Raw genomic sequence first — 253,423 nt, forward strand, 5'->3', positions numbered from 1 at the left:
CCACAAACAGGATCCTGGCATAGGTTCCTGTGGAGTCCAGGTGCCGGAGGATGAAGTGAAGGGCTAGGTTGACTGCATCATCTACAGACCTGTTGGCTCTGTAGGCAAACTGCAGGGGGTCAAGGAGGGGGTCGGTGATGTCTTTGAGGTGTGAGAGCACAAGGCGCTCAAAGGACTTCATCACCACAGAGGTCAGGGCGACGGGTCTGAAGTCATTAAGCCCTGTGGTCCTTGGCTTCTTGGGAACAGGGACGATGGTGGAGGACTTGAAGCAGGCTGGCACATGACATGTCTCCAGTGAGGTGTTAAAAATGTCTGTGAAGACTGGAGACAGCTGATCAGCGCAGTGCTTCAGGCTGGCTGGTGAGACAGAATCCGGACCAGCAGCTTTCCGGGGGTTCTGTCTCCTGAAGAGTTTGTTGACGTCCCTCTCCTGGATGGAAAGAGCCGTCCTCGGCGTGGGTAGGGGGCTGGTGGGGGTTGGAGGTGCCAAGGCCCCTCTTGAGGTTGGGGAGGTGGGGGTGGTGGATTGTGGCTGCAGCTGTTGGGGGGCGTCGTGGGAGATGGTTGCAGGACTGTCCCTTTGTCTTTCAAAGCGGCAGTAGAACTCGTTCAGGTCGTTGGCGAGGCGTCGGTCGTTGATGGAGTGGGGGGCTTTCGGCTTGTAGTTGGTGATTTGCTTGAGCCCTTTCCAGACAGACGCAGAGTCGTTGGCTGAGAACTGGATTTGGAGCTTCTCAGAGTACAGTCGTTTGGCCTCTTTCACTGCCTTGCCAAACTTGTACTTTGCCTCTCTGTATATGTCTTTGTCCCCACTCCTGAAGGCCTCTTCCTTATCCAGTCTTAACCTTCTGAGTTTAGCTGTAAACCAGGGTTTGTCGTTGTTGTAACTCACCCTGGTGCATGATGGTACACAGCTGTCCTCACAGAAGCTGATGTAGGAAGTCACAGCCTCTGTGTACTCGTCCAGACTGTTGGTAGTAGTCCTGAACACATCCCAGTCTGTACAGCCTAAACACGCCTGGAGATTCTCCACAGCCTCACTGCTCCACTTCCTTGTCGTCCTCACAACAGGTTTGCAGAGCTTTAGTTTCTGCCTGTATGCAGGAATCAGGTGGACCATGATGTGGTCGGATTGGCCCAGTGCAGCACGTGGGACGGCGTGATAAGCGTCTCTGATGGTGGTGTAACAGTGATCCAGAATGTTGTCCTCTCTGGTCGGACATTTTATAAACTGTCTATATTTGGGAAGTTCGTGGGTCAGATTACCTTTGTTAAAGTCACCAGCGACGATTACTAAGGAGTCCGGGTTGGTCCGCTCCACACTCAGTATCTGGTCGCCGAGCATGCGCTGTGCGACCTGCACGTTAGCTTGCGGCGGGATGTAAACACCGACCAGGATGAACGAAGCGAACTCACGGGGGGATGTCACCGTATGATCCAATTTATAAAATCTGGAGTTGTCTTAATGTTTTAAAGATATGTAGTGTGGTCTGTTTGAACTTTCTTAGCAATGTTTTATGAAGTCAGGAGTATTTAGTGATGCATTCCATACATTGTACATGTAATAAAAAAAATATTATTTTTTACAATTAGAATTATTTTATCTTTTTAAAAGATGTGGTTACTTGATTAAATAAGCCATTAAAATGTCTATATTGATACAGGAAACCAATAAATGGGTATTTTGTATTACAATACACAGACTTGTATTTTAATGTATCTATGGCATGCATTTAAACCAGAATCCAGATCTTTTCATTCAGTTTAGACCCACTATTTTGAAACTGAAAGTACGACTTCTACCATATACTATTATTAAACGTTATTACATTTATAAAAAAAACAACAAATCAGCACTGATAAACTGTCTGAATGTAAGTTCCACCAGCTAACACCGGCTGAAACAATTTCTTTCAGCTTGATGGTCAAAAACTAAAAAATCCGATCTTTCTGTGGTTATCTGAATGCACCATCCACATGCCAAGAAATTGCACTCTTCAGTGTGGATGCTGTTGCTGAGTGAAAAAGACTAAAGACTAGTTATTTTCAGTATCAGTGAAGCTATTTTTAAAAGGTGTTCATTCAGACTGTGAAAGAGCATGCCTTTTAAGCAGATAACAGGAACTCCGATCCGCCTTCACAAGTTTCTGTTTTAGTCTTTTAAACCTTGGATCTCAGTATGTTATTGTACATGTTAGATTCGGATATTGGCGGGGAAGGAGCTACATTCTCAAGTTAAAACACAGACCGTTTTAGAGATGCTAGCAGCATTAACCATGACATCAGGAAGTAGACTGCATTTAACTTTTTGAATTTCAATAAAAAAACAAGTCACGGTATGTCAGACTGGATGGCAGCAGGACCCCATGTACTAAACTCTCAGCACTGACTCCCTGTGAAAGACTATCATTACAAACCTAGGTGGAAAAATGGATCCTGTGCTAAAACTTCAGTCAGCTTAACACAGCAGTCCTGTTTAGTTAACACGACTAACAGAAATCAAGCTTGTTTTGTCCAAACCTTGTCTTGAAACAGTTATTCATGCTTCCATTACCTCTAGACTGGAGTATTGTAACAATCTCTCGTTTGGAATCAGCGAGGCTTACCATGAGTTCAGAATGGAGGCTTGATTTTTAAATGGCAAGAACGTAACCCAAGAGTTGGCCTCTCTTCTGTGGCTTCCAGTTCCTTTTACAATTCATTTAAAGTTATTTTATGTTTTTAAGTCTCAGTATGGTTGTACCCCCTCTTACCTGTCAGACCTTCTGCGTATGTGTTTCCCATCTCGCTCATTTAGATCAGTGGATCAGATGCTCTTGGACATTTTAAAGCAGAATTCAAGTCAGGAGGGATCAGAGCTACCTGGCACTTTCAGCAGGAAGTTATTTATTTTTATATTAAAGCTCTAAAAAAAAATGCAATCTGCTCAATTTTTGATCGGCAGGTTAAAATTTACAAAAATCTGGGATTAGAAAGTTGTCCACAAAATTCTGGTTGGTGTGTCTCTACTCAGGAGGGGTTTTATTTTAAACAAAAAGGTGAGAACCAGAAACGTTCATACCAAGTAGGGGAAAGAGGAATGGCTATTTTCTTTACTACATCCATCAGAAAATAATTAGCAAACACTGTCGGCAAAATAAAAAGCACAGTGGACAACAAAGACCAGAAAAAAGCAACAAAAACACTTGGAGAGGGAAAAATGCACCAACGGCATAAGGTAAGAAATCTATACAAACTTTACATGAGAGGTCACAAACATTGTGTCTAGTAAAAACAAAGTGTTGAGCGAAGCTTTGATTATGAAAATTTAAAATCCAGAGATCTACATAATACAGGACATCACTGATGTCAGCTGCTTTTCACAAACAAACCTGTAGGGGGATGGACCCATGAGGTTTATTTACCAGACCCAAACAAACAGCTGTGGCAGAGTGAACATGGATTTCTGTTGGGGTTCGCCTCTCAAACAGGAGAAACATACAATCAAAGTGCAACTACAGTGAGTTGGAGACAACCCCAGCTTCTCCTCCTCTTCTATTTATTCATTTCCAAACAAACGAATGGCTTGAACAGCAAGAACCCATCATTAGATCTTTTTTTGGTTAGAAAATATAAATATCTTGTGTAGAAAAATATCACAGATGATTTATTTTATTTAAGTACAAATAGAAAAAGAAAATTCTTGGCAAAAATTTAGACAAGTCTCCAAACCCAGAATGGAGAAGATGGGTAGAATGTGTCTTTTAGGATATGATCTTACTTTGTGGTGGAGCAGAGAGTCGCTTGGGGTGTGGGGTTTTGGTTTGCTAGGATTTTCAACCTTTGGACTTCTTAAAGTGAGTCTTTTATGAGATTCTGTGCTCACTGCTCAACAGAGCTTCATCTTCCTCATCCTTTGCTCCACTAAACAAGCCATTTATGGAGAAGCTGAAAAAAACAAACCACCCCAACACCCCAAAACGGTGTGTTTTAGTGAACAATCCCAGGCCTGGTGCCGTTAGTCTTCCCGTGTTCTGGATGGATCCACCTCACTTTGGTCCAAAGGCTCTGCTTCAGTCCTGCACCTTTTCGCTGGTCTGTCTTGTGCCACGGCTGGTGTGGTTTTGTGGTCTAGCAGAAGCTCTAGAGAGCCATTTCTGTCGTGGATCGGTGAGCTGACTTGGCTGCAGCCGTTAGAGTTGTTGTCTGGAACTGGAGGAGGAGGTTCCACTTCTGGGTGAGAGGGACCATTGAACTGAGCGCCCTCAGGCTTGACTTGACTAGCATCGGACAACTGAGACGGATCCACTGGATGACTTGCAACACCTGTTGAAAAAGAAGAAATTATTTTTGCTTTGATCTGATGAGGAGGTGTCACAAGCTCTATCGAACTATAAGAATACCACAACAGTTGGTGATTTAAAATTGATTTCATGAGATTAAAAAGACCTCTGTAACCGTGCCAACATGCATGCATTTGTATAGAACAAACTGTCTTCATGACTCAGTTCCAAGGAACTACATGTGGAAGTACTGACGTTTTACAACGATGAAGTAACAACATTTATCTTTGACTTTTTTCACAACAATTAAAACATCCCTACTTCCACATCTAGTTGGTTGGAACTGACGCGCAGTCAACTGGATCCGCTCTTCCTGCCCAGTCCCCACTCCAAACGCAGGGGGGATACCTACCTTGGTCCACTGAATAAGTGTAATGACCACATTACGATGATGATTTTGATTTGATAACTGTATTCTGTGATTATAAACTTGGAGAGTGTAGACTGACATGCTTTGGATTATGTCACTCACCATTCTGACTGCTGCTGTCTTCCCTCTCAGAGTGGCTGGCGCTGCTGCTGGAGGTGGTGGGAGGAGGCGACGCTGCCCTACTGGATGTCACGCTCTCGGTCTCATCCAGTAATCTGTCCATGTAGTCCCTGAAACACACCAACACATGGCCCTTACACACACCTGACTGAGTGCAGACAGGTTCTACATCCTATGAGTTTAAAATGTCCAACACTTGAGTCCACGTAAACACTGACATGTCTATGAATTCTTGACTCAAAGGCAGCTAAATATAAAGGTACATTACACTTTTTAGGTTTTTATGTGTAAACAAAACAAAAACAAAAGAAAAACATGTACCATTTTCCTTCCACTTGACAGTAACTTAAAATGCTAATGACACAATGTGAAAACGTTTAAGGGTTTTTTATGACTCCATCCAAAAATAAATCTTTTTACATAAAAAATAAATTCTACTGCTTTTCAGAAATAAGTATAGGTATGTCTAAATCATTCACAACTGGAAACGTCTCAATTTGCTCTTGTTTTCTTTTAGGAAAAACCACCTGATTCATGTAAATAAAGAAACCTTCCGTTTCAAACTAAATATAACCCATTTCTTCAAGAAGGGTTTTTAAAGCAGAATTTAACATCAAATGGGATGTTTTTTTTAGTATTTACATTTTAAATGTTAAAAACAGAAAATGTGAATCCCAGAAAAACCTTTTAGCTCATATTTGTGTTTGAACAGTCCCTCTGAACTGCCGATGCCTTTGAAAGAAGACTTACGTGACACCAGGGTGAAGGTTGTATTTCCTTTTTCCAAGTCTGGTTTGCTGTGCAAAGAAATCATAACGCTCAGACTTCTTCCACATGTAATAAAAGGCCACACATTCTCCTACAGACCTAGTTCTCACCTGAAAGATTTCAATCAGTAGAAATAAAGTGACCATTATTGCAATCATCCAAAGAGGCAGTTTTGATACAAGTAAAACACAGACAGACAGTTTATGAATTAGAACCCTGAGAAAATGCAACACATATACAGAGAAGAAAGTATCATAAGAGTAGAAAATTGGATCTGTCACACACAAAAAAAACTTTCCAGTTATAAAAAAAGCTTTCCATTATAAATACAAAATAACTGGGCTTTATTTTAAAATCTCAATTGCATGTTATAAAAATAAGAAAAGAATAAATGTTTGATTAGTAAAACGTCTCTCACCTTGTTGGCCTGTATTAAATGAAAGTCTTTCCCATAAGCTCGTAGTCCTTGTTCAAAGTTTCTACATTCCTCTTCAGTCCAAACAGATATCTCCTCTGTTAAAGAGATTGAGAGTGTTGAATCTGAACAAGGGGGATCTCAAAACGTGACCTTTTTTGTACAGGTTAAATATAGCAGCCCCTTAGTGCCACCATGCAGAGTACACAGGATGGTACGGGAGATTAAAAAGATCATCAAAGCTCACTATCAGGGAACCGCACAAAGAGTGGAACCTTGGAGCCAAGACAATAATGGAAAAAGACCATCTACATCAAAATGTTATTTGGGACAAACTGAAACCGTGTGTTTTTGGGGGTCAGATGAGATTACAGCCCTATTCAGATCATAATTTTGCAATAAATGCGTGTCTTTTTACGTCCTACATGTCGATCCATTGGGATGACAGGCCCAGTGGGCTTCTCCAGCATACTGTTGAGATTGTAGAACCAAAAGGAGCATGGCAATAGGTAAAAGGTGTTGGGGACTTCTTGAGAAATCACCAGAAATTGCTCAGATCAGCTCTGTGTTTTGACCCACATGCAGGCTTTTCAAAGCCACTCAGTGTTGTAAATACAGGCACAGCTGTTTAAAAGCATCCTCAGCATGGCGTTACCTTCATCACATTCTGCTGGCCAACATATGATCATCAGATCAGACAGACAGTGGAGGTCCATGCAGTAACTGTGCACCGTGGACTAATGCTGCTTCTGCAGCGGTCTCCACTTTGTAATATTTCACAATATCACACTTGTTACCCCTCACAGTTCACAATGTTTACAGGTTTGTTACTACCCCAAGGTTGATCGGGTCACAACACTGGTGGGGTGGCTTCAGCACTCCTTCTGTGCCAGAACCTTTCAGTTTCTTCAACCACTTCTCCAGGTCAGTGTGGCGTGAAACAAAGGGTGAATATAAGGAAAAGAACTCCATACCCACTGTTAAGTATGGTGGAGGATCCGAAATGCTGTGGGCCAATGTTCATCTGTGAACATTGTAGAATGCATGGTTTCATGATTTTTTTTTTTACATCAGGATACATATAAGACAGAGATGCGGTAACTCTAACCATTAACTGAAAATACTTAAAAACTATAATGATCCAAATCATATGGCTCTATCAACACAGAAATGGTTCATTGGACACAAAATCAGCCTTCCTCTAGGGTCGTCTCAGTCCCAGACCTAAATTCTATAGAAAACCTGTGGAGTGGGCTGAAGAGAAGACAGAAGATAAGTTCAAAGATTGTTGCAAGAAAGACTGGTCAAAGATTCCTCACTACTTTACCTCAAGGACTGCTACACATCTTTACCAAGAGCCTGATCTTCAAAAGGTTTGCGTGTACAAAACCACACGCAAACCGTCAGCAACGCTGATCTACAAACGAGGTGCTAATCGGATTGAGTGGGTAAAATCTGCAGAACAGGGGTGTAAACGTTTTTGCGTGTTTGCCTTCATGAATATGCAAAACATATGATAATGGCCTAAACGCACAAATTTATTGGAGGGGGACATGCAAATGTAATCCCTTACCATCCACAATGCGATTTATCAAACTAGAAATGGATTGCGGTGCTGTTTTTGCGTGTGGATTTAGCACGTTTGAAATGCAGGTGCTAGCAGGGACGCAAAAATGTCTTCTGTCACTCTGGCCAGAACGAGGCATAGATAGAATGACAGATGACAAGGAGAGAGAATCTTCAGAACATGTGCCAACAGATTCGAGAAGTCAAAAAATAAATTAATAAAAATAGGTGAGAATAGAGGATTCTATGTAAGATTATCTAAGGTCTGATTTGGAGCCAATCACAAACAGAAGCCATAACATCTCTCATAACACTTTTGTTCTTGTGTCTGGACCATTCCAAACCTAATCATGGGGAAGTGTTCACATTACTGATCATCCACCGGAGAAACGCCCACTGTATTTGCACATTTTGCAAATGACCTACTGAGCTTTGATGTTTATAATATAAGTGATGAGAAATAAATAAAGACATTTTAGGGCAGATTCAGTCCATTTGCAAACTGGATGCTAAAATCACTTCTTAGCAAGTGGAAAAAAAAATCACCATTTTGAAGCAGCTTTTCCATGTGGTGAGAAAGAGTGTATGCTTTAATCTAATCAGTAAACAAACTGCCTTATTGACATCACTGTAGCGCAATCTGAGCTGGATCAGTTCGATTACGTTGTTTATATGTAAACATATGCCAGGCGAGGGTTTATACTGTGAAAAATGATTTTGTGTCACCAAAAAACAATTTAAACTATCAAACACGTTGTATATCGGTAAAATATTGGCAAAACAAACTAAACGAATTCAGTATTGATTTTTATGTACATAAATGTTCGATTTAAATTCTTTGCAGGACAGTTATGGGATGTTATGTTTTAAAATTAGCAAGGCTATAATAAACAGATTGCCAACTCTGACAACAAGCTATTTTTATGTTGCTAATATTACATTCAGGCTTAAGTATTGCGGCTGTTTATGATAAACTCCGAACTCCTCAAACATATGCTCTCAAAATAAAGAACACGTGAGTCTCTGAAAAGAATAAAAAAATCAAGGGAGGCAAACCTCTAATAAATTAATTGACAGACATGTTTGTTGTGAGTTACGTCCAGCAACAAAGTTAACAAGCTGGGCGCACTCCTATGGTGCTGTCAGCCTAGACCAGCTGCCCTGTGTGGCCACCAATGGCGGAGGGTGGGCGCTACTTTGGACACAGCTCTGCCCTCCTGCACAATAGCCTGTAATCCAATATTTTGATTAAAGGCGAAGCAGGACGTAGTCTTTGCCTCGGTGGGTCCGTCCGAACCCCAAACATAAAGTATCTGCTCACAGAACAACTTCAAACTCAGTCTTCTGCACGTACAATTACGCATTCAGAAGCACCCAGCGCAAATGAACAAATGCTGCTGTGAATAGTGATGACGAAAGTTAAACTGTAACAGTCCAGAAAAGCAGGAGCAGAATGGCAGCAAAAAAAAATCAGCAACTGGATCATTTATAATGATGCCACGCAACAACCCTTGCAAGTTTCAAGCAACACAGCTTTTGTTCGCATTTCCTCTAGTTCTGCTAGGGGCAGCAGCAGCCAGCCAGTAACTGATTTGAATATGGCGGTGTGCATCTCTTTTGCACCTGTTATCCGTTGAACGCACAATCTTTGAAAAATCGCAGGCAACGCGGCCACTTATTACACGTGCAATTTTGTTTTGTACAAGCAATTTAGCGCCCACTATTTGGGATCTTTGAAGATCAGGCCCCAAGAATACTAATAATGTGTCCATTCAAAGAGAAATGAGCCACAACTTTACTGTGAGTGAGTCTTATTTGGGGCAGGAAATACCAGGACACCCCCTCTGATGATTTTGTTATGATCAAAGCACTGACACACAACAAATATCTGATCTGGGAGGTGTAATTTTTATGTTCTACCTGAGCGTGGGGAAAATGGAGACAGAGGGATGATATCCAGCCAGCCTGGGGTTGCCCAGCCTACCAAAGCAAAGCATAAATGCATGAAGGCAGAGCTCACCTCGCGCTGCTTTCACATTAAACCTCAGTCTTCTTAGAGCTTCCTCTGTGTCAAAGTCACATTTCACCAGTTCATACAAAGCCTACAGAGAACAGAAGCAAATTCAAACCAATCAGGTGAGAGAGATAATTATCAAGCGCTATGTGATCTAAACCAATCAGGCATAACATTATGACAACTGATAGATCAAGGAAATAAAAAATGATTATCTCTGCATCCTGATAACTGATGGTGGGTAAGATCTATCAGGCAGCAAATGAACATTTTATGAACATTTAAGTTGGATGTGTTTGAAGCAGCAAAAAGGGCAAGGAATCTGAGTGAGTTTGACACAAGACAAATTATGTCTGGATGACTGAGTCTGCAGTGGTCAGTCTCTTTCAAAAGTGGTCCAAGGAAATAACAGTGGTGCACAGGACTTAATGATGAACATGGGAAGTGAAGGCTATGGTCTCATTCAACAGACTGCTACTGTAGATCAAACTGCTGGAGACGTTAAAGCTGGTTCAGGTAGGAAGGTGTCAGACTTCACACAGATCAGTTTAGATTTGACAGTTTCACCTGTTCATTGTCTTTGACATGAGATCCCTCTGGGATTGCATCCACTCCTTTCTCCTCTCCGGTTCGCCTCGATGCCTCCGTCAAGAACTCAACAACTTTTCCCTCGGGAACACAATCAGGGTTCCACAACAACTGGTCGTCGTTCTCATATACTAGATTAGAAGATAGACCATATATCTACAGGAACCTCTGTAAACACCTGAATATTTCACAGCGTAAGGCAACCACCAAACTTACCTTTCTCGTTTTCTTTATATTTACACAAGCCAACAGGAGTCTCTGCCTGATACATAGAACCCACCATAATCTCCTGTTGGTCAAAAACATTGTTTTGATAGTTAACACTGACTGACATCTATTTTTCCATTTTATCATAACAAAACAGATGAAATCCAGGGGCCTCATGTACGAAGCGTACTTATGCACAAAAACCTTGCGGCACAATGTTTTACGCACAACTCGGCATGTACGGTTCCTCCTGGTTTCAGGAGGAACCGTGCGTCTGCGGTACCAGTTCCAGTTCTCACTACGTTCCGGTCCTTTTAACCGGAGCTTTTCAGAGGGAGCTGACTTACAGGTTGGGTATTTAACAGTCATCCCTGAATCGGTCCATGCCAACCATATGGGTCGGTCTCATCCCTATGTTGCACTGATATATAACGTTCCCCTAAACTCTGCTTCTCATTTGCAACGAGGAGCAGATTTCTGAATGTAGTCAGAGCTATGGACTGCACTCATTCATAAGGGCACCATCTCTAAGTGCAAATGCTTTTATAAATAAAAATTTAATTCAATATATGTGTAACCTCTTTGTGTTCCGCAAATGCAGTGGCACAATGGCCTCAATTCATGATCCCTTTGTACTATCAAAATAATTATGATTAATTTAATAATAATAGTTGTGTTGGGAGCAAACCTCTGCGCACGATGGCTGGGTTCTAGGTAATTTTCTATTTTCTATGTGACGTTCTGAATGGTTTTAAGTTCTCCACAGTGTGTGGTGACAGTCTTCCTAATAGAAATAAAGGAGGCATATTCACGTCATTATGATGATTAGCATTGAGCTATGAATGAGCTTAGTGCAGCAGCTAGACAGCGGCGTTTGGATTTAATGCACACATTGTAGAACCAAACAGGTACGACCCGACAAACGTTTGATTTTCAGTCAGGTTTGAGTCACTGATGTCATTCAAGAAGTTGGTTTGCTGTGACAACAAATAGCCCTCATGGTGGGAAGACACAGTCTCTTGTTTTTCCGCCAAAAGGAACCGGTTCCTTGACTGTCACAGCACCGTTGCCATGGTTATTTGGACCGGTGACGGTTGACTTCTGGCTATTTATATTACTTTGCATATGTATGAAGGGGCGGGACAGGGCGGTCCAAGTGCCACGTGCAGCTACGTCTAATCCACCGCAAGTTGGGAAGTATGAAGGCTGCGTGTGTGGTGATATGTCTACACACAGTTTCGTACATCCGAATTTTTTTGTGCACAGAAAGTTTCAGAATTTCTCCCTACCACAAACGTTTAGTATGAAAGCTGCGCACTCTTTCGTACATGAGACCCCACGTCTTTTACATCCCACCATTAAAAACAAATAATGTTTTTTTTGCTCTGGTAAGCCTACCTTCTTCCAGTCTTCAGAGGGAACATAGTCCTCATCTTCCTCTGACTCCTCTTCTACATCATGATTACCTAAGAAACAACATGATGCTTAGCCAGACAAATCCCAAATCACTGCTTTTAAATGCAAACATAGCCAGGCAATGCTGCATCAAAACAGAGTACCAGAAGGAAACAGAAAGACAGAGCAGCTCATACTTTCAAAGTACTTTAGTTTATGAGGGCGAATAAGTTCTGCTGTGCCAAGTGATCGGACTGAGCGTGTGCGGCCATCAGAAGTGGTCTGAGAATCGCTGCCTTGTTCTGACGAAGTCTTAAAGTCTTCACCCTAAAAAAACACACCCACAACGTTAGAGAAGCTGAGTTTTGCATTCAACAGAACGTTTTTTGCATCAAAGAACATGTTCCAAACCTAGAAATGGGCCACATGGACTTAAAACCCATCAATTATAAAACAATCTACTTCAGAACATCAGTTACATTATGTAATACAATTGTAACACAATAACAGCATTACTAATACTTTAAAGTAAGCTGGGATTTCTTGATGCCGTCATTGAACAAACAGTGAAAAAACAGTATCAATAACAGTCCAATCAAACTGTTAGCTTTGGGGGTTAGCTCATCAATTAGAGCTCATCGTTACCATGATGAATCACAGTTCAATATCAAAGAACATGCTGCTTAGTGATACATTTATAAACCAATTGATGCTAAATGCATTTAACGAAGTGGAATAACAGAGATGCACAGATCAGAGGCTAATTTCTGTTTTTTTTTGTTATTGTAAAGCTTTGACCTGACCAGTTTTAGCGGATTCCACTTTCTCAACAACTACAATTACGTCCATTCAAGTTATGTTTTAAGTCTTCATGTCATGAGCAGCCCCCGAATTAGTGATTTAAGAGCAGGTCTCAACAATTTTAAAACAAAGACAAAACGATCACAGACTTCAAATTTTAAACTGTGTTTAGTCTTTTATACTAGGACCAGTTAATTGTAAACAGCTCCCTCTGTTTATTCCCAAGAGAAAGTAGACGTTTTAATGCCTTATCTCACCACTATACTTTGTTGCAATGTTTTGTGTATTTCTGGCCTAACACTAGTTAAACAGTTAGTACACTGTTTAACTAAATGATCAAAGCTCCTGACAGGGCAACTAAAGTAGTTGAACGAGCATCTAAGGTCGCCAGCAGGGGGAAGCATAGCCCAAGCAATCGGCCCAGACCTTCTACTAAAACATGATAATGAGGAGGTTGTGTAAGATGAGCACTTTGCAGATGATTAGAAGAGAAATTACTTATTTGTGTCTTTATGTTCATTTTTTTTTTAAATGATTATTTTTTATCATGGAGCGTGGATCAGTGGTTGTATTAACAGCAAGTTCCTAAACTCCGTCCTTTATGACTACAAATCTCTGAGCTAAAACCACACTGGAAGCAAGGGGGTGTTGCTTTGGCATTAGGAGATGTGACAAATACTGATCAGTTCCTTTAAGTTCACAGTATTCTGCAATGTTACCACAAAACTCAGCAGCACAAAAGGTTATTTATGGTAGTGATGAGCGTTTTCACCGTTCAGCTCAAAATGCGATAAAAAACAAATTGTGTTGACAGCCTTTAAATCGGAGATTTTCTAAACCCTTTTCAACATTTCCAAATCAGACAGAGGCTGAAACCTTAAGAGTATAAAACAGAGCAACTTCTCTATCATACAATTAGATTTCCTGTTATCTGCTGATGCCTTTGTGTCGCTTTAAGGCAGCAGCATAAATGAACTGCTGACATGATTCCACAGAAAATGTTTCCTTTTGAATAACTTCTTTATGGGTTTTTTTTTTTGCACTGCACTAATCTTGAAAACAGCTGGCTTGGACTCCTCTTCCTTTAACTTCTACACTGACTAGTAATATCATTATTGTGGCCTGGTAGCAATCAGATACGGTGCATTCACTGATCAGAAAAAAAAAAAAAAAAAGTCTTTAGTTACAAACCAGCTCGTTACCGCTCAGGACCAATTAGAAGACCAGAAAGGTCCATAGTGAATCTAAAAAATTTACTTTTAGTGTTTAACCTGCTGATCACAAGTGAGAACTAAATTTTTCCCAATTTACAGGCTTTCAGGTAGAGTTTAAATATAAAGAGTCAAGGCATACCTCATTCTTTTTCAGCTCGCCAGTGCTTCTGCTACTTTCATCATGATCAAGGTCCTCTTGATCATCCTCTTCCTCATCATCCTCTTCCTCTGGTTCTTCATCTTCCTCTTCCTCCTCCTCTTCCTCTGCAGGTGATCTGCTCCCATAACCATAAAGACTCAGTAGCTCATGTATGGGCATCTCCCCCTCCTGTAAAAAATGATTATTATTATAATGTGAGAAAACTATTTGATGTAAAGTCCAAATGCTATGATTTATTTTCCGTTCATTGAGGGGCACAATATTCTATAGAAATATTGTATAAAGAAATATTTTAAGCACCAATAAATATGCACTATACATTAGTATTATTATTATTAACAGAAACATAAGAGTGGTGTTGTGCAGGCAGTACGACCCAGACGTTACTGTAGTAATATAAAACCAATGATTTCAGCATTAGTGAATCAGGATGAACGTTAGATCATATCAATAGTTCTTAACATGTATATTTTAGACCAGTTTATTTCCAGAATTTATGCTCAGGATTAAAGCCCAAGATGAAACTGAAAATACACGGTTTCTTCCATATTTATTTTCTTCTGATAATGCTGACTAAACTAAAAACGAGAGACAAGCTTCATACAAACCCGGGCTAGATCTTCAATCTCGTTGGAATTGGTCTCATCTGTTGCCTCCAGCATTTCCTCCTCCTCTAGGGTACGCTCATCATCAAAGTCATGAACAAGCATATCAGCTGATGGATCGAAATCATGGTCATCGGAACCTGCTGAGCCTCCTGGAAAGGTTTAAAGTTGAAAAAAATTTAAACGGAAACTTAATGTTACAAATCTTAAAGCATAAAAGCAGAACAGAATTATAACAGGTAATAAGGAAATAAAAGGAAAAGAAAATAGTTATTATCATGATGGACAGGATATAAATGTTGCCATTCACAAAAGACACAAAAGAGAAACAAAAAGCAAGCTACCTGGGCTCGAATTCCCGAGGGAAGGCTGGAAAACAGGAAAAGGGGGGATAAAATTAGAAAGACAAAAAAACAAATACATCCAAAAATCTGCAGAATGGGTTGTTAGATAATATGTCCATAACAAATAAAACTCCCAACATTTCAGGCCATCAAGCTAATAATCTTTGTATGTACAGAGGCGCAATATTCATAAACCCAAAGGGATATAAGTAAACAATACATCGAACTTCAGTTGTCATGGCAACTTCAATATGTGCAGAAGTGCAATTGTAGATTATGTTAATCATAAACTATAAGTTCATCACCATATTGAGCATTATAATGCCTCCCTTGTATTGTGCAGCTCTACATAATAAAGAAAATATTACTAAAACATTAGTGAAAAAGGGTTATTGTAGCCCAATACTAAAAATCGAATAGTATTATGATTAGCGATACAGGGAGAAATCAGCTGGTGACTGGAATCGACTCCTTGTATGCTTGACTGGTCCTGACCGGTGATCGACTGGAGGAAAGCTCAATATCCGATCTTTTTTTTGATCTGTGAACACAGCATTCCTATGGTTAAACAGTGGAGAGAACACTGTGCAGGTGGTACTCAGGGAGGGACACTCTTTTTAAGATCAGCTGATTTTTAAAAATAAAGTCAGATGAAGAACAAAAGGTGTGAGACATCCTTTAAAGGAAAAGTGTGTTTTCTATATGTCAGCTGTTTAGGTTGTTACTTAAAAAGGGGGGCGAGGTTTCTGTGAGAAAGCGTGCGTTTTAATAGATAGCAAGAAGGCTAATCATATTACAGCAGCAAAGTGTGTCTGTTTTATTCTTTTGTGTCTTCATCATCTGTCTGTCATGGAACAAGCTGGATTTGTAAATGTTGGCAGCCTTTTGGAGCAATAATTGTTAAGATGTAATCGGCAAGTTCTAATATTAACTATGTAATCACGCTGTCTCCGAAAATAACAATGTGTAAATAAATATAAATGAAATCCCGGTTAAGTTGCACAGCTTTGATTGCTCTCTCTCACAAACACAGTGTGACATCGCCTCTGGTCCCAAGGTAAAAAAAATAAAAAATAACAAAGGGTCCTGCATTACACCCAATGATCTAACAATCTAAAATATAACAGCAAATCGGTGCTCTCTCTTGTCAAACAATAGGTTGGATAAAGCTATTATTTATTTTCATTTAGAGATGGGAGATATAACTGAAACGTCTACTCAGAATAATTTCAAATTCAATTCAAAAATCATTTATTAATCCCAAAAACGTGTGGTTTTAATTGCCATGGTGATAAATATAAGTTGAAAAAGTAATATTCATCCCATACTTTTTGGCAATAAATCTTTTCACCGAATACACTCACTAAACTACTGTTCTAAAAATAAAACTACGTCATTTTTAAACAAGCTACTTTACTATAAAAAAAAAAAACAATTTCAAATTTGAATTGCAATCTTTAATCTGACAGACAATCCACATCTGAATGCATATTCTAATTTATTATTTCTGTTGCATTTGTCCTCAACTGAATCTTGTCGTTTATATTATGAAGCAGTAATGTGGTTCCTTGTCTTAAAAGAAACTTTGTTCTTTTATATGTAATTTTTTTTTTAAATCTTTTTATATAATTTAAACAGGTGAGGTTGTACCATGTAACTGAACGAATCGTTGGTTTTAAACATGAAGTTTCTATACATAGTTTAGTAGTCTGAAAATATGTAACCCAATAGAGCTGTAGCTGCAGAACGGATGTAAACGGAGTCAAAGAGCAACCTCAGATAACAACAATGTGTCTTATAGTGTCCAAATAAACCCTAAGGAAAACCCTTGCTGACCAGCACCCAGATATTTTCCGGTTACTCTGGCAGTGGGAGGTGCGCGGACTCCAAAAAAGCGCGCCTGACGCGGAGCCCTAAAAGCTCACTGCAGCTCAATGAAATACGAAACAAAGGCTACTATGACCGCTTCCTGTGAGGTAAATGTAGTGCTGCCTAAAACATGTCACTATGGACACAATATCAAAAATGCAATGGTCTTTATAGCCCCCATTTTTTTCCTGATGGGACGCACTTTATTGGGTTCATTTTCTCAACTCGCTAACTTCAATACAAGTTGTAAGCTAGTTATTTCTCCTTCATAGAATTACGGTAAGGCGCACAATTTTAGCTTGCTATTTACGGCCAGCAAATAAGAATCGACCCAAACGCATAAACTGTAAAACATAATTAATTAAAAGACTTCCATGTGCGGGTAAATATCCTCACCAAACAGTGAAGTAATAAACACTGCAGCTACCTACAGTCCTTCGGGGCTAGCGCAGCTAATGCTAGCTAAATCCGAACTTTACTAAACATTCTGGCCTCCAAGAAATTACGGCTCTCTAAAGAGCCATTCGACTGCTTTTTAACTCAGTTTAAACGGTTGAAACACAGAGAATATGCGCACATTCAGCAGAACATACTATCACGTAATATGAAAAACATTTTTTTCTGACTATTTATTTCACTTTCTTACCTCCGCCATGTTTGCGTTCCTGCTGGGTGACGTCAGAGGTCACCGTCAGTTCCCGGATGCGGAGCTCCGCCCACCCCTAATATCGACAACTACAAAGTAAAAATGTTGAGCAGAACGGAATTATTGGCTGCTTTTGTGGTTTCGATGGGTTTTTTGGACCCAACCATACCCACAACTGTAACAGTATTAAAAATCTTTTGTGCTAGCATTGTTAATTAATTTGAATACAGAGATGTGGGCTTCACTATAAAGTTGCTTAAATACAGAGTTTTTTTATCTGCAGGTAAACAAGTGCAGAGAGTAAACACTTTAAAACGCCCAGCGAACGTCCTAAAGACGTCCTCATCTGACAGGTAAATGTGTTTGGTTCTGTACGAACTCATATGCACGTAGATCAGGTAATCTGAGAGAAGTTGGCACTCAGGACACTACTGCTAGGTTTGATAAAATTATATCCAATATTACCTGATTACTTAAAAAAAAAAGTCCAAAGTCTAGAAGTAAGAAATCTATTTTTGGATAAAGGTTTTTATTAAATTTACAGAATTAACATATTATTTGCACTCGGAAATTAGATTTTCTTCTTGTAATAAAGTCAATTGTTTTTCATTTGATTCTGTATTGTAAATTGTAAAGGCTTTTACTTTTAAGTGTTAATTAGTAAAAATATTTTACTATGTAACACTTGAAGATAGGAGAGCCACTTGGGCAAAAACAATAATGGTAAATACAGTAGTGTATAATTGAAAAGTAGTTTTTGAATTTTTCTAAATAAAAATCTGAAAAGTGGTGTACATTTATTGCAGACTATGACTGGGCTATTCTACACATGAATTTACACATTTTGATCTCGTCCATTCCAATGCACTTCAATGTACCTTGCATTGCATGTTTAGGGTTGCTGTCCTGCTGCAAGTGCAAGGTCAACATTCATCCCGTCCTCAAGTCTTTTTATCCTCCTAACAAGTTTTGTTTTTCCATGACTTCCCAGTATTTATCTCCAACCATCTTTCCAGTAACTCTGGCCTAGCGTCCTTGTCTCTGCTGAAAAAAAGCATCCCCACAGCGTGATGATGTTGATGTGATCAGGATGATGTGCAGTGTGAATTTCCCTCCACACATAGCATTTTCGATGTAGGTCAGAATCTTGAATTTTGGTCTCATCTGACCAGAGCACGTTCCTCCCCATTTTTGCTCTGTCTCCTACAGGGCTTGTGATCATTTTTAAAAGGGACCTCTTATGGTTCTCTTTTAGCAATGGCTTTCTTCCTGCCCCTCTCAAAAAAAAAAAGACCAGATTCATGGTCACAAAGGTTCACAACTAATATTTTTAATGTTGACAGATTGTCCCTCTTGAGCTTTGGATCTCTGCAGCTCCTCCAGAGTAACCATGGGCCTCATTGCTTCCTCTCTGAGTATTCAATTCAATTCAATTCAAAAATACTTTATGAATCCCAAAGGGAAATTAAAAGTTGTTATAGCTCATATTATGAAGGTTTCCTCAAAGAGCCGTTGTAGATGCTGATGGCTGTGGGCAGGAAGGATCTCCTGTAGCGCTCCGTCTTACAGCAGATCTGAAGAAGCCTCTGACTGAAGACACTCTGTTGTTGTAGGACAGTCTCATGTAGAGGATGCTCAGGGTTCTTCATAATGTTCTTCATTTTATGAAGAATCCTTCTTTCCACAATGATCTCCAGAGGTTCCAGAGGAGTCCCCAGAACAGAGCCAGCCTTCTTTATCAGCTTGTTGAGTTTTTTAAAGTCCCTGGCTCTGATGCTGCTTCCCCAGCAGATGATGGTAGAAGAGATCACACTTTCCACAACAGACTTATAGAAGATATGCAGCATCTTGCTGCAAACACCAAAGGACCTAAGCTTCCTCAAGAAGTACAGTCTGCTCTGTCCCTTCTTGTAGATGGCTTCACAGTTGCATCTCCACTCTAGTCTGTTGTCCAGGTGAACATCGAGGTATTTATACTCCTCCACCACCTCCAATTCTTCTCCCATGATGGAAATAGTTTTTGACTTATTCCTGTTTCTCTTAAAATCTACAATCATCTCCTTTGTTTTAGTCACGTTCAAAATTAGATGATTGTTTCCACACCATGCCACAAAGCGGTCCACCACCTTCCTGTACTCAGCTTCTTGTCCATCTCTGTTCCACCCCACTACTGCAGAATCATCCGAGTATTTCTGCAGATGACAGGAGTCTGTCTTGTACTGGAAGTCTGAGGTGTACAGAGTGAAAAGGAATGGTGAGAGTACAGTCCCCTGTGGTGCTCCTGTGCTGCTGACTACCTGGTTAGACTCATAACCCTTCAGTCTCACAAACTGTGGTCTGTTTGTCAGGTAGTCTTTGATCCAGGAGATTGTTGAGGCCTCCACCTGAGTCTTCTGAAGTTTCTGACAAAGCAAATCAGGTTGGATTGTATTAAATGCACTGGAGAAATCAAAGAACATGATCCTCACAGTGCTGCTGGCTTTGTCCAGATGACAGTGGGTTTGTTGAAGCAGGTGTATGATGGCATCTTCAACTCCAACTCCACAGCGATAAGCAAACTGAAGGGGGTCCAGATGGTTTACTGTTTGCTTACTCAAGTGGGCCAACAGGAGACTCTCTAGGACCTTCATGATGTGAGATGTCAGGGCAATACGTCTATAGTCATTGAGGACTGATGGATGAGTTTTCTTTGGTACCGGAACAAGACAGGAGGTCTTCCACAACACCGGAACCTTCTTCTGGGCCAGGCTAAGGTTGAAGAGGTGCTGCAGAATCCCACAGAGCAGCTCTGCACAGGCCTTCAGGACTCTAGGGCTGACATGATCTGGACCTTCAGCCTTATTCCTATTCAGTCTCTCCAGTTGTCTCTTCACCTGACTTCTTGAGACACACAGGTGGAAGGGGGAAGCAAAGGAAGCATCAGCATCTTCTGATATGGTTGAAGGCAAATATGTAGAAGCAGAAGGGTCTAGGGCTGAGGTGGAAGATAAAAAATGTGAGGTGTTACTGGACAGCTGTGGGTCCTGTGGGTCAAAGGAAGATGGAATGTCTGTTTGGCTGTGAGCAGGAGAGGAGGATGCGAAGCTGGTTTCTGAACTGAACCTATTGAAGAATGTGTTCAGTTCATTGGCTCTGTCCAGACCTCCATCGGTCTGATCTTCTTTCTGCTTGAAGCCTGTGATCTTCTTCATCCCTGTCCACACATCTCTGATATTGTTTTGCTGGAGCTTGCTCTCCAGCTTCTTCTTGTACACCTCCTTGCTGTCTCTTATCTTGACTTTAAGTTGCTTCTGTATAATCCTCAATAATTCTCTGTCTCCCTCTCTGAAGGCTCTTTTTTTCTTGTTAAGCAGGTCTTTCAGGTCACTGGTGATCCAAGGTTTGTTATTGGGGAAGCATCTCACGGTTCTGGTGGGGATGATGTTATCCACACAGAAGTTTATATAGTCGGTTACACACTCAGTCATGGCATTGATGTCCTCTCCATGTGGCTGGCACAGTGCGTCCCAGTCTGTAGCCTCAAAGCAACCTTGCAGAGCTTCTTCAGCTTCCTGTGACCATTTTCTCACAATCCTCTTTATTACAGGTTGTCTCTGAACAAGGGGTTTATATTTCGAGCAGAGAAAAATGAGATTGTGATCTGATTTGCCTAGAGGAGGTTGTGCTGTAGAGATGTATGAGTCCTTGACATTTGCATAAAACAAATCTAATGTTTTGTTTTCTCTGGTAGAGCAGCTGACAAATTGTTGAAACGTTGGAAGTGTAGCAGAGAGTGAAGCATGGTTAAAATCACCAGAAATAGCCACAAAAGCATTGGGGTTTTGTGTCTGTAGCTTAGCAACAACTGAGCTGATGGCATCACATGCAGTGTCAGCAACAGCGGAAGGTGGAACGTAAACTGTTACCAAAATAACACTGGTGAACTCTCTGGGTAAATAATATGGACAAAAACTTACTGCCAACAGTTCAATATCTGGACTGCAGAGATGACACTTCACAGTAACAAGTCCTGGATTACACCATCTGTTGTTCACAAGTACTGCCAGTCCACCTCCTTTACATTTGCCGCTCCTCTTTAAATCTCTGTCTGCTCGTATGGTTAAAAAGCCCGGCAGAGAGACGCTGGAGTCGGGGATATGATCCTGCAGCCATGTCTCAGTAAAGCACATAATACTGCATGCCCGGTACTCTGGCTGGGTCCTTTGTAGGGCTTGGAGTTCATCCAACTTGTTTCCCAACGATCTCACATTGCCCATCAAAATCGACGGAAGAGATGGTTTGAACTTCCTCCTTCTCTCTCTTCTCTTAGCTCCTGCTCTGCATCCACGGCGTCTCCTTTTCAACTCATCAGTGATTTGGGGTTGTAGCTGAAGTATTATTTGAGCTTTTGAGATATTAATCAGCTGCTCCCGGTTGTAAGAACATGATCCTCACATGGCAATGCATCATAACAAATGTCCAAAAATAGAAAGTATTAAGAAAAATCCTCTAAGCTGCGCAGCATCCGACACTGGAGTGGACAGTCATACAAAAAATAAATCAACTGTATCCACCACAAGAGGAATAGTTTCCAAAAAAGAATAAATCAGAATCAAAAGTAACAGAGCTACTCTACTATTGCTCTCCTTGCGCAGCCTGTCAGTTTATATGGCTGTGATCATTGCTCTTTGAGATCTAAAAAGCTTGGGATATTGCTACTGCAGTTCTATAGCTTTAAACTCTTCTTTTATTTAAGGGTATCAGAGTATAGGGGACTGAATACAAATGCCATATTTTTCACGTTTTATTAGTGAAATGTTTATATTTATACACATTTATATACTTTGTCTTACAGTCATGTTGTAAACATAAAATCCTATTAAAATACATTAAGTTTTTGGTTAAAAGAAGATAAAATGTCAAAAAGTTTAGGGTGTGTAAATACTTATTTAAGTTGCTATATATAGGCTTTAGGCATGGCATAGGGATTAAAAGGCATACTCAATGATAGTTTAATTGAACAGGTACGCAGACATGTTTTTATTTCTCTTTGTAAGAGCCACTCAAATTCCACTTTGTTACTATGTAGAAAGCAATCACATCTGTTTGTTGCCAGACAGATATCTCAAGCAATCAATTTAATGACTGTCAGCTAAATCCCTGGCAATAAAACCTCAGCGGTTCAGATGTAAAACAGCTCGTCTCTCTACGAAAATGTCGCTTATCAGTCATCTTTACAGCCGCCTAGATTCCCACACATATCCCAAATCACCAGAGTGACGTCCGTTTGGTAAAAGCTCAACATTATTTCCAAAGATAACAAAAGACATTTACACAGGAAACACCTGCGGAAGGCGTAGTGGGAGGTGTATATAAGGGCTACTCAGGATAGATGTTGTCTGAAGATGAACAACATGAGATCGTCACTCCAACTTGGTGTTCTGCTCTGTGTGTTGTGTGCAGCACACGTTCAGGCTCAGGAGAACAGGAACTCACTGAGGCTTTGTGGCCGGGCCCTTGTGCGAGCTTTGGTGTTCACCTGCGGTGGGTCCAGATGGAGAAGACAACTGGAAGAGAAGGGGTTTCTGCCAGACGGTCAGTGCACATGGAGCGTGATAAACTGTGGTCACTTTGATGTTTTAGCACAAAACTTTAATATGATTCATTTCTGATTTACTACAGAGTTTTTGGCAGTAAACAGAGAAGAGCCAGACTTCCTGAAGACAGGAGATGTTCCAGTGACAGATTTTCATCAGAGGGACCAGGACCAGGCCTTGATAACAATGTGCTGTCAACAAGGCTGCCAAAGACGTGAGCTGTCCATGCTGTGCTAGAGGGGAAGATCATTTATCTGAAACTGTCATTTTAAAGTTGAAATATTTCATTCAAAAATCGTTTCCATAATGTTGTGATTTACCTTGAAGCACAAATAAAAAGCATCATGAATGTTTGTCCAAAGTTCTTGTTTAATAAGGAAGATTTCACCAACAGAAAAACATACCTAAAACCTGACCTATGAGTTACTCAAAGTAGACACCGAACACAGTCGCACTGCAGAACAGAGAACTGTTCTTGAAGGAGTAAGATGTAAAGGTGTCAGAGGATGGATCCCACAGACAGCGGCTGCTGATTTGCATCCCCTGCCCATTGAGCTGGCCGATGTGGACCAGGACAACAGTTTTATATCTGGGGATCAGAAGCTCCTTCACACGGTTCCTTATTCCCTTGAACAGACCAGAAAGAAGGATTCTGATTTCAGCTGATATTGTGATTGAATGAAAAAGAGTTGGCTTCATGTTCACCTACTTCACAGAGAGTTAGGGTCAGTTCTCGACAGCGCTGTGCTTCATACTTTACTTCTTGGAGGTTATTGTTAGTTTCTTCCTTCAGTATGTCTGAGACAGCAGAGACAGGGAATTGTTTAGATGGACCTGTAGACAAAAAAAACAGTTAAAGCATTAATAAAATGTGTTTTTTATGTTATGAATATCAGGGGACATATTGGTGAGAAAATAAAAGGTGCACGATAAAACTGAAATGTTGATGGCATTAAATATGAGATAATAAATTAGTTTAAAATTTAAGTGAGATAAATGAACCTTAATCAATATATTAGTTTATAAACACAACGTTCAAAAATAAAATTTCAAAAACATTAAAAACTTCTTTTTGGTGACAAATTCTGCCAATTGATTACAATCTGACAAAAATTTTTATTTCAGCAAGATATTATTCTGATTTATCCAGCAGAGAACAGGAAGGGTGCAAAAATGCCCAAATGGTTACACCAATTTTGTAGGTTGAATTCTATCAGTGTTTTCACAGTATACCTGGTTAAACTGAGTTTCTTTAAATGTAGGTCAATCTTTCAACAGACTCAAATGTTTGCACTTTGAAACTAAATATTAAGTTTGTAGCTAAATATTTAGCTACAAACTATGTATTTAGTTAGCAAGCTAAATATTTAGCTCCAAACTGAATGTTAAGTCTAAGCTAAATGTTTAGTTTGCAAATTAAATATGTAATTTGCAAACTAAACATTTAGTTTGGAGCTAAATATTTAGAGTGTAAAGTAAATATTTAATTTGGAGCTAAATGTTAAGATTGTAAATTAAATATTTAGCTTGCTAACTAAATATTTAATTTGCAAACTAAATATTTAGCTTGCTAACTAAATATTTAGTTTGGAGCTGAATGCTTAGCATGTTAACTAAGTATTTAGTTTAAAGCCAAATATTTGGATTGCTAGCTAAATATTTAGTTTGGAACAGTGACATTTACAAATGTATGAATGACATAGTGAAAATAGGACTTTGAAAAATAAAACCCCATTTTCTCTTTTGACAGGCTAAATAACTCAAAATATTGCTGTCAATTTTTGACTGTGTAACTTTACAAATCCAATATCGAGGTTAGGATGCACTGATTTAAGATCAGCCCCAAAGTATAAAGCAGGTGGTGATGTTACAGTACAGTGTTTCCATTACATTGAATGTTGGCTCACCCAGTTGGTAGGTATTCTCCATTACTGCAGCTGTGTTAGTGGGATCTTCAATGTTCCCTTGCTCGTCCAAGCTGAAACCAGTACTCACAGGGCTAAAAACCATGATCAGTTAAAGAAGATGCAAGAAGAGCACAGACACATGGTGAGCTACAGATCTAAACAAACTGCAGATTTTTAAAATGATTTTTAAAAGACAGATAAGATATGGATGATAGTCCGGCCAGCTTTTTCTTTGCCTCTGGTTCCCCCTGCGGGCAGTTTTTCTACTTTCTTCTCTTGCTTTTGTTCTAAAAGTGGACCAGACATCACTTTTCCCCTTTCCTTAGCTTCCTGATAACTACGATAAACTGAAAGGTTGCTATGTACACACAGCTGGCTTAAGCTAGTTGTTCCATTACAGCAACATATACAAACCTTGACAATAATGTATATAAAACGCTTAAAGTTGAAATAAAAACGTTCTCTTTACATCTTGTCAAAACTAAACTTTTGTCGACAGTTAACTAGTGAAAACAATCAGTTCTGAGCTCTTCTAAACATAGTGTGATCATTTACAAACCTATTCCTTAAACCTGACCCATATTTAAACTTCAGTAAAAAGTCTAAGCTTATTTTAAAACGTTTGTACGTGTCATAATTTAGCATACTAGTTGAATTAAAATATATATACTGACTTCAGGACGTCTTTTGCCGAGTTTAACGTGATGAAAAAAACACGAGTACGCGGTAGTCATAGTAACCATGACTCTTCGGGGGGTGGGGTCATCACTCTGGGTACAACACTGTGAGGTGAAAATGACGTAATGCCCATTTGCTTAGATTTTATGGCCGTTATTTCCGAATGGTGTTGTCTGAGTACAAATCTGCACATCCTGGGAGTGTCAATATAGCTGAAGTTTAATTTAGTTCATTTCAGTTTTTTTTTCCCTGTTCCAGAAACGGTGAAACATTATTATCGTGGTTTCAATAAATTCTTGGGTTCCATTAGTATTGCACAGTAGGTAAATAAAAATAAATAAAAAGTCAAAATGACACATTTTCTCAGACTTTGCAAACAGTGGGTGATCAACGACACAATGTCCTGTGTCAGGTTACTTTGTTCCAAACTCTGTACTTTACAAATAAGTAGAAATATATTATTTGTTGTATTAAAGACTGATTTATTACTAAATAATTGTTAATAGTTGTTGTGGTAATTATCTTACCAATTTATGTTACCAACTTACCAATTTAGTGTGTTCTTGGACTGACTGTCTGAACACTTTTACATAAATACAGCTTGATATTTTTCCACAGATGATTCTACATAAATGATGCAGTCTGCAATAAATAAACAGCATTTCACAGCACGCTGACTTGTATGAGTCTGTTAAAACCAACCAATTAATTAATGCACCTACCGGCTAGTTGGAGCCCATCTGCTTCAAGATTTGACTGTGCAATGAGTGAATAATTGCACAACTGTTGCCTTTTGATCATCGTAAACCAATTTGCCCTTTCTCCTCCGACCTCTGACATTACCAAGGTATTTTTCGTCCACACAGCTGGTGCTGACTGGATATTTTCTCTTTGTTAGAACCTTCTGTATTAACCCCACAGGGGTGTGTGTAACAAAATCTCAGTAGAAAATTGTCTCAAAATCCTAACCATCCACCAATCACTGAAATCCCCTTTGTTCCCCTATTTTAAAGCTATTCAGCTAGTCATCTTTACTGTGTCTAGATGCCTGCATGCGTGAGCTGCTGCTGAATAGTTTTCTAATTCACTAAACATAGTTAAACAGATGTACCCAATCAAGAGATAGATAGATAGATAGATAGATAGATAGATAGATAGATAGATAGATAGATAGATAGATAGATAGATAGATAGATAGATAGATAGATAGATAGATAGATAGATAGATAGATAGATAGATAGATAGATAGATAGATAGATAGATAGATAGATAGATAGATAGATAGATAGATAGATAGATAGATAGATAGATAGATAGATAGATAGATAGATAGATAGATAGATAGATAGATAGATAGATAGATAGATAGATAGATAGATAGATAGATTTAGGACCTGTCAAGAAAATATAAAAAGGACTTTCTCTAGCTCCACCCAGACGTGCCTTCTCGTTACGTAACAACGTAGGCTCCCGGATAGCTCATTGCAGGTCTCGCCGTGGCACCACTGCGTCAGAGTCGGACTCCGAGTCAAACTATCTCCCAGTTTTCAGGTAACCTGTTACCCAATTAGAACCTATTTTACATGTACGTTTCCAAACACATTTCGCTTGTGCCGCGGTTCTTCTTAGACCTTCCGTTCTTCATTCGTCCTTGGTCAGTCTGTGTTGTTACTTCTAGTCTTCAGCCAGTTTCTCTTTCTTTTTTCACCTGGACGAGTTGTTGTCTTGCGCGTTTCATGACAAATCTGCTTGTTTTCCCCTTTTAATAAGTCATCCTAGATGCAAAACAAGAAGTTTAAAATGTTGGCTTTTCTTTGCATTTAGTTTTCTATGCTATTCAAACGTTGACTCCGTCAGGTTTGCCAGAATGGGTGCGCTGTCTAAGGAGTACGGGTACGTTGTGCTCACTGGTGTTGCCAGCGTGGTCATGATCGGACATCTGGCCGTCAAGGTGGGAAAAGCTCGGAAGAAGTATAACGTGAAGGTAAGCTGGGGTGACGTCGCTTTTTGAGCTGTTTCAGAAATGTTGATTATTACAGATGACCTTTCTCTCCGTTGCAGTACCCCAAGATGTACAGTGACGATCCAGAACATGGACACATCTTCAACTGCATCCAGCGTGCACACCAGAACACGTAGGTATCAGCTGCAGCAACCGAACCTGCTGGTCTCACTGTGTCATTGTTAAGAGGACGAAAAGCAGGTGAAGGTTAACAAGCTCTTATCACCTTTCAACAGGCTGGAGATTTACCCCGCCTTTCTCTTCTGCCTGGTCTTTGGTGGTTTGCATTCCCCTGTGAGTTTTGATTTGTACTTGCATGCTACATCCAAATAAGGGTTATTTGTAATTTTTTTGAATCAGATCACAGGAGTTAAAGCATGCCTCACTGGTTGTTTTCCTGTGTGTTTTTCACAGCGTCTAGCAAGTGGGCTTGGAGCTGTGTGGATTGTTAGCAGAGAGGTGTTTGCACATGGATACTCCACAGGAGGTAAGAGGACGCTGGGCAGCAATCCTTCCACTCTTTTTATATAATATTCTATAATGATGTTGTTGCGTTGTTGCTATCTTTTAATATCAGATCCCAGCAAAAGGATGAGGGGTGCGTTTGGCAATGTGGCTTTTTTGGGAATGATGCTGACCACTTTGAACTTTGGTCGCCATCTGCTGGGCTGGACAGGACCACCACGCCTGGGGCCATTCCGTGGTCACTAATGTGGATGAAGAGATCAAAATAAGAATCTTTTTTTTTTTTTTTATGATGGGAACTGCATGTAGTGTATGGCTGTAGCGTATCTTCTCAAATCTGACCTGCTTAACAGGTTAAGGTAATGCTGGATAGGAATCTGACTGGCTTTTAGACAGCCACTCCCATTTCCCATTTTATTGTAATAGCCGTACCCTCATGATGGAGTTCGAATCATTTGATTATGTAGATTTTAAAGTGCAAACTCACTTTAAACACGATTAAGTCAAATGTTGGTCTCAACATTACCTCCATCTGTTTGCATTTGTTAAGCCTACAGAGTACATATACACTTTCTCACTGTAATGATTGCCCTGAAGTGAGAAGTCAATTCTGCCTTTTGTAAATTAAAACAAACTCCATACTTTTAACTTTTGTACTCTTGATTTAATTGCACATAAGACTACCTAATGTGGTTTACTATTGAACATGTGTTATGAGGGTGTCTGACAGATTGAATGTCAGAATGTGTTTACGTAGGTGTGTGCATGTGTGTATAAAGGGAGTGGCTTTTCTCTTTTTGAAATTAAGCTATTGTTTAAAGTCCAAAGAGCTTTTTCAGTCAGGAGCAATGACTCATTGATCTGATTATCATAAATCACTGTTAAGATCCAGACTTGACAACAGAGGTTTGAAGCAAGTTGAAAAAGGCTTATTGCTTTTATTTTATTTTATTACTAAACAGGTCATCTTTCATATTAAAATTATTACATTTCAACATGTACAATCCTAGTGGCAGTAAACCAATGTTAGGTCTAGACTATGGTTCAATAGAGAACTTTGCCATTATCATACCCCTAAACTTATTCAAGTTCAGTCATGTTACAATCACAATTTAGATTGTAAAAGTTTGGTGTGCATTTATATTCAGCCTACCTGAGTTAATACTTTTCAGAATCACCTTTTGCTGCACTTACAAGTTCAAGTCTTTTGAATCTTTATCTGCTTTGCACAGAGGTGAAACTTTTTCATCATTTGTATTTGCAAAATAGCTCAGCCACACTAAAACGAAATGTAGAGCATCTGTGAACATCATAGCTCTAGCTGCATGTTTATGGTCACTGTCCTACTCAACAACCTGGCCTCATGTTGTGTATGACTTCTGACCAGCTTCCCTGTTCTTGGTAAGGAAAAGTATTACCACACTATGATGCTGCCACCACCATGTTTCACCTCAGGAATGCTGTGTTCCGGGTAATGAATGTTGTTAGTTTTCCAGCACACAGCCGTTTGCATGTAGGCAAAAACTTTTAGTTTTGGTCTCATCTGACCAGAGCATATTCTCCCACATGTGTGCTGTGTTCCCTGTATGGCTTGTGGCAAAGCTCTGGCTTTCTTGCTACTGTCCCAAAAACACCAGATTTGTGGAGAGCATGGAAAATAGAGCTGTAGATCTCTGCTCTTGCAGAGTTACCAAGGACCCCTTGGTTCTTTCTTTGATTAATCCTCTCTTTTCCTGGCCTGTTAGCTAAGGTGGTCAGCCATGTCTTGGTAGGTTTGGAGTTATGTCATACTATTTCGATTTTCAGCTGAAATATTGAATAGAGCGTTGTGAGATGTTTACTGCTTTGGATTTTGTTTTATAATGCTCTTCTAATTAGGTGAGTTCTGATGGCACCTGTCCTGGATTTAACTTACTTGATTTTATTTAGAGCCATCAGAGTAATGGGGTTTGAATCCTTTCATTTTTCATTATGCAATAATCAGATTTTCCTGATATAAAACCCTCATAAAATATACTGAATATTGTGGTTTTAACATGACAGAGTGTTGAAAAGTTCAACAGGTAGGAATGCTTTTGCAGGACACTCTAGCTTAGATCAAGCACATTTACATGGTACTTACAGACACTAATACAGACACATAAAAGATCAGGGTGAAAAACTCCTTACATGCTGCTCCTCATCTTCTCATTTTTGGGATTTCTACAGAGCTTTAAGCAATATAATAGTTTACAGTTTCCCTTTTACAATTTGTGTGTATTTATTACACGGTTCCATCCCAGGGAGCATAGGCACATTTATCACTCAATTTCAGGAACAATCGTCAAATTCAGGATTTGTATTTCAACATCAAACCATACCGACAAGTTTTACAATAAAGTTTACCCTGACTGTTCAAGGCTGCAACACCAAACTCCTCCACATATTCCTAATTTCAACCACTGAAAGATTTTATTTTGTTTTTTAAGGTTAATGGTGTGACCGTTTTTCCAAATATCTGATTATACACTCACCGGCCACTTTTTTAGGTACACCTGTCCAACTGCTCGTTAACGCAAATTTCTAATCAGGCAATGACATGGCAGCAACTCAATGCATTTAGGCATGTAGACATGGTCAAGACGATGAGCATCAGAATGGGGAAGAAAGGTGATTTAAGTGACTTTGAACGTGGCATGGTTGTTGGTGCCAGACAGGCTCGTATTTCAGAAACTGGTGAACTACTGGGATTTTCACGCACTACCACCTCTAGGATTTACAGAGAATGGTCCAAAAAAGAGAAAATATCCAATGAGCAGCAGTTCTGTGGGCGCAACGCCTTGTTGATGCCAGAGGTCAGAGGAGAATGGCCAGACTAGTTCAAGCTGATAGAAAGGCAACAGTAACTCAAATAACCACTCGTTACAACCAAGGTATGCAGAAGAAGATCTCTGAATGGACAACACGTCGAACCTTGAGGTGGATGGGCTACAGCAGCAGAAGACCACACCGGGTCCCACTCCTGTCAGCTAAGAACAGGAAACTGAGGCTACAATTCACACAGGTTCACCAAAATTGGATAATAGAAGATTGGAAAAACGTTGCCTGGTCTGATGAGTCTCGATTTCTGCTGCGACATTCGGATGATAGGGTCAGAATTTGGTGTCAACAACATGAAAGCATAGATCCATCCTGCCTTGTATCAACAGTTCAGGCTGGTGGTGGTGGTGTAATGGTGTGGGGGATATTTTCTTGGTACATTTGGGCCCCTTAGTACCAATTGAGCATCGTGTCAACGCCACAGCCTACCTGAGTATTGTTGCTGACCATGTCCATCCCTTTATGACCACAGTGTACCCATCTTCTGATGGTTACTTCCAGCAGGATAACGCGCCATGTCATAAAGCACGAATCATCTCAGACTGGTTTCTTGAACATGACGACAATGAGTTCACTGTACTCAAATGGCCTCCACAGTAACCAGTTCTCAATCCAATAGAGCACCTTTGGGATGTGGTGGCACAGGAGATTCGCATCATGGATGTGCAGCCGACACATCTGTGTGATGTTATTATGTCAATATGGACCCAACTCTCTGAGGAATGTTTCCAGTACCTTGTTGAATCTATGCCACGAAGGATTAAGGCAGTTCTGAAGGAAAAAGGGGGTCCAACACGGTACTAGCAAGGTGTACCTAATAAAGTGGCCGTTGAGTGCATATTGTAAAATAAAAACATTAGTTATGTGCGGACTTTCAGCTTAACTTCATGCAGCTTTAATGCAACGGTTTGGTATGAAAGTGCACTTTACTCATATTTGGTCACCTAAAGCATCTCAAGCCATGTAATTCAGTCAGTTTGGACAGCACATTATGCTTATTCAGACTGTCTCCAGTCATATTTTACACTCGACGACCTTAGGGTTTTTTTTTCTGTTATGGATGGAATCTACATTCTCTCACATGTCCACTACAGGTCAATGTAATGTGTGTCACATTGAAAGTGGTGCTATTTGTGCAACTGTGCCATGAAGTTGCACGTTGTTAGACAGACTGAAAGTCTCCAGGAATAAGAAGGGAGTGTGTAAAAGATATTAGTTTTAGACTCACGTCTAAAACCTTTCATTTAAACAACAATATAACTAAATAACCTTTTTATCAGTGAGCTTAAAACAGAGAAGTCATTTAATGATAAGAAGCTCATTCGAAGACCATGTTTCTTCACATATCCAAAGTGGTCATAGCGCTTGATCTGCTTATGTTCTCTACACGGTGCAAGTGACTGAGCAGACAGGATCATCTGTCAGTGGGCGTACCTGGAGAGGGGTGTGTCTTCCATCAAATCGTCCTATAGAGAAAATTAAAAACAAACTGTAACTCGGTGACTTTAAAATACAGCATTAGGGTAACAGTAACATTTATTTATTACTGTAAACCATAAGAATGATATAACATAACATTTTAGAAACCATAACCTATAAACCCTGGTATATGTTGATGCCGGTAACTGGCCCATGCCTAGTTCTGTAGCTTGTCAATGACAATGGACTGTACAAGTCATCAGAGGGTTTGTCCTTAAACTTAATTCCTTTATTGTCATTAGTCATTGTACAACAACACTATACTTCTCTGATGGAGCATTTAAAACATGACAGACATGATAAAAATAAGAGAAGACACAAATGTACACAGATATACTACCGAGGCACTCACACATGCTTATAAATACACTTACATGCATACATGCATGGACATGTGCATACATAGAAAAAAATATATATATTAAAACATAAAAAAATTATAATTCTACCAAGTAAAAAAGAAAAATACTACTAAAATTTAAATAATAAAAAAATAGGTAGCAGTTGCAACTCGTAAAGTGCTTGTTCATATTGCACATCCAGCAGTCACAGTCGGCCCAGAGAGCTGTGCGACCTGTCATCTTGATAGCTGCATCAAGAATCCCAGGATGGAACCAGGTCTCTGTGATGAACATCACCGAGCGATCCCGCACTTCTAACTGTGCAGCAATGATCAGATCTAGTTTGGCCATTTTAATTGAATGTATTGACATTCAAGAGGTAGATACTGGGTAGAGTGGGTTTAAAAAGAGCTTTCTTAAGCCTGGTTAGCATGCTAGCCTGGCATCCCTGCTTCTGCTTTCTTTCCTTGTGCCTCTTGCATCTTCTCCTCGATATGTTGTGTGCATGCTCTCAGCTTGATGTAGTTTGACAGACCAATAGACAAATAAAAAATCAGCATTTAACCCAAAATCCACCAGAGCAAAGCTGCTGCGTACACTCATGCCGCTACCTTCCTGGACCACAGGATCAGAATCAATTGTATGCTGATGACATTTAGATATATATGTCTTTTAAGGCTTACCAGTTGGATAGTTTGTCTCATCCATCTCATCCATTCTTGAACACACATTAGTGACTAATTCCAGCAATTATCTTGTCTTCAATGCCAACAAGACTGAGAACATGATTATAGCTCCACCTGTATTAAATCTATGAATCAGTCAGGCTCTTTCTCCCTTCTACTTAACAAACAAATCCAGCATTTGTAATCTTGTTGCAATATTTGATTTCTATTTGGACTTTGACTTACATACTAAATCTCTTGTGGTTTATTCATTTAAGTAACATTTCTAACTGCAGCATATCATGTTCCCAGATGAATTAGAAAAAATCAGTCAGGCATTCTTGTCATCACCCTTTAGATTATTGCAAGACCCTGTTTACTTGATTAGATATATTACAAGTTTGCAGTTTGTAATCTTTAAACATCAGTTCATTTTGTTTGTTTAACCAGGCTATTTTCTAATACATTTATCAATTGGTCTTACTTATGTTTTACTTTTAATTCTCCTATAATGCTTTGTGACTGTGTCTATGAAAATAATTTTTTTTATTTACGTATTTTACTTTTAATAAATAGCAAACTGCCCAAAGATGATCTAAGTTCTAGAAAACCTAAAACTAAACTATAATTTTTTGGTTTCCATATATATAACAGTGGTGTGCTCAAAAAACATTGTTTTTGATATTTTTCTTTAACCTAATACTACTGGTGCGGTCATAATTTTACAGGAAGATAACTAGCAATATGCAGTTGCAGATCACTTCCCGTGTATTGAAACATGTTAGGAAAAGAACGTCAATACTCTAAAAACCGATAAAAAGCCCCCATGATCCGATCCGAGTAGAAGCTGAGAGTTTATTGAAGGAGTGGAGAGTCCACTGTATCTTACCATGGGAAGGTCATGCAGGCGATGAAATTCAGGGTGGTTCACCCTCTGGCGGAACTTAAAGAAAAGAACAGTGAAGACGACTGCAGTGGTAACAATAAACACGGACAACAAACCAGCCAGCAAAGGGTCCAGAGGAGAGTTGGAGCGATGGTGGGACCCCTTCAAGTCTACATGATAGAGAATGAATACAAGACCATTAAAATGAAATTATGAATTCAAATATATAAGAAGTCACAGTAATCTTGTCTCCTGACCGTCATCTCCGATGTTTAGTTCAGATGGAAACTCCTGGTGCGTGGACCCCACAGGGGCCCAACCAGAGGCTGATGTCTGAGAGGGAACTGTTGTATGTGTGGTTACTGCAGATTGTGGCTGTAGGATAGAGGTTGGGGATGTGGAGCCTGTCTCCTGCTCAGTGTGAACTGTTCGAGATGAAAAGATGGAGAGGGTCTGACTGGCCTGAAGATCTCTGTGGGCAGTAGCTGGCTGAGGGGTGGAGCTCACAATGGTCGGCGTGGATGAAAGGGTGTCTGCAGTAGCTGAAAGAGGGGATGAGCACAGAGCAGTTCATACCAGTACAGAGAGTTCTTTAAAGGGAATGAAGCACACACTGAGCAGCCAGAGGTCACACTACAACCCTGCTCCTGGAACCCGATCAGTTCCTCTGACCATGAAGCTACTGTCCCTAATGTTTGCACAGACCATCACTGCATGATAATACCTAGAATTACCTTTAAAAACAGAGGAGTCTGCCACAGTTTGTTTGAATTTTTAGTCATCAGACCAACATCACAATAATGTTGATAGTGGTACAGGTCATCCTGTGCGAACTACCTCGACTTTCTTGTTAAACAGCAGCTAACTGAGAAAAAACGGTTTCCGAATCAGAATCAGAATCAGAAAAGCTTTATTGCCAAGTACGTTTTTGGACATACAAGGAATTTGTTTTGGCGTAGTCGGTGCAATACAGTACAAATTAAACAGTATAAACATATCTACAATATAATATAAATATATGTGCACAGTTTTAAGTGAGTGAGAGTAAATATAGAGCAGTATAAGATGCAAGAGCAATACAACAGTGCAGGTGATCATTGTGCAAGTAAAGCAGTGCAAGTAAAGCAGGAGTCCAAGCTGAGCGTTAATGTAACACATAGAGTTACAAGTTACAAGTGTCCTGTCAGCAAAAAAAGGGGGGGTGTGGGGGAAAGGGACAGTGTCAGGGTGGTTTCCGGGCTTTGTTAACCAGGCTGGTGGCAGATGGGAAAAAACTGTTCTTGTGGCGTGAGGTTTTGGTCCGGATGGACCGCAGCCTCCTGCCAGAGGGGAGAGTCTCAAAGAGTCTGTGACCGGGGTGGGAGGGATCAGCCAGAATCTTCCCTGCCCGCTTCAGGGTCCTGGAGGTGTACAGTTCCTGGAGCGACAGTAGACTGCAGCCAATCACCTTCTCAGCAGACCGAATGACACGCTGCAGCCTGCCCTTATCCTTGGCTGTAGCAGCGGCGTACCAGATGGTGATGGAGGAGGTGAGGATGGACTCAATGATGGCTGTGTAGAAGTGCACCATCATAGTCTTTGGCAGGTTGAATTTCTTCAGCTGCCGCAGGAAGAACATCCTCTGCTGGGCTTTCTTGATGAGGGAGCTGATGTTTGGCTCCCACTTGAGATCCTGGGAGATGATGGTTCCCAGGAAGCGGAAAGATTCCACAGTGTCAATTGTGGAGTCACAGAGGGTGATGGGGGCAGGTGGGGCTGGGTTCTGCCTGAAGTTCACAACCATCTCCACTGTCTTTAGAGCGTTGAGCTCAAGGTTGTTCTGGCTGCACCAGTCCAACAGATGGTCCACCTCCCATCTGTACGCAGACTCATCACCATCAGAGATGAGTCCGATCAGGGTGGTGTCGTCCGCAAACTTCAGAAGCTTGACAGACTGGTGACTGGAGGTGCAGCTGTTGGTGTACAGGGAGAAGAGCAGAGGAGAGAGAACACAGCCTTGGGGGGAACCGGTGCTGATGGTCAGGGAGTCAGAGACGTGCTTCCCCAGCCTCACGCGCTGCTTCCTGTCAGACAGGAAGTCAGTGATCCACCTGCAGGTGGAGTCGGGCACACTCAGCCGGGAGAGCTTCTCCTGTAGCAGAACTGGGACGATGGTGTTGAAGGCAGAGCTGAAATCCACAAACAGGATCCTGGCGTAGGTTCCTGTGGAGTCCAGGTGCCGGAGGATGAAGTGAAGGGCTAGGTTGACTGCATCATCTACAGACCTGTTGGCTCTGTAGGCAAACTGCAGGGGGTCAAGGAGGGGGTCGGTGATGTCTTTTAGGTGTGAGAGCACAAGGCGCTCAAAGGACTTCATCACCACAGAGGTCAGGGCGACGGGTCTGAAGTCATTAAGCCCTGTGGTCCTTGGCTTCTTGGGAACAGGGACGATGGTGGAGGACTTGAAGCAGGCTGGCACATGACATGTCTCCAGTGAGGTGTTAAAAATGTCTGTGAAGACTGGAGACAGCTGATCAGCGCAGTGCTTCAGGCTGGCTGGTGAGACAGAATCCGGACCAGCAGCTTTCCGGGGGTTCTGTCTCCTGAAGAGTTTGTTGACGTCCCTCTCCTGGATGGAAAGAGCCGTCCTCGGCGTGGGTAGGGGGCTGGTGGGGGGGAACTTCAGGGTGGGGGTTGGAGGTGCCAAGGCCCCTCTTGAGGTTGGAGAGATGGGGGTGGTGGATTGTGGCTGCAGCTGTTGGGGGGCGTCGTGGGAGATGGTTGCAGGACTGTCCCTTTGTCTTTCAAAGCGGCAGTAGAACTCGTTCAGGTCGTTGGCGAGGCGTCGGTCGTTGATGGAGTGGGGGGCTTTCGGCTTGTAGTTGGTGATTTGCTTGAGCCCTTTCCAGACAGACGCAGAGTCGTTGGCTGAGAACTGGTTTTGGAGCTTCTCAGAGTACAGTCGTTTGGCCTCTTTCACTGCCTTGCCAAACTTGTACTTTGCCTCTCTGTATATGTCTTTGTCCCCACTCCTGAAGGCCTTTTCCTTATCCAGTCTTAACCTTCTGAGTTTAGCTGTGAACCAGGGTTTGTCGTTGTTGTAACTCACCCTGGTGTATGATGGTACACAGCTGTCCTCACAGAAGCTGATGTAGGAAGTCACAGCCTCTGTGTACTCGTCCAGACTGTTGGTAGAAGTCCTGAACACATCCCAGTCTGTACAGCCTAAACACGCCTGGAGATTCTCCACAGCCTCACTGCTCCACTTCCTTGTCGTCCTCACAACAGGTTTGCAGAGCTTTAGTTTCTGCCTGTATGCAGGAATCAGGTGGACCATGATGTGGTCAGATTGGCCCAGTGCAGCACGTGGGACGGCGTGATAAGCGTCTCTGATGGTGGTGTAACAGTGATCCAGAATGTTGTCCTCTCTGGTCGGACATTTTATAAACTGTCTGTATTTGGGGAGTTCGTGGGTGAGATTACCTTTGTTAAAGTCGCCAACGACGATAACTAAGGAGTCCGGGTTGGTCCGCTCCACACTCAGTATCTGGTCGGCGAGCATGCGCTGTGCGACCTGCACGTTAGCTTGCGGCGGGATGTAAACACCGACCAGGATGAACGAAGCGAACTCACGGGGGGAATAGAAAGGCTTACAGTTTAAGATGAAGGCTTCCAGGTCTGGAGAACAGTGCTGCTGAATCACTGTCACGTCGTTGCACCAACCACTGAGTTCCAAAGAGTTATTCAAAATGTCTTGAACTCAACGATCTTTCTGCTGTGTGTTACACAATTATTAAACAAATAGATGTTTCAGATTAACCACTGGAATACTGATGAATGTAAAATGAAATAAAAAAAGATACACAAGTGCAGATTATTTAGAAATGTGTAATATTTTGCATCATATGTTACATGCATCTCTGCAACCGGGTATAAGGTGCTGTGAAAAAGCACTCCGTCACAGTTATCTTCTGTGTTTGTCTTTTTTCTTTTACACTTTATTGCTTCAGAACATCAAACCAATTTTGTGATCAAACAAAGATGACCCAAGTAAATATAAAAAGGTGTTTTCAAATGGTGATTTACATTTTTTATGGGAAAGGAGAAACCAACCTCGCCCTGAGTAAAAAGTAATTACCCTCTCTTCTTAACTGGTTGTGCCAACTATGCAACAACTGCTGTCAAGCTGTTTAAGCTTCAGACCAGCTTAAACAGCTTGTTTAGAGTCATGACACAGCATCTTAATAGGATCACGGTCCAGACTTTGACTAGGCAACTTTGGATTTGCTTGAGCTTAAGGTCAGCTTAAGATCAGGTCTCTCTGGTAAATAAGAACACACGTCCCAATGAGACTACATGTATAAATAAAGGTTTAATAATCACTGGTCATTCTTTTTAATTCTTCTGGGGGGGAAAACATTCCCAGACCATCACACTACCACTGCCATGTTTGACTGTCTGTATGATGTTCTTTATCTGAAATGTTGTGTTAGTTTTACATCCTTTTTTTATCCATATTTTCAGTGACGTTACCCACCAATGTTGAAACATGGATAAAAAATAAACTTCTTTCAGATTTTAAAGTGACAGCATCACAGGAGAGGATTATTGACACACTAAAAAACACAATTAAAAACTCTAAAGTCTCTGTAAATGCTTTGTAATGTTCTAAAATCATATTTACCAACATACACTGTGTTGCCAAAAGTATTTGTCTGTCTACTTTTACATGTACATGAACTATGATGATATCCTATTCTTAATCTATGAGGTCCAGTTTGTTGATGGACCCACCGTAACCAGCAATAGCAACTTTAACTATTCTGTAAACATCTTTACAAGGTTTAGGAGTGTGTTTATAGTTAGATGAGAAAACCAGAATTGCAGCTTCTGCTCTTATTCATCCCTAAGGTGTTCAAGAAGGTTAAAGTTAGACCTCTGTGCAGGCCAGTCAAGTTTCTCCATACCAAACTTTATACACTTGCAGCCATAGAAGTGATTGGAAAACCGGAATTCATTGATCCGGTGGTGTGACCCAATACTTTTGGCAACATAGTGTAAGTAATATGGAGGGCCAGGAGAGTCACTGAAAAAGAAATACAACCATTTCAAATTAATCATTTAAATGATACAATTAGAAATCCAATTTGAAAAGCATTTTGTACTTGCACATTTTTAATTTAATTATTGAAGAGGAATTGTAAATTGTATTTATTCATCCATTAATAAATACAGCAATTTGAACATGAATTTTCAAATCCTATTTCTAAATGGAGATTTAAAAAACACAATTAAAAAATCTGATTATAAATACTTCTTATCAAACATTTAAAAAGGTTTTTCCTTTTTCCATTTCCGTTTTCTTTTTCACTTTACATTTTCAAATCCTTTTTGCAATTGCATTTTTTTTAACTTTACGATCTCCATTTAGTATTTCCGTGACCCTTGTGGTCCCAGAGCACAATGAAAACCAAATTAAACCAATCACAGTTGCTCCTCAGATGTAACCGACTCTCTTATTGGTTAGACAGCCACACTTGGATCACAACACTGTTGGCTGTCTAACCAATGAGAGAGCCGGTTTAGAAATAGGATTTGAAAATACATTTTCAAATACATTTTCAAATTGCAGTTTTTAATAATGGATTAATAAATACAATTTACAATTCCTCTTTAGTAATTCAATTTAAAATGTGCAATTACAAAACTCTTTTCAAATTGAATTTCTAATTGTATCATTTAAATGTAAAATTTTAAATGGTTGTATTTCTTTTTCAGTGACTCTCCTAGTCCTGCATAAAGTAACAGTCGCATATCAAAAGGGATCAGGCAGTCACTTATCACTAAACGAAAAACATCTGTTCAGTCTGGAAAATCTCGACTCCTATGCACCAATGTCCGTAAGAGAGATCTGCAGTCGCAGACTGTTAAATCTCCTTAACAGGAATCCACAATTCATGTTGGTCATGATCTCATGGTATGTACAGTACATTCTGTTTAAAAAGTCTGCAGTTTTTCACACAAAAACATTGAGATTCATACATATATATCCTATTAATTATAACTGTAAACATCCCTGAAAAAGGTCAGTCACAGCAGGCTAAACGTTTTCCTATTTTAGAGGCTAAGTTGCCTCTGCATAAGTTGCCTATAAGTATTACGGATCAGAAACAGGCGGACCCAAGTTTCAGCCAGACACAGTACTGAAAATTTAAAAGGTTTATTCAGCCACAGGAAAACGTCACTCAGGTAAAACTCCACACAGCTGAATCACTGCTTTTGTCTTGAGTAGAACTTGAAACTCAGAGGGGAAACCTTGGTGGGTGGCAGGCAGTGATCTCCACAGCACAGGTAAGATGTGACTTCAGGCTGAATAATCCAAGGGCAAGGCTGGCTCAATAATCCGAGGACAGCAACAGGGTCAATGATCGGAACAAGAGACGTCAGGCAAGGGGCAGGCAGAGGCATAAACCAGATGTAGGAAACAGGGTCAAAAATCAAAATCCAAATAGTCCGACAGGGAGCAGGCAGAGAGGCAAAATCCAAGAAGCAAGGCAAGGTCAAGAAACAATGATCAGACAGGAAGGAACGTTGGATATCTATTCACACGATGGCTTTCAAAAATCTGGCATCATCTGCTTGTCAGAGTCAGTATATATCAGGGAAGACACAGGTGCTTGGCATGCCACAGATTGTACTGCACTGCAGCAGTCACCAGGTGCATCTCATCTGCTGATTGCAGCCAGGGAGACAGGGTAGAGCAGACGTGCCAGAATCATAACAGTACCCCCCCTCTAAGGTCCGGCTCCTGACGGACCACGAGGCTGATCAGGATGGAGACGATGAAACTCACGAATTAGGTCCTTATCAAGGATGAACCTCGTAGGAATCCAAGTCCGCACCTCGTTCCCATAGCCCTCCCAGTCAACCAGGTATTGCAATCCATGTCATCTTCGCCTGGACCTGAGAATGCGCCGGACCGAGAACACTGGGCAACCATCAATGACTCGGGCGGGTGGAGAAGGCCCGGAGGTGGGCCCGAGTTGGGGCTCCACGAAGGGCTTGACCTGGTACTTAGGGGCAGGGGTCCGTCTCCGGTTGGCCGTTCTTGACTGAACCAGTGACATTCTGATCATCGACCTACTGGCCTTTCTCCATATTCTTTGGCACCTTAGGGCATCGTTCCTGCTCCTGACCTCATTCTCTGCAATTTTCTTACCCTTCTCCAGTTCATGAATTGTCTTTCCTGTTTCACTAATATGCTCAGTCAATTCACTTATTTCCTGTTGCAGGTTCTTGTTCTCCCTCTTCAGGGTCTCCAGGTGGCCCAGAGCTTCTTCATAGGAGTTTTTAATTTTGAACATCTCTGTGTTCAAAGCGCGTGCCTCCTTCTGAGCTCCTTCCAGCTCGGCTTGACTCTCTTCATACTTAGTTCTCCACTGAGCCACCTCGCTGTTAGCCTTGGATATAGCACGCTGCAGCTCAGCTTTGGCCTCCTGCTCTTCATCATACTGCTCTCTGAGCAGATCACAGTCATGACGAGCTGACTGAACAGCGTTCTTTGCCTTAATCTTATTAAATACTTCTTTTAGATCATGGTATTCTTGAGGTATCTTGGATAAATCCGGGTATGTCTCCTTGACCTCATTCTCCGCGCTGACCTCCATAGCAGCAGACAAAAGGCAGGCAGTGGAGCATGACTCAGACCAACCCCGAATTTCTTTCTTTTTCCAGTCAATGTGAGGGTTGTGTTTCTGCAACCAGGAGGCCCCTAGGACAACAGGAAGTTCAGGTGAATTTATGAACATGAAGGTTACCTTCTCTTGATGATTACCTCCAACTGTTAAGGTAATCTCCTCCGTCCTGAGGTGTGAATTGTTCATGCTGTGACCATCCAATGCTAGCACTTTACGTGTGTCAGCTGACGGAATGAGCTTTATGTTGTTCTTATTGGCGAATGCTTCATCCATGAATTCAGTGTCTGCTCCTGAATCAATAAACACGGCCCCCTGCAGAGACATGGAAGAGGTTTGAAAACAAGCAGGAAATAAGAAGGAGGAGGCGGTTAGCTAACTTCGGCTCAGTAGAAACCTCCCTTCCTCTGCTGAGCCTGTCCTTTTTAATGGACACCTGAGTGCTAAATGTCCCTTCTCTCCACAATAAAAACAGAGCTTGAATCTTCTCCGACGATCCTTCTCTTCAGGGGTAATCTTTGTTCTGCCCAACTGCATGAGAGAGACTAAAGTACACCCTTCAATCAAACTTTTTGACAGGTGACCTTTGACCTTAAGGGGGGTCATGGCGCCATGGGGGTGGGGAGGTCATGGGGTCAACGGGGGGGGGGGTAACCGTGGATGCTGATTGGTTGTCGTCATTAAGGGCGAAACCTTAAATGAGCCAATGAAAACACAGGGGGTGTGTTTAAAGGGTGTTACGGGGAAGGCCTTAAATGAGCCAATGAAAACACAGGGGGTGTGTTTAAGGGCGTTACGGGGAAGGCCTTAAATGAGCCAATAATAATACAGGGGTGTGTTTAAGGGTGTTATTAATAATCTGTATGTTTTTCAGGCTTTAATACATCTAAAAAAAAAAAAAAAAAGACATGCATTCTTTTTATATTTTAAAGGTATAATCAACTTAATATCAACCTGTCACATGAAATCCTATGAAATGAAATGTGTAACCTGACAGAATTGTAAGTTCATTTTGCTTTACAGCAGGACCTATTTGCTGAATATATGAGCCAGTCTAAATCAGTTCAAAATAGAAAAGACCTAAAAAGTAAATAAAAGATTGTGCTTCCCTACATCGATGGAACGAGCAAAACCTTCCACTTCTGCGTCAACAGACTGGAAAGCAGGAGAAAGAGGTAAGACAAATATGAGATTAACAGAAAAAAAAAACTTTACGAACCCTCAGTATACTGTTTCCAAGTTATAAATTGACTCTAGCAATGATGTGTTTGTTTTGAATCATGAGAGACTCCATTTTAGGAAAAAGAAAAGATAATTTTAGTTACCTGTAACTTTTCTAAAACATTTTCTTTTCATCTTAGAGCAAATGTTATTGAGAGACTTACTGAAACAATTATTCTTTAACTGAAGTCACAGTCAACATCACCCCTCGGCCTTCTGATTCAGTTTCCTGACCAAGTGTGTGACACAGGGCAATAAAGTAATTAGAACTCTCTCAACCCCTCCAAAAAGAGGATATACATAGGTGAGAACCTCCAGGGGCTGATGAATATCAAAGTTTTTGCCGGTTTCTCATTGCCAATACGTACTTCTAGTTTTTGGAGACACAGCGTCTCCATGTCAGACATCACTGGCTTATGTCTACGAGAAAACAGTGTAATGAATAGCCAATATGATTATTGGGCCTCTTTTTGCATTTCAGTGTGCTGGCTGTGTACATCACCGTCAGGTTTGCTACAGCTAAAAAAGGTTTAAACTTGTTACAAAGAAAAATACTAGTAGAACTCTAGTTTAAACTTGTTACATTGAAAAATACCAGTACTGACAAGAAAAATGTCGGTAAATATTTCAGGAAACCAGGAAATTGCTCCATCTGCTTCTAATGATTCACAGAAGTACAACGACATCTTTAAAAGTAAGTAAGTAAGTATTCATCTTTAAGAAATCATTAAATGCATGTGAATGTTCTCTAATATTGTTTTATATATATATATATATATATATATATATATATATATATATATATATTGTTTCTTTGTCATAGAACCCACCACTGATGACCTTGAGGATTTCATCTTGACACAATCAGAATATGGTAAGTAAATGTTAAATGCAAAAAATATTTTATAGTTAACCCTTGACAATGTTTCAATTTATAGATTTGATGAGAGAGGTAAACCCGAATGATCAAGTTGAAGGGATCAGTGGCTAGAATCGACAGTCAAAATTGAGAAGGCGAATTATTTCCAAACAAGAAAAACCCCCAACAACATCTGAACTTTCTTCTAACAAAGAATTAAAATCTGAATCGTTAATTACGCCTCCGCAAATTATCATCATTTCCCCTGAAGACACACCGGATAAGTTACCAGCAGCTCCCAGGCCAGAAAGTAAGCCCTAAAAACTATTTGTTTTCTTTGGGAGTGAATGTATTTATTTATGTGTTATTAGAGACTTGTTTTAAACCTCGGATACAACTGTTTACAGATTCGACGGTGAGTGTACCTCTGGAAGAAACAGCAGCACCAGCTGATCTGATCAAGCAAACTAAAGAGCAGCAAGGTGTGTAAAAATAAATAAAAAACAACAATATATATATATATATATATATATATATATATATATATATATGTATTTTAAGCATAGTTCAATAACATATCATATAAATCTGTTTACAGATACACCCAAAGATGTCACACTGAAACCGCCCACCAGAAGGTCACTTTTCAAAGATCAGGACAGCGTTCAACACAAGAGCATCAGTCCAGTACAACAAGAATCGAAATCTGGAGGTTTTATCGCACAGACTCGGAGTAAGATAAAAATTCGTTTATAAACCTACAAGTAATAAAGTTATAGGGGTTCACTTCCCCCTTAAAAAACTTGTTTATTTTAAAAACTATTATCGTTTATTTATGAACGCTGTGCTGCGCAGCGTAAGGTAACTTTATTTTATTCTGTTTTTACAGAATATTTAACCCCGGCCAAAAGACAGCGACTCTCTGCTCTGCATACCAGAGCAACGCTTGTGAGAGGTTTAATAAGCGGTACGTTTTAATTCATACCTACTGAATTAATTGGAATTCCCCTTTTTTTTCAGCTTTAATGTGTTTATTTCAATATATATATATATATATATTTTTTTTTTTTGTTGTTGTTCATTCTCCTTACAGAGGTAACGTTGATGGTAGGACAGATTGGTTCCAGACCCGGACAGCGCAGAAAGAAAGTTTCTACAGCCGCACGGAATCGTCGAAATAAGGCCTCATCTTTAACGCTTCTCGCGGCATGTGAGATTTTGTTACAGAAGCAGTTTGGTGACATCAAGGTGATTTTAAACTGAAGTGATCACTGTGTTTTTTTTTTTCTGTAGGTTTATTTGATTTTTCTTATGTTCATATAAAATGGATAACCGAATCAGACTTGCCCTGGACGAAATAAGAAATTTAGTAAATGAGCTTGACGAAATCCCTATACCTGCACATGTTTTAGAGGATGAATCATCTCTTGTTAACAACCATAATGAAGATCAGCACGATGACTTTTTAAACTTAATCAATCAGGCTCTTGAAGATTTAAATAGGCCGTTACCACCTGACCAAAATTTAAACTTATTAGAACAGGCTGTTGAAGATTTAAATAGAGCACCGTCTCCACTCAGCATTCAGCAAAATGAATCAGCTGACTTACAAAATCCTTCAACGTCACACGCCGCTGATCATACTGGGCAGCATGGGGGTAATTTCAATCAGGAGGTAGCGGTCAGTTCTGATGAAATAGGGCGAGATCCTCCAGCGGTGGTTGAACGTGAACGTTTTAATAACCATGAAATAAGGAGACCTTTTACCATCCCGCCGCTCTGTCCAGGAAATGTTCCAGATTTAGCAGCATTCTATACAAACATCATGCATATTCTCATTGAATTAGCCGACGCTGCAAGATCTTTAACCAGACGTAACGACGTTGTGCAGCTGGAATTAATGGGTGAAAATCTCAATCGTCACGTCACATTGACTGTTACAGATGATGGAAATATGATCCTGCCTGCTTTTGAGAACTTTCTAGATGATTTAATACAATCGAATGCAGATGTACCTGTAGATAATAACCTAGAATTTGTTCTTCAGGTAGTTAATAATCCAACTGGAGGATCTAAACGTAAGGCTGCAGGAACGTTAGACTGTGAACTGATTAATAAGAAAATACGTCATCTGTATGTTGTAGATAATACCGGTAATCAGTTATGCTTTGCAATTTGCCTCGCACACGTCTCTGATCCAGAGCTTACGGATGGCCGTGCTGTAGAACTGGGGAGGAAATGGCAGCATCAGGCAGGCCTCGATGAGCAGACAGCAGTTACTTTTAGTGATATTGGTAAATTTGAAAACATTCTGAAGAGAAAAATTGTAGTGTTTCACAGAACCACAGGCTCTACAGCTCTGTGTAAATTTGAGACCAGTTTCCCTGATCGTTCAAACCCTCTGTTTTTGCTGTTATTTCAAGGTCATTACTATGGGATAAAAAATCTCAAAGGTTTTATGGGATGCAGATATATTTGTAATTACTGTTACGCCAACTATGAGAATGCAAACACACACCATTGTGAAGGTTATTGTTCAGTGTGTCAGACATATACAGGTCCTTCTCAAAATATTAGCATATTGTGATAAATGTTAAATTGTCATGATGAAAATTTAACATTTATATATTTTAGATTCATTGCACACTAACTTAAATATTTCAGGTCTTTTATTGTCTTAATACGGATGATTTTGGCATACAGATCATGAAAACCCAAAATTCCTATCTCACAAAATTAGCATATCATTAAAAGGGTCTCTAAACGAGCTATGAACCTAATCATCTGAATCAACGAGTTAACTCTAAACACCTGCAAAAGATTCCTGAGGCCTTTAAAACTCCCAGCCTGGTTCATCACTCAAAACCCCAATCGTGGGTAAGACTGCCGACCTGACTGCTGTCCAGAAGGCCACTATTGACACCCTCAAGCAAGAGGGTAAGACACAGAAAGAAATTTCTGAACGAATAGGCTGTTCCCAGAGTGCTGTATCAAGGCACCTCAGTGGGAAGTCTGTGGGAAGGAAAAAGTGTGGCAGAAAACGCTGCACAACGAGAAGAGGTGACCGGACCCTGAGGAAGATTGTGGAGAAGGGCCGATTCCAGACCTTGGGGGACCTGCGGAAGCAGTGGACTGAGTCTGGAGTAGAAACATCCAGAGCCACCGTGCACAGGCGTGTGCAGGAAATGGGCTACAGGTGCCGCATTCCCCAGGTCAAGCCACTTTTGAACCAGAAACAGCGGCAGAAGCGCCTGACCTGGGCTACAGAGAAGCAGCACTGGACTGTTGCTCAGTGGTCCAAAGTACTTTTTTCGGATGAAAGCAAATTCTGCATGTCATTCGGAAATCAAGGTGCCAGAGTCTGGAGGAAGACTGGGGAGAAGGAAATGCCAAATTGCCAGACGTCCAGTGTCAAGTACCCACAGTCAGTGATGGTCTGGGGTGCCGTGTCAGCTGCTGGTGTTGGTCCACTGTGTTTTATCAAGGGCAGGGTCAATGCAGCTAGCTATCAGGAGATTTTGGAGCACTTCATGCTTCCATCTGCTGAAAAGCTTTATGGAGATGAAGATTTCATTTTTCAGCACGACCTGGCACCTGGTCACAGTGCCAAAACCACTGGTAAATGGTTTACTGACCATGGTATCACTGTGCTCAATTGGCCTGCCAACTCTCCTGACCTGAACCCCATAGAGAATCTGTGGGATATTGTGAAGAGAACGTTGAGAGACTCAAGACCCAACACTCTGGATGAGCTAAAGGCCGCTATCGAAGCATCCTGGGCCTCCATAAGACCTCAGCAGTGCCACAGGCTGATTGCCTCCATGCCACGCCGCATTGAAGCAGTCATTTCTGCCAAAAGATTCCCGACCAAGTATTGAGTGCATAACTGTACATGATTATTTGAAGGTTGACGTTTTTTGTATTAAAAACACTTTTCTTTTATTGGTCGGATGAAATATGCTAATTATGTGAGATAGGAATTTTGGGTTTTCATGAGCTGTATGCCAAAATCATCCTTATTAAGACAATAAAAGACCTGAAATATTTCAGTTAGTGTGCAATGAATCTAAAATATATGAATGTTAAATTTTCATCATGACATTATGGAAAATAATGAACTTTATCACAATATGCTAATATTTTGAGAAGGACCTGTAAATATATGCAAGAAATTAGCAATCCTGTAACCTGTGCAGGCTGTCAAAGAATCTGTCGTAATTCTTCATGTTTCAGCAGACACAGGGAACCGCGCAACAGAAATAGTGCTGAAAGGCCTATGAGTGACTGTGAGTTGGTAAAACTATGTAAAATATGCAAAAGGATATACATTATTCCAATCAGTAAACTGAATAAACCACACGTGTGTCATGTAAAATGCTGTATTTGCAGTGAAAATGTACCTCCCAGTCTAGACATTACATGCGATGATCATAAGTGCTACATTCAGCCTTGCAGTGCAATTAATCAGCTTGATGATAAACTGATTTTTTATGATTTTGAATGCTTCGTCAATGAGAGCGGCGTGCATACCCCCTTTCTGGTCTGTGCTAAAACATTGAAAGGTGATGAATGGCATGCTTATGGGTTAGACTGCACACAAAAATTACTTCTACATTTCAGGAGGCCGATGTACAAAGGATTCACTTTAATAGCGCACAACGCGCGTGGGTATGACAGCTACCTGATTCTCACAGCTATGCTGCAGTTAGGCATTAAACCTCATCTCATCATGCTAGGAAGTAAAGTTCTCTGTTTAACCGACCCTGATTACAGGCTAAAATACATTGATAGCCTGTCCTTCATGTGTATGAAGCTGAGTGCCATGCCGAAAGCGTTAGGCTTTACTGATCAAAGCAAGGTTTTTTTTCCCCCACCTATTCTCCTCCGAAGAGCGCCTCCGGTACGTGGGGTCATATCCTGCTTCATCCTGCTACGCTGTAGAACGCATGAGTCTTCAAGAACAACAGGTGTTTAACAGCTGGTACAGAGAAGCGAGCAAAGAGGTCTTTGACTTTGAGAAAGAAGCTATTCGTTATTGTAAAAATGACGTTGAAATTATTTCTCAAGGCTGCTTAAAATTCAGAGACGAGTTCTTTAAGGAGACAAGTGTGGATCCGTTTAAATGCATCACGATAGCATCTGCGTGCATGAAGGTTTTTGTAACCAATTTCCTTCCTCCTCAAACCTTAGCCATTCCCTCACCTCTGGATTACAGACGTAGCAGTAAAACGTTCTCCAGCGCGTCCATTCAATGGCTCGGCTGGATTGCAGACAGCATAACCATATTTATCGAGCATGCATTAAATAGGGATGAAAAGAAGATTGGTCCATACTCTGTCGATGGGTATGCAGAGATTAACGGTGTCAAAGTTGCGTTTGAATTTTACGGCTGTTTTTTCCATGGCTGTAAAAAGTTTTACATGCCTCATGACAAGTGTCCGTTGAGAGGGGTCGCATTTGAACAGTTTTACGCAGCCACTGTTGAGAGAAGCAAGGTGTTCCAAACTGTGTACGGCCTTCGTCTCGAGGTCATTTGGGAGCATGAGTGGACTGAGATGAAAAAAAAACCACCCGGGGGTGATCAGCTTTCTTGAGAAAGTTAATGCACCCGAACCGTTATCACCCCGGGATGCTCTGTATGGTGGACGCACCTGCCCTATGAGACTGAGGTACACAGCGCCGGGTGAAACTGTATACTATGTGGATTACACATCTCTGTACCCTTATGTAAACGCCAATTGCGTTTTTCCCCTCGGTCACCCCACCATCATATGCAAAGATTTTGATGACCCCAGCAGTATAATCAAAGCTGTGGTCTACCCCCCACGAGGGCTCTTTTTCCCTGTTTTGCCTTACAGAACATCCCAAGGTAAACTGGTGTTTACTCTCTGCCGCACATGTGCTGAAATAAATAACCAGTCAGGTCCCTGCATGCACAATGATGAGGACAGAGCTCTGACGGGTGTGTGGGTGAGTGTAGAGTTTAGTAAAGCGTTGCAGTGTGGTTATCGCCTTGCTAAAATCACAGAGGTGTGGCATTTTGAAAAGAGCAGTGACACAATCTTCAAAGGGTATATCAACACCTTCCTGGAGGGTAAACAGGAGGCTTCAGGCTACCCGTCTGAAGCAGTGGATCAGGAGAGCAAGTCAAAGTATGTAAGAGACTACAAACTCCATCAGGGTATTCAATTAGACCCTGAGAGAATTGAGTTAAACCCTGCCAAAAGGCAGGTTGCAAAATTGATCTGTCTCAGACCACAGTCATCAGTAACCCTGAAGAATTTTTCAGCTTCATGTTCTCGAGTAAATATAGAGTTAACTATTTTCATTTTTTCAACCCTGAAATGTGTGTAGTGCAGTGGAACTACAGCAAACGTGTCATATATCCACCAAGCAAGGCAAACAATGTGTTTATTGCAACATTCACCACCGCTTACGCACGTTTAAAACTTCTCAGCATGGAGAAGTTACAGGACAGATTGATTTATATTGACACGGACAGTTTGATTTATGTGACAAAAAGTGGTGAAACTCCTCTGGAATTGGGGAATTATCTGGGTGATCTTACTGACGAGTTAGATGGTGACAGCATTTCGGAGTTTGCATCGACAGGACCCAAGAGTTATGCATACCAGACCAAAAACCGTCAAAAAGTAGTGATACGTGCTAAAGGCATCACTCAGACGCATGAATGCAGCGAGAGGGTAAATTTTGACAGCATCAAAGGGCTGGTCGAGGGCTACTTACAGAGGTCAAGGGAGGGTTTCATTGAAATTCCACAACACACGATCAGGAGGGATAAAAAGAGATTCCGTTTGACAAACGCAACATTTCTTAAAAAGTTTCGGTTGGTCTATGATAAGAGACGTCTTTTTTCTGACGGGACAACTCTGCCTTTTGGTTATTAAGAAGAAGAAGAAATAAAATAAAAAGTTCCATGGATTTACAGGAGATTGATTTTGATCCTAGATTTAGAGCACCTTTCTCATGTATGATAGTTGGACCCAGCGGCTGCGGGAAAACTTTCTTTGTAAAAAGTATTTAACAAAATTGTAATCATGTCATGGATGTTGCACCTGAAAATATTGTATGGATTTACACTTCTTTTCAACCCATGTATGCTGAATTGCAGAAGATGAATAAAAATACTACCTTTGTGGAAGGATTGCCTCATTCTTTTGAAGATGAAAACCTGTTTCCTCCTGATCAGAATCATCTGATTATTCTAGACGATGTTATCGCTCAAGACTCAGATGATGAAAACGCGATGAAGGTCTTTACCCAGTTTCGTCACCATCGTATTATGAGCGTCATGATGCTGACTCAGAATGTTTTTCACCAGGAAAAGTTCAGTCGCACCATCAGCCTGAACGCTAATTATATGGTGTTGTTTAAAAACCCGAGAGATAAGCTGCAGCTGAATATACTGGCCCGCCAAATGTTTCCATCTCAAAAGGGTCTCTTCTTGGAGAGTTTTGAAGACGCAACGAGAGAAGCTCATGGATATTTAATCATCGATTTTACACCTACCTGCCCAGAACATTTCAGACTGAGAACGGGGATACTTCCTCAGCAGTGGCCTGCTGTGTACGTACCCAGAACAAAGTAAGTCATCATGTCTGCGCGTATAAAAAGTAATTTACCATTATTCAGAGCTTTGTACCAGGCCTGTCCACAGAAACGTAAAGATATTCTCGCACACTGCTCTCCCGACTTTATTCAGGCTCTGTGCGAGATTGCTCTGAATATCTTAAAAGGTAACATTAAACTATCGCCCTCTCAACACTGACAATTGAAAAAGCAGAGAAAAATCATCAGATTGTTGGGTGACAAAAGAACCGGAATAAAAACTAAACAGCTGGCTCTCAAAAAGAAACGAGGTGGTTTTATTCTCCCCATCTTAACGGCTCTTGCTCCCTTGATCGGTGATCTAGTGGGTGGAATCATCAGGAGATAATGTCTCTCAGAACATCGCAGAAGATGTTTCTCATTTCACCTCATCAATTCAAGCGTCTGACCCAGTCAGACACGTCCATCAGACAGACGGCGGAGGAGAATTTGGATGCTGAAATGAGAGCGATATTAAACGAGCCGGGTTTGACTTCTTATGAAAAAATCAAGAGATACGATGCTCTTCTCCAGAGGTATCTGACTCTACTCAAGCAAGGTGTGAGAGAAGAACAGCGGGTGAGTTTGACGCTGCAGCGTGACACAGAGGTTCCTGAACATGAGCGGTCCCAAGAAAAACAAGGCCCGGGGCAGGACGAGGCCCCTAAGGATCAGGTTCTTACGGAAGTACTGAAAAGCCTACCGAAGCATAACCGTGAAAAGGCTGACTACATTTTGATGAAATTATCCGAAAGAAGTGAGAGTTGGACTTCGCGAGGTGAATTTGTATTTAAAGGAAATGTTATAAAAGGGTCCCACATGATTGATTTGTTGAAAAATCTCATGCTTCCGTTTAAAAAATCTGGAGCATCACAAACCCGAGGATGGTCTGATTTTCTACACTCCATGTCAGAAGTAAACATCCCCATATCTTCAGTCATTAACCCTTATGCTTGTGCAGAATATAGACGTTTCAAAACAGAGGGTACATCGATTGAAAATGGGGTTACACCCCCCAGCGTTAAGCAGAGAAGAAAAAGAAGAAGAAGGCAGATAACTCATTCTCCCTACTGGTCGAGATCTGAGCTGGAAGATAAAAATGCTGATGGGAGATCAAAAAGGTCTCTTCGTAAGACGACACTACCACCCCGATGGATTACATTTTCACCATAAACCGTTATAAGAAAATGAAACATGTAGCCTATTTCTTTTATTCAATAAAATATTTATTGATTATATTTTCAAGTCTAGCTTCGTTCTCTACTTCACACACTAACATATGATGTCATTACACAAATATTAAATCATAAGAAAAAAACAAACAATGAAAAAAAAAAAAAAAAGACAATTTAAATTCCATAACAATCCAGAAACATCTCCAAAGAACATGTTCCGTGAGTATAAAATGTACAACTTTGATTAACGACACATTTCTGATATTTTTTCACAAAGTTAGATACCATTAAATCATTCTTAATCACATCTCCAGTGTATTTTGACAACACTTGCTGCAGTGATAATCCGCACGCTATATGACATAGACAGAGTGTTTTGAAGCTGATTATTATGATACAGTATTTTTGAGGATCTGTCTTCTAAAAATGTTACGATGCTTGACGGGTAGAACTCGAAATCCGGAGAGAATCCATAAGAGTCAAAAAAGCTGGATTGACCATTCTCATCCAAAGTCAGAGCTAACCAGTGTTCTCCAGGCATGTGTGAAGGATGTGTGTTCACAATAAAGTAGGCCGGCCTTGGGAATTTGTCAGCTAGCAGCGGCAGCTGGTCGCACGGCCACACACCACAAAACAAATCTCCCAGCAGATGATGCAGCAGGTTTTCAATTTTATGATTATTCATGTCTGATTAGATTAATAAAAATCCAACAGCACACGCCTCTTTGAATCAATCTCTAAAATAGAGTCATAACAAGCGTATATGATCAGCGTGGTGGTATGAGGCAACGGGTTTCTGAAACGCATTTCCAGTCTTAAATTCCCACTGGAAACTGGAGATAGAGCATCTGTGTCCTCACCCAGGTTAAGATTAAATGCGAATAGAAAGTATCCTTGATTAAATTCCTGACGTGTTATACTCAGCGGAAGATCTTTTAGATGTCGTCCTGTAGCCGTAAACAAGTTGTAATACTCTCTCACTGAATGACCTTGGTTAAAATTGGGCTGGAAGGCCTTAGCTGGAATTTGTCTGCCATCCTTACACAAAGCTAAATATTCCATATCAAAATGATTAAAGTCAAACGGATTGAGATTGTGTGTTCCTGTAAAAGCATCATGATCCAGTAATGCAATCACCACATACTTGGGAAAGATGCCTAAGAAAAGATTCTCTTGGTTGCATACCCTTGAATTTTCAGGGATGGAATAAGTTTTTACATTCACACGTGAAAGTGGATACAGAGCATTTGCCTTCATTAAAGCTGAAGCGTGCCCCAGTCGTACAGCTGGAGAGACAGAAACTTTTTTGATGATAAGAGAGGCTCCTAATATCCTAAGTTTGTAAGTGGAGTCTCTTGCTGCCATGAGACAAAAGGCATCGTTGGCTCTTGTAAGTTTAATTTTGAGGTCAACAGAGTTTAAAAGAAGTCTCTCACAGAAAAATATGTCTGCATGCAGGGGGCCTAGGAGATGTACCTCCCTGGAATTTGCCGTAAAGCCTGCTCTGCTATTAAGGCCTTGATTAGGGCCGTTAGTTGTAACAATAGAGTTCAGAGCCCTGGCTGTGTCTTTATAAAAAAGACCAGAGCTAAACTGGCTTTTTAAAGAATCCTCAGAAAAGTTTAACAATGTCTCAATCATGGCTCTATATGGATGTGTAGCGCTGGATTGTGAAATCAATCAATCTCCGAGAGTGACGTCACACTGACTGAAGATGGTGTTTAACGGGTAGTTGATGAGCCCTACCGGTGCATCATCCGGCAGGTTTGTTCCATCCTCGTTAGTAATTTTCACTCTGAGATGCAACAGCGTATCGTTGAGATCTAGATACTTTTCTCCATCTCCCGGAATGAAAAACTCAATCGGGCCTCCATCGGTGATTGCTGATAAAGGCTGGATCTCGGTGTAAATTTTATCTTCGATCGATAGCTGCGTCATCGGGGCAGAAAATAAGTCCAGCTCTGCCAGCATGCACTCTGATGATTTTTTATGTAAAAGAGCCATTATTTAAATATATCAAAACTTGCGGAGGACTTCCTTCCTCTTCGTTTGTCAGCTCCGACTGATCTCCTTTTTCGTGCTTGTCGTTGCTTTTTAACCATCCTTAAACGATCACCAGGGGGTCTTGTTCTGGGTCTTTTGGATAAAACCATAATTCCTGAACCTTCTTGACCTTCGGTGCGTGTAGAACCACTCATTTCACTCACGGCTCTACCGATGACATCAGAAGCTATATTTGATGCAGCTGTTTTAAGATGGGGGTTTGCAATAGCAAATCCTTTTTTAACCAGAGGGGATACGAAGCGGAATAATTTTGAAAATAATGATCCAATTCCTCGTCCGTACATGACCTGGGCCCCATAAAACCCTGGCAGATTACCACCTGATTGACTTACATAGTAATTTACAAAGCGATTTGGATCACGTCTCAGATTTAGCTGTGCCATGTTCTCTCTTGCCTGCTTGATGCAGTGTTGAAGGACCAGGGTAATATGAATGATAACCAATCAGTCTTAGAGGTTATATACATATCTCTGGAATAGTTTATACAAATAAAATTTATCTCAGGCTACGTTGTGATATCACCGGTCTGAAGTGTAGTCTTATGACGGTCTTTCCATAGACGAAATTTACAGGAACGTTTTGGTCCGATTCAATTTCTATATTGATATTTTCAATATGTCTTCTGGAGACTGGAAGGTAGTGGGCGGGGTTAAACGTCTGAGTAATCATATCACTGAATGTGCCTTGTACTTTGACGGTCCGCAGTAAAGGTGCAAAAGTGTCGCCTACTATTTGAGGGCTGACCACGTCGCTGTAACAGTATAGGTGATAGAAACCAGCCTTTATATCCGCCGGAAAAGGAGCCAGTTTTGGTTCAGATACATGAATCCATTCCCCTGGTTTCACGCCCATCATATAAGCTAGAGTGCTGAAGAAGCGTATTTCATACGGACTGCTTGCTTGAAATGCAAATCTCTTTAGAACTTTGGGGATACCCGAGTTCATTTTTTTAAAAAACAGTTCCATCTCTGTCTCGAGTTGAATAACGCTGTTATAGTAGCCACTTCTGATCCTTTGCGTATTGATCTCCACATCACCAACCTTCCTCCATTCAAAGTAGGCATCATAATCCGGTAAATTATGCCATGTATGAGGATATGAAATCTCTGCTAATGCAACCATCCATTGGCCTTCTAAATCAATATGTTGAGCTAAATTTACACGGAAACTCGAACTGGTATTATTTTTAAACACTTCCATGCTAGCGTTAGAGGGAAGGGTAACGTAAAAGCCATCATCCTCTACCTGACGGTTTATGATGCTGTGTCAACTGTGAGGTTTATTGCAAACTTTTTTTATACGTTTTGAAGTTCATCAAACCTGATCCAACTGTTGAATTTCTCAGGCCAATTTTTCCAGCTTACAAAAACCTGTTTGACACCCTTGATCGTACGTCGTTTTAATATTTTTTCCACTTGATAAATATTTAGATATTTAGATTAAATATTTTTACTTTTTGAAGTTCCTCTGTGTAAAAGGAACCCTGGATAGGTTCTCCATCCAAATCTTTGAGTTTGTATACAGGAGGAGATCGGGGTATCCGCTCATACACTGTAAACACTTCATCCGTAAAACTCTGTTCGTATTTTTTGTCAAACACTCCACGGACCTTGGATATTCTGACAAGATCCCCTTGTTTAAACGTTGTCACTGAGTCCTTGCAATATTTGTTGGACTTGACATCATACAGATTCTGAAACACTTGAAAGGCATTTTCTGAAGTCACTTCAATAGGGCTCATTTTAATGCTGGAGTGGTAGGAATGGTTGTAGCTTCTAGCTAGGTTTTGCAGTACATCGACATACCGCCGGGTGTTGTTAGCTGTAAAATATCTCCACATCCTTGTTTTTAATGTGCAGTTAAATCTCACGACCACTGAAGCTTTTGCTTCACTCGCTGTCGCGAAATGTTCAATACCATGTTTCTCCATTAAAACCTTAAATTTCTTGTTAAAAAATTATTTACCGGCATCAGTCTGACGTTTTTTGGGGATCTGACTTTCTTTAAAAACTGATTCAAATGCCTTTACCACCTCAGCAGCTGTTTTCCTCTTCAAAACTCGTACATACGCCCTTTTTGAAAAGATGTCAATGATTGTTAATAAATAATTATAACCGTCATTTTCCTTGGCCAGAGCTTGCATGTCACAGAGATCAGCCTGGAACTGCCTCAATGGTCTGGTGACAAAAACTCTGTTTCTCGGGAACTTTATTCTTGCAGGTTTATGTAGAGTATAGGTATCTTCTCCTGATAAAAAATCTTAAACTTTTTCAACCGCTACCTTCTTTCCCGTTTCATCTTGCATAACCCTCCTCAGCCTATCTACACCTCCAAAACTTCCCGGATTTGAAGGGCTATAATATACTTTCTTCATCAGCCGTCTTCCTGCCATCTCTGACTTATGCTCACTCTGACGATTACTTATTAAATAATGAGAAAAAACACACAGGAGGGTAGATTTATCCCTTTTTTTTATTTTTGTATTTAATAGTAAAAACAAAAATCAGATAAAATGCAGATTAATGCAGATGAATTCAAACATTACTAGCTTTTAAACAACACTTTTGGGAAGGTTAATTTGTTCCTACTTTAATTGTATTTAATAGTAACAAGAAAAAAAGAAGAAAAATCATATATTGCAGATTAATTAAAGTACTGGAATACTAAAAATGATACAAGTCATCAAACATTTGAGATCAGTTTGTCAGTCCATAGCACTCTGAAACAGAGTTAAGTTGTTTGAGGTGTTTCTCTTCGACCATGCGATCATAAACGTGCGCTATTGCACTGTGGATGCCTTGTACCGATTTCAGTTCATATAAAATCGTCTCGGCAATTGTCTTCACTCTGAAGTCATCCGCTTGTATGCGTTGAAGTACCAGAAGATTCTGAATAGTAGGAACGAGTTTGGGGGTTACGAGTCGTCGTACGATGCGTTGAAAGTTGACTTGGTAATAATCCTCCCCCAATACCTCCAGGCATTGGTGCTGACGCTGGCTCGGGTGGTTCGTTATACACCCATAGCAGGTTTCTCTGAGATAGTTCAAAGAGGTTATGTTGAATAAATGAAGTTGCTGTTTTCACCGTATTGATGAGGGTGGTTGAGAACCAACTGTCAATTTCGTCCTCCTGGTTACTCTCATCCTCCGCTGAAGGCTGAGGGTCCTCCATCGGTTCCAGGGTTTGTGTAGGGGCTTCGGTAGAGGGTGAGTAGCTGGTAGCTACCTCCTCCTCCACGACCACCTTCATGTCTTCAGGCAGGACATTCACGTCTACAAACTCAGCCATGAATAGCGGCGATGGTGAGTAGAGGTCTGGAGAAAGCGGTAGATATTTCATGTTGTATCCTGTAGGTGATGCAGGACTGAAGTGGGTCTCTGAGAATGAGGATGTTGAGGTGGATGGTGAGAAGAGGTCCGGGGAAGGCGGATGATATGGTCCAATATTGAAGCTTTCATCATGCTCAGGAGAGAAGTGGATCTCTGCTCGGTGGTTGTAGAGATCCCTGTATGGTGTCGGTCCACTCATTCTCAGGATACGGTTCTCAGTGTCTGTGAGCTTGCTGTTATCCCCCATATATATATATCATAGGAAGGGGGCGTGTCCTCAGAAGAGGGTTTGTTCTAAACGTAAAACAGGAAACGTCAGCATTTTTTTCACTGACATGACATCGATCCAACTGCGTGAGTTGTGGAAAAGGTCGGAAAGACGCTGTCCAATTTCACTCATCTTCTCTGCCCAAGCTTCAAACGGCAGAGCCAGCATTGTCTTGAATATGCCGCAGTCCTGATTGAAAGCCTCCAACACAAACAGATCTGAGGGGTTCGTCCGGTTGTTCCTGCGTCTGCTTGCCTGAAAAGGCCAGCGGCCATTTGCTGTGGTTTTTGACCCCCACACTGCGCTAAAGAGAGGTTCTCTCTCAGCTATTTCAACATCGGATGGTATATGAAACATTCTCGCCCGTTTTGCAGGTCGAGGAGACAGTTCATTTTCTTCTTCTTCTTCCTCCCTCTCCTGCATTGAGACTGTTTCAGGGGTATCATTAAGGTGCGGGATTGCAAGCCTTAACACAGCCCAGTTGCTGTGGGTGAGAGTACACAGAGCCAATGATCCATTAAATATCTCGTCTTGATCCAATTGATACAGGCAAAGCTCTCCTATTTCATACATAAAAATGTAACCCCAGGTACCACTCAGGCCATATGGCTCCAAAGACCATTCTTCCTGCAGAGTTTTGAACCCTGCAGATGTAGTATGTTGATTTCTTAGGAGCATTCAATTCACGGGATGAATGCTGGTAGACGGTCACTGGGGTTTCACACAGAACTGACATACCTCTTGGCCGACCCGAGATCTGATTTTCAACCGTGGTTGTTGAAGTTGATGTTGGATCCTCATCATTGGTAGAGTATGTTATGACGGGAATTCCGATAGGTATCTCAGATGAGGAAGAAGATGATATAGATGATGCAGTTGCTTGTTCAACATCATCTTGGCACGCCTTGCGTTTCTCCTCCGCTTGATGATAAACTCTCTTAACTCTAGCCATTGCTGAACGGGTGTTCTTTTCCAACGAATGCTGCATGTAAAGTGCAGAGTTTTATCCCTGTATTTAAAGTAAACACTAAAACACGCCCCATTGTTTTCATTGGGTTATTCAAGGTTTAACGAGGCTTAAAAACACCCCCCCTCTATTTTTAATTGGTGTTGATGCCATACAGTTTCTGATAATACCATATTTGTCTTGTTCTATTTATAACAAACACACCCCTGTGTTTTAATTGGTTCATTTAAGGCCTTCCCCGTAACGACCTTAAACACAACCCTTGTGTTTTCATTGGCTCATTTAAGCCCTTCCCCGTAACACCCCTTAAATACACCCCCTGTGTTTTCATTGGCTCATTTAAGGTTTTGCCCCTAATGACGACAACCAATCAGCATCCACGGTTACACCCCTCAGACACACCCCCTGTTGACCCCATGACCTCCCCGCCCCCTTAGCGCCATGACCCCCCTTAAGGTCAAAGGTCACCTGTCAAAACGTTTGATTGAAGGGTGTACTTTAGTCTCTTGCATGGGCTCACAATCCTCATTTTCCTCAGTGAGGGGTGACCAACTCCTTCTATCATGCCAGTGTGCAGGACCCTGAGTTAATGAGGAGCGACCCTCCTCATGTCGCTTCCCCCTCCCTCTCTCTGCCAGCCGAATGTCAATGCGAGCAGCCAGGTCCTCAAGTTGTTTCAGGGAAGAGGGGTAGTCACGGGTCGCTAACTCATCCTTGATCTCAGCATTTAGTCCTTGCATAAATGCATCCATCTGTGCTGCCTCATTCCAACGGCTATCTGCGGCCAACAAATGAAAGTCAATTATATAAGATGAGACAGACTGATCACCTTGTTTGAGGGACAGTAAGCCTCTTGCGGCTTCACGACTTGGAAGAGCAGGGTTAAAAACTCGAATGAGTTTCTCGGAAAACGTTTCATAGAAGGTACAAGATGCAGACTTGTTCTGCCATTCAGCAGTCCCCCACTGCTTCGCCCTTCCTACCAGCAGAGATATAACAAAAGCCACCTTGGAACATTCAGTGGGAAAGGATGAAGCTCAAAATGAATTTCACACTGAGTTAGGAAAGCTCGACATTGGTCTGGGTCTCCCCTGAACATCTCAGGCGGAGATAGGCGTGGCTCCCTTTGTGACGGTGGCGGCTCGGAGACAAGATTGCCAGAACGTAATGTGGAAATTATTTCCTCCAACCCGGAACCCAACCAGGAAAGGGTCTCATCAACTTGGGTGCACCACTGTTGTGCTGGCGATGGGTCCATTTTTGGCCAGATTTTTCTATTACGGATCAGAAACAGGAGGACCCAAGATTCAGCCAGACATAGTACTGAAAATTTAAAAGATTTATTCTGCCACAGAAGAGCGTCACTCAGGTAAAACTCCACACAGCTTCCGGGAATCACTGCTTTTGTCTTGAGTAGAACTTGAAACCCAGAGGGGAAACCTTGGTGGGTGGCAGGCAGTGATCTCCACAGCACAGGTAAGATGTGACTTCAGGCTGAATAATCCAAGGGCAAGGCTGGCTCAATAATCCGAGGACAGCAACAGGGTCAATGATTGGAACAAGAGACGTCAGGCAAGGGGCAGGCAGAGGCATAAACCAGATGCAGGAAACAGGGTCAACAACCAGAATCCAAACAGTCCGACAGGGAGCAGGCAGAGAGGCAAAAATCCAAGAGGCAAGGCAAGGTCAAGAACAATGATCAGACAGGAAGGAACGCTGGATATCTACTCACACGATGGTTTTCAAAAATCTGGCACGGTCTGCTTGTCAGAGTCAGTATATATCAGGGGAGACACAGGTGTATGGCATTCCACAGATTGCACTGCACTGCAGCAGTCACCAGGTGCATCTCATCTGCTGATTGCAGCCAGGGAAACAGGGTAGAGCAGACGTGCCAGAATCATAACATATAAGTATCACTTAATATTCAGGTTACCTTATTGGTAAAACCTTGCATAGCCTTTGGTAAGTTTATCCATTCAGATTCTGTAATGCTCCAATAAAATTGACAAAACAAGATCATTATTCGCAGATATACCCCACAACAAACATTTCCCTTGAAATCCTAAACATAATTTTTCCCTAACATGGACAAATTATTCTTCAACACAGCTCATTTTCTCTATTGCACCACAAGTCTACATGGGCATTAACTACTTCATCTATAACTGGATGTGGGATCTGATTGATCTTAGTCTCACGTCCAAATTGATGCATTAAAAAATGGGCATAAAAAAATTATCATACACTAATTTTTCCAACATGTGCCCATAATTAGTTTTTGTAAAACATTATGGACAAAAATCTCTACATCTGTCCAAATGGACATTTTTACAGAAGTTTTGTAGTTAATTAAGATGCAGCTTTAAAGCCTAAGGTGTGCTGTCATACATTTTTAAGTAAGTCGGGTTTATTTGATTAGGAGCTCCTGGATGCTAGTTTCCATCATAAGTTTAAATCAGAATCAGAATCAGCTTTATTGCCAAGTTCGTACATACAAACAAGGAATTTGCCTCCGGTAAACTTAAATGATTTCACACCTGATGAAGAGCAGATCATTATTTTCTTGCTCCTAATACCTAAGATGCTAGATAAAAGAGGGTGTTCTTTCTTTTTTCCTGTGACTGTAATTAAAGTTTATTAGAAAGAACAAATCTGTGTCTACAGATTGTTAAGAGTGTGTTGTGAGGGTCTGGCTTAATACTGCATAACTAGTACAAAACGTACTGAAAAATGAACGAACACGCACCGCTAGTGACACCTTGTTGAAGCATCTGAAACAGGACGTTTTCTGTTTCTAAATAAAAACCTGCATATTCATTTACAGGAGTACAAGCTGACTGTAATGGCTGCCGCTTTGTTGGCATTAGTCTTGCTTTTGGTTATTTCTGTAGTCCTAAAATAGACACACAACATCAGCTGAAGGGTTACTGTATATTTATTTGACCTGTAAAAGGGAATCTATTAAATGAGTATATGATACATGTTCTCGTCCAGTCATGTGGAGTTTAGGGCAGGACTGTGTTCCCATAAGACTGCTGGCAGGGGAACGGAATCTGGGAAAATGGCCTGTGTAGGCAATATTTTATTATGTGGGTGCTTTATTTTAAGGCTTTAGTCAGGACAAAGTAAACAGACAAAAAAGTTGGAGACCTAGAAGAATAATCAAAGTTGTTACATTAGTGGAGAAAACAAATATAGTAAAAATACCAGAATCCACAATTTACAGAGCCTTGCAAACGTATCCATAGCACTTGAAGCTTTTCACATTTTGTCACATTATAACCACTGTAATAAATGGTAGCACATTTGTATTCAGGCTTCACTGACAATATTTTGTCAAATCCCTTTTTGCTGCAATTACAGTTACAAGTGTTTTACGCTACGTCTCTTCCAGCTTTGTATATATAGAGGTACTGGCTCCATGTTTAGGGTCTTTGTCCTACTGGAAGGTGAACCTAGGCACCAGTTTCAAGTCTTTTGCAGCCTCTAACAGATTTTCCTCCAGGATTGCTCTTTTTTTTTAGTATTGCCTGAATCCAGCTTTAACTGTGACGAACTTCCCTGACCATGCTGAAGTGAAGCGCCCCCATGATCACAATGCTGCCACCAACATTGGATGTAATGTGTGTTGCATGTAGGCCAAACAGTTAACTTATGATCACGCCATCTTCTAAATGCGTGCTGATTTCCCTACAAGACTTGTGGTAGACTGTAAAAATGAGTTCTTTCAACAAGGCTTTCTTCTTACCTAATTATTTCCCTAAAGGCCAGATTTGTGGAGTGCATGCCTAATAATTGTCTTGTCAACAGATTCCCCTAACTGAGTTGTGGATCTCTGCAGAGTCACCATCGGTCTTTTGGTTGCTTCTCTGTGTAATGTTCTCTTTGTCCAGCTTGTATGTTTAAGGCTACAGGAGGGAGTTCTGAGAAAAACGTGAACTTAGCCTGAAGGTTTGAACAAGCACACCTTGATGGCGGATAAACACCTATGGCACATTCATTGGTAGGGACGAAACAGCGATATGCTTTACATTGACTATGTCAGTTGCAGTTGCGCCACACTCTATTTTCAGAGGATGGACTGAACAGAGCTATGAGAGATGTTCAAAGCTTGGGATGTTGTTGTGAAACCTAACCCTGCTTTGAAGTTCTACACCACTTACTCCTGTGTTCCTTGGTTTTCATGATGCTGTTTATTCACTAATGGTCTCTAACTAACCTCTGAAGCCTTCATATAAGAGCTGGATTTAAACCGAGATTAAATCACATTAAAGATTCTTTTTACTAATTAGGTAACACCTGAAGGCAATAATTTGCACTTGTTTTTTTTTTTCCCCCAGGGTATTAGAGTAAAGGCAGATGAATACAAACCCACTGCTAACCTTTCAGTGTTTCATTTGTAAACATTTTCCCTACATTTGACAATTATACACTACTATATGTTGGTCCATCACCTAAATGTCCAATAAAAGGTTATGAGTACATTTGTTAGGGACTGTAATGACAGAAGCAAGTGAAGATGGTTACCTGGGAAAGATGGAGTTGTGACAGTAGGTGCATTTGTGCACTGTGATGTAGCTTTGGTGGAACTTGAGACATGCAAGTGTCCTGCATCTGCTGATGTCTCTGCTTCATGTGTCTTTTTTGTTGGGGCGGTGGCTGTGAGATTCCTTGAGGTTTCATTCCTGCCTGCAGGATATTGTTTCCACTGTGGAAACTCATTCATAGGAGGCTCTGTCACCTCAGGAGGTGCTGGGGTCTCGGTAGGAGTAGGGAATGGAGCTGAGGTAAAAGCAGTAGGCAAAGCATAGCTCTGACCTGTAAAACAATAGCATAATTGTTGGAATATGGTTTAATATGCAAGTTACTATCTCATTTGTTGCACTAAATGCTCCTTTTCTCCACCTAAGATTATCTCTCCATTCATGACATGGGGTTAACATTCATATCAAGTCGCACCATATTGTTTTTTTTATATATCAGACCAATGAAACCTTTCTCAGGTGTTGAATAAAGGTAACTGTATCAATAGGAAACTTTAGAGTTGACAAAAATCACATGCAGGGCTCCCTAAGGTTCTATCTTTGGGCCTTTCCTATGCCATATCTACTGTACATGCCCCCTCGCTCAGATCATAACAAACAACAAGATCAGTTACCATAACTATGCAGATGATATACAGCTCTACATAACAATGTCACTAGGTGACTATGAACCTATTCAAGCGTTGGCTGGATACATGGAACAAATCAATGTGTGGATGCGCCATACGTTTCTTCAGCTGAATAAAAACAAAAACTAAAGTAATTATCTTTGGACCAAAGGAGGAGCGATCAGGAGTCAGCACACAGCTTTATTATAGCCAGAAACCACAGATCAGGCCCGAAATCTGGGTATAGTGGTAGACTCAGACCTGAACCTCCAGAGCACATAAAGACATTCATTAATTTAGCCTTCTATCACCTGAAGAACCTTTCCAGGATGGACTAATTTCCCAGCAGGATCTTGAAAAACTCACCCATGTGTTTATCTTTAGTCAAATTGATTACTGCAACAGTGTCTTCACAGGTCTGTCTAAAAAGTCAATCAGATGGCTGCAGTTGATCCAGAATACTGGAAAGTAGAGCACATCATCCCAGTTCTAAAGTCCTTAAACTGGCTCCTTGTATCTCAGACTGTAAAATTCTTCTGTTAGTTTGTAAATAACTGAATGGCTTAGCACCAAAATGCATTAAATATATGTTGTTTTTGTATCAGCCTCCCAGACCACTCAGGTCTTCTGGTTTAAGTCTACTCTGCATCCCCAGAACCAGAACCTGGAGAAGCAGCAATCAGTTCTTATGCTCCACTGATCTGGAAAAAAACTTCTGGAAATCAAGGTAAAAACCCATTTGTTTAAAGTTGCCTTTGAGTGTTCTATTTAAACTATTAACTGAACATCATTAACAGTCAGTAGCCCAACCTTTCTTTACTTTCCTTTATTATGATAATGCTATCTAGTTTCATTTTGTAAAGTACTTTAAATTGTCTTGTTGCTTTGTTGCTTTCCTTGCCTTAAATTAATCAATATGGGCATAACAACAAAATACATAAGACAAACTACACGGAGTCTTTCATAAATCTACAACAAAAAAACTGTTCACAAGTGAAAAACATTCTAGACAGTTGCTATTCTTTTCATGTTGATGTTCTATCAAGTCAGAGTGTGCAGTGTCAGGAGAAATATAAAATGTCCGGGTCTTACATCTCAGACTACAGGCCTCACTTAGTATGTTAGCATGTTAATGTTCCTGACAGTACAACTGCAACAAGCAAGAACAAGTGATCTCAAACAAGATTAGAGTAATGTAGACATGTCTGGCAGTGTTGTGAAGAAGCCCCTCTGTCTAAAACACATCCACGGCACAAACACCTATGATTTGGGCTTTTGCTGCAGCAAAAAGATCTGGGGCATTTAGGTTGAATTTGTCTAATTATAAAACAGACTAGATTCTTTTAAGACAAGTCTAATGGCTTAATGCTAAAACAGAATAGATATTTTGACTCTAAAACATAGCTCATTTACCAGTGGTATTACAATAGATGAATTCAGCCATTAGTCATGAAAATCTAACCAATGACGGCATATCACTGAACAACGACAGTGAAAGATTATGGTGGCAGCATCATCCTGTGGGAATGTTTCAGAGCCGCAGAGATCCTCTGCTCAGGTGGGAGAATCTGTTGCCAGGACAACAATTAGTCCTGGGCTTCACAAATCTGTGCTTATGAAAGTGTGGTAAGACAACCTGTTTGCAGTTTGAAATGAGCCATTTAAAGGTAAAGTAAATTTGTAAAAGAAGTTGCTTTAATCAGTTTAAACCAAACTTAAATTTGTTTGCTTGTCTGCAAAACGGTACATGTGGAAAAGAAAACTAACACTGCTCAGCGCCCTGAAAACACTACCCCATAAGTGAAACATAATGTTGGCAACATCATGCTGTGGGGAATTATTTCCTCAGCAGGGGAAGATGGATGAAGCTAAAAAAAGACCCATCTTTCAAGAAAACTGTTGGAGGCTGCAAAAGACTTGAGTCTGGGACAAAGATCCACCTTCAGTTGGGTCAACAGCCAGAGCAACAATAGAATGGATATTTATGTGTCGCAAGGGTTCAGTCAAAGCCCAGAGCTACTCCCAATTGAGAATCTGTGGTGCGACTTAAAATTTGATGTTTACAGATGCTCTCTATCCAATCTGAATGAGCTTGAGCTACTTTTAAACAAAGAATGGGTAAAAGAACTCATTCTCTAGATGGTCAAAGCTGGTATGCACTTCTTTCTTTTGGTTCGTCGAATACAATCGTTAAAGTAGACTGTATTCGTGATTCTAACATGACTAAATGTAGAAAATTTTCAAGGTTCGACATGTTGATCATTAAAAACCAGAGATAGACTTTCTGTTTGCATGTCTGCTGGGTCCAAAAAGGTAAAAGTGAAACTTAACCGGTAGGATACTCTCTGCGTTTTATTTGACGGATAAGACAGAGGAAAAAAAACGCGAATTGCGGATGAGATCTTACCTCCAGTCTGCGTTGATCCGCTAAACACCACCAACACGCCGCACACCAAGTGAATCTCAAGTCTCATCTCATCGGGCGTCCCCTGCCTTCTTTTCTGTGCAGATGTCAGTAAAACTGCCTCTCCTCAGCAGCTCTGTCCTCTCTCTCTGATGTTGTTTCCGTTACGTGATTTGACAGGGCACATCATCAGCGCTAAAAATATCTTGAGGGAGTCGGGCAGAAGAGGAGCACGGGTGGGGCTGCGTGGGAGCAGAGAGAGAAAAAAACCAGACTCATTTTAAAGAAGCGTCCACAGACCTCACTTCATTACTAAACCCGATTTCTGCAAACTCTGCTCTCATCCCGCCAGGATCAATCTGCGTCTTAAAATTCTTTAAGCGCATCTGATTGCGGTGGCTGGTGAGGCGCTGCTCCAATCAGGCGTCAGTGCGTCAGGAGCGCCTGGTAAGGCGCTGTAGTGGTGGACGTTCACCAGCTTTGTGGAAATTTCCCTGCAACACTTCCCGACCTGTAAGAGGCTTTAAGTGACAACAGTTTGTTTTAGATTTTCATTGTGCTTCGGCTGTTCTTTGCAGCAAGATGACTTCTTTGTTGCCCCCACAGAGGTCAGCATGTCACCACACCTGAGCGCATTGGCCACACGCGTGGACTGTGTGGAAGGCTGAGAACGCTGAGAGGCATTTGCCTGACTTTTTGGATTTTTTATTTATTCCTGTCTATTAGGCGTGGATAATTAGTAGGAAAAAGAAATTGAACTGAATCTGTACCTGATGGAGTCCGCAGCCATCCCGGGACAGAGTCCGGTGGAGATGGAGTTTTCACAGGAGAACGTAGAGACGGTGAATTACTTTAAATGACCAACTTAATAAGTCTGCAAAAAACGTGTAATATGGTTAGAAATATACAGTGTGTCAGAAAACATGAAATATCTATTCTTGCCATCATTGTGCGGGTTTTATCACTTTAATTTGTTATTTTAGTCATTATAGTATTATAATAAAATAAAAATAATACCTCTGTCAGGGAAAACACTGCTTAGTCTTTGCAGTTTAACGTTTGGGAAGCTTGTCCATTTGTAACCTGATTCCTGCTTTCAGCATATGCTGTCCTAATAATAACCAACAGCATGTGTTTTGGATTAGTTCCTAGGACAACACATTTTTACTATCTAAGAAATTGGTTATCCAGCATGCATGTTTTTAAGCACTTTATGCCAGTTTAGTCAAAAATAAATATTTCCTTCAGCTGTTTTTTTTTTAAATATTCTGCATTACATATTTTGACCAAGCCTTCCCTCTACATCTGCTTGCATTTTCCTCTCCAGGCTCTCTACCAGCTGTACTTTGATCCAGACATGGACCGTAAGAATGGAGCTCAGAAGTGGTTAACCCAAGCCCAGGCCTCTGCACAGGCATGGCAGTTCTGCTGGGCCCTGCTCAGCCTTGATAAGGTTCTGCTTTCCAAATTCTACAGTTACATTTTATTTTCTCAATTTTTCTAGAGATGTATCGAATTAACGGCTTGTGACCGGCATCAGCCAATTTTTCAACTCGATCAGCTCTGACCGGTGGCCGGTCAGTTTGAATCTTACATTTTTAGATCCTGATCAGTAAATCTCTAACCACTAAGGGACATGCTGAACAACACTCTTCAGTGGGTACGTTTTTACTGAGGGATGATGACTTAAAGGGAGCTATATTTAGTATCAGTTAGGGGGAATAAATATGTCAGAAGTACTGGTGCATTCGATTTGTATTGGAAGTTTTGGCTTGGATCTAAAACATTATGTCACACCTCAGTCGAGCTCGTTCAGGGCTGCTTGGAGACCTTCCTCTTTCTCAGATGGAATTCCGATTTCAGTGGGTATTGTCATTGTTTTTCCAACAAGTCAAGTCAAGTTTATTTATATAGTGCTTTTCAGCAACAAGGCACTCAAGGCGCTGTACATAAGGAAAAACATTACAATGATACAGAAAATCAAACAACAGAGGTAATTAAGAAAATAAAGAGAATAGAATGATGGATAAGAAAATGAAAGGAAAGTTGGACTGAAAACTTTACTAATAAAGTTTAGATGGCACAGTCAAAGGCCACTCTAAACTAATACGTTTTTAATCTTGATTTTTATCAACTTAGGGTTTCGGCGCTTTTACAGTTTTCTGGGAGATTTTTCCAGATTAGTGGAGCATAAGAACTAAAAGCTGCTTCTCCATGTTTGGTTCTGGTTCTGTGTATGCAGAATAGATTTGAGCCAGAAGACCTGAGAGGTCTGGCTGGTTGATACACTGACAACAAGTCTAATGTATTTTAGTGCTAAGCCATTCAGTGATTTATAGACTAACAGAAGTATTTTAAAGTCTATTCTCTGAGCTACAGGGAACCAGTGTGAGGACATTGGAACCGGGGTGATGTGCTCCACTTTCTTAGTTCTAATGGGTTAATTTTGGCACATCCAAGCATTGATTTCTTCTAAGCATTTACCCAGCGCTTGAATGGGTTCATAGTCACCTGGTGACATCGTAACGTATAGCTGTGTGTCGTCTGCATAGTTATGATAACTTACGTTGTTGTTTATTAAAATTTGAGTTATGGGGACCATATAGATATTAAATAGGAAGGGCCATAAGATGGACCCTTGAGCAACGCCGCATGTCACTTTTGTGGTCTCTGATGTAAAGTTACCTACTGATACAAAAAAGTCTCTGTTTTTGAAGGGAGCTTAGAGTTTAAAAAAATTTGACTTCCAAGCACAACTTTATTTTCTATGACATGTCAAGAAATGTTTGGATTATTCAGGCTGAGAGAGAGTAAAAGAGGGTGAGACATTCAGCACACTGTGTTTTGAGCTTTAAATGGAAATCGGTAACAAAATTCTGATCTTTATATCTGTATTTCTGTAAACCTTTAAAGACTGGGAAAAGAAGTCAAGATGGACATGTTAAAGCAAGAATATGAGGAATATTCATTAGTTCTGCTGAAACTGATCTTGCATTGAGTTCTGATTTCTTCATTTCCAAATGTGTCTTTTCACAGATCCCAGAGATTCAGTTTTTTGGTGCCAGCACCCTCCACATCAAGATCTGCCGCCACTGGGGTGACCTCCCTGCAGAGCAGCATGAAGACCTCCGGATACAGCTTCTTTCCCATATCTTGCACTTCTCTTCTGGCCCCAGAATGGTGCTGACTCGACTGTGTGTAGCGCTGGCCTCAATGGCTCTTAACTTAATCCCCCAAGCCTGGTCCGAGCCAGTGGCAGACATGGTGACGGCATTCCAACCTCAGAAACCAGATTCTGAAGATAACCCTGGTGCGAAGCCTTATCAGGACCCCCATGCACATTGTCTTGCTCTCCTGGAGCTCCTTACTGTACTTCCAGAGGAGTTCCAGAGCAGTCGTCTGGCCCAAGCTCGTCGTGCCCAGCTCAGGGAAGCTCTAGCCGGGGAGTGGGCTGTGGTGTGCGGCATGCTCCGACAGCTCCTACAAAGCCAGGACTCGTCTGTTCAGGTGAAGGAGAAAGTTCTCCGCTGCCTCTCTAGCTGGGTAGGGCTGAATGTGTCACTAGGGGAAACCCAGGAACTGGTCCAGGACTGTTTCACAGCACTGTCCGACCCGGAATTGTTCGACACTGCAGTGGAGACTATTGTTACTGCAATCTCACAGCCGGATTGCCAGAGGTAAGCACCAAGCTGGATAATAGATGGCCATCAAGTATCAGCAGTGTGACCCAGAACTCTTTTGTGCAGGTTCATTAATGTTCTGCTGAGTCTGATGCCTCTGGTGCTGGGCCTTTATGACCAGCTGAAGACAGCAGCTCAGGACAGGGACATGGAGACCACCCATGGTATTTGTCGCATTGCTGTTGCTTTGGGGGAAACACACTCCAGGTATACACACACACACACACACACACACACACACACACACACACACACACACACACACACACACACTAAAACCTCCAAGTTTGCCATAGGCATTTTCGTGTGTTTATCTCTGGTAGGGTTTTGTTGGAACAACTGGACCACTGGCAGGAATATCTAGCTTTGGTGAACATGATTCTGTTCTGTACGGGAATCCCTGGACACTACCCAGTTAATGAAACCACAAGCTCCTTGACGCTCACCTTCTGGTACACACTGCAGGTACTGAAACTGGAAGGGCGTACAAACGCAAACATCGGTGGTTAGATTTATTTTCAGTCAAGCAACAAGTTAGTCAAGGTTAAATTCAATTTGAACTCGATTTGTTACTATTTGTTGAATTTTCAGGACGACATTTTATCTTTTGAGGAAGACAAGCAAGCGGTTTACCTGCAGGTCTACAAACCAGTTTACTTCCAGCTGGTGGATGTGTTGTTGCTCAAATCCCAGTACCCTTCCCAGGAGGAATACACTTCCTGGTCTTCTGATGACAAAGAGCAGTTTCGAATTTACAGGTAAGTCATTTAAAGAATGGATGCTTTCAATCATCTCTCACTCTAGATCAGGTACAGAATAATTTGCTACCCAAAAGCAGTGTCCAAGAGAGAAAATGTCTGCAGTTTCCACAAGTCCTAAAGAGAGGGGAAGCATATCATTTGATTCACAGCCTGACTCTCAAGTGTCTGTATAGCCCTGTTCATAAAGTGCCTAGCAAAGGTTGTCATAGCCCTAGAAAATCGGGAGAAAATACATACATACAACCAGAGCTACAATGGCCCAGTAAAAGTCCAGACATAAATCCAACTGAGGCTCTGTGGTGAGACTTGAAAACTGATGTTTACAGATGCTCTTCAGCCAGTCTATCTAAGCTGGAGCTATTTCACAAAGAAGAGTGGACAATGACTTCAGTCTGCATGTGAAAAGCTGAATACAAGTGCACACCACACATTTTAAATTTTTATTTGTAAAATATTTAACCATACATTATTTTCATTAACTTCACAAGTACACACTAATTTGTGTTAGTCTACCTTTTCCACTGGTCAGTTTTCTTTTAAACTTTTTTTACAATTTTGCATAACCATACAAACCTAAATGTAAATAAAATTCACTCAGTACCCTTGCTGTACATTATATTACTGGAGACAACATGCAGAACTGAGGATGAGAGCTCACACTAGCACACGAAAACGGATATATTTGACTCACAATGTTTAAGCTAAATGCATTGTTAGGTATTATTTAATCAACTCAGAGGCAAGGAACGATACAGAGTCAGTTTTACTTGCAGCAAGGGTAGCTCACTCTTGCAGTGCAGACTACAAAGTGTTGGCACCCCTCTCTCTTTATTTATACATGCTGGTTCACACACAGTTCAACAAACATTCAGTGTGTGTGTGTGTGTGTGTGTGTGTGTGTGTGGGGTCAGAAAGGTTAGGGTTCATGTGTCTTGATTTTAAACAGAGAGGGAGAATGGGACTTGGTTGAGCAGCCCTTAGATGCTGCTGATAAAAGCATAACTCACTCCTGTCCCCATCTCCCTTCCTGTGGCATGTAGGAGGGAAAGGCACTTAGAGCAGACATGAGTGATAAACAATACAAAAGTTTTCAAACCCTAACATGCATCTAAATGATTTGTCTGAAATTGAACGTCTGTAGCCAAAAGTTCGTTGATGATAACTGTTGATATGGCTTAAAATGAACATTAATGAGACATGTTTTATTTGTTTTATTTTGATAAATCCTTCTCCAGTGGTTGCTTATTTTGCTGTTGTATATCTGCATTGTACCCTCAACTGTGTTAAATTGCCAGTTTTATTTCCAAGGGTGGACATCTCAGATACTCTAATGTATGTATATGAAATGCTGGGAGCGGAGCTGCTTAGTAACCTCTACGACAGTCTGGGCAGGCTGCTTATGGACCCCCAAGAGTCAGCAGCATGGCAGGTAATGGCCCTAACAAGCTTTCCTAAACATTCAGTGGGAAAATGTCACTTCATCCACTGCACGCAAGTCAGGTGATCTACAGTAAAAAAATGTCAGGATGGCGAGGTGCATCTCAGTAAATTAGAACATCATCAAAAAGTAAAATTATTTCAGTCATTCAATTCAAAAACTCATTGTATTGATTCATTACACACAGAGATTGGTGTGTTTATTTCTCTTAATTTGGATCACTATGTTCTATTCAGGAAATTTCAATATTACACAATAAAAATAGAGAGACTTTTTTAATACAGTAATGTGAGCCTACTAAAAAGTATGTCCATGTACTGTACAGCATATGCAGCATATTGCATGAATTACTGCATCTGAGTCATTTTTCAGGAGCCCTAGGTTGCTTTAACAGCTGACATCTTGAAGTACTGACTCTATTTGGAGTCCACACTTAGAGAATCTCCGCCAGACTTTTAAATGGGTTTTGCTTCACAGCGTTCTCAAGGTTGTGGTTATTCCTTTTGCTTGTACACCTATTTCAACCACACGTTTTCCTTCCACTGAACATTCCATTAATATATTTGGATACAGTAATTACTTTTTGTGGTTTATATTCATTTACAGTCTGCTGGACAACTGTCAAGCCAGCAGTCCACCCAATAACTTTGTATACCATAAACAAATTTTGTCATTGTTTTTATGTAATATTCTACATTTCTGAGAAATCAAAGCGTTTGTTTTCTTTAGTTCAAATGGATAGTCAAAGGGCTGGTTTCCAAGAACCAATGTCCCCTTTTCTAAATTATATTATTGTGAAGTAAAATATAATACAGCAAAAGCACATAAACAGTGTATTTGTTGGCCATGCTGTGTTATTATCATACGTATAGTGTATATTCATGTGAGATATAGAATTAACTACAGCATTGATCAAGGATATCTGTTGGACAAATGACCATTGCCCACCATGACATTTTTTTTCTCACTTGCCTTTCAGGGCAGAACTAAAAACAACAAACAAAAAACATAGAAGTAATTCTAGATTTTTTTCCCCACTTGGCTTTTCAGAGCTTCCATACATATGACTTTCACTGAAATATATGAATTTTCCGATATAATTTATTGAGTTGCTTGTATTGTACGTTTTCAGTGTGATTTCATATTATTTTATGCAAATAAAAGCATATTCTGAGCAGCCAGAGAAATAGAAAGATGGATAATGTAGTGCTACATTAAAGCGATCTTGTTAATTCCCACAAATCATCTGTGCTCTGTAGCTCCTGGTAAAAGGTGTCATTTCCACATTTTGGAGCTGCAGATCTTCTTTCTTATTAACAATCCTTTGTTATAACAGCACCCTTTTTTCAACATCCTAAGGACACAGAAGCATTGCTGTTCGGCTTCCAGTCCATAGCCGAGACCATTGATGTGAACTATTCCGATGTTATTCCTGGTCTTATTGGTCTGATCCCCAGAATCAACATCAGCAACGTGATGCTTGCTGACACTGTCATGTACACCATAGGTATAAACTCAAACTTTGTTGTTTAGCGTAAAAAAAACATCTAATTAGTCATTTTAAACAGTTTTTAATTCTAAATTTTAAATTCTATGATCTGTAAAATCCCAAATGAGATCAGGGTTTGGTTTGAACGATTTTTACAAAATTAGAGCCAGCTCTAAGCTGTTATATAGTAACATGGCAAATGTCGAACAGGGTCGCTGGCTGAATGGTTGGCAGACCATCCTGTGATGCTCGGTGGTATATTACCCATGGTGCTGCGGGGCCTTGTGAAGCCAGAGCTGTCTGTGTCCAGTATCTCCACACTTAAGAGGATCTGCAGGGAGTGCCGGCAGGACCTCGCCCCCTATGCTCAAGACATTCTTACAGTCTCTCAGGTCTGACACACAACCCGCCACATCATCAGACCAGCCTGAGGTTTATTTTTAACACTGATTTGTTTTTTTTTTGCTCTTTTTTTATAAGGATGTGCTGGTGAAGGAAATCCATGAGGTGAGTAAACACCCTGGATGATAATTAGCGCTGTATTACTTTAAAACAGACAGTTGCATTGATTTGTGTGTGTGTGTGTGTGTGCAGAGCAGCCAGTGCATGTGGCTGATGCAGGCCTTGGGTTTCCTGCTGTCAGCCCTGCCAGCAGAGGAGGTTTTAGGCAGACTGCATTCACTCATCACCCCTCACATCCAGCAGCTGGACTCACTGGCTCATCAGGAGGTAAGCCTAAAACACAAAGGAATTTAAAAAAGGGGGAAAAAATATCTGTTGGAGAGTGTGGCTTTTGCGACCACACAAGTAGGGCATAACTTAAAATAAACTTTAGTATGCAACAGATTTGACAAGGTAATGTTTAAATATGCAACATTTCAAACATAATTTCTCAACATATTTTCTTTTTCTTTTGACTTACTGTTCCAGTATTTTGTGCTTCTTGCAAATTCATACCAGTTGAGCTTGTCACATCACAACTTCAAGCTTCAATGTATATTATTGGGACTTTATGTGATTACAAATAAAAAGCTGGAAGGTGTGTGCATTTGTATTCAGTCATGTTACTATGATACCTCTAAATAAATGCAGCAGATAGGTCAGGGATGTTGCAGAAAATGTTGGTTGGGTTATAAAACACTGAGTGAAGCCTTGAACATCTCACAAAGCACTGATTAATCCATCACCTGTTAAAGGAAATATAATGGCACAACTGCAAACCTACCAAGACATGGCACTCCAGAAATCTGGCCTTTGCAGAAGAGCAACAAGAACAAGACCACTGCTGAAAGAAAGCCATGATAGGTTCTGTTTGCAGGTTGCCAGAACCCACGAAGTTAAGAGGAAAAATAACACGGCACTTCATCCTGACAGACCATCCCCAGTGTGAGGATGCATTTCTTCAGCATGGACAGAGAAGCCGGTAGGAGTTACTGGGAAGATGAATGGAGCTAAAGGCATTGTAGTTTTGGAGAAAAAGCTGTAAGAGGCTGCAAAAGAATTGAAATTGGGGCAGAGGTTAACCTTACAAGACAACCACCCTAAAGATACAGCCAGAGCTAGAACAGAATAGTTCCGATCAAAGCATGTTAATGTGTTAGAATGACCAAGTCAAAGTCCAGACCTAAACCCAATTGACAATCTGTGGAGAGATGGGAACATTTCTGATATTCTTCTTCTAATCTGACTGACTCTGAGGTATTTTGCAAAGAAGAATCACCACAGAAATTCTGTCTCAGTGTTCAAAGCTGAGACACACTTCAAAAGACCTGCAGCTGTAATGGCAATAAAAGGTGGTTCTACAAGGTGGTTTTTGACTTGGAGGGGCTGAATAGAAATGCACACTACACTTTTCAGACTTTTATTTGAAAAGAAATACAAAAATCATATATAATTTGCCCTCTACCTAACAGTAATACACTACTTTGTCTTGATCTGTGACATAAAATCCCAAAGACATAAGAAATAAAATATAAAAAACATAGATGTTGAATGAATAGAATTACAGTTTGAGAAAGAAGCACACACTGAAATGTTCTGTTCTCTTCCATGAAGAGGACCCATATTATGTCAGGCTTAAATAAACCATTCAGATTTGGAAAATAATAAACAGAAGACCTCTCTCTCACACAACCTCCACTAATCAGAAATAGGAAGTAGGATTTTGTAAGAATTATGATTATTGATTAATTAATATTTATCAAGAATTATAATTTAAAATCATAATTTGAAAAAGATACATTTCTTAACCAAAAATCATTACTTACAAATCGAAATCAGAGATGTCCTCTGGTGTTGTGATTATGGCTCAAAGCCATTAATAATTACAATTAGTAAATTCTCATTAATAATTGATGACTATTACTGGATGTCACTGTTTAATCAACCGCTTCACCGAACGTGGGGGAACTTTGACCTTATTTTGACAGACAAATCACTCTTGCTCAAAATAAACACAAATGCTTTCTCTTTATCTACGTGAATATTTATTAAATCAACAGCCCTGATACACCTCGCTATTCTGATTCAATAATCTTCACCTAATCAAGCATGCAAAAATGTAATCGTAAAATAACTAACTAAACAAGATAAGACAATATTGAGTGTGTATGAAGTCAAATCAGTAGTTATGACAAAACAATAGAAAATATAGTACTGAGCAAAGCTTTGGGAGCGGCCTCCACCAGGCTGCAGTCATAAAAAGTGAAACACAAAGGGTTGTAAAACTTTTAGGCGGCAACCAGTGGAAAAACACACTTGCCACTTTTGGTCCGCTTTAAACGGACCAGAGTTCACTTCCCCCTTGGTCCGGACCTTTTGTGCAGGTGTGAATACACTCAAGCGAACTCTAGTCCAGACCAAACAACCGGACCGAGAGACCCACTTTTTGAGGTGGTCTCGTTCCGCTTCCAATCGGACTCTGGTGCGGTTTGCTTATGGTCTGAATACAAACCGGCCCCGATCCGAACCAACTACAAAAAGCGTACGTCTCTTTGGACATAAAAAGCCACCGTAGCCGGTAGCAAAGGTGTGTGTTGTAAGGTAATCATACCTGATAGGCTGTGTGTTGCTTAGCAACGCTACCGGCTTGTTGTGGGACACGTAGAGAACGTCAGCGTTCAGCACGTATTCTCCTACGGGGTTCCAACATTATAAATGGAACGTCTCAAAGTCTGTGTTGAATGAGCTGCTCTTCTCACAATAATATTGAAGCTGTAATAACGGCACAAATATGGGGTATATAGTAGCAAATAAATGGTCCAACAATTTCTTGTTTTTGAAGTTTGTATTCCTGTGTCTTAACTCAACATTAGTTAATGGTGTAACAGATATGAAATTCCCTTTAACTAATCAGTTGACTCTTCTATCTAAGCTCACAATCAGTTCTGCAGCTGGGGTCTTAACATGTCACACTAAACTACCTACAATTTTACAGTAAGAGCAAGAAATGTGTTGGTCACATTGGATTTGTCCTCTGTATTCATCTTAAAGAATGCAACTGTCAGAATCACATTTTTTCTCTCTCTCAATAGCCTAATCCAGCAAATAAACAGAGCATCATATACATCCTGGGCATGCTGTCCAGCCTTTTTACCACCCTGGATGTAAACAGGCATCCAGATGGCTTAGAGGAAGAAAATGCCAGCCCCTCTCAGACCATTCAAAACCCAGTAGGTAACAGAATAATTGAGCAATATTAAGGCAAAAAAAAAAAAAAAGAATCTTAATTTCCTTTTTGAATGCTTTACCTAATTCTTTTACATGCTTAGATTGTAGTTGTCCTGCAACAAGTGCTCCCTTTAATCCAGAACATTGTTAGCAAATGGCTTCATGACTTGGAAGTAGTCGAGGTAAGATTTAGTTTTCTTTGTTGTTTTTTTTTTAGCTCACTCGTCACTTTAAATGAATGTCATATGCATATTTGCTTTGCTGACCCTCCCATTTCAGGCAGTCTGTGGAGTCTTTGATAAATCAGTCCAGACCCTCCTGCATGATTTTGGCCCCATGGTGGCTCAGCTGAGTGAGATGCTGGGAAAAATCTACAGGACTTACCCACAAGCCCCTGCCCTGGACCTGACACGTCAAGTATGGATCCACAGATATGGCCAGTAAATAAAAATGTGGCAAGGTGTGAAAATACTAGGGTTAAATCCAATTTGTTTCATGTTCTCTCTAGATGGTGCATATCTTTGCTGGGGAGGGGCAACACATCTCTGACATCCGAAGCCTTGTGGAAGTGTTAACCTCAACTACACTTTCTGTATTCCAACAAGGTAAAGAAGGCCACATTATTACACACACATCCAAAAGCCTTGAGTCATGCTTTCTTTTTGTTAAAAGCAGCCAGACTTTCTCGTACGTATTTAAATCTCTTTTAGAGACGTTGATTTGAACAAATTCTGACCTTCATTTAAAAACTTTAATAAAAAGTAGCTCTTTGTAGCCTTCCCTTCTGAAAGTAGTCATCATTTTTAATATCAGGAGCAGAGGCAACATCACACTGTGTGAGAGAGAGCACTTGATGTAGAGCAGGGTTTCACTAATTTAAAGCAAAGACCAAATCCTTGATGACTTGACATTTTAATCTGCCTTTTGCAACTTACCTTAGCAACTAAATCAGTTAGCATTAACATAAGTCTCTGTGTATATACCCTGGAGAATCCTTACCTTTACTCTGAGATTTCCAAAAGGCTGCCAACACCTCCAAATCCAGCATGTTTCATGACAGGCACAGGCTGAAACTTCAGAAGGACAAAACAGAGAAATATGTTCACCCCCTGGATCCGGTTGAATAATTTCCTTCTTACAGCATGAATAAACAGACATGTTTTAATGTACTATAGAAAATAAATGGCCTTTTAATTGGCTTTTCACATCTCTGTGTTCACTTGTTAACACCTCACTTGTGAAAACAGCTAACTTTAAGTCTTCTTCACTCTGCTACAACATTCACACTGAAGAGTGTTATGAGTGTGACCTGGCAGTGCTTTGGTGTGTACACTGAGTAGAAAAAGATTGGATTTTTGATAATCTGACTGGGCGTTTACCAGTCAGAACCAATTGAAACCAAGGAAAGCGTCTAAGAATTTTGAATTATTCAAGACATTGAGACAGTATTTGGTCTTTGACATGTTACTCGGCAGGTCCAAGGGAACATCCTGACATCGCAGAGTCATTTATGTACCTCCATGCTCAGGTTGGTAGACATTTCCTTCTTTATGAAGATTTACATGCAACTGAAAAATATGAAAATAGCATAACTACAGATCTTGTGTCCTGTTGACTTTTAGATTCTTAAAAAGAGTTCAGATTTACACTTGTCAGCCGAATTAGACGTCAAAGCTCTGTTTTACTCAGGTGAGTATCAGTGCAGACTAGCCTTTTACATAGAACTGGAAGAAGTAGGGTTAACCGTACAACATGTTTTCTCCTGCTTTTCATCAGGGATCCTCTCCATCAAGTTCCCAGAGACACCCACAGTTAAAGCTGCCTGCCTATTCTTTGTAAGTTCAGAGGGGAAAGTGTGAGATGTCATAGCAGGACAATTCTTCCCTCTAAATTTAATTAATGATCTTTACTGTCACTATATGAACAGACAGAGTTTTTAAGTCGCTGCAAAGACATGCCATCCCTTTGTGATGTGCTGCAGAGGGATGGAAAGCTCCTGACAGAGACAGTGCTACAGGTAGACATATTTTGCTTTCACATTACTCTCCTGCCAATAAGGAGCATCACTGCCTGCTTTATGTAGTGTTTTGTTTGCTCCACTCCCAGGGAGTTGGAGGGGGTTCTTCCCGCAGCCTGGTAGAGCACTTCTCCGAGGTTCTGCTCAGTCTGAACAGACAGTGTCCAGCCCTGCTGTCTCAGTGGCTGGCAGAAACCCTGCAGACCCCTGGGTTCCCTTCAGCGCATGTGACTGCAGAGCAAAAGTACTCATTCTCTCAGCAGATTCTAAGGTAACCTAGCATCCATTATCTGCTACAGGAACATCCGGGTTGCTGTTTTGGAAATGTCCTGGTCCAAAAATCTAATTAGTCTTAATTGTGTCTTGATGCAACACATAAACAACAAAATACTTGTGCAGATACACCTAAGATCGCCCCTGTGTGGACAGGTTGAATTAAGATTCAACATCTGAGAAAAGAGGAAACTAACAGCAATTTATACTCCAGTTCAGAACCAGCCCAAAGTATAAACATAATTCCTGCTTAGGGTCCCCCATCTCTCAAAAGCGCATGACTCTTTACACAGACTGCAAATCTCAAAATGTCAAGCGGTCTGCCTGTCTCCACCCCGGAATGAAGCGGACCACCTCCTGGGTCTGGGGGGTGGTTGCCCCTCTGGGGTATCAGTACCTGGACCTGGGAGTATACAGTATGCATGGGGAGTGTGAGTGAGTGTACGATGTTCATTGTTGTGTGTCTTTACGTTGGCTGTGTGGGTGTGAGTGTTTTTATGTGTATGCATGAGGGTGGGAATGTGTGAATGTGACTGTGTGTCTGTTCTTGTGTCAGGTTGGGTCCTGGACTGCTCCCTCTCCTGGAGCACTTTAGGCCTCCCATCAAATGTGGGGCCTATTTCCTCACCGCCACACTCCCTGCCAGTGACTGGTGTCTCTGCCCGCTGGTATTGTTGGTTCTCAGTGTCTGTGGCTAGGTGGTTTGGTCTGTGCCGGCTCACTCCTGGTGGCTGGGGCTCCGTGGGGCTTCTGCACCGTGGCTGTTGGATGATTCCCCTGGGACTCTCCTCTGCTCTTCTCTGGGGGGGTTGCGATAGTCCTGGCTGTGGTTCTCCTGCGGTTCCCGTGCTCTGGGGGCCTTTGGATGTCTATGGCTCAGATCTCCTCTGTGTCTGTCTCGGGTCCAGGGGGGCACGTCTTTGGCTCCTCACACTCGCTATTGCATATTTTTAATGGAGAAACCATTACCATTACATTCACAAGCGCGCTCACACTTAAACCCACAGGTGTTTAGACTCAGGTGTTAACAGATACAGAAGTGTTCTATATTGAGCTACAGTTACCATCAAATACATCTTGCATTCATTAGTACTGTGCACTTCAACATTGCTGTTGTAATATACGTTTCTGTAGGTGTAGAAACGGTCCTCTAGGGTATCTTGTATTCGCTTCACCCTTCTTTCTCTCTTCTATTCTTTTCTCCTTTCCTTCCCTTTTGCTCCACCTCTCTCTCTTCTTATTTTTGTTTCCGTACCGATTGAAATTGAAATAATCCCAAAGGAGTTTCAAATTAAGTTTATTTTATAAATATCAAGCAGAGCCTTATAGCGTTAGCCGTAATGCTTCACTTGTGAAAGTAAAATCTGTTGGGTTTCTTCCTGGCACTCAGACAACAATTCTGAGCGCTACTCTGCCAGACAGGACACATTCAAAAAAATAAATAAAAAATGTCAAGCTTGCAATTAGTTTATCATGAGCGATCCTACTTTAAAATATGTTCTGAGAATTTGTGTCTGTGCTGTAATAATCAAACATGAACACTTAGCTGTACACCAGACCGCAGACCAAATGAGTGAGTCAGATAAATAACCATTGGTGCAAAATGTATTTACTATTTTTAATGATTATTGTGAATGAACATTTTTTGGAGTGAAGTGAACTGCAGCATGAAGCAGTAAACGTTTTAATGATTGTAATTATTGTTCATTTAACTCTGCAGATTTGGGCAAGTTTATGAAATCAGTTAATGTCTTGATGTAAAACATGGAAAAAACAAAGCTCTAGTAACTAAAAGAAAATGGACCTTTATTTATCTATGATGATGTAATAACCAAATAAAAAACCTCTACCCTAATGGCTCCTCATACCTGTCTCTTTCTTCCAGGGAACAAACAAACAAGCGTCATGTTAAGGAGACTGTGAAGGAGTTCTCCTTGCTCTGCAGGGGTCTGCAGGGGTCCGGGTACTCTGAATGCTAGTCAGAGCTGCGGTTCTGTTCTGCTTTTCTGTTCATCAGCAGCTCTTACCACAGAACAATCTGGATCCATTTGAACATGTCCAAGGTGTCCAATAGGACTGTTCACTCAGGGTGTGACACTGGAAAACAACAATAATTGGACTGACCCCAACCACCACCACATACACACTCTGGGGACTGTTAGAGACATCTGGGTCACTGTCGGACATGTTTTTAATAAAATACCTGTCAGAAAGTGTCACAGTGCCATGAATGTACATCTACTGACAAAAAACACCGATTAAACCAATCTTTTGTTGCAGGTGAATGTGTGACTGTGTTTGTTCACTGATTGATTTCTCTTACCTGTCACATGCTGCTGTAGGTCATAAGCACGCATTATCAAAATATAGAAGCCCCGCCCCTTCCTCCTCTCTGTTACAAAAGAGCCCCTCCCCCTTTAAAAAAAATGTTCCATCATAACATTATATAGCTTAGAACTCTTACATACGCATCTGCTAATGGATAATAAAACAACTTCATCACATCCACGACAGTAAGGAGAACAAGAGCGACTTTTTAAGAAGAGAACGTGATTTCTGTTTTAATCTGTGACATCGATGTGAAGGGTGGCAGTCGTCATCGGAAGTTGGAACCGCGTCCTCAGCTGAAAAGGTTTCAACAAAGACAGTCTCTGTGGAGGTTGAGGTTCACTGGAGAGGATCTATGAGTCTGTGCATTTTAGCCACAGCCGGTCAGGTTCCTCCTGCAGCTTCCCTGACCCACGGCTGCCCACTATCGTATTCTTGTGAAAAGGTTCAGCACAGACTTTGATTCCTGGGGGGGGAAAAAATAAATAAAACTGAGTCAAAAACGGGAAATCTATCTTTTCTATGAGATTTTATGTGATAGACCAAAACAAAGTAGTGCATGGTTGTGAGGAGAAACTACCCTCTACTTTAAAGAACTCTTTCACTGCAGCTCGGATTTTGGCATAGACTTTGACTAGACCATTTCAACACATGCCGATGCTTTGATCTAAACCATTCCATTGTAGCTCCGGCTACATCCATCTTACCATCAAGCCTAGCAAACCTCCATTTTCTCCTACTGCAGAAGCACTGGGATATATACTGGGATTAGGTTAGGTGACATCTTAAGGCAATTGGTTGCACTGGGTTTTATTCAGTGGTATCAGAGTAAAGGGAAAAGACATTTTTTATTTTATTTTATTTGTAAAGAAGTTTGAAAAACAATAATTTCCTTCCTCTCTGCTGCATTGTGTTCCTCGGTCACATAAATCTCAATAAAATAAAATAAAGTTTGTGGTACCTTAAAAATGTGAGCATTGCCAGGGGGTGTGAATATTTCTGCAAGCCACTGACTAAGAAATATGCTAATCACATAAAGCAATCTTACTAATAATTCATGGTAATATATAAGGCCATATTTAACAGAAAGCACCAAACTGCTGGTATATTCAGCAGATTATGGACGACTGTAGAAGACCGGTTCATTGTACCTTAGTGCATCGTGTCTTACTGAAGACATTCCAGAAACGAAGCGTCTCATCTCCAGCTCCTGTAACGATGGCCTCTCCATCTGGGGACACAGCCTGAGGAGGACAGTATTAAAGAAGGTAACCATGTGGAAACAGGTCATCTATTCCTGAGCAAAGATGTACAGTGCTGGAAATGCCCTCTTATTGGCTAATAAGCAGATACCTCAGCACCAGGGTTTTTATTTACAATGATTAGTTTCATCTTTATGTGCAAACTGGCTAATTATGAAAGCCAGTTCATAAAAAATGAAGGTGTCATTATATGTTTCCTGCAATGACCCGATGCAGTAGGATGTGAACTGGATGTGAATAACTATAATAATTTAAATAACTAATAACTATAATAATATAAATACTTGAATTACATTGGGGTGAAGCGGACTGATTTGAATGGATTTTATGTTATTAGATGTGAACTGGATCTGTACCGAGACAGCAACAGTCAAGCCCAAACAAATGTTCTTACCATTTTCTGCCAAGTTTGCTTTCTCTTGACAATTAGATATTTGGTCTCAGTGACACGTAACGTACCAGATATAAGACTCTGTAGGAGTGTCCTGTCAGTTTGGCCACCTGGGTTAGAGACGGATACTTCCACACCAGAATCTGGTTCTGAGAGTAGCCATGAGTGCTTACCTGGACACACAAAACACAAATAATGCATACACATTTTGACTTCACAGGAAGCTTAAAAATATTAAGAATGATATGTAGAAAGTTGTGAAACCTCTGAGGACAATGCATCTTTGTGAAAATATAGTCAGAGATTTTACTCCTGATTGTTGATCGACTGGTCAGAAACAATCACTGAATGCACTATACTTCAGGTGCAGCTAACAACACTCTTCTGCATGGAAGTTGTTACCGTGAGGAGGAAGCTCATCTGTTCCCAGCATCAGTGAAGGGTTAAAAAATAACGTCAGAAGAAGGTGTAAGAAGATTCTAGAAAGTTGGCTGCTCCTTCAACCTGACACTCTTAAACAAATGAATGAATTATTTGTTAATCTAACTTTTAAAGTAAATCAAAGCCTTTTCCTCTCAACTCTTAACTTTGACCTGCTATTTATTTTTGAAATGATCTAGTAAAGAAATTTAAATATCTTGTGATATGGCACATTTCTACAGTTCCAGGTGTCCAAACAGAGAAAAAGAAATAAAAGTGGCCTAAAATCTGTACTGTAAAGGAGTATTGGAGACATACTGGAGTTCTGGATTTATGCTGTCCCATTCCTTCCAGGACTTTATTGTAATCTGTAGATGTTCAGTGATGTAGGGAGAAACAGCCCTGTAACCTTTGGTTGTCTTTGAGGAATCATTGTTTTATTTTACTAACATAAATGTTAGGACAGTTTAATTGCCAGTTTATCAAAAACGTAAAAAAAAAAAAAAAAGAAATGTCATCGCCGCCGACAGCTTTTGAAGAGAATCCCAATGGGCTCCATATCAGTAGGTCAGACCTTTTAGAAAATCGGTGATCGGAAATCAGCCGCAAAATATTTGATCAGTGCATCTTTAATTAATACATTAATTAAATAAATGAATAAACTGTGGTTAAACTACATAAAAAAAAAAAACAAAGAAATTCCCATATTATAAAAAAAGGCAATGACACATGAACAGCCAGACACGCATGTCTGAATGTCATTGGATGAAAAACAGCTCTATCAAAAGAAAGATTGCTCTGCAAAAATTATTTATGCAGCTTTTATTTAATGAGGAAATGTGTTTCATTAAGAAACGTGATTTTTTGGATCTAGCGGACCATATTATTCATCTTCAGGAGGACACATAAAACCTAATAAATAATTAACTATTTAACTTGAATGTGGTTCAGAAAGCGCATCCTAAAGGCGCTTCATTATGATGAGTGCGAATGATTCTCCTCACCAGTTCGTTGGCATGCTTGGACCAGGCCAAGTTGCAGACCTGGGAGCCGGTGTCTGTGCTCTGTAGCGCCTGACCCGTCAGGGTGTTCCAAAACCGCAAGCAGCGATCGGCGGTGCCGCCGCCTGAGGCCAGGAGCCCGTGTTGGTGAGGGGACCAGGCTATGGCCTTCACGGCTGCCAGGTGGTCACTGTACTGCTGCACAGGGACGAGGCTGGAGCTGTTCCACACCAGCAACTGAACAAAAAGGACATGAAGTAGAGGACATCATGGATGCTGCTGGGTAAACCCTTTATTTTTTTTATGCTGTCAAACATTTCGAGAAAGACCAGCCACCAACTCTAACCCTAATAGCTCTTGTGGTGCATTGAACAGCCATACTTTCATGAGCTACAAGCAATAACTAGAAGAACCAGCAAACTCTAATGAGTTCCTTCTGTGTGATTACAACTATTACATTTGTCAGTAATTGTATTTTATAAAAAAAGAAAATCACAATTAATCACAAAATTAAACTCTTTAAATCTGATATTCAAGAACTTTGGGGCCAATCTGAAAGTAGGTTAATTTTGAATAAATGTTACAAACTTGACGTTTTCATATTTATTTTTGGCGTAAGACGTTATGCACTTTTAGGGGCCCCCGTGTGGCCTATGGTCCCTAAGCAGCAACCTGAGGTTGCTTATGTTTTGGGCTGGCTCTGCAGGTTTCTTGTTTGCAGCGTCAGCTTAAGTTTGAGGATGCCTTACTTTGTTGTCGTTGCCTCCAGAAGCAAGGTGCTGGTGGTCCGGAGACCATTTTAGGCCGCACACTTCTTGCCTGTGACCTTGCAACCTTCTCTCAGCACAAGGCGGTGTTCGGACGTCCCGCTGCAGGATCACTCTGTCCCGACTCCCAGAAGACAGCTGCTCCCCATTCCACGCCAGCGCACCTGCGACACAAAAGATTCCCACAGAGGATTGTATCTATTTTCCTGCAGCTATCGTGATGCACAGGCAGCCTCGTCATTCTGGCTGGGTGAATATTATGCATCATATTTTTGTAACTGCTATGCTTGGTTAAGATGTGACTGACCTACTCGGGCTGAGTGGCCCTCCAGACAGGTCAGCTTCCTTCCTCCTGCTGCATCCCAGATCTGAACGTAACCCTTGTGGGTTCCAACAGCCACCAGGCTCCCCTGTGCGGTCCAGACGAAATTAAGAGTCATTTTTCCTGAAAAGTATCTAGAAAGCAGATTGATACTTTCAGGACACTCACCCTCTCATTCCAACAAACTGATGTGACAGAGTCCCCATCCACTGAAAGGTCACACAACCTTGTCACCTGTTGGGATCATACGGAAGAACTCACATCAATCACTTCATGTAAGCTTACACACCATCTGTGTGTAGACAGGACCTTCTTCCGTACCCATTGATACTCTTCATTTATGTCACATTACAGCAGCACACTGAAACATTTCACTGGGATACGTCCTTTTAACGTTTTTTTCTTGTTTTTTAAACAAACAAATCTCAAAAGTAGGGCATCTATTTGTATTCAGCTCCGGTGTAGAACATCTTGTGACAATTGCAGCTGTAAATCTTGTGGGGAATGCCTCTACCTGCTTTGTATATTTTAACTGGATTTAGGTCTAAACTTTGACTAGGCCATTCTAACAAATGAACCTGCTTTGATGTAAACCATTGCACTGTAGCTTTGGCTGTATGTTGAGGGCTGTTGTCTTGCTGGAAGGTAAACCTCCACCCAAGTCTCCAGTCTTACGCAGCTTCTAACAGGTTTTCTTTCAAAATCCCCCAGGATTTAGGTCCATTTATTGGGCTACAAAATTAAAAACATTAGCGACAATCATTGGTATTCTCTTCACAGTAAACTCAACAACAGGGTGTCTTCAGTCAGAGGCTCCTTCAGATCCACTGCAACACAGACAGCTACACCTATAACCATCTGCAACGGCTCACCGAGACCTCCTAGATTCTCTAATTTCCCTTTGAAAGTTATTGAAGTGAATCCATCTATCAATCATCTGATCAGCATCCCTGTCCCTGCTGAAGAAAAGCATCACCACAGCATGATGCTGCCACCATCATGTTTTACAGTGAAGATGTTCATGTTAAAGTGCTATGTTTTTTTGCTTGTAGCCAAAAAAGTTCCATTTTGGTCCGTTTGTCTGATTAATGCTCTCCTTGCCCAGTTTTTTAGTGCAGCTGGGCATCCATGACTTGGTAGGTGTGGAGTTGTGCCATACGGTTTTTATTTAGCAAACCTGGACTGATCTGAGCTCTATGACACGTTCAAAGCTTCAGATCTAGTTTCTTCACAAAATACATCAAATTATGGTTGTAACATTAAAAATGTGGAAAACGTTCTAGCAGGGTGAACACTTTTGATAAGCAGTCATCTGACCTGGCTGGTGCAGGCGCTCCACAGGTAGACGCAGGCTCCCAGCCCCACGCTCAGCAGGTTTCCAGCTGACCAGTCCACCAGATTGAGGTAGAAGTCGTCCTGCAGCTCTGGAGCATCCAGCACTTTGAAAGGGATCTTGGAGATCTTTCGCGCCGGTTTGCGGGGCGAGCGGAGCAGCTTGTGACTATAGAATTATGAAAAGAAGAGCAGAAAAGAAAGGAAATAAACAAGTAACTTATCTGAGCTGAATTAACCTCCATTATATGTCTGGTGGGACATTTAATACCTCTTGTTGCTGAGTGGAGAAAGGGAGAAGGGGGAGACTTCATTACCGCGATCACAAGGCACTCTCTTCGTGTGGACAGTGTACTGCAGAGAAAAGAAACATGAAGCAGAACCTTGTTAGATGGAACTGAACACAAGCTAATATTCTGTTAACTTGACCCAATCGCTACTAAAACTACTCAAAAGTGTTTCACTTATTTCTATTTGTTTGATCACTATTCACTCTTTCAAATCTGAGCTCAGACAGCAAATATCCACAAGATTGAACCCAGACTTTTCAGTCCACAGAACCACACATCTAGGCAGATTGGACTGTGGAGGGCTTACAACTGCCACGCCAGTTTAAGTGCAAGTTAAGCTGCTTTATCTGATGAGAATGCAATAATAATTTGCACCCTAAAAAGGCTGTAGGAGTCTTGAGCAAGAACTTCATGCCGCCGGTCATCTGTGTGAGGCTCTGGCACCGTCTCTATCCCAGCTCCCAGCAACTCGTTTCTCAACAGGGCGGCATACGCCACAGTGTCTGCGGAGGTGAGAGATGGAGAACGTGGTAAAACCCACGAGCTCAGGTATTAAAAAAAATGACAGCTGGAAGTACAAGCAGGAAGAGCTGATGATGGATTTCTGACCTTTGCTCGAGTCTGAACTGCCATCCTTTGCTTTGTGGTTCTGAGTGGGAGAGCGGCAATTCTCCTGCAGAGAAAGACAATGATGCATTCACTGGTGCATGAGCATGCTGTTATTTTTTGGTTAAAAGAACAGCATGCACAGTGGACAGGTAACATCAATCTCTTACATTGGCATAGTGGAAGTTGATGCTCCAGTTGCTTCCAGCGCGGGTGGGAATGAAGCGGTCCCCTGACTTTACACTGACAGGGCTGGAGGCAGCACCTAAGCTCTGGGATACCAACAAACAATCCAGCATGGTTACTGCACAATAAGGACAGTATTCCCATCCTTCCTTCATGACCACATTTCATACCTTTCCAAACTTAGACTCTTACACAAATATCTGCACTATCTATCTATCTATCTATCTATCTATCTATCTATCTATCTATCTATCTATCTATCTATCTATCTATCTATCTATCTATCTATCTATCTATCTATGAATGAAACACTTTCTCACTTAAAGGGTTTCCTTTTTTTCATGACTAATTACATTGTAGATTCTCACCAAAGGCAACAAAACTGTGAACACACAGGGATTATATAATAAACAGTGAAATAACTCTAAACATTTTTATATTTTTGATTCTTCCAAATAGCCTTTGCTCTGATGACTGCTTTGCTCTCTCAGCATTCTCTCCATGAGCTTCATGAGGAGGTCACCTGAAATGGTTTTCTAAAGAGTCTTAAAATAACTTCCTAGAGGTTCACTGAGAGACGGCCAAAGGTTAATATTTCATTCATCACAGCAAAGGGCGGCTACTTTAAGGAATCTAAAATATAAAACATATTTAAAGTTATTTTACTTATTTTTGGTTTGCTACATAATTCCATATGTGTTCATTCATTGTTTTGATGCCTTCATTGAGAATCTATGTACAATGTAAATAGTCACAAACATAAAGAAAACAATTTAATGACAAAGGTGTTATAAAACTTTTGACCAGTAGTGTATATATGGATACCACAGATCCTATGCGTCATCCATGAGAGAGGAAATAATGTCAGGAAATACAATGCTTTATGTTGTATTTTGTTATGTTATATTTATCTAGGGAAGATCAAACTTTCTAAACTGTTTTTTCAACACAGAAATAGCTCAAAGCTGTTCTGTGTGTGTAAGGCATACAAACAAATAAACCAAGTGTGCATAGAGATGCTGCAGTCCTCCTCACCTTGGTCATACGGCTCTTTTTGGGCAGGTTCTGGTAGTTGATCTGCCTCAGCAGCCGTCTCTCATACTCTTGGTCCATCCGTTCAGGGCTGTGGGGGCCCTCCCCGCCCCCTTTACACCTCCGCTCCCTCCCGGTGAGGAAATCCACAGAGGATCTCCATCTCTATAAAAACCAAAACAGCTCTATTCGAAACACGATAACACAGGGAGCGATCCAAAGATACGAGCATCTTTAATAAGCTAGGGTAACACGAACCAAGCGGCCCGGTTAGCTTGCTGTGCTCGGCTTGACATTCGGAGGCAGTTTGGGCTCGGAGTCTGCATGGTTTAAAACTCCATTATTTGTATTATACAGGTGAGAGGAACCGTTTTAGGGTGTGCTAATAAGGAAAGCCGCACCGTTGTCATGGTATCATGCTCGCGCACACAACAACCATTTTCACCTCTTCAACTTAAACCCAGCTATGAATCCTAGCACTCGAAAGACAGTGTTTCACCGACCTGTCAGTGTTTCAGGTGACCAAGGCGGCAAACATTTTCGTCTGAAGGCATGAGCTCCGCGATGGGAAGACTTGGGTCGTGTTCCGTGAAACAGCAGCCGTACAGCCAGATGCCGACGCGACTCTCCTATATTGTTTATGTTCGCGACAAAGATGGCGTCCGAGTCAGCTGTGGCAGAAATTCTTTGGTTTGAGCTGACTTCTGCTGCCTGTGCTATCAGCTCTGGAAACGGCACCACAGCGACGCCAGCTGGTGACTTCTGCTCATTGTCGCATGGGTTAAGGCCGTGGCTGAGTGTTCTCAGTTATGACCACGGTGTGTCGCTGTTGTATCGCAAAATAATTTTAAAAATTTTAGTAATTTCAAACAGCAGGCCCCAAATTTCGAACCAAAGTGGAAACAACACTGACATGTATTAATAAAGAAAGAAAAATTCTGATGTTGTGTTTGACTCCAGTTTTTTGAACGCAGTTAAAATGTAAATTAATGATTCAGCCCCAAATTACCTCTAAAAAAATTACCTAATTAGCAGTGTCAACATTTGTGTAATTTAATCTAGGTATAAGCTGTTCTGTGAAGGCCTGAAAGGTTAGCCATAGCCATCCACCTAAACTGGCAGGCCGGGCAAGGATTATTTAAAAAAGCAGGCCTGTAGTCTCTGGAGGAGCTGCAGAGATCCACGTTAATGGTGGGAGAATCCGTTGAAAGTTGTGTAATGTACTCCACATATCTGGCCTCTGTGGAAGAGTGACAAAAAGAAAGTGATTGTTTAATGAAAGCCATAAGAAGTACTGTTTTGCAGTATGAAATAAACCATGCAGGGGACATCAAACATGTGGTGTTCTGCAAACTAACTCTGCAAATCACCCCCAGACATACCATCCTCATGGTGAAACATGGTGAAAAATGTGTTTTCACTTGGGGGAAACTATATAAATGCATGCCACACTTTTCAAAAATTGTTTGTAAAATATTTCCAACCATGTATCAATTTCTTGTTGCACACAGTCCTAATTAAATACATTTAAATTTCTGGCTGGAAAGTTGCCTAAATGTGAAAATGTTCAGGGTGCATAAATATGTCTGCATTGCCCTATACCTTTACAAAATATGAAAAAGATCAGATTGTGTCAAAGCCAAGCTTTAGCACTTGGATAGTATCTTGCCCTTTGTAGTTAAATTGGGTTAAAATTTAGGGGGGGGATCAAATAAATTGAGAAACAAAAGATTTCCAGACCTCCTGAGCCTCACAATATTTGGGTCCCACGTGTAAAACATCAAAAGCTGGTCTGTGTAGCAGATAGTGTAAGAACTGATAACACACGCTGACTTAATGGCCCCCATGTGGACGTGGCTTCAAAGTAAACCAAGATCTTATGTTAGCACTTAATGATGATAAAATTTCAACTCCCCAGCTAGTATCTCTAGAGTGCTCATTTACCAAATGAGACAGATAAAACATTCATTCTTCGAACTTACTCGCGTAAACTGGTCAAACATATGAGGAAAAAGAGAGAAGAGGATGCAAACAGAGACAGTAGAACTGACCTACTGTTGCTAAGATAGTATTGAGGCATGGCTGAGTAAAGACAAGGCATGACATCTTTGGTGGCAGCCTGAGCTGCACGTAGGCTTGGCGGTCACGTGTAGGCTCCAACAAGCAAAACAGTGTGCCAGCAGCAACATGTCAGACCTGGCTTCCCACACACTGCTCATAGATTGTTCATGATTAGTCTTTGAGGTTTGAATTCACTCTGTAAATGTTGTTTGTGAATGCACTCCCGTGTTTTTGACGTGACGTTTGGTACTTCCTTCTTCTTCACTGTCCTCTAAACGCATAGAAACACTTCCACACAGATTTACCAAACGGAAAAAAACAGGAAATTAATTTATTTATGGATTTTTTAAAAAAGTACCAGTAAAACTGAAAAAAGTAAAAAAAACAAAAAAAAAACAGGTTGTTTCGTGTATAGATGGCATCTAATGGTTCGGATGGAGACTTGGTGACCCCAAAGTGCTGCTCTTTGCTGCAGTTCTCTAACATTGAACTCTGGAGATGATTTCATGTCCCTCATCACCCTGCTTACTGTGCATAGTAGCAAGATAAATATGGGTCCTAGAAGCTCCTGGAAAATCTAATCAGTTCTTTAACCTTTTAAGCCCGGGGGTCCCCTTCCAAGGGGACTTGGCCTCTTTAGTTCATAGCTCACTAACTCTGAGACTGACACTGACACACACTTGTCATATGTCCAGATCTTCATCTGAGACTGCTCTACAAAAGTATCTACTTCATTCTTATAACCACTGATCACAGCTCAAATGGCATACAAAAAGCATGCAGATAGCCAAAATGCAACGTATGACCAAGAAGTTACAATTTATTGTGTTAATTTCCTTCTTTACAGCAAGAGTAAGGGGTTTTGTATTTAAACATCTGTTTTTTTAGGTGGAAATAATTTTCTGGGCATTTAAAACCTCATTTACTCAGGTCCAGAATAATTTACTCTCATATTTTCACATCCACATCATCCTCCAGGGCCTTTCTGTTAGTTGATAACAAGATTAGCAGTTTAGGCACTGTACAAGTTGAGAAATGCCTTGTAAAGTATGAGTATGCATTTGTGGGAAAATATACCCTCAGGGTTAAGAGGTTAAAGATAAGGTATGAATTAAATAATACTTAAGGTGCCAGTTATCTGGTATAGTTGATAAAAAAAGATGAAATTAATCCACTGAATAAATGTATGCATATTAAAGGATGGACTTTTGTTCACATCTTTGTGTGAGATAATGCTACTGCAACTGAAGATTAATTTAATTTACACATTTTTACCAGGTTTGCCAATAAATGTGGTCTACGCCGTATTTGCACTTGTCTAATTTACCACTAGATGTCGTTTTCTTGTAATTGTTTTAGTCTCTTATCCAGTTCTTTCCTAAATGTGGTATTTTTCCAACTTGTAAGTAATTCTGAAGAGCCCTTTGGGAAATTTTCTGTAAATGTATAGTAAAAAAAAGAGTTTGCTGCCTGTTTGTGAAAGGTCAGTGCTCGCTGAGTTTGACAGATGAACTTTGCTGAATCGTGTGAATTAGCTGAAAGCCTTGTAGTCACATTGGGCAGGATGGGACCTGTGTTTTGGGTCTGCATGAAGCATGGATGGTTATTTTGTGCAGCTATCCAGTGACCTTTGCTCACTGTTTTGATTGACTGTTGGATCCACTCTAAATAATATATCTCATTAAATTGCAAAGGAACAGCGTTGTATTCTGTCACACTAAAGTACCTTGGGCTGAACCAGAACTGTTGTTTGGCCAAAGCTATCATGAATAAGGATGGAACCATATTATTTTGCACCCGTTTTTGCTATATATGTATCTTTCACATATTGGATTACTGGCATTGGATCAGAATAAATGTTGGGCCAGTCACCATGCACGTCTTTCAGAACCCTGTCATAGATACAGGTGGATGTGGACCCAAATACAGAGGCATGGCAGGGCAGGAACGTGAAGAAAACCCATTTCATCTGAGGATCTGAGTGGCAAAGCAAACACAGAACAAAAAATAATCACTAAGCAAACCTTGTAAACTCCAAAATAAACAGAACTACAAAACATAAGAATTCATATAAACTTAAAATTTTACAGATCGTAAAAAATCATTTCACTTTTAATCAAATATTCATTCTGAACCGGCCGTAGTTTTATTGGTCCTGTTGTTTTACCAGTGGCTGGCAAGCACTGTCCTATCAGTGTGTAAAATGTCAGTCATGTCATATTTTCTATTAAACGCTGCTTTGGGAAAGTATTCACACCCCTTGTATTTTTTTCACAGTTTGCCAATTCTAACCACAAACTTAGCACACAAAGTAGCTCATTAATGGAAGGAAAACGATACACGGTTTTTACTTCTTTTTTTTTTTTTTTACCATTAAAACTCTTTTGCTGCAGCTGGAAGCATTTTGGAGTTTGACTCAACCAGTTTTGGCACCTCTTTTGCCTTTTCTTCTTTAGAAAAATTCTTCAGCTCAGTCAGGTTGGATGAAGAATTTCTGTGAAGAGCAAGTTTCCATTAGAGTCAGGCATTAATTTGGCTGGGCCATTCGAACACATGAATATTATTTCATCATGTAACCACTCCATTGTGGCTCTGGCCGTATGTTTAGGGTCATTGTCCTGCTGGAAGCTGAACCTTGATGCTTAGGCCCCTAATAGGATTTCTTCCAGGATTGCCATGTACTTAGCTCCATTCATCTTGCCATCAACTTTGAACAAGTTCCCTGCTGAAGAAAAGCGACCACACAGCATGATAGCGCCACCACCATGTTTCAGCAGGGGGATGGTGTGTTCAGGGGGTTGGGCAAGAGTTTTGCATGTGGGCCAAAAGGTTCGAGTCACTGCTTTGTGAGATATTCAAAGCTTGGGATACTGTTTTCAAACCTAACTCTGCTTTAAACTTCTCCACAACCTTCTCCCTGACCTGTCCGCTGTGTTCCTTGTTTTCCGTGATGCTGTTTGTTCTCTAATGTTCTCTAAAAAACCTTTAAAGCCTTCACAGAACAGCTGGATTTAAACTCAGGTTAAATTACACAGAGGTGGGGTATTTAGGGGTATCAGAATAAATAGGACTGAATTCAGAATTTTATTTGCTCCTTGTGTTATTTTTCTTGTTGTGATGGTTTTTTACATGAAGTCCCATTTAAACACATTAAAGTTTTTGTATTTGTAAACATGATAAAAGATGGAAATGGAACTTTAGTAAGAACACCAGAAGCAGGATATTTTTGGATGTTGTCTTCCTTTGTAAATATAAGTATTTTTCCTCCACTGTACATCAGTCATCATGTATAGGCTTTTCTCACCAAACACACATTCCTTACTTGAAAGGGACATAAACAACATGAATACTTACAAGAAACCTGTCTGACTGTCATCACATTTTCCTTTTATCACAAGCCACAACAGCCACACATATCTGCATCCTCCATCTCCACACAGGGCAACGTGCAGCCAGGCCCACGTTTCAGGGGCATGGTGTTGACATGGAGGCCAGCGCGTGGTGGTGATGGTGCCGGGGGTCAGGGTGGGGGGGGGGAAATGCCGCAGCCTTATCATTCCTGTTACACAGAGCAGCCCAGAGGAAGCTGGGCCAGTGCTTTTAGTCTGTGACGCCCTCAGATCCTTACTGGAATTTACAACATCACAATAATAGCATGCTGACTCATCACTTTTATGATGACAAGAAAATAATAACACTTTCAGGATGATAGATAATAATAATTTAAAAGATCGGTTAAAGACACAACAGTTTTCCTGGTAACTCAGTGGGTGTTAAGCGGAGCTTCAGCATTTTTCCCGGTAAACAGATGACAAACGGAGCTGTACAAGTTAGTTTATTGCTGGTTCCTTATACACTCAAGTCTGGAAAATCTAGCAGGAGGCTTTTACTGTAAAACAACCAGTATCTCTCTGAAACACATTCAGTTTGTTGTGTGGCAAAGCAGCTACACAGACAGAGCCAGTACTGGCAGCAGTTCTGAGGGCATCTTTATAACAATGATTATATTTTTAGGTCCGTCTGATTCATTACAGCAGCTCATGTGTGTTTTAAGGACAAACAAGGCGCCCAACAGTGAAGATCTCAGATTAGATCGGTGACCTTTGATAGCATCAGGAGTTTACGCTGTGCCGCAGTGAGAGCGTTTTGTTTATCTCACCCCTCTGGATGTGGTGTGTTTCATGTATTCACATTGCGTAGGCCCCCCTCTCAGTTTCTTTTTGCTTCACCGCAGACCTCGCCACGGCAACGCATGACGAGCATATCCTCCCACGCTTCATCTCACGCTCTCACACTCAGAGACAGCTGCAGAGCTGCGTGTGCTTCCCACCTCACTCTCAGTCTCTCTCTGGAGTCAAACGAGGACAAGTATTGATCTGGGCAACAATCAAGAAAGACATGTGGAATAAACGTGGTCCTGTGCAGAAATAGCTTTATTTTTCTTCAAAGTCCAACATTTCCACACTCAGTGGTTTTATTGTTATGCACTTTGGATGTTCCTTTTTTTTTTTAGATGTTTTAAATGTTTTATAAATCAATAAATTAAATTAAATGCCAGAGTACCCAGAGAACATGCCGAACATGTAGAGAAGCCCCCCCCGCGCCAAGATTTGAAAACAGGACTTTCTTGTTGCAAGGCAGTAGTGCTACCAACTGCCCCCCACCATGCAGTCCTGAACAAGGACAAGGTCAGAGATTTACTGAAGCGTAACAGCTGTAAGGAGAGAAGGAAGCTGAGGGACTGAGAGAAGATGACTTAGATGGTGGACTTCCTTGATTCCTTTTTACAAAACTCAGAAACAGTCACCGGATGAGGCAGGCTGGTCTCAAACCTCTATGGAAACACAAGAGCTGACTGTCTGTAGCCAGGGCTCTAGAAGTTAGAAGAGAGAGCAGGATTTCTAAAGATGATTCTGATGGAGATGTAGCAGACAATGATAAAAGTGATTCTGGTAAAGGAGATAAGGAATGTTCTGTCTCCACGAAGACTCTGGAGACAAAGGAGATCCTGGGGGGAAGGATAGTTCTGATGACTTGGGTTCTGATGATGATGGTTCTGAGTCTGGAAACAGTGCTGGGAACAATGGCTAGCAAAGGTGCTGGAAACCATGATGCTGATGCTAGTTTGAGATTTGGTGCAGATACTGAAGATGATGAGGATGATGGAGGTGATGGTGGAGGTGGTGCAGGAGATGAGGGTGCTACAGTTGGCACCAGAGACAACGGAGATTGTGTTTAAGAATCTGAAGAGGCTCCAAGCTCTAAGAGGTTCTAGGTGAAGGCTGGCAAATCCCTTCGAGGCTGGAAGTGAGGTATTGTCCAGACCCCTTGAGACCATAGGTGAGACCATGACCAGACCCAGGAAGAAGGGGGTGAGATGTGATGGTGATAGTGTTTACTGCAATGGGACTTGGGGGTGGCTGGGCTGTGTCCTACCACAATGTCAAAAAGGTAAGGCAACAGCAATGCTCGTAGAGAACAAATTGTTGTTGCTGTGGAACACTTGGAGTAAAATTGGTTGGCCAGCCACTCCTAGGAAGGTTCACCACTGTTCCATATTGTCTCCATTTGCAGATAATAGTTCTCGCTGTGGTTCACTGTAGACCCAAAGCCATAAAAATGACTTTGAAACACCTTCCAGACCAATAGATGGCAATGACTTTATTTCCCCATTTGTTCTTCAATTTCTTTAGATAATGTGTTCCTTCTTGACATCTATTAGTCTACTTCATGTTGCCACACAGGGTCCATTTTGGTGATTTCTTGTTTCCACAGGCCTAGCATTAAAAGGCTTGGTGTAGGCTAGTAAAACTGAGTTCAGCTTTCCAAAAAATGAACTAATAAATACTTTTTCAAACAGGAACAGGTTGGTTTGCATAAGTTTTTTTCTCCAGATTGGGGGTCGGGACCTCCCCGGGCAAGACACCAAGTGGGGGGTCACCAGATTAATTTCAGAATCATCTTGATGTGACTGCTGAGGTGCATGGAGGGACAAAAGGGACAAAATACAATAAATAAATACGAAATGAATGTCCCAAGAAATAAATAAATGTACCATGAAACGTCCCGTTAAATATTTAAACAATATATGGTGAAATTAAATAAATCAAATGTCATTAAAAATGAATTCATTTAAAAATACATATAATTATTTCACCATACCCTTGTCTTAATGAATAACATCCTTATCTGAAAACTGCTTTTTGTGTTTAAAAAGATTATCTTTGTCTGAAACTACACTGATGATATGACACATTAAGTGTGACAAGCAAGAAAAAAAACCAACAGAATCTATAAGGGGGGAAATACTTTTCACTTTATATATCAAGTCTGTGCTGGAACTGCTAGAAGACAAAAGTTTCAAAACGCTGTGATGGCCCAGTGGAAGTCTGGACTTCAACTTAATTAAAATGGTGTTATTGGACCTTAACAGAGCTCTGGAGAAACAAAAATCCACACACCTCATTACAGTGGAGAACTATAAAGAGAAGTAGGCCAAGATTCCATCACAAAGATCTGAGAGGCTGATAAGGTTATTCAGAAAAGGATCTTCTCAGGTTAATGCTGCTGGTGGCTCTACAGTCTATTTTGTCATGTGGGGAATTTTCTCTGTTTCTCTGTTATGTTTTTTAAAAGTCAGAAACTGTAGGTTTAACAAGTAGTTCTAAGGCTCTCCAAGGAAGGCACATTTTGTTCTACTATTTTAAAGGTGACGTTTTGGTGGATGTATTTTGACATCTGCTCTGACCGCTGTCACATTCTGCTGCTGAACTATTTGAGCTTTGTTGCATGCAAAGGCAGAACCTCTGTTAGAGGAACAATGGCATATCTGTGGTGACTGCCTCCATGTTTGATAGCTTGGTGATTTGTATCATTTTTGGGGAAGGACGCATCCTGTTATGTCCCAATCCTGGATTTCAGATTTTCAGAGTCATTGATACAGAAGATAAACACACACACACACACACACACACACACACACACACACACACACACACACACACACACACACACACACACACACACACACACACACACACACACACACACACACACACTCTAGATGAAAAGAGAAATGATCTGAATAAGACAGTCAGATCACTGGCAGTGAAAGCATCTGGCCCAGCCTGGACCTAGATGTTTTTGGGGCCGCTGCATGCCACCTTCACCCCACTGACGTCAGTCACTAGCACCACCACAAGGCTTGTGTTAGACTGTCGTACAAACTTACTGCTCATTGCTATGGCAGTCCGGACCACCCCCATGGAAAACAGTAGTGTATGTCAGCGAAGCTTTTAAGAAAAACAGCTGCCTCCGTCTTTGAAGGAGGACGATGATGTTTCAGGTTTCCTATTGTCATGCAGACATCCAAAACAACAAAGTGAACCCACACACACCTGGGGTCATAATGTTTCCATGCAGTTTACATTTTTACCACTGGATTTTGCACAGCATTCAGTCTTCGTTGACACTGGCCCACCAGTAGTAAATGTAAGATAGTGAGTTCCTTGTTAATATTGGAAAGCAAGGGAGAGCAAAAAGATTCCTGAGAATCTTCCTGAGAAGCAGTTGATAAAGAATGAACATACACTTTATGAATCTAACACTAAGTACAAAACGTCTTCAAAATCTGCAGCCTTCCCATACAAGCTTATTGTGCATTTTTAAAGGAATCCAGAAGCTCCCCTAGTTATTTTTTTCCGTGTATGCTTGGAGATCTCATAACCCTTGAAATTCTTCATATTTAACCCAGCATAAACCTGCAGGTGTGTGCAAAAAAAAACCTAACACAGAACATCATGCAGAACACAGCAACCGGCACTGAAACATGGTGGCGATGATATTGCCATGCTGTGGAGATGTTTTTCATCAAAAGAGAAACTGGTCAGATTGGATGAGAAGAAAGATGGAGCTAAATACAAGACAATTCTGGAAGAAAACCTGCTAGAGGCTGAAAAGAGACTTGTCATCTTGGAACAGGACAACGGCTGTAAACATCCAGCTAGAGTTCCATTAGATGGTTTAGATCAAACCATATCCATACATTAAATAGTGCAGTCAAGGTTCAGACCTAAAGCCAATCTAGAATCTGTGGCAAGACTTGAAAATTGTTTTCCACAGCCTCTCTCCATCCAATCTGATTGAATTTGACCTGTTTTGCAAAGAGAAATGGGCAAAAATATGTTTTTAGACGTGCAAAGCTGGTAAAGACATATCCCAAAACACCTGAAGTGGTAACTGCTGTGTAAGGCCCATCACATGAGTTTAGGTTTGGTAGTTGAAATATAACACACTGGGCAAAAGTTCAAGCGCTGTAAATACTTTTTCAAGGCTCTCCATGTGCCAGCCATCCTGACAGTGTGTCAGCTGAACATGTTTTTTGTTGAAACCTCCTTCCTCTGCTTTGTTGAAATCATCTGGTGAAATCTGTGAAAGACATTCCTTCACGGTATCTTACTCAGCACTGTTCTGTTGATCACATATTTCTGATGCTAATCTGTTTGGGTCAAGGTGCTTACAGCAAAGGGAAGGTGAATGTCCAGAGGACCCAGCAAATAGCATCACTATCTATACCCTTCCTGTTTACATAGCTGGACCGGTGTTAAGCAGCACTAAACTCAAGCCAGACAAAAGCAAATAAAGTGGTGTTACTGCAGGAAAGTGACTGATGACTGGATAAGGTTGTTTTTCACCCTTAATGGTGCCTCATCTGGTATATTCCTGGGGTTCTTGGGTGATTTTGGCATTTCAGGAACAATGCGGACTGTTAGAGCAGGAGAAAAAGAATTATGTAAAGCTTTAAATGGGTGCAGTCAGACAATGAACATAAAATAATACATACCGTAAATATATTTTCTAAACAATACAAGACATCTCAAAGGAGTTAAAGGAAAATACATTATCTAACCACAGTAAAGAAAAATTATTTAGAGACCAGGCCAGAAGAGGTGCTAAGAACAAAAAAATTACTAAAATAGAGAGGTAAAAAATGTAACCCAAAAATAAACATGCAGAAGTAATAAATACTATGAATACAAAAATCTGGGCAGCCCAAAAAATCAAGGAAACTCTGCCAGACAGGCATGATGATTAAGAGTTTGGTAGACCTGTAAATCCATTCTATAACAAAGAGCCAGATGTCATCAGCATAGTTGCAGACATGGATCTGTCTTTTTATGACATCTATGGTAGATCGTATGGCTGTGTTTACAAGAGATGTTTGGACAAGCTTGGGAAACAAAAGGTACTTTGGAAAATGTTTCATGGTTTTCAAAGTATGAAAAACACATCATATTCCTCCACAGTTGTGCACTAGAACACGTGATCAGTGATATTCCTTGCGTTCTCTTTTTCTTTCCAGCATGTCCTGTCGCAGCGTTTCAGGCAGACCTTATGAAGCAGATGGTTGCCTGTATGTTCAACGGCAGTTTTGCTCTACAAAAAGGATATCTGAAAACACTATCCTAATAGTGTGATTAACTTTACTAATTCCATATTCAATCCAGCATCAAAGTAGGCAGGCCACATTGTGTTTTAGTAACCTGTGTTTGTATGTCCTTCAACCATTTTGAGTTATCATGTGTTGGTGCGTGGGTGTGCGTATGTGTGTGAGATGTTGGGTGAGCATATGTGTAGAGATAGATGCGTTTGTGTTTAGTGGGTGTGTGTGTGAATGTGACTGTGGCAAGAACAGTCCAATCCACACAATCCACATCACCTAAGAGCGGCAAGGGCAGGTAGACCCTGCTCCGGAAGGCCGCAGCAGTCCCAAGCTGCCAGACGTAAAGCATTACCCCAGGCCACAGAAGTAAGCCGCCAGCAAGGCACAGGAGCAGCAACCCGCAGGCCAAAGAGGCAGAGACCCTTTCCCTCCCGACCCAGTCACACCACCACCTCCAAAATTGAGATACAGGACAGGGCTAAATATAGCAGTGGGGGGTGATATTCCTGGGCTTATCTGATGTTTCAGGTCTTTCAGGGTCATACACTATTTCTCCTTTGCAGTACATTAAAGATAAGTCATAAGAGAAACAAAAAGGATCAAAATTCCTCTATTTGAAAAAAAAAAGAATAAAAACTGTGACAAATAAACAATATTTAAAAATAAATCTTGGAGACTCTTAAACTAAAAGCAAATCTAAGGAATTGGATTATTGAGATACTTAAAAGCCACCAACAGAACCCTTTAATTTATTCTGACAATCTGATGTAAAAATGATCTGGTGTGAAACAAATGATCTGGTCACTTTAGGATCACATATAGAGGCATGAAACAGTAGATCCTCTCAACATTCTGGCTCATTCCCAATTCTTCACCTGCCAAGTACCTCACAGAACTTCAAATACTGATCTAGATTATGTACAATTGCTGTCAGAGAAAAAACTGGTATCTCCAAAATCTAACCTTTTAGGTCATGGGAAAAAAAAACCCTCTTGCTTTTAAATGTAAATTCAGCATCTAGTCAAAGTCACATGATCTCTTGGATACTTTTCTATAAGGATTTATTGACAGACACACGTGGCAGGGGATCAAATGATTATCAATAATTAAAAAAGGGCAGAAAAAGAAAGAAAATTACTAATTAAAGTTTATGATTCAATCACATCCAGACAAGATGATTCTGTTTTACATGCTCATTTTAATAATCACATAGAAAACATTTGTTGAGCACAACATACACCATTGTTGTTGTTCTTTTTTACCAATATATTGTGAGGAAAACACTGAAAAAATACCTTTGAAACAATGCTAAATATTTCAGCAAATATTCCTACAGCTGTACAATGACCCGTCACCGTACACCATACGCTGCAGTGCATAACCTGCCAGAACTGAAGACCCGGAAAGCTGGTGCCGTGCTTCAGAACATCCAAACGTTTTCTGGCTGGAGCCTCAAAGCTAACATACTGTCATGACTTCAAGAGGAGGTCTTGTAGCAAAATATTTTACTAAATACAGACAAACCACCCAACAGGTTCAGTCAAACTGTAATTTGGCGTGTGGTGGTGCATATAAATAACAGCAAATATACAGTAAATATCAGCAACCAATATAATCTTATACAAGGAAAAAGTAATAAATACACTGTTACTGTCAGCACTATACAGCTCTGTGCGACAAGATTGTGTGGTTCTGTGACCACTTAATTATACGCTCACATTCACAGAAGAAGAATGTCATGTTATGACTACAGACTGGTCTCCCCTCATCCTACGTCGTGGTACCTTTTAGGAAGTTTTGAGCAGATCTGCAACCAGCTGCAGAGCTGTTGGCATTTTCAAGTTGCTGTGGTGAAAACGACAAGAGTTGTACAAACGTTTTGTTTCTTTAAGCTGTGCACAACCTCACAATGTAAAGTGGGTTCAAAGGAATGGAGTACTGCTACTAGCAATAGGTTTGGAACATTTTGTATGTTTACGTTTAGATAACTTAGAAGAATTTAACGATGATCTTGCATCAGTTGGTCCAGAAAATCAGGGGAAGTTCCTCAGCTTGAACTTTGAAGGTTTCCTGTGTGTGATCACACGTTTAAGATGTGGCAGTGAAATCATCAAAGTGCTCTTTTCTTAGAAGATCTTTGGATATTTCCTCCATCTCTGTCCATCTATACGTTTTGTAATGGCCTACATGATGAATAGGAGGTTGAGAAACAATATTTGGATTGTTCAAATCAAATTATTTGGCTTCACATGTACGCCGTCCTTTTTACAGCCCCATTGTTTTCCACACTCTCCTCACTCTACAGTGTCACAAAGTGCAAATTGTGCTGGGAAGTCAACAGATTTTTCACATACATAAACCTGTGTGAATAATTTTTGACTATTGCCAGAACATTAGGAAGACTATGAGACAATGATGTCCTCTTGTAGGAAACTGGACACTTTTTACAGCTGTATGAACTTGTTAAATAAATTATAAAAACGCTTACAAAAAGACATGGTTGTACAATAAAACAAAAAAGGCACTTTTTTTCTCCTTTTTTCCCCTCTTTTCTTAGACAAGTGTTAAAAAAACTACTTGGTTACAAGTAACCTGCAGACCAGTAGTTTAGGTTGTGTTATTAGGTCTTCAAATATTATAAATATTCTACATGAAGATAAAAATGTCCTGAAGTGCAAGTTTGGAAGTTTTTCCTTTACCCAGTTTGTAGATTCATACCATCTAATCCAGACTGTTGGTCTGTAGGGACCCCCACCCAGTCGAGTTTAGGCAGTCTCTGCTTTAAAGAAACACTCTCAGCTTCTTCTGCCGCGCCGCAAAAACATACTGCAACAGGGTTTCTGAGCCTTGTTTGCAGGGGTGGCCAACATTCAGACAGGCCTTCTTTGCCAGACAGCTCTATAAAGCCTCACTGCAGGATGCCTCCGCTGCAATAAAATAAATTCAGCATAAAACCGTCCTTTTCCAGGACATCGTCAGTTCAGCTATGTTTCTGCAGCTGAGATGTCACACGTTGTCATTTTTATTCCTTCCAGGTCAGAGGGATTGTCTCTACTCAAATGGTCACTTCTGACAGCTGTGTCCACCAGGACACTCTCTCTATGTCCAGCTGGCCTCTCCTGGCTGTCCATGGTCAGGTCAAAGGGAAATTTACTCGCTACTGAAACCCCTTCACTGTCCCCATGTTGGCCTCCTTCTCCATCACTTGTGTAGAAAGGAGGCGAGGGGCTCTGGGGGATCATGCTTTGGTACCAATTCCTGTTGTCCTCCAATATGTCCAAGATGTCCTGGGCATCAGGATGGACCAGATCGGCCCACGTCTCCCACAGAGGGTGGACAATGAAGTCTATGAAGCCAACCTGGAACAGATCCAGACGGCTGATGTCAGTGAAAGGGAAACAGGACAGGAATATTATTGTGTTTTTTAATGTTTCATGTGTGTAGTCTCTACCTGAGTTCTCTCTACTGACGCTGTGTGCTTGTCACACATGGGGCTAATCTCCATCCCCTTCTCCCGCTCCCTGTCTCCCTGGTGGAAGAACTCATCCATGATCCTGTCAGTCCACTGCCGGTACAGATCCAGAGGCTTGGTGGGGTTGCTCAGATCTGCACAGTGAACCATGTTACACAGCACCTGAAGACAAGGCAGATCTTAGTACACAGTTTCTCTCATGGTGTTTTCAGAAGATGAATGAGCAAATCGAGCTCTTTACCTGCATTCTATCAGTGTAATTGTCCAGCAACAAGACACCAGAGCTGGTCACCTTCTTGGTTTCCACCATGGTTTTCAAATTTGCTAAGAGATTCATGTGTTTGGACATATCAGTGGCCAGAACCTGAAAGGCATGAAAGAGAGTATAAGACATCATTGCTGTTTTAAGAAGAGAAGCACCAAGAAATCAACTCGTGACCTGAATTGGCCAATTTCTCTCTTGACCACCTCAACAATCGGATCATTTTCTCAAAAGGTATTCTCTAGATGTTTCCTCACCATGTCGATGACCATCCTCCGGAGTGTCTGCCTCTGCTTCTTGGTCAGATTTTGGAAGATGTCACAGTTGTCTTCCTGCAGAAGTTTGAAGCCCACAGCCAGGTGGTGGTTCTCCAGCACCGACTCATCGTTGTACATCAGAGCCAACTCAGAGTCTGAGTATAAAGAAGCGGGGGAAGAAATGACAGGAAGGGAGAAATTAAATAGCGTTCCAGGTTTACAGCGTTGCATTTGGATTTCTTAAACCATTCGGATAGATTATTTTACTTGTCTCAAACAAATGAGCTAAATCAATCATACATCTTAAAGGAATTTGAGTCCCAGGAGACTTACTAGTGTTGATGAGAAACTGATTGGACACTCCTGGGTGGTCCACATCGTGAATGGCTGCAGCGAAGATGGCCGCCAAGATCTCCAGATCTGTGAAGACCGCCTGAAGGAGGGAAAATAAAAAGGAAATGAGGCTCGGCTGTTGATGGACTGGCCAAACAAGCTGAGATAATAGACAACAACTTTCATGTGTCATCCACTCTGGCATTCACTGAGCAGTGACATAGTACAAGTTGCCTCATTAAACCATAATAGCTTGAGAAAGGAGCATTGGTGATGGTGTCACTTGCTAACCACATAACTCCAGTTAATTTGTAATTCTCTTGAAACCATGACCAAAGCAACCAGGAGGGAGATTTTAGCCACTTACATCCAGCGCGGGTGTGGACAGGAGGATGTGTGTGGACTGGGCTACGTCGGCAGCATGCAGGCTGTTGTGGAAGGCCACGTCCGAGTGGTAGTGGTCCTCCAGTGTCAGCATGAACATCACGAAGGTGTCGGTTGGAATTCTGAACGTCCGCATCAGGTCTCGCTCCTGAGTGTGGCGAAGACAAACAGGTGATTGTCATTACAGGAAGAAACTGAAGACGTTACAGCTCGACTCTTATTTCTTTCATGCCTTTATCACGTCAAATTCAGCCAGAATTTCATTGATCTTTTACCATATACTGACAAAAAGATCAAATATGCAATGCGTTTACTATGTTGATGAGAAGGAAGAAGCTAGGAGCTTACCTGAAAGATTTTGTACATGACGCAGGTGAGAGGTCGGTTGTGAGAATGTTCAGCCACTTTGAAAATATTCAGCCCCCATTTGTTGATGTCCTCCAGGTCCTGTTAAATAAGCCAGAAATTCAAAGTTTTAGTTGTCTTTTTAATTTTATTTAATTTTGTTTTGGTTATACTGTGCATTACTTACTTTTGAGAGGAGCTCCTCCTGGTCTGTCTTGACCCCAAAGCGGTTTCCTGTATTTCCCGATGTGCTTGATGCATGGTTGACCTTCTTCACCCCACTGATCTGTGTCATCATCCCAACCTGCTGCTGCTGTTGGCCCTGCTTCCTTTTCCTATCTCTCTGCTTCTGAACAGGATAGGGAAGCTCTAACTCATTCTGCTTATCTGTAGGAAACACAATAAGAATCAGAAAAAGGAGAGATGATTAAGAAAATGGTTTAAAAAGTGGGCTTAGCAGTTCAGCTGAAGCTCGATGTTGATGCATAAGCCTCCTAGTAGCGTTCCCACTTCCCTGCTTAACAGGTGACCTCTCACATCTAAGTGACAACACATTCAGGCTGTACTGACGGTTGGGTAATTAAAACAATCCCTTATATTCTGTCTTCACTAAAAGTAAACTCCCACAGACTGCAGGAAAAATGAAACGATAACAATTAAATCAAATACTCCAAACAAAACCTTTATTCAAATGTGAAGACGGTGTCATGATTAAATAAAATGCTCGAGACTTGCTAATGAGATGTTTTGCCACACAGTATTCCAGTGGTGAGTGCATTCTGCGAAACCAAACCTTGATGCAATAACAATTCAGAGAAATGTGGAAAAATGGCTTATCCTCAGTTAAAATGTTCAGAAAACAGACATGTAAATATGTGGGCAAGGCCAGTGCATGTGATTCAGTCTTTCTGTCTGCTGGTGACAGTCCTCACATACTGTAAACAGCCATCAGTTTGTGTGTGTGTGCATACGAAACTGTTTCTGATCACTATATACACTGCAGTGAAAACAAAATGAAAGTCTCAACTACATCCTCCACAGAGAATGATCTTTCTTTACCTGGCGGGTGTTAGATGCAATGCAGATCAAAAACGTCTGTAAGCTTCAAAGAGAAACAGCTATACTGCTTCCTTTGACTATACAACGTTCTTTGATGGTTGAAATGCACCAAAAACAGGAATCTGACAAATTTCTAGTCAGAAACTCAAATATGAGATTTTTTTCCCCAGACATTAAATGCACCATCCCAAAGCCCAACGAAGTGGAAGGTAATAACAACACTCTTTGGTGTGGAAGTTGTACTGCAGGAAGAAAACTCCAAGTTAGCTACTTTAACTATATCAGTAAGGTATAGAGGAAGAGCAGAGATGTAAAAGCTACATTTCTGTAAAAGGTTGCAAGTGAGCCAGAGAGGGCAAGACATCAACGACTGCCATGAAATCTGAATGTACTACTGCTCTCTCAGGACCAGATGTCGCATCTGGTTTCTTATATTATAGTTCTCTGACAAAATCGGTATTGACAGGACAAAGCTTTACAAAAACTGGAGACGAGAAATCATCCACAAAACTGTTCAACAAACAGTGTCCTCTAGGAAAAGTTTCTCCAGCATACATCTAGCCTCCAACTTTCCTCCACTTTGCTTTTTCCTTCAGATGTACACAGATAAGTAGGCTGTTTGCAGGTAGCAAGTCACAGAGGATGGTGGAAAATCTATAAGAAGCTGTGTGCAGGGCAGACAATCTAGCTGTGAGTCATGAAATGCTGATCTGCTTTTTAAAGATCAGGAAACACTGCCGTCCTCCTCTTGTTGAATAATGCAGCGTCTGGATACCAGCTGATGGCATCTGTCCTAACTTTTCCTCGTCTCACTGTTCCTGATCTCTCCAGAGGGAAGCCTTTCCTGAGCAGAAAGTTCTCCCTCCTCCCTTCGCATATCTCTGCAGTCAGAGAGAGGAGGACTATGTTTCTCCTCTGGACCAGAGAGGACTGGTGACAGAGCACAGATGCCCACCAAATATGAATTTATCAAGAGCTTTGGACTCACTTTGAGTGATCTTCCAACCTCTAGCTTGCACAGGCTTTGTTATTCCTGATAACTGCTGGCTATCAAAGCTCTGATGCTACAGTTATTTTGTGATGCTGCAGTGAACATGCACTGCAGTGCTTACCTAAGAAGGTGTTGGAGATGTACTCTGACACTTGGTTGCCTGAGCGGCTCATCTCAGACAGGTGGCTTAGTTCCCGGTTCAGCATCCTCTTGAACTAGATGTAAAAAGACAGAACAAGAAGACAATATGTAGATATATATATATATATTATATAAATGATTTTTACTGCTGATTTTACCAGAGGATTAAAGCATTTCCTGTTATTCTACTGATTCAATATGTCACATAAGGTCTGTGGTCATGTCCAGTTAGTTGTTTTTTTTTTTTGGTGTTAAAAATGCATAAAAACCAGAGCTATCTGCATAGATAGAAAAGCTGACATTTATGCATCTTTTGTTCCTGCCGCAGTCTTCCAAACACATGCAAAAGAACAACAGCGTCATAAAAAAATCTGTCGAAGATATTCATGCAAAATCTGTAACTGAAATGTTGCAAGATCAACGTGAAAAATCCGATGAATTATTCTAGCTCCATTGTAACACACACAAACGGGCTCCCATTGGTGGCGATTCTTTCAGTGGAACACACCTTAATGTATCCCCAGGACACAGAGAACAGGTAGTTGGCCTCAGGCATGGTGCTGAGCTGTTCAGAGCCCCTGGTGCTCCCCAGCAGAAGCAGCGAATGCTCCTCTCTGAGTGGAGCCCCAAGGCTGAGCTCAGCTTGAGACGCGACCCAAATCGCAGCCTGCCGACTATCGACTGCTGCGATAACTCCTCGCCTGCCGTCTCTGGAGGAGGGCTGTAGTGGGGGCCTCTACATCCCCCAGTCAAATCAGATGCGCCTCCTCCCAGCCTCATCCATTGTTTTCAAGGATGGCACAGCGACAGGAGAGAGTGATGGAATCCCCCCAAGATGCAATCAATTTCTTTTCTCTTTCTTTTCTCCTCTTCCAGCTGGCTTCATCTGTCCGTCTTCTTCTGACACAATCCAAATGTTATCCAGTGACAACCAGCCTTTCCAAGCCCGGATGGAATGAGGCAAGACAGGCTTCACAACAGAGGGAGAAGTAAAAAGGGGGGATGGCAAAAAGCAGCGAGGATGAGGAGAAGGGTGGGGGGTGGGATGCTCAATCTGCAGAATCCCTTGTGTCAGACAGAGTGCGGAGTATGGACTCTCTTGCCATCTTTGTCTCCCACCCTCATTTAATGCAGATCCATGCACAGCACTGCAGAAAATGAGAGCTTGGAGAATCCCCTGCATCTTTTCCTCTCTCTCTTGCCGCTCATTCCCCTCGCCCTGCACACGATTCCCCTGCTCTGTAATGCAGAACAGCTGCAAAGCACACTGCGCAATGTGAGGCTTTCCGAGCAGCTGAGTGCTTATAGATGGGAATGGGAAATTAGAAAATTTCTTTCTAAAAAATCTAATTATTTAACCACTTTTTCATTGGTATTGTTTCATAAAAGGATAACTTTAAGGAGGTAAATCCAATTAACAGTTCAGTCCACCACAGTACCACCAACCCCACAGATGACTGAATGCCATGGCAACAGACTTACATGGTCCCCTGCATCATTCCCACAGTGGTCCCCTCTCTAAATATATACTGCATCATATCAAACCCATAGACAACACGGCGCATGCAAACACACACAGTTTGCAGCAGAGGACCCTGAGATGAGTACAAATGCGACAAGATATTTACCGTCTACTAAAAGGACAGTTTCAGTTCTTGTTAGCTAAAGAGAAACATGATCACATCAAAAGTCCCTAAGAATATAAATAACTGGACATGCACCAATCAATCAGCCAGAGATTGGGATGGGTGAATTTTCCTTAGAACAGAGAACAACAAGTCTAATACTAAAAAATACATTTTTTCAATTTTCTTATTCATTAAATGCATCAAATCTAAAACCTTTCATTTTTATTACTTTAATAAAAATCCGATAAAGGTTGGGGGGTAATGTGGACGATTTTTTGCAAATCCTTAATTTTAAACCAATTTCTTCAATCAAATACCTGCCACACATTTTTTGCTCTTATTTGTTACTGTTTTTGGTATAAAAAAATATATAATCAGTCAAGATTGTTATTGGAAGGGCAAGCAGAAATCGGTATCCATCTCGACTAATAACTGCAATTGCAGCTGTGAGTGCAGCTTGAAAATTTTAAGCTGCCCTGAGCCAGTTGAGGCAGGGTCTCTTTATAATAAACCAGGCAATCTGGTGTCCCAAATGTCTAACAACTGCTGAAAAACCAGCTAACATCTTCCTGACAGGAAAACTTGAGCAGAACGGTCGAGAAACTGAAAATTCACACCACCACAGGTTGTTTGTGAAAATCAGAACTTCCCTGATGAACAAATAAAAAAAAACTGCACTCTGGATGTGGTAGCTTTACTTTGTAAAAAGGGGAAACTGTCACCAACTCTTCAAAGTGGGGCAATGGTGCAACTTTGAGACAATTACAGGGGGAGGAAATAAACGCCCGGCCAAATGCCGATAATTCTGGGTCATGTAGTTCAGCTTGAGCACACAGTGCACACTGATGGCATGATGACATGTCTGTTTGGAAACCAGATTGCCTAATGAATTGCATTGACATGTGCATCCTTTTACGTTACGGGGGAGTGAAAAAAGGCAAAAAAAAGGAAAAACATTTTTTAAAACTAACTTGAAACAGAAAACATTACTAAAACCAGATCAAATATTTAGAATAATTATAAAACATCTGAAACAACAACATTTCCACTTAATATACATTTAACGGTTATTCAAAGCATCAGCTCTAAATCTCTTACCCAAATTCTCAGTGTTTTCTTAACATATCAACGCTGAAAGAATTCATTCACTCTTTAAACAGTTTTTACACGGCAGACGGCTCTCACGCAACTCAAAACTCACCTTTTTCCAACTTGTGAACATCTCAAAATTTTTCTTCTGCTTTTCAGAACAACATAGTCCCATTGTCACTTAACAAAACCCAAACCCGACACGAAAGAAAATTCTGCAGAAGTCCAAGAGCAACAAGTTTACAGTCCAGTTGAGATCGTGCCTGCTTTTACCCTCTAATCTCTCTTTTCTGATGTGGCGTCAGGCAGGAAACACAAAGCGATAAAAGTGCCCTGACTGACTGCCCTGAGCTACACAGTCTAAAAAGAGGCCCCATTGCTCCTCCTTCCAACACAGGCCCGAGCTTGTGCCCCCACCTACTTCCTTTTTACTTACCAGGGTTATTCACTGAAGTCATTTACATCCTGCTTCCTCACATGGCCTCAGGCAAGCAGCAGCCTACTGACATACCTGAGCACGCAGGACAAAACTCCCTAAGAACAAGTTCAGCAAAAAGCCAAGAAGTGGTGGAAAATCACAAGTGAAGCAAAAGTATTCCTTTGGGAAGAGTTTAACTGTTACACAAATGAAATATTGGACTAACAGAAATGGGATTGCATGGAAAAAGTTATGGGGCATATTGCAAAAAACAGCCGCGCAATCTAACAAAGACCAGAGTGAGCCAACATTGCCTCTGTCCCATGCGCTGCTGATTAGAGTGTCAACACCCTTTAAACAGGGTCCAGCAAGTTTTCACTGTTTAGCAACAGTAAAAAGGACACATTTCCTAGAAGGTGCTGACTGGAACTACTTGAGAAAAGTTACAGTAAGAAACTTGGTTTTGTTTGTTGTCTTTTTAGTTTCCTTTCCGTGAAGATTTGAGGTAAGAATTTTTTTAATGATTAGAATTAGCTTGTCTGATCTCTTCACCACCTTTACAGCGAAACAGAACGGCAGAACTATAATTTAATGCCCATTACATCTGCTTCAACTCCAGTCCCACTGCTACATCTGATTCAATAACTGTATCATTCTTTCCCTCTTTAAGGACGGTGGTGCTTCAAAGCTGGAGTGACCACACGTGACTTAAAGTTTCCGACTTGTCTTTTGCTCGGGGTCTCGCTTGCACGCTAACCCACAGGGCACTAAAACTCCTCTAACTGAATTCAGATGGCAGTGTTTGTCCAAGGCAGTCACCGGCATCGGCATGGGAGTGTGGCGAGGCTAATGATAGTGAGGGGTAGGGAAACGGCTCCCCCTCTTAGGTCACCCTGACCAGACGGGCGGTTGGCTGGGTGTGTGGTCCTGTAACCCCCGGATACACCTGCGCCCTTGGACACTGCAAATGGAGACACCCTGGCTTTGATTATGGGTTCAAATGGATCCTGTTGGCCAGAAAAGAAACAGGCTCTTTGTCAAAACTCATGGCAGATGACCACCATGCTGCAATAATGGCTGCAACAGAGAAACTGGATGTACATTTTGAACGGAAAGAATCCGTCTAACTCCTGGTGTTGCTGCAGGATTGGTTGTGGGTATGCCATCTGGTTAGTTAGCAAAAAGTTGCTCTGTGAGGGAATGTTTGCATAAATGTAAGCAGAAGTCACAAAAATAATTCACGTAAAACATTGTCGGTTATAAAAATAAACCAGAAAGCAACCCAACAAACTGCATCTCTCCACCCATTCACAGTCATGCAACAAATCTAGGACAGTGATGAAATGAAAGAGTAATACGATAGACCGTTGGCCTGTGCACTTTCAAAATCAGCATTGGTCAACAACGGTACTGTGCCTGACAAGGAAGTCGAGTTGCAGCAGGCTGGAATGACCTTCTGGTCATTGTCTTGCCAGCTCTAATGACGTACAAGCCTTTCAAGACCCGACCTGTGTGCAAGCGCTGTTATTGTAGTCTGGTAAACCGGGAGCAAAGCAGAGGAGGCGGTAGGGGGGCAGAAGGAAATAAAAAAGAGACAGGAAAAAGCTGTCACGGTCACAGTCACCCATCATATGATCTGACAAAATCCCTCCCAATACTAATCCTCCCTTTGACCATGTTGACGAAAAAACAGGCAACACCACGCTGAGTGTTTATAATCTGATGCCGCCATACTGTCTGCACTGGCAGTAGGGAGGGTGACTAATAATCTGCAGTTTAGTTTAACTTTGTACAAATTAAGTCCACTCATGTGCATCAAAGCACAGGGAGGTAATTAGTTCTAAGTGGCTTCTTTGTTTGGCCTACATGAACTGAAGTTTATTTAGTTTCAGTTTAATCAAATCATGGCTGACATTTGAATTTTTATTATTACAATAACATTTATTACTTTGGATTTACTCACCAGTAACAGGACATTCTGTGAGTGGATTTGGAGTGTTTTTAATAATTCTAGCATTGAGCATTTCTATGTCGTGGAAGAAAAATACATCAACCTCACGAGATATTCTTAGATTTGTTCGGACTTTGCATAATTTTCTTATAAATCGTATCATAATTTTTTTTATTTATTATCTTTTTAATTATTAATTCTTTAATCTCTTTAATTATTTAATTACCTTTATGCCACTGCAATGTACTTTTACCATCATGTTTCTTTTTCTTTTTTTCATGTACAGCACTTTGAATTGTCTCGCTACTGAAATGTGCTTTATCAATTACTGGCAAATTATTACACCAGCGCAACCTCTCTTCTTGAGCTTTAGCATCTCACTCAAATATAATAATAATAATAATAATAATCTCTGGTTTTGACATGACAGTTAAAGTCCTTCCAAGAGGCCAAGTATATTTTTGGCCAAAGCACAGTTTGAATGCAAGACACCAGAAAAATTACAGAGCACAAGAAATGCATCCAAACAATCCTTTGAAACTGAAAATCCTGAAACTGATCAAAATTGTGTGTTCACACATATTGTGCAACTTTACATAAAAAACCTTAAGTGTGAGAGTTGTTTGAAGTTAGCAGTATTTTCACACTGACTTACTTCAGGGTTAGCCTCAATTGAGCTGCCACAAAGGGCATGTGATCTTTGGCTATGCATGTTATTAATACATTATAGCAACTTGGTAAAGTTGCTAGCATATGTTATAGCATATGCATAACTTAAGTTGAATTTGACCTTTCTTATGACATTTATTTCTAGCTAAATTCATTAAGTATCTCAGTGAGATAAAGACAAAAGAGCCAATATGCACACCACATTAAAATGGTCGATGCATCTAGTTAGTTATAATCATGCCCCTTTACAACCAGCTGAAAAACATGTCTGCAAAACATAATGAAGCCACTTCCATGGAGCAGGAGTTAAAGCTCTTCAGCGATAACAGGAACTTTGTTGTCTTTTATGTAAAACACACTATTCACTTCTCTTTTTTATGTAAGAGATCCCTAAAATGATTTGCAAGTGCGTCAATGTGGCAGCAAACATTTTGCATACTCTGTGCATATGAACAACCACGCTGCAGATAGAGCAGTTATGCAGAAGTGTGGAGGAGAGGAATTAGATAAGTCCAGTCATCACCCTGTCAGTCAAAGAATCCAGCTGTTGCTCTATGTTTCTGACTATCTGCTGTGAAAAATAACTATTCAGTTAGAATGTTTTAGAGTTAAAACATTAGGAATTTAAACTGTAGAAGAGACCAAAGTTTTCTCGCTTATTTTATCTTTTAAATTTACTAAACGTATGAGAACTTTAAAAAAATGTTTGAACATTTAAATATGCCTTTACATTGTTCAAATGCTGTTTTTGTCATAAAACCACATTTCCAAGACAAGACTGGAAACCAAAACTTATCAGTTATGATTTGGACAGAAAGCTCCAGCCGTCCTACCTTGTTTGAGGCCATGTCACTGACAGACCGGTAAGTCTGAATTGTCTCCAGCTGGTCCAGACACCAATCCAACTCCTCCATTGTCTCCATAGCTAGCTTCTGGTAGGACTCATCTGCCAACAAACACATGAACACGTAATCAGGTCCAACAGACACATGGACACGTAATCAGGTCCGAGTGGATCCATGGCCACACTAGAGCCTGCTAACAAGGCGCGTGGCGGGCCGAGGGTCCCAGAGTGGTCCGATCGCACGGGGGACTTGCCTGCAGGACATCCGGAGGACACAGAGGAGGAGGGGGAGGGGTGCACACAGAACTCCTTCATCTTTGAAAAACTCTACCGCCTCAGAAAGTTCAGGCAAGTTGGATTTTCTGACAGATGCTAATGTGCAGCCTCATTCTTCTCGTACCCCTTCTTCCCCTTGCGAAGTGTACTCTGCAAACCCTCCTCCTACTCTGTCAGGTTCCCTCACCCCTTCTCACCCACTCTTTCATTAACTTCTCTCCTTTTTAATTCTGTTCATCTGAACAACTGCTGTGAAAGCTACAGACCGCCTCCTCCTACTGCCAATACGCATAGGACCCCTGTCCTTTAACCACATAGGACAGTGACCCCGTGTATCTTTCCCCTCCTGGGGTCTCAGATAAAATAAAACTTTCACTTTATTTTCACTCAAATGAAGTTGACTTTTTTTTAATCTATTTTGTGGGTAAGAAGTGTAATAGTGCTTTATTACTGCTGACCCTGTTTCTTCCTCTCTTGATGACTTCCTTTCTGAAACATGAGGTTGTACTCTGCTGAACTGCCTCAGCTGCAGCTCATGCCACCATGCCTCACAAACGGTCTCTCTCCTCTCAAATCCTCTTAAAGGAAGGAAAAAAATTATATCAAACACCAACACTTGTTTGCACAGGCAACATGAGAGGCACATTTTCTCTCCCCCAACAGGGGGAAGACGGGCCAGAGCCTCACTCCTGCCAAATAAACCAAAGCACTTCCTCTTTGGCTCTGACCTCTTGAAAAACATGGAGCGGATCTGCTAATGAAAACACTGGATTGCTGTCGTTCAGTTTAATAGCTCTGCTGTTTCCACTGATGATTCACATCTGCCAGGAGCGTGGGTATTTAGAAGGAAAAGACTGGTTTAGAAGAAATAAGTGTGCATATATGAGGAAACAAAGAGAAGACAGAGGAGAGCGGTGGTTCAAAACATTTCTGCCAGCAGGGAGGGACCATTGAATGTATCTGGATCTTCCCACCTTCCCTTTTTTATGGAAAAGACTGATCTCTACTTCATAGGGCTTCACATATGGAAGAAATTTAGCCCACATACTTAACACAACAAGACAGCCAACGTGCTACTCTCCAATTTACGTCAATATAGCAGATCAAAGCCTTTCAAAGAGCAGTGATGGTGTACAGATTTTTTAACAAAGAACTGTAAAAAAAACCTTACACATATGGCGCAGCTGAGGAAACGGCCAACTTTTAACTGTGATCAGAACAAGGTGATGAGAATAATTCCTCTGAACAATTAAGAAAGTGATGGTTCAGCTGTTTAAGGTCACCCCCAATTTTCTAACTAAGCATCTCTCTGGTTTTTTTCAGATGCCTCATAGAAGCTTTTAACTGGAATATACAAGTACATGCCAAGTTTTGTAGTCCAACATATTTAGAGGAACTGTTGGTACCATGAACCAAAACTCTTGTACACAAAACAGAATGTGTCAAGTTTACCCTAAAGGTTTTTCTTTAACCCAAATTTTGGTTTTATGCTGTTTGTACATATGTATGGTCATTTCAATCATCCGGGTAAGGTCAACTGGCCTTTCTAAATTGCCCTTACGTCTCAATGAGTGCCTGCATGGTGTACTTGTCTAGGGAGCACCACAGCTGTCACTTCATGGCTGTTGAAGAGTGGTACCAGCCATCTCAAAACAGGTATAGAATAACGAAAATCAGTTGTTTAGTACTTTAGGTTACTAGTCTTAACGAAAAACATTTTAACCCAGTTCGCAGGGTGAGGCCCAGAACCAACCCTGCTGTTTGAAATTTACAATTTTTTTGCCACTTTTGCTCCAGGACTGGTTCGCCAAATTAATTTAAACTGGGTTGTTTTTCAGCCAGTGGTTTGTAGAATGTACAAGTAGGTGGGTGGGTCAACCAGTGGGTCAACTGGCACCTGTAAGCCATACAAAAGTGTGTCAAAACAATCAAAGCAGCTTTAGTTATACTGTTTACACTCTTACTTCATTAAATACCCTGCGGAGGACTGGCAACCTGTCCAGGGTGTTCCCTGCCTTTTGACCAATGACTGCTGAGGATAGGTAAAAGCCTGCAAGGATAAGCGGGTATAGACAATGGATGGATGGATGGATGGACGGATGGGTGGATGGATTGATTGATGGACGGACAGATGGATGGATTGAGGGACGGATGGATGGATGGACGGACGGAGGGATGGACAGATTGATTGCTAGATGGATTGATGGATGGATGGACGGACAGATGGATAGATGGATGGACGGACGGAGGGATGGAAAGATTGATTGATAGACGGATTGATGGATGGATGGACGGATAGATGGATGGATACATGGATGGATGGATGGATTGAGGGACGGATGGATGGACGGACGGAGGGATGGACAGATTGATTGATGGATGGACAGATGGATGGATGGATGGATACATGGATAGATGGATGGATTGAGGGACGGATCGATGGATGGACGGACGGTGGGACGGATGGATGGATTGAGGGACGGATGGATGGATGGATGGATTAATTGATGGATGGATGGATGATGGACGGACGGATGGATTGATTGATGGACGTACAGATGGATGGATGGATGCCTTAATATTCTACGCAGACATTTTAAACTATTGACGAACTGATCAGACTTTACTAAACCTCTTCCACAGGATGAAATAAGAAATGATAAGATGGTAAATTATATTTGATCATGTTAATATCAATGGTTTATGTTAATGACTGTGGTTTACACTAGAGAATAGGTTTGTTAACTTAAGATAACAGTTAATATTTGTTAAATATTTGTTAAATATTTGAACCCTTTCAGATTTCTTCTGTTTGCTTTTTTATTGTGAAACTAAAATGTTTGAGATCATCAAACAACTTAATATCAGTCATAGATATCCAGAGTTTATACCAAAGACCAAAGTTTCCTGATGAGGATATTATTTATTAAAAATCTATCTGAACCGACCAGGCCCTATGTGAAAAAGCAACAGTGCTCAGTAGTTACAGCAAGCTAATGCACTTTCACACCAAAAAACTGGACATAAAATTGAGATTGACAAGCAATATTTTTTCTACAGTTATATGTAGACGTTTTTGTTTTCTGAATTTAACAACATTTTTATTAGACATTATGAGGTTGTTGTCTTTACATCTTAATAATGTGTTTTAATGCAGGGCCTGGGTTAGCAAAACTGGCCTGTTTTTTTAATTGAACAGCCTTTAAAGTGCACTTTGATTATGAGTTTTATTCAGAACTTAATTTATCCTGAACCTTTATCTACCTAGGCGTCAATGTCCTGTGAGGCACCGGGGTCAAAATTGAAATATTTAAAGCTGTTCTTCAAGCAAAGTCCCAGGAACTTGTAACATATATTAAAATATTCTATATAATCTGTCCTTTCCAAAGATAGCAAACATTTTGGGGATTATATTGCCTGATGCTCTCCCCGTACACAGTACCACTGCAGCCAGTTTCATTATGTCTAAAGAACAACTCATTCCCCAACTTGAGTTGTGTAATAATTATACTGTATGTCCACACATATAACACACACACACACACACACGCACATCTGTGTTTTACTATCTTTATAAGGACTTTTCGGTTACTTCCATTGACTTCCATTCACTTTCCTTGATTTTTAGTGCCTAACCCTGACACTAAACTCACACTAACCTAACCAGTTAATACCTAACCCTAACCCTGACAATAACTCAATTCATACCCTAGTCCTAAACCTAAATGTCCTCACTTTGCGATAAAAATACAAAAAATGGTTCACTCAGCAACAAGTACAAGAACACACACACACACACACACACACACACACACACACACGCTGAGCAGATGGAGTGTTGAACCAATCATTACCTTTGGTTGGTCATAAATGCAAAGCTAAATGGGCTGACATTTCATAGAATCACCAGTCAAGGGTAGCGTGACGCACATTTAGCCTGACAAACCTGCTCCCAGACAGGTACTTTTCCAGCCTGCTCTTTTTCTGTGGAAGGCGTTTTTTTGGAGAGCAGTAATGTTTTAGCCATATGCTGAAACCTGCAGAGGACAACAGACCTCAGTGTGCAGACAGCCCCGTCTGATTCAGCTCTCTCCTTTGCTCCCTTCTAAGACCACAAAACAGCTTCTGTAAGAGTCATCATCTGCACTAAAGCCCAGGGCTGGGTCCAGGCCTCCAATCCTACCAAGACACTTTTGCCTTACATCCGTCTCAAACAGTCAATTTCAAATCTCTTTTTGTTCTATCTACGGTAGTTAGTTTGCAAAAACACCTAAAACCACTATTCAACATCTAGATAGTTTTTTTAGAGCAGAGTTTATGGTCTATTATAAAAAGTACTCCAACATCAAAAAGTATTTTACTTTATGCCTGAAAGAAAGTACACCCTCTTAATTCTGAGGTTATACATGTCAATATATAATAAAAATGATCTGTTTTTAACAAACTCTAACATTATTTAAATCCAACTGCAATTGTACAAAAACAGATTTCACACTATTAATGTTATACAGTGGCTAACTTTTATGTAAACAAAAAAATAATTGCTTGCATGAGCTAGCTGCAGAGAAGTTTATCATCATCTAAATTACAGCAGGACTCCAGTCATCATCCGTCCACCAATGTGCTTGACGTTTATTTTGAGCTTCTATGTTGCTTTTGGTTTCTTTAAACATGCCAAGACAGTTAAACATCTCTACTTTAGTCAGATGGACATTGCTCTAGAAGTCAGAGGCAAGTGTGCAAACCAAAGTCATGTTGACTTGTGAAAGAAGTCTGTGCAACTCTTTCCAAACAAGCAACAGTTGTTCTATTTCTTTTACCAATTCTGCTCATTTAAGGTGTGGCTTGTAAAGTCATAGTTCTTATGTGTAATTTTCTTAAGCACTGCAACGTCTTACAGTACTTCGGGGTGATTCCTTAGAAATGTCAACATCTGAGAACATCGGAAGCTGGTCTAAAGGTTTTCCACTTGTGAATAGTTCTTTCTCACTCAAGCAGCGACACCAGATTCATTTTAGTGGTGGGGGGTGTTGGGGTGTTGTGTCGCTGGGCCCTTAAATGAGGCATGCCAGGCACGCATACTCAATTTTGGCACATCAGTGGTTGGTTAAAGATTGTTCTGTCACTAAAACGCTAGTGACAGGAGGAGACAGCTGCAGCATAAGTTTTAATTGTACTGAAAGTTAAATTTCTGTTAATCAGCTGCTGGAGAAACGACAATTCGCAGACTAATGAACATGAAATAGAGCCCACGTCCTCACAGCTGATATCAGGCCGTCCATGGGTGGCCTGGAATCAGGCTGCGGGATCAGTAGAACTGGAGGAAAAGCATCAAGGAGCATGTTTGGCCAGACTGTGAAGGAAGGCGTTCCCGTGGGCTCAGCGAGAACCACAGCTAGTACTGTCTATCAGTCAAGTCTTTGTGAATGTGTAGGAAGATGAGATGATTAAGACAGGGCTTTATCCAATATTATTGTATGTGTATGTTCCAGGCTATAATTATATCATAAATACTCCCAACACCAATCTTATAAGAACAATATTTGGGCCTACATTGATAAGCGAACCTGTAAAATAATGATAATCAGGGGTGTTTTTGTTGCCTGTGTGAATCAGATTTTCTTATTAAAGTTAGAAAAATAAAAACAAAATAAAGGTTTATTATGTCATTATGTTGTTACATCCTTTTTTGGAGAACTTCTGCTGGCAAATCAACCATTTTTCCCTTTTCCATTTTAAACTAATAACTGTAATATCATATTTAATAATAATTAATTGCATTGAAAGATGATGTGACGGCTGTTTTTGAGTGGCATTGCGATTTTAGGCGATGGCTCCTGATTATTCATAGTCATTTCAAAGATGTTCACACGAACAGAGAAGATCCTTTCTCTTCTTTCTCTTCTCCTCCTTATCTTCTGTCTGCATCTTCTCCACATAATGATCTTAAAGGCCATCTGTGTGGAGTGCTGTTGCAAATTGCGGCTGGCTTTGGGACGCTCAAAATAATGACGGACAAATAATGAGCGTCATTATTATGCAGCTTTAGTGAATCACACCGCACGTGTTAAATAAACAGAAGAACCTTCCCAGAATTTGACAACTTTGCACTGAAACGCCCAGTACTGCATATTCATTGAGGGAAACATGTTAACTGGACAGCAGGTATTATTTTGTGCTTCTGATCTAATTGCGCAGTCGAGCTGAACCTTTTTTTGCACATTCTGTCTGGTTTCAAGAGGCACAAATGTTTCCTAAATCTGACAGAGAGACAGAAAGCGAGAACGCTAGAGAAGGAGACGTCGGACATAGCTTCTTAGCACAGTCAGGTCCAGCCTGGGTAAACGTCTGGTGGGACCAGATGTGGGCTGGCACAGGGCTGTAAAGTAAAGGGGCCTATGGCACCTTGACCCCACTATTTTGGCACCACTGCACTGTATAATTATAGACTTCAAAAGGTTTGACTCTATAACTCTTTTCAGATTGAACGGTAACAGCAGTTACTTCTTATGTCATTTTTCTTGTCATTCCTCCTTGTGATATATTAACACAGACCATACCAGCAAACTGTCAAAAGTTCTGCTTTCAGGTGGTCACATTTGCTGATCATCAATCATTCAAGCGCATTTGATTAGCAGTACCTAGATATAATTTTCCTATTATATGGAAACAAAGAACATAATTGTGTTTTCTACATGCAGCGTCTTCATTTTTTGCTGCATCTTTGTTTACTAAATGAAGAAAGTGTGGAATCTGTTATGTGAAATGCTTTTTACACAAGGATATATTTAAATAATATTCACACCAGAAAAATATATCAGATAATTTTCGTTCATTCCTGATATGTAAAACCCTTTGCAAGAGAAAGTGTATTTTTTACCATGCATTTCTGTCCATGTCTCCATTTAAAAACTTTTTGAGTTACCCAGAAATGTCAAAGTAGTAATAAAGATGTACAGTGGCCCTTTTCAAGATGTAATGTTTAAGCACATCTATGTTACAATTTCGGCAGCTGGCACAAAATGCAGCTCCATAACAGCTTATTTGTACCAAAAACATGAGCACAACACTCCAGTACTAGTCTTTCTGCTCTGGGTCCCTGTCTAATTCAGAATTTATTTAAAAATTCTGGTGATTGTATTTAAGAACCTAAATAGGCAGGTCCTTTCATCTATTACTGAACCTAATTTCAATGTATCCTGGAGGGCTCTGCATGTCACTAGATCCCAACCCAAAAGCAACAGAGCCAGGTCCTTCTCATTTGCTGACCCACATTTATGGAACCAGCTCTTCCTGTATATCAGAATCAGAATCAGAATCAGAATCAGAAAAGCTTTATTGCCAAGTACGTTTTTGGACATACAAGGAATTTGTTTTGGCGTAGTCAGTGCAATACAATACAAATTAAACAGTATAAACATATCTACAATATAATATAAATATATGTGCACAGTTTTAAGTGAGTGAGAGTAAGTATAGAGCAGTATAAGATGCAAGAGCAATACAACAGTGCTCCTTCCATCTATGTCTTGAGGTTTAAGCTAAAATCCTGACCTTTTAATTTGGCATTTCCAGCCCGCTAAAGAAAATCTTCCCTAATCGTCTTATTGCTTTCCACGGTCTGTTTAAAATCCAATTTTTTAATTTATTTTATATTTTCTTTCTTGTTGCTTTTTATGTGAAGTTACCTCTGTTAGACCCAGGCATGGATGGAAAACAAGCCCGGAACTACACAAAGAAAAGAGACAGGAATCCCAGAAAGCACAACTTAAACTCATTTTCAGGGAAACTCCCCGGAAGGAGGATTCACAGCTGGAATCCTTGTGTGCAGCACTGTGCGTCCACTTCACCCGCAACCATCAACTGGTTGGATAGGGAAGACACATGTAAGCAATTAAATGTCATGATCTCGTTGGCCAAATAAAGGACTATATCCAGGATCCGAAGTTGAGTATGGTTCGATATACGTGTATCCTTCAATCGTAAACTGGTCAAAACAAAACTAGTTGCCTTAACCTTTCTTGCCGAGCTTCTGCAAAAAAAGAATCTGAGCCACAGATTCCCAAAGAAGAGACGGTGTCTCTAATCAAAGCGATTTTCCCACTGCCTGAAGAAGATGGCTTCAAAACCGCAGCTCTGCACACCTGACACATACAGTCGGAGCAGTTTGTTTGAGTTGCTTAACTTCAAGTGTTAGCAGGCAATCTGCTAAGCTAATGCTAAAGCCTACCGAGCCTAGTGCTACAAGTGTGTTTGGGTTGTGTTTTTAAAGTTAGGACAAACTTTATTTCACTGAGTGGTTTAAACAGTAACGGTCCAGTAATATGAGAATGCTTCATTTTATCTGGGCTCTTCCTTCATCTACTCTAACTAACCTACTAAAATATGTCCAAATAGTCCTTAAAAACATGCATGCTAACTTGTGTCTCTGTTAGCTGCTAGAAGCTAATAGCTCTGCTGTTGCTATGTGGTTGTCAACATTATTCACAACAGACCTTGTTTCGTTTACGCTACACAGCCCTGACTACACAGCCCACTCTCACACACATTAATGTGTATATTAATGGTAGTTATTTATTTATAAATTTTTAGATTAAAATAATTATATTTAAGAAATTTTTGATAATAATAATTAATAAATGTTTTATTTTTATATTAATGGTAGTCAAAGGTACATGTAATACATGTCAGTAGACAATTAAACCCATCCACAGCGATGGCTAGTTAACAACATTAAAACCAGTTGTCCAAAGGGTTATTGAGTTCTAATACTGCAAATTATACCTTAAAAATATAATTTTATTGAAATAATATTTTGTTTACCCATCTGATTTCGATTGTGAACTGGTTGTTGGAGCACATACAAATTGCTGCTCTTAATTAGTTTTAAAACTAATATGACCTCATCTCACATTTCTCAAGACAAACCTTGGTTGTTAAACTGCATCATTTTATTGGTTATAGTTTCTTTTTTGTTCCCTTTTACAGTTTATTAGAGTATCTTATTTTTCTAATTTTTGCTTAGTTTATAAGAACAAATGTTACTATGCTAGTTAAAAAATTGTTAACTTGGGAGTTGGATTGTTCCGTAAATAAATTCTTGTATGTTGGAGAGAAGTTATGTGTTTATTCTGTAAATGTATGCAGAGCTTGCTGTTACAGAACGCCAGAGCTCAAATCTTTTGTCATCTATTGTTCCTTAACACCACACCATATAAGGTTGGTATTCACAGGACAATACCTGACAGACTGAAAAATTCCTGGTCAGGTAGTGCCATGACCAGGAATTTTTTGTTAGTGTGACAAATAATATATATTCTAACTTTCTTAGTAATTCGTTAATAATTAATTTTTTATAATTATTAATAGTTGCCAACAGTTGAGTCAATCATTGTTGCCCAACAGTGGTGTTGTGATTTGCTAGTCTGACTGAAAATGTTATATTTTAACTTTATTATTAATTATTATTGTAAAGTATCAATAGTTGATAATAACCACACCAAACCTATTGTTGCACAACACCTCGTTAAATGTTTTTATATATGATGCACATCATTTTGGACTTTGTGAGCCCTATTTAAACATGCTATATAAATAAAATGTACTTCCTTTCTCCCTGTGTTGTTACTAATGTAATACGAAAAAAACATTTAAATTGGACCACAGATGTGTGGGAAAAAAAGTATAGTTTTATACATGTAAGGTGGTCTAATTGGGAATATTGTAAAACCTACAAAGATACACAAATTGTTACCATGAAAAACCTCTTGGAATTTTGAAGTGTAGTTCAAGGATCAGTGGTATGAAGTAAAATAAAGCAGAGCTTAAGTCTTTTCCTTTTGTTACTGAGTCACTTTCAACAACATATTGTCATGAGCAGCTTAAAAGAGGCTTGGCGTAAATCTGAAGTTGCTCATTATTATTGACTCAATTACTTGACTAATATGGATTAAGTCGTTTTTATTCAAAGGCAGGCTTAGGCGAAAGCATGTCTGTCAGTTTTCAGGATAAGGCTGAAACTATTAGGACTGAAATAACTTTTTATGCATTTTCTGTATTTTTTTTAGATATTTCTAGAGATTTGCACTGGACTTGCCTCGGGATGTTGCTGCTGATCTCCTATGATCACCAGTCTTGAGTCACCATCTTCTGATTAAATATAAATATTTGTAAGTTATCAGCATGTATGCAAACAGTTCCTTTCTCTGTCCTGACTCCATTACATCTTCAAGGATAAAGTGTACCCTTTGACGACAATACATGCACACTTCTACATTGTTATGGCTTTGCAGAACTGGAGCTGAGTTGGAGGAGTGTGTGTGTATGTGTGTGTGTGTGTTAAAGGGAGGTGTTGGGGTGGTATAACGATTCACTGTTTTACAATGATTCACAGCCGTATCACCTCTCATCTACGTCATTATGTCCACACATGTCAGAGGAAAAAAATAGGATTTGAAAAATAATTATGAAAAACTAATTTCTTTACAGAGAGACTGTGTAACATATACAGTGCAGGTGAAAGGTCAGCTCTGAGTGCACATGATTGGAAAACAAGCATTTGTAAAGATCCTGAAGCTGATAGCCAACTTGCCTACAGCAATGTTGCTCTCGTTCAACAAAGCTTGTGTCAATCATTTTCTTTGTGTATTAGTTTCCAAAAATTAGCATCAGCTTTCTCTACATATAAAATCTTTCATTGGTCTTGAATAGATCATAACTTTAAAAATGCATGTTTCAAAATGCACAGAAAAACGTAATGAAAAATAGGAAACAATAGGAAGAGCTTTAGTTGTTTTTTAGTTAAATTGAGCTAAACACACTAATGTGTATCAATACATCTGAACTTTATTCTTACTTAGTATTCTTAAAAATGAAAGAAAACACGACTGTGAGGAAAAGTAAGCTTGTTGTCACTTTCATTCTTTCCAGATTCTTGAGAACTTCGGTGGACATTAAAATAGGTCCAACCCTGAAACCACTGTCAATCTTTTCTTTACAAACAACTGTTCCTGATTAAATATCTGCATAGTTTACAACTGTGGCATAATCTCCTCACCTATCAAAACAAAAAGCTTTAAACACACCCACGCACCCCATCAGGACCGGTCTGACGGCTCCTTCACAATGCTCCATGGAGCAGTCTTGGCAGGGAGAAGTTTGAGGGATGGGTCGAACTGAAGTTTATGACTGTGCTGACGTCAATGGCATAATTCAAATACTTAAGAAGGCTGCTTGCTTTCAGCCCGCCAGAACCTTTCCTTTGGTTGTGACTCTGGAAAATGTGAAATGGATTCCTGCTACGGAGCAGAGTAGCTGCTGGAGGCATTAGTGGAGACCGCTGCCCACACTGAAAATGACAGGTAGCTTTGTTCTGACCGTCAGTGTGTGGTAAACCGTCTGTTCAGCTGTCTGTACATCAAACAACTCGTGCATCCACCATTTATGAAAGCCCTTTTACAAAAAACCTTGGAACTTTATCATCAGTCAGTCATTTTCTACCGCTTATTCCATAGTGGGTCACGGGGGAGCTGGTGCCTATCTCCAGCAGTCTATGGGCGAGAGGCGGGGTACACCCTGGACAGGTCACCAGTCCATCGCAGGGTAACACACAAACAACAAAGCACACACTCATTCATACACCTAAGGGCAATTTAGAGTGACCAATTAACCTAACAGGCATGTCTTTGGACTGTGGGAGGAAGCCGGAGTACCCGGTGAGAACCCACGCATGCACGGGGAGAACATGCAAACTCCATGCAGAAAGACCCCTGGCCGGGAATCAAACTCAGGACCTTCTTGCTGCAAGGCAACAGTGCTATCAACTGCTCCACCGTGCAGCCCCCACCCCTTTATAAAATGCAATAAATTTTGTGATGTGTTCTTGTATTTGAACTGTTGCTTGAAAAATAGAATGAATGGAATAACATAATGAAGCTACTTTCCTTCACAGTATTAAAAAAATATGAACCTTTTCCATAATAATTAAACTTCCACTCAGAGATGCACCAACAGACCTAGATTTCTTTGGGTCAAAAACTGGGGGATGTTTGCTCCCGATCTTTTAAAATTTGTCTGAAGTTCTTAAAAAAGTATTCTTCTTCTACTGCAGCTGTATAAGTGCTGTACAACTACTCAGTGTCAAGCGTATTGAGGATTTTCTGTATTTGGATGTGAAATTTTTTTGATAGTTGTAAAATTAATCTTTCACAACTACAAACCTACTTATGGATAAAATGAGCTTAACACTTAATTTATTTAGCAGATTTGTACTTAAAAAAGCACCTATAATTTGTCAGGCTATTAAAACCATTAACCACAGTTTTAGGTTCTTAAAATATATTTCACTACAGATATTCCATGCACAACCAAAGAAAAGTCAACAATCTCTCTTTTTTCACTATCCCATAATATTTTATCTCATTCTGCAAATTACCAGCAAATGACACGACACAATAACATGTTTTCTGACCTCTCAGTTTAGGATAAGTCATTTATGACTTGCTTTAGAACATGTTTACAAAAAACACAAAAGATTGATGAGTAATCGCCATTGTGTGCGGCCCCACACCCTAGACAATTTATGCACAAAGTCAAGTATCGGTTTTAATAAGAATGTTTACCTCTATATTTCAGTTACTATCAGATCAACTAAATCAAATTATTACTTTATTCTTAAGCAAAAAAGTAAAAAATAAACACCCATAATCATTTAGACTTGCTTGTCGATATGCCATAAAAAATGCTCACCTTGAATGTAATATTTTATATATCAGGGAAGCATGAGGGGTTTTCCACCAGGCTGGTTCTATGGATAAAAAAAGGTTGGAGTCAGATATGGTGTTAGGTATGTAAAAAATCAATTAGGAACCGGTTGGGTTTTTTCTCATAAAGAGCTGTCTCAATGCCAAGTTATTTCATCACTACACACGTGTTTTCCAGTAAATCTTCCTCCTTCTATTGTTTTCTGTGCTTTCAATGAGGATCAAATTAAATAAACACTGTATTGATGACTGTATTTATGTGTCCACTCCTACCCATGGTGGTCTTGACATTACTCACATTATTTATAAGTGCAGTTTTAAACAACATGAGGTGTTTGGGAACGCTCTCTTCCAATGTGACTGAAAATTGAATCTGCCACTAATAGCATTACATGTTGATTTAAGCCTTGTTTTAGAATCAATGGGTGGTGATCATCATTGAGTTGAAAATGCTTGAAAAGAGTTGCAAATTACATTTGGGGGCAACTGTGGCTCAGTAAGTAGAGTCATCTTGCAATGGGAAAGTTGTGGGATCGATTCCAGCTTCCCCCTACATGTCAATGTACCCCTGCGCAAGGCACTTAACCCTCAGTTGCCTACTGATCTGCGTATCCGTGTATAAATGTGTGCATGTCCGATTAGATGAATGATGCTCTAGTGTAAAGCGCTTCAAGTGGTCGGTATGACTAGAAAAGTGCAGTATAAATTCAGTCCATTTACCATGTATAAAATCAACTGGAAAATTTACTGATGAAGGAAGCTCTTTCAGGTACATTGTCCATCTTTTATTCAGTGACCAAGAACAATTAGTATGAATATGTTGAGAAAGCAAATGTTTCATCTGGTGCGAAAGCAAGACCAACAGGGGTAGAAACAGAAAGAATTAGGGCAAAGGAGCAGTGGCCCAGATTTAGCACATGAACAGCTTTAGTGGAAAAGAACATGTTTCAACACTATAGCACCACCACAAGCAGGAAAACTTGCCCTGTGATGGACTAGTGACTTGTCCAGGGTGTACCCTGCCTCTCGCCCGTAGACCGTTGGAGATAGGCTTAAGCTCCCCCTTGACCCTGTACGGAAGAAGCGGGTATAGAAAACTGATGGATGGATGGACACTAAAAACCCCATCTCAATTGTGAAGCATGATGGAGAACAATACTAAATCAAACCGGTATAAAATTAGAACATTAGGGTTTTTATTTGCATAATTCAGATGTTTTGTTGTGGAATTCTGCTGAGAGGTCAAGACCAGTAAAAACCTTACCCACACTCTTCACTTTCAATAAACTGAGTTGACTTTTCCAGCTACCAGTTGTTGAACAGAAGGTCGCTTGCTTAAAAATAAATTAAAATGTGGTCACTCACTATAATATTTGTGTACCTTTACACTGCTGCAGTTTGCTAGCCGACACTTACTCTGGCCAAATACATTTAATATATTCCATTTTGTAGTATGTGTTTCAAATGGGAGGGTCACTGTTACAGACCGCATAAATCTACTAGCACCGTCTTCTGTAAAATAGCCATGCAATAACATCCATTGAAAGGTTTTTAAAACCCTGTTTGTATGAACTGCTGTGGCGTTTTTAAGACTAGCTTATTTACATAATAAAGATGTCCTATTTCTTGTTTCCACTCTGACTGGCTGTTAGCTGGAAAACGAATCTTTGTTTTATCCAAGATAGAGCTCCAGGCAAAAATATTCACTGGCCATAACTTCGTAGTTAACATACCATTTTAAAGGACACTGTACCTTTACCCAACTCAGCAGAAGCTATAAGTTCAATGTTAGAGGTAGGATGTTGTAGCAAATGAGCAATCAAAAGGTTACACATTCAAGAGTTCATTTTAATTTCTGTCCTATAAATGAATTCTGAATATGTTCAGTCATTGATTAAAACTGCAGCCATTTGAACAGGCGCCCTAACAATAAAGCAGCTGAACCAACTGTTCCCTTGTTTTTAAATGTAAACTCTAAGTTTGTTGTTATTTTATATTTTTATCTAACAAATAAATATGGAAAATAATTGCTACATTCTGTTAGGTTGAGTTGGTTCTGTCCAGGCTGCAAGGTGGCTGAGTTGATAGTACTGTTGCCTTGCAGCAAGAAGGTCCTGTTTTACCCCACACCCACTGAGACCAGCATCCCATGACCCTGCAAGAATAAGTGGGTATAGACAACAGATGTATGTATGGTTGAGTTCTACTTATCTTGTGTGCCATGGGTCTAGTTTTGCTTATAAAATAATATTTATATGTTTATATAAATATAAGGGAATCCCGATACAAGTTTTATAGGTGCTATAACTGCACTGCATCTCTCTCACTTACCATGAATCAGATAAAATACGGTAGAAATCTTTGAACGTTATGCTGTTCAGGAGGTGCAACAATCAGCAGCAGCGGCATGCAAAAACAGTCTTAAAAAGGTTTTCACTGGAGAATAAATTCTTTCTAACTTTGAATCTCATTTTGTGACATAATCAGGCACCCATGTCATGCTGTGTGTTTTTAGCTTACCTTTCGGCATCTTTAAAGCCTCTGGGTTGTTATCTTAGAAACATCACATTGGGGGCACCACGTGGCTCCATAGTAGAGCAGGAGATAAGCACCTCCATAAATGGAGGCAGAGGTCCTGGGTTCAACTGCTAACCCTGCCATTTACTGCATGTGACACCCTTTTTTCTCTGCCCTTCTTTCTGTCAAGTGACTGATGAATAAAAGCCACGAGTGCCACAAAACCCCCCACAAGAGAAGAACATCTCATTTACAATGAAAAATTATTCAAAATGATTTATAGAAAAACAGTGTAGCACTTATAAGATGCACTATGCTCTCAGATGTACTAATTTGTTTAGGCTCTTGTTACAATCGTAACAGGAGCTGGTTTGTTGCGACAATACTTACAGTAGCTCAAACAAATGATAACCGTTACTGATAAATTCAATTCTGGTGGATAAAGACGTCAATGTCAAGTTTTTATTTTACAAAAGAAGTAGTGCACCAGATGATTTAACAGTTTCTTTTAGTGTGATATTGATGAATGTGGAAGTTTAGAAAACATTCGTGTTAGAGAGTGTTTATTTTTCCTCTTCTATCTCAGTGCATCACAAGCGAGTCTAATGAGACAGTTTTATTTGTCAGCAATTACTTGGAGAAGGTCAAGGTTTGTGAGGAGTGTGGAGGAAGGACAGTAAGAGATTTGCAGTTGTCTTCTGTTTTTTCCTGCTGTGGGACTCTGCTCACAGCCCATCTGTGCTGATAGGAAGTTTAGAGCATCCATGTGCAGACAATCACTGACGTCAATTGGGCTTGATGAACCAGTACAGCAGGAACCAATATCTAATTCAGCCTCCCTCCCGCACCTTCGTCACTCGTCTTTCCCGTCTTTTACAAAAACATGATTTCACTGTAAGGCCAATTATTATTCTGCAGTTCTCATCTGCATGCTTTCCTGTTTTTACTGTAAAAAAGTCTGTGCATGGAATTTTTTTCCCCATTATTGAGCTATACTTTATTGTGTTGACAACTTAGATGATTAATTTGCACACATCAAAAAACACAAGCATAGCACTGGTTGTGCATGTAATTTACTTATAGTAATTGAGACAAAAAGAGTTTTTCTGCAAACCCTGCAGATTTTGCATGCATAAAATAGGCCCACAGTGAACATATACAGTGTTATCCCTCTAATGCAATGAAAGAACTTCCTCCAAAGGTTACACATTGTTAAAAAATGCACATTTTTATCTATTTATTTATTTACATTCTTCAAGTGAATCAAACACAAACAAACTACCATTCAGAAGTGTGCTGGGCAGGAATGTTAAAAATAATTGAGGTGTTTAATGACATAATATTTAATATTTTCATTGGCAAGTTGAAACTCCACTGAATGCTTTTAGTTGCCAGCAACAGGCCTCCAGCATAACTCTGGCTGGATATTTGACAAGTTCCCTTGGCAGAATTAGTAAAGTTCATTTAAAGTTGTTGGTTCCCTATCAGAAACCTGGAATTTAAGCATAGTCCACATATTTTTAATAAAGCTTAGTTAGCTTGTTTGGGATCACTGTCCTGTTGTAATGTCCAACTGTGTCCAAGTTTCAACCATCAGACCCAAACTGTCACCCTCAGCTGAAAGAAAATTGGCCAGAATGTTCAGAAACAATCCAAGAACAACCAAACCATCATCTGGAACATCAGTCTCACTGTCCACATTGAAGACTATTTTACATGCCCATAGACTGAGGGTGCAGACCAAAAAACAAACACCTGCTTCAAACCTGTGCACACTTTACCAACTGTCAAGCATGGTGGTGTCAGCATCATGCTGATCCTCTGTTTCACTGCTAATCAACAGGTACGTGGGCGAGAATTAGCCGTCAGGTGTTTCTACAGGACAATGATCCCAAAAGCAAGCAAAATTGGCTTTGCAATGGAGAAAACATTTAGCTTCTAGCATGGCAACGTTTTTTGCGTGACTGTGCTTCAAGATACAAATGTATAATTAATAATTTAAGAATGGTCATGACATCTGGACAGAATTTTGACAACACCTTGTAGATACCTAAAGAAATAAATTGTAGTTTCTCTGCAACTTGCTATGAGCCATTCTCCCATTCTTCCAAATATTACTGGGGGTGTTTTTATTGAGACAAAAGAGTTAAAGAAAATTCACAAATTCAAACTTATGCACCAAATGATTATTTTTATTTATTTATCAAAGTTGTTTTTTGTGGCTTGCTAAACTCTGGATCATTATTCAGTTTTAACAGTCAAGTTCTCCAAGAGTAGTTGAACTTGTAAGTTGTCAGAACTTGTATGACCAGGTTTATACCTGTGAAGACAACACCCGATATTTTCGACAGTGACATTTCCTGAGCCAGAAACCATCTGGTAACTCTGTTCATTTCCTTTATTGAAGTATTATTACACAAAGGCTATTTATTTTAAAACATGTGAGGGAATGAATATTTGCTGAGGACAGGTGAGGGTGTCTTGGGTATAAAAGCATGAACAACATTTTAAATATGTAATGGTGTAAACTCTAGGTGTTCTACCTATTAGAACTCATAGGATTGAATGTCTGAGCACAGTGAAGTTGATAAAGAAATTACAGATTAAAGTTTGTTGAAGTTATAATCAAGTACCAAGATTCACTGTGATGTTGTTTTGTTGTGTTAGACGGGGAGTAAACTTACCTGAGAGACAGACTTTGGTGACTGAGGGCTGATTTACAACAGGGGACCTTCTGTAACAAGAAAACAAACAAGTAAGCAATTTGCATCCGAGAAAAAGATATACTAAAGAGAAGAATGGTACAATACAGTCAGATGATGCAAACGTTGCTTCACTTAAACCAAAACATCTAGAAGCAACATGTGCATAAAATGTGCAGAAAGCTATAGTTTGGCCCAGAATTCATACCCCTGGCGGTTTTCGGCTTAAAGTAATTTTATAAAGCTGCCAAAAATGTTGCAAGAAGCTAGTCGGCAATTATAAGGAGTTGATTGGTCTAAAACAGATAAACATTTTTCAGTTGATTATTTAGAAGGATATAAAAATGTTTAACATGCTATTTTTTGTATTAAAATGTTAATCAACTTCTATAAAGGTCTATAAGATTTTATCCCTTGTCTTTTGCCAGACAATACATGGGGATCAGGATATGAATAAAGAAAAAATGTAAGGAATGCATCCGCACAAAACAAAAATGGAGTTTATTTTGTCCTTGAACTAAAGCGCAATCTTTGATACACAGCTAGCAGCTATAGATGGGAACACATTTTAATCAGAGTATAACATCAAGTCAGGGGAACGTCTGGAATATTAACCAGGTCAGTTCAGTAGTAGAGGGGTTGTTAATCAGTGTCAGTTGTTTTAGTGTTAATGAAATTAGCAACAGGTGAACTAAAGGGGCAACAATGAGAAACCCAAAAACAGAAATGGTTTTACAGGTTTAGGCCACAGATATTTTTTCCCTCCTCATTTGTTTTTGACTGTTTTTCATTTTGCATTTGACTACTGGTAGCATGAGGTGATACCTGGACCCTACAGAGGTTGCTTCCCATCCAGGTCCACCAGGATGGGAAGGCACATCAATACGTCACATTGCCAGAAGGTTTGCTGTGTCTCCCAACACAGTCTCAGGAGCATGGAGGAGATTCCAGTAGACAGGCAGTTACTCAATGAGAGCTGAACAGGGCCGTTGGACGTCTCTAATCCATCAGCAGAACCAGCATCAGGTCTCTTAGTGCAAGCTGGCCACTTTGTGTGTATGTCTCTGACCAGACCATTAGATACAGACTTCATTAGGGTGGCCTGAGGGTCTGACATCCTCTAGTAGGCCTTGTCCTCAATGCCCGGCACCGTGGAGTTCAACTGGCATTTGACAGAGAACACCCGAATTGGCAGGTTCAGCACTGAAGCCCAGTTATTTTCACTGATGAGAGCAGGTTTGTTCTGAGCTCATGCGACAGACATGAAAGGGTCTGAAGAAGCTGTGGTGAACGATACGCTGCCTGCAACATTGTTCAGCATGATCAGTTTGGTGGTGGGTCAGTATGGGTCTGGCATTAGGTATTGGAATGAAATCCGTAGACCCTTTGTTAGACCCTTTGCTGGTGCAGTGGGTCCTGGGTTCCTCCTGGTGCATAATAATGCCCTGCCACATGTAGCAAGAGTATGCAAGCAGTTCCTGAAGGATGAAGGAAATTACACTATTGATAGGCCTCCATGCTCCCCTGATATAAATCCAATAGAACATCTTTGAGACATCATGTTTAGGTCTATCCGACACCACCAGGTTGCAAATCGGTCCAGCCTGCTGCATCTCTTTTTAGTTTAAATTCCTCAGTGACTTTGCATTAAGCCCTCTGTGGGTTGATAATCATTTTCATCAAATGATGTGGCATTCTTTTGTTCCTAACACATTAAGCATTCCACGTCAGTATGGATATCCAGCAGCATTTTTATTCCTGTCAAGATCTGATGTGTTTTCAAAGTGTTCCTTTAATTTTTTGAGCAGTATATACTGTAATATATCAGGCAGTTTATACTGGGACTTGTATTGCTCTTTGTTCCAGCTACAACCATTTCACCTACTGGCGAAGACCCTTCGATGTTACACGTTAAATGGAAAATATATATTAAGACATTGTAGGCTCTGGAATATTTGGATCCTCACATATTTACCCTCAATTTGAAAAGGGAATATATTGGAGTATTGTCAAGAGGAAGAAGGACACCAGAGCCACCAATGCAGATAAGCTAAATTATGTTATTAAAGCAACCAATGCTTCATTAACACCTCTGCAGAACCAACAATTGATCACCTCCATTTCATGCTGCATTGCAGTAGTAATTCATGCTAAATTAGCATGTATTGAGTAGCAAGTATTGAGCTAATATGCTGTACTTTGCACATATTGTGGACATAGTTTTCAGCAGGCCCAGGTTTCTGTGTAAAATATGTTATACACTCTGTGTATAACAAATCTATATGAGTATCAGCTTTTCAAATTAATTACTCAAATAAATGAAAATTTCAATTATATTCTAATTTATCAAGATGCGCCTTTATGAAGGCCTTCTTGCCATCGCCCTAATCTTTAGGTCCCCCCGCAGATTCAGATTTAAGTTGGGACTTTGTCTGGGTCACTCCAAAATGTTATTACTTCCAGTCAGAAGAGACATTTTAGTAAAATTAAAAGATTACATGATGTGTCCCATGATGTCATCATCCACAGGGGCATGTGCAGCAGGTGGCTGCCACGCTGGAGTTTCTAAAACATGCTGGCCTTACCGCCAGCACATGGAAATGCACAGTTGGATTGAGAGCTATTTGTTCCACAAGGTCATTGGAGTTGATGCTTTTCATTAGGAGTGTTCATATACTGTACATACAGCGTAATCACAGTGTCCAATAACACTGTGAATACCAGCAGGCACCAGGTCACCGTGCAATGTGGGGCATCGATTCTACATGAGTCTACTACCTAGGCATAACTATGGCTGTATGATGTGTATACTGATGTCAAACCGTTTACTATCAGAATACACACACTGGTAAGCAGTAGATGGGCTCAGTATGCCTGTGTATGATAGGAACTTTGCAATAAGTCTATTTCAAGTCTAAAATGCTGTCAAGGACAACAGCCAGAAATTGAAAGTCTTCATGTCTTCCATCTCTTCTTAAAGCAGTTTCAGTCTACATAGGTTCCTCCAAAAAGCACAAGTATCTCCAATAAAGTTGCTGTTCCACAGCTCTACAGGAGTTCTCTACATAAGTTCACCACTGACACCCTCCACAACGGCAGAGTCATCTGAGCATTTCTACAAAAATTACAACTTTCAATGTTTTTTCCCATCAAGACCACCTTCGAATGAGAAAAGCAAGAAATCATCCATATTAAGGCTGATCAAAGCAGACTAAATCATTCTAGGCTGATGACAAATTCTTAAAAACACATTTCTTCATTTGGGAAACTATCACTGTAATTCTGAAAATAAAAATATGGGGATTTTCAATTTTTTTCAGAGATTTTGTTGAAATCTCATCTTGTTCTCATGGGCTCACTGATGTATATTGTCTTGTATTGTGAACTGAATTAGTTGTTACACCCATAGTAGTCAATAACCCAGTTGGTTGTGGAGTCATCCACACCTTTTTTCTAAAACTTGTAGCAGGGCAGTGCAGGCTGAATTATGTTAACATAAGAGAAAGAACACAATCCCCACGGCGCTGCTTGCTCGGTCCAGGTTTCACTGAAAAATATACTACTTGGTAGCCTTATTTTGTAAAGACAGTTTTGTTATCTTTTAATAAAACTGTAGAAGTTACAGACTTTAACCATGATGGGATAAATATTAATCAATGTTAATGAAACATGTCCAAGCTGAAACCTATTTAATGAACATATATTTTAATATTTATTTTGTTATTTTCAGATTTGCAAAGGATAGTTGTGTGCCAGTACATATCTGAAACCTGCTGTTTCAGTTCCTTCTTCGTGCCAACTTGCTTTCAGCAACAATGTTTGTCGTCATTGCACCAAACAGCTGCTCTCTTGATTCTCTGAACCCATCACAGGCCTACAGTGACCTTTCTCTCTGAGGTTGCATTGACGCAGTATCCACCTCTGGTGGGCCTGATGCAACCATAGATACAGACCCATATATGCGATCAGATTGAGCCCTGTGACACGTAGGGTTTTCATTTCTACATATCACTAACAATATGCATGGTTTAACACAAGCAACAATTTGTAACTGAACGTTAGCATTTCGTGTATTTATTATGCTTTAGTGCCCCCTAGTGAAATGGCTAAATATACCAGCAACTTTACTACAGAAAATGCAAAAAAAAAAAAAAAAGAAATTCTATTAAAACAAAAAACAGTTTTGGTTTAGAACATAAAGTTATTCTGTAGAACAAAATACGTTTACTTACTTATTAGATACACATTGTACATTTGTCAAGGTAGTGAAATTGTTCCTAACTGTCCGTAGGCTTGCCAGAACCTAAAAACAAGCAAGCAAAAATGAATACATAGAGGTAGAATGTACGGGTCAAAATCTGTGAAAAAGGAGCATATTTTTTTATTTTATTCCTGAAAGGAAAATTACATGATAGGAATATAAGAAATGTGACAAGGGTCAGGAAAGATTGCCTGACCTTATTTAACAGATGAACATGTATTAGCAACAAAATAGTAGCAATATTTTGATACACTAAATCTAGTGCAGGAGTGAGTGTTGCAATCCAATCTTATGTGGAATACACACAAAACAATTTTAATTTTAATAACAAATTTGGACTGAATATCCTGGAGACAAATAAACCTTTGGTTTGCCCTTCAATCTTGTTGTATTAATGCAAATCCACCAGAGGGCAGAAAAGTTAATTGTAAGGAAGTTAAGATGTCCGCAGCAATAAGCCCTTGCATCTGAGGCCTCAAACCTGTTCTACATCTGTCACTGAGTTGTGTTTTTTTCTTTTGTAGATTTCCTGACTTGGGATCAGCCCTTACCTGGGCAAATGGAGTTACAATCAGGTCCTCGCTATGCCTGAAAGGGAATGTGAAAAAAGAAAAGGCTTATAGCTAGACTTCAAACAAGTTTATGGTTGATAAGAAATGTGCTGCCATATATATATATATATATATATATATATATATATATATATATATATATATATATATATATATATATATATATATATATACACGACTCACAGTTCTCCAACAATGGATGAGTTTCGAGACAAGGACTTTGGTGATAATTCGTAGTCGCTGTCAGAGCGGTAGAGGAAGGACTCTCTGCGCTGACCGTGACCTGTTAGGTTGGGGTGCAGTACCAGACCTGAGCCCGGGGAGGCCTGCGGGTCAGACGGGCTGCAACACAGTGATGGGCCATTTTCAACCTCAAGGCTGAGAGGAGAAACACAAAGAACAATTTTTATGATTTTGAATAAAAAAAATACATCTGGCTTTTAAATTCTTTCCATCATTGTGTATTAATTACTTTAAGTGACCTTTTTCAGATATTTGTGGACAGATAACTGCATACAGTGCCTTACAAACGAGAAGGTTTGTTGGAGGACATTGAAAAAAACTAAATCATGAAGCTCAATGAACACAGCAGACAGGTCAAGGATAAAGTTGTGTAAACATTTCAAACAGACTTTATAAAACAATGTCCCAAGCTTTAAACATCTAACACTGGAAATAGTAAAGCAAACTGGAAACCTTCCGACATGACCATCCACCTAAGCTGACAGGCTAGGCAAGCAGAGCTATTCTAAGAGAAGCAGCAAAGAAAACAATGGTAACTATGGAAGAGCTACAGTGATCCACAGATCAAGTGGGTGAATCTGTTGACACAAAAACTATTAGTTTTGCACTTAACAAATCTGAACTAAATGAATATGTCCAAAGAAAACCATAAGATAGTCCCGGTTGCAGTTTATTACAAGACTTGTAGGGGACACAAGAAAAAGCGGTGCTTTGGTCAGACGACAGGAAAAGGAAAATTTTGGGCCTTTATGCAAAATGCAACATTTGATGAAAAACTCACAACACACATCACCTTGAACATAATATTCCCACAGTTAAACATGGTGGTGACAGCATTATGCCGTGGGGATGCTTTTATTCAGCAGGAACAGAAAAGCTGGTCAAAATGGATAAAAAGATGATGATTGAACTACAAATTGAGCAAAATCTTGCAAGAAAACCTGTAAGAGGCTGCAAAAGAGTTCAGACTGGGTGCAGGTTCACCTTCCAACAGGACAACGACCCTAAGCATACAGCCAGAGTTACAAGGGAATATTTTAGACCATAGCATATTCATGTGTTTGATAGGCCTGGTCAAAATCCTGATCTAAATCCTACTGAAAATCTTTGTCAAGACTTGAAAATTGCTATTCACAAAAACTTTATTTAATCTCAGATTCTAAGCTGATCTGCAAAAACGAACGGGCAAGAAAATTAGCCTCTACGTGTCTAAAGCTGGTAAGGTAATACCCAAAAACCTTGTAGGTGTGACTGCAGTGAAATAACTTTGCAGTTGCCTTTCAAAACAGCTGAATGACCCAGTGAGCCAGTGCAGAGGCACAGACAGATAATCTATGCATCACCAGGGAGCTGGAGCAGGAGGAGAGTACAAGATATTATGTAACCAGATGAGGAGGGCTGAAGTTTAAAAAGAGTCTCAGCACTCAGAGGAGCCAACAGACACAACAAACCATGAGTTCAAAAAAAAAGAATGTGAAAGAAAAAATATAAACAGTTCAGTGTATTGTTTAAGTCAAAACAACTTGACAAAATCATCTATGTGCAGCAAATATATGCAGCATATCAGCATTTACCTGACATTTACTGGCACTGCTGTCATAACTGCTATATCTGGGATTAAATGAGCCATTGGGACACAAAGTCCTACACCTTTGCCAGAGAAGCACGGATTAATGGGGAAATGTGCAAAATCGTGATTAACCGCATGCAGGACCACCAGTGTGATCTATGTTGTCCTGTGCAACATTAAAATCCCCTGCTTTCAAAAACATTACTTACCCCATGGAAATCTAATCTCCTAATCTGAGACAGGCAGGAGCCGCCATATTAAAATACAATTTCTGTAAATCCGGGATTAACTACAAATATTATGAAATGTCAGATTCAAGAGAAGAAACATCTACCACTTTCCCTTTGCAACACATAATTATGGGATATTTAGACAATGTAGTACCTGCCTAAAATACATTAAAGAAAAAACTAAGTTTTATATAGTCCACACTGATTGGTCAGAAGACAGAAACATTACAGAATAACCAAAGACATAATACAGAGAAGGTAGTTTAAAGGTCACCTGGGAGCAACAAGGTGTGCTCTGCTGACCACCTCCTCACTGAAGTCAAAGTACCGAGCTCTGCACCGGGGGGACCTTCGCCACATTTTTCCTTCACTTCCACTTGTTTCTTCCTCATTGAGCAACAAATCGCAATGATACTGTGGCTGCTGACAGACATGGACTCCAAGATTCTCTTTTTTGTCCCATAACAAGCAGACCCTGGGGAAACGTTGGCTTTGCAGACGCTTACAGGCAGATCTGAGCTGGATCACTGGGAGTGGAAAGGCAGTCGCTCTGTTTATCTGACCGGCTGTCCCTTACTCCTCTATATTAAAACCCAGCTGCAGATTAGTCAGCCTGTTCGTCGTCTCAACTGACTTCAATTGGTTATCTGCACAGATCTAAAATTATGGTGGTTTGCAGTTGAAAAAAAGGTCTTCCTAGGCTGAATATATGGAATATTGTTTATTTTAAAAATGATCACTAATGTGCACTGTGATGGACTCTCGCCCAATGGACACTGGAGAAAGGCACCAGTCACCAACCACCTACCACCCCTACCATGCCACCATGCAAGGATAACTGGGTATAGGCAATGGATGGATGGATCACTATATTTATTTAATTGTGTTTAATTAGAGAAACAAATTATGACTATGTATGAGAAATATCTAGCATCTATGTTTGCTACATTACAATCTAGACTAATCATAAAAAGTTTAATTTTCAGCCTCCTATCATCATACAAAACACTTTAGGATTCTGTTTGTGACATAAGCCACAGCAAAGTTTTACGCTGACAAGTTGCTACAGCCCTCACCCCAAGAAGTGTAGTTTGAACAGGCTGAAAGCTGCTTTGCCTCAGAGACGTGGAAAACTGAGCAGAACCAGACTGTTCTATATAAACATCCAAGAAGAGGAAAAAGCAACAAAAAAAAAAACTATCCAGGCATCTGAAACAGGGGGATACATATATAGTATACATATGTCTTTCAATAAGAAAGTTTTTTTTTTACTTCAAGGGGACCAATGGATTTTTCTCCCTATAAAGATTAAGATAAGATTCAGTGATCTATGGAAGATAATAGTCAACTTGGTATAGAGATGAAGCTGGTTGGCCATCAGCTTGGTAGGCAACCAGGTGGCTAAACTGACCAACTGACAATGCACAGAATGCAGTATGTGTGGTAGCAGAACCATTAGCCGAGTACAGTTCAGAACTTACCTGCAAGAAACAACTGCTTTTTCCTGCTTATGTTTATCCTTTAAACAACAGGATGGATTATTTGGAGCTGCTTGTAACCCTGCTGTGTTTTTGATTTTGACTGGCTCCATAGCAACGTCTCCTTAACTGGAGGTACTGGGAATGCTAACATCTAACATTCTCCTTACCAAAAGACAAAGCAGTTCTGCCTGGAAACCTGTATCCTGATAATGTGGTAAACATTGAAGATAAAACTCAGAACAGTAACCGAAGTTAGGGCCAGCACGGCAGTCTACTCCACAGGATCAAAGCAGTGTAGTGGACAGACCATGGAGTCACAATGATTTGGTTTCCTAAACAAGTCCTTTTGCTTTGACTTCAAGAGCTGTGACTGATGATGCACTCCATGTGCTACTCCTACATCTGATCTCCTACATCTAAAAAGGAAGCTAAAATCAAATGAAAGATAAAATCAATGATAGAGAAATGAAATTTGGATCATTAAATATCTGAAATATGTATGAAATGATGAACAAATTTCTTGTTTCTTCTTAAAACTTTGTGTTATATAAATGTAAATTTGGCAAATGTTTAAGCATTTTTTTTTCAATTGGCTATTTTAACTCCTGTTTATTCATTGTCTATCCCTGCTTGTCAGTGCAGGTTCACGGTAGACATGGTGCTATCCTAAGTAGTCATTGGGCAAAAGGCAGAGTTTTCCATCATTTCATCACTGGGTAACACAGAGACACATAGGACAAACAACCATGCACAGTCATACCTGAAGGTAATCTAGAGAAATCACTTAACCTAACAGTCATGTTAAACTGTGGGAGGAATCAGGAGTACCTGGGGAAAACCCATGCATGTACAGGGAAAAAAAGCAAACTCCATGAATTTACACCCTAGGTCGGGATTTGAAACCAGGACCTTCTTGCTGCAAGGCAACAGTGCTACCAACTGTTGTTGTCTTCGAAGTCTTTGAAAAAGAAACTGGTTTGTCAATCACTTAATCTGGATGGCATTAGATTGGCATCTGGTAATAAAGTAAAACATCTTGGTGTTATGTTTGACCAGCACATGTCAATAAAATCCCATATTAAACAAGTTTCTACGATTGCCTTTTGGTGTTTCCCCCTTGACAGTGAAAAATTAGTCCAGGCATTTGTTACTTCAAGGCTGGACTATTGTAATTCTTTACTATCAGGATGTCAACAAATGCAGTTAAAAGCTGACGAAAATTAAAAAGAGAGATCATATTTTTCCTATTTTAGCTTCCATTCATTGGCTCCCTGTTAAATCCAGAATACAATTTAAAATTATCCTCCTCACATATAAACCCTTAATGATCTAGTTCCATCATACATCAGAGATCTGATTGTTCCATATGTTCCTAGCAGAGCACTTCGTTCTCAGACTGCAGGTTTACTGGTGGTTCCTAGAGAAGTAGAATGGGAGGCAGATGAGGCTCCTCTCCTGTGGAACCAGCTCCCACTTTTAGTCCGTGAGGCAGACACCCTGTCTACTTTTAAGGATAGGCTTAAAACTTTCCTTTTTAATAAACCTTATAGTTAGAGTGGCTTAGGTTATCCTGAGCTATCTCTGTAGTTATACTGCAGGTTTAGGGTTCTGGAGGACATTATAACCACTTTCTTTCACTGTGCTACATTCTCCTACTACTCTCCAATTTTGTGTTATTTGCTGTTATTTGAGCATTTAACTTTATGTTCTCAGGCTGCACGGTGGTGCAGTTGGTAGCACTGTTGCCTTGCAGCAAGAAGGTCCTGGGTTCGATTCCCGGCCTGGGGTCTTTCTGCATGGAGTTTGCATGTTCTCCCCATGCATGTGTGGGTTCTCACCAGGTACTCCGGCTTCCTCCCACAGTCCCATGACATGCCTGTTAGGTTAATTGGTAACTCTAAATTGCCCTTAGGTGTATGAATGAATGAGTGTGTGCATGGTTGTTTGTGTGTTGCCCTGCAATGGACTGGCAACCTGTCCAGGGTGTACCCTGCCTCTCGCCCATAGACTGCTGAAGATAGGCACCAGCTCCCCCGTGACCCACTATGGAATAAGCAGTAGAAAATGACTGACTGACTTTATGTTCTCTCTCCACCTGGCCTGGCTCTGTGTTTAGCTGTGGCACCTTCCTGGAGCATTGACTGAGCTACTGCAGCTGCCAACAACTTAATATTCTTCTGTTGGTGATACACTTGACTCTATCTTTCAGTGTTTAAAAACCCTGTCTCTCGTAGACATTGTTATTGACTGAGCTTTTACTATGACTAACTGTATGTGCTCTGTTATCCTATATAATTGAAAACTGGCTCAGAACTTATCTACTTAGCTGTGTTTCTCTCCTTGATGAAGCCAGTAAAGGAGCTTCTACAACATTTAAGGTTTTACTTTTCTTTCTCATAGATAGAGGCACTGATCCATGAGTACTATGTTCTTTTTGTGTCTCTGCTCTGTTCTTTCAAACCTCCAGTTGGTTGTGGCAGATGGCCACTCACACTGAGCCTGGTTCTGCTGGAGGTTTCTTCCTGTTAAAAGAGAGTTTTCCTTTCCTAGGTTGCTTCATACATTCTCATTATGAGGGATTGCTGCAAAGTCAATGCAAGCGACTGTCCACTGTCACTACATGCTCCTCCAAGAGGAGTGAAAGCTGCAAGTCACTGACTCAATGCAATCTGCTGGGTTTCCTTAAATAGAAATCTTGTCACCTAATTTCATTAATAAACAGAATTTGACTGCACTGTTTAATAACTAAGATTAATTGGTATGCATGTACTTGACATGGAATTTACTTTTCTTCGTGAAGTGTCTTGAGACGACATATTTTGTGAATTGGTCCTGTGTAAAAAAACTGAATTGAATTAAAGTGGGACACTGCACAGCCCTCCTATGTGAATTTATTTGTACCAAACTTTAAATTAAAGGTATATTGCTAAATTGATGTTGCATTGAAATACATTTTCATTCCTGTGCAAAGGTCAAAGTTTATCTTGTGTAACACCTTTGCTTTGAGGAAATATAGCCTGGAAGGCATTTTCCAATTCAAGGGTTATATGAATGCAAAACAACGTACAAAGCAATTTATTCTAGATATGCACAGATAATCAGCCATTTTTTAACTTCTTCATCCCAGACAGCTGGTCAAAAACTAAACAATCTAATTATTATTCCATCTATTATTCCATCCATGAATGCAATATACTAAGAGGATCTAGCAACCTTATCTAACACTCTTTGATGTGAACATTGTTACTGGATCAAAATAATTCACTGTTATAGTTACAGTATTTTCTAAGTTATGTTGAAAAATAGCTCCTGTTCACAGGATGTGAAAGAATAAGAAAGAGTGAGACAGGTTACAGAGAGGCTGAACAAAATAGAGCAAAGTTGTTGTGTTTTCAGCTTTTAACATCTGTCCATAATGATGGATTTAAAAATAAAAGCAACTATTTGGAAAACTCAGAGTCAAGATAAGGATCTTTACTTCCTAGATCAGGGGTGTCCAATTCCAATCCTTGAGGGCTGGCGCCCTGTAACTTTTAAATGTGTCCCTAGTACAACACACCTGAATCGAATTCCTGCACCCTAGTTCATCAGAGTCCTGCTAATCTTCTAACAGTTTGACTCAAGTTGAAGATGTTCACGTGTTCAGCTCATGTGTTTGTCTGCTTAACATGGATTTTGTAGCACTCCTCTGAGCTACAATTGCAATTGACACTGGAAGCGAAGGGGTGCTGCTTCGCTATCAAGGGATGTTACAGAAACAGTGATTTGTTCTGTAATGTTCCCACAAAACTCGTCAGCACAGCATTTTGGCATAAAACAAACAAGCAAGCAAACGAAAAAACACTTAATGAAAAATGAAGTAAAACTAACACACACTCTTACTCCACTCACAAACACATGTGCATACTCACGCACACACAAATAATCAAAAAGGTTGAAGGTCAAACACAGGTTCATATTTTATTAATGCAACCTGCCTACATTGATGCCCGAAGCAACCCTGATATAACAAAGTCAATCAAGCAATTAGGATACCATCTCCAGATATCTTTTGTAGAGCAAATCTGCCCTGGTACGTGTAGGCAACCAGCTTCTCCATCATGTGGTATGCCTAATATGGAGTGGAACAATGCAGAAAAAACAAATATCCACTTCATGAAAAACATTACAACTCCCTCCACACATCACTCTGCGCAAGCAACAGAAGTTTTGTGTTGGTGCAACGTCATATACTTTTTTCCATCCAGCTCAAAATGTGGTTAAAGTTTTGTTTTTTGAACATCTATCTTTGTCCAAACTCTTCAACATGTTTTTATTCGCTCTTGTTCATTTAGATTTGTGTTGTAGTGAAACAAAATTGCTGTGAGATACCTTTTGTGTGGGCAGAAAGTTAACTTAGATAAGCCAAGCAGAAGCCTGTGGCTCTGTGGAACATTTTCCACATCTAAGTGGAAAGAAATAAACAATGATGTTTTTGGAACCCCAGAGGCTCAGCTGTCACAGCCATAAAAGCAAATACAAGAAAGAGCTATTTCAAATACTTAACTATGTACATTTTCCAGCAATTCAATATTGCTGAAAAACGTTAGGGGGGGTGTAAAAGCATCACAGTCTCCTTCTGCAAACCTTTATAATTGGCAGAATCTAGAAATTAATTTAAGATAATCATGAGGAGTAATCTTTTATACTCATTCCAAGATGAAACTCTGTGCCTTTGTCCTGCTTGGCTTGTGCTTTTAACATTTGCATGATAAAACTGTGTTCAAAGAGCAAACTTCATCATGAGAATATTTCAACATATTAAAAAGAGCAGCTGTAACAAAAGGGTTCTTGTCTGTGTGCCGCATGTCTGTCTGTGCTCTTCTGTTGTCAAAGCTGGTAGCTGTTAGAGGGATAGAGTCTGCTTTCATTTTCCTGATAGATCTAAAGCTCATACATGGAATTAAGTTATGATATGATAGAGCTGCATGGTGGCACAGTTGGTAGCACTGTTGCCTTGCAGCAAGAAGGTCCTGGGTTCGTTTCCTGTCCGGGGGTCTTTCTGCATGGAGTTTGCATGTTCTCCCCGTGCATGCGTGGGTTCTCACTGGGTACTCCGGCTTCCTCCCACAGTCCAAAGACATGCCTGTTAGGTTAATTGGTAACTCTAAATTGCCCTTAGGTATATGAATGAGTGTGTGCATGGTTGTTTGTGTGTTGCCCTGCGATGGACTGGTGACCTGTCCAGGGTGTGCCCCGCCTCTCGCCCATAGACTGCTGGAGATAGGCACCAGCTCCCCCACGACCCACTATGGAAGAAGCGGTAGAAAATGACTGATTATGTATGTACAGGTCCTTCTCAAAATATTAGCATATTGTGATAAAGTTCATTATTTTCCATAATGTAATGATGAAAATTTAACATTCATATATTTTAGATTCATTGCACACTAACTGAAATATTTCAGGTCTTTTATTGTCTTAATACGGATGATTTTGGCATACAGCTCATGAAAACCCAAAATTCCTATCTCACAAAATTAGCATATTTCATCCGACCAATAAAAGAAAAGTGTTTTTAATACAAAAAACGTCAACCTTCAAATAATCATGTACAGTTATGCACTCAATACTTGGTCGGGAATCCTTTGGCAGAAATGACTGCTTCAATGCGGCGTGGCATGGAGGCAATCAGCCTGTAGCACTGCTGAGGTCTTATGGAGGCCCAGGATGCTTCGATAGCGGCCTTTAGCTCATCCAGAGTGTTGGGTCTTGAGTCTCTCAACGTTCTCTTCACAATATCCCACAGATTCTCTATGGGGTTCAGGTCAGGAGAGTTGGCAGGCCAATTGAGCACAGTGATACCATGGTCAGTAAACCATTTACCAGTGGTTTTGGCACTGTGAGCAGGTGCCAGGTCGTGCTGAAAAATGAAATCTTCATCTCCATAAAGCTTTTCAGCAGATGGAAGCATGAAGTGCTCCAAAATCTCCTGATAGCTAGCTGCATTGACCCTGCCCTTGATAAAACACAGTGGACCAACACCAGCAGCTGACACGGCACCCCAGACCATCACTGACTGTGGGTACTTGACACTGGACTTCTGGCATTTCCTTCTACCCAGTCTTCCTCCAGACTCTGGCACCTTGATTTCTGAATGACATGCAGAATTTGCTTTCATCCGAAAAAAGTACTTTGGACCACTGAGCAACAGTCCAGTGCTGCTTCTCTGTAGCCCAGGTCAGGCGCTTCTGCCGCTGTTTCTGGTTCAAAAGTGGCTTGACCTGGGGAATGCGGCACCTGTAGCCCATTTCCTGCACACGCCTGTGCACGGTGGCTCTGGATGTTTCTACTCCAGACTCAGTCCACTGCTTCCGCAGGTCCCCCAAGGTCTGGAATCGGCCCTTCTCCACAATCTTCCTCAGGGTTCGGTCACCTCTTCTCGTTGTGCAGCGTTTTCTGCCACACTTTTTCCTTCCCACAGACTTCCCACTGAGGTGCCTTGATACAGCACTCTGGGAACAGCCTATTCGTTCAGAAATTTCTTTCTGTGTCTTACCCTCTTGCTTGAGGGTGTCAATAGTGGCCTTCTGGACAGCAGTCAGGTCGGCAGTCTTACCCATGATTGGGGTTTTGAGTGATGAACCAGGCTGGGAGTTTTAAAGGCCTCAGGAATCTTTTGCAGGTGTTTAGAGTTAACTCGTTGATTCAGATGATTAGGTTCATAACTCGTTTAGAGACCCTTTTATTGATATGCTAATTTTGTGAGATAGGAATTTTGGGTTTTCATGAGCTGTATGCCAAAATCATCTGTATTAAGACAATAAAAGACCTGAAATATTTCAGTTAGTGTGCAATGAATCTAAAATATATGAATGTTAAATTTTCATCATTACATTATGGAAAATAATGAACTTTATCACAATATGCTAATATTTTGAGAAGGACCTGTATATTTCAAAAGTTTATCTACATATTTTTGTCCTCAACATCGAATTGTTTTAATAAATTCCTCTTTTGACTGGGTGTGACTACACCCAGAACAGCCTTACACATATCCCACAACGTGTGAGAAGACTAAGGTTTCTGTCAGGGATCATTCTAGGTCAGAACAAACCAGAACAAATCAACCTCACTGACAGGTGTTAACCTTTTGCAAACAATTTTCAAGCATAAGTCAAACAAGTCTGTTCATCACCTGATTCTGAAACGAGAACTCAAGGGAACGTTTGACCTGGATGACTAGCTGTAAAACTTCCACAAATGTCTACCTACTATATAAGAAAATAACACAGTTTATAAGGGTTACAATTTGTACAACAAAATCTTTTTTTATTCAGATTTTTTAGAAAAAAGCTTTTTGACCATCTTAGTGATGTTTTTGAACATATATCTTTGGAGCTCCAGGTCTTAGAGGTTTGAAGGCACCTTTCCCATCACCCTAATCTTCCACCACATATTCTCCATTGAATTCGAGATAAGACTGGCTGGACCTCTCCAAAATGTTAATATTACTTCCATCACTTATTTAATATTTCAATTCTTTCTTATGTCTTCATCATATAAAGCACTTATAATTGTCTTGTTGCTGAAATAGACAAATAAACCAAGAAATCCCAGTGCTGTTTCGGGTGCTGACAAAGAAACATTGCATCATCTCACCAAGCCAATGTTGAAATGGTAAAAAATAAAAAATGAATTAACATCCAGTGTCTATTTCATTTCATTAAAATATTTCAATCAAAACGTAAAAAGGTTGTTCTGAACTGCAGTGAATTATTTTGAATATGTTTGTGCAATATTAGATTTATTACACAGGTCAGTCTGAGAGAAATCTGTTATATTATGACAAAGCTGCAGCTAACACGAACAGCTTTTTGATGAATCATTAACACCTCACAGCTTACGATATCCCGGGGTAATAAATCAAACATACCCTTGCACAGAGGAATACTCACATCTCTGTCAGAGCTGCTATCTGTGGCTTACATACCTATGACTTCATCTTTGATAGCCTGAGATGAAGTTTGTTCACTACACTTGAGTCTCAGACCTCAAGTCCAGGTCAAAAGACATGTTGTAGATCACCCACTGACATGACTCCACTACAGCTGCAGCGTTATTAAATGAACAGCTCTTTTTGAAAATCAGGAAGTTTGATTAAAGTTTTTCTCATGGGGCACAGCGTGTGGCGTAGCGGTAGATCGCATGACCTATATTCGGAGGCTGTCTTATGTTTGAGTCCCGACCCCAGAGACCTGTGCTGCATGTCTCCCCCTTTCTCCATCCCATATCCTGTCTGCCTATGTTAGAAAAAATTAAAATAAAGGACACTAGTGTCCCAAAGAAAATCTTTAAAAAGTTTTACTAACAGAAATCCTGCTCTGTAAAAAAGGTTCTCTCACTAGTCGAAACTTTACTGATCGAATTAGTCTCTACTGTGAAGTTTTTTGGGGGTTTTCTGCACCTTTTTGACCTGAAAGCCCTATATTAGCAAGCCATCAGCTGTTTTACTGCACCACTGTTTCAGTGATTAAAATGTCTGTCTGCTGATGCAGAGTCCCACATTTTCACATCTGTTTAACTCATAAGTAATTTTATAGAGTCTGTAGTCAAAATAACTCCACACAAAACCTATCTGAGAGAAAGACGGCACAAAGTTGCATCCATAGTCAGTCAGTCAGTCATTTTCTACCACTTATTCCATAGTGGGTCGCGGGGAAGCTGGTGCCTATCTCCAGCAGTCTATGGGCGAGAAGCGGGGTACACCCTGGACAGGTCACCAGTCCATCGCAGGGCAACACACAAACAACCAAGCACACACTCATTCATACACCTAAGGGCAATTTAGAGAGACCAATTAACCTAACAGGCATGTCTTTGGACTGTGGGAGGAAGCCGGAGTACCCGGTGAGAACCCACGCATGCACGGGGAGAACATGCAAACTCCATGCAGAAAGACCCCCGGACGGGAAACGAACCCAGGACCTTCTTGCTGCAAGGCAACAGTGCTACCAACTGCGCCACCGTGCAGCCCTGCATCCATAGTGTGATAAGCAATAAGCAAAGGAAAGTTTTCCAGATCAGTACCAGATAAATTGACCATTTGCTGCAGGACATTGTAAATCATAGCAGAACGATAAAAGCAGCACATGAAAGGGTCACTGGGTAATATCCTTTGAAGAAGAGTCTTCACTATATGTAGCTTAAAGTAAGGGTTTGAAGAACAAAGGATCCATCTGGCAAAGTGCATCTCAGCAAAATAAAGAAGTTGCCATACTAAAATATGGTCCTTCACATCAGTTTCCTGCATGGAATAATAATCTTAATTTTTCAGTACTGTGCATCAAAGACCGAACTATATGAATATATTAAAACAATGCACTGACGGACAACATTATTTTTTAACAGTTAACACCTGTGGTCTTTCACTAGAAAACAAGACTATGTTAATAGCTGGAAAAATGAAAACACCCCATTACAGCAACAAAAACAGGATTAGGAATTGTAGGTTTCCAAACAATTTGTGATAAATACTCGAGCTGAAGAGGATAAAACTCCTGACACCTTCTTTATAGCAATATTTCTGTCCCCATGACTGGTGTCTCACCACACAAGGTGTCTATGGGGGCGTGTTCAAACGTTTTGGTCAGTGGTCCCTGTTTTTGTAACTTTGCACATTAGTGGCTCTCCCCAAGAAGGCCACGGCTCTTCCTTCTGGGGAAAGAGCAGCAGTCTGAAGAGAAATGTAATTTTACAAGCATTTAAGTTAACCACAGAGGACATGCAAAATGTTACAAACAGCCTTTTAAAACACCAAAAAGTAATAATTAAAGGAAATAACTTTCTAGTTCGAGTTGTCTGTTAGGAAAACACCTCCTTTTCTTCTTGTGCAACATCCACTGTGTAAAATAGGAACTGCAGTGAATACAGCAACAAAGGTATACCTGAAGCTTGAGTATAAATGTTTAATACAAAATATAGTTTCAAAATACAACTGTAACAAATAGTAAAAAAGGGTACAAAAGGGTCAAAAGTCTAAAAGAATGTTAGAACAGAGAAATAAAGTAGCAATCTCAGAGACACTTTGATTTGGATGCTGCACCATCAGCACTGTAACACAGGGCTAATGGTGCTTGTTTGTCAGAGCCTCACCTGTCAGGATCAGCCTGTGTGATGTCGATGCGAGGCAGAGAGGCAATGGGCAGGCTTGTGGGTCTGCTCTGGGTCAGGGGATCTTCCTCTGGTGTCACTGGCCTGCCCCGGTCCCTCTCCTTTTCTGCCTGTCGCCAGGACAATGGAGGCAACTGCAGATTACCAGAGGAGCGCCGGTGCACTCTGCACACCTCCACACAAAGGTTGCTGCCCGTGGAATATTGTCCTCCGGGAGGCTCTGTATTCTCCTGAAGAAGAAGTAGATCATTATTATAACTTTCACCTTTGTACAATATTTGAGGAATACTCAGTAAAGATAGGTATTAACATTATTAAAAGGAGGTAAAAATGTATGATGATGGTATTTTTAAAATATAGGTATCATTTTTGAACCTGTATGAAGAGAGAAATAAACCATATCTGATGTTAAGACAATGATAGTGAATGTTAGAACAATAAAAAAGGAAAATCACACAGAAAGATTTGAGGAAGAAACAAAATAAAGAAAATTTTACTTGAGAAAAACGAATGATCTTTTCAGAGACTCAAGGAAGCATAAATATTTGGTCAGCAACAAAACAATCTGCCTGCCCTGTTCACAACAGTGGCAACACTTATCTTTTATTGCTTTTCAGCTCAGAGAAGAATAATGATCTGTTTCACCCACTTGACACCTGAACTGCCAATTGACATGTTTATGAAGCAGCGCTGGATATAAATTGTGAGTTTAATGTGAGGGTTCAAGTAAGAAGTCCAAGGGGCTGGGCTGAAATGATGGGCCGTAAACAAGCCAAAGCACTGGGGAAACAGAAGTGGGCTGACGCAGCTCATTTCCTTCCACTTTATGTTCACTGCATGCAAGAGGAAATGAAACATGCCAAAAGGTTTCAAATGAAGGCTTGATGGCAGCAAACAGGGATGGGGGGATTCCTTGAGTGAGGATGAGGAAGTCGGCAAACTGTTTCTTTTGTTGTGTGTGTGTGGGGGGTGCAAAAGAGTGACGAAGAGGATGGGTGTGTAAGACAGCATCTGACAGCAAGTGAGTGTAAAAAGAAGAAAGAGTGGAGCTAGAGTTAGAACAGATCTAAGTGGTTAGGTCTCAGAACTCAACTATTTCACATTATGGATGTGCAAATCAGGATTGTTTTATCCCTGATATCATGTTGAGTCATTGAAGGTTGGGCATTTGCCAAATCTGTTCCAGTCAGATACTACATCAAAGTTCATAAAATCAATGCCAGGAGTATGCCTGAAAAATGAGTAGCTGAAAGTGGTATAAATGAACAGAATACATTTCATCATTATTATGGTCAACATTAGTATTGTTGCTGTTTCCCATTTTATTCACTCTCCAACAACATTTCGGACGCTAAAGTATCTGTTTTACTTAGAGAGACAGATATTTTGTCCCAACAGGGGTTTCTGCAGTTTTGCTTTAATATGCTGCTCCAACGTAGGGTAAATGGGTTCATACCACTATCACACTATTGCATATCTGCCTTTTATTTATAAATGATGAAGGAATACACAATGCTGTAGGACAAGGTGCACTAGCCCAAGTGTGCTGGTGAAGGATGCATCTAAAAGTTGTAACCTTGTTCTTCTTTTAGAAAACACAAAAAGAGTAGCCATTCGATGCTCTTTTAGCATTGGGATTATTTCAAAATTAGACAAGCATAAAAACCACAATATACTCAGAAATATTCAAACAAGGAGTGGAATATTCTGCACATGTTACAGATTATTTAAGACACAGTTTGGGATTTGTGAAACAAAACATGGCGATTCTTATTACTAATATTACTAAAATCCCATCCCATCTCGTTCTCGTAACCTAAACATTGTATACAGCCTGATTTTAAGTGGTTGATATTTACTGTTACACTCCTACTACTAACCTAATGAAATATTAAGATCATGGCCGTCGTGCTTGGCCTCAAAAGTTCCTCTGGTTTAAAAGCTAAACCAAAGACAAAAAGCTTCTTTTCAACAAAGTCACTACCAGTGAGCGCAGGGATGCACACAGTAAAACACCAATAGGAGACTAAAGTGCAAAAGCAAAACAGAGACTTGACAACTATAAGAACAAAGGTCTCTGACAGAATATACAGAAGAGGAATATAGTGGTGAGGACTGGAGGCTGTTTTTCCTGGCTGATTGTCAGTGAGGACAGCCCTGTTGACTCCCTCGGTCTTTCTAGGGAAAGCAATTTGTCTGATTTATTACCTCCCAGACGTACTGTGCCTGTAACAGAGAATCACTGAAAATCCAGCCTGACAGAACATGACTACTCTAACTACTGGTCTCTTGTCCAATCAATGTTCAAAGCAGCCATCTCTTTTTAATAATTCAGGGCTTTTGATGTTTCATTGCTAAATTATTTTAGCTATTCAATACCTTAATCAGGTTCTAAGACATGAAATTATAATGCTCTATTGATCTATACTCTGTCTAAATTGCATTGTAAACTACAACTGGTTTCCTTTCAGTGAAACCGATTCCAAATGAGATGTAATTGGATCAGATGTATGCGTCTTTTCAGTTAAAGCCTAAATCTGTAACATATGCATCAAAGCACCGTCATAGAAGGCGTTTAAATGGGGAAAGCAATGAGCCTGACAGGAAGTTCAAGTAACTGTGTGATAATGAAAAGGTTTTCTTGGTACAAAAATATCTGCTGTTCTCGAGGGGTGGTGGTGCTGGTGGGGGGTTCCAGGAAGGCTCTTTGAGGACAGCCTTCATAAGTGAGATAGGCGGACGACAGAATCTAACAGGCTTGCTCCATGTGGAGACTGAAGTATCCAATGATTTTTTGACTCAGCTTAAAATATTTAACAGTAGAATCTCAATGAAAGGTGGGAGATGAACACTCAATGTTGTTTGATGTAGGAGAGAGAAAATGTGAGTAGTTATAACCTCAGTTCATGCCTTGGCAGAGCAATAAGGCTAACAGAAATATTGTTGCATCTCAAGCTTTACTTTAAACAAGGGCTATATTTGCAGTTAAAGGTAAATAAATCTATTAATACTGCTTGCAGATTTACATTTTAATAAACCATATCTTTACATTCCTGAGGAGATGACATGTTTTAAAATAATCTGTGTTCAGAGTACAATTGTCCAGTTCAGGTTTATCCAAACTAACTATTTCAGATGTATTCCTAATGGCCACAAAAGTGCAATAGCCCTAGTGTACGGCCATATTTACAGTGCAGAGAACAAGTACTCTTCAACTGTAAGAGATGGAATCTTAAACAAAAATCCAGAAAATCACATTGTGTGATTTTTAAGTAGTTAATTAGCATTTTATTGCCTGACATCAGTATTTGATCACCTAACAACCAGTAAGAATCCCAGCTCTCACAGGCCTGTTAGTTCTTCTTAAAGAAGCCCTCCTGTTCTCCACTCATTACCTGTATTAACTGCACCTGTTTGAACTCGTTATCTGTATAACAGAAACCTGTCCACACGCTCAATCAAACAAAGTCCAACCTCTCCACAATGGCCAAGACCAGAGAGCTGTGGAAGGACATCAGGGATAAAATAGTAGATCTGCACAAGGCACATCAATGATCATGAGGAAGGTGAGGGATCAGCCCAGACCTACATGGCAGGACCTAGTCAATGACCTGAAGAGAGCTGGGACCAAAGTCTCAAAGAAGACCATTAGTAACACACTACGCCGCCATGGATTAAAATCCTGCAGCGCACACAAGGTCCACCTGCTCAAGCCAGCACATGTCCAGGCCCGTCTGAAGTTTCCCAATGGCCATCTGAATGATCCAGAGGAGGAATGGGAGGTCATGGGGTCTGATGAAACAAAAATAGAGCTTTCTGATCTAAGGCTCCGTAAGAAACATCTCAAGGTCCTGGAGTGGCCTAGCCAGTCTCCAGACCTGAACCCAATCCAAAATCTTTGGAGGAAGCTGAAAGTTCGAATTGCCAAGCGACAGCCCCGAAACCTGAAGGATCTGGAGAAGATTAGATTATATTCCATCACTTACAGTTAAAAAGTACCTATGACAAAAATTAAAGACTTGCTTTGTGAGTGGGAAAACCTGCAAAATTGGCAGTGTATCAAATACTCGTTCTCCCGACTGTAGTTACAGTGCCTATTCATCTGGTGCCAAGTTGATTGTAAATGAACAGCGCTTCTTGCAGAAAACTCTACAATGATAAGAAATATACAGGGGTTGGACAATGAAACTGAAACACCTGTTATTTTAGTGTGGGAGGTTTCATGGCTAAATTGGACCAGCCTGGTAGCCAGTCTTCATTGATTGCACATTGCACCAGTAAGAGCAGAGTGTGAAGGTTCAATTAGCAGGGTAAGAGCACAGTTTTGCTCAAAATATTGAAATGCACACAACATTATGGGTGACATACCAGAGTTCAAAAAAGGACAAATTGTTGGTGCACGTCTTGCTGGCGCATCTGTGACCAAGACAGCAAGTCTTTGTGATGTATCAAGAGCCACGGTATCCAGGGTAATGTCAGCATACCACCAAGAAGGACGAACCACATCCAACAGGATTAACTGTGGACGCAAGAGGAAGCTGTCTGAAAGGGATGTTCGGGTGCTAACCCGGATTGTATCCAAAAAACATAAAACCACGGCTGCCCAAATCACAGCAGAATTAAATGTGCACCTCAACTCTCCTGTTTCCACCAGAACTGTCCGCCTGGAGCTCCACAGGATCAATATACACGGCGGGGCTGCTATAGCCAAACCTTTGGTCACTCATGCTAATGCCAAACGTCAGTTTCAATGGTGCAAGGAGCGTAAATCTTGGGCTGTGGACAATGTGAAACATGTATTGTTCTCTGATGAGTCCACCTTTACTGTTTTCCCCACATCCAGGAGAGTTACGGTGTGGAGAAGCCCCAAAGAAGCGTACCACCCAGACTGTTGCATGGTCAGAGTGAAGCATGTGGGTGGATCAGTGATGGTTTAGGCTGCCATATCATGGCATTCCCTTGGCCCAATACTTGTGCTAGATGGGCGCGTCACTGCCAAGGACTACCGAACCATTCTTGAGGACCATGTGCATCCAATGGTTCAAACATTGTATCCTGAAGGCGGTGCCGTGTATCAGGATGACAATGCACCAATACACACAGCAAGCCTGGTGAAAGATTGGTTTGATGAACATGAAAGTGAAGTTGAACATCTCCCATGGCCTGCACTGTCACCAGATCTAAATATTATTGAGCCACTTTGGGGTGTTTTGGAGGAGCGAGTCAGGAAACGTTTTCCTCCACCAGTATCACGTAGTGACCTGGCCACTATCCTGCAAGAAGAATGGCTTAAAATCCCTCTGACCACTGTGCAGGACTTGTATATGTCATTCCCAACTGCGCCACCGTGCAGCCCTGCATCCATAGTGTGATAAGCAATAAGCAATAAGCAAAGGAATGTTTTCCAGATCAGTACCAGATAAATTGACCATTTGCTGCAGGACATTGTAAATCATAGCAGAACGATAAAAGCAGCACATGAAAGGGTCACTGGGTAATATCCTTTGAAGAAGAGTCTTCACTATATGTAGCTTAAAGTAAGGGTTTGAAGAACAAAGGATCCATCTGGCAAAGTGCATCTCAGCAAAATAAAGAAGTCGCCATACTAAAATATGGTCCTTCACATCAGTTTCCTGCATGGAATAATAATCTTAATTTTTCAGTACTGTGCATCAAAGACCGAACTATATGAATATATTAAAACAATGCACTGACGGACAACATTATTTTTTAACAGTTAACACCTGTGGTCTTTCACTAGAAAACAAGACTATGTTAATAGCTGGAAAAATGAAAACACCCCATTACAGCAACAAAAACAGGATTAGGAATTGTAGGTTTCCAAACAATTTGTGATAAATACTCGAGCTGAAGAGGATAAAACTCCTGACACCTTCTTTATAGCAATATTTCTGTCCCCATGACTGGTGTCTCACCACACAAGGTGTCTATGGGGGCGTGTCCACCTTTACTGTTTTCCCCACATCCAGGAGAGTTACGGTGTGGAGAAGCCCCAAAGAAGCGTACCACCCAGACTGTTGCATGGTCAGAGTGAAGCATGTGGGTGGATCAGTGATGGTTTGGGCTGCCATATCATGGCATTCCCTTGGCCCAATACTTGTGCTAGATGGGCGCGTCACTGCCAAGGACTACCGAACCATTCTTGAGGACCATGTGCATCCAATGGTTCAAACATTGTATCCTGAAGGCGGTGCCGTGTATCAGGATGACAATGCACCAATACACACAGCAAGCCTGGTGAAAGATTGGTTTGATGAACATGAAAGTGAAGTTGAACATCTCCCATGGCCTGCACAGTCACCAGATCTAAATATTATTGAGCCACTTTGGGGTGTTTTGGAGGAGCGAGTCAGGAAACGTTTTCCTCCACCAGTATCACGTAGTGACCTGGCCACTATCCTGCAAGAAGAATGGCTTAAAATCCCTCTGACCACTGTGCAGGACTTGTATATGTCATTCCCAAGACGAATTGACGCTGTACTGGCCGCAAAAGGAGGCCCTACACCATACTAATAAATTATTGTGGTCTAAAACCAGGAGTTTCAGTTTCATTGTCCAACCCCTGTAGTTACGATTCATTATTGCAACACCATCAGTGTTTTTTCCTGAGAGCATCCATAAACTACAGTTAATACAGAAAAGAAGATGGCAACTCCATGCAAGAACAATAGTATGTACAATGTTTTCATTTGCATATGTTCAGTATCCATGAGTGTAGCGGAAACGAGTAATTATACAGTGTGTGTTTTTGCAAACATATAAATAATGTTTATACAATACGTTCTTCGTCTGTGCCACTGTACTTGTTGCATGGAAACACGCGTCACCGGTTCAAAATCATGCTCGGGAATGGGCTCCGAACCGTGTTGGTAGAAAAGGGAAGATCTTGTTTACACCCCTATTTCTACATGAATTGTGGACTTCTGTGGTTTCTCCATATATGTATCAATATTACAGCTGTGAATTATTCTCTCAAAGACGCTATAGCCACATTCACATCTTAGCTCCTCAATAACCATGCAACAAACCCCAGATTACAAACCCCTTAGTCCTTTTTCATCATTCAAGATGATTTGCTGAGTGAGTTTTCAGCTCATGTTGACGGTGGAATCAAAGGAGTGTGGCTTACAACTTGTAGCCTTCACCTGCAAGGCAATCTCTCCTTGGGGATTTCCCCAGGGCTGAGCTCTATGTGAGGATTTTCATGCATGATGTTCAGATGCATTCAGTGCTTTAAACACAAACATAGTTGTTGTGCACCATCCTCAGCATGTTGCATTATGCTCATCAACATTTTTCTCAGATTAGATGGACACTGGAAAATGACACAATGCCTCCACTCCCACTGCTCCAGACTGAACAGCTGTTACTGTCTTTGCTCTATACTATGTTACACTCATTCCACAATCCCATACAGTTCCCAGTGGTTAGGGTTTATTAATGTGTGGATCACAGAACGAAGGAATGATCTGATGAAAGGGGCATAATTGACATGAGCCGGTTTCTGGTGTCAAGGTACACCAAGGTTTTTAATAATGCATACTTTCTAAACCACTAGTAATCCTGTCATGATATTTCTATGCCCTAAAACAGCATTATCACTGGCCTATTTTAAGAAAGCGCTGTTTAAAAACTTCGTCAAACTCTAAAATATAGCATGTCACTTGGTCTAATAACCAGCTCATTGCAGACTCACCACCAGGCTGGATAACCTAACCTGGTGGCATCTGCGGGAAACAAGCACAATCTGTAGAGTCCCACTTAAAATCCCAGCGAGCCCAACGGATCTTTACATTAATCTCACCATCTGTTGCCAAAAACAAAGAATTGCTGTATGAGAGAAATTAACTGCAAAAATTCTAAATGTTTCTAAAAGTTTCTTTTAGGCAAAAAACATGTTTATTAAACATTGATTAATATACAGGTCCTTCTCAAAATATTAGCATATTGTGATAAAGTTCATTATTTTCCATAATGTCATGATGAAAATTTAACATTCATATATTTTAGATTCATTGCACACTAACTGAAATATTTCAGGTCTTTTATTGCCTTAATACGGATGATTTTGGCATACAGCTCATGAAAACCCAAAATTCCTATCTCACAAAATTAGCATATTTCATCCGACCAATAAAAGAAAAGTGTTTTTAATACAAAAAATGTCAACCTTCAAATAATAATGTACAGTTATGCACTCAATACTTGGTCGGGAATCCTTTGGAGAAATGACTGCTTCAATGCGGCGTGGCATGGAGGCAATCAGCCTGTGGCACTGCTGAGGTCTTATGGAGGCCCAGGATGCTTCGATAGCGGCCTTTAGCTCATCCAGAGTGTTGGGTCTTGAGTCTCTCAACGTTCTCTTCACAATATCCCACAGATTCTCTATGGGGTTCAGGTCAGGAGAGTTGGCAGGCCAATTGAGCACAGTGATACCATGGTCAGTAAACCATTTACCAGTGGTTTTGGCACTGTGAGAAGGTGCCAGGTCGTGCTGAAAAATGAAATCTTCATCTCCATAAAGCTTTTCAGCAGATGGAAGCATGAAGTGCTCCAAAATCTCCTGATAGCTAGCTGCATTGACCCTGCCCTTGATAAAACACAGTGGACCAACACCAGCAGCTGACACGGCACCCCAGACCATCACTGACTGTGGGTACTTGACACTGGACTTCTGGCATTTTGGCATTTCCTTCTCCCCAGTCTTCCTCCAGACTCTGGCACCTTGATTTCCAAATGACATGCAGAATTTGCTTTCATCCGAAAAAAGTACTTTGGACCACTGAGCAACAGTCCAGTGCTGCTTCTCTGTAGCCCAGGTCAGGCGCTTCTGCTGCTGTTTCTGGTTCAAAAGTGGCTTGACCTGGAGAATGCGGCACCTGTAGCCCATTTCCTGCACACGCCTGTGCACGGTGGCTCTGGATGTTTCTACTCCAGACTCATTCCACTGCTTCCGCAGGTCCCCCAAGGTCTGGAATCGGCCCTTCTCCACAATCTTCCTCAGGGTCCGGTCACCTCTTCTCGTTGTGCAGCGTTTTCTGCCACACTTTTTCCTTCCCACAGACTTCCCACTGAGGTGCCTTGATACAGCACTCTGGGAACAGCCTATTCGTTCAGAAATGTCTTTCTGTGTCTTACCCTCTTGCTTGAGGGTGTCAATAGTGGCCTTCTGGACAGCAGTCAGGTCGGCAGTCTTACCCATGATTGGGGTTTTGAGTGATGAACCAGGCTGGGAGTTTTAAAGGCCTCAGGAATCTTTTGCAGGTGTTTAGAGTTAACTCGTTGATTCAGATGATTAGGTTCATAGCTCGTTTAGAGACCCTTTTAATGATATGCTAATTTTGTGAGATAGGAATTTTGGGTTTTCATGAGCTGTATGCCAAAATAATCAGTATTAAGACAATAAAAGACCTGAAATATTTCAGTTAGTGTGCAATGAATCTAAAATATATGAATGTTAAATTTTCATCATTACATTATGGAAAATAATGAACTTTATCACAATATGCTAATATTTTGAGAAGGACCTGTAAATGGTCGGAGGAGCAGAAGGAGACAAGTCGCAGCAGGGACACTTTCATCATCATGGTCTGGCTTGTCCTCTGATTTCCATTTGGAAGATGTCTAAGTAAATTTGGCTTTCCTGTCCAGTCATAAACACCAGTGGTATAGTGGAGAAACAGATGGGCCTCTCGGTCAGATCTTGGTCCTTTTTCCATTTATCCATACGTCCAGTCAGACTGAATGTTTCGTTACTCACATCATGCTCTGGCTTAGTCTGAATTTTGAATGCTGTTAACCTGTTCATAACCCTCTATCCTAAACTGTGATTGTACACACACACACACACACACACACACACACACACACACACACACACACACACACACACACACCCACACACACACACACACACACACACACACTGTTCCTCTCGTTGTGTCCTGCTGAATAACGGTCTGTTGTGAATAGTACAGTCATCTGTTAATGAGTCAGAAACCACCTTCTGGACACATTGTACCGCACTGCTGCTGCGTTTTTCCTGCTAAACCACATCGGGTGTTTACTCAGGAGCAAACTGGGTGAGTAGGGGCATATAACATTTTTAGAAAGTGTGCCAACAGTGGGTGAAGGGTGAAATACAAATACAAGGATGGAACAGATGGATGTTTGGAAAATTCATCACCTACCTCGCCTGGTGTAACTCCATGAGCACTTCTGCTTTTCTTCATCTTGAGGGACTCTTAATCAGACTCACTTTGTCAGCTCTTCTCTCCAAAAGATGAAACTATTTCCTTCTCTGAACAGCTTCAACAGTACTGCAAACAGAGGACAGGGGGGGCAAGGTTACAAAGTATGTCTATAGTTCAATATTTAAAGTTGTAGGCAAGTAAGTTAGTCAAGGCAAATGTATTTATATAGCACAATTCATATCCAGGTACATCTAAAAAAATTTTATATCATAAATAGGTTCATTATTTTTTGTCACTTTCATAAAGTAAAGCTCATATATTATATAGTTTCATCACACACAGAGTGAAATATTTCAAGCCTTTGTTTCTTCTAATAAAAATTCAGAAAACAGTGGACCAACACCAGCAGATGACATTTCACACTTTTTCCTTTCACTCAACTTTCCTTGAATATGCTTAGATACAGCACTGTTTGAACAACCTGCTTCTTTAGCAATGACCTTTTGTAGCATACCCTCCTTGTGGAGGATGTCAGTGACTGTCTTTCGGACATCTGTCCAGTGAGCAGTAGGGCTTGGTAAAAATACTGATTTAATCAATTCTGGAATGATTCGATTTAGATTTTGCAGTATCGATACATATGGCATGAGACCAATTTTGCAATAGCATTGTGCTTGATGTCAGGTTGATGCTCAAGCACACCCTCCTGCATAAACAAAATGGCCAACGCAGGTAATGCTGTGCTCAGCGACCTAACTAAAATCTGCATCTGGAACCACTTTGGATTTAAAACAACAAAAACTATTCGCTGGAAGTGATTTGCAAGAACCACTACAACTACTACAAACCTCAGGAAACCTCAGGAAGCACTTAGCATAGCGTAATACCTTGTCAACGTTAACATCCGCCAAAATGTTTTCAGAGGCAAAACAAAAGAAACCGAGGGATTCACTAACCTTACCAGCCAATTTTCCCCGGGCCATTAAGATAACAGAGGCCATTGCAACTTTTGTTTGCAAAGATTTATGCCCGTACTCGGTTGTGGAAAATGAAGGCTTCCAGTGGCTCGTTTATGTGCTTCAACCACACTTCGTCATAGTGAAACATAAACATCTGACTGAAACTGTTATCGCCATCATGTACACACATGTGAAAGACGACATCCAAGTGAAAATGTAGTCAGAAGACCGAATTGGCATAACGTGTGACACATGGATATCACTGTCAAAGCATTCGTTCATGACAATGACCACCAAGGTGTACTCGAGCCACACTAATATAGCTGATATGTTGACCAGACTGCATTTTGTGTTTTCTGTGGTGAATGAGAAAAAAAAGTTCACTTGTATTTTGTAACACAGGTAAGCCATTTTCTGTATTTGAGAGCAGACTGGATCAAATCGAAATTAATCAATTCACAACCTTATGAATCGAAACTGAATCAATTTAGAAAATTGGCCACAATACCCAGCCCTAGTCAACAGTCTTCTCCATGACTGTGTTGTCTAGTGACCCAGACTGGAAACCATCAACATATATGCAACTCTCTAGGCAACTTGGGTTTAAGTGCCTTTTCCAGGGGCATATCGACATGTGTCAGGGAGGAAGATGAAATCAAACCCACAACTTTCCAATTGCAAGGCACAGCCACTCTTCCCAGTGCCCTTTTTGTAGCTTCTCATAAAATAATCAGAATTTGCTAAATAAATATCTCCAGGTCAGGGCTTTACAAATCTGTGTATCTGAAATCAGCCACAAACTCTATTAGGAGCCTCCTTAAACATGATGCTAAGTAGTTGAAACCAGTACAGTCAATAATCACACACAGATAATCATAAGCAGTGCCCGTTTTTGTGTGGGCTCATTTAAAAATAAGGCTCAGTTGAGCATCATCCCTAACCCTGTCTTTACCAGTCAAGTTGAGTGGTTACAGTGTATTTAAGATCTACCAACTGGAAGTCTTGGAGTGAGTCTGTAACCATTAAAAGACACAGAGGGATGAGGCACCATAGTGGTGCTGAAGTTAACATCTGAAATTGCAGGAAACTCGTGAAGTGGTGGTACTAAAGCTAATCTCCAATGGAGCGACCAAGCTGGGGTTCAGCTTTCAGAATAAAGGTTTAGCTCCATCTTACAACGTCTGGGTCAGACTGGGAATTAAGAAGGGCTCGATAAGCTTTTTATTTTTTTGTAGATGGCTAAAAATTTGATAGAGAATACAATTTGTCTAACTGAGAAAAGAAAGATATAGAGGAGAAAATGTTTTTAAGCTTTTTACTGTTATCTTTTTTACAGTCATCAGCAACATTTGGTATAAAAAGGACAGAAGATTATTAAGAAAGAAAATCTCTATAACAGAGGAATGCCTACAAATGGCCCAGCCACACAGTTTGACACAGATATTCATGCATCCCACAGGGTGAACTGCAGTCAGTGCTGATTCATTCACTGCCAGTTTCAGATTGTCCGTATTGGGGTTGTCCTGAGCCTTTAATATAAAAGTGCTGTTAAAAACATGGAAAAAAACTAACAAAAAACCCAAAGTATAATAATCAAACTAATAGACTGCTTCAGTGATAAGAGAGCTGAATGTTAAAGAACATGCTCTATGTAGTCTAAGGTCCTTCAGTCTTCCATTGGTCAGCCAGCTCTGGATGCCGTGACTTTACCCTAATCAATAATAGAACCAGAGTTGATGGAAAATGACCACAAGGCAGACATGAGTGACTAATCTATGTGACAGAAACGTATCAATATTTTCCAGGTCCCATTGATCCCAGCTGAGTTCCACCCCCATCAGCCCAACTTGGCAGGCCCTGTGTCCTTTGGTTAATGTCAGTGTAGTACGTCTGCTGTGACTGCAATTGGAGCTCTTTAATTGCAAAAGAACGTTTATCTGCTGGACGATAAATAACTTTGCTTTTAGCCTCCAAAACACACAGCCATGTGTAAATGCCTCAGGTATGCAAGCAGACAAAACAAAAAAATCATACAAGTAGTATATAATAAAAAAATGTTATGAAATAGCAAACAATTATCCCTAATTGCTCATTACGACATGTCAAAAGTATTTTCTACCTGCACTCAATTGTTTTCTTTCACTGAGGTTCAATTCTAGGTTTGACTTCCCAATAACCCATATCTCTGAACAATAAGTAGGTAGATCTGCTTGCAACCAGTGGTGGATCCAAATTCAAGTTTGGATAAATGGCTTCAATTTAAGGCTGAAATAATTCTTTAAATGATGCAATTAAAAAAAAAGTCCTCGAAAACATACATTCTGACTCGATGCTTCATAATTCATATGACATACTGTTCTGCAGTCATATGTCTGACATGGACAGTCATTAGCTTATCACAGTAGCTCAACATCAAAAATAACTCTGCAGATAGATTTATTTCAAATATTTGAAATAGCATCACCCATAGACATAACATATGCAGCATTCTGAATAATCATATACAAACCAGGAAGGACCTGTAACAGTGCCCACCACTAGTGGGAAATAAAGGAACCATGAGTTGATGGACTGTTACTAGTCCACTTCACATTATTCATTTTTAGCTCACCTTCCTTCAGTTCGATTTGGTGTAAAGGAATATTTTCAACAAAGATAACAAATTCTGAATTATCAGATGGGACAGTTTTGGGTTATTCTCTCCCTTCATACCTTTTGAAGACATAAGCACCTACAGAGAATAAACAAGAACCTGGTCCTGCGGACATCCTGATAACTTATTTCTGGACAATGATAGGTGAGACCAAAGGGACTTCGTGTTTTATGATAAAACAATAAGTAGAAAGCCTGCAAAAGAACTGCCTGAGTACACTTTGCTCAGTACATGTATTTTGATTAGTTAGGCAATCTTGGGGTTTATCTATCGAGTCTTAGATTACTACATCATTTAACAGCTGGAGCCCTATTTCACAGTTGGTTTTAGAACTCTTTGATTTGATTCAGAAATTATAGCTGAATCAAAGACAGAAAACTGTCCCACCCCTAAGCAACAAAGCAAACTCAACCCAGAGCTTCCAACGTTGTTAAGCTATTCCTCCCTGGTTTAGTCTGCACTTTGTTACCAAACAACTTAGGGCCTGATCTTCAAAGATCCCAAATAGCGGGTGCTAATCTGCGTGTACTGTAAATAAATTGCATGTGCAGCTTTGCTAATTTTAAAACATAGCGTCACATAACTGTCATGCAAAAAAGTTCAATCAAACATTTATGTACATAAAAATAAATTATTTTCCAATGATTTTACTGAATTCGTTTTGTTTGTTTTGCCAATATTTTAACGATATACAACGTGTTTGATTGTTTAAATTGTTTTTGGGTGACACAAAATAATATTTAACTGCATAAACAAAACCCTCCTCTGGCATATGTTCACATTTAAACAACGTAATCAAACGGATCCTGCTCTGATTACCCTCCAATGATATAACGTTACTGTCCGTAGTGACAAGGTTAAAGTATACACTGTCTTTGTCACCACATGGAAAAGCTGCCTTAAAATGGTCATTTTTCATCTGCAAATAAGTGATTTAGTGATTTAATCTGCATTAAATTTGTACCGACTACGCCAAAACAAATTCCTTGTATGTCCAAAAACGTACTTGGCAATAAAGCTTTTCTGATTCTGATTCTGATTAAAATGTCTTTAGTTCTTTCCTATTAATTATATTATCAACATCAAACAACAGTGGGTCTTTTGCCTAATGTGTGATTACAGGCTACTTGATCAGTTATGTGCGCATTTTGCCATGATCAGGTTTGTGCGCGTTTAGTAGAGGATCACTAACAGCGATGTTACGCTGGAATGATGTTGAATGAAGTGTTGCAAGGAGTTTTACCAAAAGGAGTAATATCATGGCTTTTGTTTGTGATTGGCTCCAAATCAGAGCTTAGATAATCCTACATAGAATCCTCTATTGTCATCTATTTTTTTAATATTTTTTATTTTTGACAACCCAAATCTGTTGGCACATGTACAGAAGATTCTCTCTCCCTGTCATCTGTCATTCTATCTATGCCTCCTTCTGGGCAGAGTGACAGCAGACATTTTTGCATCCCAGTTAGCACCTGCATTTCAAACGTGCTAAATCCGCACGCAAAAATTGCACCCTCAAACCGTTTCAGGCTTTGAAAATTGCTGTTGGACCATTTGTTTGCAACTATACTTCCCAGTGTCGTCTGCTACTATATACTCCAGTATTGTCTACTACTACAACTGCCCACATGCATTGCAGTTAACAGGAAGTGCATCATCCTGGAGAAGAAACTCACACGTGGGTTTTGATTCACTCTCCTCACTGGCCAAAATCATGAGAAGCTCAACTACTCGAAAGGCTTGCTGAAAGGCTTTGCCAAAGAAGGAGAAGCCGACCGTCTTTGAGTTTGTTATGGACGTGTAACAAATCCCCTGCCCCCAGTCCAGAGAAGATGATACCAAGTAATCCCCATTTTGTTTTATTTCTATTAGAAATAGAGTACGATTTTTAGGGCGATTTAGAATCGCCGCTTATTTTAGTCTGATGTGTTCTAAGTTGTATGTCCATGAAATGTCTTATTGAAACTTTGATTGCTGTTAGACTCTGAAAGCCACCATGCTTTGAAGCTGTGTGTGTCTTGCTGTGTTTGAACACCTGAGCGCAGACTGAGATGAACTTAAAGTTGGACTGCTAGAACCTCATGGCGGAATACTCACTGTTCCATTGTCACCACTCTTAGTGTTTTTCCACTGGTTCACGCCTAAAAGTTTTATGACACTTTGTGTTTTACTGAGCTCCAAATTTGGGGGTTTTATGACGGCAGCCTGGTGGAGGCCGCTCCCAAAGCCCCAGTACCATTTTCTTTTTTGCCATAAACTACTGGTTTGACTTTCATAGACACTCGATGTTGTTTTATTTTTCTTTGGTTAGTTATTCTACCCCTTTTGTGTAGAATTTTTGCATGCTTAATAAGGTGAAGATTATTGAATCAGAATAGCGAGGTGTATCAGGGTTGTTGATTTAATAAATATTCATGTAGATAAAGAGAATACTTTTGTGTTTATTTTGAGCAAGAGTGATTTATCTGTTAAAAAAACGGTCAAAGTTCCCCACCTTTGGTGAAGCAGTTGATTAAACAGTGACATCTAGTGTGGTTTTAGTTAATAATTATCAATTATTAATGAGAATTTACTAATTGTAATTATTAAGGGCTTTGAGCCCATAATCACAACACCAGAGGACATCTCTGATTTCGATTTGTAATTAAATTGTCATTAAACAAAGAATGTTATGGAGAACCCTGAGCATCCTCTTCCTGAGACTGTTGTACAACAACAGAGTGTCTTCAGTCAGAGGCTTCTTCAGATCTGCTGTAAGACGGAGCGCTACAGGAGATCCTTCCTGCCCACAGCCATCAGCATCTACAACAGCTCTTTGAGGAAACCTTAATAACATGAGCTACAACAACATTTAATTCCCCTTTGGGATGAATAAAGTATTTTTGAATTGAATTCATTAGAAAAAACAATCAGAGGTTTGTGTTATACTGAGCTTAATGTTACGTCCTCTGATAAATGGTTGGTATGGAGCACATGTATTCCAATCACTCCAGCTGAAATGATATGAATGACTGTAATTTCAGAACAATTTTACAACCATGCCCTTCATCCACTGTTTACTTTTATTATTATATTAATTTATCTTAGTATAGAAGCTGAAAGATTACTTTCTGAGACTGACAGGTCCTGTGGTCAAGTCTTCAGCTCCCACACCCACTTAGTGAAATTGCTGCTCCCTAAATTTGGAAAGTGGCCATATTATGTTCATTACACTAATGGTTGTCTTGTATGCATGCATGCATGCATACATATATGCATACATGCATACATACATACACACATAAGCACTCAACGGCCACTTTATTAGGTACACCTCGCTAGTACCGGGTTGGACCCCCTTTTGCCTTCAGATCAGCCTAAATTCTTTGTGGAATAGATTCAACAAGGTACTGGAAACATTCCTCAGAGTTGGGTACATATTGACATAATAGCATCACACAGATGCTGCAGATGTGTCGGCTGCACATCCATGATGCGAATCTCCCGTTTTGCCACAGCCCAAAGGTGCTCTATTGGATTGTGATCTGTTGACTGTGGAGGCCATTTGAGTACAGTGAACCCATTGCAATGTGGCGTTGACACGATGTTCAATTGGTACTAAGGGGCCCAAAAGTGGGCCCAAAGTGTGCCAAGAAAATATCCCCCACACCATTGCACCACCACCACCAGCCTGGGCCGTTGATACAAGGCAGCATGGATCCATGCTTTCATGTTGTTGACACCAAATTCTGACCATACCATCCGAATGTCGCAGCAGAAATCGAGTCTCATCAGACCAGGCTACGTTTTTCTAATCTTCTATTGTCCAATTTCGGTAAGCCTGTGCGCATTGTATCCTCAGCTTCCTGTTCTTAGCTGACAGGAGTGGCACTCGGTGTGGTCTTCTGCTGCTGTAGCCCATCCGCCTCAAGATTCAACGTGTTCATTCAGAGATGCTCTTCTGCATGCCTTGGTTGTAACGAGTGGTTATTTGAGTTACTGTTCCTTTTCTATCAGCTCGAACCAGTCTGGCCATTCTCCTCTGATCTCTGACATCAACAAGGCATTTGCACCCACAGAACTGCCGCTCACTGGATATTTTCTCTTTTTCGGACCATTCTCTGTAAACTCTTGAGATGGTAGTGCGTGAAAATCCCAGTAGATCACCGGTTTCTGAAATACTCAGACCAGCCCGTCTGGCACCAACAACCATGCCACGTTCAAAGTCACTTAAATCATCTTTCTTCCCCATTCTGATGCTCGGTTTGAACTGCAGCAGATCGTCTTGACCATGTCTACATGCCTAAATGCATTGAGTTGCTCCCATATGATGATGATTAGAAATTTGCGTTAACGAGCAGTTGGACAGCTGTACCTAATAAAGTTGCCGGTGAGTGTATATACACACACTATTGGTCAAAAGTTTTAGAACGCCTTTCTCATTTAATGGTCTTCTTTATGTTTATGACAACTTACATTGTGATCCTAGAGGCTATGTTGTCTGGGGCTTAAATGCCCCTGGTAGGGTCTCCCACGGCAAACAGGCTCTAGGTGATGGGTCAGACAAAAGAGCGGTTCAAGAACCCCTCATGACGACTACGAAATTGAGGCACGTGACGATGCCCGGTACGGCGGAGCCGGGACTCGTCGGAGAGCGCCTGGTGGCTGGGTTGCTCCTCGTGGGACCCGGCCGGGCCAAGCCCGAACGAGAGACGTGAGACCATCCCCCTGTGGGCCCACCACCGGCAGGGGGAACCGTGAGGGACCGGTGTAAAGAGGATTGGGCGGCGGATGAAGGTGGAGACCTCGGCGGCCCGATCCCCGGATGCTTAGGCTGGCTCTAGGGACGTGGAATGTCACCTCGCTGGGGGGGAAGGAGCCTGAGCTTGTGCGGGATGTCGAGAGATATCGACTAGAAATAGTCGGGCTCGCCTCCACGCACAGCGTGGGCTCTGGAACCCATCTCCTCGAGAGATGGGTTCTACTCTGGAGTGGCCCACGGGGAGAGGCGGTGGGCTGGGATGGGTTTGCTTGTCGCCCCCTAGCTCAGCCGTCTAGTGTTGGGGTTTACCCCAGTGGATGAGAGGATCGCATACCTGCGCCTTCGGGTTGGGGAGAGGTCTCTGACTATCATTTCAGCCTACGGGCCAAGTGGTAATGCGGAGTACCCGGCCTTCTTGGCGTCCCTGTGGGGGGTGCTGGATAGTGCCCCTCCCGGGGACTCCATTATTCTGCTGGGGGACTTCAACGCCCACGTGGGAAACAACAGTGACACCTGGAGAGGCGTGATCGGGAGGAATGGCCTCCCCGATCTGAATCCGAGTGGTGTTTTGTTATTGGACTTCTGTGCTAGTCACGGATTGTCCATAATGAACACCATGTTCAAACATAAGGGTGTCCATCAGTGCACTTGGCACCAGGACACCCTATGCAGGAGGTCAATGATCGACTTTGTTGTCGTATCATCAGACCTTCAGCCGCTTGTTTTGGACACTCGGGTGAAGAGAGGTTCTGAGCTGTCCACTGATCACCACCTGGTGGTGAGTTGGATCCGCTGGGGGAGGAGATAGCCAGACAGACTTGGCAGGCCCAAGCTCATAGTGAGGGTCTGCAGGGAACGTCTGGCGGAATCCTTGTCCAGGGATGTATTCAACTCTCACCTCCAGGAGAGCTTTGACCAGATTCCGAGGGATGTTGGAGACATAGAGTCCGAGTGGACCATGTTCTCCGCATCTATTGTTGATGCTGCCACCCTTAGCTGCGGCCGTGAGGTCTGCGGTGCCTGTCGCGGCGGCAATCCCAGAACCCGGTGGTGGACACCGGCAGAAAGGGGTCAAGCTGAAGAAGGAGTCCTATCAGCTGTGGTTGGCTTGTGGGACTCCTGAGGCGGCTGACGGGTACCAGGGGGCCAAGTGTGCCATGGCCCGGGCGGTGGCAGAGGCAAAAACTCAGACCTGGGAGGAGTTTGGTGAGGCCATGGAGAAGGACTATCGGTTGGCCCCCAAGCAATTCTGGCAAACCGTCCGGCACCTCAGGAGGGGGAAGCAGTGCCTAGCCAACACTGTTTACAATGGGGGTGGGGAGCTGCTGACCTCGACTGGGGACATTATCGGGCGGTGGAAGGAGTACTTCGAGGATCTCCTCAATCCTGCCATCATGCATTCCCTGGTGAAAAGAGAGGGTGGGGACTCTGGGTTAGACTCTTTCATCACCCAGGCTGAAGTCACCGAGGTGGTTAAAAAGCTCCGCGGTGGCAGGGCTTCGGGGTTGGATGAGATCTGCCCTGAGTACCTCAAGTCTTTGGATGTTGTGGGGCTGTCATGGCTGACACGCCTCTTCAACATTGCGTGGCGGACGGGGACAGTGCCTCTGGATTGGCTGACTGGGGTGGTGGTCCCCCTACATAAGAAGGGTGACCGGAGGGTGTGTTCCAACTACAAGGGGATCACACTCCTCAGCCTCCCTGGTAAGGCCTACGCCAGAGTTTTGGGAGGGGAGAGTCCGGCCGATAGTGGAACCTCGGCTTCAGGAGGAGCAGTGTGGTTTTCATCTCGGCCGTGGAACACTGGACCAGCTCTATACCCTCTACAGGGTGCTTGAGGGTTCATGGGAGTTTGCCCAACCGGTTCACATGTGTTTTGTGGACCTGGAGAAGGCATTCGACTGTGTCCCTCGTGATGCCCTGTGGGGGGCGCTCCAGGAGTATGGAATCAGGGGCCCTTAATTAGGGGCCATCCGGTCCCTGTACGAGCGGAGCAGGATTGTGGTCCGCATTGCCGGCGCTAAGTCGGACCTGTTCCCAGTGTATGTTGGACTCCGGCAGGGCTGCCCTTTGTCACCCGTCCTGTTCATAACTTTTATGGACAGGATTTCTAGATGCAGCCAAGAGCCGGAGGGGGTCTGGTTTGGGGACCAGTGGATTTCGTCTCTTCTTTTTGCAAATGACGTGGTCCTGCTGGCCCCCTCTAGCCAAGACCTACAGCATGCGCTGTGGCTGTTCGCAGCCGAGTGTGAAGCGGCTGGGATGAAGATCAGCACCTCTTTATGTTTACTACATAATTCCATGTGTGTCCATTCACGGGTTTGTTGTCTCTGGTGATCTACAATTTAAATGGTCATGGAAATGAAGAGACCCATTAGGTGAGAAGGGCATTTTATATATATATATATGTATGTATATATATATATATATATATATATATATATATATATATATATATATATATATATATATATATGCCAGTACAGCGTCAATCCGTCTTGGGAATGACATATACAAGTCCTGCACAGTGGTCAGATGGATTTTAAGCCATTCTTCTTGCCCTGACTCGCTCCTCCAAAACACCCCAAAGTGGCTCAATAATATTTAGATCTGTGCAGGCCATGGGAGATGTTCAACTTCACTTTCATGTTCATCAAACCAATCTTTCACCAGTCTTGCTGTGTGTATTGGTGCATTGTCATCCTGATACACGGCACCGCCTTCAGGATACAATGTTTGAACCATTGGATGCACATGGTCCTCAAGAATGGTTCGGTAGTCCTTGGCAGTGACGCGCCCATCTAGCACAAGTATTGGGCCAAGGGAATGCCATGATATGGCAGCCCAAACCATCACTGATCCACCCCCATGCTTCACTCTGGGCATGCAACAGTCTGGGTGGTATGCTTCTTTGGGGCTTCTCCACAACGTAACTCTCCCAGATGTGGGGAAAACAGTAAAGGTGGACTCATCAGAGAACAATACATGTTTCACATTGTCCACAGCCCAAGATTTGCGCTCCTTGCACCATTGAAACCGACGTTTGGCATTGGCATGAGTGACCAAAGGTTTGGCTATAGCAGCCCGGCCGTGTATATTGATCCTGTGGAGCTCCCGATGGACAGTTCTGGTGGAAACAGGAGAGTTGAGGTGCACATTTAATTCTGCAGTGATTTGGGCAGCCGTGGTTTTATGTTTTTTGGATACAATCCGGGTTAGCACCCAAACATCCCTTTCAGACAGCTTCCTCTTGCGTCCACAGTTAATCCTGTTGGATGTGGTTCGTCCTTCTTGGTGGTATGCTGACATTACCCTGGATAGCGTGGCTCTTGATACATCACAAAGATTTGCTGTCTTGGTCACAGATGCGCCAGCAAGATGTGCACCAACAATTTGTCCTCTTTTGAACTCTGGTATGTCACCCATAATGTTGTGTGCATTTCAAAAAAAGCACTTAACAAAAGATAAAATACATTATATATTAAGATTTATGGAAATGTGATTTTTGTTTCTCAAATTTGACACCATAAGATTCAAAGATATGCATCAGAGCACAGAACTGTCTTCAGAATTGAATCAAAAGGTAAGAAAATATCCACAACACTAGAGTTGTATATTGACTTGAAGACACACAATGGTTCCATGTAAATCAAAGTTTGAGACCATTAAAGGTTTCCTTCACAGCCTTCCGGTATTAGCAAAAATGTATCATAATAAACAATACCACACTTTTATTTCTTGACATGAGCTTCCAAGTTACTGAAAAAATGTTAAGACTGTCCATAGCTCTGCATCGAGTGTGAACATTATAACCTGAGAAAGCGACATCATTCAGACTTTGTTGTACAAGGGTTTACTGTTTTTTTAGCGATATGGTTGAAGTGACTTCTCATCTTTGCTTCCCCTGCAAAAAGGTAACATCCTGATGACTGTCTGTAGCTGGAGAGATACAATTAGGCCTTGCTGCGAAGAATTTGGTAGTTGAACTGTATATTTGGGTTTATTGTCCTAAACCTGAACCCATAGACGTAAAACTGAGATGCTTTGCACAGTTTACATCTCAAGAACAATGCAAAGACACTGAATTTAAAATTCAGGTAATTACATATTCCACTCAACAGTGGGGGCTCAATATTTGCTGTTCTTAAAGTAGTTTAAATATTTAAAACTAAGAGCCTGTAAAAAGTACAGATTTATATAAAATGAGGATATATGATGTTAATATGAATATTGGGCTAACAGAACAAACCATATATGGCAGTTTAGCAGATATAGTTGAAACCAGATATGTACATTACCTGTACAAAAAGGGAAAACAAAAATTCTGTCTGATATTAAATTATGCTAAACTATTATTTATTTATTCATTCCAGAATAATAAGACAGACATGTTTTTTTTTAGATTGTTTTAGAATTGTTTTCAATTTCAGAAATGTATGTACATTTCCTTACTATTTGGTAGAATTACCTTTTAAACTTCCTTTTACAAGCTTCTGACAATAGTTTACAGGACTTGTGTCCCATTTCTCCTGATAGAACCTGTGTAACTGAGTCAGGTTTGCACCTTGCAAACACACACACACACACACACACACATACATACATACATACTTTTCATACATCAGGTCTTTGCAATTAAGTTTGCAATTAATTAGGATGATTTTACATTTGGAAGACCCATTTCTGTATATATACCACCTATCAGCATTGCTAGTATGTTATGTTCAAGGTTGCTGTATGGTTTTGTCATACAGTCATATCAGTTTATCTAATTTTGTCCAGCTAGCCAGAGTACATTAGATTAATTCCTGCTACTCTGTGCATGTTCACTCAGTAGATGAGAAGCTACATGGGAGTAATCTCTAATTATCTGACCAAAACAAAGTTACGATTACGGTATGATCTCAAAATATAAGCCTAACAACACAAATGACAACAAAACAAAACTATATAAAAAGGGTAGGCTATTTGATTAAGCGGTGTGCAACAGACACAAAACGTACCAGTCTAACCAATCAATCTGTCACACAGCAGCATTATACAATGAAGATCTGTGTAGAGTGAGTTCATCATTGCCATACATTTAAACTCCTAAATACCCAAACAAAGGTACCTTTGTGGTCCCAAAACTGAGGAAGCTAAAGACTTTCTGTGTAGAACTGTTATTGCATTAAACTTCAACCACGTCTGGCATTGAGGCCTTTCAAAAAGCCCTGTTTGTTACCACCACAACAGGTCCCCCTTACACGCACAACAGAAAAATGATTTATATGATACAATTTAAAAATGAAAGCAGAAAATACAATATCAAATAATACATAATAGAATAATGAAATTGACCCAACTCACTAAGCGTCACTCCTCTCAGTGAAAATGAGATTTTTATTCTATGTGTGCATTCATGTTCTCCCTTCCTGTTTCACTGCTAAATTAGGAAGTGAGAACAATTGATCACAAGACACGGCAGCTACAGACAGCAAAAACATCTGTGTCAAACCGAACAGCAAGTTGAACAGAAAATCGGAACATCTTATGGTTAACAAAGCATTATTTTATAATAATGCTTTGTTAACCATAAGATGTTCCGATTTTCTTCTGGAGCATATAGCCTGTCACTGCTAGGCAAAATGTTCTTAGTAGCACCATGGAGCTACATATTAATACTTTTAGATTATACCTACTGTCTGAATAAAAAAGTATTTTTTAGCATCAGCTTTTCCCATTGTGTTGAGAAATTGTAAAAGCCCAAAAGGAACTGCAATTTCACAGCCAACAGAAAAAGGATTTTTAGTTATAGTACATCAATATGTTATTATAGAATATCAGCATCAGAATATCCTGTATTGTCACTGTAACAAGTACATCAACATAAAAATAAAACCACTATCTGGTCTGTGCATGAGCAATTAATGATTTACATAAAATAGAAAAATAGAAGCAGTTTGTAAAACAAATCAAATAAAAACAAATGTAAACACATTCCTATTATGGCATCTCCCTTTACATTCTGGCTGTGTTAAATTTAGCTATTGCTGTTGGATAGAAACTGCTGTTAAATCTTCTTGTCCTTGTGTGCCTGATGGTAATAGTTCAAACAGAGCATGACCTGGGTGAGAAGTTTTATGATGTCATGGGCTTTTTGGAGAAAGCGGCAACTGTAAAGTATATTGACCAAGTCTGACCTTCAGGCAGCGACCCGGCAGAAAGCTGTGGATCCACATGCAAGTGGAATGTGGCAATCCAATGTCCCTCAGTTTTTCCATCAGTCTGTGGGGGATGATGGAGTTGCTGAGAAGGCTGAGCTATGGTCCTTAAAAATAGCAGCTGCATGTAGCTCCTCTGCTGTTTTAATTGGGACAGTGCAGGATGGAGGGCTGAGGCTACTGCATACGCAGTGGATCTATAAGCCCTGTAAGCATACTGGTGGGGGTCAAAGGATACATTCAAAGCGAGGTTTTTGCATGTTGCTATTTAATATCAATACTGTTTTATATTATTTTGTATGTTAGACAAATACATGTTTTCTCTTAGAAATTATGGTATAAAAGGGACAAGATGGTTTAAAAAAAAAAGGGGAAAAAAAGCAGAAAACAAACAAAGAAGAAAGAAACAATGTATCTGTTTTGGTCCAGAATTCCCTGGCGGGTTTGGTGCAGAGGTACAATGTTTCATCCCTTTAAATAGAAAGTCGTAATGCTACTTAAACAGTAACTAAACCCTAAATCAAAAATTTCCAAATAAACTGGCCCTTATCCAAATTATATTTTCAAGTAAACTTGCTTGACCTGTTTAACTGTCTTAGTGCTGCCCTCTTTGGGTTGAATGGTGGCTACTGCAGTTAAATTTTTCGATTGGTTCAAATGGTACAGCTTGGTACATGTGTATATCACAGGTCTGCATTTAGGTACAAAACCATCTCACTCAGACACACGCCCCCGTTTTGTCCTCAACTGCCTCGGCAGCGCCTGCACTTGGCTGTGCCCCTCTGTGTCTCTTGGCACTGCCCGCTAAACATTTGTCTGTGGGCGGAGTTACGCTTTTACATCAGGTTTTGTCCCACTTTAAGATGCTTTAAGTGAAGAGATGAAGCACATATTCTGGGACATGAAGTCATGACACATCAATGGATTACAATTTATTGTTATCGTGAAATTCGTCATATCATCATAACTATTTTTATTTATCCTGTTAACAATAAACTCCACAATGATGTTTACATAACCCAACAACCTAAAGTATTGCTGGAATTGTTACTTTTACTGTTATTTTCATGTGTTTCATGAGAGCTGCAAAATTAAATTAAATTTTAAAAAAAGTGAATAAATGCAGTTATTGTGTGCTTTTTAGTGATAAAATTGCATTACTTCATGTAATTGGTGTTCTGAACTACCCTATTTAATAACTGGTAAATGTTTTCCTGTTGATATTTTGTTCTGGTTAGCTTTTTCAAAAGTATAATTTGTGTTTGTGGGGCTCGGACAGCAGTGAAGTCCAGTCCAACCCATACATTCTAATGACGAAAAGAGCACAATTTACTTTTTTTAAATACTTTCTCGTACTCGTTGTCTTCCGCTTATCCGGGACCGGGTCGCGGGGGCAGCAGCCTCAGCAAAGACGCCCAGACGTCCCTCTCCCCAGACACCTCCTCCAGCTCCTCCGGGTGGAGCCCAAGGCGTTCCCAGGCCAGCCAAGAGACATAGTCCCTCCAGCGTGTCCTGGGCCGTCCCCCGGGCCTCCTCCCGGTGGGACATGCCTGGAACACCTCCCGAGGAACGCGTCCAGGAGGCATCCGGTATAGATGCCCGAGCCACCTCAACTGGCTCCTCTCGATGTGGAGGAGCAGCGGCTCTACTCCGAGCCCCTCCCAGATGGCCGAGCTCCTCACCCTATCTCTAAGGGAGTGCCCGGCCACCCTACGGAGGAAGCTCATTTCAGCCGCTTGTATCCGGGATCTCTTTCTTTCGGTCATGACCCAAAGTTCATGGCCTTAGGTGAAGGTAGGAACGTAGACCGACCGGTAAATTGAGAGCTTTGCTTTTCGGCTCAGCTCTCTCTTCACCACAACAGACCGGCACAGTGCCCCCATTAACGCGGCAGCCGCACCGATCCGTCTGTCGATCTCCCGCTCCATTTTTCCCCCACTCGTGAACAAGACCCCGAGACACTTAAACTCCTCCACTTGAGGCAGGAACTCCCCTCCAACCTGAAGAAGACAAGCCACCCACGGGTAGCAGCATCGACAATAGATGCGGAGAACATGGTCCACTCGGACTCTATGTCTCCAACATCCCCCGGGATCTGGTCAAAGCTCTCCGGAGGTGGGAGTTGAATACATCCCTGGTCGAGGGCTCCGCTAGGTGTTCCCAGCAGACCCTCAATATGCGCTTGGGCCTGCCAAGTCTGTCTGGCTTTCTCCTCCCCCAGCGGATCCAACTCACCACCAGGTGGTGATCAGTGGACAGCTCAGCCCCTCTCTTCACCCGAGTGTCCAAAACATGCGGCCGAAGGTCTGATGATATGACAACAAAGTCGATCATCGACCTCCTGCCTAGGGTGTCCTGGTGCCAAGTGCACTGATGGACACCCTCATATTTGAACCTGGTGTTCATTATGAACAATCCGTGACTAGCACAGAAGTCCAATAACAAAACACCGCTCGGATTCAGATCGGGGAGGCCATTCCTTCCGATCACGCCTCTCTAGGTGTCACTTTCGTTTCCCACGTGGGTGCTGAAGTTCCCCAGCAGAATAATGGAGTCCCCGGGAGGGGCACTATCCAGCACCCCCGACAGGGATGCCAAGAAGGCCGGGTACTCCGCACTACCGCTCGGCCAGTAGGCCGAGACGACAGTCAGAGACCTATCCCCAACTCGAAGGCGCAGGTATACGACCCCCTCATCCAATGGGGTAAACCCCAACACGAGACAGCTGAGCTGGGGGGCAACAAGCAAAATCATACCAGCCCATCGTCTCTCCCCGTGGGACACTCTAGAGTAGAAGAGAGTCCAACCCCTCTCAAGGAGATGGGTTCCAGAGCCCACGCTGTGCGTGGAGGCGAGCCCGACTATTTCTAGCCGATATCTCTCGACCTCCGCACAAGCTCAGGCTCCTTCCCCCCCAGCGAGGTGACATTCCACATCCCTAGAGCCAGCCTAAACATCCGGGGATCGGGCCGCTGAGGTCTCCACCTTCGTCCGCCACCCAATTCTCTTTGCACCGGTCCCTCACGGTTCCCCCTGCAGGTGGTGGGCCCACTGGGGGATGGCCTCGCGTCTCCCGTTCGGGCTTGGCCCGGCCGGATCCCGCGAGGAGCAACCCGGCCACCAGGCGCTCTCCGGTGAGTCCCGACCCCAGGGCTGGCTCCAGGGTGGGACCCCAGCTCTGCCATACTGGGCGACGTCACGTGCCTCGATATTTTTGTCCTCATGAGGGATTCTTGAACCGCTCTTTGTCTGACCCATCACCTAGAGCCTGTTTGCCATGGGAGACCCTACCAGGGGCATTTAGGCCCCAGACAACATAGCCTCAAGGATCATTTGAGCACCCAAACCCCTCCACCACGTTAAGGTGGCAGTTCAAGGAGGAGTAAAATACTTTCTATCATCAGTTTTATTGTTATTAATACCGCAAATATACCACAAATATAATGATAAATCTTGAAATCCATTTCGGCAATCCCTAATGAGGAGGTAATTCAGCTATTTGTTTGACTGGTGTTGGAGACCCAAGCTTTACATGCAGTCTATTAGTGCATCCTAATGGTCAAATAATGGTTAGCTTAATTAATCAGAAAATAGGTCGGACTCCCCTGTCACTTGAGTCACTCTTAACATTCAGCATGATGAGGTGAAAAAATCTTCATCAGAGCAGACAAAGAGTATGCATAGCATTTCATGAGATTAAGTAAAGTTTTTTTATGGGCCATTAATGCAACATTTGAGCATTACTTGCATAAACACAGTAGCAGTGGCACATATATGCCCAAATTATTCATACCCCAGGCACATTGAGATTTTAAGCTTTACTTTTCATTTTACACACACTTCATCTGATTGGAAGTAATATTAATATTTTGGCATGGCCAGCAACATTCACTATTTAAATCTTATAGAAAACCTGTAGATAAAGCAAAAGATTAGGGAGATGACAAGGAGGAACTTTCACCAAAATATAAAAACCAAAGATACATTGTCAAAATAACAGTAGAAACAAGCTGGTCAGAATTTATAAGAGGGGTTTGACTGATTAAAAGCCAATAAAGACTTTCCCAATAATGATAAATTATTAAGAAGGGTAGAAATAATTTTCAGTATCCAATTACAACAAAAATAAAACATTTTATCAAAATCTAAATGTAACCTAGGTAAAATAACTTTGGGCTTATCTCTATACAGCATCTCAGAGTTTTAATGTTTATGCCACAGACTTTCCCGACGTATCCAGAAAAAGAAAAGGAGCAATCAACAGGTGTAGCTAGAGAAGAAAAATGCACATTTCGAATCAGTAGCAAGACTAAGACTAAGCCACTATTTGGTTAAGACAGCATATTTTCCTACATGATTAAAATGTACGGCAGATGGCAGGGGTGCTACACTATAACTTGAATGTAATATTAACAGTGTTTGCTGTTAAACATTTACTGTGATACAAATAACAATAGAAAAGAAAAGTTAGTCAATGACTATTATTATAAAGCCCTGTCATAAAACAGATCATACTTCCATTCAGATATTAACATAGTCTGCAACTTGAAAACTGTAAGAAAATAAAACAACTGAGCTTTAAATACATATTAACAACTAGTTTTACAAGAGATTAAATAGATTTCCTTAATTGTCTTTGCTTACATTTCTGAAATATCAATAAGTATTTAATCTGTGGAAATAATTTAGAGCTGCAAACAGTTATTAAAAATAATAATATGGCACAATTTAAGAGATCCTCCTTTCAGCTGCATTTTACAGCACATATGCACTCTCTAAATTTAAACAGCACCAAAGATGGCAGCAATTAATATCACCCCCACACCGAGCACAGGACTAGTTGTTTAAATTGATCCATTAAAATCATTTCTCCAGGGTAAAGGACAGCATGTCCGGAGCATCATTGCTTGTATGCTGCAGTAGGATTTAGCCGCTTGCACTGTGGTCCTTCTAATCTTATCCATCCATCCCACACTGTTTGTGTAGGCATGTACTACATAAAGAGCAGTGGTTGCACTTCATGCAGCTGTCCTTACTCTGACGGGGCTGGACTCAGATTAAATAAAGGGAACAAAAACAGAAATATTCAAATACCTTGAAACTTGTTGAAATTTGTTTAGGCTACTGTACATTTCTGATCTACACTTAAAAAAACCAGATCAGAAATGTAATCTAAAATAATTCAGATTTATTTTTTTTAAACCTTTAAATTCCATCTGCTATTACTTCTAACCCAAGTCAGTAAGTGCTTGTGCATGTGACCTTGCTGTTGCATTAGAGGTTTGCCAACCGACATTCCTGATTGCTGAGGTCACTCCCAAATAATAGCAGTGTTATTAACTTTTCACTGAACCCACAACTAAACTGACACTTGCTCTTCATCTCACTTGTTTTTTCACTTTATTTCACTTCACTTTTGGAAAGAGCTTTGACAAACCTGTATAAACATAAATGTTTTCTGCTATTCTAAAAGACATTTGGACAAAATAGTATGTCAGTGGGGAAAAATATTTAGGAACAAAAAATCTGTGGCTCTCATCCAGAAATCTATGAATTTGTGTGTAAAGATGAAACTCAAAGCAAGATTTGTCTCAGGTTTTGCATGAAGTCTGGTATAAAAAGAAGATGTCATTGTTTCTTCCACAGTTTTGCCCCTTTTCTACTGGATCATTTTTGGCGGCGCGGCTCTGCTCCACTCGGTCTATCTCTACGCTGTACGGTACCTGTTGTGTTTCCACTGAACCACTGACGGCTGGAGCAATGGCGGCCCTGTCTCCAGCCATCAGTATAGTGCGCTGTGCTGCTATTAACGTTATTTTGTGACTATTGTATTGTCACATTAAAGTCATCTGCGTGAAACAGTGAAAAATAAAATATTTAATAGAAAATAAAAACTTTAAAAAACTAAATACTAATGTTTGTATTATTGTATATGCAAGGATGTCTTATATAACTATTTTTATTTATGATCCAATGGGATAAATATCAGGAACACAGCCCTGCTGTCTGGACTGGTGATCCTCCAAAGTTTGCCTGAAGACGTTTTGGACTTTAAGAGGAAGCTTTTGTCTCAGCCATGACAATAATGAGGACAAGGACTTTAAAGCGCAAAACAGTGGACTTCTGATGGTGGTGACTTTAGTTTTAGGTTGGATATCGGATATTTGTGCCCCGCAGATTCAGCAGTATATTCCAGTCGTCTGATCCAATGAAGTCCGTCCGATTACGGGCAGCTGATCTCTGCCTACTCCCTCCTCCTGAAGACGGTGGTTCACTTAAGGACCATCAAGAAATTTCAGAACCAAACACGCTGTTTCATGGCGGTGGTGGTTTTGTTTTGTGTGTTTTGGGAGAAAAGTATGTGCGTCGGAACAGAAAATGTTTGTGAAACATTAGTAAAACACTCTTGTAACAAGCAGCCTCAGCTCCTTGTTTTGGTGTCTCATCTTCTTCTTGACCATACCCCAGATTCTCTGTGGGATTTAACTCTAGGCAGTTTACTAGCTAACGGAGCAAAGTACTGCCATGGTTATTAATGAAATCCTACTGGAAAATGAAATGAGAATCTTGACAAAGCTTGTCAGCAGAGGGAGCCATGAAGTGCTCTAAAATGTACTGGTAGATGACCAGAGGAAACAAAGTGATCCAACACCAGAAGATTACATAGCACTCCAAACCATCACTAACTATTAAAAGCAGACCTGAAATAACTTAAGGTTCTGTACCTCTCCATTCCTTCTCCAGGCTCTGGGAAAATCCTTGATTTTTAAATGTAATGCAAATTTACTTTACTCTAAAAAGATGACTTTAGATCACTGAGCAACAGTTCAGTACTATTGCTCTTCATGTAAGATGTTTTTGATGATGTCTCTAGTTCACAAATTGGCTTAAACACAAAGAATGTAACAGTTGTAGCCCATATCCTGCATGCGTGTCTTGAGTCTTGCTGCAATGAATCCAGCTGCAATCCAAACACCTTGCATATCCCACCTGAATATTTGAATAACCCTTGTTTAACAGTCCTCTTAAGGCTGCAGTTATTCCTGTTTCTAGTGCACCTTTTGGTACCACAGTTTTTCCTTCCACTCTATTTATTTTGCAATGACTTTTGGTGACTTACCCTCCTTGTGACTGTATGCTGAAACACTGTCAGGTCAACAGTCTTACTTCTGATTGTGAAGGCCATTACATTTCTGTATTAAAATCCTTTTAACTGGTCTGATGTAATATCATGTGATAAATCAATACTTTTTGACTGAATTACTGAAACAAATGTAGATTTTCAATTACACTGTAATATACCATTCTTCTACTGCATTATTTATAAAAAGGTCTATTGTATTCCCGTTTGTCAGACCTAACCATGATAGACTGGGCCAAAGTGGAAATATTTCTGCGTGTGTATTTGCATTCTGCACAGGAGCAGATGTCAGCAGTAATGAGCTTTTCAGATCAGTGAGGACTGAGGGGAGTTTGCTGAGGAGGGAGAGAAACAACACACAGATTTGTGGCTTCTGAAAGATGACGTCACTGTGGAGGCCACATGCAGGGAACCCACTGCCCTACTGCACAGGCTGAGAGAGAACAAGACAGAGAGACAAGGGGCATACCAGACCTTCTGAGCCTGCTGCTACTGAGCCAAATGTCCCAGCATTGTTCTGCAGACACAACATGTGCTTATTATATTAGAACTGCACATAAGGTCATTATTCATTATTTAAACTTGGCATTAGCAACATGAAACAACAACTGCAGAGGCAAACTGAATTCAAGCTTTACTTTCTTGCAAACTACACTAATTGTTAACAAAGATCCTTAGATAGAAGACTGTTTCTACCAATTTGGAAAACAATCTCAACTGTTTAATACTTACGATCAAATTGGATTGTATGTAATTGACTTTAAATCTGCCTGCATAATTGAAGTGGCTTTTTTGTGCCTTATATTTGCTGTGAAATGGCGGTATATAAATAAACTGAACCGAATCGAATCGAAAGTATCCACCATAGCTGTTATGTAAAAAGCTTTTGTATAAACTGTTGCCCTGCACTATGCTCCAAAATAACAAACAATTCATAAGACACTCATAACAGGCATATTTTTACCTCACCTACATTTTGATGTCACAGATATATAATTATTTCACTGGGGACCCATTGTGTTACACTGCTGCAATAAAGGAAAGAGGACCATCTAAATGGCAGCTGTAGGAGTTAGTGAGTCACTGTTTGATGCTTTCTGCTAAACACAACCAATAACTGAATGTGAGCCATGTCTTAAAATTAAAAAATATATATATGAGCTCAGATACAAACACAATGGCAAACCTTATTCAAGTCGGTCTATCAAACATCTGATGAGGCACTGTCACTCAGGAAACGTGTCAGCACTTCATAACGTTTAGAAAAAGACTTTGCATTTCTAGAGTCACTAAAACATACTAAATGACTTAGTGGGATAGAAGTAGGAGAGCAGGTTGTGTTTATTTTGACAAGGAGGTAGATCTCATTGTTTATGTTAGTTCCATCTCTAACATCACAGATATCTAACTACAGTTAGAGCATATTTGATGTCTACTTGACTTAAACAATGAGACAAAGCTATGGTTTAGGCTTGAAGCTTCACTTAAACAGCATCCTGTAAAACCCACCTTAAACCACTCAAGGAGCAGCACAGGAAGAAAAAACACTCAGTTCAATTAATTAATCTGGGATTTGTTTTTGTTTCATTTCAATATAAGTGTCTTGTTTTACAGAATACTTGTCAACCAATCAAGAAGGAAAACACAACTTCTAAATAACCATGTTCAATTAGTCTGTCATATTTCTAAAACAGTATGCAACCCTACTTCATGTAAGCAGAAATGCGACAGATGACAACTAACCCAGAGGTGACATTTTGCACAGATTTTACTTGTGATTAGTGGTGTAAAGGTACACACATTTATACCAAAATATCTGGTACAGCCCTGTCGGTTTAGTACACAGTGTATTTAACAAATATAGTGTTTTCTATGCCTGAACCCATGTGGAGTGTTTATGTGCGGAACTGAGGGCACAATGCAACGTTCTGTTGCGCTACCTTAAAAACTGACAGACCAGGGAGGACTCCGAGGTAGCACTAAACTCTGCTATTTGGGAACATTGATGTTTCTCATGGAGCGACAATGGAGAAATAAAGGTGGATCAAACCAAAACGTGATGTCAGCGTACGCATGTTTCAACAGCAATCAGGCGCATAGCTGGTGCTGCACTTAATGGAAAAACCTGAAGCAACTTTAAGCTGAATGTAAACATCACTGGTACTGGACAAAAATCAGCTGATGTTCAAATGGCTACCTGTAGCATCCAATCAGCCTGAAATCCATACATGTATATACATGCATACATGTAAGTCAGAGGAATCTCCATTGATGAAGGTTATATTCCCACAGTTGTACATGCTGCATTCAGGTACAGCTGGGACAATGGGTTGTCTACATATCAAAACAACTCCAAAGTGATTTAAATATGTTTTGTTCTTTAATATGGGCAAGCTCTTATTCAAAAATGTCTAAACATTAACATCTATCATTTTAAAGTGGAGTATAGCGTAGCACAGTGCTGCCCCTCCCCTACCTGTTGTTGCACATGTTGTCAGCTGTCTGAATACAGGGTCTCAGAATTTTCCTTTGCGTACAAGAAATACAAATGTAGTTGTTTGTGTTGTTTGCTTTACCAGTCGAGAAAAACATTCATGGTGGGGAAACTAAGGTGGGGAATTTAGTCTTCGTCACTCTATCCATCAATCACTTTAACTAAGCCACCATCACGCTGTCATTTGTGGAAATTTTGAAAAACATGTGGTGTGGGTCTAAAGGTCTAAGGAAAAGAAAGGGATTTTGTATCACATCAAGCCTCGTCACGTCTTTGAAGTATGCGTGCCACTTTTGATGTACCCCGTTTCTAAATAGTGTGTGTCTATTGGGATCATGACTGTGGAACTCCCAATATTCTGCAAAGTCATAGCTGAGCCTGTCACTTTCTGTGACGTCACCATCTTTCATTTTATTTTCTTGTTACACATTGAAGAATAAACTGACCTTCTAAGAATAAAAATTCAACTCCTTTCTCTGAAGTGTTCAGATAATTATTTGCCAGATTAACCAGAGAGCAAGTGATGGCATAGATTTCAACTTCAGTTTCAACCAAAAACTAAACGTTTCAACCAATTTCAGCAAATGTCAATAGGTGTGTTTCCTTAAAACTACTACAAAATATTTGCTTTAATTGATGTATTCACTGTAAATATAACAATGTAACAATAAATATATGTTATAGAGAGCATTATCATAACTAAAAACCATTATGTTTTATTAGCAGTGTATTTAGCAGTAATTAAACAGCTTCTGTTTTAACTAAAGGGAACTAGATCATGTGATACATTTTTGTATTTGAATTTGACACAGAACATTTTACTGGAGCTTATTATATTGGCCCATTTCTAACAGCATTAAAAACATCTTAATCCATCCACTCATGCAGTCACATATACTTACAGATGAAGCTGTAGTCTTAGAGGCAGTGATGATAGGAGAAGCTCAATTTGTGCGAGCAGACTGCCGACCTGAATGACAGAAAACACAATATTACAAAGGCAGGAATTACATTTTCTAACCATCTGACACGCTGCATCATAGTTTCCGCACAGACTTTCTCTCTGTGCAGCTGAAGCACAAAAAGCTTCAGCTGCACAGAATATCACAGAGAATGACAGCATGCGTAGAATACACATTAATTATTTACCATATTGGATCACCCTCCCACTATGAGAAAAGTGACTTTAAAACATACTGATAAGGCTTTTCCACTAAGGACGTTCCAGCTCTTACCAGGGATGATGCTAGAGCCACTTCTTAACTGGTTCTGTAAAAGAACCAGTTTGATTTCCACCACCAGAGAGCCAATCCGGAGCCACGTCATTACATCATATTAAACATCTCTTTAATTTATTCTTTCATCCTCCCCCGTTTGATTTTGAGTTTTTGTGAAAAATTGTACTGCATGAAGAAAATTTAACAACACAATAATATCACTTATCCAAGTATCCCTGTGGATAGATGCTATAGTTTCCCCACCTTAATTTATGACCACTGTTTTTGAAAAACTATTGGTGCTTGGGAATGCTTTACAGTCCTGATTAGTTTTAAACAGAACCTTTAAAATAAGATTTATAAACACCGCATTAAAAGAACAACAGTGCTAAAGAACCAAGTCAGAAATAACATTTATAGATTCAGAGGAAGAACATCAGCTGTGAGTGGAGCTGTAAGTGATCCATTGACCTACTTAAACTCTGTGATGAGTGATTTCAAAATAAACTGCAGGTAGACAAGAGACAGTCAGCTTCGGTTATTCTGATGCTAATCCGACATTTTATCCTCGTTGGTAGAAGTGTTTTTACTGTTGCCGTGTTTTAAATTTGACTGAGTAAAGAGTTTTAAACATGGCATTCACAACATTTTTCTTGGCTGCTGTTCCCAACGAGCCCACCTCTACCTAACTCCAGACGAAAGCAGTTCTTTTCTCTGGTCCAGCAGCAAACCGGGGCTGGGAAAGCTCCGGTTGGCGGTGCTTGGGCGAAGGTTTGTCTCAGTCAAAAAACAAAGAATGGATGCTTAGTAAGCACTACCACCAATTAAGTTTGATGGAAAAGGTCCCGATGAGAAGAACATCAGCGGTCGCATGTGACGTCTTTTTAGCACAATTGCAGCAGTGTTCATTTGACAGTTACAGGACGCACACAAACAAGCAAACATGACAGAGTGCTCTCTGTGTTCACTGTTAGCTGAATGATCACCACAGCTCCGAGAATGACAAACAGCCAGCCTTACACAGACAGGGCAAGTACACATCATCTGGAAGCCAAAACCATCACCAGTCTCTGACAGAGAAGGCAGCAGAGCAGTCAGTCACATAAGCATTAACACCACCAAGCAGCCGATCACTGACTCATCAGTCTGGCAACACTTTGAAAAAGCAGCTGGATGTGCTGTGTTGTTTTAACACACCCTGATAATACAAGCTCAATGATCTGTTGAGATCATACCCTACCACCTTGCACAGACTACACAAATGCTTTAGGCCAGTCCTAAAAGAACTGAATCAAAAACAAGTACAAGTTACAACTAGTTGATGAAGATTGGTCAGACGCAGGTCCAAAAATCTGATTTACATAAGAGATGTAAACATAATTTTCCAGCCACGAATCAGCTTTGTGTTGATAACCATGACTTGGACAGACTCACCATTCCTAAAACAAGAGTTCCTTTCAGTTAAAAAAAAGAAATTTAACTCTAACATTTCTAACTATTTTCTAATTCATTCTGGCATTAGTATTACCTTTAGAAATTACTGTTGTGGTAAAAGAAAGTACGCCCGCCTTTAAGCCTATGTTTTCATAAGGACATGATAAAGATGATCTGGTCTTTAGCAGGTCCTAATAATGTTCAAATATCAACTCCAAGGAAAAAACACACAACAAATTCCATTCTGTCATTATTTAATAAAGATAGGAGAAATTAAAGTGGAGAAGTAGCAGCCAGGTGCTGCTGCTCAATAAATCTGAGATTTTAAGGGTTTGCTGCCCTGGAGTACACAGTTATGTGCTAATACAATGCCAAGAAGAAAAAACACTGTAAAAAAGTAGCCCATCATTATAAATGGGTAATAATATTATTTTTATACAATTTAAAGTACACCATTCAACTTTGTGAAAGTTTTTTTCGCTGGTGGAAAACACTTTAGTCATTTGACCATCTTCCAAGGTGCGGATGTCACAGTAAATACACCTCAAGGTCAGACTGCACAACGTTCAGAGAAAATCACAAAACCCTAAGACTGCAATCCCAGTCTCTACAGATCTCAGTGAGCATGCTGCTGTGACAGTAGTTACAAAAAGATGGAACAAGTAGGGGAGGCTTGGAATGGTTGCCACTAGATATTCTCTTCTTTTTAAAAAGAACATGGTGGCAAAATTCCATTTGAATTAACTGCAAAACTTCTTCTGCATGATGTCCCTTGGACAAATGAGACCAAAGTAAAGATGTTTAAGCCAAAATCCATAAAATGAAACACAGCATATTGACAAAAAAAACAATCACTTGTTATCCAATGTTAAGCATTGTGGTGGAGGGGTAGTTTGGGCTTTCCTTGCATCCACAGACTTGGGTACTTTGCAGTTGTTGAGACAACCTTGAACTCCTCTGAATACCAAAGCATTCTAGAATCTAAAATGTAAATTTTACCTTTTCTATAAGGGATCCAGGGGCAACTGCCACAGTTAAAATGTGGCTGAAGTTAGGCCATACAACAGGACATTGGTGACAAACATTGCAGCAGATCTATAATAGAATGGCAAAAAACAAACAAGTGAAGGTGTAGAAATGGTCCAGTCAAAGTCCAAACCTCAACATAACTGAAATGCTACTGTAAGACCTTAAGAGAGCTGTATATAAACAAATCTCCACAAATTGCTTTTCCAATTTGGCTTTATTATTATTATAATTTTTTTTTTATAATGTCAGTGTGGAATCTGTTGTTTGTTTTGTACACCCGAGGTTAATTTTAAGAGATTTTAGAGCCTAAGGATCTGATTGTTTTTTTATTATGCCATGATATGTACGACTTTAGAAGGAAATAGGCTTACATACCAGAGCAGATGTTAAATGGTTCATTATAAGTGTGATGGTTTGAAACATCTCAAACAATTACAAAAACATCAAAGATTTTGCTGCTGCCTATCAATAGATATATTAAATCCCCGCAGGCGTTCTATCTTGATTTCACAGCCTACTTAAAACTATCCGTCAGAGTGGCCTTTAGGTTAAACTCATTTGCCTGTACCTTCATTATTAAATAAACTGACTGATTCTCTAATGGCAGTAGACAGTTTAAAGACCAACCAAGCCAACCCTCCCTTACTGTCAGTTCTGGCTTTACATCTCATCACTTGATCCAAATGTTTCTTTCAACCTCTTCATCACCTCTTACTTAAACGATCTTAAAACTGAAATGCTTTTCAGACTATTTTCAAACTTATCTCCATTTGACCTCATCACGACATCTAAAAAAAACGTATCACTGTCATGTTATCGCTGGCTGAGAAAGGTCTTTGAAATGTGACACACAATGAAACGGAACTGTCGAAAAGAGAGATGCTTGCACCGCAAAGTGGAAACAAAGATAAGGAGGGCAGTAGAACAAAAACGCAACAAACCTCCGTAATTATCTGGTTCAAAGAAACTCGAGACTGCTGATTATGTTTCCTGTAAAATATCTTCACTACATGATGTGTTTTTTTCTAAAGGAATGCTCAAGATAAGACTTAGGACGATGCCAAATGTGTCAAAACTTCAAAGGAAAGCCACGCAAGCTCTAGGCTTGAGAATGGCTTTTTAAAAATAAACCAAAAAACGTTTTGGCTTATAAGAATAAGTTCGACGAAAAGCTACGAGAGGCAAAAAATTACATTTCAATGCGACCTGCTATTCAGAATGAATTTCCTCTTACCGGCGGTGGTTCGTGTCCTCTCTTCAACGAGGCAGCTGTCGCTCTGCTCCACCGTCCGTCTCACCGCGAGCTTGCTGAGGCACGCGCCCCCTTTTATCAGGTTCCATTTGTGCCATTCGCGCTCGTTCCCCTTCACGACTCCACGAGCACATCGATTGGCCTAAACTGCGACCACGTAACTCCCCCCTCCTAGTCGCCCCGTTTACCAATGGCTTGTCATCGGGCACGCACTCTCTGCCGCCGCTCTCTCTCTTCCACTCTTGCCTCTTTCCGTTAGATTTCCACCCAGAAGAGAATGGATCTGTATGTTTGAAAGGTACAACCCTCTGGCTCTTTGTCTGGAAACATTCCTTCATCGTTTATATGACTGTATATATACTGATTTTTCTTTGCACTTATCTTAGGAATAACAATGCTAATGACGTTTTTACAGCAAAGTCTAATATTGAATTTTTATTAATGATCTCAAAGGAAATTGTGCTGTCATGAAAAAAAGATTAAATCTAACCTCTAGCGCTGTAAGACATAAAACTAAAAGTTGGAAATACAAAAGCTGTAGAAGTTTTGGAACCATCTTTGGCAGCATTTGAAGTATCTGTTTCTGCTTCTTGTGAGTTTATCACTCAGAAGAAATTTTGGTCCACATTTCTTCATCTCAGCTGTCAGAAAGACAGTCTCACATTTGACTGCAGAATAATTAACTAGCCAGAAGAACTTAGGTCAACTCAGTGACTGCAAGGTTGCTAGGTCCTGTGGCTGCAAAACAAACTCAAATCATCACCCCTCCAGCACCATAATTGAATTAATAGTAGATGTTTATGCTGATGTGTTTGGTTTTTGCCAAACATCATACTGTGCATTATGGGCAAACATCTCTACCGTCCACAAAGTATTGTTTCAAAAGCAATATTTGTTTTGTATTTTTCTACATGTACTGTCATGGACTTTAACGTTTAATTTGCTACATGAGGTGCATACACTAAGGTATAGCAATTTCTTTGAGCATTGCACAGTCTGACTTTGGGATGAATTTGCTGGAATCTGTTTGGAAATGACCTTATAACCCTTCCCAGATTGATGGTTAGTTGCTGCTCCAAGGTCATTGCTGATTTCTCTCTTATTTGGGGGTTGTATAAACACACACCTCTACTCTCCAGATCACCAACCTGCCAAAACTCATGCATTAAAAATGCAGACAGTAGACACCTTACGATGATCCATTACTAAAATTCCCCTAATTAGCAGCATGTTGCTGATAATCCCTCTTGAATCCTATGGATGCAGCACTTCCTTCAACTTACTTTCCACACACAGTTTTTAATTTTGGCTTCATCTTTGTCTAAAACATAATAGCAGTGTAGAAACTATGGTGGGTTTTTAGACCCTTAATTTGAGAATCTGGTAAAGACCATTTCATTTTTCATATCTCCTGATACATACGATAAAAAGAATGATTACAGGATCACAGGTGTACTTTCTATTTATCATGCTTCTTTTCATGTCAATTTAGATGGCCAAAAGCTCCAGTAGCAGTCAAATATAAATTACAGTATCACATATAACTTATGCAGTACTGCATTCTAGGCCCAACTCAGGAGTGGTTTGGAGTAATTCTGATGCCTTGGTTGTTGCCAGGCAACAGCTGTCCTGAAAAAGAGATGAATGGTTTTTTGTTTTTTCTTAATCTTTCTTTTCTCCTGTGTCCTTTTCATACTTTATGGATAAAAATGTAGTCTGTCTTATTTTTCACAATTTCTCTCTTGGTGTGTATGTTTTGTACCACTGGGGTTTTGTGCTTAGATGGCAAACAGCTTACACGGCTCTGTCTCACTAATGCAAAGATTTCAGTTGCTCTTTCAAAATCAAAGAGGATGTCAGTGTTTTTCTGTCCCCAACTTCCTTTCCTGAACAACTTGATAGTCTTCAATTATAGAGATAACAAGAGCTTTAACTGCTTTTAAATGACAACAAATTTCAACTTGAGGATGAAATGCTTGAAGGACCATGGTGGGAACCACAACAGCCTTCTGGCTCTTGTCCTCCCAATTCCACTTTGCTATGTTTAACTGAGAATATCTCCCACCAGAGCTATAACACCATATGTGCACAAAACCTGCAGTTTAGTTTCCATCCTAACCTATCTCAAAGCTTTATCCATCACATAGGATGGTCTTCGCACTGATATCTTGATGGCAACATGGAATTTTAAGAGTCCACAGTCTCCCTTCATTTTTTCATGTTTTACATACTTTATATTACCCAAACAGTTGGCTTTGAAAATTGTATTTAAAGTCTTTTTTCACCCAGAAATAGTAGTATATTTAAAGTATCCAGGAAGATAATATAGCATCTCTGCTGTGTCCAACCCCTTGCAAATTGCAATCACTGGAGGTGGGCAGAACAGAAGTTTTTCATGAAAGCATGAATTCATCTACAGAGTATGGGTTTCTTTTGTTTGTAGAGAAAAAAAAAAAAACCTGCTGTATGCCCTGATTGGTGAGGGAGGTTTGGTGCTTTCCTGACATACATCAACAGAGAAAGTCATTAACCACTCAAGTTGTTTGCAGCTGCATGGCTGATTTCCATCATGTCCTACTTCACCCTAACTACAAAATGTTGGCTTTTATCGTTCTTTTGTTAGGGGGTTTGTGTGCACCTGGTGATCTTGCCAATCTGTATTTGAATTTAATTCTGCTCTGTTTGGAGAATCTGCTTTTACATGTTGCTTTCTGAATGTTTCTGAAACTATCTAAATTATTTAGCGTCTGTTCACACCAGCACTTCTGTCTGTTGAGCATAGCTTTTTATTGCAAAATGAAGTCAGACAGAAATCCTCCATTCCTCTCTTAGCTCATTGTCTCCAGTGAGGCAATTACTGAGACCTAGTGTTCTGCAATACTGTAACAAGTAACAGTAGCTTACTGTCATTTTATAGATATAAGAGATAAGAATATGCAATTAAACTACATGATGAAGTAGAAATAAAAACTATGACTCCTTGGTCAGCAGTGTCTCTTCCCCAGCTCCACTCCCCATGGTAATTAACAGTTGCAGACCCACAGCTGTGCTTAGTGCCATCCAGCTAGTACACCCATTTAAATTCAGTTTGCTGTGGTGTCGTTGAAAAATAAAAACACACCGGTTTCCTACTTTACCTGCTTGTATCTGTAAATATTCCCTTCCATTATCCACATGTACAAACAATAGACATTAGCTGTGTTTTTCTCATAGATCGAGATGGACACATTCACCAAGTCAAATGACCATCTATATGAAGCGTCATGTAAACAAATAACGGACTAACTGTAACAATTACGCCAAAATAGCATAATGTGCCACCGGTGTTACATCAGTCGGCGTTTCCCCATCAATATGTCTGACATGGTTAATGAAATCCGCCAAGCTCATGTACGCTGCACTGCTCCAGCTCAAAATACCGCAAAGAAGGTTTAACCTGATGTGAAAGGTAAATAAGTGAATCTGTCTTTGATTATTCTGTGGCCATCCTAAAGGATGTGACAAAATAACTGAATTTTGGACTTGAAATTGTATTACAGAACTAAAAGTGAGAGTAGTCAAACTGAATTTTCAGCACAACCAAATTCATTTTCAAAGCAAATTAATTTGGTCCCAAACTATTTAATTCAGTTTCAATTTGGTAAAATAGATTTTCATACCAATGCATTTAATTTCAAATTACATAAAGATTCAGTCTGAGCAATTTAAATTCAGTTTCTAATGGCACAAGTTTCTGCCCACAGTCTTCACTAAAGCTTCACTAAACCTGTAATCAGTGAATCCCTAGAAACGTCAGTCAGTCATTTTCTACCGCTTCTTCCATAGTGGGTCGCAGGGGAGCTGGTGCCTATCTCCAGCAGTCTACGGGTGGGAAGCAGGGTACAGGACAGGTCGCCAGTCCATCGCAGCGCAACACAGACACACACAGGACAAACAACCATGCACACACTCATTCACACCTCAGGGCAATGTAGAGAAACCAATTAACCTAAGTGTAAATACAAAGAAAGAAAAAACAGAAGACTCAGCACATTTACAATACAGTTGTATTAAATGTTAGAGGACATGATTTCAGGAGCTTATAAAAACCCTTACCATTCTCTTTAGTGCGTGTATAGAAGCAACCATATAAAGAATAGAGATGCTACCAAGAGACTCAACTTGTCAGTTACATACATAAAATATATTACCCCCCCCCCAAACTGCAAACATGAAGGGCATGCAAAAGAAACAGAACATTTTACAGAACAATAACTACAATCTTCTATGAGAGGGGCTACTGACTCTTACTCCAGTCAGCAATGACAAACAGAATGTGAGGCTGAAATATTAATTAAAGAGAAAGGAAGTAAAATGACAGTGATTTCTTTGCTAATTAAATGTACAACTATGGGTAAAAGCTTTCATTAATAGAATGAGCTACTCAATATGTAATAACAGAACCATCATCATTAGTCACCATTCTCCATTTCTTGTTCATGACATGAATATAAAATGAATCAGGATCCTTTCTCTGGATTGTTTAGACAAATCTATGGTTCTGACGGTATGGTCGTATGTATCACATATCGAAACATAGAGTTCAGAGGCAGTCTGAACTGATCTTTGGTGAAAATGTAAACAACCGCAGCAGGAAAAATAAAAGGCATTAATGTCTTGAGTAAAATAACAACACACAGAAATATATGTTTGCCTCATTCCTGCATCAAACTGCCTGCTACTGTTGTTTTTTAATGACTCTGCGAAGTCTTTCAGCTTCGAAAAGCAAACAGTATTGGGTTACGCACACCATATTTCCTGCATTGAAAAATAAGTCCAGATAATACAGTGAGCTTTGCACTGTGAATCATAAAGTTACTCTTTTGGATCCCATTCAGGTAGTGATTAACCAAGGCACATTCATAAGGATGATAGCTATGGCAAGCTAAAACACACACAATATAATACACAGAAATTGTGGAATAAGGGCTACAGCTATCAGCGACCCCATGGTCGCACACATTTAAGGCACATTTATAACCATAAAAAGTTCTGTCTGCTAAATCAAATTTTCCTGCCAAATAAAAGAAAAATCATCTTGATGAAGGTTTTGTTCTTTCTACACAACTATCACCCCACCCCCCATTTAGGACGCAGGACATATGTGCCCCTTAATCTGCAGTCGTTTCATCTCACTGTCCACCTGCTCATCTGTCTGTCGGTGTGCTTTTCAAACACTCTACCACTGCTCCCAGCTGAAGTCATCCCCACCTCCGAAGACGACAAAGAAGCCAAGGATGGTGAGGAAGATGACAGCGTTTCCTGTCATCACCAGGCCACAGGCACCCCACCTGATCTGTAAAAAAAACAGACTTAACTGTAACACACGACATTCTAACCAAGCCAGGTTTGCTCTGATAATCGTCCCAAACCCGAGCATTCTCGTTTATTCTGCCGCTAACCTCATGGATTATCTTCCAGAAACAAAACATATTTAGGTAGCTTAACTTTAGGGATTCATGAAAAATTTCTCTGAACCCCATTTTTTTTTTTTGCATTTTGCCACATTTCAACCACAAACTTTTTATGATAGACCAACACACAGCAGAAGATAATAGTGAAGTGGAAGAAAAATTAAACATATCATATTTTTAAAAAAAAGCTCGAAATTGCCACTACAGCGTTAATCATATAACAAATCCCATTGGATTTGAACAAAAATGCACAACACTTCAAAGTATTATTTATAAAATAATTCGAAAACCACACATGGCTTTCCTTCTATTTCACAATAACACCACTTTGTGTTGGTCTATCACAATAAATCCCATTAACATATATTGATGGGTGGGTGCAAATATATGGAATATGGAGAGCCGTTTTATTTAAAATTAAATAAAAAAAATGTATTAATAAATTATTAATTTTACCTTATTTGGTCAACTACTTGTTTACTTCAAGATTAATTTATTTATGTATTTATTTGCTTATTTATTTAGTTTAAGATTTTTTTTATGTATTTATTTGTATTATTTTGCTTATTTATTTATTTACATCGAAATTTATTTATTTATTTCATAATGGGGTTTTATTTTGTGACACATTGATTTTGTAAAGCTATTTATTTTCTTAACTTAATTTTTATTTCAGTTTTTTTATTAAGGTTGCTGCACTCTTGACTAGACCTGCCCCATTGAGAAAACTCCACCCCTTCAATTGAATATAAGAACATGAAATAAAAAGAGCCTGAAATATAAACTGAGTTTAAAAATAAAAGTCCCTCAAATACATAAAGTAGCTTAACAAAATAAAAGTGTCACACAGAAAAACACCATTATGAAATAAATAAATAAATCTTGGAGTAAATAAATAAATGACAAAATGAGCTAGAAATGTATTTTTTTAATATTATTATTTTTTTTATTTCATGCGGACATTTATTTATTTAATGGAATATTTATTAATAATTTATTAATAACAGTATTTATTTATTTATAAAATTTTAAATGAAACGACTCTGCATAGGAATACAGAACCCTGGGCAAACAGAACTTACTGTGTTATTTCGGGCTAGGACAATTGGGAGCCCAAAAGATGACACCACAATGCCTGTTGTTAAAAAGTAGGCCAACTCCCTGCATGCATTGCTGGAGGAGTCATCATCACTGAGGCGTCTGGATATGAAGGTTGGGATTGGACTCAAAACGTAGAAAATCAGCACAAAAAGCGGCCAGTATACCCTGCGAGAGATGGTAGGGAACAGATCAAACACCCAAGTTTTTGCTTAGTTTCTTCTGTGAACAAAAACATCCCAGCTTGAAGCTGGAGTCGGGCAACGAGCCATTTCTGCCAATAACATCTGATCTCTCAGATTGGTCATCCCATGTTGAATGATGTGCAAATCATCTAAGATCAAGTTTGCATTACACATTGGGTCATTACCCATTTAAAGAAGGTCAGGGGTAGACCTAAGCAAAACACCAGTGAGTTCAGAAGTTGTAGAATCCAGCCTCACTTGTAGGATCCGAATAGTAGTTAATAACTCTTAATAACTTTGTCTTCAGTTCCTTTTGACACATGTACTTCTCTTACAAACTGCCAATTAAACTAACGGCCCAGAACAGCACTGATTACTGTCAGTGATTACACGGCTGCAAGCTTATTTCTGTCAGTCATCAAATGTCTTACTTTTGATTTGTGAGATGGCCTTGAAAAAAGCATGCTTAACATTATAGAAGCTGATGAATCTAAAAGGATATTATATGCTGAATTACTAATTATCTTTAGGTTTAGCATTTAACTATACAATGTAAATGAAAAATAATACATGCAGAATTGTTTCATGGCAGAATGTTTGTTGCACTGTTTTGATAGTAATCATCTTCTACAGCAACTAACTTCACTTTTTTTCTATTTCAATTAACTGATGTTTTTTCTAATAGCCAACAGAAAACAGTTTGTTGAAGGTTTAATAGCAAGTTGAAAAACATTTTTATAAATATGCCATTTTTGTCATATTGGGGCACAGCCTGTCACAATGTTATAGCTGTCATAATTCTAAACTTGGCATCTTTAGAAAAGTCTTTAAATTATCTTTCTAATAAAATCAAGTAGTGAGTTTTCAACAAAATTTAAATTCTTTTGAATTTTTTGCCAACACACCTCCCAGTGAGTCTAAATGATTCATAGATTTCTAGGCTAAATTCAGTAGCTATTTGGTTTAAAAGTGAGGGTTTTTTTTTACATCTAGAATTGATTTTAGACATCTATTATAGAGTCTGAATGTAGACCGGTTTAATTAGAGTTTGAAAAGCACAACTAAACAAATTAGGGAGCCACTCTTGACCCTTCAATCACTATTGCCTTTGTAACAGGGCTGATAGAATATTTACTGTGGGTCCAGGAACTTTCAAAACGTATTATCCATGTTTTTCTTATTGTTGCAATAACAATGGTTATATTTTTACCCAAATTAAACTCTGCTCATCATCGGTCTCTGCAACATTTAGTCAACACTGTGCAGAGGTGGAAGGTACCTAATTCTATTAACTTAAGAAACTAGTAGATTTACTGCACCAAACTCTTTACTTCTACCTGAGTAATATTATTTTGAGGTAACACTAATCCTACTTAAGCATTCAGAAATCGGGTCATCGAGGTCTCTACCCTCGTCCGTTGCCCAACTCTCTTTGCACCGGTCCCTCATGGTACCCCTGCAGGTGGTGGGCCCACTAGGGGATGGCCTCATGTTTCTCATTCGGGCTTGGCCCGGCCAGGTGCCATGAGGAGTAAATCCCGGTCACCAGGCGCTCGTCGACGAGTCCCGACCCAAAGCCTGACTCCAGCGTGGGACCCCGGCCCCGCCAAACCGGGCGACATCATCTGCCTCATTTTAGTGGTCCTCATGATGGCGTCTGAACCGCTCTTTGTCTGACCCGTCACCCAGAGTCGATTTGCCATGGCAGACCCTACCAGGGGCATTTAAGTCCCGGACAACGTAGCCTCTAGGATTATTCGAGCACTCAAACCTCCCCACCACGATAAGATGACAGTTCAAGGAGTCAGTTAAGGTGGCTCAGGCACAGGTATCGGATGCCTCCTGAGGGAGGCATCCGATACCTGTGCCTCCTGGACTCTTCCCAGGCACGTTTCACTGGGAGGAGCCCCAGGGGAAGGCCCAGGACAGGCTGTAGAGAATATGTCTCTCGGCTGGCCTGGAAACACCTTGGGCTCCCCCCAGAGGAGCTAGAGGAGATGTCTGGGGTGAGGGAAGACTGGGCATCTCTACTGAGTCTGCTGACCCCGTGACCTGGTTCTGGATGAAGCGGAAAATGACTCTTACTTGAGTACAATTTTTTGGCTACCCTACCCAACTCTAACGCTGTGTGCAGTTCTGCTTGGAAATTATGATTCTTGCTGCACAGCTGACATTTTTTTATGGCAACAAACTTGAACTTGATTTCTATAATATTTAGATAGCATCTTGCTGTCAGTACAAAGCCTGCACAGCTTGATTGTTTAATGGCACTTTAGATTAAAATGCATCTTTCTATATGTTTTGAAATTTTTTGCACAATGATACCGCAACGTCCCAAATGAAAAAATGAATGAAATTAGTTTAACATCCTCATATTTGTTTTGGTTTATGCTTTTTGACAATGTTTCATTGTTTATCTAAGCTTAGACCGCTTTTAGACCAGACAGTTTTGCCTGGTCTAAATCACAAATCTACATTTTGAAGTGAGCTTGTCACAAATTTTAAAATTCTGTAACTTTGCTGATTTCTAACCTAGATAGGATTTTTGAATCATTAAAAAGCTTTTATTTGGATATTTTAAGTGAAATAGTGTTGTTAGCATACCTAGTTACTTAAAGTATTTACGCATAAGTGAAGTAAAATCGAGTCAATGCGATACAGCAACTCCCAATGTTCCAGCGGGGTGAGCTACCAGAACCTACCCGTACTGTTCCAGTGCGCAGCCCAGCAGCAGAAATGTCAGTCCAATGGCACCGCTGAATGAAAGGCCAACCAGTGCTAAAAGGAGAGATCAGGCACTTATCAGCTTGATGGCAATAAATCAACGGTAATAAACGAAAACAAAAGTTCATCACGCAATGTTACATTTGTCCCTTGCTTTGAATTTGCTACAATATTTGCAATATATCTTGTATATATTCCCGGTCAACATATTATAAAAAAACCAGAAACAACTTTATAAAGTCTATTAACCCTCATTGCGATATTCGACATCCCTTAAAACGTCTTATTGTCCACTGTCAGCGGGAACGATTCCGCAAAGTTTTCAGAAAGGTTATAAACAAAGCTAACAAAAGTTTCTGAAGCAAGACGACGTCAAAACTGAAAAACAAAACATCAGTCTTAATGCTAAACCTGGCCATAAATATCTCGGTAATATACCTTTAATCCCGGCCATTGTTATAAATCTGTTAAACGTTCTCTGAAAAGCTGTTTTCTCTTCTTTAAATTTTGTTTATGATCTAAGGCTTCTTGTCTTGTTAGACGAACTTCCTGCTTCCTCTATCAGATTTCCCCACGGTTACGTCACATGACGGTCTTAAAGCAACAGTACCACGTCGGTGTCCAAACACCGAGGTCATATGCTGCGTTCCACTTGTACACATTCGGACTTCCGAATTGGACTTTTTCAACTGGAACCCGAAAGTCGGAATTACAAGAGGGAATGTCGGGGCAACACGATCATACCCGACTTCCGCATTCAAGATGGTTGCTATTCGCATCAATAGTAGTAAAACTTCCTCACTTTAACTGTTTTAGCAGGTCTTTATTATTTATGCAACATTTAGCTAGTTGTATACGTACTACATTTCAGTGTTTATAAGACGACATGTTTCAATTCAATTCAATTCAAAAATACTTTATTAATCCCAAAGGATAATAAATTGTTGCAAGACTGTCGCAAGACTGCTGTTACAGTTGCTTGCAATACAAAGGAAAACCACTCGGAGATGATGTAAACTCCGACTTCCCAGGTTAATGGAACGCAGCAACATGGCAGGCCCTTCTTCGGTTTCCATCCATCCATCTTCTATACCTGCTTCCTCCATAGTGGGTCGCAGGGGAACTGGTACCTATCACCAGCGGTCTAAGGGCGAGAGGTGGGGTACACCCTGGACAGGTTGCCTTTCCATTTTAGGGCAACATACAGGACAAACAACCATTCACACCTAAGGCTTGAAATATTTCATTCTACGTGTGATGAAGCTATATTTGAGCTTCACGTTTTGAAATGTGTGACAAAAAATGTGTAAGATTTTCATGAATTTGTTTAGATGTACCTGTAATATAGATTAATCTGTTTAATTCTTACTTTTTTGCTACTTAGAAACCCTTGAATGGACCCCAAAATTCCCATTAAAGCCTAAAGCATATGACTTACCAGAAAAATCCAGTAATAATACATAACTGAAATACAAGAAACTTTGCAAAATGGAATTCATGTGTTAATCATTGCTGATTTAAATTGAACTAAAATACCAGCCACTGTTGATTGCAGACCTGGTAAAGATGTGAACATTTTTTAAATAAATTTATTTAATATCTTCTTTTTTTGCAGTAGCATAATTTTACATAGACAACTTTAAAATAAATGTTTATCCCCTAATTTAAGATATTTATGGAGTGTTGAGAAAAAAAGCTTTCAGTAATTATAGTTTTAAAAAAATCAGAGGTGGAACAGTTGTCCCCCTAAAAGAACCATTTAAAAAAATTGTATTCATAATTTTTTCAGTTGATTAATCGATGATAGTTTGTTTCTGTTGTCTGAACATCAGCAAAACATTGGATCACCAAGTCTCCATAAGACGCCATTTGACAACCAGCTGTTTAGGAGGCATGTCAGGCAACCATCACAAATATAAATATGTGGAGTTTTCTGACATGCACTTTGGCAGGAAATCTGTGCTTTGGTCAGACAATGCTGAGATTGAGTTTTTCAACAACAAACTGTCCAGATGTGTCTTAAATGAGGCAAAAGAGGAATATGTGAAATGCCCATCATGCCCACTGTTAAGTATGGTGGAGGATCTGTGCCTGTTTCCAAAAGGTCTTGGGAACATTGAACCTTTTTAAAATACCATTTTAAGTAAAAATCTGGTGGACCATGTGTTGAGATTAGGTTTTTATATGGATCCAAAACATATCACCAAATCAACAGACCGTTAAAAGATTCACCGGATACAAAATCAACCTTCCTCTGTCTACTCAGTTCCCAGACCTGAACTGTATAGAAAACGTGTTGAGTGAGCTGAAGAGAAGAGAGTAAGGGAGGACTCAGGAGTGATTATGCTAAGAGGACATTTCAAAGACCTCTCAGTTATTATACAGAGGTATGCTGTAACCTTGTTATAGGAGAAGACTAATAGCTGTCCTTTTGGGAAACTGTGGTTGTACAAAGTTGCAACAGCAGGGGTGCCAGTAATTGTGCCCCAGTGATTATGTTGTTTTTATTTTTCCCTACTAAATAAATGTATTTAAACTGGAATGGTTGGAATTTTTGTTTTTCTGTGTGAGACAATGCTGTTGCAATAAAATTAGGTTTTTGCCACTTTTCACGAAACTTTACCAGTAGGGCCAAACAAATGTGTTCATGTCTGTATCTTTATATTTAGTGATAGGGTATCTTTCTGGCCAATACATAATTCACGGTTCATTATTTTATAATTTTCTATATTATGATGACTGGGAGCTATCTGTCCCCATTTTTAGCAGTAAAACCATACATGTTACTTTTTTGCAGAACTGCAACACATAAACCTGACTGTGTGCCAGTGTTGGTCCTCTTGACTGTTTTCAGGTTCAGAGACCAAGAGAAAGCAGCACTTCAAAGGGCATCAATGATCACAGAGCTTGAGCAGATGTTTGTGGACCCCTGCCGTCACTTTTCTTTTCGTTTCATCCTGGGTTTGTTAAGAATTGTTGCATAGAAACTATACACAGTACAATGAAAAATGAGTTTATTCAATATGACAGTGACAATAGTTCATTTTATCTGGTGAACACTGTATTCAAATGGTTCCTTGTTTTTGTTTTCATCATTTTCTGGAGTGTTGATTTTAATGGGTGCATTGGTTTGTGTCACACATGCTCAGTTTTAGGTTATTATTCGGTGAGGAATTTTCATTTTCCCATATTAGGGAGCATAAACAAGCCAAAGAATAGTTTGAAGCTTATAGGAAGGAGTCTGTTATTGGCTTTTTAAACCAACACACTGTCCGTATGCAAATATATATTAGTATTATATAAAAGAGCGATTAGCTTGATTATGTAAAATTCAGCTCTCAGTAGTCTTCAGAAAGTAATCTGTGTATGCGGTCACATTAGAAAAACAATAGAGTGAAAGAAAATAGAACCATGCCGTGTTGAATAATTAGTTACTCTGATCAGACACAATGCACAGGAAATAAAAATCCATAAGCCGAAAGCAGATGGGGTTCATTTCAAAAGCACACGTGATAACATACCAGATGCATGAGGAAAACTACAAAGATGAGTCTGACAATTAATCTGTTGCACACAGTGCTTCCAATGTTTGATTTGCTGCTGTGTTTATACAAAAATTATAGGCAGAACAATAAAATAAAAATAAAGAAATGAATGAAAGATGAAGCCATTGGGAGGAAGATTCATGTAATGAGTGACGGCCCGTTTCGACCCGTCCTGTGATGAAGTTGAGAAATCTTCAGAGCAATAGTTGCCAGGGGTGCCAGCTGCACCTGTCCCAAATAATAATTACAAGGTCAGAGATTAATACACCACGGTGATGCACCTGATGCTAATTTACACAGAACTATTTCCCTACAATACTGCCTTCACATTGTTGCCTCCTTAGAGCATGACAGTATTTTTCTTATGTACTGTTTTTAAACTATTTTGTCACATTACAACACAACTCAATGTATTTTCTTGGGATTTTATGCGACAGACCAAAACAAATTAGTTCATAATAGTGAAATGATTCGAAAAATCTAAAAAGTGTAATGTGCAAATGTTTTTAGCTCCAATGAGAGGATAGTTAGTAGAATCACCATTTGATGCAATTATAGCTAGAAGTCTTTTATGGTCTCAATCAGCTTCGCACATCTAGATAATTCATTGTAATTTCAAAACAGCTTTAGTCTTGGTAGGGTTGCACTAGTGCCTTACTTTTTCTATTTTCAGATGATGGATTGATCAGAGCTCTGTCAGATGCTTCTGATTTTGTTTACAACCTAACTCTGCTTTAACCTTCTCCACAACTTTCTCCCTGATCTGTCTGCTATGTTTCCTGGTCTTCATGATGCTGTTTGTTCACTAATGATCTCTAATAAACCTCAGAGGCCTTCACAGGACAGCTGCGTTTATGCTAAGATTCAGTTAGACTGGATTTTATTTATGGGTGTCAGAGTAAAGGGATCCTAATTATAAATACACATCCAACTTTTCAGAAGTTTTTTACGAAAAAAATCTGAAAACTGTTTAATTTTCCTTCCACTTCTGAATTCTGCTGGATTTATACCGAGATTAAATTACGCTGACTTTTCAGAAGAATGTACATTTTTGTACACTTCACAATCATGCACTTCATTGTGTTGGTCAATAACATAAAATCCAAATTAAGTATTTTGAAGTTTGTAGCTGTGACCAAATGTAAAACACAGTATAATGGTTATAAATACTTGTGCAAGATTGGGTGCTGCAATTACTACTTAGGTGACTTCTAAAACCAACTGGTTGCACTAGATTCCTCATAAAAATATAATTTAAACGATGCATTACTTCTCTTACAATTTACAACTACTGGTCTATCACATAGAATCTCAATAAATAAATAAACGGCAATGAAACACATTGAAGTTTATGACTGTTATGTGGCAAAATGTGGAAGGGGCATAACCACTTCTGCATGGCACTGTATGTAAAGACATAGCTGCTCCTAATCTTAATGCTTCATACTGTGCAAATGTCATAAAATATGTTTTATGTAAATCGCCCACTGTTTCTGCTTCTTTACCTGCGTGTCTTCAAAAATGAGTTTTCTTTCATAGCTGTCAATGTAGATCCTAACTGTGGCTCCCTCAGCACCTGTCCCACCCAGTCTGTAGATGATTCTGGAACCATCAGAGAATATAATCCGCAGTCCCTGCAGTGATTATATTCAGTTACACTGTGAGATCCCGACACACTGGGAGAGCCTTCAGACACACAGATAAGTGGTTGTGATGCTTACATAGAGAAAGGATGCAACAAGCACCCAGTCCAGTTTCTGTTTGTGTTTTTTACAAATAAACCACAAGCAATGGCATCTATACCTGGTTCCTGGTTATGGTGCTGTCCACGGGGTCTGTGTACTGAAAGTTGTCTGCTTTTTCCACCTGGTAGATTTTGTCTTCAACAGCAAATCTCTGCTTCACAAAGGACTTGTCGGAGATCAAAATTTCCAAATCTTCCATCATGTTGCACGCTGCATCTATATCTACATTCTCATAGTCATATCTAGACAACATTGATGAAGAAAAAAATAATAGAGAAATTTCATATCACATGTTACATTTTAGAGGTTCAGTTCATTTAACAAATGTATTTTATCCATTACTTGCTACCAACAGACTTTAAAAGCAGTCTGTTATTAGCGGTAGAGCTGCTAAGGAATAATGTAGTGGCCTTAATTCACCACTAGATGACACTAACGTTTTCTACTTTTCCTCTGCAAGGCACAACTTTTTATTCTTAATAAGGACTAATTGGACAGTATTTATAACAAACACATCATGCTGTTGCTAATTTGACAGAGCACAACAGAAGAGATCAAATCAAATGCACTGATACTTTGACAACATCAATATTGACACCACTGGTAGAGCGGTATGAAAAGCACTGAAATAAATCAACCTATTTCAGTGTCATCCATGATGTCCTGTTTTCCCAAGGTATAAATATGACACTTTTCTTTAGAGGCACACTAGAAAAGCATTTCTTTTAGCCACTCTTCAAAATGGGTAGGACAACAAAACACGCAATTAAAGAAAGACAGGTGTGCTGTTCTCCATAAGTCAGGAAATGACTCAAAGAAAATATCTACTCAATTATATTTGCCTAGATCCTCAGGCAGAGTAATAATAATAATAAAAACTTTAAAACTGAACTTGTTCCTTCACAAATTTTTTTACCTTGCAAGTTTGTCCTTTCCTACCTTAATTATTTACCTCTAAACTAACCATTTTGGACATATGTACTTAAACCTTTGAGTTTCAGTTTATTTTTTGTAAAAAGAAATGGGTTGAGTAACCTTGACTCCTTGGGGACTGGTGTCCTGCATACTATGGATGTTTCACTGCTCGAACACATCTGATTTAAATGATTGGATCATTAGCAGACTCCTGTAGAACCTGGCAACAGACTGAGGAGATCCTTCAATGATCTTGATCAGGTGTTAGAGCAAGAGCACATCTTAAACCAGCAGAACACCAAGCCGTGACAACTGCAGTTGCCAACCTCGGCATTAGATATTATTTATTTGAGTCAACAATTCCTTACAGTACTCTGTTAGCAGAAAATAAAAAATTACTTTAAACTGTTGGTTGTTAAAGCAGGTACGAAACTTAGCTACTTTGTACCAGAGAAGGTTGGGGACAAAATCTCCATAACTACAAAATTACAGAAAGGCAAAGGGAAGAAATGACCAGCACCCATTTAAACCAACTGGAACTGGGACTACCAAGGCTGGACGAGGATTCAAGTATATTTTACCATGAACAGTGAGAAAAATGGTAAAGAAGGTAGAACAAATCTCCAAAGCCCACTGTGAGAGAACTCATTGTGTCAGATTATGCTACTGTAATGAAAGATGGATTCAATTTAAGACTTTTTACACATCTTTACCAGTGGTGGCAATAAATATGAAGGGCGTTGTCTGTTGCATGTCCACCCCTCACCTTGTGAAGTAATTTCTTCCATATTTTAGCCAGTGTTCTTTCAGAATATCTTCCAAGCTCTGCCTTCTAGTTGCAATGATGGACAGCCATGCCAGCACAGCCCAAAGCCCATCCTTCTCACGAATGTGGTCCCCACCTACATGTATATTACAGTTTCCAACTCACAAAAACCTTAAACCTTTTAAATCTTCTGATGCATCACAGGGCGAACTGTACCTGTTCCAAAGCCTTCCTCTCCACACAAAGACAGCATGCCAGCATCCATCAGATTTCCAAAGAACCTCCAGCCAGTAGGAGTTTCATGCAGCTCTATTTTTGTTGCTTTGGCTACTCTGTGAACGTTCAATGAGAAAGTATTCTTGGCCACAAACAGGAAATGCTACCTAACTGATTGAGATTTCATTACCAATGGGTTAACTTGAAACTTGGACAGAGTTTTACCTGTCCAACGCTGTGCTTGTGGGCATGCTGCGGCCAAAGCCTCTAACGCCTGTATGCTGAAAGTACGGGATGCAGAAGATGTTGTCTGCTATCACAGCCACAGAGTCAGACGGGGTGAGGAAAAAGCCATGCTTACCCAGGATCATGTTACGGTCCTAGAAAGAAACACAGGCAGAGGTTTGAAATCATGTTCAGAGTTTCATCTGACTATGACTGTGGTCTAGCAATCATCTAATTGATAACCCCCTTAACAGGAATTTTGATTTCATTTTCTAGTATAAAATAAAAAAAAAAACTGAACACATTAACACACCCCATCCCCATCAAATGCTGCTCCAAAGTCATGTTGTCCGTCTCTCATGCTGTCAACCAGGTCTGTAGCATACATAAGGTTAGGATCAGGGGGTTGACCTCCGAAGTCTTCCAACGGGACACAGTTAATGGCAGAATTAGCCGGGCAACCCAGCTCCTCACACAGTATTCTCTTCACATATGGTCCCAGCACTGGGGAGCAGACAGAGTTACAACAAGGAGAGGAAACAGGTATAAGACAGTCAGGATCTACTCAAGTCAGATCTCCTGGACCACTGTACACAGAAAGTAATTCCATCAGCTGCCTAAAGCAACTACAACAAAAAAAAAACATCTCTACTTTGTGGTGATGTGATGTAGTTTCAGTATTTACCAGTTCAGTAACTATGAATTTATACTGATGAAAGATGCTCATTACTGATGTGAGTACTGGATACCAAAGGTATTTGGTACACTATCCAGTGAACAAGAGAGAGAAAGTAAAACAAAGGAAAGAGGTGATGTATGATTTACGGACATATATGATCTAAAACCTTTTAAATCCTTGCAATACCTTACTCTGGGTTTGTTACCACAGCAGCCTCTCTGATATTGCTTCCATTAAGATGCATAGTTAGCTTGTGAAGAGTTTGGAGCCAAAATAATTCAATACAAATGTGGCTCAGAGATATCCAAGCCATGCCTGAATAGTAGTGTGACTTAAGTGATTAAGCTTTGGAGCATTACGGCTAACACTATAATGCTCCGCTTGATATATGTATTTATCAAAACCTTTTTTTATTGCGTTGGGGTTATTTCAAATGCAATGGCAACAAAGGCGGAATGAAAGAGAGAAAAAAATTAAAATGTGTATTTAAAGTTTCTCCATAAGATATTCAATAGCGGGCGTAAGGAGCTACAGGCCTGGAGGACTGTTAAAATCAGTCCCGTCATCAGATTCTGGTTAATGTCTGCAGAGCCACTTTTAAATGGTGATGTTGCTGCAGAAATGTCTTTGTGCAAATGTGTAAGTCTAAAATTACCACATAACTACATTTTAGTATTTATGTGGTAATTTAGTAGTGCCTGGTAAACCATCTCTCACCTCCATGCATTGCATCTAGCCTTATGTTGACATGATTCTCGCCAGACAGAAGTTCCTTCAAAGCCGCAAAGTCAAAGATGTTCCTCAGAAGGTTAGCGTAAGACTCCACAGGGTCAACTATTTCAACTATACACGAGAAATAACAGAAACAAAATGATGTTATATGTTATAGAACCAAAGCTGTGTTTACAAACCTGTCCCATAAGTTTGTATGCTAACTAAACTTATTGAACGATGCATTAACTTTACTTTATCTATTTACAAAAACTGTTTGAAAGTTTAATATTTAGTTTAGGCCTTTTAAATCCTCAGGCGTTGTTAAAAGTTGTTCTCAGGTGTTTTGTAACAGATATTATCTGTAGTGAAACTCCAAGTTCCCTGTTATCAGGGCCTTTACATCACCTGTGAAGGGTTTGAACTTGTTCTCCAGATCAAACGCCTGTTTCCCGAGGGTTTGCAGATCCACACGCAGTCCAGGGCAAATGGCAAACTCCTCAATGGTTCTGCTGATCTGGTAGATCTTGCTTGTGACCTCTTCCTTGGCTGGGCCTGGAAACAGCAGAATAGGTTTTCTGTTAAATCGATAGTCAAATGTACTGTTGTGTGTTTCACTGCCATAGCCTCCATCTTTCTATTATCCAGAAAAAGTTTTGAACTTCAGCTTTAATGTCTGGCTTCTCCTGTTCCACTACTTAGTACTTGGATGGCTTTGCATGCATGATTTCTCTCACATTACCATACCTCCGTTAGCTGTGTTAAACTTAATGCCAAAGTCTCCATTGGGTCCACCAGGGTTGTGGCTGGCAGTGAGGATGATCCCACCAATGGCTTTGTATTTCCTGATCACACATGAGACTGCTGGCGTTGACATCATCCCATGTTGTCCAATGATGAGATGACCAATCTGTGAAAATGTCACGCAGGGTTGTTTGACTTGGAGCAGAGGAGAGTGGGTCTCAGTTTATCTCAGTAAGTGAGCTGCAGGTATGTCCTGCTTCCTTCTACTTGTAAGTGGAACTAGGATTAACGCTGATATCAAGAACAAGTTCTAACATTATTGGGTGTATTTTAGCTCTCTATAATTAATTTGCTGAACTAAAACAGCCTGAGCCACCCAGAGGTGTTGTAATTTAAGCCTGGAGAACATAAAGAACTCTTTACGAATGCTGGCTGCCAGCCTGAAACCAAAATGGTTTTATATGTTTCTAGTGGAGCAGCACATCAGAGGCAGCACCTGAAACTATTTTGCTGACTTAAATTTTACTTTTGACGTGTAGAGGTGTACGTCTCCTGCCATGTTCTTCTGTACTGCGGTGTTCAAGTTGTCCTTGAAAGTTGGAATTTCCGAACTCTTAGGAAAATTTCAACTAGAACACCTCCAAAAGTCAGAATTGCGATTCGGAAAATCAGAGCAACATGACCACACCCGATGTCCGGATTCAAGATGGCTGCTCCTCGCATCAACAAAGAGAAAAACGTTCTTAGTTTGACTGTTTTTAGCAGTTCTTAATTATTCATGTGACATTTGGTCAGTCATACACATACTCCTTTTCAGATGTTTCAGTGCTGTTTATATGCACAAAATACCGTTAAGAACTGTTACTGTCATTCCTATTGTTGTAAAAGTGACCATATTGGCCATGTGTCATCAATGAAGAATACAAGTGTCCAGAGGCATTTTTATGATTGTTTTCCAGAATCTCATCGCCTCTTGCTGTTCTGCTCCTCATGGAGTAACTCTGAAAGCTTCTATTAGCTGGCTAACTGGCTGGGCTCGGATAGCTAGTCTACTTTAGTTTCAAGTCCGTAACTTTTCAGGGACTTGCGTGTCTTTCTTGTAAATAACAGAAATGAGAGCGATTGTTGTGGTACTGCGCTGAAACAGGGAAGGGACTAATGGCTCTGATCCAAACTCTGCTCACTTCAGAACTTTCTCTGGCATTTTATTGAATGGTCTTTAAGCCAATTTAGCAGTATGATGAAAAAATTGATGGTTTAAAAACTGACCCATGCAAGTTGTACAACTGTCAGTTCTTTTTAAATCCAAACAAATGTTTTATATTTAAATAATCTGGAAACCTTAAACCGTAGGCTAAATCATATAATTAGCACATTAGCAGGACTCTGTAGAACTTGAGCGCATTTAATTCAACTGTGTTGGACTGGGGACACATCCCAAAGTTGGAGGATAACAGCCATTGAGGACTGAAGTTTAAACCTTTGAAGCTACTTTAAAAGTATGCTTATTCTTTATTCTACAAGTTTTAACATCTGTAATATATGCAACAAGTTCAGCACAGTTAAATAAGTAGCAGCTCAGTTTGTTGATGGCTGACAATGCGAAACTGTGAAATATGGTGGTGGCAGCATCAAGCTGTGGGAATACCTTTCTTTAGCATTGACAGGGAAGGTGGTTAGAGTGGATGGAGACTAAGGCAGACATTAATGCGTTAGAATGGTCTAGTCAAAGTTCAGACCTAAATTCAGTCAAGAAACTTGAAAAACTTGAAAACAGATGCTTACATATAGTATGTTGCCCTTAAAATCCAATTGAATTTGAGTGATTTTGCAAAGAAGAATGGGGAAAATTTGTCTAGCTGTGCGAATTTTGTAGACATATCCAAAAAGATTTGCTGGTGTAATTGCAGCAATGGGGGTTCGTTGAACAAAGTATTGACTCAGGGGGGCTGAAAATGAATGCATGGCTCACTTTTTATATTTTTATCTGTAAGCATCAACAAAAAAATTGTATGAATTTCCTTACATTGTAAAATTATGCAATATTCTATCACATAAAATCTAAATAAAAAGTTTGTGGTTGTAATGTGAAAAAATGCTAAAGATTTCAGGAGTTAGGGGTACCTTTGAAAGGCTCCATCTCATTTCAAACACAGTCAAAATATTTCATTTGCTTGATATATCAGCATGCAGGTAATGACGCAGATGACACTGACATACATACACTTATTTGTAAACAGAGTCACCGGTATTCACGTGTGCAGCCAACCACTATTTAATGTTCACACACACACACACACACACACACACACACACACACACACACACACACACACACACACACACACACACACACACACACACACACAAACACAATAACTGACCCCATTGGCAGCTGCCATCTGAACAATGACCCCAATAGCCGGTCTGCTGAAGAAGCGTCCGTCTCCTCCCACCACCAGGGTTGCACCCTGACGGTCAGGTAGGTCAATGGAAGAGAAGATACTCTGGATGAAGTTGTGCAGATAGTTCCTCTTGGACTGAAATACGTAAACCTTCTTCCGAAGGCCGCTGGTGCCAGGTCTCTGGTCGGGATAGGGGGCTGTGGGGACAGTCAGAACTTGCAGAGGCCCGTTCTCCATTGTTTTAAAATGAAGATCCAACTTGAATTGCCATGTGGAGTGGACACAACCTTTTGACTTTGAGGAAAATCATCTGTCAGCTCCAGCAACGGCTCTAAAGAACAGAATGGAGAGGGAAGAGCTCAGCTCCTCCTATTATTTCTCTGGGTTACAGCAGGAGCTCTGCAGCTCAAAATAACCTTGCAAACTAATGTGTGTGTAGAGGCAGGGGGGTAACTGAAGACGCTCCTTCACACATGTGCAGGGAGATCACTGTCAGGCTACAGGCCCAGTCACAAATAAGTGTGTGTGTGTGTGTTTATTAGAGTGGAAGTTTCGAGATATTATGGGGGTTATCTATCAGGGTGTGCAAGGCAGCAGCTGTTCTCCTGGTAATGATGTGCAAAAACAGGGATATCATTTCTCACCAAATCCATCAGCAGCTTTTTAGTATTTACCCTCTTTTAAATGCTGAGGTCAGGTCACTACGTGATACTGGTGGAGGAAATCGTTTCCTGACTCGCTCCTCCAAAACACCCCAAAGTGGCTCAATAATATTTAGATCTGGTGACTGTGCAGGCCATGGGAGATGTTCAACTTCACTTTATGTTCATCAAACCAATCTTTCACCAGTCTTGCTGTGTGTATTGGTGCATTGTCATCCTGACCCACAGCACCGCCTTCAGGATACAATGTTTGAACCATTGGATGCACATGGTCCTCAAGAATGGTTCAGTAGTCCTTGGCAGTGACGCGCCCATCTAGCACAAGTATTGGGCCAAGGGAATGCCATGATATGGCATCCCAAACCATCACTGATCCACCCACATGCTTCACTCTGACCATGCAACAGTCTGGGTGGTACGCTTCTTTGGGGCTTCTCCACACCGTAACTCTCCTGGATGTGGGGAAAACAGTAAAGGTGGATTCATCAGAGAACAATACATGTTTCACATTGTGGCAACTCTGGCTCAGTAGGAAGAGTAGTTGTCTTGCAATCAAAGGTTGTGGGTTCGATTCCAGCTTACTCCTGCCATAGTTTGATGTGCCCCTGGGCAAGGCACTTAACCTCAAGTTGCCTACCAATCTGTGTATCGGTGTATGAATGTGTGAGCGTTAGTGAGTGCAATTGGGTGAATGTGGCTCTAGTGTAAAGCGCTTTGAGCGGTCTGTATGACTGGAAAAGCGCTATATAAGTTCAGTCCATTTACCATTGTCCACAGCCCAAGATTTGCGCTTCTTGCACCATTGAAACCGACATTTGGCATGAGTGCCCAAAGGTTTGGCTATAGCAGCCCGGCTGTGTACAGGTCCTTCTCAAAAAATTAGCATATTGTGATAAAGTTCATTATTTTCCATAATGTCATGATGAAAATTTAACATTCATATATTTTAGATTCATTGCACACTAACTGAAATATTTCAGGTCTTTTATTGTCTTAATACGGATGATTTTGGCATACAGCTCATGAAAACCCAAAATTCCTATCTCACAAAATTAGCATATCATTAAAAGGGTCTCTAAACGAGCTATGAACCTAATCATCTGAATCAACGAGTTAACTCTAAACACCTGCAAAAGATTCCTGAGGCCTTTAAAACTCCCAGCCTGGTTCATCACTCAAAACCCCAATCATGGGTAAGACTGCCGACCTGACTACTGTCCAGAAGACCACTATTGACACCCTCAAGCAAGAGGGTAAGACACAGAAAGAAATTTCTGAACGAATAGGCTGTTCCCAGAGTGCTGTATCAAGGCACCTCAGTGGGAAGTCTGTGGGAAGGAAAAAGTGTGGCAGAAAACGCTGCACAACGAGAAGAGGTGACCGGACCCTGAGGAAGATTGTGGAGAAGGGCCGATTCCAGACCTTGGGGGACCTGCGGAACCAGCGGACTGAGTCTGGAGTAGAAACATCCAGAGCCACCGTGCACAGGCGTGTGCAGGAAATGGGCTACAGGTGCCGCATTCCCCAGTCCTGGGCTGCAGAGAAGCAGCACTGGACTGTTGCTCAGTGGTCCAAAGTACTTTTTTCAGATGAAAGCAAATTCTGCATGTCATTCGGAAATCAAGGTGCCAGAGTCTGGAGGAAGACTGGGGAGAAGGAAATGCCAAAATGCCAGAAGTCCAGTGTCAAGTACCCACAGTCAGTGATGGTCTGGGGTGCCGTGTCAGCTGCTGGTGTTGGTCCACTGTGTTTTATCAAGGGCAAGGTCAATGCAGCTAGCTATCAGGAGATTTTGGAGCACTTCGTGCTTCCATCTGCTGAAAAGCTTTATGGAGATGAAGATTTCATTTTTCAGCACGACCTGGCACCTGCTCACAGTGCCAAAACCACTGGTAAATGGTTTACTGACCATGGTATCACTGTGCTCAAATGGCCTGCCAACTCTCCTGACCTGAACCCATAGAGAATCTGTGGGATATTGTGAAGAGAACGTTGAGAGACTCAAGACCCAACACTCTGGATGAGCTAAAGGCCGCTATCGAAGCATCCTGGGCCTCCATAAGACCTCAGCAGTGCCACAGGCTGATTGCCTCCATGCCACGCCGCATTGAAGGAGTCATTTCTGCAAAAGGATTCCCAACCAAGTATTGAGTGCATAACTGTACATGATTATTTGAAGGTTGACGTTTTTTGTATTAAAAACACTTTTCTTTTATTGGTCGGATGAAATATGCTAATTTTGTGAGATAGGAATTTTGGGTTTTCATGAGCTGTATGCCAAAATCATCCATATTAAGACAATAAAAGACCTGAAATATTTCAGTTAGTGTGCAATGAATCTAAAATATATGAATGTTAAATTTTCATCATTACATTATAGAAAATAATGAACTTTATCACAATATGCTAATTTTTTGAGAAGGACCTGTATATTGACCCTGTGGAGCTCCTGACGGACAGTTCTGGTGGAAACAGGAGAGTTGAGGTGCACATTTAATTCTGCCATGATTTGGGCAGCCGTGGTTTTATGTTTTTAGGATCCAATCCAGGTTAGCACCCGAACATCCCTTTCAGACAGCTTCCTCTTGCGTCCACAGTTAATCCTGTTGGATGTGGTTCGTCCTTCTTGGTGGTATGCTGACATTACCCTGGATACCGTGGCTCTTGATACATCACAAAGACTTGCTGTCTTGGTCACAGATGTGCCAGCAAGACGTGCACCAACAATTTGTCCTCTTTTGAACTCTGGTATGTCACCCATAATGTTGTGTGCATTTCAATATTTTGAGCAAAACTGTGCTCTTACCCTGCTAATTGAACCTTCACACTCTGCTCTTAACCTGCTAATTGAACCTTCACACTCTGCTCTTACTGGTGCAATGTGCAATCAAAGAAGACTGGCTACCAGGCTGGTCCAATTTAGCCATGAAACCTCCCACACTAAAATAACAGGTGTTTCAGTTTCATTGTCCAACCCCTGTACATGATCTAAATAAATTAGAACATGAGGAAAAAGTTCAATATTTTTTGTCGCTTATTTCAGAAAGTGAAACTCATGTAGATTAATCAAAAATAGAGTGAAATATGTCAATCTTTGGAAACTCATGGTTTCACACACCCTAATCAGCTAACTCAAAACACCTGCAAAGGTTTCCTGAACATCTAAATTGTCTCTCAGTCTGGGTCAGTAGGCTACACAATCATGGAAAAGACTGCTTGCTGGACAGATGTTCAGAAGACACTCAATGATACCCTCTTTAAGGAGGGTAAGCTAACTGCTGGAGAAGCTGGTGGTGCTGTATCCAAGCATATCCATATAAAGTTGAGTGGATGGAAAAATTGGGTAGGAAAATGTCTGCCAGTAACAGGGATAATTTCAACCTTGAAAAGATTGTCAAGCAAAATTCACAGCTTCACAAGGAGTGGATTAAAGTTGGAATCAGCACATCAAGAGCCTCCACACAAAGACGAATCCTACACATGAGCTACAAGCATTTTAGATAAGGAGAAGAACCGATGTTGCCCAGTGGTCCAAAGTCCTCTGTCCAGATGAAATAAAGTTTGTATTTCATTAGGAAATTAAGCTCCCAGAGTCTGGAGAAAGAGTGAAGTTGTGTGATGTTTCCACAGTCAGTGATGATTTGAGGTCCCATGTTATCTGCTTGTGTTCGTCCACTGGGTTTTCTGATGTCCACAATTAATGCAGCTATCTTCTAAGAAATGTTAGGGCACTTCATGCTTCCTTCTGCTGACAAGCATTATGGAGATGCTGATTTAATTTTTAATTAGGACTTGGTACCTGCCCATGCTCCCAGAGGTCCAGCAGAACCACAGGCAGATCCCCTCCACGTCATGCCACACTGATGCAGTAATTCATACAAAAGGAGGCCCAAGCAAGTATTGAGTTCATAGAAATCAATATACTTTTGAGAAGCCTGGCATTTCTGTTTCAAATATCCTTTGTTATTGATCGCATGTAATATTCTAATTCTGTGACACACTGAATTTTGGGTTTTCAGTATCTGTGAGCCATAATCATCAAAATCATAAGAAATAAAGGCTTGAAACATTTCACTCTATTAGCACTTTTCCAGCAACCTAATTTCGAACCAATGTTGCATGTTCCCACAAAAAAAAGAGCTAATCACGGTTCGTACCATAGTACTTACCATAGTTTGTACTATGGTATGAACTATGGTTTAACTCTGGCACAGCAGAAAGTTGCTTTTCAGTGCAAACCATAATGTCACCTGTGGGCGAGTCAAAAGGTGGAGATGATAGAAACAAGTACGGTGCCGCACAGGTCATCGAGATCTGACATCTTGCTACTACACTTGGTTTCCAGAACTGGTGGAAAATTACGTTGGTTCTCAACAAAACACCCCAAGTTCAGAAAGATCCGAACTGAACTGGTTCAAGAATAAGAGTTTTTTGGTGGAAACACCATATGTATGTATTTATATAATATATGAGTTTCACGTTCTGAAATGACAAAAAATAGAATGACAAAAAATACTATCATATTCAATTTTGTTTGGATACATTTGTAAATTAAATTTGCTTAAGTAGTTAAACTGCTCAAAAACTAAGTTTGCTCACCACTGCCTTAGAAAAGCACTTGTTTCCACCAATCAATCTGAGAAGAGCTAAAAAGCATTTCCACACAACTTGAAATCTGCTATTTTACAGTAAAAATAAATACTTGAAAACATTTAACACGGTTGAACAGCTGAATCTGGTGGACACCCAAGCAAAGTCAACCCAAGTTCCAACAATGCAATGCTTTGAGAAATTATATGAATCCAAAGATCTACAGCTAGTAATCCACAGGCGCTAGTTAGCATGTTTAAATGTTAAAGAGCAGTTAGATTAAGATTGAACACGTATAACTAGTTTGGAGAAAAAGCCTGTTCCCTCCAAAAGAGCATTGCAGCACATATTTAACTCTGCAAAGCTGCACATGAATTAAACTGAAGACTTCTGGACCAATGTCCTTTGGACAGATGAGATTAAAATGTTTACCCTATTGCACAGCACCTTGTTTTGACAGAACAGATCATCATGAAAACTTCCTGCCAACTGTCTAGCATGGCAGTGGATGGCTGATGATTTGGGATGTTTTTTATTTTTATTTTGAAAAACTATAACAGAGTGAAAAAAGAATCAAGGTGCAATGGCCCAGTCAAAGGTCAAGGCCTTGACCTGATTTAAAATATTGGGGTGAGACCTTTAGAGAGCTGTCCAAAATCAAATGCTCACAATTACTAAATGAACCAAAACAATGTTGGAAAGAGTGAGCTAAAATTCCTCCATAAAGCAATGTGAGGGAAAAGTCATGAAGAAAGCAAGTACCTTAAGTTATTGCTGTTAAAAGGTGGTCGCAAATTTATTGTGTATTTACCATTACCATGCGTTTTCCAACAGTAGTTTTATCTTTACTTAATTTTAAGAGATTGTGTTGAATGTTATGGGTTTTTGTACACTTGAGAATAGAACTGAGTAATTTTAGAACCTGGAAAAGAAAAATTATTTTTATTATGCAATAAAATGTAAAACCCTAGAAATTAAAGTGGTACATTTTCTTTTTCTTTTGAGAATGGATAGGTTTTCTGATTCAATATAGGTATCAGGAAAAGGTAATCTTGAAAGCAGTGTCAATGTACAACAAGAAGTTAAGATTTTACATAAACAGGGCAACGTGTTTTTAAGGAAATCAATCAATTCAAATCAATTAATCTTAGATTTGTTTTATGAAAACCATGTGGAATAACATTATGCACACATTTATTCAGGTTTAATGCTGCAACTGTAATGTGTTGAACACCTTAAGAAGTTTTTGCAACATGGAAACATAACACCACATAGCTGGCAAACCGACTGTAAGAACATCTTAAAAGGGGTTCAGAAAGGTGTGACATTAGATCACGGTAAGAACTTACAGGTATAAATTATATGTAAATTTCCTTTTTTTGATACAGACTATGATTTTAAACAGTCTTGTTCTTTATTTTAGGCATATTGCAGCAGCTATTCTTCACAACACATTCCAGTTCTACCGTCACTCTATTTGTTCACATGGGCAGCCGACTGATACTTCTATGTTAATGCAGAGTGTTGCTTTATGACAATATGGTCAGTGGACGACGAAGACGGGTTTAACAACAGCATTAAAAACTGATAAGCAAAACACTTTTTCTGGGTCTAAATGTTGGAAAGTATATCAAGAGTCATTATGAACAACATAAATTAGGTTGCCTTTTGTGATTTCTTCCATGTGATGTCCAACATCTTCAGTCATAAATCCATTGCCTCTTGCTAAAAGCATCTTAACAAAAGGTTTTAATGCTCTGAAACAAAGCTCAGTAGTAAAGGCATAGAGTGATTCATTGGACTGTGTTTTAAACACAAAGCAATGCATGCCTTGTATTACTAGATTTAATCTATTGGTACTGAGACATGCTTATGATGCTCCAAATCCCTGAAACTACAGCTAACCAAATAAGGCACTGACTGAAAAGGCTTCCATAAAAGGGGCTGTTATTTCATTACCGTTTAAAATGAGTGTAACCGCTAGTGATAGCAGGTGTTGGATCAGAGATTAACAGTAGCTTCAGACGTGGCTGATGCTGGGTAGGTGGGGCTGATGGAGCCCGCAGGACAGATGGAGATCTGGGTGACCATGAAGGAGTAAAACACCTTTCGTCCTGACTTCCACTGGATCCCTCTCCTGCGCTCTGAGCGCCCATTGGCTCTCATGCGCAAGTATTTCTCATTAAGGTTGGTGTCTCCACAGGAGCTGAACCACCATCCACCTAAAAATGAAGAAGATTATGTGTTGTGCTAGAATTATGACCAGACGAGTACTTATTAAACTTATTTTTGTCAGGTGGTATACGTCTGCTTTACCTGAGTGGGGGTGGACACATGTGGATGCCCAGTGGCTGCCATTGTCTCTGTCCCTGGTGGAAAACATCACTCCTGTGTGGTTGCTCATGGTGTTGGGTAGACTTCCAGACAGATGAATGAGTCGTATGGCATAATTACTCTCTGGACCTTCGAGATAAAATCTGTATTCGATAGAGTGTCTGTTCTGCTTCCAGTCTTCCAGCTGAATGTGAAGGACAGAATTACCCTGAGAGGCCAGAGAGCGGATTTTCTTTAAACCCAGCCAAAACTCACCTGTGAAACAAGGAGAGACAACACATTGGGTGCATACTGACAAGTTTACTATGGACATGCAGAGGTGCAATAAAACAGCAGATCTCAAAACTGCACACACCCCTGTTAATCTGAAAGTTTTTGTGATATAAAAATGGGACCTTCAAAATGAATTGTAAAACATATTTCATAAATAATTTAATATTTCATCTGTATATGTCAATTGAAAACAAACAGCCCTGTCAAAAGGAAAGTTTTAAAAAGTAAAAAAGTTACAATAATAGGGTTGCAGAAGTGTGCACACTTAAACTAATGCTTTGTTGAATCACATTTTGATTCCATTTCGGCATTCTTTTTTGGTAAGAGTCTGTCAGCATCCTACATCATGACTTTACAGTATTTGCTAACTTTGCCTCACAGAAATCCTCCAAATCCATCAGATTGTGAGGATTGCTTGTGTCCACAAGCCCTCTATCTCTTTTGTTTATTTAGAAGACTGCTTGGACTTATTCCATCTTGAGCTTTTTAGCAGACTCCTGAAACTATTAAGTCAAAACTGACAGCTATTTGGAACTGTTCATATCTTTTTTATCCTTCTTGACAAAAACCTCTGAAGAAGGTTCAGAAGAAAAGTAACCACAGATCACAGTGATGCATAATTCTGTATGGAAATGGGACTCTTTTCGTGATGTACTGTCTTCTTAATGTGCTAAACATACCTTTTAAAAATGTGGCCTAAATGTTTAGTTTTGATTTTATCAGACCACACATTTTCACACAAGGATTTGGGAGATTTTAGACAGAACTGGTTGTTTTTTTTGGAACAAAATAATGGTGTCTTTCAACCCTATTCCTTAGTCAAGATATACAGTGCCTTGCGAAAGTACTTGGCACCCTTGAACTGGTCAACCTCTTGCCACATTTCAGGCTTCAAACATAAAGATGTAAAATTCAAATTTTTTTGTGAAGAATCAACAACAAGTGGGACACAATCGTGAAGTGGAATGAAATTTATTGGATGTGTCAAACGTTTTTAACGAATAAAAAACTGAAAAATGGGGCGTGCAATATTATTCAACCCCTTTACTTTCAGTGCAGCAAACTCACTCCAGAGGTTCAGTGAGGATCTCTGAATGATCCAATGTTGTCCCAAATGACTGATGATGATAAATAGAATCCATCTGTGTGTAATCAAGTCTCCATATAAATGCACCTGCTCTGTGATAGTCTCAGGGTTCTGTTCAAAGCGCAGAGAACATCATGAAGACCAAGGAACACACCAGGCAGGTCCAAGATACTGTTGTGGAGATGTTTAAAGTCGGATTTGGATACAAAAAGATTTCCCAAGCTTTAAACATCCCAAAGAGCACTGTGCAAGCAATCATATTAAAATGGAAGGAGTATCAAAGTCCAGACTTGAATCCAATCGAGAATCTGTGGAAAGAGCTGAAGACTGCTGTTCACGAACGCTCTCCATCCAACCTCACTGAGTTCGAGCTGTTTTGCAAGGAAGAATGGGCAAGAATTTCAGTCTCTCAATGTGCAAAACTGATAGAGACATACCCCAAGCGACTTGCAGCTGTAATTGCAGCAAAGGGTGGCGCTACAAAGTATTAACGCAAGGTCTTCAACCTCTCAGCAGCATCTCAGCCTAGTTTTAACCCCGTCTTTCCATCAATTTTGGAGAAATAGCCAGTTTTTGTTTTGTTATTGTTGTTCCAGATTTTCTCTTTCTTATTGGTGACTGTTTACATTTACACAATATGCTGTGAACCATTATTGGCAGTCTTCTCCAGACTGAAACCTTTGTACAATGAGATCTTTTGATCCTTTGTAACCAGTGTGCAAAGTATGAATTTGGACAAAGAATGAACATAAGCAAATGTCAGGAAAACCCTGGTAACCTGGACGTCAGACTGCAGCAGAATGATTTTGGATGTGTTAAATTAAGCTGGCAACTTAAACTGCTTCTTATCTTGCATTATATGTTGATGTGTCAACACACTTTTAACATCAGATAAAACATGAACAAATGAGGCGCATTTTATAAAACATCAAATCCTGTCACACCTATGAAGAACATGTGTCACTTATGCTATACCCCTGTTTTGTATTTAACATGTGTATTTGGATAAAGCTTCTGAAGCTACTGTCACACTGTTTCCCATCTTGCAATAAATGTCAAACAAAATTGGTACATTGATCTAAAATTGAACAAATGTGTACATTGTTTTGCGCATCAATCTCTGTTCCATATTAGGATTAAGGTATATTACTTTTGTTGTGACGTCAGCTGTCATTTTAACTTTTTTCTATTCAAAAACAACTGACCATCTGCCAATAGAATTCAGCATATAGATCTAAATCTTCATCAGTGCAAACAGAGCATCTGCATAGCATAACATGATAATAAATAACATTATGGAGTCATTGCTGGCGCATTTGAGCAGCAGTTGTGTAAATTCTGTTGCTTTAGTGCCTATAGGCAGTATATATGGTCTCTCAGACTTGGCACTCTCATGTGATGGAGTTTTTTTAACATGTTAATGTTGTGGAATTTTCTTATCAAAGTGGGTAGAAGTTGACTCATAACAAGAGAAAACCTGGACTTTGTCTTTAGAAGTTTTATTCAAAGGCATTCAGCGTTTGAATGACTCTGTCATTGAGGTTAGTCAATTAAGCAGAGCCCCGATCAACATTTACACACAGTATTTATACCAGAACATGACAGTGTTATCTCAACTTCAAAGAGTCTGTGTTTTATGACCCCAGACCCTTCTCGGGTTCAGAGGTGACAAAGTTATCTAGGAACCCATCTGTCCTTCCCAACACATCATCCTAACTGTAAGTTTTAACCATTAAACTTCTGATAATGGCTTTTACAGCTTCCTCCCCTAACACAGATGCTCAGAGGAGTGAGGTAACCCAAAGGTCATACACTTTAGAATGCTTACTGCAAGAATTTCCATCACATTAAAAAGATTAGTTGGAGACCTATTTCCCTGTCCTGCTGACTATTTCTAGATTGGCTGATTAGAAATTTGCGTTAACGAACAGTTGGACAGGTGTACCTAATAAAGTGACCGGTGAGTGTAATTGTGTATACTATATTGTCAAATGCGTGATCACATTAAGACATTAAAAAACAAGGCAGACACACTAGTTTAATGGGGACTAAAATCTACTGCATCAAATTACTTTACATTATGTCAAGACCTTTTTCCACACTTAATGATCACCTAACTATCTTGGGGTGAAAGTTCTTTGTTACTGTCAGGAAAGGTAGTTTTTGGAGTAGAACTCAAGCCCAGACCAGGAGGCAGCTGCAGAAGATGGTGAGTGGATAAGATTTAATAACTTAAAAAATAGGCAATAACTTACAGGCAGGCATGAGATGGCAGGTGCAGGCATGGATATGAGCATGAACATGAAAAACCTCGAATGAAAATAGCAGCCTCGGACAGTCTCGGACAGGCGTGGTGTGGCAAGCAGACATGAGCAGACAAGACATGAAAACAGCCTTAACCAGCAAGGAACGAAAAGAACTAAAGAGTATATACAGGGCATGGCACAGGTGAAGCAAGGAGACTGATTGGCATGGTGCAGGTGGACCAAATGAAGCTGATTACAAGCTGACTGTGGCAGGCAGAGGAAACATGAACATGACTGGGCAGAACAGAGAAGCAATAAAATAATCTAACCATAGGAAGTTCTTATAGAACATAAACCAAAATGCACTATAAACAGAATACAAGAATAAGAAGAAACAAAACCTAAGAAAAGAACTAAAGCACCACCTGGAAAACAACAATCAGAGGAAAGGTCCAAAACACAACTTGAAGAACATAATCAGGAGCAGAGAAAAAACCCAAAACAAAACCTCAAATCATATCAGTTACCCTTAGTAGTCAGTTATTTGTTGAATTATTCAGAAAGTAGGTCATACTGCCTTCACTCCGAGATCTCTGCATGTCGAGTTGACTGAGTACTCATCAGTGCAGACAAAATGTTCGCATAGCATGAGATTAAGTGATGTTATTATTGCATCATTTCTGCAACACATCTATGCGATATTTATGTGGCATCTAAAAGTTGTGACACTCACATCGCAGAATTTCTCAGCATGTCCAAAACATCTTTGGCTTAGCTGAAGATCATTTTACCTGTGAGGTCTGGAGCATTACTGGGGCACTATTTGTCTTAAGCTGTGGGTCTTTGAATAACAAATACAACCTAAAAGTCCTGGCAATGACCAATTATTAACACTGCTAAATCTAATTCTTTGCTCTGTCTTCACTAAGGTAAGGTAAGGTAAGGTAAGGTAAGGTAAGGTAAGGTAAGGTAAGGTAAGGTAAGGTAAGGTAAGGTAAGGTAAGGTAAGGTAAGGTAAGGTAAGGTAAGGTAAGGTAAGGTAACGAGACACTCAAAGCGCTGAAGCGAGACACTCAAATACTTGAAGTGTTTAAAATTGCAACAAATTTGGCCACTTTTTCTGATTAATTAAGTTATTGTTGTATCAAACAAATCTTGAAGATAATTAAAATAGTGTCTTACATTGCAAATCTCCAAATCCATTTTCATACTTTTCCCATGGTTCATCAAAATTGATTGAACCATCTCTCCTTTGCTGGATTACTGTCGCTCCATGGCCTAAAGACAGAAATGGTCAGAAATCATAAACAACAAATTACAAATACAAATTTATATGAAAATTAAAAAATATTTTTTTCTTTTCATTATCAGACAGTTTTATAGCTTTATAAACTTTAGCATGTACCAAATCTGGTATTGATCCTTACATTAAGGCCTGCATTAAAATCTAATCTGCGCAGACAAGGAATCAACTTTAATTACTGATTAGTGGTTTGTCCAAAAATGTGTAGATTCAAAAACAATGTTTTTTGTAGAAGAAACGGGACATACCTCTGCTCATATCACAAATGGCCATGAAGGGTTCCGATCCATTGGGTTTGATGGCATAGATTCCGTTTGCCCGTTCCCCTCTGTCAAACAGTTCGCTGCAGTCTGATGGGAAATCTGCTGTGAACAAAAAAGAAAAAAAAGAGAAAGGAAAAATAAAAACAAAAGTCTACAGCCAAAAACATGAAATGATAAAACAAACATGGCAGTCTCATAAACCAATTTTTGATGTATGTCAATAAATCAGAGTTGGCAAATTACTTTAATCTTAAACTCATGGGTGGAGCTTGTTGTAGAAGTCCACTGTCAATAAGTACAAGACAGCTGTTTGTTCTGTGTTTTATACAATCCTTTAGAGGTCTGTTTGATGGCTGTTAGGTCCAATTGTTGCAGGGACAATAAGTGAGGAGAGAACTATGTGCAGCAACACTTGGACCTCTACAGAGGGGCATAACAAGTTTCAGCAGGAGCAGGACTAACTGGAATAAAGAAAGTTGCATTAATTTATTCTTTTGCGCTTTTAATCCCTACCCGTCACAGGGCATATCGGATTCAGCAGATGTTGGCAGCCTGTTGTAAGACAAGACTTTGATTGAAGGTAGGGAATGTCTGCAATCTAAAACAGACGTACTGCTGTCATAGGTAGCAATGCTAATTACATCAACAGTGCAGATAAAAGTTTATTAAAACCCTACAAAACATGCAACCAGCTATAGATAAAGATCATCTTTTTTTCACCAACCCCCAACCCCACCCCCCACCCCCCAGCATGCAATCTGTAGTTCAGATTAATGCCTCAATATAAATGAAAGGTTTATTCTCACACATATCGTGTAATTATGAATCATGTACATATAAATACAGCTGATGATATGGACAAATTGAAGCAGTACACAGCTCTCAGTGCCTGTGGTTAATACAAATTAGTTTGTGAAAAACCCTGACCACATACAACACTAAATGTTTTGGTAATACCAGTAAATCGCAAAATATTAGCATCAGCTGATATTTGAGTATTTTATAGGTACTTGACCTGGGTCTGAATTCAAAGTACCTGGAATAGAATCTTCACTAATAATAATAAACAAGTTCCAATTAAAGATCTAGGAAAAGCACCCCCCTGCTGTGAATCCATTTCAAACATGTTAGAGTCTCGGTCCGATTCTATGTTCTAAAATTACCCAGGAAATCTTCTTCTGTTCTATTTTTCTTACACATCATTGTGGTGCTGCTGTTGCCTGAGGTCAGATAAGGGGTGGGTGTTGGCAGTGCAGACTTGGAGATCTCTGCCATCTTCTCAAAGGTCTCCTGCGCTGACGTGTTGGCTGCTAGCTGTGGACATTAAGGTTGAAAAACACTTGAGTTGGCGGTCATAATTTGGACATCAACTCGCAATGAATTGTGGGTTCCGGTTCACCAAAAGCAGATTTGTTTTTATATGACATACTCTATGATATGAATTAGCAGATGTTAAAATGATGAACATGAAACAGGCTTCAGAACTAGGGCAAAGACTGAGATCATTACAGGAAAACTATAGATTGTTTTCAAAGGTAAAAAAAATTATGTGGTGTGATACAGCAACACAGCTACATTACAGTCACTTCCATTAATACTTTAACTCGCATGCCTTCTTTATGACTGCCAAACACAGGAGAATACAACCTCATGCAATACACAAGAGTCCTACTGAACCAGAGGAGAAAATCACAAATATGTTAAATAACCAAACCCTGCAGCAGAGAGGGATACTTGGAATATTTACCTTTTCCTCCAGAAGCTTGATCTTCCTGGTCTGGTGGTTCAGATGTCTGCCTTGTTCCACCATAGCTTCCAAAAGGTTAGCAATGCTTTGCTCCTGGCGCTGGATTACTTCCTGTTCAAAGAGTGAATTAGATCGGACCTCACAGAAGTCCAATGTGTTTCCTATCAGTGAATGCACTGATCAGTGGGTGCACTGTGAGCGCCACCTTGTTGTGCTAGCAACAATACTGTATATCATGCAAATTGTCAGTGTTTCCAACTTGGTGGCCATATTTAATTAGTTTTCAGACCCCTCTGGTCACTCTTTTTCAAAAGAAAACTAATGAAGGCCCTTAGTTGTCCGAAAGCACGTACAGACAGCTCAGTCCTCCGGCACCAGGGTATCCAGGTTGTAAATAAATTATGTGTGCACAAAGCTACAAGACCAAATTAAAGCTGGAGTGAGATGTAACATTTCTGTCTAAAATACATCAGTGTAAGGAGAAATCATTGCATTTCTTTTGGTTTCTTTCCTATTTAGATGGTTAATGTAGTGTGTACAAAAGAATATCCTGATTTAAAACATACATATATTTTTTAACATGACTTGTAAGTTCCTAAGGGAAACACAAGATTTAAAACCAATTCCGACTTAATACATTTTAAATAAAAAGCAAAAGCATATAAATAAAATAAATTAACAAGAATCGACTGAACAAAGTTAATTTGTACAGTTGTATGAGTTTTTTTTTTCCAAACTTTTCAGTCCTTCTAGCTATGTTATCCCTCTCTTCTACAGTGTCCCATAACAAGTACAAATAAATGAGCAATTGTCAAAATTGGTTGCTTACTTTACTTAACAACTTCACGCGACTTTTAGGATGGCCAATTGCTGTTATGCGTCCTGAAGAGTTGACAGCAGTGCAAGTTGTTACTGAGTAAAAAAGACTCAAAATTACCTCTTTTCAGTTACAGTGAGGTACTAAAAAATTTTAAGAGGAAGCACAAAAGGTGATTTCTTCAACATGTTAAGACATGTTTGTGGTTCAGTTGGGCTGTGACAGAGTGAGAGAGAGTAAGACTTTCAGCAGATAGCAGGAAGGCTGAACAAAGTACTGTAAATGTGCTGTTTTATGAAACAGGGTGCATTTTGAAATTGTGGTAGCCTTTTCGAAATCTCAGAGTTAAGTATCTATGTTTCTGTAGGGAATACACACTGAGGCTGCATTTTTTATAATGCTAGCTGCCTAATTGCTAACATAAGATGCTAAAGCTAGTTTAAAATGTGAACTCTGTAATAATTTTGACTTTTGACAGCATGACATGCCCTATGTTCCTAATACAAATAATTAATAACATCTTTCAAAAGGAAAGTTTAAAAAAACATTTTGAAAACTGTTCTTATATCTTCTTATATAAATCTTATAATCTAATATTGGTATGGGCTGGTCAAAGCTTTACAAAAACTGGAAACTGTACTTTCTTTTCTTTTGTTTTATGCAACATAGAGCGAGTTGGCTTGCTGAGAGTTTAGGATTTACATTTAATAACATTTCAGAAGCATATGGTATTAAATCTGAAATCTTCACCGAGTCGGGGTCACTCACTCTGAGGCTGTTGATCTCTGCTACCTGCGTGATTGTCAACAGGCCCACGGACAGTCTGCTCAGTTTCTCCTCCAGGCTATTCACTTTGTTCAGAAGTTGGTTCTTCTCCTGCAGTATGCTCTCCATCTTAGAGCTGATTTTCTCAGACAGTTCCTTGATTTCTTCATTGTGTGTGTTTAGGACCACAGTAGTTTGTTTCAGCTCCTCCTCCCCCTCCTTGATCTCACCGGCCAGTGTTGACAGCTGGATGAAGGAGCGATCAAAAATGTTCAGCTTCTGGAAGATGGTGTTGATCTGTCCCTTTGTCTTTTGCACAAACTCCCGCATACTCTGGCCGAGCTGCAGGAGGCCATTGGAGAGGAGACGCACATCATCCAGAGGAGCAAACAGAGAGCGTGATTCAGGTGGAGCTTCGAGGTGGAAGACTGGAGGCTCACTGGTGTTACAGAAGACAAGGACAGAAGCAACGACCAGGAAAAAATATATAGTAACTGCTGTTATTCTCATGTTTTCCACTGTCGTTTGTACGAGATGTCAAGGTATCAGCTTGCTTGTCGGACAAAGAGCCACTGGGTGAAAATTCATTGCTTTATCCTCTATCTGGGATCAGGTCAATGATTAATCCTGATCAATATAACAGCATTTAAGTTGAGCAAAACAAGTTAAAGATTGTTTGAGTTTGGTATTGTTCTCAGTGTCATTTGCTGAAGAAAAAATTCCAATAACTTAAAGTGTATAAGAAATGATACTCTTTTGGATGTTGTGGATGTTGTCAATTTCAATAAACTGTAGAAAGCTTCCTGAGTGTATTTAATATAAAGGAATTAACAGAAAACAGACCTGTTGCAATTGATGTGTTTATTTCAGGGACAACTGTTCGTTATTTATGTAATACAATTGTTTTAACTGCTTTTCTGAGTCAGGACAGCATGTGCAGAGTTTTTATGCTGTTGTTGCACAGCAGGTTACATTGTTTTGTTTTAATTTTGATTACCCAGTTTCAAATGTCAATGAAGTAACAAGACTAGTTAAAGCCTCAAGCAGCTCAGCGCCACTCCTGCTCATGTCACGACAGCAGGGTCAACGCACCGCCACCACCAAGGGCCGGCAAGCCCCCCTCCCAATTCCATGGAAAGATTGCACAAAAATACACCACATTAATGGCGAGAAGTCAGGCGTTGAGGCGTGGCCACGCCCACATGCTTTGATGCAGCAAAAACCTAATCACTTTGAGCTGTTTGTAGGTTGACACAGATCATTCTTATCCAGTCTGGAGCAAATCAGGTCATGCATGTCTTGCATGATTTACAACTAACTGTATGCAAGTGGCGAGATGTCAAACTTTGCTATGCTGCTACACCCACACGAATTTGATGGAGCAAAAAGATTTTTGATAACTTTTGATCCCCAATGCCTTGAGAGTATACTGAGCAATTTTGAAATCTGTAAGTCAAAAGCTGTAGCAGGAGTTTGCTCAGATATGTAGGCTAAAAACAAAAAAATGAAGTCAAAATTGCAAGTTTAATCCAAAATGGCTGACTTCCTCTGGGGTTTTAACCAATGCTCCAAGAGACTTATTTCTAAGTCCTGAAAAGATACATAAATGTAGTGAATTTCATAATCCTCAGTCAAAGCATAGCTTGGGGCTGATTTTTGTCAATTTTTAAGTGGACGGCGTGGAAGAATTAGGCCACGCCCACCAAATATATCACTGGATCTCTCTTGGGGCCTGAACGAAGATTGATCATATTGAATTTGATGCTGATCAGCTGATATACAGTACTGTGCAAACGTTTTAGGCAGGTGTGGAAAAAATGCTGTAAACAGAATTCTTTCAGAAATATAAATGATGGTTTATTTTTATCAATTTACAAAATGCTAAGTAAGCGAACCCAAACATACAGCCAAAGTCATTAAGAACTATCTTCAGCGTAAAGGAGAATAAGACTTACTGGAAGTGATAATATGGTGTTATGATTCTGGCACATCTGCTCTACCCTGTTTCCCTGGCTGCAATCAGCTGATGAGATGCACCTGGTGGCTGCTGCAGTGTAGTGCAATCTGTGGAATGCCATACACCTGTGTCTTCCCTGATATATACTGACTCTGACAAGCAGATGGTGCCAGATATTTGAAAGCCATCGTGTGAGTAGATATCCAGCGTTCCTTCCTGTCTGATCATTGTTCTTGACCTTGCCTTGCCTTTTGGATTTATGCCTCTGCCTGCTCAATGTCGGACTATTTGGATTTTGGTTGTCGACCTTGTTTCCTGCATCTGGTTTATGCCTCTGCCTGCCCCTTGCCTGACGCCTCTTGTTCCGATTGTTGACCCTGTTTCTGTCCTTGGATTATTGAGCCAGCCTAGCCCTCGGATTATTCAGCCTGGAGTCACTTCTTACCTGAGCTGCGGAGATCACTGCCTGCTGCCCACTGAGGTTTCCCCTCTGGGTTTCAAGTTCCACTCAAAACAAAAGCAGGTTAGTGGCTTTTCTGACCCTTGCAAAATCTGGAGAGACTACAAGTCACTAATCCCTCTTTCTGCCTCAGTGATTCCTGGAAGCTGTGAGGAGTGTTACCTGTGACGTTTTCCTGTGGCTGAATAAACCTTTTAAACTTTCAGTACTGTCTGGCTGAATCTTGGGTCCGTCTTTTTCTGATTCATAGCATATGGCCCCCACAGAGCCCTGATCTCAACATCATAGAGTGTGTCTGGGATTACATGAAGAGACAATGGGATGTGTGCAGGTGTACCTAGAAGAACTGATGTTGTTTTGAAGGCAAAGAGGGGTCACAACAAATATTAATTTGATTTGGATTTCTCTTTTGTTCATTCACTGCATTTTGTTGATTGATGAAAATAAATGATTAACACTTCTAATTTTTAAAGCATTTTTTTGTTTACTGCATTTTTTTCACACCTGCCTAAAACTTTTGCACAGTACTTGTTGGATGGGTGCAAAAACTTGTTATCACTCATGTAAAAACTTTGTGTTGCAAGGCACCTGCACTATGCCTTCCTCCCTGTGTGTGTGAGATCATTGTTATCTCTGTGTGAACCAGCCTCCTTTCTGTCTCACACACACACACCCTGTCTGAACTGTCTGTTGAACTGTGCATATAAATAAAGAGATAGGGTGTCAAAACTTTGTAGTTTCACTGCAAAGTGGGCTACCCTTGCTGCGGGTAACTATGACTGTATCGTTCTTACCTCTGAGTTGACTAAATAATACCTAACATTTATTGGTCCTTCGAAGCCGGATTAATTCAATAACCTTATTTCTCTTTGCTTTAACAGTGACTCTGGGATCCGTGGGGGAAGCCTGACGTCGAGCGAAGCACCGCTGCACAGCCTCCTTTAGCCGGAGTGGCTGAAAGTCCCGGTGTGTGTGAATTCACACCTGGCCAGTGGGTTATGGCCTTCCTCGGCGCGGGGTGACTCTCACAGGGTCCAGAGAGTCACCAAGAAGTCAACTCCGAGGTGAGACAGTTTTAAAATACAGTTCATAGGAAAAGTACTTAACAGTCGTTGGTAGTGCGTCGCCGGTAAGGACGCTGCATTCGGATGGTTTTATTCCACCGTGAAAGGAATAGTGACAAATTTGGTACAATCCCGCCGTGAAGGGGATTAAAGAAAACGACTGAGGATTATTCCCCTGCGAGGGAATAGAGTAAGCGCTATATAAATAAAAGAAGAAAAGTACTTAAAAGTCGTTGGTAGTGCGTCGCCGGTAAGGACGCTGCATTGGTATGGTTTTATTCCACCGTGAAAGGAATAGTGACAAATTAGGGTAGGGCCCCGCCAAGAAGGGGGCCAAATAAAACGACTAAGGGTTATTCCCCTGCGAGGGAATAGAAAAAGCGCTATAAAAGTAAAAAGAACGGAGTAAATTGAGCTCATAAAATAACACCAAGTTAACTTAGAAAAATTACAAGGTACCTGAAACTAACTGTGTGACTGTGTTGTGTGTGTATGGAGGACTAAGCATTTTAATAGAATCAGCAGGATTCTGCTAGTCCTGTGTTTTCTTTTGCCCAGATTAAAACTACGTACTGGTGACTTTGGAGATTCAGGTCGGATTTCATTCCAGAAAATTAATACCGCTGCGAATTAGTCGCAGTAGAAGGGCGTGTTAATGTCCTCTCCTTAAAGTCTCATGCCAGTGACCTTTTATCTGGGACATTTATACTACAATTAAACTAACATAAAACATAATGGGGAAGAAACAAAGTAAACTAATTGACTTAGAATGGGAGGTAACGTTTATGGAGAACTATGTAAAAGGAGCCGGTATGATCTGTCATAGATGGAATAAAAAATAAAAAACATGGGTTTTTGGGCAAATTAGATACAAAGGATGTCTTAAAATTACAAGAGGATCTAAAATTAGAAATAATGAAAACTAAAAAGAGAAAAATAACAAAGAACAATGGGGAAAAAACAGAGAAAAATCTCTGATTTAACAGAAATATGTACACGATGGCATAAAAATACGGATTTTCAGGTAACTTAATTATCACTGAAATCCTAAAACTACACGGGGATCTTAAACTGGAGATTATGCATTCAAAAGATTCAAGAGACAATAAAAAACCTTGCCAGATTATAATTTCAAAGGGGACTTTTCAGTCCCTGAGTGCTCACAGCTGATAAACAGATTAAAACAAAAAGTTTAATTAAAAAAAACAACAATAAGAGCAGCTTTTAACTGACATAGCCATAATACTGAGGCCTTAAGAAAAGCACAGGAAAAAACTTTCAGCTTAACTGAAAACAAATAAAGGGGGGTGGACCGCCACCCATCCCAGTTTAGAATACCAAGGTAGCCCCAAATTATAAAGACTAAGAGATGGTTTTAGAGGACGTGGTAAAAGAAGTTAAAAGAGGAGGTGACAATGTGGACAACATGGAAACTGTCCAACTGGACAACCCAGTGAACAATGACTAGAGAAGAGAGAACAGAATGTTGTTAAAGAAGTAATCTGAGAGTAAAAGATTTTGTAGGCAAGCATTAGTGAGAAACAGGTGCTTTAAAAATCATTCTATGGTGTTATACTACTAACAATATCATGATAAAATGCAAAAGATTCATTTTACAGGGAAATAATTCCATATTTGGCTCAGATTGTGTGCATTCTTGATTTTTCCTCTTTGAGAGAAGTTAAATTTCAGCTCTGTGAAACGACCTTGACAAAGAGATGCAGCTGCCTGAAAACAAAGATAAACTTCTGCAAACAGCAGAAGCCTGTCTCTGCTGAAAGGTCTGAAAAAAATTGTAACTCTACCCTGCATGTGTCAAACTCAAGGTCCGTGGGCCAAAACCAGACCCCAGAAGTTTAGTGATTCTCTAGAAGTAGAGCCTTTTAATATGGTGATTGTGTGCTTGAATGTTATCTTGTCAATCAATAAGCAGTTTTGTTTACATTCTGCCACAATCTGCCTTTTGAAAATGTTTTGAATCTTGCTCTTTATGTATAAAAAAAAGAAAGAAAAATTGGCTAAAGTCTGCTGACACAAAATGAACTTGGATTGAAGCTCTAACTAAGTTTATTTAATCTGAGATCCTCTCCAAATGCAACAGTATATGTCAGTCTACATGAGATACTAACAACTTCACCTACTGGTATAATATAAAGATGTGAGTGAATATGTGAAACAAACAATGATGAAAGTTTTTCAACAGGTGATGCTCATCCAGAAGGAAGACAGTGTTCCTAGGAAATGCAGCTCATTCATTAACAATCAATTTTTCTCCTATAGGTGGAAGTTTTGCTGACTAATCATAGGCTGGATCTATGAAACATTATGAGCACAGACCAAATGACCAAGGTTCTGACTGACTTATGAACCTCACTGACCTGACAATGATAACATGACACCCAACAGATAACACCTTTAAGGTGGACCCACTAAGACCACCTTATTGATTCTTGGTGAATAAAAAAAAAGAATTGAAGCATTCAAAACAGACCTTGTGGAAACAAAAGGGGTTATGAGGAAACAATGTGCATTTTAAGAATAATAGAAGTCAAATTATGTTCATATTTTTGCAAATAAAATGACTCTGACAGAGAAATAAGTAAGTAGTGTGTGAATGTGTGTGAATGGGAATGACTGATTTCATTGTAATGCATCTTTGAGGGACCTTAAAAGCGCTAATAAAGGTCTGATGTTCTGATGATCTTTGCCAAATTTATATCTTAATAAGGTTTCCAGAATCTTTTTCGAAAAATCATATAAAGATGGCAAAGGTTCTACCTCTATTGAAAATACTGATAACCATAAGAAAGTTCATAGACCCGTCTTCAATTTTTCATAATTCTTTTACAAACAGGTTATTTAAACTTTCATGTGGCCAAATGTCTGTGTTTGACTTTCTGTTTTTGTGAAATAAATGTCTGTTTCATGTTATGTAAAAATTAGAGTCCTCAACATTACCATAATAATATTAGGTCAGTTCTCTATGGTAAAACAAAAAGATTTTAACAGATGTTTAGACTTTTTCCAGCCAGGTTCAAAATGATTGAATTAGACTCAAACTTAACATAAGATGAAATGAACCTTAAGAGAATTACTGGACTGGACTGAAATAGAGAAAACTTTAGTTAATTGAAACAAACTTTAGTTACTTGAACTAAATACAAAGCTGACTGAAACTGGATGTTGTATCTATAAAACTGGGTAAAACAAACTAAGATTATAAGATATAATATGCCCTTCATTTTTTGTGTTAATCAGTGAGTGAGTTTTTATTTTTTATTTTTAATAAGAACTAAACCAAGCATTATTTATAATAATAGCAACTACCAAAAATATTGATCTCATTTTTAAATGTAATAAGGACTTACTTTATAAAATATGATAAAAAAGAATAATAAGAATTTGGAAAAACAGAGGCTTTAAACCTCTGCAGGAACAGCACTGACACTGTCAAAGGTAGATCCTAATACAGGAATCTGGAAGCTCATTCTGGCGTGGACAGTCAAAGTCCATCCAAGGACACATTTAGATGAGGCAGAGGGACAAATACAGGGCTTAGCTGAGAGCAAAGAGAGCAACATGCATCCTGCCCTAGCTGCTGTCCCACCTGAACTGTGGTCCCAATCATCAACTGATGTAGGGCTTATAAAGGGGTTCCCACCATACAAGGTTAAACTAATATCTGAAAAAAGGCTATCAGTCCGCCAATACCCCTTAAAGCCAGAAGCTGAAGAAGGTACTAAGCCAGTAATACAAGATATGTTGAAGTCAGGAATATTAAGAGAAGCACCTGACGCTACATGCAAGGCATATCACACTGACATCGCTATTATTATCACAGCCAAACATAACTCTAAAAAGATGTACTCTTTAAATCCAAGTACTCTAATACCTACTGCAGAAGATGGAAAACCACATTCTTATAAAGCAAAAGTTGAAGAAGACACCAAACCCAGACAAGACATTTCTCAAATCCTTATACCAGATTCATGTGTTGTGTTTGTAGATGGCTCAGCATCTAAAGATGAATATGGAAAGAATAGAGTTGGTTATGCAATAACAACCATCGACAGAATAATAGAAGCCAAATCTCTACTCAATACATGCTCAGCCCAAACAGCAGAATTATATGCTGTCGTAAGAGCATGCGAATTACATGAGGGACAAATACTTACTATATACACAGACAGCCAATACGTTTTCGGATCAGTACATCACCATGCTAAGATTTGGCAAAATAGAGGTTTTAAAACATCATCAGGGACAGAACTAACTCATTTCAACCTATTAAAGAGAAAATGTCAGATCTGCTATTTATAGACACAGACGTGCTGAAAGACGCCCAACAGTCAGCAACCAAGACAGAAATAAAGGCCTGGCTAAAAAAACTTGTTATCACTCATGTAAAAACTTTGTGTTGCAAGGCACCTGCACTATGCCTTCCTCCCTGTGTGTGTGAGATCATTGTTATCTCTGTGTGAACCAGCCTCCTTTCTGTCTCACACACACACACCCTGTCTGAACTGTCTGTTGAACTGTGCATATAAATAAAGAGATAGGGTGTCAAAAACTTTGTAGTTTCACTGCAAAGTGGGCTACCCTTGCTGCAAGTAACTATGACTGTATCGTTCTTACCTCTGAGTTGACTAAATAATACCTAACAGTACTGTATATGGAAATTGGAGCCAAACGTATTGCCACTGCATGATGTCTCACTTCGCCACACCACCATGGCCGCACCCTACAGAGTACAGTCTCTGTGTTCCAAATGAAATTAGACCAACTTGCAACCTGCTACACTTTCAAGTTGATTGGGTCAAGAAGGTCAGAGAGGGACCTTACCAAGCAAAAAAAAGTTACTTCCTGTTCTGAGGTGACAGGGCTTGATGTCATCATTTGATCATATAGGATTGTTGGTAACCGGAGAAGGATCAATCATATCAAGTCTGATTCAGGCTTTCTATGTAAAAGTTGTAACTGGCTGAATTTTTTGGCGAGTAGCTCAAGCTCGTGGAATCATATACAGACATAGACAGTAGGAGATACATAGAGCTATAAATAGAACAGTGAGGAACGAATCAGCCAATCAGCAAAGAGTGTCAATGTAACTTGACACCTGCAGCATTTCTAATGCAGCACCTCACTATTGTATCCCCCTGGCCTGGGCTTTTAACATGGAGGCGCATGCTCCCAAACTACCGCCCATAACTCGGAAACCGTAAGGGCTATCGACGTCATTCTTGGACCGTTTTTCCCAGAACGGACAGGGGAACGAGAATATTAACACGTTTTTGCTGAAAATATAATATTAAAGGCACAACACAAGGTGAAAAGAAAGGGAAAAATGGAGAAAAACAGAAAAATGCCTGAACATGATCTCAAACAACGTCTAATAACTCGGAAACTATAAGGGCCATCGATTTGATTCATGCACCGTATGAATCAGCGGGCCTTGCTGAACAATCATGGAGCTTCTCATGTTTCTACAAAAATCTGTCTGAGAGGTGTGGCCATGTGAAAAAGTGGATCATTTTGACAATTTTTAATCCGAGTGAAGGTGAATTTTTCACTCTCAAACAAACCTATTTCACGCAAAAACGATAAAAGGTATCCAAATAATGTTTGGACCGTAGGTATCAGCAGGGATTGGTGAACAATCCTGGAGATTTTCGTGTGTCTACATAAATCCGTGTAGGAGATATGACAGTGTAGAAAAATTGATAATTTTGAAATTTTGCAATTGTTTGCAATTTTGGGAAGGACAGATTTGGTGCTCCTAAACAAACCTTTTTAATGACAAAATGACAAAAGTTATCAAAAAAATTCCTTCACTGTGAGTGCCAGCAAGGTCTGAAGATAAATCTGCACAAGGCTCATGTCTCTACCTCGAACGGTTTACGAGAGGCGGCGATTCGAAAACATGTGACTTTAAGGATTTTTGTTCTGATTTTTTCTGAAATCCTTATAGATTTCCTATAGAGGGTGTGTTGACTTTGTGTTGCTTCGGTGCGTGTTGCTGGAAAACTGTTTGTCCCACATCAATAAGGGTGACATTTTCTTATTCGCGAAAGAGTATCCTACGTTTTGATGTATAATTTGTATAGGTAGATTGAAAATTGAGCGAGTGAGGAGAGGTTGTTCGTTCTTTTTCAGGTTATTCAAAAACCTAGAGCATACACTCTAGCGACACGAACATTCCGTCATAGGATTACATTATAAAACTGAAACCACTGAAACTGAAATAAAACTGAACTGGCCACGTCCCTAAAACATGCTCAAAATAGATTTTGATATCTTTCAATTCCTCATGCCTCAAGGGTATACTGACCAAATATGAAGCCGATAGCCAACAAACCTTACAATTATATCTATGGATTGTGGGAGCAAGCCAAAGTACCCGGGGAAAACCCAGGCATGCACAGGGACAACATGCAAACTCTATGCAGAAAGATGCCAGGCTGGGATTCAAACCCAGTACCTTCTTGCTGCAAGGTAACAGTGCTACCAGTTGTGCCACCATGCTGCCCGCTTACAGATAACGAACACCTACAATTCAGTGTGTCATAAAATTTGAATATTGTGAAAAAGTTGAATGTTGGGACCTCATGGTGTCACACCCTAATCAGCTAATTAAACTCAAAACATCTGCTAAGGTTTTCTGAGCCTCTAGATGGCCTTTCAGTCTGGGTCAGTAGGTCAAACAATCATGGGAAAGACTGCTGACTGACAGATGTCTAAAATACAGTTACCCTCTACAGGAGGGTAAACCATAAAAGGTCATTGCAAAAGAAGTTGGTCATTCATAGAGTGCTGTATCCAAGCATATTCATAGAAATTAGAGAGGAAAGGAAAGGTGTGATAGGAAAAGGAACACCAGCAACAGGGATAACCGCATACTTAAGAGGATTGTCAAGCAAAATTCATTCAAGAATTGGAAGAACCTTCACAGGGAGTGGACTGAGGCTGCAGTCAGCACATCAAGAGCCACTATGCACAGATGAATCCTATACAGGTCCTTCTCAAAATATTAACATATTGTGATAAAGTTCATGATTTTCCATAATGTCATGATGAAAATTTAACATTCATATATTTTAGATTCATTGCACACTTACTGAAATATTTCAGGTCTTTTATTGTCTTAATACGGATGATTTTGGCATACAGCTCATGAAAACCCAAAATTCCTATCTCACAAAATTAGCATATTTCATCCGACCAATAAAAGAAAAGTGTTTTTAATACAAAAAACGTCAACCTTCAAATAATCATGTACAGTTATGCACTCAATACTTGGTCAGGAATCCTTTTGCAGAAATGACTGCTTCAATGCGGCGTGGCATGGAGGCAATCAGCCTGTGGCACTGCTGAGGTCTTATGGAGGCCCAGGATGCTTCGATAGCGGCCTTTAGCTCATCCAGAGTGTTGGGTCTTGAGTCTCTCAACGTTCTCTTCACAATATCCCACAGATTCTCTATGGGGTTCAGATCAGGAGAGTTGGCAGGCCAATTGAGCACAGTGATACCATGGTTAGTAAACCATTTACCAGTGGTTTTGGCACTGTGAGCAGGTGCCAGGTCGTGCTGAAAAATGAAATCTTCATCTCCATAAAGCTTTTCAGCAGATGGAAGCATGAAGTGCTCCAAAATCTCCTGATAGCTAGCTGCATTGACCCTGCCCTTGATAAAACATAGTGGACCAACACCAGCAGCTGACACGGCACCCCAGACCATCACTGACTGTGGGTACTTCACACTGGACTTCTGGCATTTTGGCATTTCCTTCTCCCCAGTCTTCCTCCAGACTCTGGCACCTTGATTTCCGAATGACATGCAGAATTTGCTTTCATCCGAAAAAAGTACTTTGGACCACTGAGCAACAGTCCAGTGCTGCTTCTCTGTAGCCTAGGTCAGACGCTTCTGCCGCTGTTTCTGGTTCAAAAGTGGCTTGACCTGGGGAATGCGGCACCTGTAGGCCATTTCCTGCACACGCCTGTGCACGGTGGCTCTGGATGTTTCTACTCCAGACTCAGTCCACTGCTTCCGCAGGTCCCCCAAGGTCTGGAATCGGCCCTTCTCCACAATCTTCCTCAGGGTCCGGTCACCTCTTCTCGTTGTGCAGCGTTTTCTGCCACACTTTTTCCTTCCCACAGACTTCCCACTGAGGTGCCTTGATACAGCACTCTGGGAACAGCCTATTCGTTCAGAAATTTCTTTCTGTGTCTTACCCTCTTGCTTGAGGGTGTCAATAGTGGCCTTCTGGACAGCAGTCAGGTCGGCAGTCTTACCCATGATTGGGGTTTTGAGTGATGATCCAGGCTGGGAGTTTTAAAGGCCTCAGGAATCTTTTGCAGGTGTTTAGAGTTAACTCGTTGATTCAGATGATTAGGTTCATAGCTCGTTTAGAGACCCTTTTAATGATATGCTAATTTTGTGAGATAGGAATTTTGGGTTTTCTTGAGCTGTATGCCAAAATCATCCGTATTAAGACAATAAAAGACCTGAAATATTTCAGTTAGTGTGCAATGAATCTAAAATATATGAATGTTAAATTTTCATCATGACATTATGGAAAATAATGAACTTTATCACAATATGCTAATATTTTGAGAAGGACCTGTACATAGATGAAAATAAAGTTTGCATTTAATTTGGAAATGGAGGTCTTCGAGTCTGGGGGATGAGTGGAGAGGTACCATATCCACATTGCTTAAAGTCCAGTGTGAAGTTTCGACAGTCAGTGATGATCTGGGTGTCCATGTCATCTGCTGGTGTCCACAATTAATGCAGCCATCTACCTGGAAATTTTGGAGCATTTCATGCTTCCCTCTCACATGTCTGTCACATGTCTCTCACATAATCATCAAAATTAAGAGAAATAAAGGCTTGAAATAGTTCACTCTATGTGTAATGAATCTGTATAATACAGCATATGGGTTTCATTTTCTGAAAAGATTGACAACAAATATTAAACATTTTCATAATATTGTAATGACTCCTTTAATGTGTGACTTAAAGGATTGGTGAATGAGCTAAAAGCTGTACTTTGTTAGCTAAAACTGCTAACTGCTAATGCTAGCACCAGGAAGGTCAAATATTTATATCCAGTTGTTGCCAGCATGTGAGAGTCCATATATGTTCCTCTCTGCCATTTTAGTAGTCCATTACGCCGTGTGAGTATTAGTTAACAACATTAAGACAAATTGTCCAAAAAGTTATTGATTTCTAATTCGGCAAATCAATCTTTAAAATATTATTTTATTAAAAAACCTTTTACTTGCCCTTCTAATTTGTCTGGTGATTGATTGTTTGAACACATATCAATTGTTGATAATTAGTTTTAAAACTAATTTGTCCTCATTTTGAAATTCCTCAAAATAAATGTTGGTTCTTAAATTTAAATATCCAAAGTGAACTGTGGTATCATTACATCAGTTTTATTGGTTCCCTTTTTCCTTTATTTGTAAAAAGTTCATTAGTTTTACTTAGTTCTTAATTTTGCTGGGTAGTTTAGTTGAATTGTTTCTAGCTTAATTGAAGAGTTTCTTAATTGAAATATTTTAACTTGGAGTTTAATTGTTTTTGTTAATAAATTCTTATATTTTGGAGAGAAGGTGTTGTGAATTTATTCCGTATCAGAGAATTTAAGTACACCCTTTCATCAAACTTTTTGACAGGTGGGTGGGACTTCCGGTGAGGGCGGGATTTCCGGTTGGCGCCATGTGGGCGCCATGTGGTTGCCATGTGGGCAGGAGGTCACGTGGTCAAGCAGGTGGTGTGTCCAAGGGGGCGTAACCGTGGATGCTGATTGGTTGTCGTCATTAGGGGCGATACCTTAAATGAGTCAATTAAAACACAGGGGTGTGTTTGTTATAAATAGAACAAGACAAATATGGTATTATCGGAAACTGTTTGGCATCAGCACCAATTAAAAATAGAGGGGGTGTGTTTGTAAGCATCGTTAAACCTTGAATAACCCAATGAAAACAATAGGGCGTGCCTTAGTGCTTACTTTAAATACAGAGATAAAACTCTGCACTTTACATGCAGCATTCGTTGGAAAAAAAGAACACCCGTTCAACAATGGCTAGAGTTAAGAGAGTTTATCGTCAAGCGGAGGAGAAACGCAACGCGTGCCAAGATGATGATGATGAACAAGCAACTGCATCATATACTTCCTCAACGGAGATACCTATCGGAATTCCCGTCGTGACATACTCTACCGATGATGAGGATCCAACATCAACTTCAACAACCATGGTTGAAAACCGATGGAGGACCCTCAGCCTTCAGCAGAGGATGAGAGTAACCAGGAGGACGAAATTGACGGTTGGTTCTCAACCACCCTCATCAATACGGTGAAAACAGCGATACTTCATTTATTCAACATAACCTCTTTGAACTATCTCAGAGAAACCTGCTATGGATGTATAACGAACCACCCAAGCCAGCGTCAACACCATTGCCTGGAGGTACTGGGGGAGGATTATTACCAAGTCAACTTTCAACGCATCGTACGACGACTCGTAACCCCCAAACTCATTCCTGCTATTCAGAATCTTCTGGTACTTCGAAGCATACAAGCGGATGACTTCAGAGTGAAGACGATTGCTAAAACGGTTTTATATGAACTGAAATCGGTACAAGGCATCCACAGTGCAATAGCGCACGTTTATGATCGCATGGTCGATGAGAAAAATCTCAAACAACTTAACTCTGTTTCAGAGTGCTATGGACTGACAAACTGATCTCACATGTTTGATGACTTGTTGTATCATTTTTTTTTTTTTTTAGTATTCCAGTACTTTAGTTAATCTGCATTATATGACTTTTCTTCTTTTTTCTTTTTACTATTAAATACAATTAAAGTAGGAACATAGTAACCTTTCCCAAAAGTGTTGTTTAAAAAGCTAGTAGTGTTTGAATTCATCTGCATTTTATCGGATTTTGTTTTCTGGTTGTTTTTTGTTTATATTAAATACAAAAATAAAATAAAAAAAATAAGGATAAATCTACCCTCCTGTGTGTTTTTTCTCATTATTTAACAAGTAATCGGCAGAGTGAGCATAAGGCAGAGATGGCAGGAAGACGGCTGATGAAGAAAGTATATTATAGCCCTTCAAATCCGGGAAGTTTTGGGGGTGTAGATAGGCTGAGGAGGGTTATGCAAGATGAAACGGGAAAGAAGGTTGCGGTTGAAAAGGTTAAAGATTTTTTATCAGGAGAAGATACCTATACTCTACATAAACCTGCAAGAATAAAGTTCCCGAGAAACAGAGTTTTTGTCACCAGACCATTGAGGCAGTTCCAGGCTGATCTCTGTGACATGCAAGCTCTGGCCATGGAAAATGATGGTTATAATTATTTATTAACAGTCATTGACATCTTTTCAAAAAGGGCGTATGTACGAGTTTTGAAGAGGAAAACAGCCGCTGAGGTGGTAAAGGCATTTGAATCAGTTTTTACAGAAAGTCAGATCCCCAAAAAACTTCAGACTGATGCCGGTAAAGAATTTTTTAACAAGAAATTTAAGGTTTTAATGGAGAAACACGGTATTGAACATTTTGCCACAGCGAGTGAAGCAAAAGCTTCAGTGGTCGAGAGATTTAACCGCACATTAAAAACAAGGATGTGGAGATATTTTACAGCTAACAATACCCGGCGGTACGTCGATGTACTGCAAAACCTAGCTAGAAGCTACAACCATTCCTACCACTCCAGCATTAAAATGAGCCCTATGGAAGTGACCCCAGAAAATGCCTTTCAAGTGTTTCAGAATCTGTATGATGTCAAGTCCAACAGATATTGCAAGGACTCAGTGACAACGTTTAAACAAGGGGATCTTGTCAGAATATCCAAGGTCTGTGGAGTGTTTGACAAAAAATACGAACAGAGTTTTACGGATGAAGTGTTTACAGTGTATGACCGGATACCCCGTTCTCCTCCTGTATACAAACTCAAAGATTTGGATGGAGAACCTATCGAGGGTTCCTTTTACGCTGAGGAACTTCAAAAAGTAAAAATATTTAACGACAAGATGTATCAAGTGGAAAAAATATTAAAACGACGTACGGTCAAGGGAGTCAAACAGGTTTTTGTAAGCTGGAAAAACTGGCCTGAGAAATTCAACAGTTGGATCAAGTTTGATGAACTTTGAAACGTATAAAAAAGGTTTGCACTAAACCTCACAGTTGACACAGCATCATGAACCGTCAGGTAGAGGATGATGGCTTTTACGTTACTCTTCCATCTAATGCTAGCATGGAAGTGTTTAAAAATAATACCAGTTCAAGTTTCCGTGCAAATTTAGCTCAACATATTGATTTAGAAGGCCAATGGATGGTTGCATTAGCCGAGATTTCATATCCTCATACATGGCATAATTTACCGGATTATGATGCCTACTTTGAATGGAGGAAGGTTGGTGATGTGGAGATCAATACGCAAAGGATCAGAAGTGGCTACTATAACAGCGTTATTCAACTCGAGACAGAGATGGAAATGTTTTTCAAAAAATTGAAATCGGGTTTACGCATTAAATTCAGCAAAGTTCAAAAGAGATTTGCATTTCAAGCAAACAGTCCGTATGAAATACGCTTCTTCAGCACTCTAGCTTATATGATGGGCGTGAAACCAGGGGAATGGATTCATGTTTCTGAACCAAAACTGGCTCCTTTTCCGGCGGATATAAAGGCTGGTTTCTATCACCTATACTGTTACAGCGATGTGGTCAGCCCTCAAATAGTAGGCGACACTTTTGCACCTTTACTGCGGACCGTCAAAGTACAAGGCACATTCAGTGATATGATTACTCAGACGTTTAACCCCGCCCACTACCTTCCAGTCTCCAGAAGACATATTGAAAATATCAATATAGAAATTAAATCGGACCAAAACGTTCCTGTAAATTTCGTCTATGGAAAGACCGTCATAAGACTACACTTCAGACCGGTGATATCACAACGTAGCCTGAGATAAATTTTATTTGTATAAACTATTCCAGAGATATGTATATAACCTCTAAGATTGATTGGTTATCATTCATATTACGCTGGTCATTCAACACTGCATCAAGCAGGCAAGAGAGAACATGGCACAGCTAAGTCTGAGACGTGATCCAAATCGCTTTGTAAATTACTATGTAAGTCAATCACGCGGTAATCTGCCAGGGTTTTATGGGGCCCCAGTCATGTACAGATGCGGAATTGGATCATTATTTTCAAAATTATTCCGCTTCGTATCCCCTCTGGTTAAAAAAGGATTTGCAATTGCAAAACCCCATCTTAAAACGGCTGCATCAAATATCGCTTCGGATGTCATCGGTAGAGCCGTGAGTAAAATGAGTGGTTCTACACGCACCGAAGGTCAAGAAGGTTCAGGAATTATGGTTTTATCCAAAAGACCCAGAACAAGACCCCCTGGTGATCGTTTAAGGACAGTTAAAAAACAACGACAAACGCGAAAAAGGAGATCAGTTGGAGCTGACAAACGAAGAGGAAGGAAGTCATCCGCAAGTTTTGATATATTTAAATAATGGCTCTTTTACATAACAAATCATCAGAGTGCACGCTGGCAGAGTTGGACTTATTTTCTGCCCCGATGACACAGCAATCGATCGAAGATAAAATTTACACCGAGATCCAGCCTTTATCAGCAATCACAGATGGAGGGCCGATCGAGTTTTTCATTCCGGGAGACGGAGAAAAGTATCTGGATCTCAACGATACGCTGTTGCATCTCAGAGTGAAAATTACTAACGAGAATGGAACAAACCTGCCAGATGATGCACCTGTAGGGCTCATCAACTACCCGTTAAACACCATCTTCAGTCAGTGTGACGTCACTCTCGGAGATCGAATGATTTCACAATCCAGCGCTACACATCCATATAGAGCCATGATTGAGACATTGTTAAACTTTTCTGAGGATTCTTTAAAAACCCAGTTTAGCTCTGGTCTTTTTTATAAAGACACTGCAGGTGCTCTGAACTCTATTGTTACAACTAATGGCCCTAACCAAGGTCTTAACAGCAGAGCAGGCTTTACGGCAAATTCCAGGGAGGTCCATCTCCTAGGCCCCCTGCATGCAGACATATTTTTCTGCGAGAGACTTCTTTTAAACTCTGTTGACCTTAAAATTAAACTTACAAGAGCCAACGATGCCTTTTGTCTCATGGCCGCAAGAGACTCCACTTACAAACTCAGGATATTAGGAGCATCTCTTTTTATCAAAAAAGTTACTGTCTCTCCAGCTGTACGACTGGGGCACGCTTCAGCTTTAATGAAAGCAAATGCTCTGTATCCACTTTCACGTGTGAATGTAAAAACATATTCCATCCCTGAAAATTCAAGGGTATGCAACCAAGAGAATCTTTTCTTAGGCGTCTTTCCCAAGTATGTGGTGATTGCGTTACTGGATCATGACGCTTTTACAGGAACACGCAATCTCAATCCGTTTGACTTTAATCATCTTGATATGGAATATTTAGCTTTGTGTAAGGATGGCAGACAAATTCCTGCTAAAGCCTTCCAGCCAAATTTTAACCAAGGTCATTCAGTGAGAGAGTATTACAACTTGTTTACAGCTACAGGACGACATCTAAAAGATCTTCCACTGAGTATAACACGTCAGGAATTTAATCAAGGATACTCTCTATTCACATTTAATCTTAACCCGGGCGAGGACACAGATGCTCTATCTCCAGTTTCCAGTGGGAATTTAAGATTGGAAATGCGCTTCAGAAACCCGTTGCCTCATACCACCACGCTGATCATCTACGCTTGTTATGATTCTATTTTAGAGATTGATTCAAAGAGGCGTGTGCTGGTGGATTATTATTAATCTAATCAGGCATGAATAATCATGAAATTGAGAGCCTGATGCGTCATCTGCTGGGAGATTTGTTTTGCGGTGTGTGGCCGTGCGACCAGCTGCCGCTGCTAGCTGACAAATTCCCAGGGCCGGCCTACTTTAACGTGAATACACATCCTTCACACATGCCGGGGGAACACTGGCTAGCTCTGACATTGGATGAGAATGGTCAATCCAGCTTTTTTGACTCTTATGGATTCTCTCCGGATTTCGAGTTCTACCCGTCAAGCATCGTAACATTTTTAGAAGACAGATCCTCAAAAATATTGTATCATAATAATCAGCTTCAAAACACTCTGTCCACTGTGTGCGGTCACCATTGCATTTTTTATCTATGTCATAGAGCGTGCGGATTATCAATGCAGCAAGTGTTGTCGAAATACACCGGAGATGTGATTAAGAATGATTTAATGGTATCTAACTTTGTGAAAAAATATCAGAAATGTGTCATTAATCAAAGTTGTACATTTTATACTCACGGAACATGCTCTTTGGAGATGTTTCTGGATTGTTATGGAATTTAAAATGTCTTTTTTTTTTTTTTTTATTGTTTTTGTTTTTTTTCTTCTTATGATTTAATATTTGTGTAATGATATCATATGTTAGTGTGTGAAGTAGAGAACGAAGTTAGACTTGAAAAATATAATCAATAAATATTTTATTGAATAAAAGAAATAGACTACATGTTTCATTTTCTTATAACGGTTTATGGTGAAAATGTAATCCATCGGGGTGGTAGTGTCGTCTTACGAAGAGACTTTTTTGACTTCCCATCAGCATTTTTATCTTCCAGCTCAGATCTCGACCAGTAGGGAGAATGAGTTATCTGCCTTCTTCTTCTTTTTCTTCTCTGCTTAACGCTGGGGGGTGTAACCCCATTTTCAATCGATGTACCCTCTATATTCTTCACGAGCATAAGGGTTAATGACTGAAGATATAGGTATGTTTACTTCTGACATGGAGTGTAGAAAATCAGACCATCCTCGGGTTTGTGATGCTCCAGATTTTTTAAACGGAAGCATGAGATTTTTCAACAAATCAATCATGTGGGACCCTTTTATAACATTTCCGTTAAATACAAATTCACCTCGCGAAGTCCAACTCTCACTTCTTTCGGATAATTTCTTCAAAATGTACTCGGCATTTTTACGATTGTGTTTAGGAAGGCTTTTCAGTACTTCCGTAAGAACCTGATCCTTAGGGGCCTCGTCCTGCCCTGGGCCTTGTTTTTCTTGGGACCGCTCATGTTCAGGAACCTCTGTGTCACGCTGCAGCGTTAAACTGACTCGCTGTTTTTCTTCTTTGACACCTTGTTTAAGTAAAGTCAAATACCTCTGGAGAAGAGCATCGTATCTCTTGATTTTTTCATAAGAAGTCAAACCCGGCTCGTTTAATATCGCTCTCATTTCAGCATCCAAATTCTCCTCCGCCGTCTGTCTGATGGACGTGTCTGACTGGGTCAGATGCTTGAATTGATGAGGTGAAATGAGAAACATCTTCTGCGATGTTCTGAGAGACATTATCTCCTGATGATTCCACCCACTAGATCACCGATCAAGGGTGCAAGAGCCGTTAAGATGGGGAGAATAAAACCACCTCGTTGCTTTTTGAGAGCCAACTGTTTAGTTTTTATCCCGGTTCTTTTATCACCCAACAATCTGATGATATTTCTTTGTTTCTTCAATTGTCGGTGTTGAGAGGGTGATAGTTTAATGTTACCTTTTAGGATATTCAGTGCAATCTCGCACAGAGCCTGAATAAAGTCGGGAGAGTAGTGTGCGAGAATATCTTTACGTTTCTGTGGACAGGCCTGGTACAAAGCTCTGAATAATGGTAAATTCCTTTTTATACGCGCAGACATGATGACTTACTTTGTTCTGGGTACGTACACAGCAGGCCACTGCTGAGGAAGTATCCCCGTTCTCAGTCTGAAATGTTCTGGGCAGGTAGGCGTAAAATCGATGATTAAATATCCATGAGCTTCTCTCGTTGCGTCTTCAAAACTCTCCAAGAAGAGACCCTTTTGAGATGGAAACATTTGGCGGGCCAGTATATTCAGCTGGAGTTTATCTCTCGGGTTCTTAAACAACACCATATAATTACAGTTCAAACTAATAGTGCGACTGAACTTTCCCTGATGAAAAACATTCTGAGTCAACATCATAACACTCATATTACGATGGTGACGAAACTGGGTAAAGACCTTCATCACGTTTTCATCATCTGAGGCTTGAGCGATAACATCGTCTAGAATAATCAGATGATTCTGATCAGGAGGAAACAGGTTTTCATCTTCAAAAGAATGAGGCAATCCTTCCACAAAGGTAATATTTTTATTCATCTTCTGCAAATCAGCATACATGGGTTGAAAAGATGTGTAAATCCATACAATATTTTCTGGAACAATATCCATGACATGATTACAGTTTTGTAAAATACTTTTTACAAAGAAAGTTTTCCCGCAGCCGCTGGGTCCAACTATCATACATGAGAAAGGTGCTCTAAATATAGGATCAAAATCAATCTCCTGTAAATCCATGTGACTTTTTATTTTATTTCTTCTTCAACTCTAATAACCGAAAGGCAGAGTTGTCCCGTCAGAAAAAAGACGTCTCTTATCATACACCAGTCGAAACTTTTTAAGAAATGTCGCGTTTGTCAAACGGAATCTCTTTTTATCCCTCCTGATCGTGTGCTGAGGGATTTCAATGACACCCTCACTTGACCCCTGTAAGTAGCCCTCGACCAGCCCTTTGATGCTGTCAAAATTGACCCTCTCGCTGCATTCATGCGTCTGAGTGATGCCTTTAGCACGTATCACTACTTTTTTACGGTTTTTAGTTTGGTATGCATAACTCTTGGGTCCTGTCGATGCAAACTCCGAAATGCTGTCACCATCTAACTCGTCAGTAAGATCACCCAGATAATTCCCCAATTCCAGAGGAGTTTCACCACTTTTTGTCACATAAATCAAACTGTCCATGTCAATATAAATCAATCTGTCCTGTAACTTCTCCATGCTGCTGAGAAGTTTTAAACGTGCATAAGCGGTGGTGAATGCTGCTATAAACACATTATTTGTCTTACTTGGTGGATATATGACACGTTTGCTGTAGTTCCACTTCACTACACACATTTCAGGGTTGAAAAAATGAAAATAGTTAACCCTGTATTTACTCGAGAACATGAAGCTGAAAAAGTCTTCAGGGTTAGTGATGACTGTGGTCTGAGACAGATCACTTCTTTGTGCAAATTTCCCCCAAAAACTGTTTAAACACAATTTTGCAACCTGCCTTTTGGCAGGATTCATCTCGATTTTCTCAGGGTCTAATTGGATGCCCTGATGCAGTTTGTAGTCGCTTATATACTTTGACTTACTCTCCTGATCCACTGCTTCAGACGGATAGCCTGAAGCCTCCTGCTTACCCTTTAAAAAGCAATGAATGTAACCTTTAAAGATTGTATCACTTCTCTTTTCAAAATGCCACACCTCTGTGATTTTAGCAAGACGATAACTACACTCCAACGCTTTACATAGTTCTACACTCGTCCAAACTCCCGTCAGAGCTCTTTGTTGATCATTATGCGTGCAAGGACCTGACTGGTAATTTAATTCAGCGCATGTGCGGCAGAGAGTGAACACAAGTTTACCTTGGGATGTTCTGTAAGGTAAAACAGGGAACAACAGGTTACGTGGTGGGTAGACCACAGCTTTGATTATACCGAAGTAGCTGCTGGGGTCATCAAAATCTTTGTAAATGATGGTGGGGTGTCCGAGGGGAAAAACGCAGTTGGCGTTTACATAAGGGTACAGAGATGTGTAATCCACATAGTGTACAGTTTCATCCGGTTCCGCTGTGTACCTCAACTTCATAGGACAGGTGCGTCCACCATACAGCGCATCCCGGGGGGATAGCGGTTCGGGTGCATTAACTTTCTCAAGAAAGCTGATCACCCCTGGGTCTGATTTTTTCATTTCAATCCACTCATGCTCCCATATGACTTTGAGACGAAGGCCGTACACAGTTTGTAACACCTTGCTTCTCTCAACAGTGGCTGCGTAAAACTGTTCAAATGCGACCCCTCTCAACGGACACTTGTCATGAGGCATGTAACACTTTTTACAGCCGTGGAAAAAACAGCCATAAAATTCAGACGCAACTTTGACACCGTTAATCTCTGCATACCCATCCACTGAATATGGCCCGATTTTCTTTTCACCCCTATTTAATGCATGCTCGATAAATATAGTTCTGCTGTCTGCAATCCAGCCGAGCCATTGAATGGACGCGCTAGAGAACGTTTTACTGCTACGTTTGTAGTCCAGAGGTGATGGAATGGCTAAGGTTTGAGGAGGAAGGAAATTGGTTACAAAAACCTTCATGCAGGCTGATGCTATTGTGATACTTTTAAACGGATCCACACTTGTCTCCTTAAAGAACTCGTCTCTGAATTTTAAGCATCCTTGAAAAAGAATTTCAACGTCATTTTTACAATAACGAATAGCTTCTTTCTTAAAGTCAAAGACCTCTTTGCTCGCTTCTTTGTATCAGCTGCTAAACACCTGTTGTTCTTGAAGACTCATGCGTTCTACAGCGTAGCAGGATGGAGGAGGAAAAGCCCCCACATACTGGAGATGTTGTTCAGAGGAAAATAGGTGGGGAAAAAAACCCTTGCTTTGATCGGTAAAGCCTAACGCTTTCGGCATGGCACTCAACTTCATACACATGAAGGACAGGCTATCAATGTATTTTAACCTGTAATCAGGGTCGGTTAAACAGAGAAGTTTACTCCCTACCATGACGATATGAGGTTTAATCCCTAACTGCAGCATTGCTGTGAGAATCAGGTAACCATCGTACCCCCGCGCATTGTGCGCTATTAAGGTGTAACCTTTGTACATTGGCCTCCTGAAATGCAGGAGAAATTTTTGGGTGCAATTCAGTCCATAAGCGTACCATTCATCACCTTTCAACGTTTTAGCACAGACCAGAAAGGGGGTATGCACGCCGCTCTCATTGACGAGGCATTCGAAATCATAAAAAATCAGTTTATCATCAAGCTGATTAATTGCACTGCAAGGCAGAATGTAACACTTATGATCATCGCATGTAATGTCTAGGCTGGGGGGTACATTTTCACCGCAAATACTGCATTTTACTTTACACACGTGTGGTTTATTCGGTTTACTGATTGGAATAACGTATATCCGTTTGCATACTTTACACAGTTTTACCAACTCACAGTCACTCATAGGCCTTTCAGCACTATTTCTGATGCGCGGTTCCCTGTGTCTGCTGAAACATGAAGAATTACGACAGATTCTTTGACAGCCTGCACAGCTTACAGGATTGCTAATCTCTTGCATACATGTATATGTTCGACACACTGGACAATAACCTTCACAATGGTGTGTATTTGCATTCTGATAGCTGGTGTAACAGTAATTACAAATATATCTGCACCCCATAAAACCTTTGAGATTTTTTATCCCATAGTAATGACCTTGAAATAACAACAAAAACAGAGGGTTTGAACGATCAGGGAAACTGGTCTCAAATTTACACAGAGCAGTAGAGCCCGTGGTTCTGTGAAACACTACAATTTTTCTCTTCAGAATGGTTTCAAATTTACCAATATCACTAAAAGTAACTGCTGTTTGCTCGTCGAGGCCTGCCTGATGCTGCCATCTCCTCCCCAGGAGATCCTCCCCACCGTGCAGTTCTACAGCACGGTGATCCGTGAGCTCAGGATCAGAGACGTGTACGAGGCTGATTGCAAAACATAACTGATTACCGGTATTGTTTATAATATACAAATGACGCATTTTCTTATTAAACAGTTCACAGTCTAACGTTCCTGCAGCTTTACGC

At 40.3% G+C, this 253,423-nt stretch overlaps 10 protein-coding genes across 21 annotated transcripts; 3 read left to right on the top strand and 7 right to left on the bottom strand.

Annotated features, from left to right (window-relative positions):
- Positions 1-2,855: 2,855 nt before the first annotated feature.
- Positions 2,856-17,509, bottom strand: mier1b (mesoderm induction early response 1b, transcriptional regulator). 2 transcript variants are annotated; one of them, XM_047368503.1, is made up of 13 exons: positions 17,408-17,509; positions 14,893-14,917; positions 14,552-14,700; positions 13,923-14,111; positions 11,966-12,095; positions 11,772-11,839; positions 10,383-10,455; positions 10,146-10,297; positions 9,585-9,666; positions 6,002-6,096; positions 5,566-5,612; positions 4,798-4,925; positions 2,856-4,308 (listed from the first exon to the last, which is right to left on the bottom strand). In XM_047368503.1, the coding sequence occupies exons 1-13, from the start codon at positions 17,414-17,416 to the stop codon at positions 4,001-4,003; spliced, it is 1,455 nt and encodes a 484-aa protein (XP_047224459.1). In that variant the 5' UTR covers positions 17,417-17,509; the 3' UTR covers positions 2,856-4,000. The 2 variants fall into 2 exon arrangements, with proteins under 2 accessions (XP_047224459.1, XP_047224458.1); XM_047368502.1 differs by having other exon boundaries at positions 5,566-5,693; positions 17,408-17,508.
- Positions 17,510-22,080: 4,571 nt separating this feature from the next.
- Positions 22,081-23,332, top strand: LOC124870068 (relaxin-3-like). The gene is made up of 2 exons (XM_047368510.1): positions 22,081-22,981; positions 23,069-23,332. The coding sequence occupies exons 1-2, from the start codon at positions 22,792-22,794 to the stop codon at positions 23,218-23,220; spliced, it is 342 nt and encodes a 113-aa protein (XP_047224466.1). The 5' UTR covers positions 22,081-22,791; the 3' UTR covers positions 23,221-23,332.
- LOC124870067 (dynein light chain Tctex-type 5-B-like) lies at positions 23,076-25,701 on the bottom strand. 4 transcript variants are annotated; one of them, XM_047368507.1, is made up of 5 exons: positions 25,450-25,550; positions 24,891-24,982; positions 23,693-23,817; positions 23,388-23,610; positions 23,076-23,216 (listed from the first exon to the last, which is right to left on the bottom strand). In XM_047368507.1, the coding sequence occupies exons 1-4, from the start codon at positions 25,533-25,535 to the stop codon at positions 23,407-23,409; spliced, it is 507 nt and encodes a 168-aa protein (XP_047224463.1). In that variant the 5' UTR covers positions 25,536-25,550; the 3' UTR covers positions 23,076-23,216; positions 23,388-23,406. The 4 variants fall into 4 exon arrangements, with proteins under 4 accessions (XP_047224463.1, XP_047224464.1, XP_047224465.1 ...); XM_047368508.1 differs by having other exon boundaries at positions 23,087-23,211; XM_047368509.1 differs by lacking the exons at positions 23,076-23,216; positions 25,450-25,550 and adding an exon at positions 25,565-25,701 and having other exon boundaries at positions 23,331-23,610.
- Positions 25,702-26,989: 1,288 nt separating this feature from the next.
- mgst3a (microsomal glutathione S-transferase 3a) lies at positions 26,990-28,684 on the top strand. 2 transcript variants are annotated; one of them, XM_047367659.1, is made up of 6 exons: positions 26,990-27,120; positions 27,427-27,553; positions 27,631-27,704; positions 27,808-27,865; positions 27,986-28,058; positions 28,149-28,684. In XM_047367659.1, the coding sequence occupies exons 2-6, from the start codon at positions 27,437-27,439 to the stop codon at positions 28,280-28,282; spliced, it is 456 nt and encodes a 151-aa protein (XP_047223615.1). In that variant the 5' UTR covers positions 26,990-27,120; positions 27,427-27,436; the 3' UTR covers positions 28,283-28,684. The 2 variants fall into 2 exon arrangements, with proteins under 2 accessions (XP_047223615.1, XP_047223616.1); XM_047367660.1 differs by having other exon boundaries at positions 27,051-27,120; positions 27,394-27,553.
- Positions 28,685-67,693: 39,009 nt separating this feature from the next.
- On the top strand, positions 67,694-82,601 carry LOC124869666 (importin-13-like). Of its 2 annotated transcripts, XM_047367654.1 has the most exons (21): positions 67,694-67,831; positions 68,317-68,442; positions 70,026-70,666; positions 70,736-70,876; positions 70,993-71,134; positions 71,261-71,427; positions 72,739-72,859; positions 74,228-74,375; positions 74,568-74,749; positions 74,838-74,864; positions 74,952-75,086; positions 77,891-78,028; positions 78,128-78,208; positions 78,306-78,443; positions 78,535-78,631; positions 79,502-79,554; positions 79,649-79,715; positions 79,803-79,861; positions 79,954-80,043; positions 80,133-80,314; positions 82,202-82,601. In XM_047367654.1, exons 1-21 carry the CDS (start codon positions 67,763-67,765, stop codon positions 82,293-82,295), a joined length of 2,898 nt encoding a protein of 965 aa, XP_047223610.1. In that variant the 5' UTR covers positions 67,694-67,762; the 3' UTR covers positions 82,296-82,601. The 2 variants fall into 2 exon arrangements, with proteins under 2 accessions (XP_047223610.1, XP_047223611.1); XM_047367655.1 differs by lacking the exon at positions 80,133-80,314.
- Positions 81,921-91,031, bottom strand: fzr1b (fizzy/cell division cycle 20 related 1b). 2 transcript variants are annotated; one of them, XM_047367658.1, is made up of 15 exons: positions 90,757-91,031; positions 90,512-90,573; positions 90,257-90,418; positions 89,206-89,307; positions 89,039-89,102; positions 88,805-88,932; positions 88,411-88,493; positions 88,125-88,308; positions 86,976-87,041; positions 86,793-86,895; positions 86,468-86,649; positions 85,722-85,955; positions 84,366-84,470; positions 83,796-83,888; positions 81,921-83,110 (listed from the first exon to the last, which is right to left on the bottom strand). In XM_047367658.1, the coding sequence occupies exons 3-15, from the start codon at positions 90,332-90,334 to the stop codon at positions 83,069-83,071; spliced, it is 1,464 nt and encodes a 487-aa protein (XP_047223614.1). In that variant the 5' UTR covers positions 90,335-90,418; positions 90,512-90,573; positions 90,757-91,031; the 3' UTR covers positions 81,921-83,068. The 2 variants fall into 2 exon arrangements, with proteins under 2 accessions (XP_047223614.1, XP_047223613.1); XM_047367657.1 differs by lacking the exon at positions 90,512-90,573 and having other exon boundaries at positions 90,757-91,029.
- An 11,903-nt stretch (positions 91,032-102,934) lies between these two features.
- Positions 102,935-191,903, bottom strand: LOC124869281 (cAMP-specific 3',5'-cyclic phosphodiesterase 4B-like). 2 transcript variants are annotated; one of them, XM_047367048.1, is made up of 19 exons: positions 191,684-191,903; positions 190,420-190,515; positions 187,672-187,739; positions 162,576-162,704; positions 152,347-152,594; positions 138,872-139,066; positions 138,668-138,704; positions 138,088-138,158; positions 133,838-133,887; positions 115,589-115,701; positions 108,981-109,074; positions 106,997-107,196; positions 106,813-106,911; positions 106,448-106,612; positions 106,081-106,180; positions 105,748-105,902; positions 105,470-105,592; positions 105,208-105,390; positions 102,935-105,115 (listed from the first exon to the last, which is right to left on the bottom strand). In XM_047367048.1, exons 4-19 carry the CDS (start codon positions 162,615-162,617, stop codon positions 104,741-104,743), a joined length of 2,250 nt encoding a protein of 749 aa, XP_047223004.1. In that variant the 5' UTR covers positions 162,618-162,704; positions 187,672-187,739; positions 190,420-190,515; positions 191,684-191,903; the 3' UTR covers positions 102,935-104,740. The 2 variants fall into 2 exon arrangements, with proteins under 2 accessions (XP_047223004.1, XP_047223003.1); XM_047367047.1 differs by lacking the exon at positions 190,420-190,515.
- A 3,826-nt stretch (positions 191,904-195,729) lies between these two features.
- On the bottom strand, positions 195,730-201,757 carry LOC124869282 (leptin receptor gene-related protein). Its single transcript, XM_047367049.1, has 4 exons — positions 201,600-201,757; positions 201,140-201,215; positions 198,237-198,420; positions 195,730-197,036 (listed from the first exon to the last, which is right to left on the bottom strand). The coding sequence occupies exons 1-4, from the start codon at positions 201,613-201,615 to the stop codon at positions 196,920-196,922; spliced, it is 393 nt and encodes a 130-aa protein (XP_047223005.1). The 5' UTR covers positions 201,616-201,757; the 3' UTR covers positions 195,730-196,919.
- Positions 201,758-204,153: 2,396 nt separating this feature from the next.
- LOC124869570 (phosphoglucomutase-1-like) lies at positions 204,154-213,803 on the bottom strand. 3 transcript variants are annotated; one of them, XM_047367504.1, is made up of 11 exons: positions 213,092-213,496; positions 210,711-210,873; positions 210,372-210,518; positions 209,970-210,095; positions 208,887-209,077; positions 208,574-208,728; positions 208,349-208,464; positions 208,133-208,268; positions 206,510-206,693; positions 206,212-206,340; positions 204,154-204,934 (listed from the first exon to the last, which is right to left on the bottom strand). In XM_047367504.1, exons 1-11 carry the CDS (start codon positions 213,347-213,349, stop codon positions 204,845-204,847), a joined length of 1,695 nt encoding a protein of 564 aa, XP_047223460.1. In that variant the 5' UTR covers positions 213,350-213,496; the 3' UTR covers positions 204,154-204,844. The 3 variants fall into 3 exon arrangements, with proteins under 3 accessions (XP_047223460.1, XP_047223462.1, XP_047223461.1); XM_047367505.1 differs by lacking the exon at positions 204,154-204,934 and having other exon boundaries at positions 206,253-206,392; positions 213,092-213,803; XM_047367506.1 differs by lacking the exons at positions 208,133-208,268; positions 208,349-208,464 and having other exon boundaries at positions 213,092-213,498.
- Positions 213,804-219,287: 5,484 nt separating this feature from the next.
- On the bottom strand, positions 219,288-229,878 carry LOC124870455 (angiopoietin-related protein 3-like). Of its 2 annotated transcripts, none has more exons than XM_047369141.1 (7): positions 229,203-229,878; positions 227,618-227,728; positions 227,067-227,184; positions 225,856-225,969; positions 225,487-225,582; positions 220,681-220,953; positions 219,288-220,586 (listed from the first exon to the last, which is right to left on the bottom strand). In XM_047369141.1, exons 1-7 carry the CDS (start codon positions 229,707-229,709, stop codon positions 220,366-220,368), a joined length of 1,440 nt encoding a protein of 479 aa, XP_047225097.1. In that variant the 5' UTR covers positions 229,710-229,878; the 3' UTR covers positions 219,288-220,365. The 2 variants fall into 2 exon arrangements, with proteins under 2 accessions (XP_047225097.1, XP_047225096.1); XM_047369140.1 differs by having other exon boundaries at positions 225,856-225,972; positions 229,203-229,876.
- Between the last annotated feature and the right edge of the window lie 23,545 nt (positions 229,879-253,423).

The sequence above is a fragment of the Girardinichthys multiradiatus genome, chromosome 6 (genome assembly GCF_021462225.1).
Source record: "Girardinichthys multiradiatus isolate DD_20200921_A chromosome 6, DD_fGirMul_XY1, whole genome shotgun sequence".
NCBI classification, from domain to species: Eukaryota; Metazoa; Chordata; class Actinopteri; order Cyprinodontiformes; family Goodeidae; genus Girardinichthys; species Girardinichthys multiradiatus.

Coding starts and splice junctions, on each gene's coding strand:
- LOC124870067 (XM_047368507.1), bottom strand. CDS start 25,535: ATGCTAAATTATGACACGTACAAACGTTTTAAAATAAGCTTAGACTTT. Junction 24,983..25,449: donor GGGTCAGGTTTAAGGAATAG/GTTTGTAAATGA, acceptor CATGGTTTTTAG/CCCTGTGAGTACTGGTTTCA. Junction 23,818..24,890: donor GGAGAATACCTACCAACTGG/GTGAGCCAACAT, acceptor TTTTGTCTACAG/GTCCATCTAAACAATTCCCT.
- mier1b (XM_047368502.1), bottom strand. Junction 10,298..10,382: donor ATATAAAGAAAACGAGAAAG/GTAAGTTTGGTG, acceptor CTTCTAATCTAG/TATATGAGAACGACGACCAG. Junction 9,667..10,145: donor ATGTCAAAGACAATGAACAG/GTGAAACTGTCA, acceptor TGTTCTCTGTAG/GCTTTGTATGAACTGGTGAA.
- fzr1b (XM_047367658.1), bottom strand. CDS start 90,334: ATGGACCAAGAGTATGAGAGACGGCTGCTGAGGCAGATCAACTACCAG. Junction 89,103..89,205: donor TCAACTTCCACTATGCCAAT/GTAAGAGATTGA, acceptor CTTTCTCTGCAG/GAGAATTGCCGCTCTCCCAC. Junction 86,650..86,792: donor GGGCCACTCAGCCCGAGTAG/GTCAGTCACATC, acceptor TTTGTGTCGCAG/GTGCGCTGGCGTGGAATGGG.
- LOC124869666 (XM_047367654.1), top strand. CDS start 67,763: ATGGAGTCCGCAGCCATCCCGGGACAGAGTCCGGTGGAGATGGAGTTT. Junction 74,865..74,951: donor TGGTGAAGGAAATCCATGAG/GTGAGTAAACAC, acceptor GTGTGTGTGCAG/AGCAGCCAGTGCATGTGGCT. Junction 78,444..78,534: donor CCCTGGACCTGACACGTCAA/GTATGGATCCAC, acceptor TGTTCTCTCTAG/ATGGTGCATATCTTTGCTGG.
- LOC124870068 (XM_047368510.1), top strand. CDS start 22,792: ATGAACAACATGAGATCGTCACTCCAACTTGGTGTTCTGCTCTGTGTG. Junction 22,982..23,068: donor GAAGGGGTTTCTGCCAGACG/GTCAGTGCACAT, acceptor GATTTACTACAG/AGTTTTTGGCAGTAAACAGA.
- LOC124869570 (XM_047367504.1), bottom strand. CDS start 213,349: ATGGAGAACGGGCCTCTGCAAGTTCTGACTGTCCCCACAGCCCCCTAT. Junction 208,269..208,348: donor AGAGGAAGGCTTTGGAACAG/GTACAGTTCGCC, acceptor ATATACATGTAG/GTGGGGACCACATTCGTGAG. Junction 206,694..208,132: donor GGAAGAAATTACTTCACAAG/GTGAGGGGTGGA, acceptor AATGTTGTCTAG/ATATGACTATGAGAATGTAG.
- LOC124869282 (XM_047367049.1), bottom strand. Junction 198,421..201,139: donor TGCGCACTGGAACAGTACGG/GTAGGTTCTGGT, acceptor CATCTCTCGCAG/GGTATACTGGCCGCTTTTTG. Junction 197,037..198,236: donor TCCTAGCCCGAAATAACACA/GTAAGTTCTGTT, acceptor TTTTTTTTACAG/ATCAGGTGGGGTGCCTGTGG.
- LOC124869281 (XM_047367047.1), bottom strand. CDS start 162,617: ATGAAGAAAAGCAGAAGTGCTCATGGAGTTACACCAGGCGAG. Junction 106,181..106,447: donor TGTCCACACCCGCGCTGGAT/GTAAGTGGCTAA, acceptor TCCCTCCTTCAG/GCGGTCTTCACAGATCTGGA. Junction 105,593..105,747: donor GGAGGATGGTCATCGACATG/GTGAGGAAACAT, acceptor CATGCCTTTCAG/GTTCTGGCCACTGATATGTC.
- LOC124870455 (XM_047369140.1), bottom strand. CDS start 229,709: ATGAGAATAACAGCAGTTACTATATATTTTTTCCTGGTCGTTGCTTCT. Junction 225,583..225,855: donor CATTTGTGATATGAGCAGAG/GTATGTCCCGTT, acceptor TTCTGTCTTTAG/GCCATGGAGCGACAGTAATC. Junction 220,587..220,680: donor ATGTGTCCACCCCCACTCAG/GTAAAGCAGACG, acceptor CTTCATTTTTAG/GTGGATGGTGGTTCAGCTCC.
- mgst3a (XM_047367659.1), top strand. CDS start 27,437: ATGGGTGCGCTGTCTAAGGAGTACGGGTACGTTGTGCTCACTGGTGTT. Junction 27,554..27,630: donor GGAAGAAGTATAACGTGAAG/GTAAGCTGGGGT, acceptor TCTCCGTTGCAG/TACCCCAAGATGTACAGTGA. Junction 28,059..28,148: donor ACATGGATACTCCACAGGAG/GTAAGAGGACGC, acceptor TTTTAATATCAG/ATCCCAGCAAAAGGATGAGG.